General features: G+C 37.0%; 1 protein-coding gene across 2 annotated transcripts; it reads left to right on the top strand.

Moving 5' to 3' along the window:
* The first annotated feature begins 83,111 nt into the window (after positions 1 to 83,111).
* On the top strand, positions 83,112 to 221,963 carry TMEM131 (transmembrane protein 131). 2 transcript variants are annotated; one of them, XM_037527898.1, is made up of 41 exons: positions 83,112 to 83,292; positions 114,137 to 114,198; positions 125,917 to 125,957; positions 128,452 to 128,520; positions 141,142 to 141,265; positions 152,257 to 152,373; positions 154,866 to 154,988; positions 160,972 to 161,052; positions 163,324 to 163,474; positions 163,572 to 163,628; positions 164,382 to 164,443; positions 166,960 to 167,068; positions 170,472 to 170,580; positions 171,400 to 171,553; positions 171,644 to 171,814; positions 173,150 to 173,260; positions 173,526 to 173,660; positions 176,274 to 176,378; positions 179,262 to 179,348; positions 180,986 to 181,138; positions 181,231 to 181,306; positions 181,487 to 181,604; positions 184,357 to 184,495; positions 184,614 to 184,723; positions 185,186 to 185,252; positions 190,084 to 190,235; positions 191,096 to 191,238; positions 191,682 to 191,868; positions 192,847 to 193,032; positions 193,935 to 194,093; positions 194,497 to 195,080; positions 202,074 to 202,249; positions 205,076 to 205,203; positions 210,749 to 210,873; positions 211,078 to 211,227; positions 214,282 to 214,447; positions 215,613 to 215,734; positions 215,838 to 215,934; positions 216,748 to 216,845; positions 217,620 to 217,780; positions 220,908 to 221,963. In XM_037527898.1, exons 1-41 carry the CDS (start codon positions 83,112 to 83,114, stop codon positions 221,190 to 221,192), a joined length of 5,631 nt encoding a protein of 1,876 aa, XP_037383795.1. In that variant the 3' UTR covers positions 221,193 to 221,963. The 2 variants fall into 2 exon arrangements, with proteins under 2 accessions (XP_037383795.1, XP_054557858.1); XM_054701883.1 differs by lacking the exon at positions 83,112 to 83,292 and adding an exon at positions 120,252 to 120,313 and having other exon boundaries at positions 114,171 to 114,198.
* The last annotated feature ends 1,020 nt before the right edge of the window (positions 221,964 to 222,983 follow it).

Below are 222,983 nucleotides of genomic sequence, written 5' to 3'. Positions count from 1 at the left end.
TTAGACTTGGGGCAGGCTTTGGGGCCTTGCTCTGGGCCATTCCCATAAGGATGTACTTTTACCCACGAGGGGACGGGTAACTTTGAGTGCTTGATTTAGAAACTAGATTCTTTGCCTTTCCTGTATTGTTTTATTAAAGTTCCTTCCCATTAAAGTCTCATATGTTTTGTGTTGATGCGGCGGATGGCAGAACCCATTTAGAATAGGCAGGTTTGTAGGGTTTGGGCTGCCCCTCTCCCTGTCCTATAACACTCTGATCTTTTAGATATCTGTATTCCTATAGGCATTACTTTCTCCATTCAGCTTTATTTATAGCCCTTGTTTTAGTTATACCTAATCAAGTAAGCAAAAAAAAAAAAAAAAAAAAATCTGCCTATGATTTTTCTCAGTGACTGGGAAACAAAATTGTGCTCATGAACAGCAGCTTTCACCATCCCCAGCTTTACTGAGATATAACTGACAAGCAGCACCGTATAAGTTTAAGGTGTACAACATGATTTGAATTTCATATATTGTGAAGTGATTACCATAAGTTTAGTTAGCATCCACCGTCTCATATAAATATGACAAGAAAAAAATTATTTTTCCTTGTGATGTTAACTTACAGTGTTAACTATAGTTACCGTTTTATACATTATCTCCCTAGTACTTATTTACCTTGTAACTGGAAGTTTGTACCTTCCAAACTCCTTCATGAAATTCCCACTTCCTATACTCTCTTAGTTTCTAAAAATCACAAACTGGTCTCTTTTTCTATTTGTTTGATTTTTTTCTTTTTAGATTTCACATATAAGTGAGATTATATAATATTTGAAAATCACCTTTAAATTTATAATAAAAGATTCCACTGGCAAGTGTTGGCTTTAATATATTGCAATATTTTTAGATTTTAAAACTCAAGAAGTGACCAGATCACTTGTAGATTTTTGAGTTAGAAATCTAATAAAACATAATAAACATTAGAACTGAATAATATTAGAACTAAATCCCAACAGAAAAGTTTACTTCGGCCACAGGGCATTATTTTTCTTAAATTCTTTTAATATCTTTATGAATTAAAAAGTATTGACATGTCAACCATGTCACTAAAAAACATACAAAAATATAGACAACATGGGCCTCCCTGGTGGCACAAGGGGTTAAGCACTGCACTATGAAGCAATCTGTAGCCTCTGCAGTGCGAGTTCAATCCCTGGCCAGGGAGCAACCCACATGGTGAGGCAGACCTCTCCTGTCTCACCTGCTGCATCCCTCAGCAGTGTGTTTCAGTCAGTCTGCCTGTTCTGTTCCCCACTCTGTCTCTGGTGAATCTTCTCACCCACCACCCACTCCCCGCATCTCTGGCCTGTACCCCAGCTCTTGTATGCATAAATAAATAAATCCTTAAAAAATATATAGGCAACAGTAGTAAAGATTCTGTGCAAAAGAGATGAAATATACCAGTGTGCCACTTTAATCCCTGCTGTTCACACTTTACCAGACTAATATTCTTGGGTCATGAGGGTGAGATGTGTGGATATCCTCAAAGAATCCACATAACCAAACCTACTGCCATGTATAGTCACCAAGGCCCCCCAGTCCCCACCAACACCCTTCCCTAAGACACTGTCACTAACTGCAGGTAACTGTAGTGACTGCATTTCTATCAATTATACTGATGTGCTTATAAACATATGTTCTTATGAAAATATTTAAATGTTTAAATTGTGGAAAGGTAAGTGAAAAGTTAAAGGTTATAGTTGATGACTTCAGTTCAACTACCATAGGTTATTTCATCTCCTTTCTGCTGAGTAATCTGGAATAAGAATACCTTTAAAACAGTTGTGAAATACCATTATACTGAACTTTAACAAATTTGTTTAAAATTTCCGTTTTACACATAATTTTTATCATATCCTCAATCCCAGTCATTGGTATTAGTCATATCACTGCCATCTGTAAAGTAACATATAATCTGAGTATACCATTCAAGGCCCAGATTATGCTGTCAGTCTTTTTACCCACTGTCCACAACACAAACTCTCCAGCAGAGACACCAACCTGGTCTCTGCCTTGGACCACTCCTTTCCCTGGATTATTACCACAATTCGGAAGCCACAGCCTCTCCCCCAGCCCCAAGTCCTTTAGGGTCAGCTCAAACTCTTTTCTCTCTCTTTTTTTAAAGATTTATTTATTTATTTATACAAGCATTGGGTACAGTCAGAAGTGTGGGAGGGTGAGAGAATTCACTAGAGTGGGGAGTAGAACAGGCAGACTAACTAAATACACTGCTGAAGGGAACAGCGGGAGTGACAGGAGAGGTCTGTGCGCCACGTGGGACCCTCCCTGAAGAGGCTGCTGGCAGCTTCCCAGCCCAGCGCTCAACTGCTGTGCCACCAGGGGAGGCCCTCAAGCTCTTCTCTCTTAATGAAACTCCCACCTACACTTCAACACCAATAATATCCCTCCACCTATGCAGACTCAGAGCATCAGTGGTGAGTACACACCCTTGGCAGCTGTGTCCTGCCTTGTGACAGCATTTACATTGTCATCTGACCTTTGTGCTGTTTGCTTTTCAACTTGAATAGTCTTCTTTTTCTTTAAACAAGTCTATTACCACACTACCTGGGCTTATGATTATGATTAGAATATTGGTGGGGGGAAGAAGAAAGATAAATGAAATAGGAAGAAAAACAATTTTCCTAAGCTTACAATAAAATCTAGGGCCACGGAAAAAGTGGAATGTTAATTCAAGGGATTTGTATGTGTGTATGGAGAAGAGTCTGAGGTGGGATTAACACTGCCACACTTCTTCTGAAGGGAAGGCAGAAAGTGGAGGAGCAAAGCAATGAAATCTAGCAGCTGTCACTGTGGAACCTTGGTTGCCACTATTGGTCCAGGGTTGTTTTGATTGCCAGGGTTTCCTTGAGAGAGGGTGGTGGGAGTGGGAGAAAGCTAAGTCCAAACAAATATTTCTCTATATTATGATGTTTCTCAATTTTGTGCTCACCGTGCGGAGAGTGAGTGGAGACCTCTGACTCTCCTCTCATCTTCTGTGAGGAATAGAATTTTAGGTATAACTGTTCTACCTTTGACAACTCTATTCAGTTTTAATCAACATTTAAAAGTAATAGCTTGTATTTATTGAATGCCAGACAATGTTCAAAATACTTTAAATATATCACTTCATTTGACTCTTAAAAAGCCCCATGACAAAAATACCATAATTATCCCCATTTTACAGATAAACTGAGATATAAGATTAGGCAGTTTCTCCAGAGCCACTCAGCTAGCCACTCAACCCAGACATGAAGGCAAGCCCTGCCTTCTTAATTACCTCTTAATCACATGCTATGTTGAACAGCTGTTGGCTTTAGTTTTCTCCAAAAGAAATTATCTGTCCTCTCAGTTGTGGTGTTCATTTAGAACTAGGTATTAATGCCACGATGGAAACCTCACAGAATTTGTGTGAAATTAAATGTTGAGGGGTTTTTGTTTTTTAACAGATCACATTCAATTTTAAATGGCAAAAATCAGCTCTATTTTCTAATTACCCCTCTCTCCACACTTCCTGTTAACCAACACCATTGCAATGTGACATTACTTTTAAATAAACTGGATACCTTTTAGTTTACTATCATATATCAATCACTACTTTAAGAAGAGTTGAACAGAAATATTTTCTCTAAACAAAAGTTCCCAAATCTGAGAAATTTAAGATCATTTTTCAAAACAAATACTTATACTATAAACAGTTGAAGATAATATTCCTGGGATGAGATTTTGATCATATGGTAATACTTCCAGGGATGCACCTGACTCTTGCTTTTGTCCTGTTATCCTCTTCCTGCCATTCCTGAGGAGAGGATCATACTCACTGGACAATGGCAGTAGGCAATAAGGCATGTCCTTATTTTAGTTCCCTTTAACCCTGAGAACAGGGTGACCTGGCAATGCTGTGTGGGTACAGTACTTGGCTCAAGGAGAGAGCTTCACTCAGATTTTTCTACACGCACCATGGTGAGCCCAGAGAGGCAAATGTTCAGCCCTTTAAAGGAAAGAAAAGAGGGTCTGCCCACCAGAAGGGGCCAGATCTGGTCTGGCTGCCCTCTTTTACCCTTTGCAAAAGAGCCAAATGCCAGAGCAAGAACCACACCCAGGTGGCTAACTTCACAAGCGGAAACTGGCACCATCAGTGTCCTGGAATCTCAACCAATGAGATCAGCATTCCTACTTCTTGAGGAGTGAAAATAAGAGAGGAAAGAGTTGTATAATTAAAAGAACTAGAACATTCTCATCAATGAATATAACTATAAAAATCCTAAGTAAGATACCAGCAAATTTAATTAAATAGAAACTTTTTAGTTATGCTTTAAAATTTATAAAAGTACACCCCTCTCTGCCAGCAATTCCACTTCCAGGTTTCCTTGAGAACACACAAAAGTATGTTTATGATTGTAAAAAATAGAGATCATCTAGGGCCTCCCTGGTGGTGCAAGGGTTTAAGACGCAACCTATGAAGCTGTCCGCCGCCACTGATGCACGAGTTTTATCCCCAGCCAGGGAGCTGCCCACATGGTGCAGCAGACCTCTCCTGACTCGCCCCCTGCTCCCTTCAGCAGTGTATTTTAGTTGGTCTGCCTGTTCTGCTCCCCACTCTGTCTCTGGTGAATCCTCTCACCCCCTGAACCCTGTCTGGCCAGTACCCCAATTCTTGTATGCATAAATAAATAAATCTTTTTTAAAAATGGAGATGATCTAAATGTCCATTGATAAGGAGGTAGTTGAAATTATGGTATGTTCTCTTTGAGACAGGATTATTTAAAAGACTGAGGTAAGTTTATTTGGAGTGATATAGATTTCCAAGGTATGCTGTTGAGTTTTTTAAAAATCAAGATGCAGAACAAATAGATGCAAAATAGCACACTTTATGTTAAAACACACACAATGACATTGATGCATTCATATATTTCCTTCCACTCATGGGCCATTGACCATAGAAAGTCATATAACCACTTGTAATGATGAAGATATGGAAAACTAAGGGAAATTCCTGGGCAGTGGGAATTTTGTCATACAAGCCAAGGTGTGTAGGTATGGAGAACAGTAGCCAGAAAGAGTTTCTGGCACTCTGCCTTCCACAAATCTCCTGGGAAATGCAGGAGAGAGCAGGTTGCCTGATTGAATTTAGTGAACTGGGTACGTGGACTATACAGAGAGTTGGGACACACACACACACACACACACACACACACACACACACACACTCCGTCCTAGTTCATCTAAAATTATATATAAGATTTCCTTACTCAAAAAGAAGTGTTGTCACAGAGATAGGATTCATAATGTTATATGCCAAAGTGGTTCTGTAAATTGTTAATACAATAATGATCATTTGAAGATTAGATGTTATAAAACTATCTGTTAAAGACACCATTATTGTCATAAATCCTAATTCAAATGCCCACAAACTGCCCTCGAAGTTCAGTACTATGGAAATGTGTGCATTTTGTTGAGTTAGTAGTTTCCTTTCTTTTCCTTTCTTTTCTTATGCTCAACTAGAGTATCTTTCTGGTAAGCTTTCTATCCCTTTCAGCTCTCAACTATTGTTATTCTACTTCATTCTCAACACTTTTGTGGGCATAAGGGATGGGTTTTTAACTGTAGCTCACTGCCTTTCAAGAAATGAGTAGGATATACATAAAACCTCAGTCAGAAAATGGAAGCATTTTTATACAGTATCCTTAAGGCCTGTATGGTTGTTCAGAGGGGCTGAGCAGGAATTGCTGAATGGGGGAGGTATACAGGGGCCATTCTGCTCCTGGGAGTGGGCTAATAGTCATGCTTTTTCAGAGCTCAGTAATTTAAGGAAGAATGCTCTATCCTCTTCTTTCCCTGTGGTGGCTGAGGCTTCACAAGAGCAGGCTGAGTCCTCTAGCCTTCATTCACCCTGAGCTTTCCACAGGAAGGAGTCCCACCCTCCAGTCCCAGAACCTGGTATTTCAGCTTAGTTTCACTTTTGCCCTTCCTTCTAATCAATGAATTAACAGGGTTCTTGAATCATTAACAGGTAAAGGAAGGAGAATTGTTGATTTTTAACTGAGTAAATATTTAAGCAAAATTTGAGTCATGATCTAAATGCTACTTTTTGTCTTATGAAGTCCTCATTAGCTGAAAGTGTTATAGGACAGAGAGAGGGGCAGCCCAAACCCCGCAAACCTGCCTATTCTAAATGGGTTCTGCCATCCGCCGCATCAACACAAAACATATGACACTTTGATGGGAAGGAACTTTAATACAATTAGGAAACAATACAGGAAAGGCAAAGAAACTAGTTTCTAAATCAATCACCCAAAGTCACCCGTCCCCTCGTGGGTAAAAGTCCACCCAAGCAGGATTGGCCCAGAGCAAGGCCCCAAAGCCTGCCACAAGTCTAAAGCACCTGCCAGTGGGGACCCACAAAAAAAAGGGTCAGAAACAACCAGACAAGCCCAGAAGGAAAAGAGCAAAATCAATATCAAGATAAAAGCTGCCATTGTCTCCTCCCCATGGGTCTCACCCACATCTGCGTCACCCAGTCCACGACCAAAATACAAGCTCAGTTTCTTCACGTGTCTCTAGGATTCATGTGCCTCCTCCAGGTCTCCTTCTGGCTCCATCCTGCTTCCTTCCTCAGTCTCCTCTGCAGCTTTTCCTCTCCCTGCTCAGCTCCACCCTCCCTTGGGTGGGGCAGGGAACCTCCCCCTTTCCTGGGGACCACCCTGTTACAAAAGGATAGTTTTATTTTTTTTTTTTTTTTTTTTTTTTTTAATTTTTTTTTTTTTTTTTTTTTTAATAAATTTTATTGTTATATTCCCCATACAATTGCAGCCCCCCCATTCTGACCCCAATCCCTCCCCTCCCACCCCCGCCCCCTAAAAGTGTCTCTGGTTCATAGTTTTTTGTTGATTTTGATTTTCACTTTCTTATAGTTATTCATTTTCCTGGTCCCTTATTTAAGTTTTCTAGATTCCTGCTATGAGTGAGACCATCCGGTATTTTTCTTTTTCTTTTTGGCTTATTTCGCTGAGCATGATCCCTTCCAGCGCCATCCATGTTGCTGCAAATTGCATGTGTTTATCTTTTTTGAATGCTGAGTAATATTCCATGGTATATATGTACCACATCTTCTTGATCCAGTCATCTATTTTTGGGCATTTGGGTTGTTTCCAAAGCTTAGCTATTGTAAACAGTGCTGCTATAAACATAGGGGTGCAGGTGTTCTTTGGAATTGATGTTTCTGTGTCCTTTGGGTAAATACCTAGGAGTGGAATTGCTGGATCATATGGAAGCTCTATGTTTAGTAGGTCCAGAAATCTCCATACAGCTTTCCACAGTGGTTGGACCAGTTTGCACTCCCACCAACAGTGCAGAAGAGTTCCTACAAAAGGATAGTTTTAAAAGAATATATTAACAGGCTTCTTCTCTCTTAGAGGGAGTTTTCTGACTTCATGAGGAATGCCAAGCTCTAATCTCTTGCAAAGCCGAAAACCTCATTCTTTAGGATCTCAATTGCATTTCCTGAAAGAACACTTCAAAGGACTAATGTGACTAATACATAAAAGAAATTCCTTAGAGCTATTCTGTGAAAGAATAAATTCATTTAAATAATAGAAGCAAAAAGTAATTGTTTCTCCCTTTGTGTTAATTGGCTGGATAAAATTAGGTGTCTGGTTATGGGTATGTTGGTGGTGGCTAGGGTTGGTGACACACATCTGAGAAGGTATGAACCTACTCCCTTAAATCAATATAGTGCTGTAAAACATTGTTATCTCAACTTAAAAATAAAACATAATTGTCTGGTATATGGGGCATATCATTCCCTATATTTTAATACACATGGGTATCTGAGTGACTACACAATTGATTATTGTAGTAAGTTGGCCCTCTGTTTAAATAGAAACTACACTTTGCAGGTTGATAAGCCAAGCATCATAAATCTGATAATTGTGTTACAGGGCAGGGAGAGGGGCAGCCCAAACCCCGCAAACCTGCCTATTCTAAATGGGTTCTGCCATCCGCCACATCAACACAAAACACATGAGACTTTAATGGGAAGGAACTTTAATACAACTAGGAAACAATACAAGAAAGGCAAAGAATCTAGTTTCTAAATCAAGCACCCAAAGTTATCCGTCCCCTCGTGGGTAAAACTCCATCCAAATTGGATTGGCCCAGAGCAAGACCCCAAAGCCTGCCACAAGTCTAAAGCATCTCCTAGTGGGGACCCACAGAAAAGGGTCAGAAACAACCAGACAAGCCCAGAAGGAAAAGAGCAAAATCAAAATCAAGATAAAAACCACCATTGTCACCTCCCCTTGGGTCTCTCACCCACATCTGTGTCAGCCAGTCCACGACCAAAAGACAAACACAATTTCTTCACATGTCTCTCCATTCCATGTGCCTCCTCCAGGTCTCCTCCTGGCTCTCCATCCTGCTTCCTTCACTTCCCCTCCCTGGAGACAACCAATATTGCAGTCTTGAGTCTCCCAACGATAGCTTATGTAGAGATAAGCAATCACATAAACATTCTTAAAGAATTGCTCAGTGTCTGCTTTTTATATCATAAATAATATTCCAGATGCATTTTCATTTTACTAGAAAATGGTTATTTGGTCTTCAAATTATAAAATAACGCATATTTATTAAAGAAAATATGGAGAGTTGTGATTGAGATATTAACTGCCCTTGTTTAAACCAGTATGTATTTTTGGGTTTGCTTGTTACAGCAGCGGGCATCATTGAAACAGATCTAGAGCGGCCCAAGGACAGAAATTATTCTACAATTGTTATAGGGTGGTCCCCAGGAAAGGGGGAGGTTCCAGGTTCCCTGCCCTACTCAAATGGAGGGTGGAGCTGAGCAGGGAGAGAAGAAGCTGCGGAGGAGACTGAGGAAGGAAGGAAGCAGGATGGAGAGCCAGGAGGAGACCTGGAGAAGGCACATGAACAAAAAGCCCAAAGTGATATTCCCAATCAGTAGGTCCTCCAACAAGTGATCTAGGGGTCAGGCTCTATGTCTTCTGATGCTACCATTTTATCACTGACTTTCAAGGTACATATCTCCATCAAGGTGGCAGTAGAGGAAAGAAAGTGATATGTGAGAGATTTCTATGAGCCCACCTAGAGGAGCAGTTATCATTTTCACATAAATTCAATTGGCTAGAATTCAACCCATGGCCATACTAACTGCAAGAGAGGTGAGCATGTTTTTTCTAGCTGAATGCCCAGGAGAGAAAGAAATCTAGAGAAAATTCAGCCAGTCCCCATCACAAACTCTCTTAGCGAGCATCTGCTTAGCATATTCCCAAGTTAACGGACTTGGAGTTCGCCCACTGACCATAATACTACAGCTCCAGGGACTGGGAAGGGCAGAAGCATCCAAGTTTTTCTCCAGCCAGTTAAGCTGTATGCCTCTCAAGCCAGATATATTTGTTCTCAAATCTACTTATGTCGACTAGATTAGTTGTACATTATTTAATGAACTTATAAAATAGAAACTCAGTGTAAAAACAAAAAAGTTCTTATTCCTGTGAAACCTAGGTTGAATGCTTTGAAAATACTAGATGGTGGTGTCACTAAATAACATTGTTAGTGAATTAGGAGTGGTTAAAATCCTAACAAAAGACAAACAGTTATTTAGAATAGAGGAATGATTTTTATTTTTGTTCATGTAAAAATGAACAAATGTTAAGATTTGTTATTAAACTCATCAAATAACAGAATCAGGCAGATATTATAACTGCTTCAAAGGAAAAATTTAATTTTTTTATATATGGAGTAAAGTAATGTTGAATTAAATGCACAAATGAACACAGACTGACTTTTCCATGGGGATGAGGGAAGTCCATCTCTAACAGACAGGAAATAATATGCATGTCTATCAGTAACCTACAATGCACAGATTTAGAAAATAGCTCCTCTAATAGGTAAAATGGAATCAATCTGATCAGGCAAAATAATACTTTATAGACAATACATCATTTCCATTTAACCACGATATTTTATAATCCAATATCAAAAGATAGAAGGATGAACATTTTTAAATGAACCAAATTAAAATGAGGTATGTAAGATCTATGTTTCATATTTTTTTGTGTGGTCCCTACATTTCCCATGAACTAGTTAACAATTACCCCAACCCCTTGAATAAGAGAATCTTTGTTATAATACTTTATTTTTAGAATTTTTTTAAAAGATTTATTTTTATTTATTTATACAAGCACTGGGTACAGTCAGAAGTGCGGGAGGGTGAGAGAATTCACCAGAGCCAGAGCGGGGAGCAGAGCAGGCAGAAGGACGGAAGTACACTGCTAAGGGGAGCAGCGGGCAGCAAGAGAGGTCTGTGCACCATGTGGGACCCTCCTCCAGTGGCTGGGGATTGAACTGGCACTGCAGAGGCTGTGGACAGCTTCGCAACCCAGCACTCAACCGCTGCACCACTGGGGAGGCCAAGTTATAATACTTTTGTTCACTGGACAAAAGGGGGCAAGAAAAAGTTTAAAACAAATGACAGTTGATTATCTTTTCCAAATGTAAAAACTTAAAAAATAAACATTAAAGTAACCACTGGGATAACCAAGTGAGGGAGACCAAGGGTCTCTCTGTAGTATTTTTTGCAACTTATTGTGAATCTATAATTATGCATTTCATCATCACTTCCCTTAGATTTGAAGGAGACCTGAATGTTGACTGACAGAATTCCAGACCAATCTGATGTCTTCTCCCCAAATTTTTGGGTGCTGTGGGTGCTCTACAGCTCATCTATTCCAGTGATGTAAATATACACTTTTGAATTTTCCCTTGTCTGGAAGACCTCAATAGTCTGTTTCTATTCCTTTATTAGTATCAATTCATTATTCAAATAGTTAGAATAAGTGGTACTGCTTAGCAAAGACACTTTCTTTGTAACCTTGTTCTTGTATTTAAGACCCCTAGTCAAATTCATTCTTTTGTACAAGAGAATAAACAAAACCTTAGTATCCTTAACAGGGTTTATAATTCTCAGTGGCAGAATGCTAGCCTAGTTTCTAAAAGTAACTTATGTGAGACATCAGTAACCCAATGATTTCTAAGGTTTAATTTCACTTAAAATTTGCTCCTTTTTAAGGACACAAACACATTAATTCAAAAGGGCACCTGCACCCCTATGTTTATAGCAGCACTATTTAAAATAGCTAGGCTATGGAAACAGCCCAAATGCCCAAAAATAGATGATTGTTCAAGAAGATGTGGTTCATATACACAATGGAATATTACTTAGCAATCAAAAAAGATAAACTCACGCCATTTGCAGCAACAAGGATAGAGCTGGATGGGATCATGCTCAGTGAAACAAGCCAGAAAGAAAAAGAAAAATACCAGATGGTCTCACTCATAGCATGAATTTAGAAAACCTAAATAAGGGACCAGGAAAAAGACTAATTATAATAAAGTAAAAATCAAAATCAACAAGCAAGTATAAATCAGAGACACACTACGGGGAAGGGGAGAAGGAAGTAGGATCAAAACTAAGGTGGTGGGAATATTATGGGAATTATAACCAAGATGAAAATGATGTAAAAAATATATTAAAAAATTTACTCCTTTTTAAATTGCAGATATGATCTTCTAATAGATAAATTCATGAACTCAACCACTTGTACTCTAGAAATTTAAGTCATCAAGATAAGCACAGTAAACAAGTTCCCATAAGGAATTTGAACCTAAATTACAAAGTAATCAATATTAAATCTATCCTAAGTGAAGGTTTATAATGGTACAAAATTTTAATTAACAAGAGACCTTGGTTGAATAAATTATATGCAAACAAGTCATAAAAAAAGACTGCAAAATGTTATATATAGTAAGTGAAAATAAAAGGATATGTTTTATGTAATCTATAGTGTGTGTAGTGTAAAAGTGTTAGAAGAAACTACAAGTACTTGTAAGTCACCAGACTATCTCCAAAGACTATGGTAATGGGTAATTTTCATTTTTTTCCTTTTCCTTTTTTTGTAGTTTCTATGTTTTCTTTAATAAATATGCATTATTTTATAATTTGAAGACCAAATAACCATTTTCTAGTAAAATGAAGAAAATGCATCTGGAATATTATTTATGATATAAAAAGCAGACACTGAGCAATTCTTGTCTTTAAGAATGTTTATGTGATTGCTTATCTCTACATAAGCTATTGTTGGGAGACTCAAGACTGCAATATTGGTTGTCTCCAGGGAGGGGAAGTGAATGGTTAGGGATACAGATGGAAAGAAGTTTTTTATTGAACATTGCTTTGTATCTTCTGAATTTTATGCCATGCAAACTACTAAAAACTTTGAAGATTGCAAGTTAAAATTTTAATCTACTAACTGAAAGTCATCTTTAGCAAACTTAATCCAGTCCTTATCTTGATGTTGTCAGCAAGCCTTTGATACCTGGGAAGTCAACCAGCATGTTGGCATGGGCTTTTCCCAACTCACTTACTGAAGGTAATGTGTAAGAGTACGCTCCTAAAGCACATCATAACTACTCTTTCCAGGAACCTGATTGCTGTGGGTAGAATAGAGAATCTAATGTGGTCTGTGCACTGCAGTTGACAAAGTAACCCATCAGTTAATTCTGCTAACTATACAACTTTAGTTCACTGGGATAGAAACAAGAAGGGGCAAAGGAAAGTCATTGATTTGACTCAGTAAAATATGTTGACCTCAATGATCAAAACTGAGCATAAATTGAACATTGATGTTTTTCAGTGAACCTATCTTTAACTTTCACCTCTTCAAAACTATGCAAGAACCACATTATTCTTCGTAAATTGTATTGAACTGTATTGAAGAATTGTATTGAAAAAGCCTAACTGCTATCTCAGTTCTTGGTGATCATTATTCCAGTAAATACTCTGTGAGAAAAGTTTTTTTTTCTTTTTACATTTATCATTTTTTTTACATTTTTTAGACAATATTTGCTTGCCCCCACCCCCTCAGATTGAGTCCCCATAGAATTTCCTTCCCCAAGGCACTCGTCCACCATCATCACAGTCCCCTGTGCTCCTCCCTCCCTCCCTCTCACCTCTCTCCCTCTTCCTCCCCTGCAGTATGTCTCTGGTTTACAATTGTCTGTTTTTTCTTTGTTATGGTTTGTACTGTTATTTTTTTTACACTGATGTCTTATTTGGGTCCCCTATATTCCTGTTATAAGTGAAACCATCCTATATTTTCTTTTTCCTTCTGGCTTATTTCACTGAGCATAATTCCTTCTAGCTCCATCCATGTCGCTGCGAATGGCATGAGTTTATCTTTTTTGATTGCTGAATAATATTCCATTGTGTATATATGCCACATCTTCTTGATCCAGTCATCTATTTTTGGGCATTTGGGTTGTTTCCAGGTTTTACCTATTGTAAATAGTGCTGCTATAAACATAGGTGTGCAGGTGCTCTTTTGAATCACTGTTTTTGTGTCCTTTGGGTAGATCCCTAGTAGTGGAATTGCTGGATCATATCATTGCTCCATTTTTAGTAGATTGAGGAACCTCCAGACAGCTTTCCACAGCGGTTGGACCAGTTCGCACTCTCACCAGCAATGTAGGAGAGTTCCTTTTTCACCACATCCTCGCAAACATTTGTTGTTGCTTGTTTTTTTGATATGTACCATTCTCACTGGTGTAAAGTGTTATCTCAGTGTGGTTTTGATTTGCATTTCCCTGATAAGGGATGTTGAACACTTTTTCATATGCCTGTTGGCCATTTGCATTTCCTCTTTGGAGAAATGTCTTTTGAGTTCTTCTGCCCATTTCTCGACTGGATTATTTTGTTTTTGTTGAGCCCTGTGAGTTCTTTGTATATCTTTGTGATCAGTCCCTTATCAGTTGAATGGAGTGCAAAGATTTTTTCCCAAAGTTTTTATGACACACAGCCACTGACAGGTCAGCCCCTGTTCTCAACAAACATGTTATTTCATTAAGGGCCTCAAGACATCCATTGCCTGGTTACTGCCAACATGTGAAACCAGGTCTGTGGACCCAGCAGACAAAATAAAAAATCCCAAGTAATGGTTTAGCACAAGAAGAGTAATCTCAGAAACCCCAAAACAGATGTTAGCTACCTGTTCAAATTCCTTTAACAGGCTAATTATTTTCCTCACTTTAGTAGCTAAACAGTGTTCTTGATTTTGATAAGAATTTAATGAATTTGCTCACACATGATAGTTCAGGTATGTCTTCTTAGATGTTCTGCTGCTCAAAGTAGGTGTAGTCAAGATGGTGTTCTTTGGCACCTAATTATTTTCAGCTTCTTATTAATCTTGTCATTATCATTCTTGATGATGTTGTCATCACTGTCACATGGGTATGGACTACATGCTCACATGTCCTAAGCTCTAGTCAGAACATAACTCTTGACACTTGTTCTCAAAACAAGAAAGAAAGAGCTTGCAGTTTAAATTTCCTGAATCTTGGATCCAATACCATCTGGAGAAGTCCCAGAACAGGGGGATTGAAATAAACACTCTTCATGACCCAAAAAGACTATGTCCATTTGCTCTCATCCATAAGTCTCAGAAAATATGAGTGAGCGCCTAAAATTTCTCCATTTGGGGAATCTGACCTACTTCTCTGTGTTTGTGTCTCTCCATCCAAAAGGCTGTTACAGTTAGAGAATTTACAACTACACAGCATTGAAAATTAAAACCATCTCTCCAAAAACATGCTTGACAAAAACATGTTTGGTCACCACTGTTATGTGAAAACATGCCAAAATCAGATTTACAAGACCAGGATGACCCTTTAAAAATATTGATTCTCCCAATCAAATTTGTAATTCAGGGTAGGATGGCTCATTAATGTAGAGCAGTGATAGCTGAACAAGTTTAAGAGGGATAAAAAGGAGTTGATTCTATAGAAATCATTTATGATATTTTTTAAAACTTTCACAAAACAGCAGTTCTCAAAGGATGAACTTTGGGTCCCTGGAACCCTTTAAGGGGGTTCACAAGTTCAGAAATGTTATAACAATAATAGTAATATTATCTTTTCCACTTGTTTATGTCTGTATCAATATCATAAAGGCAACAGTGGGTAAAACTGCCAGGAGGTTAGTGCTGAGCCCTGCAGTGGCACCTGCTCTGGCAGGATCATATTTTTCTCCCCTATGTACAAATGAGAATATTCTTCACTTAAGAACGTCCTTGATGAAGCAGTAAATTTATAATTTTTATAAGTTATTTTATTTTAAAGTTTTGGGTTTTAAAAAATTTATTAATTTCACTAAACCTTAACACTCTCAATATAACTAAGTGGGAAATGCTTATCTGTATGCCAAAGTATAATGGTCATCTCAAGGAAAAGTACCTGCCAGATTGTGTTGTGAGCTGAACTTTTTTCATATAACATCCTTTTACTTGAATGAACAACTAATAGATAAGCTGATTATTCAGACTTGGGAACTTGGCAGATATTTTCTTGAAAATGAATTAAGTGAGCCTGTCTCTTCAAGACAAATGACAGTATTTGTTACTCATAATAAAATGTATGCTTTCAAGTGAAAATCTAAATTTTGGAGGATTCATTACTACTACCATGAACTTGATAGCTTCACAACACCTAAAGATTTTTCTGATGAAATTGGTGATAACATCAATAGCTGTGATTATTTTAAAAGTTGTATACTAAATAGTGTCACTATTTGGAAACTGCATAACTCGGTGAACCAATCCATTCCAAAGGACCAACATATGATTTTATAAAATTATACATTGGTGAATGAGACCATTCCAGGACAAACCAAAGGGTTAATAAAACAGAACAAAAAGCTCACTGCTAAAATTTTACATTCCACATTATAATTAAGCTGTAAGAAATTACCTTTTGTAGAGTTTGGGTGTTGTATCAAAGAATATCCAGTTATCTGAAAAAGCTATTAAAATATTCCTCTCTTTTCCAAATATATATCTGTGTGACAGATTTCTTCACATTTCAAATAAATGGATTGAAATCAGAAGTAAATTTGAAAGTGGTCCATTTCCAGGACAGCATCTGAGTGCCACAGGCTCTCCCAGGTAGGAAAAGCACAACAAATGAAAATATACAAAACAACAATGTAAGACCTCTGGAAATTGTCCTAAGTTCATGCATCAAGTGAAGAAATATTTGTTCAAGAAAATCTACCAAACTTCGCAAGAACAGCAAGAGTCTCTGGTGCTTTAGCCACAGACTGTTCCTCACCTGACCCAGCCCGGATTCATAGAAGCTCCACTCAGACAGGTGTGGCCAAGAAGAATAGACTCACCCTCCCCTCACCTCACAGTCAGGAAATACAGTATCTCACAGGGAGGAGCATGCCAGCATCATTTCTCATCCCATCTCCCACTTGAAGTGACTAAAGTCCTAGTAAGTGTAGACAATAGGTTGTCTGACAGCAGAGCCCAGTAGCCCAAACTCTGCCCCTGATGTCCTGAGTGAACAAGGGGGCTGCTGGGAAAGGGATGGAGCAGAGTGGCTCATTTAAAAAGCCTGAACCCTCATGGGTTCTCTTTATGGTGGACGACAATGTGTGGAGTTCCAGTCCCTGTAGCTCTCATTGCCTGTGAGTCGGCCTGTCCACTGGTTCCTATACCTTGGTCTCCCCTTTAGCAGGCCACACAGGATTGTCCTCACATGGGTGGCTCTGGCGCTGGCCTTTGCCCTCAGGCCCAGTAGGCCAGCCCTCTCCATGCATGGCCAGGCTCTTCCTCCACAAGTGTGACTGGCTTATCTTTCCTTAGCAGGCCAGCCTCCCTCTTGCCACTGCCAGCTACTGCTTGGACTCTGGACTCTGAACTGTTGTTAGGAAACTTGCCCCTACCCCGCCCCCCCTCCATCCTTTCTCTCAGCTCTCCCTTCTAGTATTCCATGTAAATAAGCCATTAATGTTGCTTCTTCCCATGAGTCTGTTTTAGAATTGTGTAGTGTCATCATAAGCACGCAGGTAAGGGCCCACCAACCCAGTCATCCTCTTTTCCCTTGGGTTTGTACCTTTTCCAAAAGGCCACATGTTCAAAGATAGGGAGACTGTACTCCCCAACTGCTTACAGCTTCAATGCAATCATTAGCAAAATCCCAGCTAGTTTTTACAGAAATCAACAAGCTGATCCTAAAATTCATATGGAAATGCAATGGACTCAAAATATTCATACAACGTTGACAAAAAAGAACAAAGTTGGAGACTCAAACTTCCTGATTTCAAAACAATATAAAACTGTAACATCACATATGCCTTATAATATCAGCTTAAAGATAGAAGATCAATAAAATAAAAATGTGAGTCCAAAAATAAATGTTCACATTTATTGTTAACAGATTTTCAAAATAGATGTCAAGACCACCCAATATGGAAGGAAGATTATTTTCAACAAATGATATAGGAACAACTGGACATCATCATCATGCAAAATAATTCAGTAGGACTTCTTCCTCACACTACATACAAAAATTAAAATGGATCGAAGGCCTAAATAGAAGAGCTGTAAGCATAAAACTCTCAGGAAATAGTTTTAAAATCTGTGACCCTGGATTAGGCAGTAGTTTCTTAGCAATAAAAGAAAAAAATGCATAAATAGGTCACTATCAAATTTAAAAAATTTTGTGCTTTAAAGGGCACAATTTAAAAAGTGAAATGACAATCCACGAATGAGAGAAAATATTTGCAAAGCTGTTCTCTGAGAGGGACTTGTTTCTAGAATATAAAGATTCTTAAGTTCAACAAAACAACAAATAATTCAGTTAAAAATGGACACAGGAAAAAAATGGACACAGGATGTGGTGACTACATTACTCCAAAGAGAAACAAATGGCCAATAAGCACATGAAAACATGCTTAACATCATTAATCAGTAGATAAATGCAAACCAAAACAACGAGCTAGACTTCCATACTCACTGGGATAGAAAAAATAAGACAGATAATTACAAGTGTTGGAGAGGATACAGAGAAATTGGAACTCTCATACATTGCAGGTGGAATAGACTGTGTGAAATAGATTGTGGAAACAAGTTTAGCAGTTGCTCAAAATGAGAAATACAGAGTTACCATATGACCCAGCAATTTCTAGGCATATACTAAGAAAAACAAAAACATCTGTCTATTCAAAAACTTGCACAAGATTATTCATAATAGAATTATTCACAATAGTCAGAAAGTCTAATTGGCAAAATAGCCATCAACTGATACATAAACAAAATGTGGCATATGTATACAATGTGATATTGTTCAGCAATAAAAAAGAGCCCATACCACACCAGAGGTGAAAGTTGAAAACATGCCAAGTGACAGAAACTAGTCACAAAAGATCAACATTGTATAATTCCATTTATATGAAATGTCCAGAATAGACATATCCACAGAAACAGAAATAGATTGGTGGTTGCCTTGTGCCAGGCCTTGGTGGGAAGGGTAAGGGAAAATAAAAGTAAATGCTAATGTGTACATGGTATCTTCTGAGGGTTAAAAATGTTCTAAAATTCATCGTGGGGATGGTTGCACAATTGTGAGTATACTAAAAACTGTTGAATTGCATTATAAATCAGTGAACAGCATAGCATGTTAATTATATCTCAATAAAGCTGTTATTTTTAAGAGGTAGATATGAGAACCTAGCTGCTTTCTACAAAGAAACATTAAAATGATTTGCAAAATGAAAAATAACTATTCCTCCTAAAATTTTTATTTTAGAACTTATACTTACTTTCTTTAAAATGTTGTTATATGAGCCTACTATTATTTTTTAATAAATAAAGTTTTTTCAAGTTTGCAGTTTTAATGTCTAATATGATAAATACTGATAAATATAAAATGTATAATTTGTTGTAAGAGATTATAATTAAGGACATGACATGAAAGGAAGAGAAATGAATGGAATAAAATAAATACCAAGGCAAAAACATTTACCATTTATATATACTATCCATAGGAGCAGGTATGATCAAAAATTAAAAATACCTCAAATGTTTGAAACTTTATTTTAAAACAATGACCACCCTTTTCTGTTATTATTTGAAAAACATAATACTATACTTTCAAAATTAAAAGTATATTAAGAATTACTATACAATACTTTAGAAAAACCTAAAAAAGTATATGCCGGGCCTCCCCGGTGGCGCAGCGGTTGAGCGCTGGGTTGCGAAGCTGCCTGCGGCCTCTGCAGCACCGGTTCGATCCCCAGCTGCTCCCCGGCCACCGGAGGAGGGTCCCGCATGGCACGCAGACCTCTCCTGCCGCCCGCTGCTCCCCTCAGCGGTGTACTTCGGTCCTTCTGCCTGCTCTGCTCCCCGCTCTGGCTCTGGTGAATTCTGTCACCCTCCCGAGCTTCTGACTGTACCCAGTGCTTGTATAAACAAACAAATAAATAAATAATGCATGTTTCTTAAAAAGAAAAATCATTTAAAAAAAAAAAGAAAGTATATGCCTATTTTTATATATTTTAAAGCTAAATTGTATTCTCCAAAACTATCTTTAAACTGTTTTCATCTTGTAGGACTTTAGTTAGCTGGTGATGTAATAATAGCCCTGCCACGAAGATGGACATAGATGATGTCAGTTGGGAAATACCAAACCCAACAAATGGTTGCTGTGACAAATGGGGCCCAAGTGGACTATACCCAAGAGAATCAAGTTTCCAGTCATTCAGTGGACATTTAAGTTTGTTTCTATTTATATCGAAAGCTAGCAACTGCCTATCACAACTCTCAAGGAATTAGAAACAACGGTTCCTGAGCTTGCAAACATTCTCCATGGTTATCAAAGCCTTATTGCTAACCAAGCATGCATGACTCAAGGTCACAAAGTCAGGGAGCAGGATGTTCTTCAGGCTCCTGCTGCCACACCCCCATGACCTGGATTCCCAGCACCTCCTGAATTGATCTGGCCACCTGCCCATCTTTCTTTACATTCTGAGTAAAGAGAACTTAATACAGCTAGCCCTCCTTAGTCAAAACAGAGCACCCCCTACACAGTGAGCCTTCACTCAGAAGGTATTAATTTGGTACAACTGGATTGTTGGGATTGAAACAGGGTTGAAAAAAAAGTTAAGGAAAATCCATATGGATGGAAATTAAATTAGTGGTTGTCAGAAGGTAGGAGAAGGTAGAATGAGGAGGGACTGCTAATGGGCACAGAGTTACTTTTGGGGTGATGAAATGTTCTGGAATTAGACAGCGTGGTGACTGCATAATTCTGGGAATATACTAAAAACCACTGCATTGTATACTTTGAACAAATGGATTTTATATGTGAATTAAATCTGAATTAGTGAATTCATGGGAGCTAGCTCATAGGCCCAAAATAGCACAGGCACAAGGTAGTCTATTAATATGAAGGCTAAGTTCACTGACATTTTCAGCAACAGTTTTTTCTTCAACTGAAAACTTAACCTGGGGGCCAGGACTAGATATTTTGAAGGAGGCTTTGTGTGAGACCAAAGAAGCTGCATCTTTTATCTCTATGGAATGGAGGAGAAGGTTGTTGGCTATTTTTCTAATATTTGAACATTAGATTATATAAATATAAATTTATGCAAGTCAATATTTGACTTTGACTTTGGTCTGGGAGACATATTTATTTATTGAGTGATTGGGTGGCTCATGAATGCTTCAGTATGTTTTAAAGGTTAGATGGAGATATATTAGATATAGATATGTTTGGAGCAGGGGTAGACCTTAGGACACATTTCTAGGTAATAACAGAAGGCAGGAAACTCTGTGGAAGAAAAAACTACCTTATCCAGGGGAAGATTTGGAACCACGCATGAGGAAATGGAACTGAAGAGGAAAAGAATGCTAGTTCCAAGTAGTGGGGTGCCCCTGCTTCTATGGATTTCTGATCCTCGATCACCCCTTTAAGCATCCAAACCAGGGTGACGCAAAGTTCAGGGCCTGGGAGCTCAGTCTTCTAAATTGGGTGTCTGATTGCTACCACGGTGTTTTTTTTTGACTTCTCAGGTAAACAAGGTTATTATGTGGATAAAGAAGAGGATCCTGACCCATGAATCCTGACCAAGCAAATCCCTTGACCACTCCTGGAAAGTAAACAAAGTGAAGATCCCACAAATCCACTGGGTAGACTTGTATATTCTCTGTGTTAAGGGACTGAGTTCTCCCTGAAGGCAACTCAGCCTAAGAAAGAGGGAGACCCAGCAATGTGTTTGGTTCCCAGGAAAAGGGACGATGAGTTAAAATGTCAGGAGACAGTTTCACTCAGTGTTTGTGAGACAGAGGCAGCTTCAGCTCAGTGTAAAACAGGAAGGGAGAGGGGTGTTCTGTTTTCAGTTGAGCTAAGCCAGTCCCCAGGCCCAACAATGGTACTGCTATTTTGGGCATCTCTAGGCTTTGCCAGTTGGAAGTGGGTGGCTGCTATATATTTCCTCCCTACAACCCCACGAGCAGATGCTATGGAGCAATCAGTGCTAGGCTCGGACCATATTCTGCCACATGTCCAAAGTTTATTAGCAATGGGGGCCTAAAATCTACACAACCATTTTGTGACATCAGTGAGTTTCCAAATCTCCCTTTATTAGGCACTCTGATATACTCTGGATTTGTTTCTTAGGGCTACCTAAAGAAAGTACCAAAATCTAGATGGATTAAAATAACAGAAATTTATCCTCTCATAGTTCTGGAGGCTGAAGTCTGAAACCAAGTGTCAACAAGGTCACATTCCCTATGACACTCCAGGCAGAATCCTTCCTTGCCTCTCCTTAGCTTTGGTGCTGGCCAACAATCCTTGTTGTGCTCTGGCTTATAACTGCCTCACTCCGGTCTCTGCCTCTGTCAACACAGGTGTATTCCTCGTGATATACAGACACCAGTCATGCTGGGTTACACTCCACCATGACCTCATTTTAACTTGATTATGTCTGCAAAGACCCTAGTTCCAAAAAAAGTCACATTCACAGGTACCAGGGGTTAGGTCTGTCATTTTGGAGTACACAATTCAGCCTATGACACACACTTTGCTGGAAAGGGTTACTCCAAAACCAACACAGCAATATCCTGGCCACAGGACCAGGCAGGCTTCTGGTAGTGCCAGGTGACAATGTCCTCTAGAAAAGGAACAGCCCTGGGGTGGGAAATCTGGGTGGAACTTGCAAGTGCTAGTCTTGCCTGGACTTCTGATTCCAGTGCCCCAATCACACAAAGACAGAACGCATCCTTGAACAGCTCTAAATACATGGGAGGGAAATAATTTTTAATATTCCTTTTTAAATTAACCTTCTAGGGCAAGGTTTCTCAAGCATTTTGTATGATGGACCCCTTTGGTGGTCTGGAAAGCCCATGAACCTCTTCTCAGAAAAAGAAAGCAAGTTTTTAAAATAAGACAGGATCATTAAGGAGAACAACTATATTGAAATAGTTTTTAAAATTTGTGTTATAGTACTAAATGTGCTTCCTTATTAACAGTTTAACAAGATCTAGTGGCAAGTTTATAATTATTGTGCTTTTGAAGTAACGATGAGTGTAAACAATACTGACATCAGTAAAATTACCTGAGGTTTCTGCTGTGGTGTAGTTACAGGTGCTCTCCTACTGTGGTTTGCTGCTTTCATAATGGCAATTCTTCATTTTGAGAATATCAAAAATAAAGATGCATTTTTTTTCCTGTCCAAATTGACAGAATCCTTAAGTTCTATCCTTAGCCTCCAGGAAGTCAATGTCCCCAGTGGATAGGGATAGTTTATTTCTGACGAGGGAGCTTCCAGAGGTACTAGCAGCCCTGTTGGGAGAAGAAAAATTTAATGCCATTATTGTAATGGGCAGGAAGGACCAGAGCAGGATCTCTACAATCTGAGCAGACGGGTGAAGGAGGAATCCTGAAGCCCTTAGTGGGTTTTGCAGGCTTTTATTGAGATTTACCAGGTACACAGCAGGCAGGGGTGCTGGCCACAGGACCAGGCAGGCATCTGAGGTGGGAAATCTGGGTGGAACGTGCAAATGTTAGTCTTGCCTGGGCTTCTGATTCCTGTGCCCCAATCACACAAAGACAGAATGCATCCAGCCCCCAGCAAGTCTTCACTCTGTCTGGACTCTCTGGCATTCTCTGGTTCTCTCTGCTTCTCTTCTCTCTGCTCCTCGTGGTTCTGCTCTCTACTAGCGTCCCCGTGACGCTGCCCTTATAAGCCCAGTCTCTCAGCCCACGTGTACCCACTTACGCATGCCCACACCCTACTCCAGGTGCCGCCATCAGGCCTGCATTCAGGACCGCAGAGATCCATCATCAATCCTGATGGCGGGAGGGCAGAAAAGCCTGATACTTTTTATTTACCCTACACATTATACAGTGTGCACTGAATCATTTTAAAAGATAATAGATCCAGGGCCTCCCTGGTGGTGCAAGGGGTTAAGCATCGCCTATGAAGCAATCACAGCCTCTGCAGTACGAGTCAGATCCCCGGCGGTCAGGGAGCAACCCACATTGCACAGCAGACCTCTCCTGTCTCGCCTGCTGCTCCCCTCAGCAGTGTATTTCAGTCAGTCTGCCTGTTCTGTTCCCCACTCTGTCTCTGGTGAATCCTCTCATCCCCCGCATCTCTGGCCTGTACCCCAGCTCTTGTATGCATAAATAAATAAATCTTTAAAAAAAAGATAATAGATCCATTTACCGCAGAATTCTGAGAGGCCAGAACAATAAAGGTACAATGGAGAAGGCTACAGATGCAGGGGTCCTGGCCAAGCTGGGCGGAATGGGGTTCTCAGACACAATGGCACAGTCAGCGGGACGCGATGGAGGAGTCCTCCCGAGAAGCACTTGGGGAATGCAAATGATGGGGCAGATCAGTAAACAGGGCAGCACAGGTGAGATTAAGCTGTAGAAATGGCCAACACCATCTGGTAATTGCCTAGATGTGTTTGTATTTGGTAGTTACCCTGAACACCCATGGAAATTATCGGGAGACATTCTTTAATCATTTGATGGCTAGTTAGCTAGAATCAATGAAATGTAGGTTATGTTAGGATATTTCAGATAGCTTTTATCTACAAACAGCACAAGTTCAGAGCTTGAAAATCAATAACAACAATACCGGCCCTATTTCACTATGTACTCAAGGTTAAAAAAAATCAATTTAAATTTCAAAATTTATCAGCTGTTTCAGTGATGATTTGCTCAAAGAAGTGAGTCTTTCATTTTCTTTTTTACTCAGCCAGAGTCCTCTTCTCTCACTCTCTCACTTAGAAGTGCACTTCTAAAAAATAGAACTTAAAAACAGCATCTCATCACATCTGTACTTATTGAAATGTGATAGAGGTGGAATGTGTGGTAACACTGGCCTTGGTGGGGTTGCTTAGGGGGTGGGGGGGAGGGTAGGAGACTGCTGTTTAATCTTGTCTTTAAACTTCTGTTTTCATTTTACAATTATTTCTTGCCCACCATTGATATGCTCTGTGAGTCAGTGGCCTGCAAAAAAAAAAAAGGAAAACTTCCAGTCTCTTTTTACAGAAGACATCTCCATCTAATCATCTATGGCTGAATAATCCACTTTTTTTTAGTAAATCTGACAACAGATTTTTTCTTTTTTTATTAATTAATTTATTAAATATATGTTTGTAGGGTAAGGAAAAAGGATCAGGCTTTTCTGCCCTCCCGCCATTAGGAGAGATGAGGGAATCCTGTGGTCCTGAATACATGCCTGATGGCGGGCACCTGAAGTGGATTCACCCTGGCTAAGACTGGGCTTTTTAGGGGCGGCGTCACGGGGACACCAGCATAAGCAGAGAAGCAGCAGAAGCCGAGAGAAGAAGAGAAGCAGAGAGGACGCTGGAGAGCCCAGATAGTGAGGATTTGCTGGGGCCTGGGAGGACTGCCAGCCTCCCGGCCCCCAGCACCCCTGCCTGCCATATGCCTGGTAAATCTAAATAAAAGACCTGCAAAAGCCACTTAGAACTCTGACTCCTCCCTTACCCGGTCTGCCAGGTCAGAAAACCTGCACTGTGTCATTCCTGCCCCTACAATGTTACATCATAGTTCTTTTTTATTTTATATATTTTTTACATCATTTTTCATTTTTGCACAATGTATGCATTTTCATCTTGGTTATAGTCCCCATACAATTCCCACCTCCCCTTGTTTTGATCCTACTCCCTCCTCCCCCCCACCATAGTGTGTCTCTGGTTTATAGTTGCTTGTTGATTTTGATTTTTACTTTATTATAGTCTTTTTCCTGGTCCCTTATTTAGGTTTTCTAAATTCCTGCTACAAGTGAAACTATCTGGTATTTTTATTTTTCTTTCTGGCTTATTTCACTGAGCATGATCCCTTCCAGTTCCATCCATGTTGCTGCAAATTGCATGAGTTTATCTTTTTTGATTGCTGAGTAATATTCCATTGTGTATATGTACCACATCTTCTTGATCCAGTCATCTATTTTTGGGCATTTGGATTGTTTCCATAGCTTAGCTATTGTAAATAGTGCTGCTATAATCATAAGGGTGCAGGTGCCCTTTTGAATTATTCTGTGTCCTTTGGGTAAATACCTAGGAGTGGACTTGCTGGATCATATGGAAGCTCCATCTTTAGCAGGTTGAGGAATCTCCACACAGCTTTCCATAGTGGTTGGACCAGTTTGTATTCCCACCAGCAGTGCAGGAGAGTTCCTTTTTCTCCACACCCTCGCCAACATTTGTTGTTTTTTTTTTAATATGTGCCATTCACTGGTGTAAGATGGTATCTCATTTGCATTTCCCTGATTACAAGAGATGTTGAATATTTTTTCATATACCTGTTGGCCATTTGCATTTCCTCTTTGGAGCAGTTTCTTTTTAGCTCTTCTGCCCATTTTTGACTGGGTTATTTACTTTGTTTTTGTTGAGTCTTATCAGCTTTTTGTAGATTTTTGTGATCAGTCCTTTATCACTAGTGTTGTGTGCAAAAATTTTCTTCCAGTCGGTGGGATGTCTCTTTGTTTTGGTTACTGTCTCTTTTGCTGTACACTTTAATTTGATGTAGTCCCAGCCGTTTATCTTTACCTTCACTATCACTGCTTTGAATGATGTGTCTTTAAAGATATCACTGAGGTGTATGTCATATAGTGTTTTGCCTATATTTCCTTCAATATATGTTATGGTTTCAGGTCATATATCTAGTTCTTCAATCCATTTTGAGTTGGTTTTTGTGCATGGTGTGAGGTAGTGGTCAAGCCACAGAAAAACTAATCAAACTAATCAATCAGTTTAGCAAAGTAGCAGGATACAAAATCAACACACAAAAATCAGTAGCCTTCCTATACACAAACAATAAATCTGAAGAAGAAGAAATAAAGAAAACCATCCCTTTTATTTTTGAAACAAAAAAATCAAATACTTGGGAATAAACCTAACAAAAGAGGTAAAGGACCTATACAAAGAAAACTATAAAATACAGTTAAAAGATATAGAAGAAGACACAAAGAAATGGAAAGACATCACCTGCTCATGGATTGGCAGAATTAACATTATCAAAATGGTCATCCTACCAAAAGCAATTTCCAGATTCAATGCTATTCCAATAAAAATTTCAATGACATCATCAAAGAAATAGAACAAACATTGATGAAATTCATATGGAGCCACCAAAAACCCCAAATAGCCAAAGGTCTCCTGAAAAAAAAAAAGAAGGGACTGGAGGTATCATACTCCCAGACTTCAAACTATACTACAAAGCCATAATAATTAAAGCTGCATGTTACTGGAACAAGAACAGACACATGGATCAATGGAACCAAATAGAAAATCCAGAAATAAACCCACAGATTTACGGTCAACTAATCTTTGACAAAGGAGCAAAGAATATGCACTGGAGCAAAGAAAGTTTGTTCAATAAATGGTGCTGAGAAAACTGGGCTGCTACATGAATAATCCACTTTCTTGGATCAGTTCTCCAAACAGTTGTGCCTTGGAAGCGGGCCTGAGATGGACACCCAGAGACCTGGTGCTATCACAGCCCTGCTGAGGATTAGCTGTCTGACCTTGGGAAAGTCCTTTAATCTCTTTAGGCATCAGTTTCCTCTCTACTAAACCTCTGAAGAAATTTCCAGTTCAAAAATTATTTGATGATAACAGTGCTTAAAGGAAAAGCATGCTTGTGACCCTCTGGTTCTGTTTATCATTATTTTAACCATAGAACTTTGAGTATTTTGATCACTAGAGCTAGGTATAAACACCTTATGCAACTAACTTTAGATATTTGAAACCAGCAAAACAACAAAGCCAAGAAATTTTTAGCCAATACATATTATATTTCAATTACTTTTATATTTCAATTACTTTTTTAATAAGTGCCATTAATTCAATAGGATGGATAATACTGCTTAGCTGGATCTACATTACTGCTCACAGTGGAAAAGAGTTTTCCAGAGTGCTGCCCCTCCCACTCTGTTTTATTTGATGACTCAATTCTCCCCTCATTGTCTCCCTTTGAACTACTGTGAACTTTTCTCCAAGTCACAGCACCATTTGACCTTTACTTTGGAAGAATGCATTGTTTATACATTTTGTCCTCCTTTGCTCTTTTATCCTGAGTCTGCAATTATTAAAGTAAAACTACATGGCAACAAATGAGACTGTAATCAATGACCATAATTTTTATAAGAGGGCATCCAAATGACCCAAAATTTCTTTTGTTAAACTTTCACTGAAATAAAAACACAAGAATTTTTAATTACTTAAAAATTTACAATTCCCTAGGATTTCAGTTTGCAAAAGGCTGTTTTATGACTTTGCAGTGTTTTTGGCAGAATCTTACTCTAGTATCTGATGCCAACCTCAACCCAAGGCAATAACACATGCATTAGGTCCTCAGTTCTTCTCAAGTGTTTTTCGAGATCAGCATGTAGGGCACAAGATTCAATGTGCTTGCAATGTCATCAGACACAAGTTAAGCCCAGTAAAGAAAAACTCGTATCCTCTCTTACAGAAATCCAATTCCATTCCCTGCTTTCCAAGAGATACTTAAGTAAGGAAATGAATTGATAAGTTTCAAATACCAAAGGGATATTTCTATGGTAATAAAACACCCTCTGGGACTTACTTCTAAGACTCCACATGTGTAGTCTGTTTGATTTTATGCTGGCAGCTGCCATGGGAAAAACTCACAAGACTCAGAGTCACAAACTAAGAGAAGCTTGTGGTGTCCATTTTGGAGTGTGCTCCCAGGAGAGTGGAGAGCCCACATAACAGAGACCAAGTTCTGCATCTCTAGAAACTTGTGGGAGCAACCTACCATGCACAAGAAAGTCACAAGCACCCATTGAGGTAAAGCTGACCTTTGCAGACATCCCAAGCCCTGACACCTCACAGAACAACGTGGAGGTAGACGTCTCATGATGAGACACAGGGAGGAGAATAGAGCACAGAACTTGATTATGACACAGAAGCCAAACCCTGCAGATGAAGCAGAGTCCACTGGTGACCTGGCAGGATATGGTGCACTCAGAATGAAACTATCAGAATCTATGGGGGTTTGGCTATTGCCCCATAGAAACAGAGAATATTCCCCACCCTAAACTGGTGGAGAATGCAGAAGGTCAGGCGATGCCATGTCAAAACAGCTGTCAACTACAAGGGCAACATGGACACTGACAAGGTCTTGCAAACCTCAAATTTTATACAGCACTAGATACCTGGGAGGCATGCATCTCTACCAATATTGGGGTGTTATTTTCTGGGGTTTTTTTTTTAGCAAGAATAGTCTTCTTTCTTTAAGAGCTACATCTTCTTTCTTATCAAAATACCTGTTAAAAAAGCACTTGAATTGTAGTAATTGCTGCAAAGGTGAAAAAAGAGAAAGAAAAATGGATTGCTAAAATAAAGCCTAGGATGGAATATTATTGACAAGTCTGTAGTCCATTTTTCCTGTTTTTAATTAAACTTTTTATTTTGAGATAATTACAGAGTCAGATGCAGTAAATATAAACCAGTGAAAGCTTATGTATCCATTACCCAATTTCTCTCTTGCAAAACAATAAATAGCCCATCTTGGAAAACTGTAGTACAATATAAAAACCAAGATATTGACATGGATACAGTCCAGATACAGAACATTTCCACACCACAAGGATCCTTTATGTACTTTTATAGCCACACCTACTTCCCTCACACACCCACTTTTCTTTAACCCTTGCAAGCCACACTGCTGTTCTCCAGTTTTATAATTTTTTATTTCAAGAGTGTTATGTCAGTGGAGTCATGCAGTATGCGACCTTTCAGGGTTTGCTTTTCTCACACATGACTCCCTGGGGTTTACCCAAGTTGAGCATCCATTGTTCCTTTTTCTTGTTGAATAATATTCCATGGTATGGTTTTATCACAATTTACTTAACCATTCTACTCTTAAAGGACAGAGCAACTGGGTTGCCTCCAGTTTAGGGTATTGTGAATAGTTCCTGGAAACATGTCTATGTGTATTCCTGTGTAAATGTAAGTTTTCATTCTCCTTGGAAAAATACCAATGAGTACAATTACTGGGTTACATGGTGGTTGTATGTTGAGTCTTTTAAGAAATGGCCACATGGTTGTCCTGCCATACCATTTCACACATCCACCAGCAATGCATGAGTGTTTATTCTAAAACCGATATGGGAAGGAAAAGGAACTGAGTACTTAAAACAACTTGAAAAAGAATAAAATAGGAACATTTTGTACTTTTCAGTATACAAGTCCTTAACATGTTGTATTAGATTTTTACCTAAGTAATTTTTAAACAATGATTGTAAACGATAATGCATTTCACATTTTAGTTTCCATGAGTTTATTGTCATTATCTAAATACACAATTGCTTTCTGTACGTCTGCATCCCGTAAGCTTGCTAAACTCACTTATTAATTAAAGGGGTCTTTTTTTCTTTTTTGTTGGTCCCTTGAAGAATTTTTAATTACTTAAAAACTCACAATTCCCTAGGATTTCAGTTTGCCATACCAAACTGTAGACAATCATGTCTATGTAGACAATCATGTCTTCTGTATATATTTCTTTCTTTCTTATATGCAGACCTTTTATTTCCTTTTCTTACTAATCACACTGCTGGCTTTCCAGTACAATGCTGTAGAAGGGTGGTGAGAGCAGACATCTTGCCTTGCTACTGATCTTGGAGGTTAAACTTTCAGTCTTTCAACGCTAAGTGTGTCTAAATCATAAGATTTTGTAGATATTCCGTACCAATTGAAGAAGTTTCTCTATATTCCCAATTCTCTCAATTATGATTTTTCAAATCATAAGCTTGATGTTGAATGCTATCTCTCCTTCATATCATTTTTTTTCTTTTAGCTTGGTATTATAGTGGAATACTTTAATGAATTTTAAATATTGAACCAGTCTTGCATCCCTGTAATAAATTCCATTTGGTTATATTATAGAATTCTTTCTATAGACTCCTGAATTTGATTTGTAAGAGTATTTGCAAATATCCTTGTTAGGAATATTTGCATCTATCTTCATGTGGAATATTGATCTAAACTTTTTGTATGTAGTAGTCTGGTTTTAATATCAGGTAATACTCGCTTCATAAAATAAATTGGGAAGTGTTCCCTTTTTTCTATTTATGGAATAGTGTAGAACTAATGCTAAAAGATTTTGATAAAATTCTTTGGGACTCATTATTTCTTTTGGGGGGAGAATTTTTAAATTACCAATTTAATTTCATAATATTTATAAAACTAGTCAAAAGAGGGGGCTGCCTGGTGGCACAAGAGGTTAGGCATCAGTACTATGAAGCAATCCACAGCACAATTTCGCTTCCTGGCCAGGGAGGTGACTCACATGGCTCAGCAGACCTCTCCTGTCTCACCCCTGCTCCCCTCAGCAGTGTACTTTGATCAATCTGCCTATTCTGTTCCCCACTCTGTCTCTGGTGAATCCTCTCACCTCCCACACCTCTGGCCTACACCCCAGCTCTTATATACATGAATAAATAAATCTTTAAAAAATAGACTAGTCCAAAGAACTGTTTTATTAGTGTGAGTTGTGTTTGTGTATTTTAAGAAATTGGCCTGTTTCATCTAGGTTGTCATATTTATGTGGGTAGAGTTGTTATTATTCTTTTAGTACAGAGGCTAAAATGACATTCCTTGTTTCATTTCTGATAATGGTGGTTTGTTTTATGCATCTTTTCTTTTTTTGTCATTCTTGGAAGAATTTTCAAATTGTATTGATGTTTGAAAAGAAATAGCTCTTTATTTCATTGATTTTTCTCTATTTCTTTTCTCTATTTCAGTTTCATTGATTCCTATTATGATTTTTATTATTTCCTTCCCTTCTATTTGCTTCAGATTTATTTTTGTTCTTTTTGAGATTATTAAAGTGGGAGCTTAGATTATTGATTTGGGGCATTTCATTTTTTTCTATTTGCATTCAATGCTATAAATTTTCCTCCTAGAGCTACTTAGTTGTATTTCACAAATTTTGGGTTGTGTTTTCATTTAATTTAACATATTTTTAAATTTCCCATCCTAGAGCTACTTAGTTGTATTTCACAAATTTTGGGTTGTGTTTTCATTTAATTTAACATATTTTTAAATTTCCCATAAGAGTTCCTCTCTCACCTATGGATTATTTAGAAGTGTTTTAGGTTGTTTGGTTTTTTCTGTAAATTCCAATTGTTTGGAGATTTTACTGTTATTTTGCTGTTATTAATTCTTAATTTCTGGCTTGATTCCATTGTTGCAAAACACAATCTCTACTTTTTCAATTCCTTTAAGTTTGTGGAATCAAGGAGATGGTCTATCTTGTGATATCTATCTTGCGATATCTGTTGTGGACACTGAAAGGAATGCATGTTCTGTTGTGGAGTTTGCTATAAATATCAGTTAGATGCCCTGGGTTATAGTGTTGAGTGCCTCTAAATTTTTGCAGACTTTCTTTCTAGTTATATGAATCATCAACAAAAATACATTGAATTTCCCATCTATAATTACGGATTTGTCTGTTTCTCCTTTCAGTTGTGTCCATTTTCCTTCACATATTTTATAATTCTGTTGTTTGATGCATACATATTTAGTTTTACAATGTCTTGTTGATGGATTGAGCCTTTGTTAAAAATGACTATCTCTGTTTCTAATAATTTTCTTTGTTCTCAGGTACGTTGAATTAATAATCTTATATCTTCATTTCTAATCTATGTACTCTATGCTATAAATTTCCTTTTCTAAACACATTTATTGCCACCACCCACAAAATTTTGATGAATTGTATTTCATTTTCACTTAGTTTAAGGTATTTTTAAATTTCACTTGAACTTTCTTCTTTGGCCTATGTATTATTTGGAAGTGTATTGTTTAATCTTCAAATATTTGGGAATTGTGTGTGTGTGTGTGTGTGTGTGTTTAAGATTCATTTATTTTATTTATACAAGCACTGGGTACAGTCAGAAATGTGGGAGGGTGAGAGAATCCACCAGAGCCAGAGCAGGGAACAGAACGGGCAGACCAATGAAATACACTACTAAGGGGAGCAGCGGGCGGCAGTGGGTGGTGGGGGGGGCGATCAAACCCACGCTGCAGAGTCTGCAGGCAGTTCGCAGCCCAGCGCTCAACCGCTGGGCCACCAGGGGAGGCCCTATTTGGGAATTTTTTCCAACCATCTTTCTGCTATTAATTTCTAATTTAATTCCATTATTGTCTAAGACCATACTTTTCTAATTTCTATTCTTTTATATTTTTAAGGCATAATTTATGGTCTATAATGTGGTCTATCTCTGTGAATTTTTCAACTGATTTTAAGAAGAAAGCGTATATGCGTTGTTTTGGACAAAGTGGTGAGTAAATATCATGTATGTTGTATTGATTTATAGTGCCATTCAGTTAGGCTCTCTCCTGTCTGATTTTCTGCCTACAGATCTGTCAATTACTGACAGAAAGGGTTGAAATGCCCAATTATAACAGTGAATTTGTCTACGTTTCCTTGCAGTCCTATCAGTCTTTAAACTCACATATTTTGATACTCTGCTTATAGGTGCATAACACTAAGAATTGTTGTCTTCTGGGAGAACTGACACTTTTATCATTATGTAAATTCCTCTTTGTCCCTCAAATTCTCCTTTCTCTGAAGTCTGCTTTATCTGAAATTAATATGGTCACACCAGCGTTATGATCTGAATTGTGTCCCCCAAAATGCTATGATAGAGTAATTTCTGTTCTTAAAGTCACCTATTTTTGTGTGTTTATTTTTTAAAGATTTATTTATTTATTTATACAAGCACTGGGTACAGTCAGAGGCACGGGAGCATGAGAGAATTCACCAGAGCCAGAGCAGAGAGCAGAACAGGCAGAGTGACGAAGTACACTGCTGAGGGGAGCAGCAGGCGGCAGGAGAGGTCTGCGCACCATGTGGGACCCTCGTCTGGTGGCCGTGGATTGAACCAGCGCTGCAGAGGCTGTGGGCAGCTTCGCAACCCAGCGCTCAACTGCTGCACCACTGGGGAGGCCCTTTTTGTGGTGTTTTGTTACAGCAGCCCTAGAACACTTCAGAAGGTTTCTTTTTGATTAATATCAGTATGGTATATCTATGGTTCAAGTCTGCTATTTATTATTTTTGTTTGTTTTTCTCTATTTTCATTTCTCTGTTTTCTTTTTTCCTGACTTCCATTGGCTATTTTTACATTTTTTTAGAATTCTGTCTTGATTTCTCTGTTATTTCTGACTGTATCTCTCTTAGTTTATAGTTTTTTAGTGGTTGCTCTTGTTTTATATTTTTTAGTTTTTTAGTGGTTGCTCTTATTTTATATTATAGGCACAGATATTATCACAGTGTCTGGTCCTCATTTTACCAGTTGAGCTAAGAATAGAAAATCATTTATCTTTCTGACCTTTTATCTTCTCCCACTAATAAAATTTTCTTAAATATTTCTTATATATACTTTTAGAACCACATTAGATGTATTATAATTTTTGCTTCCATCATCAAACATAATTTAGGAAAAGCAAAAAGAGGAGAATATATTGTATTTTTGCTAACCATGTCCTTTTTTCCTTCCTATTTTTCCAAGGTTCCTTCTTTTATTATTTTCTTTCTATTTGGAGAACTTCCTTTATTCATTATTTTAGGTTAGGTTGGCTGACAACAATCCGTCATCTGAAAATGTCTTGATTTCTTCTTTTTTAAGAATATTCTTACTGGATATAGACTTTTAGGTTAACAATTACTTTATTTCACTACCTGAAAGTTGTTAGGCATTTCCTTCTGCCTGCATGTTTTCTGATGTGCAATCAGTTGTCATTCAACCTGGTTTTGCCCCACAGACAAGATGCTGTTTCTTTCTGGTTGCTTTCAAGATTTTTTCCCCTTCACTGTGGTGATGGTGCCTGGGTGCATTGGTGAAGGTTTCTATGGGGACTACACCTGAGGGGCAGGGGGGAGCAAATATTGTTTAAAAGTAAAAAATGATGTAAAAAAATTTTTTTAATGATAAAAAAATTATTTAAAAAAAGATTTTCAGACTTTGACTAAAATGTGTCTTAGTGTGGATTTCTTCATGTTAATTCTATTTGGGATTTATTCAGTTTCTTTATTCTGTAGTTTTCCATTTTTTGCCAAATTTGGGGAGTTCCTCAGCCATTATTTCTTCCAATACTTTCCAAAAAAGGAGACCTGCCTTCTTTTTTCTCTCACTCCAGGAATCCAATGGAATAAGTATTCAATTTTTCAATTATAGTCACTTAAATCCACGTCTCTGTTGATTTTTTTTTTGGTCTACTTTCTGTTGCTTATTATGAATAATTTCTATTATTCCATATTTGTGTTCACATACTCATTTCTCCATTTCTTTCATTTTGATCTTAAACCTATTTATGTTTTTTATTGTATTTTTCAGTTATAAAATTTCCATTTGTGTCTTCTTATATAGTCTATTTCTTTGTTGAAATGATCTATTTCATTTGCTAAGAGTTTACACTTTTTTCTTTAAAATCTTTATCAAATAACTAATATCTATCATCCTGGTGTTGGCATTTGTTGAGATTTGTCTGTTTCTTAATGAATTATAAATTTTTATAGAATCCTGGACCTTTTGAATATTATGTTATGAATCTCTGGGTCTTATTTAAACCTTTTGTTTGAGTTGATTTTTTAAAATCACTCCATCAAAAGTGAGTTTGCCACCTTATTACTACTGAGAGCAGAGTTCAGGTTCCTCACTTGGCCCCCCCTTTGACACTCAAGGGGTGCATTATTACTGGGTGCAAGTGGAAATTCCAGCTCCCCACTAAGTTATACCTCCTTGGCTAGGAGGAACAAGAGTTTTTCACTTATTGCTCCCCCTCCCCCCACCCTTGTGTCCTCCCCTAACACCATCTTGGAGAGCCTTGTTATTACTAAGAAATAGTGAGCAACCTGAATTTCTACTAGGTTTCTGTAACAGCACCTGGGCATGAGGTTTGGGGTATGGCTTTACATCTGGTGGGTATAGAAACCTCAGCTCCCCACTCAGCCCTACGAGGTGGGAATGAGACCACAGACTTTTTCTATGGTATTTACTGAAGTAAATTAGTTATTATCTAAAAGTTTCCAGTCTTATATACTGCCTCTTAGTGTTTTGGCTAGAAAGACCAAGGGTTTTGTTTTGCTTTGTTTCATTTTGCCTGAACCATTGGCATTTCCATGTTTCCAGATACTTCTGTTCTATAGCTAGAAACATTAGGCAAAAAAAAAAAAAAACCCACAGGGAACTCATCACCAGGATATCCTTGAATCCTAGTTAATCTGCCTTCTCTCTACCTTTCAGAGTCTTTTTATTTGTCTTATATGTAGTGTAAATGGTTTTTAGTTGTATCATGTGGGAGGAATAGGTTAAGTACATTTACTTTGTCTTCCCAGATGTCCCCTGGTACATCTTTAAGGTTTATTTTGGAAGTTTTTCTTTATCTGGAGAAAAGGAATTGAAACATCCCCTTCCTCTCATTAAGACCATGTTGCCTCAGCAATAGTGTTTTCAAAGGTCATCCATTTAAAGCAGAACTGTCCCTGCCTGTTTGATGTTCATTTCCCAGAAGTAGACCTGAGATGGGGATTTGGTGAATGGAATTTATTAGGAAGTGAACAGTAGCAGAGGAGTGAGCAAGGGGAACTGGTAGGTGAGCAAGGCCACCCAAGGGTCCATTATCCACAGAAAGTGACTTTGACTTGAGTGCTCAGGTTGCAAAAACCAAACCATCCCTTCTGAGGTGTCCTGATCAGAGAAAAGGGAAAGGTCTGCTTCATGGAAATCCACAATTATTTGGGGTCCACACTCAGAAGAACTTCTTGCTTAGTTTAATGCTCAGCTCTTACCATCTTGAAACTCTCAGGTTTGTTTTTTTTTTTAAGAAGGTGTTTTATGTATTGATATTGTTAGGATCCTGACTGATCAAGAAGATGGAACAATTGTATTATGGAATGACTTGAGTTATCAATTAAAAACCAGCCACTTGTTTACAAACACTGGTGAAACAAAAAAAGAAAGGATGGATTAAAAACCTGGCTATATCCAGAAGCCAACTCAAATTAAAATTAATAGGTGGTCCTGATAAAATACCACTGAAAGCAACATAAACATAGGACCTGAAATAAGTCACTCTGAGACTCTTTGAGCTCCCAGTCTATTGGATCTCCTAAGCCTTCTCCAAATTTTGGAATCTGCCATCAGAAACTCTTTCCAAAGAAGCAGCACTCCCCTCCCTGACAGCTGACACCTCAAGGGAAGTTCTGGACACCAATGTTGCAGCTCCCCTGCTGGTCTCCTGAAACTAGCCAAGTTGTTAGTATCCCTCCTCCTTTTTAGTGCCATTTAAATTGTATGTTTATATCATTGTAATGTGAATTCTCCTCCAATCAAGTCATATTGTGATTATATGCAATGGACTTGAGTTGTGGTTATATGCAGTGGGAGTCAGCAATGGGAGTCAGCACCTTTGAGATTGGAACTTCATATTACACAAGGGACCTTTCATTTTCATTTTGCACTGGGCCCTACAAGAGATGTACACAGAAGGTAGAATATTTATAACCCCCTTCTAAGAAAGGAGTTGGAGGAACATAAATTCTTAGGTATTCTAGGTTCTTTTCAACTCAGGTGTACTGAGTTGCACAATATACCCTAAAAATTTATGTCTACCAGAACCTCAGAATATGACTTTACTTGGAAATAGGGTCTTTGAGAATATAATTAAGATGAGGTCTTACTGGATTAGAGTAGACTCTAATCGCATGATTAGTATCCTTATGAGAAGAGAAAACAGACTGACATACATTCACCCACAGGAGAGAGTACCATCTAAAGAACAGAGGCGGAGGTTGGAGTGATGTATGTATAGCCAAGGAACACCCAAGATTGCCAGCAGCCCACTAGAAGCCAAGAGGAACATGGAACAGTTTCTCCCTCAAACCATTTGGAGAGAACCAACCTACTATGCATTCTGCTTTCCAAAGTTCTTAACTATGATAAAACACATTTCTGTTGTTTTAAGCCACCCAGTTTATAACAGCTCTAGGGAAACTCACATAAATTGTCAGGCATGCTCTCACAGCTATGCAAAAAAAATGATAAAGGATCTGAAAGACAAAGGCACAGCTTTGCTGGGTACACCTCAAAAGAAGTTCTGGACCCCAATAGCTTCAGCCATTCAATTAGCCAAACCAACATCTCATCTCTGAAATGAGGACGTAGAGTCATGGCCCAAGCAAGAGGAAAGCGTTCAGACCATAGTGAGGGTAGGACCTTCAGAGAATCAAAGAGACTGACCTCACTTCATTGCATTTGCATTCATTCAGATAAACCACAACAACCAAATTAAGGGTATCAGATAGCCAAATTTGGCTTCTGGGCCTGGAAATTGTACCTCTGGCCCAGTAACTGCCCAGGCACCCTGCTAACCCTTGCTGATTCACGTGTTACAGCTGTTCTCTGAGATAGTTTCTTCTATCCCAGCTTTATTCAAACTCTGCTAGTGAGTGTCCTCCACTGTTTAAAAATATCTCTCCCCCACCCCCCAGCCTTAGGGTTGTGAAATTCCTAGTGAATTACTTCTTGAATTAGACTTTACAGTTATTTGCTCAAATGCAAATATCATCAAGGTCGACAGTCTTCTAAAGCAGCGGAAAATAAACTCAAATTACAACATCACATAATCTCTCTAAAAGGCCTTGTGAACATTAAGCATTAAGCAAATGGGACACTAAACAAGCACATTATGATGAGAATCAGGCAACTCTGAACCGTAGGTCACAGCCCAGGGAGAACAGTTCAGGGAGAATGACACTGAACAAGATTATTTAGGGTAAGAATGTGTTACCATAGAGAAGAGGTTATATAGAAAAGAGAAAAGAGACCTGGAAGATAAGCATCATTGAATCAAAATATTGCATAGGGCAGGCACTACCACTTGAAATGGCTTAGGGAGGATGGACATAAAGAATTCTTCTCTCGATTTTAAGTTCTTTGCTCAATGCCAGATATTCAAAAATATAAAACCATAAATTTAAACCCATGTATCTTCTTATTTCCTTGAACACATTTCTGAAACAAAGCTATTTACATGTCCTTTGTATAGTTGAAGAGAAATAGATTTGTGAAAAGTTGACACCTTGAGTCACTTTAAAATGGAACCATTTCAGAGAGGTTCACATTACCTGCCTCCTTTGAATTGAACCAGAGAACTTTGGATTGGGTCAAAAACAATTACTTTAAGAAACTCCCAAGCAAACAATTGTCACAGAAATAATCAGTCAGTTCCCTTTTCACCCTTTCTAAAGAAGTAGTAACCAATTACATATAGCAAAAAAATAGTTTGTACTTATTAACACCAATTATTTTCTTTTACCACTTATCTCACCTTCTTCCTTTACCCCCATAAAAAATCCTCTAAATTTGTCACTTCTTGGATCATATTTTAGATTTTCTACCTGAATCTGTAGACCCCAAATTATAATTCTTTGATCGCTACTGAATTTCTGGGTTGACAGATCCAAGAAGCAAGTAGAAAAACCACATCAACCTTGTTCCTTTCCAGAACCTTCTGCCAGCAGTTCACTCCAGGGTCTCCGGGGGTACAAATCTTGCAGTGGGAGGTTTGACAGAAATGAGAAAGAATAAGTAGCAATCAAAGTCAGCTGCATAGACCTGCAATCAGTACCACATGCTCAAGTGCTTCCCATGCTTTGGACTTAGTGCTTTATAGTTGCTGTTCTGAAACACATTAAAAACTTGACTTTAGAGCCTCCCCAGTGGCACAGAGGGTTGAGCACAGTGCTGTGAAGCTGTCTGCAGCCTCTGCATAGCTGGTTCCATTCCCGGCCAGCCAGGGAGATACCCACATGGTGCGGCAGACCTCTCCTATCTCTCCAGCTGCTCTTCTCAGCAGTGCTTTCGGTCTGTCTGCCTGTTCTGCTCCCTGCTCTGTCTCTGGTGACTCCTCTCACCATCCCACACCTCTGGCCTGTACCCCAGCTCTTGTATAAATAAATAGAATCTTAAAAAATAAAACTTGACTTCTTTAGAATTTTGTTTTGTAAATGAAGCCCAGTGGAACAATGAAACACGTGCCAGTGCCTTAAGGTCTTGGCTGTCTTGTGGTTCCACCTTCTTCTTCCTCCCAGTCACCCTGGGCTCAGCTGCCTACTCCCTCACTTCTGTGCAGTAGCAGCTCCTGGCCTCCACTCCTACAGGGGGCTGGACATGGGCTCAGGGAAGATCAAAGTCCAGCACACTTGTCCTATGCATAGAATTGTGACTTGGAGCCCTGGGCATCTATGAGGTCTGTCCTTGCCCCACGAGAATCCCATGCCTGAAGAAGCACATTAAACATCACATTTTAAAACATCTATAAGGGAGGAGGGTGTGTGTGTGTGGGAGAGAGAGAGAGAGAGAGAGAGAGAGAGAGAGAGACGAGAGAGTAAAGAGCAAGACCACAAAAGGATACACATACAAATACAAATAAGAAGACCCAATTTTCTTGTACGAGCTCTTGTCAAGGGTGCAGCCAACCTTGATAGCAATGACCCAACAATAAATTAAATATTATGTAAGTTGCTTATTTATGTAAGGAGCCCCTGAGCAGCTTGTCAGCATACTTTATACACAGCAACTTCTAAAATCTTAAAGATAGATCATTAATACTAAAAATAGTGCTCCAAGGACGAGCAGCCTATCACACTGCTTTCAAGCACCTTCCAGTCCATGGGCGTCCACACCTCAGAGCAATGCAAAGCGGCTGTGGACGCCCTTACACAGGAGCCATTTCTCACTCTCTCCTGTGACACATACACTTAGATTTGTGATGGTCTGTGTAAGAATAAATGATATTCAAGCAAAAATTTCCTTTAATAGACTCCTCGGGAGGCACATAAAAAGTAAATGTGGGGCCTCCCCGGTGGCGCAGCGGTTGAGCACTGGGTTGGGAAGCTGCCAGCAGCCTCTGCAACACCAATTTGGTCCCCGGCTGCTCCCCGGCCACCGGAGGAGGGTCCCACATGGCGCGCAGACCTCTCCTGCCCGCTGCTCCCCTCAGCAGTGTACTTCGGTCCTTCTGCCTGCTCTGCTCCCCGCTCTGGCTCTGGTGAATTGTCTCACCCTCCCGCGCTTCTGACTGTACCTAGTGCTTGCATAAATAAATAAATAAATAAATAAATAAATAAATAAATAAATAAATAAATAAATCTTAAAAAAAAAAAAAGAATAGTACTGGGAAAATGATATTTAATAAAAAAAAAAAGAAGTAAATGTGGGCTCTTCCTTATCCTCGACCTTTCACGGAAGCATGGGAGAAAGGCTTGGGGTGTCCTAGGCTTTCTCACCTGTTTTTTTTTTTTTTTTCTCACCTGTTTTTCACCCTTGATTTCATGGAGTGAAGTTGCAGTTTTCCCACCTAGTTCTGAGTATGTGTCAGCTTTTTCAGATTAAAGACAATTGCTGCTAAAAGTGGGGCTAATTTTTGTTCTCAGTCTTCCATGGATGTCCATGTGTCCTAGTCATATGTTTGTGTTGCTCTGGGGACATTCAGCCCTGATCTTGCCACTGCTTCCAGCAACAGCTGACCAGTAGGATAGATTCCTCCTGAACCTGCTCCTAGGCAGCTGGTGTAAACAGAAATCTATGCACTTGAACCCTGTCTAGCAGGAGTCTGGGCACAGAAGGAAAACAGGTGGGACAGGCAGAGGCAACTGGAGTAAGGGGCTCTGCTGCCTGTAACTGGCAGATCTCAGTGCAGAGGAGCAAGATGCACCTGAAAGACCACAGCCTTCTTTATGTCCTTGCACTTGGGGTTCATGAAGGAGTAGATAAAACAAGCCTGTGATTGCATTTGGAAAAAGAATTAAGCACAAATGAAGAGATTATCTTTGGGGACCACTGAGAGACCATGAGTGAAGCCACACTGAAAGTCAAGCCCAAGACTGGGGTCTTCCTTGGGATCCTTGGCAAATGAATTCGGTCAACTTAGGACACTTTCTTAACCTGCTTCTTTGAAATTCACAATAAAATACATGCTCCAACTAGAACTGACTATATATGTCAGATTTTGAGGTGATAGAAATATTCTAAAAGTAGATTGTAGTTGCGGTTGCACAACTGTATGTTACTGAGGTTATTGAAGTGTACACTTAAAACAGGTGAGCTTGGTGATGCATAAATTATACCTTGATAAAACTCTCTTTTTAAAAAAGCAGAAACAAAAATGAAATATAGACAGATGTATATTTATTAGCCCCTTGATAAAATTTATCCATTCGGAGCTTAGCTCCACATTGCACTTATATCCTTATTTTTGAAATCAATTTTATTGAGGTATAACTTACATATAAGTAAACATATGGTTTGATGAGTTTTGACAAATGTATACATCTGTGTAACCACTGTCACAATCTTTGATACAGAACATTTCCATTCTCCCAAAATTTTTCTGTAACCTCTCCCCTCTGAGTTCTTTCCCATCCCTCAGCCCCAGGCCACCACCCATCTGCTTTTTGTCACTGCAGATTAGTTTTGACTCTCCTAGAATTTCATGTATATGCACTCTTTTTTTTTTTTTTTTTTTTTTTATAAATTTTATTGTTATATTCCCCATACAATTGCAGCCCCCCATTCTGACCCCAATCCCTCCCCTCCCGCCCCGCCCGCCTAAAAGTGTCTCTGGTTCATAGTTTTTTGTTGATTTTGATTTTCACTTTCTTATAGTTATTCATTTTCCTGGTCCCTTATTTAAGTTTTCTAGATTCCTGCTATGAGTGAGACCATCCGGTATTTTTCTTTTTCTTTTTGGCTTATTTCGCTGAGCATGATCCCTTCCAGCGCCATCCATGTTGCTGCAAATTGCATGTGTTTATCTTTTTTGAATGCTGAGTAATATTCCATGGTATATATGTACCACATCTTCTTGATCCAGTCATCTATTTTTGGGCATTTGGGTTGTTTCCAAAGCTTAGCTATTGTAAACAGTGCTGCTATAAACATAGGGGTGCAGGTGTTCTTTGGAATTGATGTTTCTGTGTCCTTTGGGTAAATACCTAGGAGTGGAATTGCTGGATCATATGGAAGCTCTATGTTTAGTAGGTCCAGAAATCTCCACACAGCTCTCCACAGTGGTTGGACCAGTTTGCACTCCCACCAACAGTGCAGAAGAGTTCCTTTTTCTCCACACCCTCGCCAGCATTTGTTGTTGCTAGTTTTTTTAATATGTGCCATTCTCACTGGTGTAAGATGGTATCTCATGGTAGTTTTGATTTGCATTTCCCTGATGGCAAGTGATGTTGAACATTTTTTCATATGCCTGTTGGCCATTTGCATTTCTTCTTCAGAGAAGTTTCTTTTTAGCTCTTCTGCCCATTTTTTGACTGGATTATTTTCTTTGTTGTTGCTGAGTCTCATCAGCTCTTTGCAGATTTTTGTGATCAGTCCTTTATCATTAGTGTTGGGTGCAAAAATGTTCTCCCAGTTGGTGGGGTTTCTCTTTGTTTTTGTTATTGTCTCTTTTGCTGTGCAGAAGCTCTTTAATTTGATGTAGTCCCAGCTGTTTATCTTTGCCTTCACTATCACTGCTTTGGGTGATGTGTCTGTAAAGATGTCTTTGATGTGCAGATCACGTAGTGTTTCGCCTATATTTCCTTCTATATATTTTATGGTTTCAGGTCTTATGTCTAGTTCTTTAATCCATTTTGAGTTGATTTTTGTGTATGGTGTGAGGTAGTGGTCAAGCTTCATTCTTTTGCATGTAGCGACCCAGTTTTCCCAGCACCATTTATTGAACAAACTTTCTTTGCTCCAATGCATAGTCTTTGCTCCTTTGTCAAAGATTAGTTGACCATAAATCTGTGGATTTATTTCTGGATTTTCTATTCGATTCCATTGGTCTGTATGTCTGTTCTTGTTCCAATACCATGCAGTTTTGATGATTATGGCTTTGTAGTATAGTTTGAAGTCTGGGAGTGTAATGCCTCCATTCCCTTCTTTTTTTTTCAGGAGAGCTTTGGCTATTCGGGGTTTTTTGTGATTCCATATGAATTTCATCAATAATTGTTCTATTTCTTTGAAGAATGACATTGAAATTTTGATTGGAATAGCATTGAATCTGTATATTGCTTTTGGAAGGATGGCCATTTTAATAATGTTTATTCTTCCAATCCACGAGCAGGGGATGTCTCTCCATTTCTTTGTGTCTTCTTCTATTTCTTTTAACAGTGTTTTATAGTTTTCTTTGTATAGGTCCTTTATCTCTTTTGTTAGATTTATTCCCAAATATTTGATTTTTTTTGTTTCAATAACAAAAGGGATGGTTTTTTTGATTTCTTCTTCTTCAGATTTATTGTTTGTGTATAGGAAGGCTACTGACTTTTGCATGTTGATTTTGTATCCTGCCACTTTACTGAACTGATTGATGAGTTGAATTAGCTTTTCTGTGGAGTTTTTGGGGTTCTCTATGTATAATATCATATCGTCTGCAAATAGTGATAGTTTGACTTCTTCTTTTCCTATTTGGATTCCTTGGATGTCTTTCTCTTGTCTTATTGCCCTGGCTAGGACTTCCAGTATTATATTGAAAAGCAGTGGTGAGAGTGGACATCCTTGTCTTGTTCCAGATCTTAATGGAATTGCTTTCAGCTTTTCACCATTGAGAATGATGCTGGCTGTTGGCTTGTCATAGATGGCCTTTATGATGTTGAGGTATGTTCCTTGTATCCCAAGAATTTCAAGGGCTTTTATCATGAATGGGTGTTGCACTTTGTCGAAAGCTTTCTCAGCATCTATTGATATTATCATATGGTTTTTATATTTCTTTTTGTTGATGTGTTGGATAACGTTGATTGATTTTCGGATGTTAAACCATCCTTGTGCCCCTGGAATGAATCCTACTTGGTCGTGGTGAATTATCTTATGGATACATTGTTGGATTCTGATGGCTAAAATTTTATTGAGGATTTTTGCATCAGTGTTCATTAGGGAGATTGGCCTATAGTTTTCCTTTTTAGTGTTGTCCTTGTTCGGTTTTGGTATTAGTGTAATATTGGCTTCATAGAACGTGTTTGGTATTGTCCCTTCCTTCTCAATTTTTTGGAAGAGTTTGTGAAGGATAGGCACTAATTCGTCTCTGAATGTTTGGTAGAATTCATTTGTAAATCCATCAGGTCCTGGGCTTTTGTTTTTGGGGAGGTTTTTGATTACCATTTCAATTTCGCTAATTGTAATTGGTCTGTTTAGGTGTTCTATTTCTTCTTTATCTAGCTTTGGGTGATTGTAGAGTTGTAGGAATTTGTCCATCTCCTCTAGATTATTAAACTTATTTCCATATAACTGTTCATAGTAGTTACTGATTATTCTTTTGATTTCTGCTGTGTCCGTTGTGATTTCTCCTCTTTCATTGATGATCCTGTTTATTTGTGCTTTCTCCCTTTTTTCCTTTGTGAGCCTGGCTAGGGGTTTGTCTATTTTATTGATTTTTTCAAAGAACCAGCTCTTGGTTTCATTGATCTTTTGGATTGTTTTTTTAGTTTCAATTTCATTTATTTCTGCTTTGGTTTTTATTATTTCTTTTCTTCTACTGGTTTTGGGGTTTTTTTGTTGTTCTTTTTCTAGATCTTTGAGCTTCGAGATTAGGTTGTTTCTTTGAGTTCTTTCTTGTTTCTTGATGTGAGCTTCTATTGCTATATATTTTCCTCTTATTACTGCTTTTGCTGCATCCCATACATTTAGGATATTGGTGTCCTCCTTGTCGTTCAATTCAAAAAATTTTTTAATTTCTTCTTTGATCTCCTCATTAGTCCAGTGGTCTTCCAGTAGTGTGGTTTTTAATCTCCATGAGGTAGGAAAGTTCCTTGCCTTCTTTTTATGGTTTAGTTCTAGTTTGATGCCTTCATGGTCAGAAAAGATGGTTGGTTATATGCACTCTTTTGTATCTGGCTTTTTTTGCTCAACATAATGTTTTTGAGATTCATCCTATGTGCCTCTTTAAAAATAGAACAAAACAAATTTGTGTTGCTGTTTCCAAAGTAAGAAGGCCATCTCTATTACCAGAACAAGTTTTACCAAACCAGTCAATAAATGTCTTTCGTTAGTCTAAGACTCTGTAGCTGATAATATTTTTTTCGATTATAAATTCAGAAGAGGAAATTTCACTTCCAATTTAGAATGATTTTTTACATTATCTCTGCTAATTATTCTTTTCAGGACACAGGGTTATTTATATTGGAGGGAAAGAAATACACTAAGATAATTGTATTTAAACAGAAACACCTACCTAAAGATGTCATATATTCAAAGGTCTTAAGCTAAGTTAACATAAGAAAAGACAATATTTAATCTTATGACATGTAATAGACATTCAAGCAGTTTTAGAAAGCTTGAATTGAATCTGAAAATATTTATAATACAAGAAATGGGAAACATCCCTACAAATTTGCCTCAGTTGCTGTTTGAAGCAGTAGATATGATATCTGCCTTAAATGGTGGGCAACTTTTGCACACAAGATAGCAAACAATCACTGTGGAGATTTGGAGTTAGTTAAAATAGCAAAACAATGGACAAAATGTGGATGTTGGCTGATGTACAAGGAATATACTAAGTTGAAAGTGAGACCTAGCAGTTATTATATAATCCAGTGAAACTCAAATGATTTAAGCCACTTGGGGAAGGAAATAAGAACATGAGAACTAACAGAAGATTCCATACTGGGCACATTAGGCTCCCATTTTGCCATCAATCTAGCCAAAAAAACAAAACAAAACAAAACAAAAAAAAAAAACTGTTCTGCTGATACTTTTCAGAAAACAGTTCCCTGACAATATACCCCATCTCCAGAAGTTGCCAAGAGTGCTCCTGGAAATGTTTCTATAACTAGCACATATAAAGACACCCAAAGCCTCTGCTTGGTCTTTCCTCTCTACCATTCTAACTCAAATTATCATTTTTCAAGTGTTTCAATTTAGAAGCATATCTGGGGATGCAAACATGCTAATGTCTTTGTGTTCATTGTTCCCTGCTTGTCCCAGCTTCCATAAAGGACTGTTTTTATTTTCAGTCTAACCATTGTCTGCAATTTATTTTACCCACAGGCTCCTTAACTATTTTCCCATAACAGCTTGGAATACCCCACTGACTCATCCCATGCCACCTCTAGACCGAATTCAGCAGGGGTAGAAATGTTTTCCACCTATATAACTTTACACAAGAGTTTTCCACCCAGGGAGCCAGTACCCAATTCTGTACCTCTTGAGTAATATGAGTTGGATTATGCATCCCCCGCAAAGAGATTTGTTGAAGTCTTCACCCCCTTACTTCAAAATGTGACTGTATTTGGAAATAGAGTTATTAAAGATTAAATTAGAGAAGATGAGATATAAGATGGAATAAGATGGGCTTCTATCCAATATGACTTGTGTCCTTATAAAGAAGACAGCCATCTGCAGACACAGAAACACAGGTATATTATCATGTTGCAATGAAGACAGGAATTGGAGATATGCAGCTGCAACCCAAGGAACACCAAAGTTTTCTAACAAACCACCAGAAGAAAAGAAAAAACAAAGAAGAACTGAATCCCTTGCTGGCTTCAGAAGGAACATAGTTTTGTTGACACCTTGACTTTGGACTTATAACTTTCAGAACTGGAAGATAATAAATTTTTGTTTTTTTTTAAGCCACCTGCTTTGTAATAGTTTCTTAGGGCAGCCCTAGGAAACTAATAGAACAGATTTACACTTGATTCTCATTTGCACTGACTGTTACCTCCTCCAGGACACCAGTCAAAGTGAAAAGTCACTCCTTCAAAGTCCTATTTTATCCTCTATTTAACTCCCTGGTAAATAAAATTTCTTAAATAATGAATATTTTTGTTTTCCTGGTGTTCCTCCCAAGCACATGTTCAACACAGAAAACCTAAAATAGCACTAACATATAGTAAAAGGAAAGGCATTTTCAGTGCTGCTCTCACTGCTTGGGGTTTAGGCTGCCTCTATAATGACTACTGCAGAGCAAGTGCTGGATGTTCCTTTTGCTTTATACGTTGTCACTAAAGGGAAAGTCCTCTTCAGAGTTTACTTAGTTAATAAAACAGGTATTAATGTAGGTTTTTCATAAAAGTTAAAAGACATAACAAAAATTTTCAAAAATCAGGGAACACCTATATACAGTATTTGATTCCTAAACCAATTCTAGAATTTTCGTTTTTCAAGTTAATGTTGCTCCAAAGAAAGAGCTCACCTTCTACCCTACTCTGTTGGAGTCTAACCATTCTTCAGATCCAGCTGAAATGTCATACACCATTTTTCCAAATTTTTGCAGTCACAGGAGTTGTGGTCATTTCCTGCACATGTGCATAGTTAGGTGTATGTGACAGTTTCTGATGATTTGTTTATCACTTTAATTGAGTTATTTGCATTGGTTGCACTAGGTGAAATTGAATTTAAACTTGAATTCACTTCCCTAAATACCATTTAATATAACTCTTGAAAAAATTGGTGTGCTGCAAAACTGAACTACAAATAATGTTGTATGCAAAAGACTTCCAAAGGAGTCTTCTGGCTTTAAAACACAGTGTAAAGAGGATAATTTCCCTTCTCTCTGAAAAAATAACCCAAAAGAAGAAGGAAAACAAGAAATAGGAACAAAACTCTATCTTGAAAGAAATTAAGACATCTTTAACCTGAGCCAAAATAGATGAGGAAGGACTTCCAAATGCAGTGGAAATAAATCCGGCATGTAGAAAAACAACAAGAGAGGATATCCACAGTTGGAAACATCAGTCAAGTCCAGGAAAGTCGAGTTCCTAAGAGTAAAAGACACACCCACAGGGACAACATCAACAATTTCTTCTTGCAAATAGGAACAGTGTGTAAGTTTCAACCTAGAAATTCTGTAGTTAAATCCAAAGTCTGGACAAATAAGAAAGGTGGGGTTGTTCAGAAGGAACAAGGTATCATGTTGACACCTTGACTTCGGACTTACAATTTTCAGAACTAGGAGAGAATAAATTTCTGGGTGTTCTTTTTTTTTTTTGGTGGGACCCTTGCTGACGGCCGGGGAACAAACCTGTGCTGCAGAGGCTGTGGGCAGCCTCAACCGCTCAACTGCTGCACCACCAGGGGAGGCCCAATAAATTTCTGTTTTTTTAGCCATCCAGTTTGTGATACTTTCTTAGGCAGCCCTAGGAAACTAGTATAGCAGATTTACACATGACTCTCATTTGCACTTGACTGTAACCTTTGCATTCTGACAGTAAGGCAGGGTGGTGTGAGCACTTCTGTTATGCTTATCTCATGAGTAGGGAAAAATAAAGGATAAAAGAAAATTCTTACACACATAACCATCTTTAGCCTGGAAAATGGCACTGACCCCTCTTTAATCTAAACCTCCAGGAAGAATTCATATCTTTTTTATAAAAGAGTATTAATTTTTTTAATTCACAGAATCCAAACTAAGACAGCATAATAGAGAAAGATGAAAATAACAATAGGACAGTGGCAGATGAAGGACACTTACCAAAAAGTCTACTCCCACAGCAAAAAATTGATTAAACACCATCCCGTAAATTTTGCAAAGAAGTTTTTCCTCATGGAATAAGGCCATTAGGCACAGATTTAAGAACTCAGAAAAGATAAGGGTGATACAAAGAGAAAGACGAAATATGAATTAGAGAGCATAAGGAAGTGGTGGAATTAAAGAAAAACAATGACCAAAAAAAGCTAACATAGATGCAATACACAAGAAGATAGACTTAGTTGAAAACACAATAAGATAAAATCAAAGGAGAATTAAGAAAAATGAGCAGATGAAATTAAAATGATCAAATAACTTTAAGTGATTTGGAGATACCTCTGGTTATGATAGGGTATGATGTGTGAGATTGGCCTTCTCCTATGAGAACAAGAGCAAGTTAGACACAGATGAGGGAATAGAAAAATGCAAAAAAAAAAAAGTCACTTGGAGACATCTACATTAAAATCCTAAAAGGAAAAGCACAGGAGAGCAAATACAGAAAAGAATGTGAGAGACACTTGTGACATGGTGAGAAAGTCTAACATATGGAATTCAAGTGTCAGGTTTCCTAATTAAAAAGAGAGGAGAAAGAACCAGAAAATCTGGTACATAATTTTCCAAACGTGATGGAAGACATCAAGTCACAGATTCAAATATCCTAACAGGCTAAGTACAGCCACGTGTTGCACAATGACCCTCTTTCAATGATGGACCAAGTACATGACAGTGGTCCCAATAAGCTACACTATATAGCCACAGTATGTGGTAGGTTAAACCATCTAGTTTGTGTAATTACACTCTATGATGTTCCCACAACAATGAAATTGCCTAACGTGGCATCATTTCTTGGAATTATCCCCATTGTTAAGTCACAAATGACTTTACAATGAAAACTGCACCTAGGCAAATCATTAAAAGGATGAAGACCAAAGATAAAGGTCAAGTCTTAAAAACATCTTTATGTTTAAAAAGAGAATTAAAATATCTTGCATGACTTTCAATGACATGCAAAAAATGCAATGCTATCTTTCAACTACAGAAAGAATATAACTACCAACCTAGAATTGAAAATAGTTTTCAAAAATGAGAGATGAAAAAGTCATTTCTAAAATAAAAATGAAGAAGTCAAAAACCTGACAGATAATATTTTCAAAAGACTACCTAATTCAGAACTGAAATGAATTTTTTTTAAGTCAGATGGAAATTGACCTCAGCTGGAGGTGCAGTAGGAATGAAGAAAAGCAAAAAATGAGGCTATACCTAAATCAATACTGAGTTTAAAATAGTTTTTTTCTTGAAGAGTTTAAAATATATGTTCAATTTAAAAACATGACAATGGTACAAAAGTCAGAAAGAAGGTAGTGGGATGAAACTGTTCTAAGATCTGTGCACTATCTGGGAAGTGGTGAAAGTATCAAATTAAAGAGACTGAAAAGTCAAAGAAATATGTTGCAGTCTTCTAATGTAAATGAACAAAGAGAATATGTAAGTAACAATAAAAGGAGGGGCATGGAATGACATAAAAATGCAATAAAAATACTATTAATTAAAAGAAGGCAAGAAAGCAAAAATACAAGAAAATAAAAAATATATAGGACAAAATGAAAATAAATTGGTTAATCTAAACTCAAATATATCAATAATTACATTAAATATAAAGGGACTAATACTTTAAAACATACAGACTGTCAGTCTTCGTTAAAATGAATCAAATTCTACTGCTTCAAGGAGACATTTTAGCAAATCAAAACCACAATGATATACTGTGGTAGGCGATGCTACCCATGCTGTCTCTTGACAAGGTCCGGTCATTGGGGGAGACTACCGAGAAGAGGGGAGTCCTGCACTTCCCAGAAGATTCTGAACAAGCGAGTCTCCATGGCAATGCCTGCTAATGCTCTCCTGTTTGTTCTTGGTTAATGCAAAAGTAAGTTAGTTATAAATTGGCTTGTGAAAACCTAATTCAGACCTAGACACTAATTGGTCTATTGTTTTTACGCTTGAATCACTACTAAGAAAAAGTAAAAAATGCTAAAGGTATAGCCAGGAAGGAAATGTTTTGGCCCTGAGAACTATGGAGAACAAGTTGCCCTGAACCAGCTGTGCTTGGAAACCATAGCCTAACCCAGGGGGTACATGTTTGCGGCAGCAATACATTTCCTGGTGTATGCAAAAGGTCAACAGTTTGCAGGCTGTGTGGAGGTAAGGTATTTCTAGTTAAGAGTTAGACTTCAGTAGAACTAACATAGATTTGATGAGTGACTTTAGGCCACTTTGAAGTGATTGATAAATTAGCTAGATAAACTGAGTGCTAGGGAGATAGGTTGACTCCAGTAATAGAATACAGAACAGGACTTTCACACCCACTCTGAAACTAGGAAAGTTTAATAGAATGATTAATTGTTACCGAATATTGTGCTGTCTTAAATAATTGATCATGCTGGAAAATGTGTTGTACCAAGAAAATTAATTGTCCCTGATGTTTTTCTTCAGGTGATCAAAGAAGTGCCCTTTTGGTCTGAGACCAAGAGAATCTCTATATGTTCGTGAGAAAATATGTAATGATTGTCTTTGTTCTGCTTCAATGCTTATGCTGATGTAATCTCACTGCTCGCCTTAAGGTATAAATAAAGACCCGCTGAGACCCTCATTAGGAGATACTTGCACCAATATGAGAGTGTCTGTGTCTGCCTCACTCCACATCCCTTCAGACCCCCAAGTTATTGCCGAGGCCATCCTCTCCATTCAGGGATGCCTGGCACGACATTTAGCTGGAGCAGGTTTCCAACAATATACTATTTCAAACCTGTGAGAATGGCCCGTATTTATAAAAAAAAAAAAAAAAAAAAAAAAAAAAAACAACAAAAAGTACTGGTGAGGGTGTGGAGAAAAGGAACCTTATTACACTGTTGGTGGGAATATAAACTGGTCTAGTCTTTATGGAAAACAGTATAGAGGTTTCTCAAAAGAAGAAAACAAGATCTAATACAATGTGGCAATTTCACTCCTAGGGACCTACCTAGGGAATACAAAAACACTAATTCAAAGGGATATGCACTCCTGTTCATTGCAGCACTGTTTACTTTAGCCAAGTCATGGGACCAACCTAAGTGCCCAATGACTTAGAAGTGCATTAAGACAGTGCGGATATATATACAACTAAGCACTATGTACACAACTACAGCACTGAGAAAAGATGTACTCTTGCCATATGCAACAACTTGGAGAAATTGGAGACGATTACATTAAGTGAAATAAAAGGAGAAAGAGAAATATCAGATGGTTTCACTTTTATGTGAAATACAAAGAAATAAAACAATAGGTCAGATAAAACCCTAGAAATCTGCTTGAGGTGGTTGGTCACCCTTAAACAAGTATTTGGGGACACCTGGAAAGCAGCAGTAGAGACATTGGTGTCTTCTGAGACAGCTATGAGGGAGGTGTTACTGTCAGATCTTTGGCATTTTATACCCCAAGGGTCAGATGACAGCAGCTGTGAAGTTGGGACAGTGGTATGATTGGCCATGTTCCTATCTATCTATTCCTGTCTGGAAGTGTATTTCAGAAGATAACTTGTTTCATAATTTCAGAGGTCCACAGACAAAGAGGAATTTTCTCCCAGAATGGACCATACCCAGAGTCGTACTCATCTTGACTTAGATGTTTTAGAAGATGAGATTTGGGACTTAAAGTTGATACCACCATGAGTTAAGACTTGGGGAATGTTACAATGGAGTGAATGCATTTTGCATGTGTGACAGACTTGAATATGTGTCAAAGGGTAGATTGGCGAATAGTGCCTGCCCCCAAAATGTATGCTCATCTGGAACCTCGGAATGTGACTTTATCTGGAAATAGAGTGTTTGCCAATGTAATGCGACTAAGACCATATTAAATTGCATTAGGTGGGTCCTAATCCAATGACTGATGTCCTTATAAGAAGATAAAACAGAGACACAAAAGGGGGTAAAAAAAAAAAAAACACATGAAGACAAAAGCAGAGACTGAAGTGATGCAAGCATAGGACAAGAACACCAAGGATTGCTGCAACCAGCTGAAGCTAGAAGAGAAACGTTTGCCTGCTCCCCTAGTGCCATCAGAAAGAGCAGAGCCCTGGAAACATCTTGACTTCAGACTTGCAGCCTCCAGAACTGAGAGGACAAGTTTCTCTTGTTATAAGCCACTGAGTAGGTGGTAATTTGTTAAAGCAACTCTAGTTAACTATTAGTGACCCTCCGGGCTTATTTCTATAAATATGTTTTCTATTGCACATGTTTGTGTGCGTGTGTGTGTAAAATTAGGGTGTGTACTGTTTTAGCGCTAAAATGTCTTCCAATGTGATCAAATAAAATCTGATAGAAGCATGTTTAATGGTCTCAAAATGTACTATTTTATGAATCCTGTAGAATTTAACCTTTTCTCCACAGAAAAGGTTTCTTATTTTCCATAAGAAACGTCACTTTTAGGGCCTCCCTGGTGATGCAGGTGGTTGAACGCAGTTCTGTGGAGCTGTCAGCAGCCTCTGCGGTGCTGGTTCGATCCCCACCGGCCACGGAGCAACCCACATGGCACGGCATACTCCTCCTGTCTCACCCGCTGCTCTCCTCAGCAGTGTGTTTCAGTCAGTCTGCCTGTTCTGTTCCCTGAACTGTCTCTGGTAAATCCTCTTACCCTCCCACACATCTTTCCTGTACCCTGGTACTTGTATAAATAAATAAATCTTTGGGGGGAAAAAAAAGGAAACGAGTCTTTTAAAGTTCACACCACCCTGTATGAGAAGCAGAAAGTAGTGTTTATATAAGAATCTGAAGACAAACTGGGTTCAAATCTTGACCCTAGTCAGTTAACTGTGAGTTACATAGCCAGTGTGCGCTTCTGTTTCTTCCTGTGTAAGGACTGAATGATGTCTTTACCCTCCTCATAGGGTTGTTGTGAGGATTGCTTGGTTATAGAGAGTCCCTAGGCCAAAAAGTGCAGACAACACAGCACATGTTCTGTCAGTACTCCTGCTCCCTCCCCCACAGTTAGGACCACACCTCCTTTCACACAGAAGCTTCCATGGTGAGGGTGAGAAGGAAGCTCTTGGGAACGGAGAATGTGCTATACATGTCTAATGCCCCTAAGCTTTGAGGCAACTTTAAAACCAATGTCTCATTCGCACTTATCTTGTCTCATCCTCACAAAACAAATAAATCATCAAATCTACAGGAAGCCATAGAGGCTAAATATTAAAAGCCAGAGGGAGTAACCCAATAATTAACATATTTAACATGCAACAGAATCATGTGGAGAGTTTGTTAAAACAGAAATTGTTGCTCACAATTTCTGATACAGGGCAGCAAGGGGCACTAAAACTGGCCAAGGGCACTGCCCAAATAGTTTACCAGTCACCATCTGTGTTCTCCACCCACGCACACAATTGTAAGACTACTCAGGTTCAGAGAACAACAATAATGGGATTTATTTAACAAACCAGGGAAAAATAAAAGCATTACTGAGGCCAAAAATGGCCATTTACCTCACACAAACCCATGTCCAGTGTTTTCAAGTCCTAAACACAAACACTCCCAAAATGAGGTCTTCCCGCCACTGGGGACACAGAGCATGCACTAGCCAGACTATAGGCCAGGTTCCAACTCATGAAGACAGCAGAAGACACAACAGGAGATGCTCCCCAGAGCTGCCGAGATGCCCCAGCACAGCACCAGACAAGCCACACTCAAAACAGTAGTGGCAGCAGCGTAACTACCTGACAAACGGGCACTCTCACACAGCTCAGCAAGGCAACAGCTCCAGGTCTTCACCTTCCCTTCCAGGCTGTAATAGCAGCAAAACCAGGAACACTTTCAGTCACTCAGCTACTTGCAAAGCCTCTGAACTTTTCCCTTCTAAGGTTGGTTGCTGGAAGCCTTTCCACGTCCTTCAGGAAGATTGGCATGTTGGGGGCAAAAATCACTGACGCAAGAATCTCTGAAGATCTGAAAACGCTCAAATTCCAAAAGCTGAATCCCGAACACTGAATCCTGGGGGTTGCTTCTGCAGTCCCATATATTATCAGAGTCTCCACCCCCACGGAAACTTTGTTCGCATTTCACCTGGGGCTGTCAATCCTCACTAGCACCCCCCTCAAGGGGTCCCACCTGTAATAGTCTTTGGCTTCAGCCACTGGTTATACTTCTAACAAGTTCCCAGCCCCAAGGACAATGCATTGAGAACCACTGGAGAAAATGATGCAGGTCCTTCGAGATCTTGGAGAATCTCCTTTCCTATCAGGGCTGTTGTGGATGTCTTCAAGGTCAGGAGATTGGATGCCTATGGGACTGCTTATGGACCTTCTTTTTTCTTCCTTCTTAATCTACTTCAGTAGTATGTACACTTCAGTGTCCCTAAGAATTCTGCATGGATGGAGGTGGAGAAATGAAACCAAGGATTCATACCCTATAGCAGAGTTAAGAGAATTTCAAGGGCAGTTTTAGTTTTCATTTTTGCCTTCTGTATTAATTACAGAACATAATCTACTCATAGATTCTGATGCTACTGCATAAAAATGCATAGAATGTAGTGAGAGAAGAGTATACACACACACAGAGCACTGAGGGGATGATAAGGAGTGAAAGAATTTATGCATGTGAAAGCATATGGTCTTACACCCAAGAAATGGGTAAGATGCCAGAAGTTCTTGTTAGGGTGGACATTCCAGGTAGAGGAACAGAATATGCAAAACAGTGGCAGAAAGCCCCAGTTTGTTTCAGGGGTTAGTGAGGAAATGTCATATCACTTACGTTCTTCTCTTTGTTGAAGGACGTTAGCTTATGATCATTGCTTTCATTTTCATTAGCTTATGATTCATTGCTTTCATTTTCTCTTTTGGTCCCAGGGTTAAAACTTGTTGGCATAACTCTGACAGGCTAGGAGTGCAATGAACAAATACCAAGAGTATCCTCAGAGGGCACTGGTCCAGTACATGATGGAAATATCCAGTGGCTGTGTTGTCCCATGTGGCAGTTGCTAGCCATGTGTAGCTTATTAAATACTTGAAATGTGGCTATTAGAACTGAGGAGCTGGATTTTTAATTTTAGTTAATTTAGATTCAGTATGAATTTTTCATTTTAATAGGCATATCTGGTGACATGTGATGGCAGCTCCAGAGAGAGACCATCAGGGATCATAACTTCTGGTCTTCTGGCTATTACCATGGTAACTTCCAGAAGCAAACTTCCTAATTAGAAGCTGGTAAGAATCAAGCATGAAAGGGGCATGGTCCCTGTCTTCCAGAAGTTCACTGACTAGAGAAAGATAGAACTAAACAGGCAAGGGGAAAAACTCTGTGAAGTGAATGCAGCAAGAGAGAGATCCCAGGATTCTGCGAGAGCATGAAGAGAGAGACCCGTCATCTGTCCTTGCTCAGAGATGGCTTCTCACATTGTGGAGTCTGTGTTGAGGCGTGAGGATGAAGCAGAGTTAGTAAAGCAGGATGGGGAAGGGCTAAGTAGAAGTAGTGGCACCCTGTGGTTGTCATGGCAACATGGAGGCCCTAGAAATCACAACCTGTCTTTGTGTTGCTATTTAATTGAGTTATTAAATCATGATAGGAAATTGCCATTCATTTACTTTATTTCATTGCACAAGGATTCTAAGAACCAACACCGCACAATAGGCTAAAATAGAAAGCTCTCAAAGTGAAAGGAAAGTAAGGACAAATAGTAAGATGAACCTAGAAGACTTCTGGGCTATCTCCATCCTTGGTGACCCAGGAGATGCATTATTCTCATGGAGAAGCACCTGCTGTCTGTGACATCTGGGATCCAAAGCACTCGATAGCACATCGGCAGAGTTCTAGGTAGGCTTCTCCAGACAGCAAGAACCAAAAGATTGCCCGAAGATGGAGAAATTTTGAAGATGACAGCACCAGAGAGTCCTCCCAGTTCCATCAGTATACACAGGAGACAAGAACATACAACTGAAACTTGTGATCTAACATCCTGTTATGCATTGAACTATGCCCCCCAAAAAAGATATGTTGGAATTCTAACCCCATGTACTTGAGAATATGACCTTATTTAGAAATAAGTTCTTTGCAGATGCAATCAAGTTAAAATGAGGTCATTGGGAGGTACTCTGACCCAATATGACTGCTATTCTCAGAAAAAAAGGAAATTTGAACACAGAGACATGCATAGAGAAGGGAGTCTCTTTACTTTCCTTCTGTCTTTCTTCTTTTTATTCTTCAGACTAGGTGATCTCATTTGACCTATCTTTAATTTACAGACTCTTCCACCTGCTCAAATCTGCTAAATCGTTCCAGTGAATTTTCATTTCAGTTATTTGTTTTCTTATTTAGTTCTTTTTTTTTATCTCTTTATTAACATTCTTTATTTGGTGAGAAAATGGGTCACACTTTCCTTTAGCTCTTTAGACATGGTTTCCTTTAATTCTTGGAGAACATTTTAAATAGATGATTTAAAGTCATTATTACCATCATTATAAGCAATGAGTTTTTAAAGTTGTCACAGAACTGGAGGAAAGGGGACATGGGGGAATGGGAGAGGACAAGTTAAAAATGTCAGAAAAAATACTGGCCTTACTCTAGTTCAGCCTTTCTTATTGAATTAATACTACTAAAAGCTTCCAGTTAATTTCCAAAGTTCTGAAAAACATTGATTCTGAAAAGTTTGCCATTTTTTAATTGCTGTCATGGAGTTTTTCAGATCCCTACTCTGCATTTTTTGCTGACATTAGTTAATTTCATTGATTTTGGTCTTATTTTTATTATTTTTTTCTCAGTACAGCTTTAAGTGCATCCCACAAATATTGATTTTTTTTTTCATTTTCCTTCAGTTACACATATTTTTCCCTTTGAGAACTCCTCTTTAACTCATGGATCATTTAGAATTCTGTCATTTTATGTATAAGTATTTAGAGATTTTCTGATTGACATTGTTATTGATTTCTACCTTGATTCCATTGATTTAAGAAATTTTGCATGATATCAAGTCTTTTAAATGTGTTGAGGTTTGTTTAGGGCCCAGGGTATGTGTGGTCTGTCTTTGTGAATATTTCATGGATACTTAAAAAGAACATATTTTACTGCTGTTGTGCAGAATATTCTATAAACGTCAAGTAGATATTGTTCATTGGCTGTGGTGTTCATACCTTCTATATCTTTGCTGATTTTCTGTCTAGTAAGTAGTTCTTTCAACTGTTAAATGTGGGGGATTTGACATCCCCAAGTATATTTGCAAATCTGTCTATAATATCTGTCTAAAACAGATATATATATATATATCTGTTCGATATATATATATATCGAAGACCAGCTTTCTGCAAAACGTCGGGTCAGGTGTCCCTGAAAGGATGAGATAGCCTAGGAGAAACTTCTTAAGGGCTGAAGGGTAGGGGTAAGGGGAAGGTGAGGCAGATACAATACACTCTTATATTGGTGCAAGCATCTCCCACTGAGAGTCTCAGCAGGTCTTTATTTATATGTTTAAGGCAAGTGATGGGATTACATCATCTCATCGTAAGCATAGAAGCAAAATAAAACAATCAGTACTTTCCTTTCCCACAGAAATTTTGTCGCCTACGTGTTTTTAAGAAAAGAAACGACCTTAAAAGATAATGGATAATTAAAACTTAGACGCATTATTTCAGCCTAAACAATTACCTAGGTCAGCTAACAGTCCTTGGTACCGCCCTGTCGCCAAGGCTACAATATCAGGAGACACTTCTATCTATATGACTTAGAGCTAGAGACCAGTTGCTTCCCCGTAATCAGTTATTAGAACTTTTTTCTATTACTCAGAAACTACTAGCGTAATCAACTTCATGATTCGTTACAAGGCTTCTCTATGGAACTTCCATATGAGGAATATTATTATGACCAGCTCTGGGATGCTTATCAGACAAGGCCTTGCACAATAATTATTTCCCATTGTTAAGTGGGCCAAATTATTCAGTGTTTAATATTTAAGCAAGTAATTTTCCATGCCATGTACTTACAATATTCTTATACGTAAAATTTATTGCCCAATGTATATTCAATAAGGTTTTTTCTTTTTATGACCAAGAACAAAAAACAAAGGGATGTTTAATCTTCAGCCCCATGGTGTAAGGCACAAGGAATCTTCAGCCCCACGGTGTGAGGCCCTTTTCTTAGCTGCTTGCCAATATCTTACCTGGCTGGGGCAGCAAGGCCCCCGCAGCATGTTTATAGTAACAGCCTACTGTTAATGATGTTTTCTCATTTTAATTTTTATTCTTAATTTTTGTGGTGGTATGAACAATTATTGTGATGCCTACCCTCTTATAGTGTACAATACTGTATTGCTAGCTATTTTACAGAGCACAAAGGAAATACACTTAAAAATAAAGTTGCAGGGACCTGTGGGATTATAATAAAAAATATAATAGTGATATTATTGGAGTTTTAGAAAAAGAGGAAAAAGGGGGGAGTGGAGATGAGAAAAATTTGAAGTGATAATTAACAGAAATTTTTCCAATTTTGGCAAAAAACATAAAAAAAATAACAGATTTGAATGAACCTCAAATGGGATAAATCTTTTTTTCTTCCTCTCCCTCTAGAACTTCAATAATGTAAATGTTAGAATTTTCATTATAGTCCAACAGGTCCCTGAGACTATTTTCTTTTTTTAGCTTTAAAAATAGTTTATTTCCTCCTTCACAAAACATACAAGCCTCCTGACCATTATGCAAGGCAGCATAAATTAAAAACTTCTATTAAAATATATTTATCTTACATGATTAGAGGTAAAGTGGATTTTAAAAGCAAATAGTTACCATTTAAGAGAGTTGGGAGAGGCTAAAGGTAGGTGACTGGGATTATTCTTTATCTTTTCAGTGTATTTTCTTGTGTTAGATTGAGTAATCTCTATTATTCTAGTCTCCATTTCATTGATTCATTCTTCTATCATAACATAACATGTCCTTGTCCAATAATTCTAACATCTGATCACTTCGTTGTCAATACTGTTGATTGCTTCTCTCACTCAAATTGTGATTTTTTTTGACTTGGTATTATGAGTGATTTTCAGTTATACTCTTGACATTTCAATTCTTAAATAATGAGGCTCTGAATTTAGTTACTGTTTATGAGTAGCCACCCATTTGTTCACACAGGTGTTGGATACAGGTCAAAGTGTGGGTTAGTATTCAGCACTCTGCTGGACCCTGGTGACAACATCCTGACAAAGGCTGAACAGTGACTCATACCACCTGAGTACAAATGAATTGGGTGGAAGTTCAGAAGTTCAGTCTTGTCCAATGATTTAAGGCATAGGGGAGGCAAAAAGGAAGCCAGGGAACCCATCACCAAGTTCCTCAAGTCCTTAGGCAGGCTGCTCTCTTCACTCTACCTTTTAGTGTTCTTATTGTGCTGTGTCCATTATTTCTTAGTTGTAAGAGGAAAATACTGGATTTGAATGCTGTTTGTCCATTTTAGGTGTAACCAGAACTCTGAAATTTTTTGAACCTCTGTAATCATGTGGAAAACTCTTAATGTTAAATAAAAAAAAAGAATTTTTACATTTTACTTAATTTTGACCATGTATCTCAAAACTGTATAGAAATGCACCACACTCTCAACAGTGCTTATGACTGAATTGTGAAATTAGGTATAATTTCAGTTATCTTTATGTTAATACTTTACTGTGCATTCCAATCTTTCTAGTGGTGTGTAATACAAAGATGTTTGCTTAAAGACCCTTTATATAGCCTTTATATATCTATCTTCCTTCCTTTTACTTTTTTTCTATTGGTCCTAGTTTGCCCCTTGGAAAGATACAGAATAAATACAACATTTTCCTTCTGAGGCTCCAAAGCACATGCAAAGAAATCTAAATTTGTATAAAGTTCATAAATATTAGCCTCTTGTTTATTTTCTTCTCAAATCTTGGCCTTCGATTTCTTCTTATTAGTACTCTGTTATTTCCAGCTCCAAGAGTTTTCTTCTTGAAGGGAAAAAAAATGGAAACACAGTAGAAATTGGGTCTTGGCTCTTGTTCATCTCCCCAGGCAAAGTTAGCTGTCTCTGCACCAGAGCAACCTCTCACCTGTGTCAGGGAACTCACACCTGGGCTGTCATCATCAGTTCTATTCCATACCCAACCTCGAGTTCCTGCCATTCTTCTTTATACACCCAACACATAGCATAATGGAACAGGCATTCTGTGAATACTGAATTGGTTGGATGAGTGGATGAATGAACAAACATAAGAAAGAGTTAACATTTGTTGTATAGACAGGTGACTGATTAATTAAAATCTTCAGTCAATGCTGTACCACCTGATCCCCCAGTTTGATCACTTTCTGACTTTAAGCCTTAGCATTTTCCATCAGCCTCAGGATATACACAGCTGGTGTTGCTGAGGCTTACCTTCCAAATTCTGAACACTTTGAAACATCGTTTTTACGAGAGCTGCTTTTGATCTTTTGCCCACACTTACATAATAGTGAGATTTTAAGAATAACTTTTTTAATAAGCTGGTTAGTGTATTTTAATAAATTGGTTAGATAGGCTAATTTGGTGAGATAGCAAAGTTTTCCTATCCACCAAGGCAAATGTCATTAATTGAGGTGTTTATCCGTCAAATGACTATGAAGTGAATGAGGATGAAAGAGACTTGACTTGTTTTTTTTAATTATTATTATTTTTTAAATTTATATATATTTTTACATCATTTTTCATTTTTGCACAATATATGCATTTTCATCCTGGTTATAGTCCCCATACAATTCCCACCCCCCCTTGTTTTGATCCTACTCCCTCCCATTCCCCCCACTTCTAGTGTTTCTCTGGTTTATAGTTGTTTGTTGATTTTGATTTTTACCTTATTATAATTATTATAATTAGTCTTTTTCATGGTCCCTTATTTAGGTTTTCTAAATTCCTGCTATAAGTGAAACCATCTGGAATTTTTCTTTTTCTTTCTGGCTTATTTCACTGAGCATGATCCCTTCCAGCTCCATCCATGTTGCTGCAAATTGCATGAATTTATCTTTTTTGATTGTTGAGTAATATTCCATTGTGTATATGTACCACATCTTCTTGATGCAGTAATCGATTTTTGGGCATTTGGGTTGTTTCCATAGCTCAGCTATTGTAAATAGTGCTGCTATAAACATAGGGGTGCAGGTGCCCTTTTGAATTAATGTTTCTCTGTCCTTTGGATAAATACCTAGAGTGGAATTGCTGGATTATATGGAAGCGCCATCTTTAGCAGGTTGAGGAATCTCCACTCAGCTTTCCATAGTGGTTGGACCAGTTTGCACTCCCACCAGCAGTGCAGGAGAGTTCCTTTCTCTCCACATCCTCGCCAACATTTGTTGTTGCTAGTTTTTTTAATATGTGCCATTCTCACACTGTTGGCCATTTGCATTTCCTCTTTGGAGAAGTTTCTTTTTAGCTCTTCTGCCCATTTTTTGACTGGCTTATTTACTTTGTTTTTGTTGAGTCTCATCAGCTCTTTGTAGATTTTTGTGACCAGTCCTTTATCATTAGTGTTGTGTGCAAAAATTTTCTCCCAATTGGTGGGATAAAGAGACTTAATTTGTAATGCTTAGAACCATTGGCTGAGATTTTACATTATCCAGGAGGTGTTCAGGACCCATCAGAGATTTACAATCCTGAAGAAAATCAAGTTTAGATCTTTGGTATTACCTCCAAATTAAGTTCTATATATAATCACAGAGATACCCCAAATGGCATAATGGCACCCCATTGTGTGATCTTGTTTTAAAAGCATTAATTTGTTAAAAGCAAATATTAAAAATATATCACAATTTTTGTGACCCTGTTTAGGAATTTCATACTTTTTTTTTAAAGATTTATTTTATTTATGCATACAAGAGCTGGGGTACAGGCCAGAGATGCAGGGATGGGGGTTAGGTGGTGAGAGGATCCACCAGAGACAGAGTGGGGAACAGAATAGGCAAATTGGCTGAAATACACTGCTGAGGGGAGCAGCAGGTGAGAGAGTGGGGTCTGCCACACCAGGTGGGTTTCTCCCTGGCCAGTCTGCTGGGGATCGAACTCTTGCTGCAGAGGCTGTGGATTGCTCATAGTGCGGTGCTTACCCACTTGCGCCACAAGGGAGGTCCTGGAATTTCATACTTTTTAAAAATATATCAGGAACCTCATAAATGACAGTGTCTAAAGGCTTTTCTTATTTTTAAGAAGCTGTCCATTTCAAGAAAAGTAAACCTGTTTGTCCTCCTCAGATAGTGAGAAACAGAAAGTCCTGGGTGAGAATTGTCACCAAAGAAAGTGTAATTAAATTGCATTCGTATCTTTGGTTCTCTCTCTGCTTTAAGAGATGCCCCTTAGCTTTATAAGAGCTCCAGGTCTTTACAGGGATCAAAGTTTCTTCATAGATTTTCATTGTAATCTCTTCTTAAAATGAATAAACAACACACATAAAATGAAACAACAATGTTTATTCATTTTATGTAAACAGGAACACAAGCAACTTTCCTCTCCAGACACATTTTTACACTCCAGAGCAAAACCATGCATAACAATCCTTTCATGTAATGGAGGCTATTTTGGCTCTGAATGCTATTGTTTTTGTTTAGGAGGGCAGGAATAATTGGTATTTCTGGAAGACACAAATGGTGTGATAGCATTGTCTCTGGGTGCTGCATTTTATTTTCTTATTTTTATATATTCCTTTGTTTTACTTTTCTTGAAATTGACCTGTTGGGAAAAGAGACCTGTTGGGATTGAGCCCAGGAAACTTCATCTAGATTAAGCATCCTACAAGTGCTTTTGCATTGATGGCCTTTTTTGTAACAGTCAATAAAATATTCAGGTTTTTCCAATATAGTTGCAATTTGGTATACCACTTAATCTATGGTGGTCCCGATAGGCTTCCATAGGTGTGTACTAGACTAATCCACATAGGTTTGTGTAATTACACTCTACGCTGTTTGTACAATGATGAAATCACCTAATGACACATTTCTCATAATTATCCCCATCTTTAAGGGATACATTACTGCCTCACAATATCCAGTAAATAATCAAAAATTGCTAGACAGGTACTGACAAAACGCAGCTCTCCTGCCAACCTGTGACTATGCAGGTGCCTCTCTTTTTCTTACTCCTTTTCCTAATAAATGTGTCCTTTTAAAATGGAAAAAAAAAATGCTAGTCATACAAAGAAACAGGATAATGTAATCCATAGTAATTTTTAATATTTATTTTTATTTATTTATGCATACAAGAACTGGAGTGTAGGCCAGAGGTGTGGTGCTGGGGGCGGGTGATGGTGGGAGGATTCATTAAAGATAGAGCGGGGAGCAGAACAGGCTGATCTACTGTAATACATTGCTGAGGAGAGCAGCCGGCGAGACAGGAGATCTCTGCTGCATCATTTATGTCAGCTCCCTGGCCAGGGATCAAACTCATGTTGCAGTAGTTGTCCATAGCTTGAGAGCACTGAGACTTTAACCACCAGGGAGGCCCCATGGTAATTTTTTAAAGCAGTCAACTGAAACCAAGTCTAAAAACCAGATTCTAGAATTAGAAAACAAACCAAAAAAAAAAAAAAAAAAGATTTTAAAGCAGCTGTTAAATTTTTATTCAAAGAATTAGAGAGTAAACAGATAGGAAATCTCAACAGAAAGATGAGAACTCTGAGAAAAGGAAACTCTTGAAGTGAAAAATAAAAATGGTATTTTGTGGTCTAGAAAAGGATTCTCTGGACATTTAAAATGGAAACTTGCTGGAAAAAAGGTTAGCAGTTTGGTTTACTGCAGTGCTTTTTAAAGCCTTTAATCACTTACATACTTTATGAATATCTAAAATAGATTATAGGATATAAGGGTTTCCATACATATTTGACTCCAGAACAGCGGTCTCAGAACACACTTGAGGGTCACTTTGGACTTTTTACTCCCGTCTCTTCTGTCTGTGCTCATTCCCTGACCTGCCATGTACTCCCAGAGCTCCACGCCCATCAACACTATTTTCTCTGTTTGAACTTATCATATCCCCTCCAATATCCATGTGATAATTATTCATCCTTTCAAATTTATTTTAAATATGTCTTTCTTTCTGAATTCTCCCCTAACTACATTTCATAGAATTTGCCATCCCCTCTTCTGAGATTCCCTAGCACTCTATAGAATTATCCACTGAATCACCATTTGCCATACTGCATTATAGTTATGTTTATGTGACTCCCCTTCCCCTGGCCTCCTTATGAGGACTGTCACCTCCTTTGGGGCAGTGATCAATCTGACTCACAGATGTCCTTAGCACACTATATTAGCTAGGATTGGCAGCATTATAAGTATGTGCTGAATGAGCAATGCCTGACTTCAGAAGATGGCGAACAATGGAAAACAATGACCAAGATGATGCATGCTCCAACTTTTAATAGCATTAAGGCAAGTCACTATAATCCTCTGAGGCAGTGTTTCCTGGTGACTAGGAACACAAACTATGGGGCCAAAATGCCAAGCTTCAAATCTATACTTTAACACCTATATAACATAGGCAACTCCATTAACTTCCTTTAACCTCAAATTCCTCATCTGGTAAGTTGGATACTCGTGCTCTCTACCTCATAGGATACATGAGGATAATTGAGAAAATTCATGTAACAGCTAGTGCAAAGCCCTACACATAGAAAGCATTCTGTGAGCAGGGGCAATTTATATTATGACCTTTTCCCATTTGTCATCTGACTGCCTTCACTTCCCCTTCTAAGCATCAATCAGTTATCAGTATTTCCCTCTCTGGTTTCCTAACCCATAAAATACCTTGCCTGCTACTATTGCTACTACTACCCCTTGTCAAAGCATATCTACCCACTCCGACCCAAAGGACACACATGAGCTGTCAGCAAGTCCTGGCACGCATTGATCCTCACCTGCAATGTTCTATACACAGACCCAACTCATCTCTCAAGGCCACATTAGATCTGAGTCTGCTCACAAAGGTCTACCTATTCTTAGTATTTCCCTTCCTTTCTGAAGTATTTGTCTGGTCTGTGTGATTTGGCATGTGGCTGTGCAATCCCATTGTTTATATGTGCAAGTGCTCGTTCCTCAGAAATTTTATGACCTTTCTGGACAATGACCCAGGCTCCTTCCTATCCTTCTGCGTTTGCCTCTTAGACTCAGGATCTTACCACTATAAGATATTTGGACCATAGAAGTCATCAGACCTGTGTGGATGTCTTTTGGGGTCACAATGATTCTGCAGCAAGAGTCACATGTTCAACTGCCTGTGGAGATCAGTCATCAGGTTTTGTATGAGACACTCAAGGTTTCAGATAACTGAATGCTATAATTCAGCAGCAAAATGTATGATGGTCTTGGACTGTGTGAGTAGAAGATAGGGTCCTGGACAAGGGTAAGAGTTCCTTGTCCTCTCAACTGTTATGACACATTGTGTTCTATCCTGGCATCCATACACAGCTGGAGTAGAAATCCATTATTGGAGAACAAGATTTCTCAACTTTGGCACAATTGAGATTTGGACTGGATGATCCTTTGTTGTGGGAGCTTTGTATTGCATGATGTTTAGCAGCTTCAATGGCTTCTACCTAGTAAATGTCAGTAGAAGCCATACTCATAGTTGTGACAATGTCAAATGTCTTCAAACCAATCTCTCATTCTTTTAACTGTGACCCATAGTTGGACACACTCACATGCCAGAAATAAAAGTTTCAGAAAACATTTATTATTCTTAATAAAAGCAGTGTACAGAATTTTTCTGATCTTTTTCCTTCTTTTACTATGTCTTACCTTTTTTATTGTTCATTGTGACTTACAAAACCTCCTGTCACTCTTCAAGCCTCTCCAATCTGACATCTGCCTCATGGTTTCATCAAATCTTTCTTGGTGAAGATCACCAGTGACCTCCCCATCCCACAATCCTTTGTAGTACTCAGTCTACCTGAGTTCTCAGTGGCACAGCACAGTTAACTGCACCCCTCTTCTGAAATAGCCTCTTTCTTTGGATGTCAAGATATCACATCCTCTGGTTTTCCTCCACTCCATTTGATCTATTTGTCTTCATTTCTGGACATCCTTGTCTTGTTCCAGATCTTAATGGGAATGCTTTCAGCTTTCCACCATTGAGAATGATATTGGCTGTGGGCTTGTCATAGATGGCCTTTATGATGTTGAGGTATGTTCCTTGCATTTTGTCTTCATTTCTGAAACTTCCTTCTTCATCTGATCTCTATACTGTGAAGTTTCCTAGACATGTGTCTTGCCATTTTTCTCTCTTGTCCAATCTCCCAGATATCTATGACTTCCAATGCCAAGCATATGCCAAAGACCACCAAATTTAAGTTCAGCCCAGACCTCTCTTCCAAGCTTGACATTCATAACATCCCCCCATTATTGTTTTACAAATGTCTAAAATAAGAAATTCTTGTCCTTTGTCCAAATATTTTATTCTTCCTTCTTTCTAAACTTCAGGAAGTGGTACTATCAATGCATGGAATTGCTTAAGGCAGAGGCAATAACTGACACCTCCCTCATACCTAATGTGTCAGGTTCTGTCAACCTGCAAAATATATCATAAGACTTGCTACTTCCTACATGTCCAAGGCCACTATCCTACACCAAGTCACCATCAGCTCTTATCTCAAGAACTACATGTCCTTCTAATGGTCTTCCTGTTTCCATTCTAATAGTTTCCAGCCAATAGACAACAATACTCTTAAAATATAAATTTGATTATATTTCTTCTCTGCTTAAACCCCTTAAATGACCTCCCTTTGCATCTGAAATCGAGACCAAAGATGTCAGCCTGGTTTCATAGACCCACTTGGCCCTGCTTACCCACTAGCTCTAGCCATAATGGCCCACCTTCTTTTTCTATAAATTGTCTGCCCAAAGCTCTTCCCCACTTCCTATCCTTTACTTTTGCTCTTCTGCAAGGAACATCCTTTCCTTACCCTTTGCAGGTCAATTCCTGCTCTTCCTTCAGGTGCCAGATTAACTTTCACTTATTCAAAGAGGCCTTCCTTGATCATTTTCTTCCACCCCAATCTAAATTAGGTCTCCATTATAGACTGTCCTAATGCTCTCCATTGTTTTCTTTATTGTAGCATCAGCATTTGAAGTTATATGATTATCTTGGGCTACCAGAAAGTAAGTTCTCTGGGATAAGGACTGCCTTTTATGTGCACCTGGCACAAGCTTGGAACTTTGTAAGTAGCAATAGAATGAATAAATGAACAGTGCTGATTTACAGAAAGAGATGTGCAATGAGGATCAAATGGATGACTAATAGGTATTGAAGAGGTTAAGATGGCAAATTTGGACTACTCATTTTGCATATGGTAGTTCTGCACATATGGAGGTGTGAAAGCCCAAATGTTATATGTATGTAACCCCAAAGTTATATAAAAAATAAAAATAAACTATCAGAAGAGTGACATCTGTGATGCAGATGAGTCTATGCTGTGGACCTCCTTCTCTATCCTGAAAGAACTCAGTGAGTGGCCCATCAGTATGTGTCACATGCCTCATCAAGTGTCTTGTCCCGTTTGGTTCCATATCTGGACAGACTTGCTGGCCCCCCTGCTCTCTCAACCCTCTTCTAACTATGGTTGTGTCCATTGTATATCCCATGTCCCTGTTGTAAACTCAGTCTCACCTTGGGCAGGACTGTAAGACATTTTCTTACTAGACAACTTACTCTGGCAAAATGTAAGTATGACCTTTGAGAACTGCTGAATTGAACATTTGAAAGTTGATTCCAGTAGGAACTAAGAATTTTTTTTACCATTTTCACTTACAGAATTACAAAGGAATGACAAAAATTGAGTTTTGTAATGACATTTAAATATCATCACCCAGAAAATCTTTACCCTTGGCCCTAGAGTCACAGTCTATAGGAATATACTTGATGAAATTGCTTTCTGCCTGTGAGATGTTGGGCAAGTTACTTCATTTTTCATAGTTTCAGTTTCTTATTCAATAAAATGAATGAGGTGTCTGGGTTAGACTTTTGGTTTGCATGCAAGGATACAAGCATGTTCAGACCACTCAGTGGATGCTTCAGGGTGCCCAAGGGTGGGACCCACACCTGTGTATTTTAAGAAGGCTCTACATACAGATGATTCCGCTACATTGACTGATTATTCAGATTCCTGTAACATTTCACATTAATATCCTTAGTTTGCTTAAAGTAAAATCTGTCCAGTAGTATTGCTAAGATTTCCCCCACAAAATTTATGTACTATGTTTGCATTTAATTTGGAATTTTTTTCAAAAAGCATTTTATTCAGATGAATAATTTATTTATAATGAAAGAAACCCAAGTACTAATTATTAATCTATATGGATCTACTACATGCCCATTATTTAAGTGAAACTAAGTATTTGACTTAGGAAGAATGCTACTACATATTAATGAGCTGTCTTTTGGGGGAGACAACCAAGAGAATGTGACTGTTGGTTGATCCTATGAGCAATCCCCGAGCAAATAAAGATTCTTTATCCTCTCCCCTTTGAATGTGCCTGACTTTTGCTCTCCCCATTCCCAGCAGCTGCCCCAGGGATACAACCTTGAGACAGTAATGAGGTATTGATACAATCTAGATGGTATATATGAGTGAACCTAGTAAGACTTCTATATAAATTTATAAGAGCTGGAAGATGAGTGTGGGAAACTACTCATTTTGTCGCCACCCAAAACAAGCCTCAAATAAGTTCCTTTGCTCATTAAAATTGCCACCTACTAATTTGGAGTGGTCTGATTCTTTCAGTGGTCTCTACTTGCCTTCTCTGTGCTGAGACTTGTTTCAGATTATTTCCAGGAAGGTCCCAAGGTTGTAATCCAACGAAGTCTTAAGTAGGAAATGGTAATATTATTCATGGTGAAAAAGGGCAGTGTGGGAGTCTCCCAGCAAAACTACCTCATTTAATTACCAAACCTTTAGACCTGAAAATTAGAGGAAAGTTGTTATATGAGGATGAGAATAAAGAACTGAAACTAACCATGGAAATGAGAACAGAAATTAACGTCATGGCTAAATAGAAGAACATAACTAGGGAAACCACCTCCTTGTAACAGAACCCAGTAGGCAAGTCAGAAAGAGCTAATAAAGGAGCAATTTTGAAGGATAGACTCAGTCTCTGATCTGGACAGACAGACAGACATTGTCTCAGCCAATTCCACTTCACCACTGGGAATATATACATAACCTTCATCTCCTACCTCTCAGTAAAGTGGGTCAGGACTGAAATTCTACTGCTACAAAGTGCCTCCATCACATCAAAACTAAGCTTCAAAATAAGAATGGAATGAATTATAAGAAATTTTTTTCTTGCACACCTAAGTTTTTGGACTGGGGTCAATTTCTCCACGGTTATTGTTATTATCTTTGTTATTGTTATTCCTGCTGTCATCTTGGGAACCCTTTTACCTCTGCTCTGTGGCTCAAGTAAAGATCATCAACATACCCTGAGTCCTTCCTGCTCAAGTTACCATCTCTCCAGGTATAGATTGCCCCTTCTTCCCTCTGTTAGCAGTAGGATAATTCATTCATTCACTGCTTCATTTCACCCATTCATTCTAAAAATGTCATGTGTCAGAAATCACTTTAGGCAACAGGTATGTAGCAGGGAACAGATGAGCTCCTTCTCTCCTGAAGATTGCATCCATAGGTGAAAAACAGACGGTAAATAAATAAATATATAGCATGTCAAGTGGTGACAAGTGCTCTGAAAACAAATACAGTGGGATAAAGGAATGAAGAGAGATAGGAAACAGATGCTATTTTAGAGGTGGTCAGGGAGTCCTCTCTGTTGAGTTGACATTTTAGCAGAGAGTTATTTGAATTTATAAGAAAGCTTCATACACATGATAACCACAGATAATCAGCCAACAGATGCAGCAAAGAGTCCCTTGGTGGTATGCCCAGAGCTTTATCACAATCTAGGGCTAACTCAAAAGATTTCTAACAGACAGGTAAATACCACCTTGATGTACATCTTCACAGATGAAAAAGAAACATCCGAAATTAAAGCTGGTGTCAGCAGAAATGGGCTTACTTACAAAATAATGTTCCTTTAAACATTCATAAAATTATTTGGCAAAAGAACAAGATTATGAGAAAATCTGAACACCTATGATTGTCCATTTGGAATTTTCAAATAGCTTTACACTTTATTGATTTGAAAATGTTGAAAGAAGTTTTAGAAGTTCGTGGTCTCAGCCATCTTCCAAGGTTCTACAGGGAAACAAACCATACAGCCACTGGACAGCCTCCTCTCAACAGCAAGTGAGAGACAAGATGGTTTAAAGGAGATAGTAAAGCTTCTCCATTGGACTTTGATTTGAATGGAAAAATGAGATGGAGAAGTTAACTAAGTTGCCCAAGATCATGTAGCAATAAGGCCTGAAACCAAAATTAAAACTCAAATCTCAAGGGAAATATGCTCAGGTTAAAAAGCCAATCTCAAAAGTTTACATGCCACTTGATTCCATTTATAAAACATTCTTGAAATAGAAAAATTACGGAACTGGAGAACAGATTAGTGGTTGCCAGAGGTTAGGGAGGGAGGTTACTACAGTTATGAAAGAGTGGCATGAATGTATTTGTGATAAAAGCTCTGTATCTTGATGATGGTAGTTACAGGAATCTACATGTGATAAAATTGGATGGAACTAAACGCACATACACAAATGCAGTAAACCTGGTGAAATATGAAAAAGCTCTGCAGCTTGTCCCAATGTCAATTTCCTGTTTTCACAGTACACAGTATTTCTGTAAGATGTTACCATTGGGGGAAACTGGGTGGAGGGCACACAGGATTTCTCTTGTTGTTGTTTCTTTCACTTGCATATGAATGCAATTATTTTAAAATTAAAATTTCAAAACAAAAAAGTTTTAAAACTCAGCGGTTTGAGCCCTGAGAATAAGCCTTAATTTAACCATGATGTTTTATGTGTTGAGGGATTCTTTAATTAAGCAACACTGTATTTTACAGTTTCTGCTATTCTGGATGATCTGTCTACCCTTTTTAATGGACCAGGAGAATAAATCTGATCTAAAATAATTTTGGAATACATCTATTATTTTAATTAAATCCTTATTTTCTCATGACATAACCCACATAAAATATCCCAATTCAATGTAAAAAAAAAGATTGTAAAATAATTGTATTCCCTCCACAAGTTCCCACTAAAGTACATACCTCTATAGATAGAAAAGTAATCAAGAGCCCAAAAAAGCTTTACAGTGATTATCAATGTCCAGCAACATAGATTGGAACTCCCCAAGTGCTGTTTGTGTTCTGTATTCATGGAATGCTCTAAGAAGAAAGGAAAAGAACTCTTTTGCTCAGGTTTCTGAGAACTTCACTGGCATTCCACAGAAAAAGATAACTTTCCTTTTGCTCAACTTTGTTGCTTTGGACATTCACATACAGATATTGAAAGATATATCACATTTTTTTTAACATTTGTTTTTAACAATTAACTCAAACTGTTATGCTTAATTGTGGAAAATGGATTTTTGAAAATTCGTTTTTAAAAAAGCATATTTGGGATAGTGCTAGATGATGGCCTGACTAGCAACTGCATAGCAGTAGACCCTGCTCACAGGGACCACGCACGTGAAGGCAGGGTCTTCTGCAGGACTGCGTCCAGAAACCACAGACCAGGATCTGACAAAGCAAGAGGGGAGATTCCCTAGGTCATATCACAGAGCCCTGGGGAACCTAGGGACAGGAAAAAAGGAAAGTCTGACCCCAGAGCTTGCTGGCAGAGTTGAGCTGGGATGAGAATCCTCTCTCCAGCCAGGCATGGTGACCCAAGGACCTTCACACCTGCACAAATCACTGCTGCTGTGCAACCTTGCAAACGCAACTTGCAGCTTGGTTCTCCCTTGCTTCCTCTGTCTGGCTCTTTTCCTCTTTCTTTAATAGGAATGGACTATTTGAAAAAACACATAAAAGATGTTTTCATTGTAGCTTTAAAAATAATGAATTTCCAAGCACAAGTTTTTCAAAATGATCATTTTGATCAAAATGAAACATTTTTCCTATGCCCTTGACTTCTTGCTGGCTGCAAGTCCATGTCCTAGATGCTAGGTAATAATGACAATAGCTTTGAGCTGGTAGTGCATCAGAGCATGGGACAGGACAATGTGAGCAAAGATTTAAGGTACAGTTAAATTAACTCTGCTGCTTTTTTAGCATTCATAGTTGACGTTATATTTTTCCATTAAGTTATGATGAACCCCAATCAGGGTGTCATTTACCTTATAGCTTCCAGCACTAAATGTGGACACTATCAAATTCCTACCTGTGCAACTTTGGCAAAATGTTCTATTAAAAGTTACAGACAGCTCACAGAAATCGATCCTCTTACTCCCCTCTTACCAGGAGTGGAAGAGTGCCTGGTAGCTGTGACTATTCTGAGAAACTCCACTTTCCTTATTTTGATGATTTCCCAGGCCATGGCTTTACCTTCAATTGCAGAAGTCAGACCCTACCTTTTCCCATTCTCTATTTCCCCTGTATTCATGGAATACAGATATGTGATGTACAGATATGTGATGTGGCTATTGGCAAACCTCAGGGCCTTGCTACTTCTGGACAGGGGCCTTGATTGGTAGACCTATCCAGAGGTGTACTCATAACATGGCAGCTTCTTCTCCTAGAGGAGGCAGCGAGAGATTTTTGTAACCTAAACTTGAAATTATATCATGTCACTTTTGCCACATTCAACCCATTAGACATCTTACTAGCAATAGATTCAGCCCACACTCACAAGGAGGTGTGGTTTGCAGAAAGATGCAAACAACAGAATGTTCAGTCTTCAACCTCTCAAGGCACTTAATAAAGAAATTAAACTCAATCCTATGCATACAAATTGGTGATCCAGACTATTTCCTGACACTCATGGAAATACCAAACAACCAGTCCTCAGGACGTTGAGACTCAGGAAAGCTCTGTGGCTTGTAGATGATTGTAGATGATCGTGGGTAAACTCAGAACTCAATGTCCATATTTCTTGAACATTTTTCAAAAGAATTTTATAGGACCAAACTGGAATAGGAATAATAGTCAGTCACTGATGACAGGGAAAGCAAGATCATGAGAAATAAACCTGTGTACCAGAGATGTCCACTCCTATTGGCAGGAGTGCTGCTGCCACAAGTTGTGAGGACAAGTTGTGTGATAGCCGCCACATTGGTGATGCTCACAACTGGCACCTCCATTAGGAATAGTTTGGCAGTAGCTAGAACTGGGAGTGGGCTGGCTCAAGGGAGATCTGGATGTAGGTCAGGGGCCTTAGCAGGCATGGAGATACACTTGGACCTTGTATAGACACAAGCAGACCTTGTGTACTATCTCAGTTCTGCTTGTGACCCAGGGTCTTGCCTAATAGATCTCTGTATAACCCAAAGGCATTAAAAGTCTGTGCTTTTTGTTAATGACCAGAGAAACTTTAGTATCCTGCTGGAGTAGCAGAGTAAACCAGGGTAGCAGAGTAACCCAGGAAGACAAGTTTAGCTTAAGTTGGACTCAAGTCTTACATGTCGTACTATTCAAGCAATTGTGGCCTCAGGGGATCTTTGAGCACTTGGTCTCTTTAGAGGGCAAGAATATGTGGTTATGAAGTCCAGTCAAATGTTACGAGGCATGGGAATTATCTGCAGCCAGTTAGAGCTAAGGTTGGTTGCTTCAAATATTTGATAAGTGCAAAAATTTCTTTGGATGAAGTATTTCCCAGGGCATGATCTTGACAGGCCAGGTCCCACTGGCACCAGTGATAGTCTACGACTCCTTAACCATCTCAAGAAAAGCTAAATCAGGGCTGAGATGTTGAGACCTTATTATTGCTTTAAAAAAAAAAACAAAACTTTCCATTATGGGAAATTCTAAGCATATATGCCTAAAAGTAGAGATATTACAAAAGAAATTCCCATGCACCAATTGCCAGCTTCAACAATTATTAATTCATGGCTAATCTTTCATCTGTAATACTACCCATCTCCCTGCTTATACTGTAGATTATTTTGAAACAACTTCCATCATATTACTTCATTAGTAAATATTTTAGTATGTACTTATAAAATATAAAGTCTCTTAAAAAATCCACAATAACCATGATCACATTTAAGATAATAACCCTCATCAAAATTCCAGTCAGTATTTAAATATTCAGTTACTATTTAAAAAAATGTACAAACTCTAAAAGTTAAAAAAAAATTGAATCTGCTAAATCACTTTGAAAAGCATTCTTTATTCATACTTTATTCACAATAAAAATATATTAAACCAACAAGCAAAAACAGTGCAAATGATAAAAAACTTAACATCACTCTTTACAATTTGATAATTCATGAGAAATTGAAACAAGTCCCTATCATCTTTTCTAAGGCTACTGTTACTTATTCTTAAAGAGGTAAAGAACAAAAGTTAGAGCCTCTATCAGTCATTCGGGCTCTCAACTGGTCCCACCCTCTCTCCTTGCAGTCAGGCAGAAGTATTACACTCTCCTAGCTCCTTGAAGTGAGTGTAGTTGTACAACTTGTTTTGACCAATGAGTTGTGAGTGGAAGTGATGAAATGTCAAATCCCATCAGATAATTCAATTGCCATATGAGACCTTGCAGAGCCCTCTTTTCATTCTCCTACAATAACCGGGGGGATGCCATCAGCCGGGATCTTAGATGGGAGAGAGAAACAAAGTCACAGAGATTTTTGAGGCTGGTTCTCATCACAACATAACCTGGCCAACCCTGATTCATAAAAGGTGCTTAGGCTTGAGCTAATAATTTCAGGAAATTTAAGTTATGGCTAATACTTTTAAGTGAGGGGCATCTTGAGGAATCATTTGATTTACCCATAGGACATTATTGAATTGCTCTGTGTTATCATTTAGGCAGGGCGGTGGAGTTTTAATTACTTAGTCTTTGAAATTATTATAAGATGAATACAATAATTTTAAAAGTATTCTGCCAAATAAAACACTATAAAGATATAAAATATTAAATCAATTAACATAATGATGAAACAAAAGAGAAAACCTTTGTTTGGGAAGCCATGGCTCTGCCCTGCCGTTAGCTTGGACAAGTCCCTTCATTTCTGGGCCCCAATTTCCCTTTCTGTTATAATAATCATTGTCACAACAGTGACATTCTTGAGAGTCTATCATGTGTTAGTTTCATGGAACTTACTGAATTCAGTCCTTACAGCTAGTTATTTTTAAACATTTTTTAAAAGATGAAACTATGGAAACAGACTTAGAGAGTCTAAGTTGCCAAACAATAGTTGAAAGTGATGGAGATACTTTTAATGTTAGCCTCAACTAAATATTTAAGGTCCATTTCTTACTCTAAAGTCCTATGGCATTTTTGGATGAGAGTATTGGATGAGTAAGAAACCATATTGTCAAAAAGAAAGTATTTTCTCCTGCAAAAGGAATAGTTTTCTTGTTTACAATCATATTTTCCATCTTATGATAAACACATATTTTATGGAGATCAAGGAGTATTAATTTTCTCCTTCTTGTACTATCAAAGGGATTCAAAACATCAAACCTTCATGATCGTATACAAATAGTAACAATAATGTATACTAACTCTGAAACACAGATATTCCCCTTGAGAACTTGTAGACTATTTCTTTGCTGATATTTTTCTGTTAAGAATGATTAGGAGACTTGTTAGTTTGTGGTCAAACAGACATTTTACCAGCCACATTTTGTGGTTTTAAAATACCAGACTTAAAACACAAAATTTTTTCTCTCAAACTTTACCATCAGTTGTTTACATAACTATGTAAGTTTGAGGGTACATTTTCCCACCACCATACATGCACACGCTTCACCCTCCACCAAAACTGTGCCAATGACCTATCTCCTTCCTTCCCCTAGCCCCTCTTCATTCCCCACTATTCCCACTGGTAACTAGTATATTTTCACAAAGTCTAGGACTATTTTTGCTGTACTTTGCCAGTTTGTTTTCATTTGTTATTTAAATTCCACAAATGAGTGAAACCATCCAGTAAATGTCTTTCACCTTCTGACTTATCTCACCCCACATAGTCACCTCAAGATCCATCCACTTTGTCCCTAAAAGTAGCAATTTCATCTTTCCAAATAGCTCAGTATTATTCCACTGAGTATATATTCCACAAATTTCGTTATCTAGTAACCTCTTGATGGGCACTTAGTACTATGATTTGGTTAATATGGATAATACTGCTGTGAACATGGGAATTCATAATCTTTTTTTATTTAAGTTTTCATATTCTTGGAGTAACTGGCTAACAATGGCATTGCTGGATTATACGGCATTTCTTTTGAAGGTATCTCCACACTGTTTTCCATAGAGGCCTCACCAAATTGCAATCCCACTAAGAATGTATGCATGTTCCTTTTGCCCCACATTCTCACCAACATTTGTTGTTTCCATTCTTTTTGATAAAGACCATTCCCACAGTGGTGTGGTGATCTCTCATTGGGGTTTTGATTTGCATTCCCTTTTTATTTTTAAAAATATTTTATTTTATATAATTCTTACATCATTTTTCTGCATTTCCCTTTTTATAAGTGATGTTTTTTCATGTGCCTATAGACCATCTGAATATATTCTTTGGGAAAGTGTCTATTTAGGTCTTCTGCCCATTTTTGATTGGGTTGTTATTCTGTTGTTCAGCTGTATGTGTGTGTGAGTTATATATTTTGGAAATAAACCCCTCGTCCAATGTGTGCTGAGCAAATATCTTCTCCCAGTCCATAGGTTGCCATTTTTTGTTGTGGTTTCTTTTGAGTTACCAAAGCTTTTTAGTTTGATGTAGTACCATTTGTTTATTCTTGTTTTTATTTTCCTTGTTAATGGAGTTGTGTCCCTGAATGCATCTCTGTGTTTTATGGTTTCAGGTATTATAGCCAAGTCTTTAATTCACACAACTGAACAACAGAAAAGAATACCTCACACCATATGCAAATATCAACTCAAAATATATAAAAGATTTGGATGTAAGACCTGAAACTATAAAATACATAGAAGGTAACAGGAAAAATACTTCATGGCATTAGCTTCAGTGATATCTTTAGGGATTCATCCCCAACAGCAAGGAATACAAAAGAGAATATAAACAACTGGGACTACAGTAAAGCAAAAAGCTTTTGCACAGCAAAAGAAAGCATAACTTAGACAAAAAGATATCCAGCTGAATGGGAAAAAATATTTACACACCATACATCTGACAAGGGGCTGATGTCAAAGATCTACAAAGAACTCATATAAGTAAGCAAAAAGAAAACAAATAACCCAACCAAAAAAATGGGGAGAAAGTTAAATAGGTAATTCTCAAAATAAGAGATACAGATGACTAATGGGCACATGAAAAAATGTTCATCGCTTATCATCAGGGAAATGCAAATAAAAACCACAATCAGTACCACTTCACACCAGTGAGACTGGCTCCTATCAAAAAGACCACAAATAATCAGAACTGGAGAGAATGTGGAGGAAAAGGCACACTTTTACACTGTTGGTGGGAATATAAACTTGTTCAGTCCCTAATGAAAGCAGTATGGAGGTTTCTTGTAAGATTAAAAATGGATTTACCTTGTGGCCCAGCAATTTCAATACTTTGCATCTATCCAAAGAACACAAATACACTAATTCAAAGGGAAACTTGTACTCCCATTTTAATTACAGCCATATTTACAATAGCCAAACTATGAAAATTGGCTAAATGCCCAAAAACAGACAAGCAGATCAAGAAGATGTGGTGCACGGACACAATGGAATACTATTCAGTGATCAAAAGGAAAAGATGAACTCCAGCATGGGTGGAGCTGGAAAGAATTATGCTAAGCAAAATGTCAGAAGGAGAAACACAGACTGGATGGTGTCACTTATCTGTGGAATATAGAGAAACCAGACAAAGGGTCAGATATAGTCAAATTCAAAAAAGAGCCCTTGAAAGCAGCCTACAGAACTGAAACATGCAGGGGGGAGAGGAGGGAGGAAGTGCCAGTACATAGTGGGGAGGGAGCACAATGGACTATGGGTGCTTTGGTGTTGGGAACACTATAGTAACAGGAGCAAAAGAGGGGTATCCTATACTTCCAAAATCCAAGCATTGATGTAAACCAACATTACCGCAATAAAAAGTACAAAAGGGTCATTCTAGTTGCTGAGGTAGACAATGGACTACAACTGCAAATTTATGTCAAAAATTGAAGATTATCTGGATTTAAGAAAAGTCAAAGCTAAGTTTTATACACTTGCTCGGCAAGAAAAAATACCAGAGAAATAGTTCACCGAGTAATTCATGAGCTGGGAAAAGTAAGACTATTTTTAAATGTTAAAAAAAGAAGGAAGGCGATTCCTGGTGGTTAGGAAAGGCAGCACACTGGAGAGGAAGGAACAGAATTGGATAGAACAAGTCCCTTTGTTCACTAGACAGGAACAAGTGTTCAGTTAGGTTTAATTGGCCTAGACGTCACCCAGAGTTCACAGTCCTTTATCAGGGCTTTATCAGTTGGTTTTAAACAGTTGAGCATTCCACTTTGATATCACCTAGGCGAGTGCTGTAAATGGAAAATTTTCTTTTCACAGTTGGACACTGGGAAATCTGTTAGAAAGTCCTTGTAGAAATCCAGGGAGAAGATGACAGGACTCTTACTAGAATATACCACCTGGGTGGTGAGAAGCAGTTAGGCTCTGGACATATGATTATTTAGAGATGATGCAGACTCACTCCTAGGCAAGTGGGTGGTTGGTGGTGCCCTAGAGATAGGAAAATCTGCAGGGGGAGCAGGTTTAGGATGACGATTAGGAGTTCATGTGAGTGTAAGATGTCTATTCAATGCCTGAGTAGCAACAGCAGTAGAGCGAGCCAGTGAGGTCTGGCTAATGTCATAAAGTTAAGACTTGAAAGAGTAGAGATGAACACGAGGATACCATGTGCATTCACCCAGGAATTGGAGCTCTGGGACTCCCAAATTTTAATTTATATCTGTATTTGTTAATAAGAGTTTTCTTGTAAGCCCACTCAAATATTCTGTGAAATGAATTGGGGACAAAAATCAACGCGCTTTGGGACTTTCTCCTTTGGTTGCCTCTTAAAATGTTTTTATGGAAAGAGCAGATTCTCAATGATAGCAAATTCTAGCCATCTCCTACTATTTGTCAGGCACTATTCTATATGTCAAATAAACATATCTTGCTTTATCTCCCCCAATTTTGTAGATACTATTTTATAGCTAAGGAAACTCCAATCAGAAAAGGCAGCTCTGGGATTTAAACCCAATTTTGTCTGAGTCCCTTTTAATTCTGCTTCCAATAGTGGTTTACTAGTAAAACTGGGTAGAGGGCAAAGCAGTAATTTCCAAAGCTTGTAGTTCCAGGCATATATCAATTTTGTGCAACAATCTTCGAAATTAGTGGATAGTTGAATCAGCCAAATGGCTTGTTTAAACAGATTGCTGCACCTCAAGCCAGAGTTTCTGATTTCTCAGGTCTGAGAATGTGGACTGCAAATTTGCATTTCTAACAAGTTCCCAGATACAGACTGCTGCTGGTGGTAGTCGGGGGATGATGCTTTGAGAACCACTGGTTTATCAGGTTTTCCCTCATTCTGCTAGTTAAATAGCCTGCCAAATGCCCCAAACTCCTTAATTTTCAGAAGCTACTCAGTTGATCACAGCTAATCAGAATTTCACAAGGGTCCTTGGTGATAGTTCCTTCTGTTTTAACTCACAGATTTCTCTTTTGCAAGTCCCACGGGTGTTGTTTCAACTTTGGTTGCTCTCAAACATACATTTCACCAAGCTGTCTAGTAAGAGTCCCTTCTTATTATTATTCTCCCTGCCTGCAGTTCATTGTCCTCTCCTGGGAATGAACTTCCATCATCATCCCTCCCGCTGCCACTAATGTCATTCAAGCACTGGCGAGGTTCAGGTATAGTGGGCCCTAAAATTTTACAAAATTATGAGGGGGCCTTTAAGAAGAATACAAGCTAATAAGTGTACGATTAGGTACAGAGGCTTGGAAGCTACTTGTGCAAGAAAAAGGCCCTAAAGTTTAAGTTTCATTACCTTTATGGGAAATCAGCCTCCATCAAACATGTCTGTATATGTCTAAGCTCCAATTATAGACATATGCAAGTTATTTCCCATGGGGTTCCTGAGCCTCAGGCTAATCAGAGGATGAGGTTGATTCCTGTGTAAGAAAATCTGAGCATTTTATGGTTGGAGAGGCTTGTATGCTCTGAACATGGTAATGGGGGAAGGGCTGCTAAGTCCATGCTGCACTTTGGAAGGTAAGCTTTGTTTGACACAGCTAAGGCACTCACTTACTTATCCTTGGGCTTGATTTCTTCAGTGAGTTAAAAGGTCTTCCAGAAATCTCTTGCTTAGGCATATATAAATATGGAAAAGCCAACTTAGAATCATCCCAATTTCATTAGATCAAGAACAAAATCGATATCTCAGTTTTAATACTAAAATAAAGCTTTTTCAAAATCATGGTGTGGGCATTTTAAAATATAGTAATTCATAAACAAAATAAAATTAAGCGCTTGCTTAACAAAAAAGACTACTTGATGGAGTAGTACTTTGAGTTCCTTTGGTAAGTTTTTCTGAAATCTGAATTTCCTTTGTTCTAATGTTTGGAGGGTGGGGGTGTAGTTGGCTTTTAAAGTTCATCCCTTTACTCAACAAATGCTGCTGAGTATAAGTAAGTGGCTCTGGGCTGGAAGTTAAATGGTTAAATGAGAAAAGGACTCCCTCTAGGAACTTAAATGAAGTTTGGTAGAGAACAGGCGTACAGAACATTTCTGGATTAAAAAACCTAGTACTATACTTGATATTCAAAATGATCACTCAGTCTTATGTTGGATCTCTGTGTTTTCACGTGTCCAGCTTCCATACTGCTCTTTTGGAAGCAGCGCTGTGATCTTTCTTGGGAAAATCACCCTTCCTAAGTTTTACTCAGTTCCAGTGGCATCATCACTTAATGTTCAATAAAAATTAAAAATAAGTCACACACATCCTCAACGTAGGATGAAAGGGCAGCTAAAGGCATGAGATGGCCCCGTGAAGGAAACCAAAGGAGTAGCGTTTGATTTGGGCCTTGAAGGAGATAACGTTAGCAGAATCGTCTTAAGAAACACTCCAAGCCAAGACAGTCAGCATGGCCACTGGACTTTTCTAAAGAGCAATAATGTACCCTCTGCCTCCAGGGTAACGCCAGCTTTACAACGCACAGCACAAGGTTTTTCTGCAGTAAAATGGACACAATTCTAAGGGCACGAGGATTCCACGAAGAACTCCTGAGCACTACGTGTCCAAGCAAACAAAGATGAACAGAGCAGGCCCTGCCTCAAGGAAGGGCCACCAGGAACTGAATCAGGCCGGGGGTATTCTCGAGGCGGCCGAGAGGCGGAGGTGCGAGCCCAAGTCTCTGGGATGGATTTTCCGCTCCGGGTCTCGAGGTCCGCAAGCGCACCCAGTCCCGAGGACGGCTCTCGCATTGCAGCACCGGGGACGCGGAGGCTCGTCTCGTCGTCCCAGGCGCGGTAGGGTCCACCGAGCACCCCGCAGCCCCTCCCCGGCCCCGCCCACGCACCACGCGGCTGCGCGGCAAGGCCTCCCCGGTCTCCACGTGATCGCGGTCACTGCCTCCGCGAAGCCTGAGCCGCCATCATAAGTCCTGGCAGCCGGGCCAGGCCGGCCTCCTCCTCCTTCCCTGGGGGGCAGCACTGACGGGCTGGGTTGTGCTGCCCCCGCGCCTCCCGGCCGGAAAAGCCGTGGGCCCCAGGGAGCAGGACGAGGAGTTCGCGCCCCGGGACTGCGTGGGGCGGACAGACTGACCGCCCCGCTGACGGCACGGCGGGGGCGGCGCCCAGGGCCGCGCCCCGCCCCTCGCAGGCCAGCGCCCAGAGCCCGCGGCCCGTGCCCGCTTCCAGTATGGCCGCCCGCCTTGCTTGACCCGCGGCCTCTCTGCTTCGACTCCTCGCAGGCGATGCCGAGACCGAGGCCGTGACTGACACTCTCGCTCGCACGCACGCACGGACTCCAGACACACGCCGGAGTCCGCGCCCTGGGCACGGAAGCGCTCTCGTCCCCGGCGCCGCGGCCGCAGCCCGGACCACGGCTCCCGCGCCGCCGCCGCCTCGCCGAGCAGGGCCGCGCCGGGCTTCCAGGGCGGCGGCCCGCGGCCGGCAGGGATGGGGAAGCGGCCGGGAGGAGCAGCAGCAGGAGCCGCCGCCGCTTCCACGTCCGCCGGGGCGGGTCTGGAGCCCACGGCCGGCCGCGGCGGGGGTTCGCGGAGCGCGGCCGCGGGCCTCCTGGGAGCGCTGCACCTGGTGATGACCCTCGTCGTGGCCGCGGCGCGGGCCGAGAAGGAAGGTGGGTGTCAGCGGCCGGCTCGCCCGGCCCCGGCCCCGGCCCGCGGCTGTCACCGCGCCCTCGCGGAGGCCGCGGCCGGGCTGCGGCCGGGGAGGAAGGGCCGCGGCGCGGGGATGGGGGGCGGCGGGGCGCGAGGCTCGGGCCGGCCCGAAGTTGCTTGGGGGAGTCGGGTCCCGAGTCGCGAACTTGCAGTTCGGCTGCCAACTCGCGGTGTGGACCGCACGGAGTTGCTCTTGTTCTCCGTGATTCCTTCCTCTTGCCGTCTGTCACTGCCATTTCAAAACTTCCTGAGTGCTCGTCAGTTCTTTCCACTCGGCTCACCGTGTCGAAGGGGCATTTTTTTTTTAGACTTGATTGCTGTTAATAGGCAAATTTTAGGACCCTTTGCCACTTGCTTGGTTGCGGTTTTAATAACGGCATGCAAACAGAGTTCACTTTAAAATGTAGTAAAAATAGCGAGACTGGTGGAAAAACAGGCTTCGGAACACAGCTTAGAGGATCTTACTTTGAGTATATTCAAACATTTCTTCAAGGGGAATGGTGGGTTTTTCTTAAGCTTCCCTCCGGTGTCACTGTGCCGAATTGATGATTGTTGAGCTTCTTATCCACCCTAACTGCAGTTCTACTTATTTCTCTGATAAGCAATTGAAAGTCTGTTTACATTTTTTTTTAACTTAAGATACCTGATTGGTACGAAAAACTAAAAATAAATGTCAAGTTGCTGGTTTGTAAACCTTTGTATTTGAGAGTTAAAGACTTGACTCTATTTAAAATCTCTCATCAGTATTGAATGACTGTAAACCTGGAACCTCTTTACAGGGTTAAAAATTGTTTTGTAACTTAGAACACCAAATCTGTGTAATTTTGTAGGCACTATCTGTTTTTGAGCCTAGGGAAATGAGTGGTCACAGTTTTAGTAGTGAAGAAATCGCTGAAAGTGAATGGTTCTTTAAAAGTTAAGCAAACTTGTTACTTTTTAGTTCCTTTTTTCACAGTAAACTGCCACTACAAGAATACGATCCTTGCCACAGTAACATTTGGGTTCTATTACAGGACTAAAGTTACTTGTTTTTTATTGTTGTTGAAGGCAACAGCAAATACAAATCAAATTTGTGTTAAAGTGCTGTTGTGCTTCAGTTTACGGTTTGTTTTTGTTCAATACATTACATCCCTCATTTAACTCTCTAAACAACTTTCATCAGGGTTAACATAGGTGGAAATAACAAGCAAGACTGTTTCCAGAATAAAATATTGTTGCTTTAGGGCTAATCAAATCTGTCGCATTTCATCATTGGTTACAGACGTGCATTTAGTTGAGTGTCCTTATGTGTGTCTTTGGTGCCCAGCACAGTCTGGCATGTAGTTGGTGTCCAGTAAACCTAAAATAGTTCAATAATGGGTATGTCTTCTTGAGCTTACAGTAGTTCTTGGCAGGTATTGTGCCCTTACTTTTTTGTTACTTTGCTTACTTTGTACAATGCAAGCCAGAGAGTAGGTACTTAACATTTGTATGAGTGAATTACTATCTTCATGGGCCATTGGCACAGGGAATAAAACAATGATTTAGTCTAGTAAAACACTAAGTTTGTATTGTCCTTTTGCAATGGCCATTTTATATGCTAATTCTCCATGTATAGTCAAGTAAATAAATTCCTTGCTTGAGAATTGTCAGCCTAACTTGTATTTGCTAATTTCCCATTTGTATAGTTTATAAATTTGAGTGGTTCGCCAATATTCTTGAGTGAAAGGGCCAGATAGGAGAATAGCTGCCAGAGAGTAAAGTATGGAAAGATGTGGTTGAATTACCAGTGGTCCTGGCAGCATTAGACATCTTTTGTGGCCCATGTTGTATCTGTAGCAACAATTTGTACAAAGTAGCTAGTCAAGATATAGACAGTATTGTAAACCAATGGTACATCAAGTTTAAAAAAGGAGTTATATTGGTGCTTAGTATACTAATACAGAACTTCTACCTATCATAAATTGATCTGGTTCTAAGCAAGTGTTCCTGGAGGTAGCTACAAAAATTGGCCTATGCTTTCAGCCTTCTCGCCTATCCCATTATAGTATTAGTTTGTTGTTGTTGTTTTTGAGTAAATAGGAAAAAATGAGGTGGATTTCTTTACATGATTATGATATGAGTTTGGCATTTGAGGGGGCGCAAATACAGCATTTGCCCCCAAAGGGTGCTGTTGTGTTTTCTCAGCAAGTCTGTGCAGATTTCTGAAGACAGCTGAGAACAATCCCTGAGGATTTTTTTGTGTTTATTTTAGAACTATAAACTGGTTTAATTTTTCAAAATTAAGATTTACCTGCAATTTTAATTATGTTTCTCTGGATATTTTGTATGTTTACATAGTTTTCCTTTGTTGCAGCAGAATTTCACTGGAGAATCTTCAAAACAAAATAACACTCAATTGTCTACTGAAGAGAAGCAGCAGAAATAACTAGATTACCTAATGCAGTTTTGTGATTAGATGTTAATTTTCTTAAGTCAGAAGCATATTCTATTCTTTGTTTTAACATCCTAATGTCTAAATATTACTATATCATAACTGATCTCTCTGTGTGTGCGATTGCTAGTCCAAAGAAAAGAAACCTTTGAGAACATTTGCTTTATAGTTTGTGAAGTATAAATTACTGTAAATCTTACAAATAACTTGCTCATTTTGGACCGGTGTCAAGATTTTTCTTGAAACTAAGATTTTAGATATTGAAAATAATGAAAATAGGTGTGTGTAGTGAAAATACATTAAAACTGTATAGTAAAAATATATAGTGAAAATATTTGTTTATATATTAAATGTATAATTTTAGTTGTATTTTAATGTATAATTCAATCCATTATGACCAGCAAATAAGATCTTTTTAAAATACATCATGGATGTTATAAAATTGCTTCATTGTGAAACGCTTGGTGTCTTTTAATTTATTGTAAATAAAAAACTGCATTTTATGTATCTAGTAAATATAAACTTTGATAAATTTTTCAAAATTATAATTCTTAGTTGTGATAATTTAAATTTCAGTATCACATTTATTGCCATTAATTGACTATGGAAGGGCAAAGTTTGACAGTTTTTTGTAGGATTTTTTTTTTTTTTAAAGAGGCATGAATTTTTATTTATTTATTTGTTTGTTTGTTTATACATGCACTGGGTACAGTCATAAGCGCGGGAGGGTGAGAGAATTCACCAGAGCCAGAGCGGGGAGCAGAGCAGGCAGAAGGACCGAAGTACACTGCTGAGGGGAGCAGCGGGCGGCAGGAGAGGTCTGCGCGCCATGCGGGACCCTCCTCCAGTGGCCGGGGAGCAGCCGGGGGTCGAACCGGCGCCACAGAGGCCGCAGAGGCTTCGCAACCCAGTGCTCAACCGCTGCGCCACTGGGGAGGCCCAGTTTTTTGTAGGATTTTAACATTTGTTTTGCCAGATAACTTGAGTTTTATGCACAAATTTTTGTTTTAAGCTGTATTTGTTACAAAGTGCAGAAGAAGGGACAAAAGTGTTTATCTACAAAGCATATGAAAAAAATACTTAGGAATAAAGGCCAGAAGAAAAATGATAAAAATGAATTTGATTAGGTGATTTGTCTTAAGGTAATAGAATTGATTAATATTAGTTTACTTTTACCTAATCAAATTATTACTTTACAATGAAAAAGTATTTTTAAAAGTGAATTTTTCAGGAGGTATTTTAATCCTTTGTATGAGAGTAGAGTGGCCATTCATTAATTTAGAAACTATTAAGCAGCATATTACCTCATTAAAGTTTCTTCACTAATGAAATTTTGTTGCTTGGTTTTACTAAAAGCTGTTTGCTACTGCCAAGAGCATTGGCGTTCTATAGTTGAAACAAGTGTGTCCTCTCTTTCTCTTCCTAATGACTTTCCTCCTCTTTATGATCCTTATAATCAGTCCTCATAGATATCAGCCACGAAGATCAGCTGTGGGGAGTACCTGTAAAATCATCTAATTTGTTAACATCCACAGTAATAACAAGCCAAACTTGTTTTAGGGAAAGTTTAAATCATTGCAGGGTGCTTGATATTTTAGAAATTCTTCGTTTGCATGTGACTTGAGCTTTTTGATTGGCCTTGTCAAATGGAAGGCCTTTTTTCTATCTGCTGTAAGAGCAGCAGGCACTTTTGATAGCTGCTTCTTGGAACTTTTCTCCCTTAGTTTCTGTGACTTTGTACTTCTTGGTTATCATCCTGCCCTAGTTTGTCAGCCACTCCTCTCCAGCTGCCCATTGGATGACTTCCTACATATGCATGTCTAACCAACAAAACATGCTTATTACACATGTCCAGAATAGAATTCTCACTTCACCACTAGTTTTCCAGTTTTTATTAATGCTATAATTATTTCTCTGCCACATTAGTCTCATTTTTGACCCTATACTAAGTGGCATCAATGCCTGCTGACTTTCTTGGTCAGCCTTCCCATAGTTTCTTGCCTCCAACCTGGTCATGACATTAGACTCTCCTCTCCCAACTTTATCCGTTTCTATTCAGCCCAGCAATTCCCTCTGAATCTGCATTGTCTTTGTTAATCATGTCATTCATTTTTACTCTTAGTCATATTTAACTCTTTATCTTCACCCAAACTGGGATTTCTGTTGGATAGAACAACTGTCAACATCTACAGTAGGTACTAACAGACATTCCTTTTTAAAAAAGGGTTGTTGAATTGATCTTATTCACCCCTTTTCATACTGGAGACCTGGGTTGAGAGTCAAGAGTACAAATATAACTGAACTTGGATGCAGGTGTCACTGGGACATAGTGTAACACCACTGTTTTCTTCCCTACATTTTGCCTGCCCTTATAACTAAAACAAGTGATTTATATTTATCTAAACTATCACTTTTGTTGCTTTTGGATTTTAAAATTTCAGATCTTCAGAAATCCCCAATTTATATCATGAAACAGGCACAGAGAATTTAAGGAATATTCCCAAGGCTACAGAGCTAGTGCGTGCTGAACCAGGATTCCATTCCATGCCATCTGTCCCTACATCCAAGCTGTATTTCCTGAATGAGTACTACATTCATTGATTTTGTGGAATTATATACCAGTTGGAGAAAGAGCAAACTCCCCTGCTCATGAAAAATCAAAGTATGATGTAAGTGAAGTGTACTTAAAAAAAAAAAGTCCTAAACATCCATCTTACTTTCTACTGACTTGTTAACCATCAAAATGCTATGTTAGCACTGGAACTTAGGTGGAGGGTGAGTGAAGCATGTACACATGTTGCGGTGTGAAGTTGTATTCCTCAAATTATATAGTTTAGTAGATGAATGGCAATCAATAAAATTTGATTTTAAAAAATGTTCTTTGGCCATTTTGAATCACTGACATACTTAAAAGGAAACCCATCAGTGAATAATCCTGGGAACAGATATTTGGTATTAGAAGATACTCTTGGCCTTAATTATTTAGGTATCTGGTTTATTGCTTGGGTTAAGATTAAGCTATATTGAATTCTGAGGATAGTCCTTAGTTCTACATTGGTGTCACGATTTAGGAAATAGTCTAGATATGCGAAAAATTTTCATAAACTGGCTCTGGATTGAAAGAATTGGAGATAATCCAAGGCCTGGTAGTCGCATAAGTTTTTGAAGTAAGAAAATCTCTTTCAGACATTCATTCACGACCCAGCAGCTACAGAAGAAATTCATTTCTGGTGCTTTGTTCTTTCTTGTGAAGGTGTTTTTGGATTGGGTGGTAATTAGTTTCATCTGTAGTACTAGATAAGCTTTTCTTTCATTCCTTCCTGTGTAACTGCTTTGAAACCACAGATGAAAGAAAAAAGCCATAACTTTTTGATTCATTTTGTTACATATAGCACTTAAGGCAAAAGTCTGAAAAATGCCCAGATTAAGTCTAAGAGTTTCTTTGACATGGCCTGTCATATGTTGTCAAGCCTGCTTTACTTGTTTGTTCTTTAATTTCTATATAATTGTAAAAGTCACATACAATTTATCTTCTGAATCACTTTTAAATGTAAAGTTCACATTTGTTATGTAACAGATCTCCAGAACCTTTTCATCTTGCAAAACTGAAACTCTGTACCCCATTCACCAGCAACTCCCCATCTCTCTCCCCACAGCACCACCTTGCAGCCATTATTCAACTTTATGGTTTTGTGAATTTAACAGCTTTAGATATATCATTAGGAGAATCATGTTGGAGTTGTCTTTTGTAACTGACTTATTTCACTTAGCATAATATTCTCAAGGTTCGTCTTGTTTTAGCATGTGACAAGATTTCTTAGTTTTTTAAGACTGGATAATATTTTATGTATATACCATTCCCCCATTTTCTTTATCCCTTTATCCATCAGTAAACATTTGGGTTGCTTCCACTTCTTGGCTATTGTAAATAATACTGTTATGAACTTGGGTCTGCAAATGTCTCTTTGAGATGATGCTCTTAATTCTTCTGAGAACATAACCAGAAGTCGGATTGCTGGGGATTGCTGGATCATATATATGGTAGTTCTATTTTTACTTTCTTGAGCAACTGCCACACTATTTTCCATAGCAGCTGCACCATTTACAATCCTACCAACAGTGCACAAAGGTTCCATTTCTCTATATCCTTGCAACACTTGTTATTTTGCTTTTTAAATTACAGTAATCATCCTAATGGATATGAGGTGATAGCCTACTGTGCTTTTGATTTGTATTTCCGTAATAATAAGTGACGTTGAACATCTTTTTATATGATTATCAGCCACTTATGTTTTTTGTTTGTTTTTTCCAAGTCCGCCCATTTTTTTAATTGGGTTACTTTTGTTGTTGACTTGTAGGAGATTTTTATATATTTTCAGGTAGTTATATATGTGATAGTTTATTTCTGTACTTTCTATTCTATTCCATTAGCATTCTTTATTCCAGTCCCACATTGTTTTGATTGCTGTTGTTTTGTTATAAGTTTTGAAATTAGGATGTGTGAAACCTCCGATTTCACTTTTTTCTTTCAAGATTGTTTTGGCTATTTGGGGTCCGTTGTGACTCCATAGGGAATTTAGGAAAGATTTTTCTACTTATGCAAAAAATGCTATTGTAGTTTTGATAGGAATTGCATTGAACCTGTAGATTGCTTTGGGTAGAATTGACATTTTAACAATGTAAGTCTCCTTATCCATGAACATGGAACATCTTTCTTTTTATTTGTTTCTTCTTTAAGTTCCTTTTGTGGTTTTCAGCATACATGTCTTTCACCTTCTTGATTATTAGATTTATTCCTGGATATTTATTCTACTTTCTATTGTAAGTCATACCTGTTTTCTCAAGCAAATGATTTCAACCATTGTATGTTAAAAGCTGTGAACATATAGTTTTGTTTTTATTTTATTTTTATTCTTTTATTTTTATATTCCCCATACAATTGCAACCCCCCTATTTTGACCCCAATCCCTCCTTTCTCTGTCCCCCACCTCCCTAGTTTTGTTTTTAAAAAGAGAAACATACTTTGTATTTGAAACAAAATTTCTGCATGCTTGAAGTATTTCCTCAGATTATTTACCTATAAAATGAATATAATTTAAGCCCACTTTAGTTAAACAACTTATGGCTATTTTCTAAGTCAGTAATGATTGTAAAATGGTTTGATATCTTGGTTCTAAAGAACTAATTTTTTTTCTACATAGCTATAGTATTACTTTTTTTATAAAAGATTTATTTATTTTTACAGGCACTAGGGTACAGGACAGAGGCGCAGGAGGGTGAGAGGATTCACCAGAGACAGAACAGGGAGCAGAACAGGCAGAAGGACTATAATACCCTGCTGAGGGGAGCAGTGGGCGAGACAGGAGAGGTCTGCTCCACCATGTGGGACTCTCCCTGGCCGGCCGGGAATCGAACCGGCACCACGGAGGCTGCAGACAGCTTCACAGCACTGCGCTCAACCTGCTGCGCCACCTGGGAGGCCCTGTAGTATTACATTTTACATTAGTAAAATTTATTACATTTTATAATTAGTATTTTACATTTTTTTTAAATAATAAATTTTATTTTTATATTCCCCCATACAATTGCAAACCCCCCATTCTGACCCCAGTCCCTCCCCTCCCGGCCCCCACCCCCCAAAAAGTGTTTCTGGTTCATAGTTTTTTGTTGATTTTGATTTTCACTTTCTTATAGTTATTCATTTTCCTGGTCCCTTATTTAAGTTTTCTAAATTCCTGCTATGAGTGAGACCATCCGATATTTTTCTTTTTCTTTTTGGCTTATTTCGCTGAGCATGATCCCTTCCAGCGCCATCCATGTTGCTGCAAATTGCATATGTTTATCAGTATTTTACATTTTACAATTAGTGTTACGTTTTACATTTCATTTTTCTACATAGCTATAGTATTACATTTTCTACATAGCTATAGCATTTCAAAGCATGCACTAGAGAAACTGTCTCAGTGGTAAAGTTTGAGAAATAGGCTCAGCCAACTCTGTTGATAACAAATTAATTAGCAGTTTGTATTCATAGTATGGCAAGGGTCTTTCCTGGATTTTCTCTTTTTGGAATGATTAAATTGGAAGCAGAAGATTTTCTCAGGAACTATTTCTCATACAAAGGTGCTCTCTTAATTTAACTGTATTTATATTTTAGTTGAGATATGGCTTGTTATTCCCAATAAAATTATTGGTAGAGCAATGTACGAGAGAGGCAGTGTGCTTTTCAAACTGGATCATTTTGCAAAATGCCTCGAAGAGTTGGTGACATGATAGCATCTGAAGCATTGCTTCTTGATTAACGAGTGGGAAATGAAACAGTGGCTAACAGTACCAAGAGATAATTTCTCTTTTTGGAGCTGGTGCAGCAGAAGCTATGTTCCAGTTGTAGTAGAGTTATTTCATATTTAAAGGTTTACCTCACTATACTGGAAACTTCTCTTCGGTTATGGCGGGATGCAAAAACAGATTACTGAGAATCATGTTGAAAGAGAATGATATGCAAAGGAAGAAACAAACTGGGAATTAGATCTAATTTCATTGGACTCTTAGAGAATCTTGTAAATAGAAAATAATTTCTGAATACTGTCAGTTCCTTTTAACTGCACTTGGTGTATTTATACTTATATAGGATCATGAACTTTTGGAGGTTAAGGACTGGTCATCTTCTTTTAAGGGGTTCAATACATTCAGTTCTGTATTGGTAGGAGAAGCAGTAAACTGTAGCCAACTAAAGATGAACCAGAATGAAGAAAAGGTATTTCTGAAATGGTAATATTTATGTGAAGTTGATTTTTTTTTTACCGTTTTCAGCAATATATGATGTAACTAGAGCTTGCCTATAATTGGCAAGGCCTAAGTTCTTGATGATGGCTAATATTTATTAAGTGCCTTCTTTGTGTCAAGCAAATGTTATGCTAATTGCTTTGCATGCCTGTCTCATTTAATCCTCATATTAAATGCAAGTGGGGTGACAGTCCTTGTACTTAGCTACAATTCTGTGGCTGCCAGTAGAGCTATGGGGTGCTCATTTGTGATAGTATAATACATGATTTTAATATCCAGTAAAATGAGACAGTATAATAAATCATTCTTTCTGTGCATACAGCTTAGCAGTTGGTTTGGGGAAAAAATTTTAAACAATACATTCGTGTTGTTGTAAAGATGAAACAAATGAAAAAGTTTGGTAATCTATCAAGTAGAAAAAGTCAACATTAGACATTATTGTATTGATATATTCCCTCTCTCATCTTAACTTTCATGGCTTGAAACAACACACATTATTCTCTTACTGTTCTGAAGGGCAGAAGTCTAAAAGTAAGGTGTTGGAAGTTTCCTTCTGGAAGTTTAAGTGGTAAAGCAAATATCCTAGGTATCAATATATACCAAAAGAAATGAAAACGTACATGCAAAAACTTGTTTAGAAATGTTCATGGAAGTGTTTTTCGTATAGCCAAAAAGTGGAAACAACTAAAATGTTCCATTAACTGATGAATGGGTAAATAGCATGGAATATTACTCAGCCATAAATAGGAGTAAACTACTGATGTATGCTACAAATGTAGATGAACCTTGAAAAAACATTATGCTAAGTGAATGAAGTCAGTTACAAATGAAGTCAGTGACACCACACACACACACACACACACACACACACACACACAATATTTAAATGAAATATCCAGAGTCTCAAATCAATAGAGACAGAAAGTAGATTTATCTAGGGCCAAAGAATGGAGAAGTAGGGACTAACAGCTCAGAGGATTGGGCTTTCCTTTTTCTTTGAAAACGTTCTGGAATCAGGTAATGGTAATGATTGTAAAACTGTTAATATACTAAAAACTATGCAGTTGTATGTTTTAAGTGGGCATATTGTATGTTGTGTGAATTTTATTTCAATAAGACTATTATTTAAAAGTTTATTTAAAATTTGACAAATACCCATTTTGTATAAAGGAAACAACCCAGATAATATACTTCTTATTTACCCAAAAACGTACAGCCTTAATGGAAAGAAATTTGTCATAGTGTCTGACACAACTAAATACATGTTTATAATTTTGATCTAGCAATCCACACCAGAGGAATTGACCCTGAATATACCCTTCTGATAATACAAATACATATACACCAGGTTATTCATAACATGATAATTGTATCAAAGAAATTGGAAACTGCCTAAGTGTCCATATGTTGTTAAATAAATTATATTATCTCCATATAGTGGATTTTTAGTATGTGCTTATTAAAAAATGAGGACAGTCTTTAGAATCTGATATTCATTGATTTCTTGAATACACTCTAACATGAAAGCAGCAGGGTACAAAACAAGAAGGGAGGGACAGTGGATGTGTGTATGTGTAGAATATGTTATCTTAATACTTTTTTTAAATCGCCTTATTGTGTGTATGCAGCTCTATAAATTTAATACATGTATAGATCTGTGTAACCACCACTGCAATCAGGATACAGAATAGTTCCATTACCCCCTGAAACTCCTCCTTCTGTTCATTGTAGTCACACTCTCTGTCACACTTATATCCCCTGGAAACCCGTGATCTATATTCATCAGTGTAGTTTTCTCCATATAAATGAAATCATACAGTGTGTGCAGTTTTGAGACTATGACTTGGACATTTGTTTATTTCATTGTTGCAATCCCTTTGAGATTCAACCAACTTCTCTTACCAAGTTTATTTCTTTTCATTGCTTAGTAGTATTCAGTGTATGAATATACCATTGTTTATCCATTCACATGTTGATGAAAATGTGCACTTCCCACTTTTTGGCAATTTATTACAAATAAAACTTATATGAACATTAATGTACAAGTCTTTGTATTCACATATATTTCATTTACTCTTGGATAAATACTTAGGAATGGAATATCTGGATCGTGTGATAGTTATATGTTTAACTTTAAGAAATTGAGATCTGTTTTCCAAAGTGATTATACCATTGTATATTTCCACCAGCAGTATATGAGTGTTCCAGTCTCTGCCTCCATATCAACACTTAATATGGTCAGAGGGTCAGTTTTTATTTTTAGTCATTTTAACAAGTATATAGTGATGTGTTGTAATTTTAATTTGTATTTCCCCATTGAATAATGGTACTGAGCATCTTTTCATGTTTGTCATCTATATATCTTCTTTGGTGAAGTGACATTTCAGATCTTTTACCTGTGTTTTATATTGCATTATTTGTTTCCTTATTGAGTTTTGTGAGTTCCTTGTATGGTCTGTCTCTAAGTCCTTCAGATATATGTTTGCAAAGTTTTCTCTGTATCTATGATTTGTATTTTTATTCTCTTAACAGTGTACTTTGGGAAAAGAGAAATTTTTAATTGATTTAGTTCAATTTGTCAAATTATTTTTAAATCATGTTTTTGGATTATATCTAAATCCTTGCCTAAGTCAAGGTTCTCAAAGATTTTCTCATGTGTTTTCTTATATAAGTTTTATCATTTTAGGTATTCCATTTAGATCTATGATCCATTTTGAGTTAATTTTTATATATGGCACAAGATTCAAATCCAGATTCCTTTTTTTTTTTTCATGTGGATCTCTAATTCTGGATCTATCCAAGTGATCCAGAATAATCTCATTTATCTTAAAGTCAGCTGATTACAACCTTAATTCCCTTTTGCCTTATGGCCTAACATAATCATAGGTTACTAAAATTAAGGCATGGACATGGAGGAGGTGGGAAAATTATTCTGTCACAGAAAGATGGCTTTCAATCTCCTTCTCCTTTGCCTCAGATGATATTTTCCCTTTTTTTGTGCAGAGAAATGATCAATTGGGGATTATCTTCTTAACCTGCACACACACACACACACACAAAGATTATTAGACAATGAAACTCTGTTAGCAAACGCTTTTTTAAAAATGTGTTGTATGTAGCTTTTCTATCATACGTAGTATTTAGCAGTAGCTCATTTTAATTTCAGATGCAGTTCAGATATTTATTTGTATGGATTACTTCACAAGGTATGATTTGAGAATCATTCAGCCCATGGTATCTGGCAGTGTACAGAAATTTCTCAAGCTTGTGAAGTTGATTTTTGGCCCCAGCTGTAATTTTAGGTACATGTCAGTCTACCTTATATGCCAATTTTTTTTTTCCTTCCTTAACATCATATCCCCCTCATCACATATAATTTCTTGTGCTGTTGCTTTTTATTTTGCAGAACTGCTAGCCACTTCTTGTGTAATATGTTCTTTTCCTATCAGGCCTTTAGCGGTATCATCTCCAACTTGTCAACAGTTTGAGTGCTCTTTAATAAATGTCAGTGTTGTAGACCCAGGATTTTCTCCCTGACCTTTATCCAAGATTCTTTGGGAAGGGTTATGTGTACTTAATATTGACAGAATAATTTCTGTACAGCAACTCTAAGTGATTAGGTTTCAGTTTCGCTTGTACAGCTGTCTTTGTATTATATTTGACGCCCCATCTTACTCATATGTCTAAATAAATGTTAATGGAATTCTAAAGTACAGGAGGTCCTTGAATAATGTTTATTTCACTGTTGTTTTGTTATGGCCAACATCGAACAAAAACAACTTTATTCAAGGACCTGGTTTTGTTAGACATCATTTGGCTAAAATTCACAATTTCTAAAAACCAATCAACTTCGTTAAGTGAGGGCTTACTATATCTTTTTAATATAGTCTTTCTTAATACTATTTAAGCTTGAAGTCAGTGTGCAAAAATACTAATTCAGGATTGTAATAAAGACATTAGTAATTTTTACTATGAATCCCCTCCATAAGCTGTGTTAAAAACAAATGAGACTTTTATATGCTCATGCACAGTTAAAGGTGAGCATACAGTCAAATCAGTGATGTTTGTTTAGAAATTCTTCTGTGGCTGCTTTTTTCTGCTTTGCTGCTGTAGCACATCCCTGAATGAAAGTTAGCTGTGCCCGCCATGACAGACCAGCAAGGAGTTGACTAAAGCACTTAGCACTTTGTCATTGTTGCAGAAAAGACTGGGAGTTGTCATCCTCTGGCCACTGTCCTGGTACCTGGACCCTGATTGGCCAAGCCCTGTTCTTCCTTCCACCTGTCTGTTTTTTGCCTTGAGCCTCATTCCTGCTTAATGGACAAGTTGAAGTCTTTGTAGATGGATGGCTTTTCATCACATATTAACTTATCGTTTAGTAGCCATGTGTGCCCTTGGAGCAAATAATTTCATTTGATTGTGAACTTTTCAGTTATAAATTGGGCATAAACATGCTTAATATAGTTTTTAGGAAATTACTTAAATTTTTTTAATCTTTACAGAGAAGACTGTACTTGTTACCACATTTTTTCTTCCTTTTCTATTTACATCTTCCCCCTTTTAGAGAAGAAAGAAACAGCATGGAAATTCTTTCTCTAGGATCAGCTCTTAATAACCTCATGTCCCCTATAGCTCAAGGACATACCCCAAAGTGGTAGCCATTTCTTTAAGATGATGTTTTTAATAATGTATGCAAATTTTACATTCCATTCCATGCAGATTTCAGTAGAAAAACAATTTTGCCAAATGGATACTCTCAGAAGATGTCTCACATTTCATGCATCTAGTTCACAGCAGCAGCACATTCCTGGAAACATTTGTATACAGACTACAGTATCACTATTAAAGTAATTCTCAGTCAACAAGGAATATGGAATGTGACGTTCCCAGGGTCTTGTTTGCAGAGGTAGATTAACCTGAATCTTTTGCTGTCTCTGTAGAACTCAGCATCAGACAAGTTGTGAAAGATGGGGAAGCAGACATGGTTGCATTACTTATGGTTGTATTACTTACGGTGGTGTGTGAAAGACTGCTTTGAAAGTAAACATATAGCAGATATCAGCTACTTCTGTAAGAAGATATTTGATTTTCAGTTTCATGGTTCTGTTTGATAAACTCGCAGTGTATCAACTTTTTTTATTTGAGTGGTTTTTATACAGTGATACATGGGTAATCTTCACCAGATGAGTGTGAAAATATGTTTCTAGATCCCTGCAGAATGTGTGCTGCAAGACCTTGAAAACAGCAGCCTGGGTAGAAGCATATCAGCACAGAAAGTTACTTTCAAAGATAGCAGATAAGACCTGAAAACATCATTAATTAGACTCTGAAAAGAAAATGTTTTTGAAAAGGTAATATAGACATTTGGGCATCTGCAGACAGTTAAGGGAGGAAAGAGGTAACCAGTTGGCAGAGGGAAATTTGCAGGGGGCTGTGTATGTGCAGAGAGGAGGACAGAAAGATCTAACAAAGTGAACTTGGCCTAGGCCTGAAAGAAACTAATAATAAAGCAACAGTTAGTTGTCTGTCTCTTCCTCCCTGCCCCCCTACTCCCCACCCCAGGGTATCTTCAGAGAGCTGGCTTTAAGATATGTCCTAGGTACAGGGTGATTTCTCCTCAGAGCTATTGAATGTTTGAAAATAAAAGTTTTTAACTTATACATACTTGATAATCATACATCAACAGATTGTACTTTACTGAGTTAAATCAGCTAAATAACTAATAAAAAGTTGTCATTTTCTTCTTGTTCTAATGGCAAGACTGTGCTGGATCAAGAGTTGGGGAAGGAGTCTGACCTCCCTGATGGCAGCCTAGGAACTTGCTATGGTCAGGTCTCATCTTGGCCACTTGAAGACAAGTGGAAGTCACTCTTGCTATGTGCAGGCTTCCCTGCCAGCGCATGCCAGCTTTGCTTGGCTTACTTCCTGAAGATTTATGTTTCTGTCTGAACATCTCTTTTCTGAGGGTGGAACTCATTCTCAGAGGCTTTATTACAGTGAGATAGGGGCGCCCGCTATGATTTGACTTGTGCATGGTACACAGCAAATGCTCGGTAAATCTTGACAAATTTGAAAGCTGAATTCAGCTCACAAGCTGTTTCATGACCACCTCTATGTATATCTCAGAAATTCATGTGGGTTTCTTAAAATATTAATTCTTAAAACATTAAAATACTGTATAGATTTTTTTTTAAATACAGTGCCCTCTGAGGTATTATCTGGTAGTAACTCCTTAGTTCTTATTGGTTACCAGACTAGCTAAATATTGGCAAATAATTCTTTAATTTTTTTTTTTCAGTGGGTACCATATCCTATATGGGGTCTAGAAAGATTGAAGACACAGTTCTGGCCCTGCAAGAATTCTAGCATGATTGGGTGAGTGGGCCTGCAGACAGACACTTGAGTTACAGGTCACAGGTGGTTGCCAGCACAGACCAACACTGTGGGCAGACTAAATGTAGCAGGGAAGTTGGTGGAGGCAAAAGACTGAGTCAGATCACACTGAGAAAGACATTCAGTGTGATTCAGTTTACACCTCTTATCAGGGCCACTTCTCCCACATAAGAAAAATGTTCAGTTTTGGTGCCCATAACTTTGAACTAAAGTTGCTTAGTATAAGTAACCCATTTTTGGGTTTCAGGCTTGGCACTGTAGCTTTATTCAAAGATGTGATGTGTTTGTTTCTCACAGAGGGAATTTGGGGTGCTTTTTCTTCTATCTTAAAAAAAAAAAAACTAAAAATATTATGTAAGACACCACAACAGGATGTCTTAGGTGGACAGCATGGTTTGATAAAAAGAAAAGCATTGAGGCTCTAGTAATTACTAGCTTTGTGACCTTGGACAAGTTACTTACCCTAGTTTCCTCTTATACTAAATGTAGTGCTGAGTTTAAACTTTTGGTTTGAGGTGGCTTAATAAATATGCCTACTATCACCTTCTGTCCTATATCACCACTTAGAAAATTCCCCATTGTAAGTTTGGATTATCAAGTAAACCATTTTTAATTATGGGTAATTTGTTAATTACCTATTAAAATTCTTTCTTTACATGTGATCTTTATACTTTGATTTTTAAATTTTCTTCTCCCCTCTGCCAATTGTTCTGAATCAGGGCATTTAAATAAATGGAACCTCTCAAACCTTATATATGAATCAGTTTATACTGTTTACTATTTTACGTTATGCTTCCTGTTCTCTAATCAGTATGCATCTTTCATGGACCAATATTTATTGAGCACACTACTGGACACTGGGAATATATTTATGAGTAAGACATAGTCATTAGCTTCCAAGAATTTCTTGTTAGAGAGACAGGCACAAACAAATAATTACAGTGTAGGCTTAAAGATATGTATCAAGGTTATGTGTTCCACAGTAGGGACTTAGGTTGGCTGTATAACCTTTGTATTGGTCAGCTTATATAATGAGAGCACAATACTAGTCATGTTGTTGGGTCTACGTCTCTTAACCCAGTTTTTCAGTGAGTCAAAACACTACTCCATAGTTCCGTTTGACTCATTCCTGCCACCCAGCTAAGTGTGCCCTTTTTTGTTGTTATTGTTCCACGTGGTGAGCAGGTGTGGCTAAATGCAGATCTGAACGCTCCTGGAAGAAGTGTGGTCAGAGCAATGTCATAAGTGATAAGCCATCCATCCATCTAATCATCTGGAATGTGAAGTCAGACAGCCTGCTTCTGTATGGAGACTAGACATTCAGCTGACTTGAAATACTACCTTGACTGTGACCATGAGCAGGCCATCTAGCCCTCAACTTTCTGATGTTTTGATGAGGATAGTATTTTGTGGCTGTTACATATTCATATTATGTTTCAATCCTGCCTACTGTATTACCAAACTAGCTAGATTGCAGTTATTTTTAAGGTGGACCAGACTGACTCCTTAGTAGAAAGGTATTCTATGTATTCAGCTCAGCACACATTTATTGAGGGCCAAGGAGTGTGTCGGACATTGGGTTTAGTCATCAAGGCCATAGAGATGAATAAGTGGTGATTCCTTTCTCAAGTAGTTTATTATTTTTCTTTGTATTGTATTGTTTGCTTTGCCAAAGTACTTTCATGATCAGTACACTGAAAGGCTATATTAGAAAAGTGTGAGAATAAAAAAAAAATAGAAAACAATTCTCTCTTTTAAAATAAAATAACAGGTAGTTTAAATAAAATTGTCCCTTTCAGACCTTATCGACCGCAGAAAGAGTTCATCTGAGTTGTATGCCCGGACCCAGATTCAACATCTGCTGAGTTACATTGTAGTCATCAAAGAACAACTCAGCTTACTCTATGAAACATGTTCTATGTATGCATTCCGTAACCCCTAGTAAACTGAGAGTTTAACATACAAGATACCATGGTAGAAATTTTTTATGACAAGGGAAGATTATATAGATACCTATGTCCATTTAATCATGACAATTTAAATTAAAAATTATATTTGGTAATCTCATGTAAAGTTTTCCATTAATTTCTGATTTTGTTTTGATGAATTTTTTCTTTAGCTTATACTTACTCTTTACTGAATTATTCTTACATTGTTCTTTCTCAAATCATTTAAATTTTAGGTCTAGTTGAAACAGCCATACTAAGAAACTTGGTAATGCCATCTATTTCTGCCTTTATGTAAATTTCAGAGTTATATTTAGATTATTTCTCCATTCTATGGACAGTCCAAAGAAAGATAGAAGATAGTTTTTGAAGTTAGCCTGTGTATGGATCAGGCTACTTATACAACCTAAATTCACTGGAAAATTTCTTAGGATTTTTAGAAGCAGTAATTTTCATTACTCTAGGGAATCTTTAAATGACCTGTGCTATTTGTAAGATCAGATGAGTTGGTGCTCAGTCATAGGGTTATCACACCATCCAGATTCATCACTCCTGATTTCCACTAGGCATTTTGCTAAATGGTTCTGTAAATGGTCTGATAGTAGGTGCTTAGTAAGTGGCAGTTATTATGTGTCAAATACTCTACACAGTGGTGCCCTGTTCTAACAAGAAATGTGTGTGCATGTTATAGATAAGGGTACTGGAGTTTAAAGACCATGAATCAATGTTTTCCCAAACTTTCTTGATAGTGGTTAATAGTATGTATTAAATAATATTACCAGTTGATAATGTCTCCCTATTTTAGACATTAATATCTTTCTCCCCAAAGTTTGTTAGGATATAACAAGAACAGTGTAGGTAAGTTGTTTACCTCAGTACTCAGTATATAAGAAGGCATTCAGTAGATGTTGTTCAGTGTTTTACTCTGGTTATTTTTATTTTGGTGTGTTTTTATGTCCGGAAGTGAAGGTGTATGTATGTGTATTATAAAAAAAAACCTGATTGTTATATATTGACTTAGTCAGAGGTATTATACCTTACGTATTTAACAAGCTCCATTCTTTATTGGTTCTTGGCTTTCCTCAGCAACATTTATTTGACTTTAAGGAAATTATGGAAAATATTGACTTCTTCCCTAACTGTATTGCCTCTGTGATTTGTTTGCAGTAGGCCTGAATATACTCTAAAGGGAAGCTCTGACTTACATACCAGTATCAGTAATAGTAAGTGACATGAACAAAATTGCAAGGAAATAGAGATCAAAGGTCAGCCTTGAATAAACCCAGTATAAAGGTAGAATGCCATAATAATTCTCCCAACTTCCTAAATTTAAAAACAATGTGGGTTTTTTTGTTTGTTTGTTTTATGCTTTTTTTTCCCAACTTGTTGAGGATGGTCTCCTTTATTTCCTTTTATTTGGAGACTGAGTTCTGATTGAGAAAGAAGAGACCTTTGACTACAGGCTGTATGTGGTAATGGGTGTGTAGGAATTGCTACTATCCTATTGGCAGAACATTCAGGAATGTGAATGCTTGGCTTGCCAGGTTTTTTTTTTTGGAAATAGGTTGGGGTAATGTAGAACATTACTATATCTATGCCATTTTTATGTAAGTCTATGGGTCCGAAAACTGGATTGAGCAAAATGTTTATATTCTAAAAGATAACATCAATCTTTCGAATATTAACTCATTCCATATCCAAGTATTTTGAACTTTTAATAAATTTATCATGATACACTTGCATAGAAGAAAAACTTTATTTTAATATGTGATGTAGTACAAACATTCTGTTTTTTTTTAAAGATTTATTTTATGCATACAAGAACTGGGGTGTAGAGCAGAGGTGTGGGGGGTGAGAGGATACACCAGAGACAGTGGGGAGCAGAACAGGCAGATGTGCTGAAATACACTGCTGAGGGGAGGAGCGGGCAAGACAGCAGAGGTTTGCTGCACCATGTGGGTTAGCTTCCTGGCTGAGGATTGAACTTGTGCTTCAGTGGCTGGTGATAGCTTGATAGCACTGTGTCTTTAACCCCTGCATGACCAGGGAGGCCCAAACATTCTCTGTTTATACAGTGAAAAACCAAGTGTTTTAGCAATCTTAAAATTTTTTTAAGTCAACTACTTACTTCCTGGGACCTTAAAAAAAATAAAACAACATTGAGAAGCAATACAAATCCTTTTCTCTTGTTAATTCATAGGAGATTAATGAAAAACAAAATCTAGCTAACAGCTGTATGCCTTCGGGGTGTTTAGAGCATACAAGGCTGTAGTAAAATGAGCCTAAAATAACCCCGTAAGATGAGTGATCTTTATTGAACTTGTACCAGCTTTCTTTTTTTTTCATGTTTTAACGAGCTTTATTGAAGCATTATTTGCACACAATAAAATTCGCCAGTTTTAATTGTATACTTTGATTAATTTTACAAATATATATAGTTATGAAACCACCACCATAACACAGGACATTTTCATCATCTCAGAAAGTTCCCTTGTTTCTTTTTGCAGTCAGTTCCTTACCCTCATATTTGCCCCAGACAACCACTGCTATGCTCTTTGTCACTATAATTTTGTCTTTTCTAGAATTTAAAATAAATGGACTCATATTGTGTGCAGTATTTTGTGCTTGACTTGTTCATTTTGTATAATGTTCTTGATATTCATCCATGTGTTACAGTCATTTGTTTCTTTTTATTGCTGAGTAGTGATCAATTATATGCATATACTACAGCTTATTTATTCACATTTGTGTTGTTTCAAATTTTGGCCTATAATGATTAAAGCTTTTATGAACATTCAAGTAGAAGTCTTTCTGTGAGATTGATGAGTGTTTGGTAAGAGTATATTTACCTTTATAAGAAACTCCCAAGCCATCACCAGCAGTGTATGTGAATTGTATTTCTTCTTGTACATTTCGCTCATGTGATCAGTCATTTTAATGGATGTGGTAGAATTTCATTATGGGTTTCATTTACTTTTGCCTAATGGCTAATGATAGGGAGGGGGCACTTTTCATGTGGTTCTAGGCTATTTCTATATAGATTATAACTTTTCTAGTCAAATCTTCTGCCTATTTTTTTGAATTGTCATATTGAAAGTTTTTGCAAATTCTTTAATATTCTTCATGTGATTTGTTATTTTACACACACACACACACACACACACACACACACACGGCAGATAAATTTCAGACTTAAGATGTTAACATCCTTAAAACAAAAAGGACTGCTAGGATTTGAATATTTGAAACTATAGATCAGTTTGAAGAGAGTTGACACAATGTCGAGTCTTCAGTCCCAGAACATAGTTGTATCTGTTTATTTGGAGATCCTCTTTCATTTCTTTAAGTGGTGTTAGTATACAATATGAAAAATATGTTGCACATATTTTTTTAAATTTATCCCTCTCATATTTTAAATGCTATTATAAATGGAATTATGTTACAATTTTATTTCATTTTTCAATTGTTCATTGCTAGTATATAAGAATGTAGTTGATTTTTTATTTTTTCACTTGTGTCCCTGCAACACTCACTTAATTTAGTTATTAATTCTAGTAATGCCCTCTTTAGGGTTAGATTCATTATTATTTTCTTTCTTGTGTCTAAATAAAAATAGTTTTATAGCTTTCATTCCAATCTGTAGGCCTTTGTTTCTCTTTCTTCCCTCAGTGCAGTGACTAAGGCTTCCAGGCTAATGTTGAATAAAAGTGACAAGACTGGACATTCTTACTTCATTCTCAAATTTAGGGGAGAGAAAGCAGTCAGTATTTCACATTTAAGTATGACATTAGTTCTAGATTTTTCATAGATACTCATAGTCAGATTGGGCGATTTTCTTTCTATTCTAAGTTCACTGCTCATTTTCATCACAAATTGGTGAATTTTGTCAAATGCTTTTTCCCTATCTTGTAAGATAGTTATATAGTTTCTCTTTTTTCAGTATGCTAGTATAGTGTAATACACTATTTGAAATATTAAACCAACCTTACATTCTTGCTCTTACTCTCAATTGGCCATTATGGTTTTCATTTTTTTTTTTTTATGTATTACTGGACAATACTTAGTAAAATATTGTTAAGCATTTTTGTGTCTGTTTGAATGAGGGGTATTGCTTTTAGTTTTCTTACAATATTTTTGTCTGCTTCTGGTACCAGGATAATACTGACTTTATAAAATTAATTGAGAAGTATTTTCTCCTGTAACATTGAAATAATTGTATAGAATTTGTCTTAGTTCTTTCAAGCTTTTTCAAAAAAAAAAAAAAAATCCTAAGGTCAGACAGGAAAACTACAAGGTGAACCTAGGATACCTTATTGTGCCAGAAAGCAAAGAAGTGCCTAAGGACTAATGAGAACATGTTAAATGGACAGAAGAGCTGGCTTGAAGGGACTCCAGTTGCAAGTTTGAGAAATTCTGGACATCAGAAGGAATAGTAACAATGATCAGTTATACTGAGAGAAAAATCCTTGAATCCATAGTGATACTCAGAAGTTGGGAAAGTGAAAGGAAATGAAAATGCTGTTATTAAAGGGTGCCATCTAGTAAATGTATAAGGAATGACTGAACTAGAAAACGAGCATATTTCAGCCAGTATAGTAATTGATTCAGACAAAAATCATCAGTGGATACTAAAACCACTGATGAAAGACTGTTGGATAGATACATACTATCTCAATGTTCTTCCTCTGGATTGCTTATTAATTACACCGGGGGGAAAAGGCATCTTTATGATGGAAGACCTGGTGGATTCTATATTAACCAAATGATCTAATTTGGTATCATCGGTAATGTTTGAAAAAATACCATATCTACCTGATAGGATGCATAATGCCATCTATAGGTTATTCTTGCCAAAAATGTTTAATCCAAATTTAATCAAGAGGAAAGAGTAGGGCGTCCTGTGGTGGTGCAGGCGGTTGAGCGCCGTGCTGTGAAGTTGTCCGCAGCCTCCGCAGTGCTGGTTGGATCCTGGCTGGCCGGCGAGGGTCCCACATGGCGCAGCAGACCTCTCCTGTCTCGCCCGCTGCGCCCCTCAGCAGTGTGTTTCAACAGTCTGCCTGTTCTGTTCCCCACTCTGTCTCTGGTGAATCCTCTCACCCTCCTGCGCCTCTGACCTATACCCTGGTTCTTGTATAAATAAATAAATAAATAAATCTTAAAAAAAAAAAAAAAGAGGAAAGAGTAAAGTACATCAAGATTGTAAAGCAGTCTCTAAAACACTAGGTCTTTATTCTTCAAAAATATATCATGAAAGAAAGAAAATTTTTGAGGAAACTGGTGTAATTTAAAAGAGTCTAGAGAAACAACCAGTTGTAATGTGTGACCCTTGATTGGAATCTGAACTGCAAAAGGAAATTGTTGGGTGGACGACTGAGGAAACACGTGTCGGACCATATATTTTAATGTTATTTTATCAATATGAAACTACTTGTGTTTGATAAAAGAATTGTGTTTATGTGAGAGAAGGTCCTTATTCTTAGAGGATACAATGAGATATTTACTGGGAAATGTTTTGATATTCTGTAGCCTCCTTTCAAGTGATTTGGCCAAAATTAAAATTTAAAAGTGAATATGTGAAGAGGAGGGAATACTGTGCTAAAACAAATCTGACAAAATAACTTTCTCTTAATTTTTATGTAGAATTTTCTACAGTTAACAGATTTGACAGAAAATGTTACCCTGTTTGAGAGTAAAGGCCATAGCCTTTGCCATGTGACCAAAGCAGTTGGTACTACAGGCTTGCCCCTGCCTCCTCAACCTCCTTTCGCAGATTGATCTTGGCAGATTGATCTTGAGTTTTAGCTTATTGAAGACACAACCCCTCTTAGCATTGGCTTCTTGTGTTATCTCTACTTTCTCTTAACCTTAGTTTGTATCTCTGCATGCATATGTTTCATTAGTTCACTCTTAGAGTATTTACAAGGCTAAATCTTCCCCTCTGCTTTTCACCAGGCACTACTTTGTAGTCTGGCTTCTGTTCTGCCGTTCAGAACCTATTTCAAAACTTATCAGTGATGGACTCTGGAGGCTCTTTTTAAATGTTTGCTCCCTTTCCCCAAGACTTTCTATATGATAGACTTGACACTGTTGAACACTCCTTTCTCTTGGCTCCATGATGTGTGTTCTGCTTTTATGTTTCTTTTTCTCAAAAGTGCACCACTGCAGCCTGAGTAGGTTCTGACCTGTATTAAACTGTAGACTTCAGCTCTCTGCCATTTCAAACTTAGAGCTTTGATTTTCTTCACTTCTGTGGGTATTTCCAGTTGTGACTTCTCTCTCCTAGTTCAAATGCTGCATCAATATTTTCACTTGTATGTTCCATTGTTATCACAAGACTTGTATGTCTGATGTGAACTAAACCCTTTTGTTTCTTCACACTTCTCTTCAAATCTGGTCAACCACTGGCTTCAGTTAAATAGGCATTAAGTCACCTACCTCCAGATTTTATGTGTATCACTATAAAATGTAAAATCCCAGGCTCAGTACCAGAGAATGTGCTTCAGTAAGTAGGTTTAGAAATAGGCCCAGAATCTCCATTTTACTGAGTATGGAGGTGAGTTGATACAGGGATCAAAGGATCCCATTCTAAGAACTGTGGTTTAAATTAACCAGTTTAAGGACATTCATTGTGGGATTCCTTTACTGTAGAAACCAAGATTGTTGAGAGGCAGCCTAAACTTGAACTTTGCAGTGAGGCCGATCTGAACTCTCATCTTGACCCTGCCATTTATCAGCTCTATGACCTTGAACAAATTACAAGAAAAATGAGGAATGACTTAGCAGGGGGTGTGACTTGCCCTCTGCTTCCCTCTCAAGCTTCTTCTCTAAATTCTTCCCAGTACTAAATTTCAGACCTATTTCGTGTGCCCTCTCCAGTGGTTGAACATTTGACTGCAGACCTATAAAATAACTTATTTTCTTAGAGTACCATAATCTCTCCTGCCTGTAATTCCTTTGCCCTGTTGTACTCTCTGGTAGGACAACCCTGCCTTAATCTTCTTGTTTACCTGTCTGATTCTCACTTGATGTTAAGGCATAAACCATTTTGAAAGCTTTAGCATAAAAATCCTGTTCATATCTTAAGTGTACAATTATGTACTTATTTGGATTGTTGTAAATGGTGTTTTGTTTTTAATTTTGGTTTCCACTTGTTAGTTGTTAGTAGATAGAAATGTTACTGATTTTTGTGTTTTAAACCCTGCTACCTGGCTAAACTTGCTTATTCTAGGAATTAAGGTGTTTTTGTACATTCCCTTTGGTTTTCTATCATAAGCCATTGTGTTATCTGCAGATAGAGACAGTTTAATTCTTACTTTTTGATCTGTGTGCACTTTATTTATTTTCTTATTACAGTTTCTAGAATTTCTTATACAATGCTGAATAAGTGTGAAAACAGAAGTCTTACTGTTTTCCATTCATATGGGGAAACTATTCATTCTTTTACCATTAATTAGATATTAGTGATAGATTTTTGCAGATACTCTTCATCAAATGAAGGGAATTTCATTCTGTTCCTAAGTGTCCTAAGAATTTGTATTATGGATGGATATTGGATTTTGTCAAATGTTTTTTCTCCATCAGTTATTTTGATCATATGATTTTCTAATTTCATTGCTTTTCAAATGTTTTATCTGGTCCTGAATATGTGGAGTACATTTCAACCAATCATGGTATGTAGTTCTTTTTACATACTCAGTTTGCTAGTATTGAGGGGTTTTGTATCTAATTTAATGAGGTATAGTAATCTATAGATTTTTAAAAAATTGTTATATTTGTCTAACTTGGGTATCAGGGTAATACTAATTTCATTAAGTAGGGTGGAAAGTATTTCCTCCTCTGTTTTCTGAAATAGATTATGTGAAATTAGTGCCAATTCTTCTATAATATCTCAAAATTTTCCATAAAGTCTTTTGTGCCTGAGAATTTTTTGGGGGGAGTGGGGTCTTTCTATTGACAAATTCAGTGTCTTTAATGGCTTTAGGAATATTCAGGCCATCTATTTCATCTTGATTAAGCTTTGGTAGTTTGTGGTTTGTAAGAAATTGATCCTTTTTTTTTTTTAAGTTGCATTTATAAGCATATAGTTTTTAGTATTCTCATTAATGTTTTAATAATTGCAGCAATTATCGTGCTATCTCTTGCTTAGTTGAAGATTTGTGTCTTCTTTTTTTATCTGTGTTGGTCTTACTAGAGGCTCTCCAGTTTTGTTGGTTTTTCTTTTATTTTGGCTGTTTTCCTATTTTCAAATTCATTGCTTTCTCATTATTATTTCCTTCTATTTGCTTTGGGTTTACTTTCTTCTTTTCTCTATATTGAAGTAGGGACACATTTTAGACATTTTCTCCTCTTTTCTAATGTGAGTATTTTAGTGCCATAAATTTCCCTCTTGTTTTCGATGTGTTAGTCATACTTTACTTTTTATTCATTTTCATGTGTTTTTTATTTAGAAAATCCATTCCTTTTCACCCATGATTTGTTTAGAAGTGTATTGTTTATTATATATGAAGACTTTTCTATTGTGTATGTTATTGATTTCTAGTCTGATTCCATTGTGATTGAAAAACATAGTCTGATTTCAATTCTTTTAAAATTGTTGAGGTTTGTTTTATGATGCAGGATATCACCTAAATTGATGAGTTGAGTTTGAAAATGGGCTACTGAGTTCTCCAAGTAGTCTTTTTTAATTTCTTACTCTTTCATTTCTGTTGTTTTTGCTTCATGTATTAGGGAACATTCTTGTTAGGTGTATATGTTTATGGTTATCTGCTCTTGATAGATTGATCATCCCCTTAAAATTATAATTTTTTCCCTTTACTAACAGTCTTTATCTTAAAGTCTATGTAATTTTTTACCTATTGCCATGGGTATTATAATTTATATCTTAATTTATATCAGTCTGGTTCATATTAGTATCACCTAGACTTATTATCCCCCTTTCTCTCTTCTTCTGGGGCACTGAGGAAAGAAACATGGTTTCAGTCATTAAATGTCTTTAAGTAGAGTGGACCCATACAAACCTAACCTAGAATAGTAAAAAAATTTTGTTACTGAGTCTTTTGTTAAAATAAAATCCTCAGTAAGTGTAACTATAAAAAGGTATTACTAACATTGACAGAGTAATTCTGAAATAATGCCATTACTTTAACCAATATTCTTATATTTTATTGTAAGCAAGGCAATATGGCTCTTTAACACAGAATTTAGGGGACCCATCTAAGTCCTGTCTGTGTGGCCCTTTCTTCTCTTACTGTTTTCTAAAAGTCACTGATTTAAATGTAGTGTAAACTCCCCTATCAGTCAGGAGACCATGAAGACTAGAAAGTAAAGAATTGATGATGACAGCCAAAGAAGATTCTAAGGCCTGGTGTACACACACATAACACATGCACATACACAGCTTAATTTCTGCTAGTTATTTATGACATTCATTGCTTTCATGAATTATTTTTAAGATGTATGAAAACAGGCAGATTGTATCTAGTCATCAGTTACAATATTCAAAGAAAAAGAATCTCTACCTAAAAGAAACCTAATTATAGTAGAGAAAGATTTGCCTTTAAGCATTTTTATCTTATAAATGTCATTTTTTACTAAATGAAATAGAGAATTAAACAGACTTCTCTGTTTTGAAAGTGTGTAATTAAACAACTGAGACATTAAGATTTTTTTTTTACACTGATGTAAGTGGCTTTGGTGCTCTCAGACATGGTAGTGCACATACCCCACCCATAGTGTGGGTGGATTTGAGGAGCTTAAAGTAGATCTTACTGGGTCCAGCTTCACGAGTAAATACCAATAGAAAACATTAATGCTAGAAATATAAATCCCTTTTGTTTATATATCTTCCTTTCCTTACTTGTTATTGGAAATGTATGCCTAATTTTAAAATTTAGGTTACTTGGAGGTGTCTTTAGCCATGAGCATTAATGTCAAATACACTTTGTGTAGCACATGGATTACCAGATCTCTATTGAGTTGTCAGCTGGATTAGCAGAGAAAAAGGAACTTTTACACTGTTGGTGGGAATTTAATTGGTGTGTTCTTTTTGGAAAGTGATCTGACTTTACCTTAAAATCTAAATCCATGTACATGAAGCCATCAATTCAGAAATTATATGATGTATAATTTTTATTGCAGTGTTGTTTATAATAATAGCTGGCTCTAAAAACAACCTAAGTGCTCACTGATAGAGTATTAGATTAAGAAAATCTGGTATACACAGTGAAATAATGTTCAGTCATAAGGAAAGAAAAAATGTTGACATTTACAGCAAAATAGAAGGAGTTTGAGGGAATTATTTGTAGTAAAGCAAGTCAATGACAAAGACAAATGTTGGGATGCTTACGTAGTAGATAATTCCACAAAGACCAAAAAAAAAAAACCAAAAAACAAAAAACACCTAAAACTAGTGGACACTAGTAAGTGAAGTGATGCTTTTGAGGTTAAGAGGGAAGAGGAAGGGAGAAACAGTCAAAGGTGTAGAAGGGAATGTGATGGAGGACAGAGAAATCTCTAAAAATATATAAAATTAAAACTAAATGAAAAATAGGAAAACACAACCACCTGAATTATTACTACGTTTATCTTTAGTTAAGTTTTCATCAGTTAAAGATGTGATCTAGCTTGACGATGGCAACTTATGCAATTAGTCATTATAGCATAACCAATAGCAGCCACCTAATACAGCATATTTCTAATACTTGGTTTCCTCTGCTAACTAGATGGAAAGCTTCAAACAAGAATCTCCTACTTTGTTTCTTATATTGTAAGCACCTATCTAGTTCTTGTTAGTTAAGTGAGTTCTTACATCAATATAGCTATCTTCAGCAGCAGTATAGCAAGCAGAGTTTAGATGAATCATCTAAAATTTCAGTTTGTTGAAAGAATGAAAAATGGGATAGGTGAACTGGTATAGATTTTTACATTTATAGTCCTTTCTTCTGATGGTTTATCACTTTATTTGGAGTCATTCCTGTGTACTCCAAATGTGCTAATGTCAATAATTCTGTTGGAGTCATTAGCTCTGGTCTCAGTTTTGAAATTCAGCTCTAAGATAGGACTAGAGATAACGACCAGGAAGAGGTCATTTGCATCAAAGAGTGTAAATACCAGTATTTAAACTTGAGCAAAAGATAGAATTTCATTCATGCGCTCAGTATTGATTAATTGTTCCCTATATAGTAAGGAATGGGGAATGAGCAGGAGTAGAACACGTTGGCACTGTGGTTGAAGACAAATAAGAAATGGAGTATAGGTGTTTCCCAAAATAAAATCAGGATGTAATTACTATAATAATGTGAAAGTGATGCTTGACAGGCAGGAAAACACTATCCAATTAGGTAAAGTAATCCTGTTAGCTAATGTCTCACTCTGCTGCTTGACTTTCAACTTTAGTCATGTTGGAAAAATTAGAGCCATGGGAATAGACAGTTTCTTCCCTGTGTTGGTCCCAAAGACCAACAAAGAGGAGTCATGATTATTGTATTAAACTAAATGAAATATCTTTGTTTCATTTTTTAAAAAAAAATTAAAATAGTTTTAGATATATGCAAAAATTTCAAAGGTAGTACAGAGTTCCCATATCTCCCTTCCCGCCCCCCAGTTATTAACATCTTTCTTTTGGTATAATGCTGTATTTTCTTACAATTAAAAAAACAATATTAATACATTCTTACTAACTAAATCCATATTTTATTCACATTTCTTTAATTTTTACTGATCCCATCATTCCAGGAAACCACATTGTATTTAGTAGTCATATCTCCTTCATCTTCCCTGATTTGTGACAATATCTCAGATTTCTCTTGCTTTTGATGACTTTGATAGTTTCAGGAGTACTGGTCAGGTATTTTGTAGATTGTCCCTCAGTTTATTTTTCTGATGTTTTGCTCATGATGAGACTGGGTTGATGTGATTTTTGAGAGGAAAACCGTAGAGATACATTACCATTTTCATTATATCAAGGGTATATATACCCTTGCCAACATGACCTTTAACCATCCATGTATTTAGTTGTTTAATTCCAGTATAATTTTGATGTTTGGGTTAATATCAGAATTATAAACCCAAACTTCCAAGGGAAATAATTTCCATCAGCCAGAGTACAGTGCTTATGTACAGTTTCTTTTGCCTTTAGTCTTACAGATTCCATTCATTTCCAAATTATGTTGGAAGATCAACACCTGTCCCCACCTGTCCTTCAGTGAGGTGGTTTCATAAATTTGCACTATAGTTAAATTGTTTCATCAGAATATTCATTCCATCTTGGGATTCCCCGACCAAATGATTATTTTTAATTACATACATTAGGTTTACTCTTTGTGTTGTAAAGTTCTGTTTTGACAAATAGATGGTGTCATGTGTCTACCATTATAGTATCTTACACAATAGTTTCGCGCCTCTGAAAATTTTCACTGATTCAAGTCCTTCCTTCCTTTCCACAAACCCAAGAAACCACTGATCTTTTTACCATCTCTATACTATTGTCTTTTCCAGAATGCCATGTACTTGGAATCATACAGTATGTACCCTTCTCTTTTACTATTTAATCACTGAAAAATATTACATTATATTGGATGTGATACAATTATTTATTCACCTATTGTACGACATCTTGATTGTTTCCAGTTTTTGGTGATACGAACAAAGCTACTATAAGGAATTGCTTTTTGTGTGTGTGGACATAAGTTTTCAAATCAATTGGGTAAATAATTCAGGGGACAGTTGCTGGATTGTATGGTAAAAGTATTATAGCTTTCTAAATATCTAGTCTTTGTATTGTACTCAGTTCTTGGAAAGAATAATTTCCATTTGCCATTTTCTTGTACCACTTTCCCACCAAGTCTCTTTTGACTTTGATTTCCCTCTTGTATCATTACTACAAAAGGACAGATGATACCGAATTTTGGTTCATCATTTTTTGGGGGAAATACAATCCTATAGTGAGTTTTTCATTTAATCTATCAATGAAAATAATCAGCTTCATTAGTTGATTTTGCTATTTTATCCTTTCTGAGAATATTACAGAAGTTATTTTACAGGTAGCTTACATAGCCTGAGGTTGCTAAAACTAAATTCTAACTGGGTTGTATTGTTTTATTGTAAAGTATTCATACCTGCTAAAGTCCTGAAGCATTGGTCATCCTCTTTAGCTGTTATCATCAAGCAGTATATTTTTACACTGTAAGAGTGTATTAAATTACTTTAAGATAAATGATTTTACTTAATGTTCCCATTAAGTAATGTTTTGTTTTGTTTCCTTCACAGCTTTTATTCAGTCAGAGAGCATCATAGAAGTACTGCGTTTTGATGATGGAGGCCTACTACAGGTAATTTTATTTTGAGTTGAAGAATTATCTCAATGTTAAGCCTCAAATAATACCTGACTTTTTTAAGGGTAACTGGTTTCTATGAAATATACTTTATAAGTCTTATATGTACATAGTGTATTCACTGGTTATAATAAAAATCTCCTTAACTATATGAAGTATATTTTAAATATTTCTGGAGGGTACCTCTGACCATGGAGTCATAGAGTGAAACACAGAATTTGGGTATTTGATCTAAAATATTTATTTGGAAGAAAATTTCTCCAGAGAGCTTAAATTCCTATAGATTTACCTCTCTGTTGTCCTACTTGCCACACTAAGCCACATCTTTAAATATATATAAAATTAAAAAGTATGATCGGATAAAAATCCTCTTTCCTTTCAGACTAGATATCACCCTGAATCCCATTTTAGTCTGCCTCGCTAAAAATCTGCTCTAGAATTTCAGAATTGAAAAAAATAGTAAAAGTCAACTTAACCAAACCTCTGTTTTTTTGTGGCTGAGGTGTTTTCCGTCTTCCTTCCAAACTTTTGCCTATTTTTTGCTTGTCTTATAGTACTTACCACCTTTGAATGATAACACTTGTTTTTATAGTATCATGTTATTTGGCAGCATGACTGATAATTTTTTATTCATTTCATATTCAAGAGAAACCAAGGTTTAAGTTAAGGAAGTTGTTCATGGCTCTATGATTTTGTGGTAATGGTACTGGTGTTAGAATTCTGATCTTCTCACTCCAGATATGATTGTTAGTATCTCTTAAAAGCTGCTGATGATATATTTGTTTCCTTATTTGTTACTGAATATATAACTTAAATTTTTTTTTAAATATTTTTTATAGTGTCTAGTAAGAATAGAAAAGTAAAAATTAAAATTAGGTGAAGGTAATAGAGAAATAATTCTGCTAGGGACCTGGAATGAGATCTCTGTTGCATTTTAGCTTAAATTTAGATTCCCAACACTAAGCCAAACAATGAGCATAAGAAAAATGATGGGTTTTAAGGTGGTTTTTCTCTGACAGTGAAGCAAGTAAGAGTTCTGGATGACTACTTTCTTTTTTTTTTTTTTTTTTTTTTTTTTTTGCTATTTGTAAATTAATATTTCTTTTTTTTTTTTTTAAATATTAAATTTTATTTTTATATTCCCCCATACAATTGCAAACGCCCCATTCTGACCCCAATCCTTCCCCTCCCGCCCCCCACCCCCCAAAAAGTGTCTCTGGTTCATAGTTTTTTGTTGATTTTGATTTTCACTTTCTTATATTCATTTTCCTGGTCCCTTATTTAAGTTTTCTAGATTCCTGCTATGAGTGAGACCATCCGGTATTTTTCTTTTTCTTTTTGGCTTATTTCGCTGAGCATGATCCCTTCCAGTGCCATCCATGTTGCTGCAAATTGCATGTGTTTATCTTTTTTGAATGCTGAGTAATATTCCATGGTATATATGTACCACATCTTCTTGATCCAGTCATCTATTTTTGGGCATTTGGGTTGTTTCCAAAGCTTAGCTATTGTAAACAGTGCTGCTATAAACATAGGAGTGCAGGTGCTCTTTGGAATTGATGTTTCTGTGTCCTTTGGGTAAATACCTAGGAGTGGAATTGCTGGATCATATGGAAGCTCTATGTTTAGTAGGTCCAGAAATCTCCACACAGCTCTCCATAGTGGTTGGACCAGTTTGCACTCCCACCAACAGTGCACAAGAGTTCCTTTTTCTCCACATCCTCGCCAACATTTGTTGTTGCTAGTTTTTTTAATATGTGCCATTCTCACTGGTGTGAGATGGTATCTCATGGTAGTTTTGATTTGCATTTCCCTGATTACAAGTGATGTTGAACATTTTTTCATATGTCTGTTGGCCATTTGCATTTCCTCTTCAGAGAAGTTTCTTTTTAGCTCTTCTGCCCATTTTTTGACTGGATTATTTTCTTTGTTGTTGCTGAGTCTCATCAGCTCTTTGCAGATTTTTGTGATCAGTCCTTTATCATTAGTGTTGGGTGCAAAAATGTTCTCCCAGTTGGTGGGGTTTCTCTTTGTTTTTGTTATTGTCTCTTTTGCTGTGCAGAAGCTCTTTAATTTGATGTAGTGGATGACTACTTTCTTCCTGCTTCTAAGTTTTTAAAGTTACCATTCATACCTTTACATAAGAGAGAATGAGGAGAATCACCGGCAGTGGCTGCATGGTTCTTACCAAAAGTCTTTATATCCCTTTTTATAATTTAAAACTGAAAAAAGGTGAAGGTTTTAATTTCTAATTTTGTAAAGCCATCTTAACTAAAAAATTATCTTAGTGGCTTCTTGCTAGCTCTTTTTTTTTCCAAGAAGGTAAGGTAAGAACCTATTATAGGAATGACTGTTTTGAATATTTTCCTTTAGATGATTTGCAGGATCTGGATGGCAAGCATTCAGGACTGAATTTCTGCAACATTCTCCAAGTACAAATATTCTTTATTAGTTGAAGAAGGCTGTATGTCCTTTAGGAACTAAACTTGTATGTGCATTTCTATTTGGTAGCTATGAACAATCCAAAAAAGGAATCTCAAAAGCAATTCCATTTATAGTACACCAAAAAGAATAAAATTCTTAGGAATTAACTAAAGAGGTTAAAAAAAAACTGTGCAATAAAATCTAAAAAATATTTTCTAGGCTCATCAGTCCAGCAGAAAGTAGGAAAACTTTAGGTGAACTTTGTTTAGTGATAACAGGGCACAACAAACCCACAAGAGGGAGGAAGAGCTGCTGTGTGGTACCCTCTACAGCTATTGACTAGACATGCCAATATCAAGGATCCTGTGGCCCAGCACTGCAATAGATAAGGTAGGGCACAGGCAGGCACCCAGATCAGAGGGTGCATTGTTGCAGAGCTGCAAGGGAGGTGGCACAGAGTGAGAACTATGACTTGAGGCTGAGGTTCTTAACATAGAATTCAGTATAGAAAAGCTGTAACCTGAATCTGGTCAAAACACTTGGATTTCCTTGGAGGCCAGTCAGAGTTATCCAAAACACCTCCTACTGCTACCTTAGGGCTAAAACCAAAACAAAGAAGTGCTTGAACAAACCTAGAGATCAAACACCTACCAATAATAGGAGCAAACACCTCAGGATAAATCCCTGTGCTGGGAAAGAAAAAAGAACAGCTCTCAGCCTGTGACCTTATGTCACCTACAGTCTGTACCTAGTCTTGCATCTAGCACTTAAAAATAGCATAGAGTAGAAGTGGACACAATACTGTAAGAGACACCAAGACTGAGGAGTTGGCCTAGAGGAGGGGTAACTGGGGATCCCGACTACACAACTCTGGCACCCAGGCACAGCAGGAGGTTCTGATTCCTGAATCTACTGGAGGTGATCCTTTGGTGTTCTACTGCCCGATTCTCTTTTATACCTACTACCTATTCTAGTCTTCAGATTACTTCAACAGATGCCTTGTATACAACTTGCACAGTATGCCTAATTTTGTAAGTTCATTTAGTAGAATTTTTTCTAAGAAAAATGTTTTGTTTGACAATTACATTAGGGAAGATGATAGTCACATTAAAAATTGTTAGCAATAATATGGCCAATTTCAGTTTTCATGTAAGCTTAAAGAAATCAATTTTAGGCAAACACCTCTTATCAAAGATAAGTCATAACAAATATGTAATAACAGACCAAGTCACAGGATTTTAATTCTGACTGATACATTGGATCCTGGACCAGTGGGTTTGAATCATTTGGTGATTGTTTTCTTTTCTGTAAAATACAATCTTCTATTTAAGTATCTCCAGTGCATTAAGAACTGCAAGGATCACTAGAGATAGAGACATAATGTGTACTTTGAATTATAATACAAGGAAAGGACATTACAAATGAAAGTCTAATTATTGATAGCTCTCCATAAAATTCAGATTGCAATAGGATTTTCAGTCTTGGCAGAATTTATATTTTGGGCGAGATAATTCTTTGCTGAGCGATAGGGGTAGACTACTGTCTTCTGTATTATAGTGTGTCTCTCAGCATCCTTGGCCTCTACCCTCTAGATGTCAGTAGCTTCTGGACAAATGCTTCTGGACATTGTGAAATGTTCCTGGAGGAAAAAACTGGGCCCAGATGACAATTATTAGGTTATAGGGATGAAATTATGATGTTATTTTTGTGGTAAAAATATTTGAGACCATACCACATTTTTGCAGAGGCTGGTCTCTTTAATTGGCAAAATAGTTCATTTTGTACCCATATATCCCTGTTTAGGTTTGAGGGTGCTTTTTGAGAGAGTATGCTCCTATTGGTCTGAAATCCAGAACCCTACAAGATAGTACTGAGGCTGGAGCCCTTAAATGCAGCAGAATCATTGAGTATGGTTTGTGGGTATAATTAGTTTATGTGGGTATAAGTAGTCTATGTGGGTATAGTAGTCTATTTTACTGTTGTTTTATAAAAAAATTTTATGTAAAACTATTACTATTATAACCCATGGTTTTTTCACTTTGTTTTTTACCCTATTTCTGTTTGAATTACGACATTGTTGCATTATATTATATTAGGTATTTACAGTCTATAATTGGGTTTGATTTTTTTTTTAATTATTTTCTTGCAGCGTTTATTTTTGGACATTATTTGATTTCTCCCCTCAGGTTTCATCCCTATTGTTTTCCCACCATAGCACCCATGACCTATCACCATAGTTCCTGTGCTCTTCCCTTCCCTGTTCTGACCCACTCTCTCTTCTTCTCCCCTGCTGTATGCCCAGATCTGTGATCAGCTTGCGAGTTTTGTCCTTTTCCTAACCCTTTGTTTCTTTTCTCTAAGGCTTTGGTTTTTTGATACAATCCATTTGTCCTTTTAAATAGATGAATTTATCTCATTTAATCATACTATTCTTGTTTTTCATCTATCCCATCTAATTTTTATTCTTTCCTTGTTGATATTGGTTGTTTTCTTTCTTGATTTAGGGGCTTAATTTTCAAATATTCATTTAAGACATGTTTAAACTTTTATTTCTCAAATTACTTCAGGAACAAAATAGAGCCTCTTGTGTTTGCCTTTATGTGTTGAGGTGTTTAGTCTTGTTTAATATAGTTAGAATACTTGTTTTGATATTAGGGATTATACTTTACAAACAACATTTACTTCCTGCATCTCTAACTTTATTTCCACAGTTCTTTTACCTTAAATATCCTGCTTATCTTTCACAGGACAGCTTCCTCAATTGCAGTTTTTCATAAGTAATCTTGTGGGCCATATTGTCTTCAGGAAGAATTTTTTCTCAAGAAAGTATACATGGGTGATAACACTTCTTGAGTCCCCTTTCTTTCAGTTTCACATGGAACCACAGTTTCACGTGTTCTAAAATTCTTACTTTTTTTTATTGAAATATAAGTAATATACAATAAACTGTACATAAAGTGTACAATATCAACTGTTTGATATATTTATATGCCTTTGAAACTGTCACTACAGTTAAGAAAATGAACATATCCTTCACCTTCAAAAGTTTACTTGTAACCTTTGTAATCCAAGTACCCTCACTCTCCAATGACTGCTGATCTGCTTTCTGACACTATCAGTTTATATTTTAAATCATTTTATGAATGAAATCATCATAAAAATGTACTTTTTGAGGGACTAATTAAGCATAATTATTTTGAGATTCATCCATGTTGTGTTTATCAGTAATTCTTTTTACATTCATATTAATTTTCTGTTCTTTTTAAAATATCACCTATTATAAAATAACAAAGAAAGGTTTAATGGGGAAAATACAAGTTTTCAGTCTTTGAGTTTATTCTTTTTTATTGCTAAATGGTATTCCATTGTGTAGATATACCACAATTCATGCATCCATTTGTCTAGTATTGTAAATTTGGCTTGTCCCAGGATTGAATTATTACAGATAAAGCCTCTATAATGTGGATGCTTGTACGCTCTTATGTACAAGTCTTTGTATGGACATGTGCTTTTGTTTCTCTTGAACAAATATATAGAAGTAGAGTGGCTATATCACATGGCAGCTATATGTATAACTTTGTGAGAAATTGTCAAGCTTCTTCTAAAGTAGTGGTTCTATTTTACAGTCCTACCAGCAATGTATGAAAGTTCCAGTTGCTGCTCCACGTGCTCACCAACCCTTAGTATGGTCAGTCTTTAAAATTTTGGACATTATAATAAACATGTAGCTTATCATTGTAGTTAAAATTTGCTTTTCCTTAATAACTAATACAGAGCATCTTTGCATGTATTTAGTTGTGTTATTACCCATTAACATAATGGGTGGATTTCTTATTATTCAGATTCACAACTTCTTCATATGTTCAGGATACATGTCCTTCATTAAATAATATGATTTGCAAATATTTCCTCTCAGTGGTGAGCATATTTTAAAATTTTTGATGAAGTCCAGTCTGTGAATTTTTTCTTTTATTGCTAATGTTTTTTCTCTTTTGGTCCTATTCATAAAGTTTTTGTCTGTTTCAAGGTTGCACAGATAATCTCTTGTGGTTTCTTGTTGAAACTTTGTAATTTTAGTTTCTATGCTTAGAACTATGATTTATCTAAACTTAATCTGAGTGCATGCTATGACATAAGGACAAAGGCTCATTTTACCCTCACATAGGTTTCCTGGCACCATTTGTTGAAAAGATGTGTTTCTCTGTTGAATTGCATTGATGCCTTTGTTGGAAATAAATTAACTATACATGTGTGAGCCCATTTCTGGAATTTCCCCATTCCATTGATTCATTATTTTAAAGCCAGTACCATATTGTCTTTATTATGATAAGCTTTTTTAAAATTGTCATGTAAAATATACATGAAACTTATAATTTTAACCATTTTTAGATGTAGTGACTGAGTACATTCACACTTGTTTCTCCAACACCACCATCCAGTTCCAAAACCATTTTTCATCATCTGTGTGCAGTACACAGTAAGTCCCTATTCCCCTACCCCAGCCCTTGGCAATCATCATTTTGGTGTCCACCTTAAGGAATTTTGTGACTGGCTTATTTCATTTAGTGTGAGTGTAGACTTAGTCTTCAAGGTTTATTCATATTAAAGCATGTGCCAGTTCATTTTTTCCCCTTAGAGTTTAGTTCAACTTTACTTTTTTTATTAATTCTTTTTATTTAGGTAATGATTTACAATACTGTATATGAATTAGAAATATAGGTTCACATCTCTTCGGATGTGTATTACACACTCATCACCAAATCATCCATAATACTCTTCTATATCCATTGGACCTGCTTCCTACTTTGCTACCCACTCTTACCCACCCTCTCTGTTTGTCATAAAACTGCAGTCAGATTTATAGAGTTTGTTTTAGTTTAGTTTTGTCTGATTCTTTGCTTTGTCTGATTCTTTGGTTTGGTTTTGTCTGATTTCTTTAGTTTAGTTAAGTCTGATTTTCTATATTACACATGAGTAAAATATCTGGTATTTGTCTTTCTCTGACTTATTTCACTTAGTATAATGCCCTCCAGTTCAATTTTGCAAATGGAAAAATTTCACCTTTTTATCATTATAATTGAGTAGTATTCCATTGTATATGTATACTACATTTTCTTTATCCATTCATCTGTCACTGGCCAGTTAGGTTGTTTGTAACTTAGTCATTGTAAAATAGTGCTGCAATGAACATAGGACTGCAGATATCCATTCTAAGTAGTATTTTTTATATTCCTCAGATAGATAACTCAGAGAGAGATTACTGAATCTTATGTTAGATAATTTTGAATATTTGAGGAACTCTCCATACTGTTTTCCATAGGAAATGGAGCAGTCTACATTCCTACCAACAATGTACAAGGGTTCCTTTTACTCCACGATTTCACCAACACTTATTGTTTCTAATCTTGATATGGGCCATTCTTACAGGTGTGAAGTGAATATCATTGTGGGTTTTGTTTATATTTCCCTAATGATAACATTTTTTTTCATTTGTCCAGTGGTCGTCTCTGTCATCTTTGGAGAAGTGTCTATTTCACTCTTTACATTTTTTGATTGAGTTGTTTTGTGTTTGTTGATTTGTATGAGTTCTTTGTAGATCTTGGAAAATAGCCCCTTGTCAGATGTATCATGTACAAATATTTTCTCCCATCCCATAGGGTGGTTGTTCATTTTACTGATAGGTTCTACTGTTGTGAAGCTTTTAGTTTGACGGAGTACCATTTTTTAATTTTAATTTTTGTTTCCCTTGCCTTTGGACTTCTGTTTGATGGGAGACTTTTGATTACTCTTTAAATTTCCTTGCTTGTAATTAGTCTATTCAGGTTTTCTGGTGCTTCTTTATTCATTCTTGGAAAATTATATGCTTCTAAGAATTTGTTTCCTTGTTATTTTTCTGTCTACTCTTATATTATTTTAGCTTTGTAAACGAAAATATTTATGTGCTTCTCCAAGTTTTGAAAGTTTTCCTCTATCATTTCTTTGAATTAGCTTTCTGGTCCTCCTACCTTTCTTCCCTTACTTGTATATCTCCATTTTCCTTATGTTGCCTTTCTTAGTAGAGTTTGGTTAATTCTCAAAGTGATTCTTCATTTGCTTACATTTTATTTTTCTATCTTGTTCCACCAGGCCCTTTTTGTATTACTATCTTTGAGGTCATTGATTCAAACCGCTGTTTATTCTGTTTCCATAACTTTCTCTAGATTTTTTTATCTCATCTATTGAACTTTTTGCATCCTGAATCTGTGTTATTTTCTTATTTAAAGCTTCAGTTTCTTTTTTCTGTTCATTTTATTTCTCAGGTTATTGTCTTGTTTTTCTGAATTTTGTTTTCTCTCTCTGTTCAGTTTTCCTGGGGTCTGCTGTATCACTTTGACTTGTTTTTGTTTTTTGTGTTTTCTTCCCATCTTTGATTTTCTTTATTATAGTAACTTTTAACTCTGACAAGGAGATAAATCTTCCATGTCCTTGTGATTGGATTTCAGTAAGTGGTTCTCTCCTACTGATACTGTATTTCCTTGAGGTCTAAAGGTGCATGTGTTGCCTTTTTTTTTTTTGGCCTGACAGTTTTTGCTTTCTCTCTCTATGTGTGTTTGTGTGTTTCTCTCTGTCTCTTGTGTGTCTGTAACAGTAATTTAATGAGTTGCACTCCTTTCAGTTTTTTACCAGATGGTGCTGTAGTTTTATTTTATTTTTGTTTTTTTGGCCTTTTCTGTCTTCTGTAGGTACTCATACCTGATTTTGCAGTTATTGAGAAGAGGGTTGTTCACTTGTTCAGAAGGACCTGGTGATGATACAGTCACTGGTGTAAATGTGCTATGGTGGGTGAGGGCTGGCTTGTGTTTGTGAATCCATCAGTATCTCTCCTCTCTAGGGTTTTGGATCAGAGATTCTACAATTTGTGCTCTGTCAGTGGACTTCATTAGGTCAGTACCAGTCCTGATGGGTAGGAGCAGAGTATGTAGTCCACACACTGTCTTTATTATTTTTGCCAGGGACCCAACTTGTGGGAAGAACCCCAACTCCACCACATGTTACCCCTCAGTCAAGAGTGCGTGCTTCTGTACCATTTAGCTGTATGCTACCTATGGCCCCTGGATGAGGTGGCAGCCTGCCATATGTATCCCCAGTCTCAAACCTCCAGTTGTTTTTCTCCAACCACCTCCTGTTCATTGCAATATGGTTCTCTTTTATTGTCTCCTCTGACACAGTCTATGTTAGTCTCTGGTATTCCAAGTGTGTTTCAGTTTCACCCCAATCTACAGGACTCTCTGGGTGTAGTGTCCCTCTGTTTTAACTCTTAGATGATGCTCTTAAGAGGGAAGCAAGGGCTCTTACTGTCACCATCTTTTTCTGTCTCCCTCAAATTAACTTCTTTTTGTTGGTCTATTTAACTCTTGATAGACACTTGGAATGTACCCATGCTTTGACTATTGTGAATAATACTGCTATAAACATGGATATCCAATTATCTGAATTTCTGCTTATTGCTTTTAATTGTTTTGGGGATATAACCAGATGTGGGATTGCTGGATCATATGATAATTCTGTTTTTAAGCTTTTGAGAAGTTGCCATGTCATTTTCCATAGTAGCTAAATATTTTCCATTCCCATTAGCAGTGCACAAACATTCCAGTTTCTTCAGATTCTCACCAACACATATTATTTTCTGTCATCTTCTTTATAAAAGCTATCCTTGTAGCAGTGAGGTGGTTTCTCATTATAGGTTTGATTCGCTTTTCCATTTGGTTAGTGATACTAAGCATCTTTTCATGTGTTCTCTGTTGTTTTTTATGTCTTCTTTGGAAAAATGTCTTTTCAAGTCCTTTGCCTAATCATGTATTTTGTCTTTTTGCATTTAAGTGTAGTGGTTCTTCATATATTCTGTATATTATTCTCTGTCAGATATATGATTTGTGTATATTTTCTCCCATAATAAAAATGTTTGTAATAAAAAGCTATTTAAAATTTTCTTTAATTCACCAAATAGAAACATTGAGAATGACTATTCACTTAATGAGATAAGCCAAGTAGATATTAACATTATGATATATTTGCTTTATATATACACATACTTCCACTCGAAATTATATTGCTGAAACATTTTAAAGAAAATTTCCAAATCCTGACACTTAACCCTTCATTCAAACATTCACTTTGAGAACATTCCCCCACAACTGCTATATTTTCTTCATATACAGTCTCCAAAAATACCATTTTAAAATAATATATATTAATGGGGGAAATAATGCCGCAACTCAACTGCCTTTTATAATTATTACATAGAATCTAACCTTTTGGAGTAAGTTCACTGATCGTATTCCTTAGAGTTAACTTTTTCTCTTACATCATTATTAACAGTTTCATTTCCTTCATCAGTTATCTCCAAACTTTTGCTTTCTCACTTGACTTCTTCTAACCCATCTTCTAGTCTGCAGCCAGAATAGTGTCTTTAAAACTTGAAACAGACCAGTCTGTCTCTGTCTCTCTGTCTTATTCCTGCAGACCTATTATACTACACAACATAATCTGACCCCTGCCTAATCCTCCAATCTCAACCTCCATCCTCATTTTCTACTTCTCTCCCCCTTCTCTTTAAGCTCTGACTAAATAAACCTGCCCTTTATTTCTTGGCTATTCAGGCTTTTACTGTACTAGGACCTTTGTGTGTGCTATTTTCTCCACCACCATACAATTCTGCTTCCATACACAACTTTTTTTTTATCCTTTAGGTTTCAGTGTGTTATGTCTTCAGACAGACCTCCCTCATAACATATTTATTCTCTTTCACAGTACCTTTCCAATATTTTCATAGTCCTTTATTTAATGTATAAGTACATGTTTATTTAATTTTAAAATGATTGCTTCTACTCTTTCCCCTGCCCCCGTACCGTGAGATCTATGATGCAGGAACCCTTAGACACCAGTACCTGACACACCATTGGAAATCAGTGAATAGTAAGAGGAACATATTGCCCCCCTGCCCCTGCCCCAGAGTGAGATAAAGAGGACTCGTCATAGGATGTATTGGTTTGGTAAACTTCCAAAAAATCAACCACATTACTTTGTATTATTTCCATTTCCATGTGTATTTAAATTTTAGTCCAAATTATTCTCTCAGTTGAGTATTGCAAAGTGTAACAAATTTCCTGTGATTTTGGGTAAGATTTAGACTGAAAATCCAAATGAATACAAGATCAGAGTGGAAAGTACACTAAATATTTTAGATATTCCACATACCTGTAGTATAGAGATTTGGTTTCAGTATTTTCACCAGTTTTCTTCCTTTCACAGACTGAGACAACACTTGGACTCAGTTCATATCAACAGAAAAGGTGAGAAAGGAACTTGTGTTTATTTTATAATATATGAAGTTTTATGTTTAGTGAAACACTAATATACTATCAGTTTCTTCTTAGGATTTCCTGAAATGTTTTCCTTTTTCCCATACTCTTTTTTTGATGAAGAGGGAAAAGCAGGTTACAAATCACACTGTCACATATTTCAAGTATTGTATTTTTAAATGTGTTGACATTGTGTTGACATTCCTCCCCCTATGGTATATGAAGACATTTCACTGGCAAATGAAACTCCCCTAATCTTGTAAGAGGATTAGCTTTGTAACACCCTGTTGATTGCTCTTGTGACTACCCCTGCCCCTGCCTTTTATGAACTGACCATTGCTGCCCACAGTTACCACGGTGGGTCTGCCTGAGGACCCTGGAGTAGGAACTCAGATCAGTGAAACCTAATCTTGTTACTAAGAGAGACTCCTTTTAAGCAACAAGTTTCTCATAACAGGGGAGTTGTTTTATCCTTACATATTATGAAAATATATACATGCATGTGAATTTGAAAATACCTTTCTGGCCTCTAAATTCTTTGGTCTTTTGGTAGTTTCTCACATCTTTTACAGGGACAATATTTTTAAAAAAAAGATACCAGCCTTTAATCCCTTTCCATTTCCAGTAAGGACCTGTACTTATATCTAAAGGGACGTGAGAGATATATATGAATTCAATATTTTTGATGCTTAAAGTACATCTGAGATTGTCCTCAGACTAGTGAAATGCAGATTACACCAAGAAGAATTTTATTTTGAGAGAGCAATAGCAAGTATTCAGAGTTAGTCACTTTTTTTTTTTCATGCTCAATTTACAGTAATGTGGCCCTGCTTCCCCATTGCTCTGTCCTTCTCCCTAATTTTATAAGTCCTATTGGGACCTGCTGTACCTGTGAACTCTGCAAAAAGGGCATACCCATTGCCTACAGTAAGGCATAGACTTCTCTGCTACTGTGATTATAAAGCATAGGTAGGTGGAGCTTGCTCTTGGACCTCTATTGACCAAGTCCACTTTCTGAACTCTGAGATCAGGGGAGGCATCCGCTATAGGGAGCAGTTGAATAGATCTGCTAGCTTGGTTCCCTGACCTTGTAGAGCTATAGGATGGGCTCCACATACCCTAGATTATCTGATCAGTCTTCCTAACTGGGCAGAACTGAGACCTTGCTGCCCCACCCAGACAGAGCAATAGAATAGGCTTCATAGCCATTATGTAATGATGACTGGGGCCCAAATCCAGTAAAGCAACTCATCAAACTTCCTAGCCAGTCAGGGCAGTTATCTCAGCTCTACAGATGTGCCAAGCCTCTCTGTGGGTTCTCTGCTTGAGTGCCTATATAAGAAGGGTTATAGCTTAGGCTAGATAGCTTCCCAAGCGTTCTGGTTGGGCTTCCTGGTCATTGAGACTGGAGGCTGTCTTCTGCTGTAGGCAGACCTTTAAATTTACTTTACAATCCAAGTGGGACCTAAAACAGTCTCCCCATCAGGTACAGCTCTTTGAATGGGGACTAAAAATCAAGCAGAATTTCTGTTAAACATCTGCCCATACTCTAGCGCCTGTCTGAAATTATGACTTTCTCAGTATATAAACAGTTTAAGTATGTGGATCCCTCCAACCCCTGTCATTTATACTTTATATCCAATGTTAGGTTGTAGTGTGTATAAGAGGTTTGTCTTTCAGAAATTTTTAGTGAGAATTTCTAGTATCAAGTGGGATAATTAGAAATGACATTCATATTTTAGGCCAAGACATCATAATTCAGTCTTCCAAACTTCTTGATTAAAATGACATTTCAGTTCTTGGCATTTTCTGCCCCCAAATTCATTTTCCTTTTCCATTTCCACTTTAGAGGCATGCTAGTTACAATGTGATCATGGTCTTTGCCTCTATACATGGTCTGCCAAATATGTATAGTAGTATTAACTGTTTATTATAGTATTAATTATTGTCCATTGTACATATATAAAAAATCCAAGTGAATATATTAAAGCATATTGTTACTAGCTATATCAACCAAATACATTTGGACTTTCAGTCTATCTGTTGTCTGTTTTTATATAACTTTGTTTTTTTTTTGTTTTTTTTTTAAGTAAGTTATTTTATTTTATTTTTTTCTTTTTCTTTTTTTTTTTCATTTTTTTTTATTTAAATAATAAATTTTATTTTTATATTCCCCCATACAATTGCAAACGCCCCATTCTGACCCCAATCCTTCCCCTCCCGCCCCCCACCCCCCAAAAAGTGTGTTTTTATATAACTTTGAATAAGAAAAATACTCCCAGTTTTTTTCTTTTCCTTCTTCTTTTTTTTAAACACACATAATTGGTTTCTCGCAATAAAAAATGTAATGTGCATTCTAAGTAGAACATTAGACCACACTTCTTAATTATACTTTCTTATGACAACAGCCAAATGTCTAGCTTCAGTTTGGGGAAATGTATATATTGAAGAATTGCTTCTTATGCTGTTTTCTTTTTACTTACAGTATATCTCTATACCGCGGGAATTGTAGACCTATACGGTTTGAGCCACCCATGCTGGATTTCCATGAACAGTAAGTTTAAAACTTTTTTAGATTATATTTCTCCACTAAACTCTTTTGCATGCATTGGACTTGCTTTTTGTCTGTGTTATCTATATGAGAAAATTATGTGTTCAAGTCACCAGGAAAATAAATAATATTGAATGTAGTTTGAAAATGGAAAACAAGGATTTTAAAAATAAAAATAATGAAATACAAAAATAAAAAAAGAAGAAAAAGAAAATAGAAAACAAAGAAAAAAACAAATGGCATTGAATATAGTTTGAAATGGGAAACAAGTATCTATTATGAGTCCAACATATAATATTAACCTCAGAAGTTTGAAAAATGCTCACATATTGGAATCTCTGGTTCAGAGAATCTCATCTTTAGAAGCAACATAAAACTTGACTCCCTTTTCTGATTAGCACTTCGTTTCCATTTTTTTTATTTAAAAATTTTCCTCTAGATATAGGATATAGTATTCATTTGTTTGATGCACGTGCTTTTAAAATACAAACTTTCATACATCACCAAATAATATTATTACCAGAAAGGCAAACAAAAGCAAATGCTACAGAAAGACTTGATTCGACCCATACTCCTAGCTTCCCTTCCACATGTGGGTCTCAGATTTTGCATATCTCATATACACTAAGGGAAAAATAAGTCTTCATACAAGTCAGAAGAAAAGTACTAAATAAAGACATCATGGTGTCACTAATATGTGGAATATAGAGAAACCAGATTAAGAGTCAGGTAAAAACAAGATTAAACAGCAACCCTTGAAAACTGACTATAGAAATAAGCATCTAGAGGGTGGAGGGATTGAGGTATGGGTAAGAACAAAGAGGACAGGAAGCAATGTTCTATATTAGTTGACTAGATGATTTGGTGGTGGGTACACTACAGTGGTGATACTGGTTTGTTTTTTTTGTTTGTTTGTTTGAGGAGGGGAGTGGGATCCTAATATTACCTCAGTTTAAAAGAATCAATAAATTTATATTTTTTAAAAAGAAGATCTAATATTCATTTTTCTCACTCTCCAAAAAATTGAAAAGGAAGGGACACTTCCTAACTCCTTTTATGAGACAAGCATAACACTATTACTAAACCAGGCAAAGCATACAAAAACAAAAAGAATCAGGCCAATTTCTCTTATGAACATAGATGCAAAAATCCTCAACAAAATATTAGTAAACCAAATCTAATAGCACATTAAAAATATCATATACCAAAACCAAGTAGAATGTATTCTAGGGATGCAAGAATGGTTAAGCATATACAAATCCATCAATGTAATTCATCAGATCAACAAAATAAAAAAAAAAATTATGACCATCTCAATTGATGCAGAAGAACTATTTCATAAAATTCAGCATCTATTTATGATAAAAACTCTCAATAAAATGGGTATAAAAGGAACATAAAGTTAATAAAGGCTATATATGACACACCATGACCAACATTATGTTGGGGGGGTGGTAGAAATCAAATCTTTTCCTCTAAGATCAGTAGCAAGACAAGGATGCCCACTCTTACTACAACATAGAATTAAAAGACCTAGCTAGACCAATTAGGCAAAAGAAAAAGAAATAAAAGGTATCCAGATTGGAAAGGAAGAAGTAAAACTATCACTGTATGCATATGTCATGGTATTATACATGGAAAACCCTAAAGAACACACTCATGCACAGAGCTATTAGAAATAATAAATATAGTAAGTTTCAGGCTACAAAATTAATATACATTAATCTATTGCATTTTTGTACACAATGAATTAACAGAATGAGAAAAGAAAACACCACCATTCACATTTGCAGCAGAAAGTATAAAATACATACAAATAAATTTAACTAAGGAAGTAAGGACCTGTGCACTGAAAATTCTAAAACACTGTTGAAAGAAATTGAAGAAAACACAAAAAAATGGAAAAACATTCTGTGCTCATGTATCAAAAGAATCAGTGTTGTCAAAATGGTGATTTTACCTAAAAGAAAATGCAATCCATATTAAGAGCCCATTGTAATTCTTCACAGAAATAGAACCAAAAAAATCCTAGAATTTGTATGGAAACTGAAAGATCTCAAATTGCCAAAACCATCTTGATAAAAAGTACAAAAATGGAGGTATCGTGGTCCCTGACTTCCAACTGTTATCCCAAACTACTGTAATCAAACTTGTTTGTTATGGAAATAAAAACATGCACAGGGATGAATGGAATAGAATCATTAGCCCAGAAATGAAATCAAACATATATGAGTAACTAATTTCTAACAAAGAAACCAAGAGCATGCAATGGAGAAAGGAAAGTCTTTTCAACAAATGGTGCCGTGAAAACTGAACAGCCACATGTAAAAATCTTATACAGTGTACTAAAGTCTACTCAAAATGGATTAAAGACATGAATATAGAACCTGAAGCCATAAGGTACATTAAAGAAAGCATAGGCGGAAATATGTTTGACATTGGTTTTAGTGATGTCTTTAGAGGTTCATCTCCAGTAGCAAGAGAAATAAGAATATAAACAAATGGAACTATATCAAGCTAAAAAAAGCTTCTGCATAGCAAAGGAAATTATTGTTGAAAGAAAAAGACAGCCTACTGAATGTAAGAAGATATTTGCAGACCACATATTGGACAAGGGATTAATCGCTAAAGTATACAAGCTAGTCATACAACTCAACAACAAAAAATCATGTAACTCATTTATAAAATGGACAAAGACTCTAAATAGATTTTTCGCCAAAGAAAATATACAGATGACCAACAGTCACATGAAAAGGTATTATACATGGCTTATCATTAGGAAATGCAAATCAAAACCACAATGAGATTTCTCCTCAAACCGATTAGAATGGCTACTATGAAAAAATCAGAAATAAATGTTTGTGAGGATGGGGAAAACAAGGAAACTTCGTCCACTATTGGTGAGAATGTAAATTGGTATAACCATTGTGGAAAACACCATGGAACGTCCTCAGAAAGTTAAAAAATAGAACTACCTTATGAGCCTACTTCTGGAGATTTTGTTTTTCACTAAAGAATATAAAAACACTAACTCAAAAGGACATACATATCCTTATATATATAGTGTTCATTATAGCACTGTTCACAGTAGTGAAGATATGGAAGCAACCCAAGTGCCCAATGGCAGATGAATGGATCTAACTCATGTGTAGGATATAAAGAAAACAAAAATAAACCCTTAGATTCTGACAGCAGAATGGTGGTTACCAGAGGGAAAGGAAAAAGAAGGAAATGCATCAAAGAGACTAATTGGTTGGTGATGGATGATAACTGGATATTTAGTGGCAGGTGTGGTGAGAAAATATAATCTTGGCACCTATACAGTGTTGTGAACCAATGTTACTTCAATAGAAAGTAAAATAATTAAGTTCATGAAAAGTATTTCTCCCTAATCCAGTCATAGTATTCCTTGAAAATCAAGTAAGCCCATTTTTCTAGAGGGATATTTGATACCTTGTAGCTTTTCAGTCTCTAACTATTCTACTAATACCCTAACTCTACCCTCAATCTAAAATGTATTTGAGAAGATGGTCAGATTTTGTGTAATTGAGTGGCACAAAAGTACTGAGTGTTGATTTGGCTCAACTATGCTAAAAGTTGGGTTTACTACAATAATGTGTCACTGTCATTCATGAGGTTTGTCCAGGGCCAGTTGCTCAACCCCATTTCTTCAGCATTGTATTGCACTGTCATCTTTCTGAGGCATAGGGAACTTTCTGTTGACCACAGAATTGCAGCTTATTTCCCAGACTTCTTCATAATTCTTTTGAGCCTTAGATGCCTTTGAAATATGGACAGTTAGTCAGTAGTTTACAGCTATAGTATACAGCTATAACAGCTGTATGCTTGCTTTGGCTAGTGTATATATAAATAAATCACAGTAACCCCTTTGGCCCTACTTCTGTCTTTGGAGCACCTGATAATGGAAACAAGTGGGACCAGCACTGCCAAGCATTTGAAAATCTTTGTTATATTTTTAAATCTTACCCATATAGCCAAATACTACTTATGAGAGAAAGAATTCTAAGATGGTCCCCAAAATACCTGGCCTCTAATGTGCATATAACACCTATCGTATTCAATAGAATGCTAATCTAGATGTTGCTATAAAGGATTTTAAACATGTAATTAGGATCCCAAATCAGTTGACCTATGAGATAGGAAGATTATCTGGAGGGCTGACCTAATCACATGAGTCCTCTAAATCTGACTGTAGCAGTCAAGAGACATAAATGTTGGAAGTTTGAAGCATGAGAGATCATTGATGTACAGAAATTTCTTTGTGCTGGTTTTGGAATTGATGGAGACCATGTAGCAAAAGACTGAGAGCATTCTAAATTTTGCCCAGAACCTGAGTAGCCTTGGAAGAGAAATTTGAGTTTTGATGAGTAAGACCTTGAGTTTATAAACTGCTCATGCCATGCCTATACTTATGACTTACAGAATTAAGATAATAAATGGGGGGGTCACTTTAAACCTCTAAATTCATGTAATGTGTTATGTAGCATAGGAAGCAAATGCACTGCAAACTTGTCAACAAGTAAACTTCTAGTATTTGACCATAGTGTCCCATGATTTAGTGTGACTTCTCTCTTCAGTCTCCCACTTTATCTTGAATTATGCTCACACTACCAGTGGAACAGCAGGGGAAGCTGTGCATCTGAGGTCTGTTAGCAGGTCTGTCTGGGGAGTGCTCCCTCTGCTCCTTGTGATGTGGACTGCCCAGAACTACAGCAAGCCTGCTCTGTTAGAGCATGCAGGACAAGAATAGCTTGCTGGCACCCTTCCTGAGATTTTCCCTCTCGTTATTCCAGACTTCTTTGAGCAACACAAGTAGGTGATCCCTCTCTTCTGAGCAAGGGTTCATTTTTTTTTTTTCTTTTTTTTTTTTTTGGTGTACCTGGCCCTGCCTTCTTTGATCTCTTGAACAAAGGGCAAGGCCAGCCTCAGCAACATTGTCAGTCAAGCGTTCTGTACACCACCACCATCACCTCACTTGCAGACTCCTAAAACCTTCAAGTTTGTTTCCTTACCTCAAAGTCCTCTCCTGCAGCAGGCCATCAACAGTCCTGTCTTCATGGATTCCCCAGATTATCTATTTTGTGCCTTCTCTTCTCTGTGTTAACTGAGATTACTTGTTCTAAGGTAATAGGGGAAAAATGTTAAGAACAACTTCATAGGAAGATGAATTACTGGTTGCCAATTACCTACAAGACATTTGAATTGTGAAAGGGTATGTTTATTGAAGAATGCACATGAACAGTGAAATTTCAGGATGTAAGGAGGGCATTTTTATTTCTGTGGACTATCATTCTACCTACACATCCATATAAAGTTTGAGGGATAAGAATTTTATCTTTTATATTGTCTTTATACAGCTTTTCCCTGCAGCATCATGGACACAGTTTGAAGCCCCAACTGGATCTGTATCTCTTCCCCATTTATTTCTTGGTCTTTTAACCCCACCTAGAATTGATGAGCCTGTAGGGTCTAGCCCCTGAGAAAACAAGGCAAGAGGAGTTACACATATTTGGATGCCTCCTTGGTTTGGGAGCTTCTGAGGGCAGTCAGATTCCTGCTTTTCAACCCCAAATGCATTGTTACAAACCAACATCTGGATCCCCTTCTATCCCTTCCTCAGGACCCAAGCCCTGATTCTATCTTTGGTTTTTTTTCCTTGTGGCATACTATTAAAGCCACAGAAAGATTTTTGGACTTTGTGATGACGGTAAGCCACAGACTGATTTTGGACCAGATTTTGTTTCCCTGGGTAAAATAGAGAAGCTCTTCTATTGGATCCCTCTTCTCAAGGGCAGTGTGGACATAGCCTTCCTAATGATTGTTAATACAGAAGAATTATCTGCTCTCACTTGAGAAACTCTGTAGGAAGTTCCATCTTCTCCACATCCTTTCCACTTTTGGCAAGAGGTGGTAGCATCTGCATTAGTGAGCTCTCAGATTGAAATGTTACTTGAGTTAGGCCTCAGAGGCACCAGAAAATGTTAACCTCAACAACAACAGCTAAACATCATGTACATATTATAATGAAATTTTCAAATGATGTGTAAAATAAAAAGCAGTTCAAATATTTATCAAGACCTTAGAAGTGTATTAAATGAAGACTTCTTATTTACATTATTTATGGACCTTATGTGTTTTTTTTAAAAGATTTATTTATTTATGCATGCAAGAGCTGGGGTACAGAGATGTGGGGGGTAAGAGGATTCACCAGAGACAGAGTGGGGAACAGAACAGGCAGACTGAAATACACTGCTGAGGGGAGCAGTGGGCAAGACAGGCAAGGTCTGCTGCTCCATGTGGTTTCTCCCTGGCCGGCTGGGGGATCGCTTTGTAGTGCGGTGCTTAACCCTTTGCACCACCAGGGAGGCCGGACCTTGTGTTTTTGAACCTGACTGTTTTACAATAATATGGAAAGATACTGTTATTCCATTCTAAAAAAGACAGAATGTTTGAAATAATCCAAAAGTCAACTATAGATGAAGCTGCAGAAGAAATAAATAAAGTAGTGATGGATTAAGATTTGAGTTGAAGACAATTATAAATCAGAGACATCCTGCAGGGGAGTAGGAGGGAGAGGGATTAGAGGGAGGAAGGGAGGAGCACTGGGGACTGTGGTGATGGTGCACGTGTGCATTGGTGAAGGAAATTATATGGGGACTACACCTGAGGGAATGAGAGAAAGCAAATATTGTTTAAATGTGAACAATGATGTAAAAAATAAAAAAATTGAAAAGATTTTTAGTTGATTTAAATAATACAGAACATGAAAATCAAGTGAAAAAAAAAATATGACCAAAAGTCAGGTTAAATACTTGAAATTGTGACCAATTTTGATTTTGGGACTTTTACCCAAAAAAAGGCAGGGGAAAAAGACTGAAATCTTAATGAAAAAGTCATGCAAACCTATAAGGAAACAGACTAAAATTTTCTACTTGTACAATAAAATGAACTTTGAGTTTATTTATCATATTAACACTTCCATTCTGACTTCTCTAATATTTTGCTTTAAATAGTATGTATAAATACTTTTCAAATTGAACTTTTGAGGGATCATATCACATTATATGGAACTCATCTCACTAAATAGAATACAGCATTGATGGTTGTATAAGAACCAATGGTAAAAATAAGGTAGTATTGTTACAATGCAGTTATAATGCATGGCAAAAAACTTTCAGTTCATTCGCTTCAAGTTAGCAGTGCGCATGACAAAGCCATCTTGACTCTAAAATAAAAACAGAAAAGTGAAAAAGACTGGATGCTTCATTGCACTTTAAAACATGATGCTTAACAATTGTAGATTAGTATTACCTTCCAGGATATTTTTATTACTTTACTTTTTAAAGTAAAATGTGTTACTTTAAGCTTTTTTCTATTTTTGTGAAATAAAATATGCACAGAAAAATGAATGACTTATATGTAGTTTTACATCTGCCACCCAGCTAGATTATTCTTACATATTTTTAATTTATGTAATGAATTTCCCCCAGATTTATTGATATATAATTGACACATAGCATTGTGTGATTATACAAAATGTTGATTTGATATGATTATATATTGCAAAATGATTACCACTAGCATTGTCAGCTAATTCCTGCACCATGTCACAGTTACCATTTCTTTTTTATGTGAAAACATTTACCATTACTCTTCAGCACCTTTCAAGTATATAATACATTACTAACTGTAATCACTGTGCTGTAGTTAGATTCCCAAAACTTACTCTCTTCTAATTACAAATTTTCACTCTCCAATCAGCCTCTTCCCTTTCTCCACCCTCAGTCCCTGGTAACTACTATTCTATTCTCTGTTTCTGTGAGTTTGGCTTTTTAAGACTCCACATGTAAGTAATATTGTACAGTATTTGTTTCTTTGCCTCACTTAATATAATGACCTCAGATTTCATTGATGTTTTCACAAATGACAAAATGCCCTTTCTCATAGCTGAATATATAAAATGTATGTATATATCATATCTCTATTCATGCATTGACTGACATGTAGCTTGCCTCCATATGTTGATTATTGCGAATAATGTTGCAGTGAACGTGGACATGCAGGTATTGTTTGGAGATACTGTTTTCATTTACTTTGAATGTGGGACAAAGTAGAATTGCTGGATGATATTGTTGTTCTATTTTTAATTTTTGAGGAACCTCCATACTGTTTTCCATAGTGACTGCAGAGTTCATTCTCTTCATTACCCTTTTAAATGTTCACTTTCATTAGATGTCCATCTGTTGTATTTCTAACTGTAGCAGAGTATCTGCAATTTACCTATTAACTCCCCCTTTGATGCCTATACATATTACCTCTAATACCCTACCACAACAAATAGTCCTATAATGAATCCTCTTACAGGTTCAATTATGGAGTGCCATGAGCATTTCTTTGGAATAAGTAGTCCAGGAGTGGAATTGCATAAGTCATAAGAGTGTGAGCACATTTCACGTGTGTAGGTATTGCCTGATTGCTCTTGTGAATAACTATGCCACTCTGTACTCCTAGGAGCAATGCATGAGCATGCCTGTATTTGTACTAACACTTAACATTCACCAACTTTCTAGTTTTCCCAGTTAAATAGGGATATTATGTGTTACTGATTGTTAATTTTGTATTTCCCTGATTGTTAGTAAGTTCAAGTATCCATCTCCTTAGATGCTTATTGGCCTTTTTGGTTTCCTCTTCCATAAATTGTTTATTCATATCCTTTGACCATTTTTCTTTTGAGGGTTTTAACTGATTTGTTAACATTCACTTTATAATTTAGATATAACCTTAAGAGCTAACTGCCTAACTGCCAAAATCTTCCACTATAGATTGCCATCCTCCATTCAGAATCAAATCAAGGATAACATGTTGCATTTGGTTGGTGTGTATCTTTAATCTAGGTTGACTTCCCACAACCCCCACACTTCTTTTATTTTTTTTTTTTTGAGCCATAAGATTGAAATTTTTGTGGTCCAGGTCAGTTGACTTACGGAATAGCCCAAACTGGATTCGCCTGATTATTTGCTCATGATTCCATACAGATTAAACATTTTTTTGTCAAGAATAGTAATATAGTGATATTGTTTAGTTCCCATTCCTTCACGTCAGGGGTCCTGTAATGTCCATATTTCTAATTATTGTCACTGTTAAGTTTGAGCACTCATTAACATAAAATCTGCCAGATTCTATAAATTTCAGAAGTACCTTTTCCTCTTTGTAATTAATCAGTAATCTGTGAGGGTTAATATCCTGTTCTCTAGTCTTTTGTCTAATACTTTTACTTAGTTATCATTTATGGATTCTTGCCTAAGTCAATTAGAATGATGAGTTGTAAAATGGAATTCCTCTTTTTTCCTTTTTAAATTTTATCATTTTTTTAATTTAAGAACTAAGATGCTTCTGTAAAGAAGTATTCCCATCTTTTTTATTCCATCATAACTAAAGACCAAGGGTCAGCAAATTACAGCTTTGTCAGCTGTTTTTGTAAATAAAGTGTTGTGCTACAAATGATTCAATCAAGAAAGTGAGAAGACATTGTACAAAATGGGAGAAAATATTTGCAAATATCTCACTAGAGATATGTGATATAAAAAATCCTATAACTCCTTTAATTTTATATTCATTTGAGTATAGCATTTCCTTCTCTCTCCTTATTGACACTTGTAAACCCTTTCAATCCAGGATTATTTCATCTTTATTAAAATTTTGGAGTTTAGCCATTAATTTGTCTGTATTCTTCAAATATTCCTGTACTCTATTTTCCAAATAGAGCCGCTTCTAGTTGCCATACATATCTCAGCTTTTCTTTTTTTATATAACTTTATCTTTACAACTATTCTAAATATATATCCTCTCACTGAAATCTAAGCTAAATTGTCAATCTGATCTTTCAATTAACTAAAAACTTTTCTACCTAAAAGGGACCCATTTGTATACTGTTGGTGTGAATGTAGATTGGTTCAGCCCCTTTGGAAAACAGTATGGAGGTTTCTCAAAACATGAAAAATATATCTACCATTTATTTCGCTGACCAAAACAAGTCAAATGGACAAGCCTAAAATTACTGAAGCAGAGAAGCACAATCCTCTCTCAGGCTCAGTCAGGAAATTGGGAACAACATTACAGCCTGTTAGAACATTGTATGTGTTTTTTAATTGATTATACTCCTCAAATGTACACTTTTTTGATGTTTGAACTTAGGAAATACTTTTTTACAAAATGCATGCAGAAGAAAGGCAGACCTTGGTCTTTGTCTCTTGTGAATTTAAGAAGGAAGATGATCCTCAGTATGGAGAACCCCATTTCCACATACACACATATACAATGTGTTTATTGATTGACTTATGCCACTTTGACAGTGCTTAGGCGAAGCATCTATATAGTGGTATCTTTCAAAATTATAATCTAGCTCTTGGGCTTTGGAGAAAGAGAGTTAGAGGTAGGTAGGCTCAAGTACAGTTCATCATTAACTTCTTACACCAAGAGTGTTTCTACCTTTCTAGCTGGAAGGGGCAGGAAACAGCAAAGGAAGTAAAGAATAGCGTTTTGAAGCTTTCCTCTACCCTAGCATGCATGCCATTATCAGCTCATACTACTTTAGTCCCTAACTTTTCTTACCCACCCACCAACTCAAGGCAGCTTCTATTCCCTCAAGGGTTTCTTAATTTTTTTAATTCCTCTAACATCTAAATTTTTCAAGCATTGTTGTTTTTGGGTGTTTGAGGGTACAAGGGACTGGGGTAGGAAGACCCAGTAGCTTGTACTATTTCCCCATCTTTAAAGGAACCCGATGCTTCTGATTCCTTTTTCAAACCAGTGAAAATTATCAGCTGTTCACTGCTTTTATCTACTTCCTCAAGTAATAAATCAGAGGTGATCAGATGAATTGAGGAAAAATCAGGGGCAAATTTACTGAAGTAAAAAACCATGGTAGGACAATTGAACCAAATATAACACATGTTTCTGGTTCTGCATCTGTAACCTTTTAGGATTAGGTTTATATAAATGAAATTTAAGAAAAGGTGAACAAAATGATTGCATGCAGAAAGGAACTTGTGCAAGATTTTTAATTAGAAAATGAGGTTTTGGGACTGGCATGGAGGGTAGAGAGGAAAACACAGAGCAAGGATTGGTAAAGGCAGTGGGGGGCCATGCACATGGAACCAGCCGGACTCAGGTAGAAGGTGTAGATTGTGAAAATGCAGGGAGTTATTTGTTTAGGTTGAGTGATGTCACTTTAGGGAGGAACTTGAGTGGGAGTAGGAGAAAGCAAGCTCACCCATATGTACTTCTACCGTGTGTCTTGTCACTGTGCTAAATAATATGGGAAAAATACACAAGTCATGTATGTGTAATCTTTGTTCTAAGATTCTGATAATCTAGTGAAAATAACACCGGTGCCAAAAAAAAAATAGTGAGCACTAATTAAAAAGTTTTTATGTAGAATTCTCTGATGCTGTCAGACTTAGGAAGCCTATACATATTAAATTAACTACATAAGTACGTCATGAACTATGTACTAAGGAGGTTTAACTTTTAACAAGCTGGGTGATGAAGGGAACATTGAAATGAATATTTGGTATCAGATATGAGTATGTGTTTGATATTTATTGTTCCTTTGAAAGAAGGCAGTTTAGTACAGTGGGTTAGAACATGGACTAGAGACAGATGGACTGGATACAAATTTGGTTGCAGGTATGTCTTCTGGCTAGTTAATTAACTTTTCTGTGCCTCTTCTGTAAAATAAGGATAATATAGCCCCTAATTTATGAAGCAAATCTCACCTAATTTTACCACTCAGTTTATCCTTCTAAATTGAAGAACATGTGTTAGTGATTTTTGGAGAGGACATGATTCAGAATTAGTAGGAAGGCAGCATGGTATTATGGAAAGAAAGAAAAGGCTTTAGTCATTTTCTTTGTTGTCTGCTTCCTCACAAGATTGTAAGCACCATCCAGGAGCGGCTTGCTTTGTTATATACCAGCACAGGCTCAGTGCGTGAATATAACTGCCACTCAGTGAAAATTGGTGGACTAGCTAAATACATTTTTCAATATAAATACAATTAAGTATAATTTTATTTTTATTGGGTAACATTGGTTTAGAGTACTGAATATGATTTGGTGGGAAGGAGGGGAATAGGTTCAGACCTCAGATATATGTCAGCATACCACACCCACCACCAAAACATCCATAGTCCTTTACCATAGACTGTTGGGCCCTCCGCCCCATTTGTTTCCATCCTCCCCTCCCTTCTAGTGACCTCAATTCTGTAGGTATATTTCTAGAGCTTGTGTGGTTTAGTTTTGTCAGTTCCCTTGTTTTGCTACTCTTTATCCCACATACAAGTGACACCACACCACCCTCTGTTTGTCTTTCTCCTTATTTCACTATCTCTTATTTCACTTAAAGTAATCCCCTCCAGTTCCAACTGTGTTGTCACAAATGGCAAGAGTTCATCTTTTCATAGCTGAATTGCGTGTAATTTTCAGTATAAATCAATTTAATAATTTCATGTGTTTGATAATTTTCTTGTTTAACTTTTTAGCAACTAGAAAATAACTAGAATATCTTTGAAGTATTCGTGACAATGTTCTTTTTGTTTTGTAGGCCAGTTGGAATGCCAAAAATGGAAAAAGTTTACTTACATAATCCTAGTACTGAAGAAACTATTACTTTAATATCAATATCTGCTACAACATCACATTTTCATGCATCATTTTTTCAAAATAGGGTAAGTTTCTCTGCTATAAATTATTTCTCTTGAGTTTAAAATTGAAATGTCTAGATATTTATTGATGTAGTTTTATTTTGCTGTAAGTGAAGGTCTGGTTTGACTGTATTATATTTGTTCTAGGTTGCAGTTTGCTCCATTTCCCAAGAATTATAATTTCTACTCTTAAACACTTTTTTCTCAACATGAAGCAGCTAACAAATCAACTTTGAACCTTAAGCACTCTGAAAAACGTAGCATGCATGTATTCGGTTGATTTTCTTTTCCTTCCTAAAAATAAGTAACTCCTTAGCATTGTGTTATTTGTTGCTGCATAATGAATTGCCACAAATAAAGTGGCTTACCACAGTGCCTGCTTATCAATGACTTGTAGTTCTGTAAGTCATATAAGTCCAGAAATTCTTTGCTCAGGCAACATGTCAGCTTGACTAAGTCCTGGGTTAGAAACTAAGGGAAAATCCATTTCCAAACTTGTTCAAGATGTTGACAGAATTTAGTTTCTTTTAGTTGTAGAACCAAGGTCCCATTTTATTGGTGGCTTTCCACTAGGGACCTCTCTCAGTTCTTTAATACACCTACATTCCTTATCCCATTGTTATAGGGCAGCCCCGATATTGAACAGGTTGCCTGGCTGTGGGTCCTCACCCGCGCGCTTAAAAGGGACTTATTAATACTCCACTACAGGCACACACAAAAGGTTAATAAAAGGTTTATTTACAAGGGAAAAGGAAATAAGGAAAATGTACAACTCAGGGAGAAAATAGGGAAATAAAGTCTTTAATGCGTCCTACCCAATCCGCCGACCTGGAAACCCAAAAGTACTCTCAGAACCGGCCGGACGCTGCGAGCTGGCAGAGAGCCAAAATGGGGGAAACGCCCTCCAAAGCCCACATGTCTGGCTTTATACTAACCTGGCTGCTTAACCCCACCCTTAGGTCCCAGCCACCTTCCCTTTGGTGGTGATGGGATTTGGAGTTCCCAGTGTCTTTGGCTTTGGCCTGGGATGGGGGTGGAGTCCACAAAGCCTGTATGGAATTAGCTTTAGGACATCCTTTTCCCCTTAACACCATCTTCAAAACAACAATAGTATGTCTTATCTTCCTTATGCTTCAGATGTCTTTGCTTCCTTTTCTGCCACCAGTAGAGAAAATTCTGCTTTAGTCATATCATTGAGTCAAAACCTCCTGGATAGTCTTTTTAATTAACTCAGTCATTTCTAATCTCAATTACAATGTAAAATCCCTTTTATTGTGTAATATAAGTAAGCACAGGTGTGGTATCTCTTCATATTTACAGTCTCAGAGATTAGAGCAGGAAGCTGTGGGGTGGGGGTTGGGGGCTCTTTTAGGGTTTTACCTACCGGAAGTGAGTAATAGCCAAAGTTTTACTTATAATCATTTTTGAGGGTAGTCTGTAAATTTGTTATTTAAAAAAACACTTTGACGAAACATTGGATCTCAATAAATTTTGAATTTGAGAGACTATATTAAGCTTTTATACATATTAGGCTTCTAAAATAATTAGCTAAATTGCAAGTATAAGAGGAGAGCAAGTGAATGAAACCTAATTTCATCTTTCCAGGGTTTTACTTTGAAGAGATATGACTAAATAGCTAAAAAGGAACTTTTTTAAGCATTTATGATTTTTACACTGAGTTTTTTACATTTCTCTTTTCTAAAATGTCATTAGCTAGCAACTTCTAGAGTAAAAAAAGGGCATATAATTTTGACTATTTTTAATTTATTTTATGAAAAAGTAATTGACAAGTCATATTTTAATAATAAATTTAATTTTCTGTGATACTAATGGAAAACACATCTTTTCTAAGCCATTTCTTCTATTTTTATTACATAAATTATTTCTTAAAGTGATAGTTCTCTCAAGCTATTTTTATAATTCTTACCTAAAAGACATTGTCACAATTTTTGTAAATGTACTAATAGTTTCAAATATAGCATCCCAATGCTGGGAGTGACCTGTGTACATCTAGTCCAGTGCCCTCATTACACAAATGAAGGTGAACCCCAGATGGATTTGTCTGGTCAGGCCGATAGTGACAAGAGCCAAGATGGAATCAGGTATTCTCTTGGCCCACCCAGTGATTTATATCATATTAAGCTTTAGTGTGCAGCTTATATGCTAACAATCTGTAAATAGAGAGGCACTTGTATATGAATGCTAATAGAGAGGCACTTGTATATGAATGCTATCACCTAGTTTGCCTTGCCAATATCAGAGACATGTTGAGTTAAAGAGCAAAATAATTAGACAAAAGTGGAAACAGTTTAAAAATAGTTCACAAGCACTACAGGTTTTATTTTAACTTGTTAATTTACTTTGCTATTTTAGGCAATGTTTTGTTGTTTCTAAACATCCAAGCTTCATCCTTGTTAGCAACCATGGTTTTTACTTTTTTTAAAATATTGCTATCTGAATGCAGGAACTAGACGTAGACTTACGAACACAGATTTTTACAGGGGGTAGATAGGCAATATAAATGAGAGAAACAGCTCAAGTGGAATGAAGGGTGATCTTTATGCTTGTCCCATTCAAAGGTATCTGCCCCCACTTGACTGTAGCCAGTGGTTGCTATTTGGGGTGGTAAGCCCATGAGCAATTCTGATTTCCAAGAAGATTCAAAAACAGGAATTTTTATATGGTCTCTCTAATTTGAAAATAAATTCAGTTTTAGAAAGGCAGTGGGGACCAAACAAAGCAAATTAAAGGCTACCAATCTGACATTTATAAACTGGAGTCTCCCAATGGTATTTCTATATATGAATCTTAGTTTTTCTGAAAATTCTTCAAAATATAAATTAATAGATATGTATGACCAAGCAGTCCCACACTTAGGCACTTAAAAAACATAAAATCATTAACTCAATTTATATGCTGTACAGTGTTCATTGCAGCGTTGTTTAGAAGGTAGTATGTGCAAGCAATTTGTGCCCACTGATAGACATTTAGATCAAGAAGATATGATATAAACACACAGTGGAATACTATCAACTGCAAAGAAAGACAAAATGTTGCAGAAAACAAGAGTTCAGGGGAATTATGTCTAGTAAAGCAAGTAATAATTATAAATATCAGACATTTACCTAGTGGATCCACAGTCAAGGTATGGAATTTAACAATAAAAATAATCTATACCTACCAAAGTTTTTTTTTTTCACTTCTTGCTTTCCATCTTTATTTCCAACAATAAGATATTGACTCAAGAAGCTCAAAAAGTGAAGGGGAGATTTGTAACGAGCATTTGGAAGAAATAACTTATTTCCATTTCAATTTTATGCTTATGATAAAAAATAAAATACCTGTAGGGGAAAATGAAAAGCTTTCATGCCTAGAAGAGCAAAACCTTTCTAATGGTTAACTCTAAATTGCCTTTGTCATCTTCAGAATTTCTAGTCATATCTTACTTCTTTAGCTGTGAACACCATCTGTAACTTAGTTAAGGTCTTAGTTATTATTAACCAATATCATCTTTACATTAACCATTAAGAAATATAGAAAAGCATAATAATTGTTTAAAGGCTAAGTTTTACTAGTTGTATTTTAACATAATCCCCATACTAATATTTTGATTTTAAATCCTCCTGGATATAAAGGAAAATAAGAATAGTAAGGAATATGGTTGTATGACAATTTATTACTTTGTTTGTAATTTCTAATAATTATTTATAATTATCTGTTAATTAGCTATATTTAACTCATTAAAATTAGATCATTTTAGCCTGCAATTTAGGCCTATTCATTTTTCATAAATGTATTGTTGGCATAAAATGTCTTTGTATCAAAAATACAGACCTTTAATACCTATTTATGATTTCTGTAGCAGTTATGGAAATGGGATTCCTTACATACGTTGGTAAGGAATGTATGTTAAAATAAAAACTTTCCTTAATTATATTGATTAGTTAATTAAATTTACAGACAACTGAGGAGACTTTCCTTGGCTTCTTGTGATACACTAACTGTCCCTATAGATGTGGATTTATGACTGGGTTTTCAGTTGTATCCTGTTGGCCCTTGTGTCTGTTTCTGTTCCAGTACCATGACATTTTGATTATTATATCTATGTGGCATAGCTTGATGTCTGAGAGTGTGATACTGACATTGTTCCTTTTCTTTTTATCAGAATTACTTTGGCTTTTCAGGGTCTTTTGTGATTCTATATGAATTTCAGTAACATTTGCTCTGTATCTTTAAAGAATGTCTTTGAAATTTTGGTAGGAAATGCATTGAATCTATATATTACTTAGGTAGAATGGTCATTTTAACAATGTTAATTCTTCCAATCATGAACAGGGAATATATATCCATTTCTTTATGTTTGTGTTTCTTTTTTTTTTTTTTTAAGATTTATTTATTTGTTTGTTTGTTTGTTTGTTTATATTAGCACTGGGTAAAGTCAGAAGCGTGGGAGGGTAAGAGAATTCACCAGAACCAGAGCAGGGAAGAACAGGCAGACTGACAAAATACACTGCTGAGGAGAGCAGTGGGCGCTGCGGGAGAGGTCTGCTCACCATGTGGGACCCTCGCTGCTGGCCTGGGATCAACCCAGCACTGCAGAGGCTGCAGGCAGCTTCTCAGCCCAGCGCTCAACCTCTGCGCCACTAGGGGAGGCCCATATGTCTTCTATTTCTTGTAACAATGTCTTTAAGTTTTCTTTGTATAAGTCCTTCACCTTTTTTGTTAAGTTTATTCCTAGGTATTTAATTCTTTTTGATGTAATTGCAAGTGGGGTCTTTTTCTTATTTTCTCCCTCTTCTAGCTCGTTGTTTCCATATAGGAAAGCAAGGGATTTTTGTTTATTGGTTTTGTAACCTTCCACTTTGCTAAACAGATGTATTGTTTCAATTATTTTCTTAGTGGAGTCTTTAGGGTTCTCTGTGTATATTATTATCATGTCATCTGCAAATAGTGGTAGCTTTACTTTTTCCCAATTTGGATTCTTTTTATGTCCTCCTCTTGCCTAATTACTTTAGCTAGTTATTCTAATACTATGTTGAATAGTAGTGGTGAAGTGGACATCCTTATCTTATGCCAGATCTTCCTGGAAAAACTCAGTTTTCACCATTGAGAAAGATGTTAGCTGTAGATTTGTCATATATGGCTTTTAATATTTTGAGATATGTTCAGTCTACCCGTTTTTCAAGGGTTTTCTTCATCGAGGAATATTGTATTTTATCATGTGCTCTCTCAGCATCTATTGATATGATCATGTGGTTTTTATATTTTCTCCTATTGATTGATGTTGATTGATTTTTCAGATGTTGGATCATCCTTGTGTCCCTTGTATAAGTTTCACTTGGTGATGGTGTATAATTCTTTAAATGAATTGTTAAATTCGGATTGCTAAGATTTGTTGAGGCTTTGCATCTATTAGGTAGTTTTTTGTTGTTTCTTTGCCTGGCTTTTGTAGTAAGGCAGTGTTAGCTTCATAAAATATATCCGGTGTTTGGAAGTATTTCCTCTTTCTCAATTTTTGAAAAAACTTGATCAAATAGGTTTTAGCTCATCTTTGAAGGCTTGGTAGAACCTACTTTTGAAATCATCTGTCATGGACTTTTGTTTGGTGAAGAGTTTTAGCTACTGTTCCAATTTCCATGTTTGTGATTAATCTGTTCAAGTTTTCTTCCCCATTCAGAGCCAGGTGGTTGTATATTTCTAAGAATTTGTCCAATTCATCCAAGTTATTCAGTTACTGGGCACACAAATGTTCATAGTAATCTCTTATAATCCTCTGGATTTCTGAGATATCTGTTGTAACTTCTCTTTTGTTTCTGATCCCTTTTCTTTATGACCCTAGCTGGAGGGTTGTCTATTTTGTTTATTTTTCAAAGAACCAGCTTTTGGTTTCATCAATCTTTTGGACTTTTTTTTATTTCTACTTTATTTCTGCACTATTTTTTTATTATTTCCTTTCTTCTGCTGGCTTTTGGTCTTGTTTGTTCTTTTTCTAGTTCCTTGGTAAAAGATAACATTATTTGAGCTCTTTTGTATTTCTTGATATGGGTTTCTATTTCAAGCTACATATTAGAGAATTTTCCTGCTTGCTTTTTGTGGTTGATTTTTTTTGTGGTTGATTTCTAGTTTAATATCTTTATGGTCAGAGAAGATGCTTGATATGATTTTATTCTTTATGAATTTTTTGATACTTACCTTGTGACCCAATAAGCGATCAATCCTAGAGAATGTCCCAGGTGCACTTGAGAAGAACCATCAGATTTTTGAGAGTTCATTGCCCTATAAATGTCTGTTAAGCCCATGAGGTCTAATTTTTTGTTTATGACTATTGTGTCCTTATTTATTTTCTGTCTGATTAATCTGTCCATTATTGAGAGTGGGGTGTTGAAATCCCCTGCCACAAATGTGTTTTTCCCAATGTATTTTCAAATTTACTAGTAACTGCTTTATATATTTTGATGCTCCTTTGTTTGGTTTGTATATATTGATGCGTTGGTCCCTTAATCATTATAGTATCCATCCCTATCTCTTATTAACTTTTTTACTGGAAATCTGTTTTATCTGATCTAAGTATGGCTGTTCCTGCCTTCTTTTGGCTCACATTTGCTTCTAGTATTGTTTTCCAACCCTTTATTCTGGCCTATGTTTATCTTTGTAGCTCAGATATACTTCCTGGTGACAACAAAAGTAGAATCCTGTTTTTTAATCCAGTCAGACATTCTGAATTCATTCCGTTTACATTAAGAATGATTATTGATATATGAAAGTCTGTTGCTGCCATTTTGTCCTTAATTTTATGGTTTTGTTTTCTTGTTCAGTTCTTTTTGGATATTCTCCTCAAGTTTGATACAAAATTGTATCAAACTTCTTGGGGAGAGAGATTTCTGGTGTTTGCAAATTCCTTCAATTTTTGTTAGTCTGAGAAGGCCTTTATTTCTCCTTCATATCTGAAGGAGAGCCTTGCAGGATTGAGTATTCTTAGCTGGCAGTTTTTATCTTTAAGTATTTTTATCAGATCATTACATTGTCTCCTTGCCCATAGTGTTTCTTAGTTTTTTTTGTTTGTTTGTTTTTGTTTTTTAAAGATTTATTTAATTAATTTATACAAGCACTGGGTACAGTCAGAAGCGCAGGAGGGTGAGAGAATTCACCAGAGCCAGAGGGGAGAGCAGAGCAGGCAGACTGACGAAGTACACTGCTGAGGGGAGCAGCAAGCGTGGCAGGAGAGATCTGCGCGCCATGTGGGACCCTCTCCAGTGGCCAGGGATCAAACCTGCACTGCAGAGACTATGGGCAGCTTCACAACCCAGTGCTTAACTGCTGTGCCATCAGGGAGGCCCTGTTTCTTAGTTTTGTTGATTTTTTTTCTATTGTTTTTCTGGTCTCTATTTCATTTATTTCTGCCTGGTCTTTGTCATTCACTCTCTTTTGGCAACTTTGGGCTTAATTTGTCGTTGTTCTTTTAGTTTCTTGAGGTGTAGTGCTGTGTTATTTATTTGTGATCTTTCTATTTTCTTAATACAGTCTTGCATTGCTGTATAAGGGTACATGCTTATGACAATTTCATTGTACAAACATCATAGAATGTACTTACACAAAGATAGATGATGTAGCCTACTATATACCTAGGCTATATATAGGGACCATTGATGTATTTGCAATCCATCATTGACTGAAAAAATTTTTTCACTGAGCACATTTCTGTGTGTAGTTCTGAGTTTTGACAAACTCATAAAGTCATGTAATCAAAGGTTGCTTTAGTTTGCTTATGGATTTACGGTAGTTTCTATACCACTGGTTGAAAAGACTGCTTTCTCATTGAAATCCATTGCATTTTGTTAAAAATAAATTAACCTGTATGAGAGGGTGTGTTTATTGGATCTCCTCTATTAAGTTCTAATATGGTGTATGTGCATGTGTGTATAATATTTGTATTTGACTAGTAAGTCAAATATACCAATACCATACTGTCTTGGTTACGCTAGTTTTTTAGTAATTCCAAGATTCAGGATTGTTCATGTTCCAGTTGTTTTTTTCAAAATTGCTTCATTCTTCACATTAGTACAATACATTTAACTAAAAACTTACATGCATTTCATCAGTATTTCTGTCATTGTACTTTTTATGTTTCAAGATCTTATTTTGCATTATATTTCACTAATATTTTTCCTTAGACTGATTTCACTTCAATTGCATTGTGTTTTATATATATATATATATATATCAGTTATATGTATATCTATATTATAGGTATCCGTTTATGGAGAATTAATATCTTAACAATGTTGAGTCTTCCAATTCATGAACAACATATATCTCTCCATTTTTAAGTCTTCGATTAGTTTCAACAATGTTTTAAGCTTACAAAATATTTCTTTTGTGTATGTAATTAAAAAACTTCTTTTAAAAAAATTAAAATTCCAGTGTTCATGTGGAAATAAATTGATCACTATGTTGACCTTAATGCTTATAACTTTATTAAACTTTTATTATCTCTAGGAGCATTTTTAAGATAGCTTTAGGATTCTTTGTATAGATAGCCATGTTGCCTATGAATAAAGACAGATATTTTTCTTCCTTTCTAATGCTTTTTATTTCTTCTTGCACTGACTACTACTTCCAGTACAATGATAGCTCTCATGAAAGAGTACATCCTAGCCTTGATCCAAATTTGTGGTGGAAAGTATTCAGTCATTCACTATTAAGTATGGTAGCTCTAGATTTTTTTGTAGATGCTTTTCATCAGATTGAGGAAGTTCTGTTATGATTTACTAACTGATTTGCTGAGATATTTAAGAACAACTGGACAAAGAATTTTGTCAAATTGTTTTATGCACCTATTGAAATGACCGTATTTTTTCTTCTTTAGTGAATGGTTGTCATCATTGATTTAATTTTCTTGTAACTTTTTTTTGTGGTAACATTGGTTAACAACATTGTATGTTGTATGTATGTGATTGAGGGGAATAGATTTATGCCTCTTCAGATGTAAGGTGCCACACCATGATTTCACTTTTTTCTGTTTAACTAGAATTAAATTGCCAGGATAAAAACCACTTGGTGATCATGTATTATCCTTACTATATATTGACTGCTTTCAGTTTGCCAGTACTATTCATAAGGAATACTAGCTTGTAGTTTTCTTGTCACATCTTTGTCTGCTTGGTATCAGGGTAATGCTAGACTTACAAAACAGAATGGAAAATGTTCTCTCCTCTTCTGTAAGCTAGAAAGTTTATGTAAAATAGATATGCTTCCTTTCTTAAATAGTTGGTACTGAATTCTGCTATTCCACCATTGAAACCATGTGGAGTTGGGTTTTTCTTTATGGGAAATTTTTTAACTACAAATTAAATTTCTTTTATGGATATGGGACTGTTCTTAATCTCTTCCATTTTGAATAAGCTTTGGCAGATTGTGTTTTTCAAATAATGTGTCCATTTCTTCTAGTCAATAGATTTATGAAATTTGTTTGTAATATTTCTTTACTATCCTTGCGTATATATAAAGGATATGTAATGATCTTCACATTTCAGTTTCTTATATTTTTGTCATCTTAATTGTAGTCATACTCTCTAGGGTTTTATCAGTTTTATGGACCTTTCTGAAGTATTAGTTTTTGGTTTCATTAATTGTTCATTTTTTTCTGTTTTCTATTTCGCTGATTTCTGTTCATTCATGACTTTTTTCATTTGGCTTGCTTTCACTGAATTTTTAACTTTTTTAGTTTCTCAAGATAGAAATCCAATTTACTGAGTTTGGACTTATCTTTTCAAAATAAGCATGTAGCACCATAAATTTCCCCCCACGCATTGCTTTAATTACAGCCAACAAATTTTCTGATATGTGTTTTCATTTCCAATTGATTAAAAAAAATTGTTAACTTTCCTTGTGACTACCATTTTGCCCAATGGATTATTTTAAAGTATCTGTAATATCAAACTATTTAGGGATTTATCAGCTATCTTTCTGAAAATGTTTTACTTTTTATATTGTCTAGAGTCTATAGCTTCCAGAGTTTCTATCTGCACAGATTAGCCCACACTCTGCTTTTAGCAATGTATAACTTTTAGCTGAATTCATTTTACCTTCCTATATGGTAGCCTCATCTTTTTAGCCTCTGCCCTGGGTAAGCCACTACTCACATTCCATTTCTTCGTGGAGGTGATTATCTCTCATTAGATTAGATACACAAACTCTGTAATGGGTTCAAGAAAAGTTATTTTGTAGATGACTATTTTTGTTGTCAATATGCAGGAAAAATGCTCTTTTCAGCTTTCTATATCCTAAGGTGAAGCCACAACATTCATGCCATGTATTTTAAGCTACAATTTGGGAAGCATTTTAGAGTTCAAGTCATAGGATTAGAATGAGAGAGGTTAATAACTTTACATAGCTTTTTAAGACTTTATTGTAGACAGAAATACAATTGCAGTCTCTCAAACTTCATAAAACAGCCTATGTTACTTCCCAACTGCAATGACATCCTCAGACTTTGCAAGATATTAGTATACAGTGATACCCCTGCCTTCTTTCCTAATTTAAGTTGCTGGCACATTTTGTGCTTCATATGAATGAGTGTCATCGAGATCAAGGGATTAAGGCCTGGACTTACTTCTTTGGAATAGTACAAGTTAATGCTTTAATAGTAGAGCAGTGCATCTATATATAAAAGGCTCAGCTTCTGCTCAGCTTCTGCTTGATTGTCTGGTGATGAAACAGTCTAAAATTAGGCACTTCATTCCTGTCTAATGTTTGTTGAATGAATAGAATCCAAGAAAACCATCCATCTGTTGTACAGGGTTTTAAACTAGTAACTGACAAAGATATGGGACATCCATTATAGAGACATCTTTTTTATTATTTTCCATTGCAAAATAGTTTGACTGAAGGTTAATGTATGGCAATGTTTCTGAGGTATTTGTTTTAGAATACTTTAGTGGACTAATTGTGGTTAGTTGGCATGATCTGATTTTTTGGTTACTAATTTAAGTTTATTCATTGCTTTTCTTTTTCAGAAAATTCTTCCAGGAGGAAATACATCATTTGATGTAGTTTTTCTTGCAAGAGTAGTGGGAAATGTAGAAAATACTTTATTTATTAATACATCTAATCATGGGGTATTTACTTACCAGGTAAGAAGCTGAATTAAAATTTTCATTTGTTTTATAAAATATATTCATCATTTCTGATTTGTCATGACAACCTTTTAATAACTCCTCAAAAAAATAGAGAATAGTAGAAAATTTAAGAGTTTAGACTTAAAGCATCTTAGTACTGTGTCAGTAAATATCTCTATTCAAATCAGGCTATGAACAGATGATCTTAAAGCTACAGCTGACATGTTAATATAAGATTGATAGGCAACAGAACAGTAAAAACTATTCTCACAGTAACTCTATTTTTTTAATTTTTGCTGTTTGCACAGTTAAGATTACTTGTTAATAGTTTTAAGATTAAAACATGCATGCCTGCCTTTCTTTAGTAAATATGTTATTTTAAAAATTTTGTAAGCTTATTTTTTATGTAGAATGTTTAATTTATTGAAGAAAAATTCATGTTTTGTGAATCAAGATTTTTGTGTGTCAAGTTTATCAAGATTATTAAGAGTAATTGCTTATGTGACACTATACTACATATTTTACATGTACTTCTACCTATGTTATAGATACTCTTATTCTCATTTTTTAAGTTAAAAAATGAAGTTTAGAAAAGTTAAATAATATGCCCAAATTATGTTACTAGTAAGTTGTTGAGCAGGAATGAAAATCTATGTCTTTGTAACTGTAAAGAGCATTTTCTATACCACTATATTATACTGCCCATGGAACTCAGTTATTTAAATCCTTACTTAAATACTGCCTTACTTTATAGTTCGATGCTTTTATTTTTGAGCATTTCTTCTCTAGTGCCCAGAATTTTCATATATTTTGAAAATTAGTGTCAGAGTAAACATTTCATTTTAACCAGAAACCATATTGTGCTTATTTATTGTGAATAAGTTTTTAGTGGTTGTTTAATAGTCAGTAAATTTTTGAATACCTATATAGATGAATAACTTGAAGTGCTGTATAGATGACACTGAGTTAACGGAAAGAGTCATAAGAATATGGAAAACTCTGCCCTGTAGAGGCACCCCTACCGACCTAGGTGGTCATAGCCAGAGAGGACTACTTTGGGTCATGATCAGGTTGTGTTCAACGTGAGCCTCAGTGGGCAGCTGTCCCTCTGTACCTCTCCACATCTGATCTTTCATGAAGTCTTCCTCCTAAATACATCTAACATCTATCTACCTCTTTCCGTTTTACTGCTGCTGCTCTCTGCCAAGCTATCATTATCTCTCCCTGGATTACACAGTTGCCTTCTAATTGACCTTTCATTCCTCCCCAATCTCTATCATAGGAATCTTATTTGAACAGAAATCAAATCTAGTCAACTTCCCCATGCAAATTCTTGTTTTCCCATTGCTCTTAGAGCAAAATGTAAACTTTTGATCAAGACCAACAGCCTTTTAAGGTCTGATTCACATATATTTACCACCTCATCTTTACCACCTCATTCCATTTGGCCTCCTTCCATTTAACTCCTGGTCTTCAAACAAGCGAAACCCTTTCCTAACTTATGCCCTTTGCCTATACATTTCCCCTTGCCTGAGTACACTCCCAGGACTGGCTTTTTCTCATCTTTCAGTTAACAGCTTTTATTACTTCCTCAGAGAATATTGCTGTCACCATTCTCTCTAAAAGAATATTCCCATTTTGGGCCTTCCTGGTGGCGCAAGGGGTTAAATCTCAGCACTGTGAAGCTATCTGCAGCCAGTGCAGCATGAGTTGATTCCTGGCCAGGGAGCTAACCCATGGTGCAGCAGAACTCTCCTGTCTTGCCTTCTCCGCCCCTCAACAGTGTATTTCAGTGGATCTGCCTGTTCTGCTCCCCACTCTGTCTCTGGTGAATCCTCTCACCCCCTGAACCTTTGGTCTACACCCCAGCTCTTATATGCATAAATAAATAAATCTTTTAAAAAAATTCCTATTCTTACTATAAACAATTACTGTATATCACTTTACCCATTTTTTAAACCTTATTTTTTAATCTAGTCTTACCCTCGTATTAGAATATGTTTCACTAGAGCAGGTACATTATCTTGTTCACTATTGGATTTTTCACTACTGTATATATTTGTGCCTAGCACACCATAGGCATATAGTAAATGTCATTTGATCAACTGGCTCACCCTTTTTAGTCAACCCAGGGCCTTCCCAGGTGGGAGTGACCTAGGACTGGGCTTGACAGTGAGATTATCTGTGTCCCAGATCCATCTCCTGATTGTTCAAGTAGAGAAATCTTTTGATTCCTATTTCCTTTTGTCTCTCCCATGACCTCTTGAAAGACTACTATCATTTAATTTCCAGTATATAGCAGACATCATTCCAAATTTATATAGTAAATCAAATACGTAGCCAAATAAAGTATAGAAACTGTATGTTTGTTCTTTCTAAAAAGAGTTAAGAACTTTCCACTTAAATTAGATTCAACAGTTTTCCCTCTCTCAGTCAGTTATAGTTATAACCATAGAAATTAGTCATAGAGGCAACTCAAATTGAATTTTCTTTCTCCTTTGAAATAGGTATTTGGTGTTGGAGTTCCAAATCCATATCGATTAAGGCCGTTCCTTGGGGCCAGAGTCCCTGTGAATAGCAGTTTCTCACCTATAATAAATATACATAATCCTCACAGTGAGCCTTTACAGGTGAGTTTACGATGGTAATTTCAAATGAACTTAAATTTGATGGAAATTAGCACTTAGTATGGAGTCTGTCTGTTATAGTTTTCAACACTGTTTAAAATAATCAGGTTTTATATAGATACATTGATGAGGGATGTTCTTTTAATGCAGCTTGCTATAGTCTGAAATTTGGACTACAAAAGAGCAGATATTGAATTTTTGGAAACTTTTTTAAAATGACTGACTTCTTTGGTATTGCAGTTTAGGCAGCTCTGCATTTAATTTATTTTAAGAAGTATTTTCAGCTACATATATCTGGCACATTTCTTAATATCTACTCCTCTGACCCAATATATTTTTTAATTTTGCTTTTATTGAGATAATATTGGTTTACAGTATTGTATAGGTTTCAAGTGCATAGTTTCTCACCTCAGCAACTTTATATATCACACCATACTGTAGGAAAATAAAGTGTTAATGTTGTTTTGCCGGGGACATTGGAAAATGTGCGACCACCTTTTGGCCTCCTGATCCAGGAGCCTGGCCAGCACCCGGACCAGGAGCCAAAAGATAGGGCTGGTTATGTAACTGTTCGCGATGTCCAGGACCACCAAGAAATATGGCTGGTTATCTAACTCCGGGGCGTCGTGCACGGAAACGTGACCAGCTCACCATGAATCCCTGAGCTTGGATACTGGCCATATCCGACCTCGGGAGATAAAAACACAGTGGTCGCCTAGCTGCTGCTGCTTGCAGCTGCTGGACGTGGATACGTCTCCCGTGCTGTTCTCCGGAGTGCTGACTCTTTGCCTCTGTGATGCTATTCTCCGGAGTGCTGACTTTTTGCCTCCGTGATGCTGTTTTCCGGAGTGCTGATTCTTTGCCTCTGTGATGCTAATTTCTGAGGAAACTGTACAGTATGTATGCATGTTCATCGGTTTGGTTGGATTTGGGGCACTGTTTATAATTTTGCTCTCACATCGCCTCTGTTGCTCACAATAAATCCTTTTTCCTTTAATACGGTGTGGTCATTGAATCCCACGGAATCGAGCCTCCCTCAAACACCTGTGCACAGGGCTAGCAATTATATTTTATTGCTAGTTACACATACTCATCAACAAATGTCTGTAGTCACCATCTACCCATCCATTCCACAACCACTACTTGTTCAGCCCCAACCCCCGGTAACCATCATTCTTTTGTCAAAGTCTGTAGGTTTATTTTTGTTTGGTTTTGTTTGTTCCTTTGAATTCCACAAATGAGTGAAATCATACAGTATTTGTCTTTCTCCTTCTGACATATTTCACTTAGCATAATCCCTCAAGTCCCTTCCATGTTGTCACAAATGTAAGATTTCATCTATTTTTATTGCTGAGTGTTGGATTTCATTTCTGATTTTATTTGATTTGAGTCTTTTTTTTTTCATTAATGAGTCTTATCAAAGGTTTGTCAATTTAGTTATTTTTTTTAAAAAAAGCTTCATTTCATTGATCTTTTGTATTCTCTTTGGTTATTTCCAGTCTGAATTTTATTGTTTCCTTTTTATTCCTTCCTTCTACTGACTTTAGGCTTTGTTTGTATTTCTTTTTCTAGTTCCTTTCAATGTAAGGTTAGATTGCTTGAAATTTTTCTTGTTTCTTGCAATTAGACTGTATTGCTATAAGCTTCCCTTTTAATACTGCTTTCACTGCATCACAGAGATCCTGGTATACAGTATTTTTCTTTTTCTTTTTCTTGAGATGTTCTTTGATTTCTTCAGTTGTTCAGTTACATGTTGTTTAAATCTCCAACTTTCTCCCAACTTTGACAGCCAAAATGGTTTTAGTCATCCTCAAATCGCAGTCAGAAAGTTCATAAATGAAAGGGACACCGTGAGGGAGACGAAGAAGAGATGTTCAGAGCCCCAGTGACTTCCAACTAGATTACATTTGTTGCCACTGAAATTTCTAGTTGTATTGTCTTTGTGGGAAGGAGATGTGGTTGCTTTCCTGAATCATAATACTCAAAACCAGAGGCCCCAAAATTCTTTAGGAACAATATTGTAAGACTTAACAATAGCTTGAAAGTAACAGATGGAGAAAAAAATACCACATATTGTGATAAGCTATAGAACTTAGGCAGCATGGTTTTTGTCATCCTCGAAACCCTTGTAGGATTGTTCATAAATGAAAGGGATGATGAGGGAGAACAAGAAGAAATATTCAGAGCCTGCATTGTGACATGTGTGGGGTTTATATGCTAAAGTAGCAAAAAAGAAGTTTCTTCCCAACACCTGTTTGATTTTGGATGAGGATAGCTACTAATAAGAATACTCTACCCATTTTAATTATTTTTAGTTAGATGGCTTATCACTAAAGGAGGAAATTACAAAAAAGAAGAAAAGCATCCTGCTTTTACACAGGAAAAGTGTGTTATCTTCATCATCACTCTGTCATTATTCTTTTGCCACTTTAGATAATGGTGTATTTTCTCTGTTCTGGTTAACTTTATTACAAATTTATACAGAAACCTCATTAGTTCTTGCTGCCTTCTTTCCTTGACTGTTTTCAGTGAAGAAATAAAAACTTGTTTTTCACTCTATCAGACATGCTGTAGGAATAGCAGTAGTATTGCAGAGCACACTTGGTGTGGTTGACAGATCATAGACTGGGGGTCTTGCTTCCTACTTGGAAGAATGGGGGTTACAGGATTCAGCAAATATTGGCCTATTGGCTAATAGAAAATTGTCTTAGTAGCCTTCCAGTTACTGCTTTTTCTCTTCTGCCTTTGAAATCATGGAGCTATTTGTTATCTTAGAATAGTTATCTCTTTGAATTCAATTATGATTTTTTTCTTTTGTTTATCTAGTTTTTTTTCCCATTTACAACATTTTAATTCAAGAAGACTTCCCATGGTAGATTTTACCAACACACTGAAAAGCAAAATGAAAAACCAAAGTTGCCCTCTTAGAACCAATATAGGTTGTGTATGAAGTACACGTAAGTCAATAGTTTTAATATTTTGTATTATTAGTCTTGTTCTTTTTTTTTTAAGATTTTTTTTTAAATTTATACAAGAACTAGTTGCCAGAGGTGTGGGAGGGTGAGAGGACCCACCAGAGACAGAGTGGGGAGCAGAACAGGCAGATGGACCAAAGACACGGCTGAGGTAAGCAGTGGGCGAGGCAGGAGAGGTTTTCTGCGCCGTGTGGGTGTCTCCCTGGCTGGCCGGGAATCGAACCTGCACTGCAGAGGCTGCAGATAGCCTCACAGTGGTGCGTTCAACCCACTGCGCCCACCGGGGAGGCCCCATTAAAGACTTGTTCTTAAACTTAAGAAAATATCTGGGCCTCCCCGGTGGCGCGCAGCGGTTGAGCGCTGGGTTGCGAAGCTGCCTGCAGCCTCTGCAGCGCCGGTTTGATCCCTGGCTGCTCCCCGGCCACAGGAGGAGGGTCCCACATGGCACACAGACCTCTCCTGCCGCCCACTGCTCCCCTCAGCAGTGTGCTTCGGTCCTTCTGCCTGCTCTGCTCCCCGCTCTGGCTCTGGTGAATTCTCTCACCCTCCCGCGCTTCTGACTGTACCCAGTGCTTGTATAAATAAATAAAAATAAATCTTTAAAAAAAAAAAAATCCTAAAGCAAGAAATTGCATCAATGTAGTTCAGTATATAACATAAACACATGAATATGTTCTCACTAAAAAAATTTTCAAATAAATAATTTAAATGTGAAGCAAGAGTCCCCTTGAACTTCCTGCCTTTTAATCTAGCACTGTCTGCTAGGACTTTCTATGATGATGAAAAAGTTCTGCATCTGCTCTGTCCAGTGCAATGACAGACAGTTATTAAGTATTTCATGCTTGTACATATATGTCAGAATTCCTTAAATCAAGCATTTTAAATATATATAGGATATTGTATGTCAATTTAAACTTCGTTGGAAGAGTTTCTTTACATAAAATATGTTTTATATATATTTTTGGCTTCCTTTAAAATTTAGTAAGTTGAGATAGATAACCCTGGGCTAAAAAGCAGCAATGTGTTTCTTTCCTGGTTTTAACATAATCTTTCCTTTAGTTTTATTTATTTATTTATTTATTTTTATTTATGTCACTTAGATTTCAGGATTTATTTAATTTTTTTAGATGATCAAAAGTTTTTTTATTTTTATTTTTTTAATTTTATTTTTATATTCCCCATATAATTGCAACCTCCTTATTTTGACCCCAAACCCTCCTTTCCCCAGTCCCCCCCCATAGTGTGTCTCTGGTTCATAGTTGTTTGTTGATTTTGATTTTTTTCTTTCTTATAGTTATAATTTAGTCCTTTTCTGTCCCAATTTCCTAATTCCTTTCCCTATTATTAGTATTCTACCTTTTAAACTTATGTTTCCAAACGTTGTTATGTTGCCCTTGATTCCTTGTAACATTAAATTAAATAATATGTGATATTTTCTTTTTTTTTTTCAGAAAAAGTTCTACAGTTACCCCATCACTTAAAATACTGTCACTATTAATGTAATTGTTGCTATAGGGGAACACTGTAATAAATGAGAAGGTATATAATAATACTCAGAGAAAAATGCATTAGTAGATGCATTACTTCAACAGTAACATATTCAAAAAGCAAAAACCTTTAAACTTATACTAAAATTCTGCTATTTTTCTTGCTTTGACCTTTGTTTATGTACTCCTAGGGGACTTCTGTGATAAAAACAAGTGGAGGTTTTCCACCCATTCTCTTATTTCATACCAAATTTGCCTTTAATTAAGTACATTCTTTCTTTTAAAGAGATAGAGTTGCCTACCTTAAAGGAAAGCCTCTATCCAAATGACCCACTTGATGTCTAAGTATTTATCCAAGAGAAAAGAAAGCAGATAACTACTCAAAGACTTAAATAATGCAACCATTACTTATCTGTAATGACTTATCTGTAAAGCTGAAAACAACCCAAATTATGGCATCTCCATAAACTCTAAACGACATGAATTAATAATACATCCAACAATATGATAGGCCTCAAAGAAATTGCACTGATTAAATGGGACATAAGAGCACAAAACTATGTGATTCCATTTATGTCAAATCCAGAAAATACACTCACTGTAATGTAGAGTGGGTGAGAGCAGCTCAGTGGTTGTGTAGAGATGGAGGAGACAAAAAGGGACAGATGGTTTGCAAAGGGCATGAAAATGGATGGGAATGGAGAGTATTATGCTAAATGAAATGTCAAAAGGAAAAAAGACAAATATTGGATGATTTCATTCAGATGTAGGATCTAGAAAAACAAAGGAGCTGACAGAACTAAATCACAATAAACCCTAGAACTATAACTGCAGAGTTCAGGCTGCTGTAAGGATGGGAACAGAAAGGGGGGGACCTGATGGTTGATGTTAAAATCATCAGTGTTTCACCATCATGTGTGGGGTGTGGTGACGCACGGCTGAAAGGTGTCAGCCTAGCACCCTAAATCAGACAGTGTTGTAAGCCAGTGCTACCAATACCATGTTACTGCACTAAAATAAAGACAAATAAATATTAAATCTCTAATTTAGAGTAAATATTCAATCAAAAAAAATCACAAGTATAGTTACAGGCTGCAGAGGTATTAATAGTACCTGATATCTTGCCACCAGTAGAAACCAGTTATTTGTATACATTATTAAATATTGTTTGATATAAAGAACTTGTGTTGTGTTACTATAAGAGATAATTTTTTTTCTAAAATTTGATCATTTCCATAAACTATTTCCTTTGGAAAAAATCAAAATAGGTGTCCCATCTGTGAAACAGCTATATTATTTCTAAATTTAATATTTTAAAGTTACCTTGTTTTAATTTAAAAATACCATTATTGTTTATACATAGCAGCACTGATCGCAGCGACATGACATGATCATTTATATCTGCAAATGTTATAAAATTTTTCTGATACACAATTAGGGTGTCAAACTTGTTTCTATATAACAAGTTACTCTTGCATTGAGAATATGATTTTGAAACTAACCATCGTGTGCTCTTTGTCGCAGGTTGTAGAAATGTATTCTAGTGGAGGAGATCTTCACTTAGAACTTCCAACAGGTCAACAAGGAGGTACTAGAAAGCTGTGGGTGAGTGCTAACATATTTTCTCTCGTGTGCTTACATGAAACCAATTCTTTTCTTAAATACTCCAAAAACACTTAGTTCCTTATCATCAGAAGAAATATGGTTAACTTTTCCATAATTATTCTCTTCATATTATTACATTTATATCAAATACTTTTGAAAATTGGATGAGAAAGCGAGAAAAAAAATATAAGTTATTTGTAGAAAGAGCAGTAAGCAAAATTGGTGGGAACTTTAACCCTCTGTGTGGAAAGAAGATTTCAACTATTCTTACTTAAAATTTTATTGATAAAGTTGTCTCTGAATATCATCATTTGTAATGTGCTTCACACTACTATTTTTTTTAATCCTGTAGAAAGGATCCATTGTATTTCTCAAGGTAGAGAATTAATCATTCATACTTGTTAGAAGACATGGCACTGAAGAGGGAACATATTAAAGCCCTTATAGTGACTTCGAAAATTTTTAATTCTTAGGTGATCTATATCCATGCTTAATATTGTTTAATGTTTAACAGTAATTTGTGCCAGTGCTTAGAGAACCACTTTTTTTTTGGAGAATAATGGCAAATACTAACCAGATTAATGAATATGTAGCAACTACCTTAGTCATAAAAGTTCCTGCCATAGGGGAGTTTTGTTTTGTTTTTTGTAAGTCCTCTACGACACTTTAATCAAAGAAGGGAAAGACATGTAAATGCAGTTCTTGTTCCAGGACCACTCAAGTTGCTGCTCATCCATAATTAAAGACACACTGACTATACCATTATGAATAAGTTCTAAAGATGAGTTTCTTTATTAATTGCTCTGTTAAACACATGTATTCTGTTGATTCTGTCTTCTGACCAGCCTTAATCAGAGAAGGAATATGAAAGGGACATTTTAGGATGTTGGCTTGAATATTGAAAAACAAATTTATCAGTCATTTGGTTAACATCAAAAATAGAGAAACACAGTAGCAGATAGTAATATGCAAAGAATAGTCCATTTAAATCCTTTCACAAAAATGTTTTATATTAAATTTATAGTTTGAAAAATTTGTGGGATAAATTATAAAACTATGCTTATAGTTATATTAAGCATAAATTATAAAACTATGCTTATAGTTATATTAAGCATAAAACTATGCTTAATATAATTAACTACAACCTGCTAAATTTGTATTATAATTCTAGAGAGGGCTAAGAATTTACTATGAAGTATAATTTGTGCCTAATAAACAATAGAATCAGCTTTCTAATTAGTTAAGAACTATAACAAATGATAGTACAGATATTATAATATTTTGATAATTCCAGTGGCCACAAGAAAAAATGCTGTGATTATTATTCCTACAAACCTAGGACAAAAAAAAGTCAGTTGGCTTTGACCTCAACCCTTGCCCCTTTGAGTGCATTCGAGAAACCCCAGTGACCAAGTCGGCTCTCTAGAGATGGAAAAGTGGATGGTCTACCTTAGTGACCCCAGGAGGGGGTCCAATCATTTTTTCCCTATTTTGACACTAAATAATTAACAGATTAGAGGTAAGAGAAGACCAGTAAATTCTGAAACACAGGAATTTTCCAGAATATGCCAAAAGGTATGTGCAGAGAAATTCTGGTAGTCCCACAGAAGCCAGTGGTTCTAAAACCAAAAACAAGAAAACAACTATACTTCAAAAAGACTTTTTTTTTTTCAATTGCGTCTTCCTTGAGTATATGTGTGGGGTTTTTTTTTTTTTTTTTTTTTTGCAAAGGTCTAAGAACAAATGCCTTGAGCCTTCCTGAATGCAGTTGGTAAACTGGATTTGCTTGGGGAGCTCTATTTTGTTTGATTTTTAAATGAAGGGAAAGCAGGATCTGAACTCTTTTGGTTGTCATTTAAAGAGATTCCTTCAGGCTCTGGAAAAGCATTTCGTGCTCATGGAGATATTTCTGTTATTCAGAGAATTTCAGGACTGAATTATATACCCAAAGCACCACCAGTACATTAAAGAATAACTGATATTATAAATTAATGATAATTTTGCAACGGACAGCATATTTTCAGATAATTTTATTTCATTTTGCTCAGTTTTACATGCCATATTTCATCAATTCTAAGATGCAAGTATTTTCAAACTTTAAATCCTCCAGAACTGGAGTGTTATGATCAGTGGAATATAATTGTTTAATTGGCACTGTATTTTATTTTTAGTGGGTATATAAAATAATAATTTATTTGTCAGTGTAAGTTATCTTATTCAATAAACTAGAATGGGTTTACCACATTACATTATGTTCTTTAAACTTATCAGGAAATTCCTCCTTATGAAACTAAGGGAGTGATGAGAGCCAGTTTTTCATCTAGAGAAGCAGATAATCACACAGCCTTCATAAGAATAAAGACAAATGCTTCAGACAGCACAGAGTTTATCATTCTTCCTGTTGAAGTTGAAGTTACAACAGGTTAGTGGAAAACTGAAGAAATTGAAGTTTGTTTAGTTTTTAATACATCCCACTCTGGCAAAATAAAATATAATTGTTTACTTTTCTTTTCCCCAAGCTCCTGGAATTTATTCCTCCACTGAAATGTTAGATTTTGGTACACTACGAACACAAGGTAAAAAACAAACAAAAGACAGCCTCTTTATCGGTCTTCAAAATAATCTCCATATTCAATACTGAATGATTAATTCTTTTGTAATTCAGCTTTGGAAGTTATTTCTCAGTGGGTTGCATGATCTTAAATAAACCTCCTTTGAGGAAAGCAAGATCATGGGATAACTTCCATAAAGCATTTCTAAATGGAAAATTGAGGCAGATTAGATTTCTGGATTTTTTAATCCAATTCCCCACCTATTCAGTTATGTAGAAATTATTTTTAAAAATAATAATATAAAGGAAATAAAAGGATTTACTTCTCAATTTTTGTTTAGGTATGTATTATGCAAATGCATTGTAATGACAAAATGTTAAAAATTTGACCCAGATTAAGAATTGAAATTCTAAAATTGAAATAAGTAAAGGATTTTTTAAGAAAAAAGTAGGAGTACTTGTAACTTTGGGATTTCCAAGGGCCTATTTTTGAAAATTAGGTTTGGTTTAAATGTGAAAGTCTTACATTGCACATTGTTTTCTTTACTAAGCTTCATTGAAAAACTAAAATGTTAGTAATAATATCTAATTTCACTAAAAATTATACTTTTTTTTGTTTTTTGATCTGGTTGTTTAGGAAAGTGCAGTTTTTACTAATGTGATTGTCACTCTGTTTCACATTCTAAAGAGAGTCAGTCTGATAATTTAGTAAGATAAAGATTCTAACTTGCCTTATAAAGCACACCTTTTTAAGAAATTTTTTTCTTAATTTTAACAGATCTACCGAAAGTTTTAAATCTTCATTTATTAAATTCAGGAACAAAAGATGTCCCGATAACTGTAAGTTTTTCGTATTTTTTTTCCTAATTTATATATTCTTTGATTTTTCTATTCATTTTAAAAATAAACTCTTCTTTAAAGGAATTCTGTTTTGTGGTGACGGGGTGACACTTTGGTTCCACCTGTGATATGAGAAACTACTCTGCCTCTAATCACCAGACTTTAAGGATGAGAAGGAAAGAGTAGACGATCTTCTCCACACTAAGTTTGAACCAAAGTTAATGACACTCCCATTTAGACAGAATCATATAAGAAGCTAGTAGATTCTGATAAATCTTGCGCAGTGTGTTCATGTATAAAGATAAAACAGGTTATACAGATTCCATGAGGTTGTTAGACTTAAGGTATGGGTTAGTAGAAAAAGGGAGAAAAATTCAGATGAGTTTTGGGAAGAGAAATAATGAAGCAAATATACTAGGTAATGGTAGAATGCTATTAACATTTGTTACAAATACCCCTTATAACTGGCAGCTATTGTAGTTTCCCTACTTACCACACTAAAAAAGGGTTTCTCTCTTCCGCTCACACATACACACAGAGCAAGTGATTTTTATGCCCCTACTAGTGGAATTGGGAAGCTATTAGATGATTTCTGGCAAAAAAAAAAAAAAAAGGTAAAAATTTTTATTTGGCCCACAGCCTCCCCTGGGAAGGTTTCCAAGATATATACATATGGAATATTGGAAAAGAACTCTGATAATGGGAAATAGATCAGATGGACTTGAAACGTAAGGGCCCGTTGTCCCTCCATGGCCAAACCCAGAGTATTACCACCAACTGGTCGAGTAGAGACCAAAGAGAGGACATATACAAACACCAAATGAGGAAGCAAGAGATGTCATCCTAGATAACCACATTTTAATGCAATGAGCTAGCTTACTACTAAGATAATTATCCCAGCAGTATCCTGATAGCAGTGAGAAGGAAGATGTTCTGCCCACTGGTAGTAAAAAGCAGTGTCTCTCTAATTATTATATATAACACCAACTTTGTTCCCTGTGATTGCAGACAGAGTGCAAAAAAGGAACCTTTTTTCTTCACACTCTTCTCTGGTGCCTCTTGTGACTTCAAGGGGCTGCCCTTTATTAACTTTATCAGAGTCTGCCTTTCTAAATGTGCTGATAGGGTGGGCAGGGAGCTAAGGGGATGAGCCTAGGTGACTGGTAGGGATCTGACTGTGCCTGTGTTAGCAGGTGTGCCTAATGAGTGTCACAGAAATGAGGTGTTCCTTTGGATAGTGAACATCAGGCTTTGATGACAGGTTTATAAAGTCCCCAAGAAGTCAACAGAAATCCCAGGTTTGGAGACCAAATTGAATTTTAAACGCAGATTTTTAATAGTTTTGTACAGTATGTGTTTGGACAATATGATACCAGTATAAGGGCCCTAGGCAAAGTCAGGACATCTGGTTTCCACTTCTACCTCTTGATACCTAGCTATTGAAACATTACTCAGTATTAAATTTCTCTTCATCTGTTAAACAGAATGGAGGTTGATATCTATAAAGTCCCTTCCAATGAAAAATGGTTTACATGAGTGAGGAAAAGTACCTGCACTTTAAGATACATACTTTTTTTTTTTTAAAGATTTATTTGTTTATTTATACAAGCACTGGGTACAGTCAGAAGCGCGGGAGGGTGAATTCACCAGAGTGGGGAGCAGAACAGGCAGACTGACGAAATACACTGCTGAGGGGAGCAGCAGGCAGCAGGAGAGGTCTGCGTGCCCTGTGGGACCCTTGACCGGCAGCCAGGGATCGAACTGGCGCTGCAGAGGCTGCGGGCAGCTTTGCAGCCCAGCGCTCAACCGCTGAGCCACCAGGGAGGCCCTAAGATACATACTTTTAAGCTTGCTATGAAAGTATAAGCTTTTACTGGTTGGTGTTTTTTTAATTTATTTGAATAGAAAGATATTTTTTAAATTTAAAGTGTTCTGACATCTTCCGAGTAACACATCCCTGCAGTCTGCCTCCCTGTTCAATCACAGAGGAATGCAGCCCTGCCTCCTGACACAGCAGTGTGTCTCATTCACAAGGCCGTGCCCTGGAAAAGTTTTGTAGCAATGGGATCTACAAAACTACCTTGCCAAAGGGGTATTGCTGCCAAATTCATGTTCATTCTTCACCTTCATAGAGTCAAAATGTTAATTTACTATGGTGGATTTCTTTAAGAGCGATCCTGTCATAAATCTTCATATCTCTTTCTCATATATGAAATAACCATTCATTTGAAAAATAAATCTTTTTTAATTGGTTTTATGTACTCATTCCCTCTGTACTAGTTTGTGTTTAGCTTTTTATGCTCACTTTTCCACCATACATTTTCCCCCTAATTGTTTTATTTTATAAAGATATCCTAATGAAAATTAATTTGAAATTTTCAGTTTGGCCTACAATCACAAAGTTAATTAAACTTTCAAATTTTGATTCTGCTTTGCTCCTCCAGTATACTTGCCAGTATAATGTAACTGAACCATTACACTAAAATAATGACATGTGTATGTTTTTCTCTTTGTAGAGTGTTCGACCCACACCACAAAATGATGCTATAACAGTACACTTCAAACCAATAACATTAAAAGCGTCAGAAAGTAAATATACCAAGGTTGCAAGTATTAGTTTTGATGGTAAGTAATCAGATTTTTCTCTGTAATACAGTGACCTTAACTAGAAGACATCTTCATTGACATCTTAATGTAGAGATCCAAACCATTTTATAATCTGATTTTATATTACTAGTTTGGTTGTCTTTTCTTGTAAAACATCATAGACTCTTACTTGATTGTATCATGGAAGAAAATATAACTTCATAAACTTAAATTAGTATTAGCAAATACATTAGGATTATAATTAAATTTTTGTAATTTGGACTAACTCTCATATACCTATTATGCATTGTCTTAATTATGTATTTTTGTAATTGAGCAATAATGTACTTGAATTTCAAAAACATGTTTGTACTTGAGAGCAGTTCTGAAGAATTCTCTAACATTTTCGTATAGTTTTTATAAGCAAGGCAGGCAATCCTACTTAAGCAGGTAGTGTCAACTTCAATAGTCATCCCATGCGCTCAGAGAAAACCCCCAGGGAAATCAAGATTAAATATGTGACATTGTTAAGAAATAGTATGTATTGTAGAAAGTATCAATGCCACAATTATTTCCATATCTATGAGAAATTATCTTTTGTGTTGTTAAGATACCAGACTCATGGCCACCAGTCATCTGTATCAATCTCTTTCTCTCCTACTGAGAAAGAGTGACCAATAGTAATTGCTGACCTCTGAGAACATTTAGGGCCCACCTTCCCAGTAAATACCAGGAATGGGAATATGCTTTCAGAACAGTTGTACTGTTTGGTGATCCAACACTCTTTTTCCTCCTGTTTCTGTACTGACAACCCAGTAGAATGTATCCATTCTTGAGATAAGTGAATGTCAGTAATGTTAGTTCTTCTTAGATTGTAGACTCTAATATAGTGCTTCTTAAAGAAATTTATGTAAAATTAAATGCAACAAAGGGAAAGCATTTTTAAAGCAAGTGCTGCGTTTCTTAAAAGGGACTTTCATTATCATGGGAATATCCCCCCACATCCTCCCACTACCTCTCCCACTACCACCCAACATCCCAACACAAAATACCATTGGGCCTCCCCTGGTGGCGCAGGTAGTTAAACGCCGCGCTGTGAAGCTGTCCGCAGCCTCGGTAGTGCTGGTTTGATCCTGGCCGGCGAGTGTCCCACATGGTGCGGCAGACCTCTCCTGTCTCGCCTGCTGCTCCCCTCAGCAGTGTGTTTCATCAGTCTGCCTGTTCTGTTCCCCGCTCTGTCTCTGGTGAATGCTCTTACCCTCCCTCGCATCTAGCCTGTACCCCGATTCTTGTATAAATAAATAAATCTTTAAAAAAATAATACCACTGAGATTACTGTGAAAATCAATCAGGGAATGTGTGTTTTATTTCATTTTTTTTTCCAGTTTAGCAATTTCTAATGAAAATTGTGTGTAAGAATACTTTATTCCTGCATTGTTTCCACCTTAAAATCACCCATTTCCTTTCCTACTTTGTGAGATTTGGCTTTGTGTTCAGGATATTTTTGTGGTCTTTGTCCAGCTTTCAGTTTAGTGACAGTCACCTTGCTGGGGTAAATGCCCACGTGGACACTTGTGCCATGCTCCTTCTCTCACTGTACTTGTTCAGGATGATGACATGTTTCTGTAAACCTGGACTCCTGTGCCAATTTGCTGCACTTTGTAATGTCCTCGTACAACCTGAACATCATCCTTTCAGATGGGCATGGATCAAACATTTTTACTTCTGTCTCAGCTCTTTGGAAAGAGAAGAAGACAAAATCTTCCTGTGAATGTTGGAAGGTGCATTGAAGTGCCTTTTACAGTTCTTGCTCTGGTCAGAAGTCGCAAAGAGATTGAACTTTAGTCTGGCCCTTTGCTGCATCAATGATGGCCTCAAAAGGGCTTTATTTAACATTTAATATTTTCAGAATGCACTATATATTTTAACTTTACCTGTTCACTTACAAAACAAGTATTTTTCTCATCCAGTCACTATTTTTATTCTTTTCTTAACTGAAGTTCCTTGATATTTTTACCACTTCACTGACTATAACTTAAGATACCATTGAAGTGCTGAAATTGTAGCCTTTGTGATCAGTCTCATATCAGAATAAAGAGTGAAACATTAAAAGCATCCAAAAATAACTGTACAGCAAGCAGAAGGAAATGAGGCTTAATGGGAGTTTTAAAAATCTAAAGTCACTATACATATCTACATATTAGACATCATACCATTTTTTTGTTGTCTTGTGCTAAAGTTGAATAACACACATTTGTAACACTCACATGTAAATTCTTCTCATTAGTGGAAGTATCCCATTTTTAAAGGGGATAAAGATAAACAGCTTCTTTATTTGCTTTGAAAGGAAAACCAGTGGGTACCCAGGTTGGATCCAGCTGAATCATTTCTATAATTCCAAGTGGAATTATTTTTTTTCCAAGTGGAATTATTCAAAACTGCTATAAAAATTTAAAGATTTTACTTCATCTATGAGGGTAGAATTATGGCAGGGAGGAGATATCTCTCCTCTTACACCATGAGTTAGGTTAGGCTAACATAAGAAGTTCAGAGCTCACAGCTCTTTATTTTTCTTACACCCTGCTGCTTTAGTGATATTTAAATAAAAGCAAAAAGTATTATCTCTTTCTCAATGCAGATATAAACTAGCAGTTCTCAATAGGAGACAATTCTGCTTCTCAGAGGACATTTATCAATGTTATAGATGTTTTTGGTTATCACAACTGGGGTGCTACAGATATCTAGCAAGTAGAGGTTTGGGATGCTGCTAAATATCCAACAATGCTCCGGATATCCACACCCCAAAAAAAATTTGTCCTGAAATGTTGATAGTACTGAAGTTGTAAAACTCTGCTGTAAGTTAAGTCAAAGCTTATGTCCATAGAGAAGTAGCTAAAATAGTGTTTTTCCTCTCGAACTGTGTTCACTTGATAGTTCCCTATATTTATCCTATTATAGGAAAATTAAAAATATTTTCCTTTTCTTTGTGAAAAATATGATTATTTAAAATGTTATAAAAATATTCTGTATGTTTGAAAGCTGAACTTTTTTTCAATCTGTGATTTGTTTACATAACTATAATTTGTGGAATGTAACTTCACTCTTCCATATGTGCACATGTTTTAAACCTTCCACCAAACTCCAGTGCCACTGTCCTATCCCCTCTCTTCCCTTCCCTTCTTTTTCCTTTCCCCAGTCCCCTCTGGTAACCAGTGTATTTTTCACAGAATTTAAGAATTACTTTTGTTGTGCTTTGCCAGTTTGTTTTGGTTGGTTATTTATATTCTAAAAATGAGTGAAACCTTTGAGTAACATTCTTTTACTTTATGATTTATTTCACTTAGCATAATCATCTCAAGATTCAACCATTTTGTCACAAAAGGCACCATTTTATCCTTTTTTTTAAACAGATGAGTTGAGTTTTTTTTATGCTTCCTTTCAGCATCAAAAGCAAAAAAACCATCTCAGTTTTCTGGGAAAATAACTGTTAAAGCAAAGGAAAAGAGTTATTCTAAACTGGAAATACCATATCAAGCAGAAGTTTTAGATGGGTGAGTTTCTCTTTAAAATAAACTTTATGACTTTTTACTACTAATAAATTGTTTTCTTGCTAATTGACCCTAGCAAAAGTGGTAGCTGTATTCACATAAACTCCAGTGAATTACTGTTGCAAATAGTGACCTCAACTGTAAAGGTGAAAGATCTATATTTTATTTTTTTACTTTCTTAGAAGAAAAAGGTCAATGAGGTGATATGATTTATACTTAAATGAAGTTTTAATCATCAGCACTACAATAAAAAGTAAATCTGTGATTTTTAAATAATATTTAAGTAACTTGAACTATTTCTTTCTGCAATTCCTTTTGCAACCTGCAAGTGGCTGTGGCTTGCTAAAGTGTATTGTCACTTGAAATAAAATTGTTTATATTCCTTTATAAACTTGTAAACACTCTTTTAGAATCAACTTTTTTTACAAGTGGGCAATAATATATGTAGTTGACTTTCTAATTATACTTTAACCAATAATAGTTTAATATCCAACTTGACTAGAACTCATTTTAACAGTTTGTTTGCAGTTGAATTATGATAGCATTTTTTCAAAGTAGCTTAAAGCCTTTCCTGTTAGTATGTTCTTGATTTTGTTTTAATACATTCAGTAAAAAATACTTCTTTATATTACCTGTCAATATTTTAGGAGCTAAATGTTGTTTTAAATCATGTGATCCATCACTAGCGTGTTTTAGTTCTAATTTTCTAACAACAGCCCTTAATGCTGAAAAAAAGTATTACAACAAAAGAACTGAATTTTAAATTAATACTTGGAAATTAAAATGATTTATTTTGATTATATTTTTGTTTTTTCCAAATAGCTATTTGGGATTTGATCATGCTGCAACATTATTTCACATCCGAGACAGCCCTGCTGATCCTGTGGAAAGGCCAATTTACCTTACTAATACTTTCAGTTTTGCCATCCTCATTCATGATGTGTTGCTACCAGAAGAAGCCAAAACAATGTTTAAAGTATGTCTGGGAATACTCATACTTTTAATTTTACTAATATACCAACTAGATGATGCTGACATTGCTTTTTTCTCTCCCATCATTTTTTAGGTTCACAACTTCAGCAAGCCAGTCTTAATTCTTCCAAATGAATCAGGATACATTTTCACTCTGTTTTTTATGCCATCAACATCATCCATGCACATTGATAACAACATTTTACTTATTACCAATGCTTCTAAATTTCATTTACCTGTACGGGTATATACAGGTTTTTTAGATGTAAGTATGTTATCTCTCTACCTTTAAAATTTAAACTCTTCACCCATATTTTGTGTTTTCTGATATGATTAGGGAGCCATACGGTACTCTCTTACATTTTGCCTTTTTTTTCTGTACTCCACAGTTTGGTTTGATTCCTCCCTAATTAGTACTTTCAAGATAACTGGTTCTCACTTTCCCAGCAGCCACTACCCCTTGTGCTATATTTGACTTCTCAAGTACAGTCTTCACTTAGATTTTTAGTACAGTCTCCACTTAGATTTTTTGCACATTCTCTCCCTGTTTTACTTTTAAACTGGTATAACTGTGGGAAAGCAGAAAACAAATTTAATGGAAGTAAAATAATGAACAGTAGTAAAAAATAATGCAGGAGGCATTAAAGGGGAGGAGACTACTAAGACTAATGTCAAGACAAAAAAAATAAAAAGACATAAAAAAGAATAAAGTGGGTGGCCTCCATGGTGGCATAAGGGTTTAAGTCTCAGCACTATGAAGCTATCCATAGCCACTGCAGCACAAATTCAATCCCTGGCCATGGAGCTGACCTATGACCTACATGGCTCAGCAGACCTCTCCTGCCTTGCCCACTGCTCCCTTCAGCAGTGTATTTCAGTCAGTCTGCCTGTTCCCCACTCTATCTCTGGTGAATCCTCTCACCCCCTGCACCTCTGGCCTGCACCCCAACTTTCATATGCATAAATAAATTTTTAAAAAATAAAGGAAAAAAGAAGCAAGTAAGGTAGCAAAGACATGCAGTTGAAACAGGAATCTAAATACAGCACAAAAGGAAAGAATCATTACAGAAAATAAGCCAGGAAAAAAATAAATCCAAACAAAGCAGTCCTTAGTGTAATCAATGAAAGATAAAAAGAAAGTTAGAACATATAGAAACACAGTTCTCAAAAAAAGTCAACACCATTAAGAATTTTAGGGCTACAGGAACCTTCCACACGATCCCTGTCCTTTTTCATTTGTTTTAGCTTAAGTGATTACTATTTCTAGCTGCTTTCATGCATGTATGATTTTTACTCAGAACAAAGACCACCTAATCCTTTATGGCTCCACTTTATCTTTCCTAGTACTTGAGCTTCCTGCTTCTTTTCTGTGTGTTCAGAGGAGAAATAAAAGTTCAGCCAACTATTTTCATTTCTGATTACTCAAAATTTTTTCACTGTACAAAGTTCTCAATCATATTTTGTATGTGTGTATGTGTTTATTTACATAAACATGGAAACCTTAGTATATGTTATATATTTATATAGTTCCTTTCTCTTGATAACATTTTTTCCATAAGCTTGACTTTACATTTAATCTAGTTCTTTTATCTCTTTCCAGTACTTTGTATTACCACCCAAAATAGAGGAACGTTTCATTGATTTTGGCATACTTAGTGCTACAGAAGCAAGTAATATTTTATTTGCAATTATAAATAGCAATCCAATTGAGGTAAATATATACATATATATTTATTTGTTTTTCAAAGAGGGGAGGGAGAAAATAGCAGAGGGCTGAGGTTGTCTTAGTGGTGGGTGTGTTGTGATAACTTTCATCTGAGGTGGTGTGATCCTATGCCTTTGAAGCATGTGCAGTGTGGTAAACCACTGTTACTGCAGTATAAATAGTAATAATAATAATGTTTTATTCTAAATCACGTATAAGAATTTTTATGCCAATGCTGCAGTAATCACTTTCATATTTTTCTCTTTTTCAGTTGGCTATAAAAAGTTGGCATATCATAGGAGATGGTTTATCAATAGAACTCGTAGCTACTGAAAGAGGAAATAGAACAACAATAATTTCAAGCCTTCCAGAGTTGGAAAAATCCTCTTTATCAGATCAGTCATCTGTAAGTAAGCTTTTTTTTTTTATTTTATTTTTATTTTTATATTCCCCATACAATTGCAACCCCCTTATTTTGACCCCAATCCAATGGCCAACAGGCATATGTAAGTAAGCTTTTTTTATTGTTTCCTTAAATTCAGGTGTATGTCTCAACTCCAAATAAAAGGCCATTCCTGATATTTTTTGAGATTTACAATAGCGTTGGTTACTTATAGGTAATCTTACAATCCCTCCTATTATGATGAGAGCACTTGAAACCCAAAGGAGTTAAGTTATACTTTTGTCATAAAAAGTTCTATTATAAGCAAAATTTAAAATTATCTTTTTCTAATAATTATCAGACAAATTCATCTAAGTACTAAACTAATACAGGCTTCATTGAATTTACTGGACAAAAGAGATAGCCATGCACATTGGTGGAAATGTTTTCAATTACACAGTATTACTTCTGGCCAACTTTCTGTACTGACTTGAAGAGATTTCTATGAGGCAAAGCATTGTTTGATCCCTGCGTGGGCTACCCTGGCACATTTACTCTGTCTTATACCTATGAACATTTGCTCATAAAGGGGCTTAAAACAACGGAAAACAAAGCAGTCTAAATTCTCCCACTACTGAGAGGGCAACTAGGAACTCATACTAGTAAGAGCAGAATTGGTAGAATCACCTGGTGTGTGAAGGAGTGTAACGTGTCTCATCTGTAGGTGAGGGGGAATCTTCGTACGGCAGTTTCATAAAAGAAAAAGCCCATGTGCCTATGCACAGAGAGTGTTGACAAATATATTTCCATTGAATGTCATAGGTAATGATTTAAAGTTTCCACTGGAAAGGTCCTCCAACACAGTTTTGTTGGGTTTGTTTGTTTTTTTTTTTTTTTGAGAGCAGTTTGGCAATATATACCACTGCTAGGAATTCTTCCATGGAAGTAATTTAAAGGGCCAAAACTGAGAATGAAAGTATTTATAATACCATTGTTAACAATTCCAAATAACTAGAAACCAACACAGAGTAAATCATAATTTTCTAATTGAATATTGAAGCAAATAAAAATAAATATTGAATATAAAAAATTAGAAAAGAAGTTATAAAAAAGTGGGAAACTACTAAATATATGCTAATTATAATGGTCACATTCAAGCTACATAATTGGATATTTGTGAATAGTGGTAGATTTATGGGTGTTTACTTTTTAATAGCTACAGTGTTTCAAGTTTGATTCAGAAATAAAACTTCCTTTTAAAACAAAACAGTATATGTCCATGAGAAGTAATAATAGTCACTATAGCTGAGATTTTTTAAATACAAATAAAATGTTGGAAACGGATAATAAAACTATTAATGCCTTCCTTTCAATAGTGTAGTTAGCATAAGATCATATATATATATATAATATATGTATATGGTTCAGCCTAGTGGTTGAAGATACATGTATCTGTGTGTCTATACATCTATCTCCTGATAAAACATTGATAGTTTTAGATGTAGAAATCATTTTCTAGCAGTTTCTAGCATCTGTTAACATGTACTATTTAAACTTGAGAGGTCCTCTTAACAATATAAAGTGTATTTGAGAATTAGGGTTTGGGAATTAGTTTTTATGTAAAACGTAAGTGACAGAAAAATGAGATCATTGTTATAAACCCTTACTTAAAATAAGTTGTAGTGAGTAGTAAGTTGTCAACATCAAAATAACAATTTCCACAATATTTTTTAAGTTTGTGATGTCAGCTGTTTTCCAAAAAGCCAAACCTATGAACTAAATTAGCTTCCTGTTCTTTATGAAACATGTATTTGTCAAAATGTCTCTGTACTCTTCAGACTCATGTTATGATTTGTATAGTTAGAATCATGATGAAATTGTTAGAATCACATACAACCACCATGAAAATACTTCTAAAAAGGACAACATGAGTATGTTTGGTGTATCAACATTCACCATTTTTCTATAAATGTGAATTCTAGATTAAAAATAACTACAAATAACTTAAGCGCAACTTCACAAAATGAATCTCATATTTACTGGAAATTTCACAAGTTAAAAAGATGAATAATGTGAGGAAACAAGTAAGATCCCCATTCTTCTTTCAAATTTTTATTACTTAACTCTTCCGTATTTTGTGTTTTCATAAGACCCAATCTTAGTTGCTTTGAAGAAATTACATGACAGAGTTAAAATAAGAACTTGAAGCAGAACTAACTTTGTATATATCTCTGCCCTAAAGTGAAGGGCTGGTAGAAGGAAGTGGCCCTGCTCTCTGGCCCTCAACCTCTTTGGCCATGCAGGTTTATGAGTGGTACATCATGAAGACCATATCCTTCCCCAGCTTGGCAGCTGAGAGTCTGTTCCTCAGGGAACCATTTTTCTCAGTGGCTCATGGAATGAATGAGTGTTAAAAATAAACATCCAGGGATGGGCATTATTTTGAGATGGTAATTCATTTGATACCATATCATATTCAAATAAGCTGATACTGTAATCCTGTGCCATACTGGTATGAGTTAGGATTTAGAAGTCATTTTATCACTATAGCCTTTTTCATTGACGAAACGCCATTGTTTTCTCTAAGAAAAATCAACCAGCAAGGTTAATGAATGATGTGATATCTATTACATACAGGTAATATTAGCTTCAGGCTATTTTGCAGTATTCAGAGTCAAACTTACTGCAAAAAAACTGGAAGGGATTCACGATGGAGCCATTCAGATCACAACAGACTATGAGGTAAGGACTATGTTGGGGATTTCATGGCAATGGGGTTTTTCTGATTAATTCACTTCTTTTTTGTTTTTATAGAAACTGAGTATTACATTTACTCGTGAAATTACAATTTATCAGTTACAATTTACCAGCTTAGAAACTGAGCTTTTGAGAATAGTTTGCAAAATATTGGTGTTCATTAGCTCATGGTTTTCTGATAAAACCCAAACCTCTCAACTAAAAACAACTTCAGAAAATTGCTCCTGGCATATTTAGAACTGTTCTCTTAGAAGCATGCTTACAAATGATTATAGCATTGAACAGACCCTAGCTGAAAGTTCTGACCTAGATATCTCTTGATTATTTCTCCAGTCATAAATATCCTCCTGGTAAAATTTCTGAAAAGGAAGATAAAAATCAGAAAAACACATCTTAATTTCTCAAAATTGTCAAATCAAAGTCAGTAGACAAAATTAGAATGATTGAGCATTTTAAAGACTGGTTTGACATGTTCTATCCAATGAGATTTCGAATGCAACAATTTCTGCCAAACCCAAATATTTTAACTTAAGTATTTTAAAATATTTATAAACTCTTTAGGAAGTTGAACACTGCTAATTCAACAAGTTTTGCTACCCTTGTTCTTTTACCTGTTTTCAGCACATGCAACCCTACATAAAAAAAAACTAATTCAAAACAAACAGAGTCATTTAATAATAAATGGTTTGTTGGGAATACATCAAAAGCAAGGAATTCCTGCTTATCACTCATGGTAGATATAAGTACATAGTGAGACAAGTTTTTGTTAATATGGAAGAAAATAAGAATTAGAAAAATGTCTTCAAGAGTATCTGGAGTTATTTATAGAATGTGAGTAAAGATTCAAAATCTAGAGTATTCAACACATTGTTTTAAATTAGCTTGTTTTTAAAACTCTGTACAACAAAAAATACTTATCATGAAAACAAAAGGACACTCCACTGAACGGGAGAAAATATTTGTATACCATACATCTGACAAGAGACTAGTAACTAGTATCTAGGATATACAAAGAACTTGTACAACTTAGTTAAAAAAAAAAAAAAAAAAAAACAAAGAACCCCGAAACATGGGCAGAGGAGCTAAGTAGCACTTCTCCAGAGAAGACATCCAAATGACTTACAGGCACATAAAAAAAATTGTTCAAAAATTCTCATATCAGCAGGTAAATGCAAATCAGAACCACAGTGAGATACCACCTCACTCGTACACTGTTGGTGGAAATGTAACCTGGTCCAGCCCCTATGGAAAAGAGTAGGGTATTGTCTCTATGTACTAAAAATAGATACCTATTTTTATCAAGTAATTCCACTCCTTGGCATTTGTCCAGAGAATGCGAAAACACATATTTGAAGGGATATATGTACTCCTGTGTTCACTGCAGCACTATTTATAATAGCAATTTATGGGAATAACCTAAGTGCCCAACAACAGGTGGCTGGATTAAGATGTGGCACATACACATGATGGAATACTACTCAGCTATAAAAGAAGATGAACTCCTGCCATTTGTGACAACATGGCTGGAATTGGAGGGGATTATACTAAGTGAAATAAGTCAGAGGAAAAAAGAAAATACCAGATGATTTTAGTCATACGTAGAATCTAGAGGGAAAAAAAAGGAACTAACAGAACTAAACCAAAACAAAGTTTAGAAATGACTGCAAAATTAAGTCCACTAGAGAAGGAGGGGGTTGGGAACAAAGTGGGGAGGGGAGTTTCAATAGTATATGATGAAAGGATGTGGGTGCTCTGAGTAGGGTGGGGTGTGGTGACATACATCTGAGGAAGTGCGGACCTGTTCCTCTGAATCATGTATGGTGATGTAAACCAGTGTTACCTCTCATTAATGAATTAAATTTTAAAAAAAGACAAGGAATGCAAAGTTAAAAATACAAATTTAATCATAACATTAACTTAGACTAGAAAAGAAATTATAACAAATTACAAATTTAAAATACCAAATACTACAAACATTACAAAATTCATAAAATAAAACTTTTTTATTAAATAACTGCCTATTTTCCTACACTTTTTACTTGCGTACTCTTTGATTGTCCTTCACATGATAGTGCTTTTGTGTTATATTTTCTAAAGATCATAAAATGTAATTGATGGAAATTTAGTTTTTATTGATAGTTTGGAAAAGATTATTTCAGTTTAATGGATTTTTATTGGATTTTATACATTGTATGTGTGTATTTTTAAAACTGTCAAATTACAAACAGCTGCTATCAAGTTTCTTTCATGTGTGAGATGTATGATTTCTGGACATTATAAATTTTCTTGTACAATGGCAGTGAACTGAGCACCTCTAAGCCAGTTGTCTACATTCCCTTCTTAGTGGTATATGACTTTTTTTACCCTTACATTTGTCAGTAATTTGTTGAAAATTAGTAAGAAATTTCAGTCTTTTCCATGGTGATGTTACTCTTGATTATTTGGGCTGTGAATAATTAAAAACAAAAAATAAAAATAAATTGATTTTAATTTTTGCTATGTATAAAAAATAAAGTTCTGTAACTAGAAAATACTTGGGTTTTTTATGCTTTGTCAATTTAAAAATTAATAAACTACAAAATGAAACTTTTTATGAAAAAGAATCCTTTATTCCTTCCCCAGTGTTTGGTCTCATTTGCCATGTTTTCAATGAATTACTAAAAAGTACATGAAAATTGATTGTATTTCTGTGTACATTGGACAGACTGATCAGTACTCAGGGGTAATTTTAATATTGCTTATGAGTTGGTTTTATCTAATATGAATTTTAAGATGAGTTTTATTTGAATCCCAGAAGAATATAATAACAATCAAGATCAGTGTCAGACTTAAACACATTTCTTTATGGTGTGCTGTTTCACTCCACAGATCCTAACAATTCCTGTGAAGGCTGTGATCGCAGTGGGTTCGCTGACTTGCTTCCCCAAACATATGGTTCTTCCACCTTCCTTTCCAGTAAGACAATCATGTACAGACTTTCTCTTGCTAATTTTTTTCTTTGCCTTTACCTCTATCTTCCTGCAATGCAACAGTAATATCAAATATTCTTTATTAATCACTTATTTTAAGGTAAGACGTCATGCCAGGTCCTTAAGTGATATAAAAAGAAATTAGAAATAGTCCCTTCTCTCACTAAGTTTTCTATCTAGAATGGGAAATGCACCCATGATTCATAGGTGTGAAGCAGGATATAGAAATTGCCCTAGGTTGTATAAAAATAAATTGCTATGAGGGAAGTATACTTCTACCTGAATGAAGGTGCCATGAAACTTTAAGCCAGCTTAGAGTTTCCTCTGGCAGGGATCAAGGGGGATGGTGAGAACTTAAATTCAAGGCCCAGAGAACAACCTGAAAAAAGACACAGAAGCAATAAGTCTGAGGTGGCTTTAGGTAGTAATGAGTTGTCCAGTTTGGCAAGAATGGAGGGAAGTTTCAAGAAAGAAAATGGTATAGTATGTTGGAGTGATAACATGAAAAAAGTTAAATGCATTTCAGTCCATGAATATCTGAAGTTTTTGCTCATCAGAGCTGAATTTTAAAGATTGAGTCTCTAATGGAAGTAACTACTAGGAGACAAATGAAATAACAATAGAATATCTGGAGGGCATGCCACCTAGAGACTGTCTTTTTACTGTGTTTTACTCTGGCTAGACTATAAACGATGAGTTGTTAGTCTTAACGTCATTATTGTTCAACTCTTTTTCCTTAAACGTCTATGTCTTTTAATAAAAAATGCTAGACCAGTGGATATGATCATTTTAGAGTCTTTTTTTCAATTGGCTAGCAATCGGGTAAAAAGAAGATAAAATTCTCTATTCAAACAAAATTCTGTTTTCAGAGTGAAGGATTTTAATGTGATTCCTATTGAGGATTATTTAAATCATTTAATATTTAATTATTTAATATTTGGTTAATGTTTTGTTTAAAATCTGATATCTCATAATAGGGAGAAGCATGAGGCTAATAGGAACAATCATCGGGTAGTTAATGATTTAGTCTATGTGCTATTTAAGTGAGATCTTGATAATCAGTATTTTCAAAGGATATCTAGTTTCACTTTGGCACAAATAATTTTTTTTAAATAGAACATATTGTCTTCTAAGGAAAGTAATACTTGTTTTTTTAGTCTTGTTTAGCTTTGGATTTAAAAATTCAGTTTCTTCCTAATCTTCATGTAAACAAACCTTAATGAACTGATAGCCACCATTTCATTTGTTCAAAGCTATCTGATTGTACCCTTGTTGGCATCCTCATTATTTTAACATGAAATGTATGGATGCATTTTTGTTTTAATTCATTTTCATACTTTCAGAGATTTGTCCTACTAATTTTTCTGTAGCAGTCCATTAAAACAACAACAAATATATATGTATGTGTGTGTATGTGTTATATTTGTGTATTTTATATAGATATATATATATATATATATATATATAGCTATAGATATAAACTCTGGGGGGCTTTTGTGAAAATTCAAGATGTCCTTTGAACTTTGGTTTGCTAGAAATGTGTCTGATAACTCTGAAATGTGTTCTCCTTAAGAAAATGTACCCATATACAAGTAAATTTGTTTGTTTGTTTTCTTCCTTCAGGGGAAAATAGTTCATCAAAGTTTAAATATTATGAATTCCTTCTCACAGAAGGTAAAGATACAACAAATACGATCTTTGTCAGAAGATGTGCGATTTTACTATAAGCGAATTCGGGGCAATAAGGAAGACCTGGAACCAGGGAAAAAATCAAAGGTTTGGAAATGTTATATTTGAGAATTCCCATCAGTATTTTATTGTGACCTTCTGTGGATATGGATTCATAGGTCTCCTGTGCCTTTTTATAGATTGCAAACATTTATTTTGATCCTGGACTCCAGTGTGGGGATCATTGCTACGTTGGCTTGCCTTTCCTATCCAAATGTAAGTTATCTTGCTGTTCTGTCTAATGGTCTTTACACCCCCAGAATATTTTGTAATGAAAGGCTGCCATTTTTAAAGTCCATCACTATCTGTTAGTACTACAGAAATCAATTGAAGGAAGATTGACAAGTAAATATACTTGTAGGGCTGTGTTTGCCATAACGTGTTTTCTTGTTTTAGCTGAACCCAAGGTTCAGCTTGGTGCAGCCATGCAGGAGGATATGTGGGATGCCGACTGGGATTTGCATCAAAACCTATTCAAAGGATGGATGGGAATAAAGGAAAATTCAGGGCATAGGTGAGTAGTTACACTTTATGTAAATATTTTAAATATATGAGTTTGAAACATCTCAGTTGATGCTACTTTCTAAATGTTATCCTTATATTAGGTTGTTTCACTTCTTTGTAGCAAAAAAATATGGCCAGTCTTTAGAAAATTATTAATGAGGGATCTTGAATTGCCATTTTAATCATATATTGCTCAAAAATAGAATTTTTCCTCTTTTTTTTCCAGTGCTCTAGATACTTTCTTAAATATCAAAGAAACTAAACTTCTCTTTCTGTAGACTGACTGTAGTGTTCACTTTAGATAGTATTTGCCCAAGAAAGAAAATTTTAACTTACCACTAACCTTCATTAAAGGCAAGGAAAGCATTTTATAGGTTTAATCCCACAGTGGGAAACCCAGTATCTCTTTGATCATTGTGAAAAGAATTGCCTCCTCCCTTTCTAAGTGCTGAGCTGTTAGGGGGTTCACAGGGCTCCGTTCAGATGCACTCAAACACCTGTCTTTGGCAGCTAGAAAATGTGCTGATTTCAAATCAGTACTGCACCTGAATTCAAAAACAAAGATGCTTACTTTGACAGTTCAGAAATACGGTCTTTTTGTGTATTTCAGAACAGAATTTGACTAGAATAATGATAATTTGACAATTAATGAAAAGTCTTCTTAGTCGACTAGTTTGAAATGTTTTTTCTGTGTCGTCAAGATTCCATTTACAGCACTATAAAATTTTCAAGCCATAATTAAACCTTTTGATGGGAATGTAGTCTGGTCCAGTCCCTATGGAAAAGAGTATGGAGGATTCTCAAACCGTAAAAAATGGATCTACCATATGACCCAGCAATTCCACCCTTACATCTCTATCCAAAGAAGGCAAAAACACTAATTCAAAGGGAAACATGCATTCCTATGTTCATTGAAGCACTATTTATAACAGCAAAGTTGTAGAAGCAACATAGATAAGTGGATGAGGAAATTGTGGTTTACACACACACTGAAATACTACTCAGCTATCAAAAAAGATAAACTCTTATCATTTGTGGATGGAGCTGGAGGGGATTACGCTAAGCAAAATAAGTTAAGGAAAAAAGACAAATACTGGATGATGTATTTGTATGTGGAATATAGAGAGAACAAACAAAGGGTCAGATAAAGCCGAATTAACCATAAACCCTAGAAAGATGATTATAGATGTGAGGCTACAGGAGAGAAGGGGCAAGGACTAGAACAAAGTGGGGAGGGAGCACAATGGATTATGAGTGCTTTGGTGGTGGGTGCAGTGTGGTAACACCACCTGAGGGAGGAGGTCCTGTACTTCTTTTTTTTTTGAAGATTTATTTATATATTTATACAAGCACTGGGTACAGTCAGAAGTGCAGGAGGGTGAGAGAATTCCCCAGAGTCAGAGCGGGGAGCAGAGCAGGCAGAGGGACCGAAGTACACTGCTGAGGGGAGCAGCGGGCAGCAGGAGAGGTCTGGGCACCATGTGGGGCCCTCCTCCGGTGGCCGGGAAGCAGCCGGGGATCGAACCGGCGCTGCAAAGGCTGCGAGCAGCTTCGCAACCCAGCGCTCAACTGCTGCGCCACCAGGGAGGCCCGGTCCTGTACTTTTAATACACAGACAACAATGTAAACCAATATTACCTCCATAAAAAATTTCATTATAAAATCTGATGGTTTCTGTTTATCCAAATAATCTGCTGTGAAAAGTTTTCGTAAAGCAAATGAGAGTTAAATTTTTTACTTTATAATGTTTAAAATAAATACAGAGAGACTTCTGTAAATTCAATAAGAAAACCATAATTAAAACACTCCTGGCCCCCCACGTTTCTGTCATGGATGTTATGAACTGGCATTTTGTAAGTTTTAATATTCAGTTATGAATAATAATACTGCTGCTTTAGATTTATTAATCTCTTCACCTCCCACCCACCAAAACTCCTGCCTTCCTTTCTGCATGCCCAGCATTCCACCTGGGCTACCTTTCCCAGCTGAACAGTGAATGTGGCATTTTCCCTGTTCCTGCCTTTGTATTGCTTTGTCAATGTGCATGTTATAGAGAATTTCTGTTACTAGTTTTATTAAAAAAAAAAAAAACCTATACTCTCACAAATATTAGAGTACATTAGCTCAGTAGTTTTTGTAAGTTAAGATAGATATCAGTGTTTAGGCCTAAGGAGCTTAGCCCATTGTATAATATTATTTCCTTCGGGAATGTATTCTGAGTTCTAAACAGCTGACTTATAAACATTTTTCAAGTGAGATCCTGAATATTGTTGATAAGTTTACTTTTCTCTGCACAAAACCCTTGTATATAATACTCAGCTGGCATCTTCATTGCATATCAGCATTTTTTTTAATCTCAAGTGGTTGGGAGGAAGCCATATGCCAAGCTATGCACTGCCATGTCATTAGTTCTACTGAAAATATTTTTAGCACACTGCTATTCATATTTAGATGTTTCTACTTGGGTATATAGGGTTCTTTAGGATTCCCATAGCATCGTATACTATTTTTTCTCTACATATTCAGTGTAAAAACAATACCGGTGACCAATGATAGATATCTTGGCAGTTCTTTATGTCAAAATAGAGACATCCTTATACCTGGCCTCTATCAAAAGCATAGTAAAATAGTAAAGCAGATATATCTCTGTTTATTCAGGGCCAGAATAAAATTTCTCAAGTACACAACCTATTAATTAATGTGTTATGTTCAGAACACTGAAATATTTCGTGTTGGTAATGACTTACAAATTGTTTTTCCAGATTGAGTGCTATATTTGAAGTAAATACAGACCTTCAAAAAAATATATTGTCAAAAATCACTGCTGAGCTCTCCTGGCCCTCCATACTCAGCTCGCCCCGGCACTTGAAATTCCCACTTACTAACACAAACTGCTCTTCAGTAAGTATTCCAAGTAACATCAGTTTGGGTTTTTCTTGAAAATACATTATAGAGTTACTAAGTATCTACTCTTTAACTGTGGAAAGCCTTCATTTATTATTTTGTCATTTCGTTGAAGGAAGAAGAGATTACTCTAGAAAATCCTGCAGATGTTCCTATCTATGTTCAATTTATTCCTCTGGCTTTATATTCCAACCCTTCGGTCTTTGTAGATAAGTTATTATCAAGGTAAGCATTACTTTAGATAATCAAGATGTTCCCATGTTAGCACTGAATTACTATTTTGCACATTAAAACCTTATTGTGGATCTTAAAATAATAAATTTGGCTTAGATAAATTCTGAAACTGTAATTAAAATGGAAAGAAAGTTCTGGAGAGAGAATTGATACTTTGTTAAGCAAGATAACATCCAGAAAAGCTTTTGGATTAAGACAAGAGAAAGTAATGTGGGACTTTTACCTAAAAAATTATAAAGAGAAAGCAAGTATACCCTTTCAAATATTTTAGTGTTAGAAAATGAACAAAATATAAATGTTTTCGATTGGGATCTTCAATTTTTGCAGTCCATTAATCTGGTAAAATTGCCAAATATTAATCTGCAAACAAAGCACAAATTCAATAAATTACTCTATAACCCCTTTAATTATGATGCTACTTACAAAGAAATATATTTACATTTTTTATTTTAGGTTTAACTTGAGTAAGATGGCAAAGATAGATCTAAAAACACTAGAATTCCAAGTCTTCAGAAACAGTGTAAGTATTCAAACTTCATACTTTTCCAAAGAAATAATTCTATAATATGATCATTGCAAATGTGAAAGAAAACTATTGACTGCCCTTAAATTTGACGGAAGGGCAAGTTACCGAAAAAGTTAGAGCATTGCAATTATTAGAAGATAAAAAATCCAGGATTTTAGATGTGTATATAATATACATATGAAATATACATACTAATACATAATTTATTTCTATTAAGCCTCAAAATATTGAGCTTCATTATTTAAATTTTTATTTTTGGTATTTTCTAATAAAATTATAAGTTCTGTGAATACTAGCCCCTTAGCCTACTATATTCATACTTACCACAATATCATGCATAATTTTCATTCAGTATATATTCTTGAAGTAATTAATGTCTACATAAGCTGGTTTGTTCTAGAAACAAAATATTCTCTATCACACAGGCCAGTCTGAGCAGCCACTGACCACTCATTACTATATAAGGTTTTAGTATATAGGGTATGTATCAATCAGTAAACTCACACTCAGAATAAAGCCTCTTGCAAACTTGCCCAAGACTTGGTCTTAGTGCCCTTCCTGCTGCCCAGCCACATCCTAAAAATACTCCTCATGCTAATCCTACTCACCGTGAAGCCTTCACTAGTTAGGCTGTCTTGAATTTACATGACTTCATTTACATCCATGTTTTCTTTGGTTTTTGTTTCCTTTTTTAATATATGATACCTTGTTTTCCAAATCTGAACATAAACTCCTTGAGGGCTTGTATTCTAACTATCTTATTTCCTTCCTGTATTAGTAATATGAAAAGTGTTGAATGAATGAGACTAGGAATCTAGTTAATCCTCCATCATCTGAACTACTTTAAGTGAGAACAATTAATTGTTACCTCCTTCCTCTCCTTGTTGTAGGGTCTTTGCTGAGTATAAAACAAAGGAGGTTGGCTCCCACAGTAATCATAGCTTTGTATCTTCTAAAGTTATCACCTTGACCAAGTAAATAAATCTTTCTAAACTTTAACCTCCTCTTGAATATGAAGTTAATAATGTGTGTTTTACAACACTGTTGAACACATTAAACAAATCACTTGGAAGCCCTTAGAATGGTTCCTTAGTATAGAGGAAGTTCTCAATGAATGTTAACTAAATAAGCCAGCTTATAGCTAACTAAGCTAAGAAAGAAAGGCAATAGGGTGGTGTTCAGTAATTCAGGCTGTAATAAAGAACCATTATTTCGTGAGCACCTATTATCTGTCAGCATTATGCCAGGGATATTCACATTTATAATTTCATGTAATCATTACAGCAACAAGGCTGAATAATGATTAACCACCCTAAGAGATAACTGTTTCCTTTCTGTTAGTGGGAAAAACACCTCAGAAAGAGGAAGTAATTTTCCCAAGTTCATATTTGTGATAGCTGGCAGAAGAAATTCAAGTCTAATTCTCTCCATCTCCGGTATCCTTGCCCATACCATCCTCCCACCTGGTCATTGCTGATTATGAATCATTAATTACTGTCAAAGCAGATGTTTTATAGTTCTTGAAACATTTGTGTTCTTTCCCATGGCTGGCATGTTTTATGGAATAGTTTTTTGTAAGTCTGTCTTTAAGTCAATCTTGTATAAGAAAGTGATTTTCAGTGTTGTAGTTTTTTTCTGCCCAGTGTTGGATAGAACACTGGACTGAAATTTAGACAGTTCTATCTCCTAGTCTTGTGCCCTCCTCTTGGAATCTATTTGTACTTTACTTTTCCCAACCACTAAATGCCATTAAATGCTAATAATCTCAAGGTTATCTACACTCCAAATGACTCAATAAAAGATTAAAAGCTCAGTAACCAGACACGCCCTTCATTCTGCTTTTATAAGGAAGGAAATATACATAAGAAGTAAATGAGCTAATAATCACATTTTCTGTCTTTTCAAATACAAATACTTTAGTGATATTAAGATAAAAAACACTGAAGATATAGGCACTATGAGAGACAAAAATGGAAATTAGAATACACTACACCTCAGATGTTTATTTTAAAAAAGAAATTTTGGACAAGGTCTTACAGTTAAGCTTAGGATAAATTTTATCATAGTTTTCTACAGTGCTATAAAACAGTGATTCTCAAAATATTTGGTCTCAGAACTCCCTTATAATCTTAAAAATTATTAAGGATTCCAGAGAGGTTTTTGTTCATGTGAGTTACAGCTATCGATATTTACATTAAACTCAGAGGTCTCTAAAATATTCATTTAATTTACTTAAAATAAAAATAATAACCCCCCCAAAAAATAATAAAGCCATTTAACATAGGTAAGATACAAATGAAAAGTATTTTGCAAAGAATAATTTTTTTGCAAGACAGTGAGTAGATTGTTTTATCAAATCTTTGTAATGATGCTCCAACTTAATACTCAGATTTAATATCTGCTTCTGTATTTAATTTCTATGAATACTGTTTGGTTGGAGTATGTGATAAATATTTGATATGACCTGATACAGACATGGAGTAGAAAAAAGGAATATCTTAATTGCCATTTTATTATCTATAGCACCACACATCAGTCATTTGGAAAATATTGGTTCAATGAGATATTCAGAGCTTCCACGTGTTGACACAATTCATTCTGCAATATCTAAATCAATTTCATTAATATAACTACCAATATCATTAGGTAGTTCTTTACTAGGAAGCTGTCAAGCTCATGGGCAATTAGAAGTTTTCAAAAATTCCAGATTTTACTCAAACACTCAAATTTTATCATTAACAACAATACTTAAGTAGTTTTCCTTAAAGATACATATCCACTTCATTTTTTGTGAAAATGTATACCAACTAACTCCCATTTGAATAACCAGATTGTCATTTAAATTGTCAGGAACACCAATAGAGATAATATTCCATGAGAAAAGCCCCTAGTTTAGTTTTCATCTCAAATGTCAACTTTTCAAGACAACATGGTAGGTGGTTCAGTATCCAGCAGGAGTACGTTTGCATGTTTCCCGTTTCTCATGCAGAATATTAAAGTGATGTGCTGAAGGGTTGAAATTTAATATGAATATTTATTACTACCTGATCAAGGACATTATTTTAAAATACAAATACTAGTGGGGCCTCCCCTGGTGGCGCAGTGGTTGAGCGGTGGACTGCGAACCTGCCCGCAGGCTCTGCAGTGCCGGTTTGATCCCCGGCCGCCGGCGAGGGTCCCACATGGCAAGCAGACCTCTCCTGCCACGCCCGCTGCTCCCCTCAGCAGCATGTTTCATCAGTCTGCCTGTTCTGCTCCCCGCTCTGGCTCTGGTGAATTCTCTCACCCTCCCACGCTTCTGACTGTACCCAGTGCTTGTATAAATAAATAAATAAAATCTTAAAAAAAATAAAAAAACAAACAAAAAAATATACAAATACTAGTGAAGAAGACAGTAGCTACTAGGAAAGTGTGATACCACTGCCCCCTCCATGCTAAAGGGTCAGCAGTTTTACTCTTCCATTGCTTTTGCTCACCATCAGTGCAAATGTCAACACAGTGAGGGAGGCAAATAGCGTCTGTCAGTGTATATAAATAATTTGACTCTACAGATACCCTTAAAAGATCTCTGAGATCCCCAAGAGTTCCAGGGTCACTCTGAGTACCATCCCTATAAAATTATTGAGAATACTGAAGTCATTTAATAGTATCCCTGAAGTATCATGGCTGCCTAAAGTATTGCCCACTTCAGAGTTTAAATCAGCTAGTGTGTGTGGGAAAGATATATGTAATGTATCCATAAATTACTCAAATGTTTTTTTAAAAGGAAACTTATTTACCAAACATTTTGGAGCAATCAGAACATTCTGTTGTCCTGGTAGACACTGACAGAAAAATTTTAGAGGCAGGAACAAAAAGTTGCCTCAGTATGGAAAGGTAAAAAGTCTTTTGCTTCATAGTCTAATAACTATAAGTTTTGTTTGTAGGATCAGGCTAATGCAAAGAGATCTGTGTATATTAAACCTAATTATGCCAACTGTAGTAGAAAATCACACAAAACCCATTCTCCTTCCATATGTTACCAGAACCATACTGGTTATAGTATAGCTATAATAGGGGTTTTTAGAGCCAAATGTTGCTTAAGAATACAAACACTGTATCCTTATTTGTGAGCTATTGATTTTTTATAATAAAAAAGCAGATTTTTTTAATCTCATCTGTAATTGTCAAGAAGTCACATTTTGGTTGTTTTTTTTTTTAATTTATTTATATATATTTTACTTCATTGTTCATTTTTGTACGCATGTTTTTGTTATTAAACAGCCATTCCTTGACTTTAAAATTAAGTATTTATGAAATAATAATTTTGTGCTTAGCTTTCAGAATAAATTGGAAATATTTTTATAAATGAAAATAATCATAACTGAGATCTTCATAACTGAGATCTTAAAACCCTCCAATTGATACTCTTGAGAGGAGAGGAGCGAAAAATAACTGAAAGCCAGAACAGCATCAGGACTTTGATTATGTGGGTTAGGTAGCCATTGTGCTAAAACATTGAGCACTTCTAGATTTGTGTTCTTTTCTGTATGTATATTATAATTCAAAATTTAAAAAGTTGAAAGTGAAATGATCTGCGTACAAAAACAAATGCCTGCTACAAGACTTTGGTGCCCTGAGGAGCAAAGGCCCTTTTGGGACTTAATGCAGAAATGAAATGTCATCATTAGTCCCCTGGTTCAACTTGCCAACTAACCAGTATGTAAATAATGAGGAATAAAACTGCTCACATATTCAGTTTAAGAAACTACTGAGCTGTAGAGGGAAAAAAAAAATTTCCAGAGAATGTATTAGTGACTCTAATTTGTTTATCCAATGACTCAAGGCTCATCCACTACAAAGTTCAACAGGATTTACAGAGGGCCTCTCACGCCATTTAATTTTAAACCTAATTTTAAAACCTGGAGAAAAGAAATCTGTCAAAGTAAAGTTTACTCCAGTTCACAACAGAACTGTTTCTTCACTAATCATAATCAGGTATGTTCTGTGATTTAAGTGTATGTTGATTTAATCCTTACATAGACATCCTTACTACATGTATTCCATCATGAGTTTGCATATTGCGTTTATGAAATAGGATGTTCCCTTTGTTCAAAACACGCATATACCATGCCTGATGACATTTACCTTTGTGACTTCTGTATTTTAAAAACCTGAGTAATTTCTTGCCGTACCATGTGTGACTTTTAAAATTGAAAAACTCTTGCTCATTTCAGTGTATTTTTAAAATCTTAAAGTATAACTTTTTCATTCTTGAATATAGTATATTAATGTCTGTATGGTTTATAAAATAACAGTAAAGGTTAGTATGGTCTTTGTGAATATCCACTTTGGTGTGCTATACCCAGGACCAAAAAAGTGCACAGGGTAATAGTGCAACCCATCAACCTTATCTTCAGATACTTGCAAAATCTCAGATTCAGGTGTGACCTTACGAGCAGGTGAATTTGTGAGTAGAAGGCTGTACCATTGGTTTTGATGAGTATATGAACCTCAGATTAAATGATGCAGAAGAAATTCATCCTAAAACAAAGTCAAGAAAACAACTGGGTTGGATCATGATAAAGGGGTTAATAATACTCTGCTCCAAAGTGTCTTCAGCTAGAAGTGATCAATTAAAAATTTTTGAAAGCGTAATACAGTTTCTTTTTAGATGTCCTTTATGGGGAGTACAATTCTAAAACATTTATCATATTGTTTTGATTACCCTTGTGTTATTATCAAATGTGATGGTGATGTGGAATTATTTTTATTTTTTAAAAAAAGTAAAAATTATAGAGCAAAAGATTGTGCAAATGTAGTGGAAGAAAAATATGTTAATTTTTGTTCTTGCATAGAAATAACCTGACCGTGATGGATACTGTGATGGTCCAAGGACAAGGAACAACTGAAAACTTGAGGGTAGCAGGCAAGCTTCCGGGTCCAGGAAGTTCCCTACGCTTTAAAATCACAGAAGCATTATTAAAAGATTGTACAGATAGTAAGTATCCCTGACAGTTCCAAGAATATAAATTTCAGCATTAACTTCCAGCAATAAATAATTCCAGAAACAAAAATGGTGTTTCTGTATGTGTACATGTGTATATTAATGAATAATTAAGATTTTAAGAAAACATCCTAATTTGTTTTCATGGTTATTTAAGTTGGATCTTAAAGACTGAAAGTATCAATATTCATTGCTTGTCCTAGGTGATTTACTCTGAGTATGAAAAATAAATTATAATTGTTTGCCATCTAAAATAACACAGAAAGTATACTTCCTAGAGTACTTTCCAGTGAAATCTGGGTAATAGGTCATGTCTTTGGCATGACAAAGTAGTTATAATCTCTGGCCTGTAGTAATTCATGAAGAATGTATTACTCATTTGGACGTGGAGAATATGATAGCAAAATTTATACTCACTCCTGAATTTTTTCCTTCAGGTTTGAAACTAAGAGAACCAAATTTCACATTGAAAAGAACATTTAAAGTAGAGAATACAGGACAACTTCAAATTCACATAGAAACCATTGAAGTCAGTGGATACTCATGTGAGGGATATGGCTTTAAAGTCGTTAATTGTCAAGAGTTTGCACTAAGCGCCAACGCCTCAAAAGACATAATCATATTGTAAGTATTTTCTACACTATATACTGGAGCACTCGTTTCTCATTAACATTTTCAGATTAGAGTTCTTTAAACTCTGTATTAAGATATGTTTTCATACTCACCCTCAAAAAAGGTCTTTATCCACAAATGTATTTTTTTCACTTAATCTTTATTTGTTCATATCTTTGTTTTCAAATCTGTAAAACTCCCTCTGTCTCCAGAGTAGATCAAATAATGTTAGAAACAATTTTCATAATTATTTTCAGGGTTATGTCAAAGCACAAAGTATTAGGAAATAAACTGTAAATTCAGTTTCAGCAGCACGGCAGACTTGTATCAAGAATGTGTAATATTTTGGCCAGAAGGCAATTTTAATGCCTATAAGGGCAATAATTGCAGCATAACATAACATTTAATTGATGACCTATGTTGTAAAGTTCAAGTTCTAAATATAACCTCTGTCTCCTTAATTGACTGCTAATTCCATGATCTTCAGTGGATATTGACTTAACAGATAGCTCCGTTACTCAATGTAAGGCATAACACTTTGCACCTAAAGTTACACTGCACCTCAAGGAGCAGATTCTCTGGCTGAGACCACACAGTTAACAAAAAATAAAAGTAAAATAACTAGGGCGCACAGCAGTACAATAGGAAAGAAAGTAAAGCTCATTAGAGTTAGGACGGTTGTTTTTGAAAAAACATTATTGGGAATCTGTTGTGAGAGAGGAGCATGGATTTAGAAAAAGAGGAAAAAGGAAAGAAGCTCAGAGACCTGAATTACTATTAAGGGAATAACTCCAGTTATCCACAGAATTTAATTCTTTTTGTTATTAACCTCATGGACAATGCTTTCTCCATCTTAAAATGAGGAAGTTGAGCAAAAGTATCAAAATCTGAAATTCTATTATATGTTCCAAAGGCCTGTGGGACTGGTATTGCACTTAGCCTGTTTGTGATACCTTTTTAAAACTTAGTTTTATTGTCATTCTATTTTAGGTTTACTCCTGATTTCACCGCTTCTAGAATTATTCGTGAATTGAAGTTTATAACAACCAGTGGTTCTGAATTTGTATTTGTTTTGAATGCATCCCTTCCATACCATATGTTAGCAACGTGTGCAGAAGCCCTACCCAGACCCAATTGGGAACTGGCTCTATATATCATCATCTCAGGAATAATGAGGTACATGTGTTTTCTTTCAAGGTTGGAATTCAGGCCTCACTTGACATTGTTTATCAAGTGTCCACTGTGTGCCCGTCACTGTTCTGAGTGCTGGGGATCTGCTAAAGAACAAAACAGACTTCTATGCCTTAGTCAAGCTTATATGTACTGGTGGGAGCAGTCAGAATTGAACCTTTCTTGGATTCTAACAAGTATTGTCTCCTTTGAAATTTATTAAACTAATTAAGTACACTGTTGATTTCATAAAAGAAAAAAAGCACTCATATTAATAGTTTACAGGTAAAGTTACATTAAGTTAGAAACTGCAACTTTAGGCAAAACAGCATATCAGAAAACCCAGTCCATCTTTTTTTTTCAGCGTTAGTTGGACATTGTAATAAAAAACATTGTAATAAAATGACATTCAACAAAATGACCTTATTGGAGGACCTACTATACTTGTTCTTCTTGAATAGCACCTAAGCAACATGAAACCTGCTAGTAGTACTTCTTAAATCCTCAGCATCCTAATCACTTCTTTTCAATGTATTTCTTTATGTGTTCTATGAACCACATATATTCTAAATCAATTTACAGTACCCCATACATCTTTTAAGGGGAAAAAGTTGACTTACAAAGTTAAAACTAAAAAAGATAAATGCTTCTCTTGGTAATGGGAGGAGTATCTTACAAGTGCCTATTTTGATAAAATAATTATTTCCACCATGTAAGTTGGCATTTAGTACAAATTGACAGGCAGAATTTTATCCATAATTCTTTGTTTTCACCTTGTCCACTAAAATTATCACAGGAATCTTTGTAATTTTATATCATATGGTACTTACCATAAAACTCTGCTTTTGACATCAAATTTTATTACTCTTGCACTAACAAACGAATCCCAATTCTCCAATCTCCTGCAGTGCACTATTTCTTTTGGTAATTGGAACAGCCTATTTAGAAGCTCAAGGAATTTGGGAGCCATTTCGAAGGCGACTATCCTTTGAGGCCTCGAACCCACCCTTTGATGTGGGAAGACCATTTGATCTCAGGAGAATCGTTGGTATTTCATCTGAAGGAAAGTATGTTCATATGCTGGAAATAAATCTTCTAGTATACATAGATTTGACTGGTATAATTAAAAGAAAAAATATACTCTTTTCATCTTTGGTCAGGGGAAAAAATTTCTTAATTCTAATTACTTATAATGCTCTGTATGTAGCTCTCAGTTTCTAAGAACTTATAGAAGAAATCGTGTTGTTCTCATATTGTTATAGTTAAAATATTCTTGTTAGATCACTGATTCAATTCCTAAATTTTCAGATAGAATATACATTACAGAGTTATGAAGAATATCCCTATATCTTGTTTTATCCTTAAAGTAGTTTACATAGGGGTAGCTGTACTAATGAAATAAAACATTTTAATCTTAGATTTATGTAGGTTTCTTTTTACTGATGTGCAATTGGTCTTTTTTTTTTTTAGCTTGAACACACTCAGCTGTGACCCCAGTCACAGTAGGGGGTTCTGTGGAACAGGCGGCTCATCATCCCGAACCAATGTAGGGAGTCATAAACAGTGTGGCACATCAGTCCACCCACACAGCAGCCACAGCAATAGAAACTCAGCTGACACTGAAAGCATCAGAGTGAAAAACAGTACAAGTACTTCTAGCAGGACTTCTGCACAATCTGCTAGCAAAGCAAGCCCCATTCTCTTAGATTCAAATGCAGTGGCCCAGGGCCATGCAGCAGGCAGAAAGTCCAAAGGAGCAAAGCAGAACCAGCATGGCAGCCAGCACCATGTCCACAGCCCGCTGGAACAGCACTCTCCACCTCCACCGCCACCGCCAGTGCCTCAGCACCAGGAGCCACAGCCAGAAAGGCTGTCACCTGCCCCCCTCACACACCCTTCCCACCCAGAACGTGCCAGCAGCACAAGGCACAGCTCAGAGGACTCAGATATCACCAGTCTCATAGAAGCCATGGACAAAGACTTCGACCACCATGACTCCCCACCCCTAGAAGTGTTTACAGAGCAGCCGCCATCGCCATTGTCAAAGAGCAAAGGTAATCATGTATTCTGTCAGAATGGCATGTGTGTGGGAGGAAAGCCAGTGCATATTTAAGGAGCTATTGTGATTGTAGTTGTGGTAAACAACTAGTTTAATAAGTGTTCCTTTGGCTCAGATTTATCTCCAGTATGACTTCAACTTTTCTATATCAAAATGCAAATAGAAGTTTCCATTTGTTCAAAAAGATGCTTGTATTTCTTAGATTACTTACCAGACTCAGAAATTTATTGGATATTTACTGTTTTCCCTTTAACTGGCTTTGATTATTGAGTTATTTTGACCTGTTGAGCTTTTTTTTTTATTTATTTTTTAAAATACATACTGGTAAATGGAAATCATCTGCCTTTTAACTCAAAAATAAGATTTCCTGCACAGCCTGTACTTTAGAGCAGGGGTTGGCACAATACAGCCAGAAGGCCAAATCACTGCCTATTCTTATAAAAAGAAAGTTTTATTAGTATTTTTCTTTTTCTTTCTGGCTTATTTCACTGAACATGATCCCTTCCAGCTCCATCCATGTTGCTGCAAATTACATGAGTTTATCTTTTTTGATTGCTGAGTAATATTCCATTGAGTATATGTACCACATCTTCTTGATCCAGTCATCTGTTTTTGGGCATTTGGGTTGTTTCCATAGCTTAGCCATTGTAAATAATGTTGCTATAAACATAGGGGTGCAGGTGCCCTTTTGAATTAATGTTTCTGTGTCCTTTGGGTAAATACCTAGGAAAATACCGGATGGTCTCACTCATAGCAGGACTTTAGAAAACCTAAATAAGGGACCAGGAAAAAGACTAATTATAATAAAGTAAAAATCAAAATCAACAAGCAACTGTAAAACAGAGGCATACTACAGAGAGGGGGGGAGGAGGGAGTAGGATCAAAACAAGGTGGGGTGGGAATTGTATGGGGACTATAACCAAGATGAAAATGCATACATTGTGCGAAAATGAAAAATGATGTAAAAAATATATAAAATAAGTTTTATTAGAAGCCAGCCAGGCACATTCCTTTACATGTTATCTATGGCTGCTTTCTTGCTACAGCAGCAGAGTTGAGTACTTGCAATAGACCCCATCAGATGTACAAACCTGAAAATACTTATCTGGCCTTTACAGAAATACTTTACTGACCCCTGCTTTAGAGTTCTGCATATTGTATAATTTATTTCTTAGTAACAAATTACCCTGAAAACTAGTGCCTTAAAGCACCACCATTTGCTCTCTTAGTCTCTGAGGATCAGGCATCTAGGTATTGCTCAGCTGGGTTTTCTGTGTCTTACAATGCAGAAGTCAAGGTGTTGTCCACCGCTGCAGTCATCTTATGGTTCACCTGAAACTGAATCTGCTTCCAAGCTCACTTGGAATTCAGTTGAGACAGGATTCCGTTCTTCAGGCCCATTGGACTGAGTATCTCAGTTCCTTGCTGGCTATGGCCAGCAACCTGCCATAGGTCCTCTCCATAGGGCAGCTCACAGCAGTTGGTTTCACCAGAGCAAGCAAACAAAAAAGCAAGAGAGAAAAGGTTAGCAGGATAAAAGATACAGTCTATGACCTAATCTTGGAAGTGATATGCCATTACTTTTGCAGTGTTCTACTCATTTGAAGTGTGGTCCAGGCTATAATCTAGCATAAATACCAAGTAAGGATCACAGAGAGCCATCTTAGAAGTACTTGCATACCACACATACATAGGTAGGCTAATTTGGAATTTTCAAAATAAAAATTAAAAAACAGTAAATGTATTGCATTTAATCGCTATACAACCTGAGCTTTGTTCGCATCTTCCTTCCTGTGACAACTGAGCTAATATATGTTATTTTAAGTCTGTCCACGCGCCTCCCCACTGATGTGCCCAAGGACTTTGGTTTACACAGGAAGCAGAGAAATTGGCAGCCCTAAAACACCAGAAGAAACCTGATTTCCCATGATCTAGGAGTTTTCTGTTAGAGAATTTCTAAGTCCCAGTAATAGACTAGTTATACGGAGTCCTCTTACAAATACCCAGTAATGTTTGCTTATTATTTAACTTCATCCACAGGAATCTTTTTTTGTTAACTCATTAGTAGAGTTTGCATATTTTAGAGTAATTTTTATTGTAATATTAAATGAATGCTTAGTTTTTTTATTAGATCAATTTATTGTTTTTCCCATATTGAAAGCATGAATAAAATAATGCTTTTTTATACATATTATGTATATTATCCTTATCACAAAGAAAGAGATTGGCAGCCATTGAACACCTCAGTACCTGTGTCTCAGGTAGTCCTCTGACATCCGTGTGATAGGTCCATTTTTACTTTTAGGGTCATTCATCTAGAACATAAATTTTTTAATTTAAAAATATTTCCTAATTTTCACAGCAGTCATAGAGTCAACCTACTAAAAGACATTTAAGGATGGAGCACGGGTACCACATTATTAGTGATTTTTGAGTCCACGAGGAGACAGTGATTACAAACTTCACAGGAGTAGCCCTACTACTTGTTACCCTTCCCACTGCTGCTGCTTGAAAAGAATGAAGGAGCCAGAATATTTTTCATCAACAAGTAGATTTATTGAAGTATAATGTACATAAAGAAAATAATCTTTTAAATGTCCTTTAATGATGGGCATTAATCTCAGGGTTGCAAAATAGTGCCTTATCATAAGATTATAGGCTTTTAACTGAACAGAACCTTTATGATCTCTCTAAAGCTTACCCCCACGGCCCCTGCAAATAGTCATTGTGTTTACATTAAATATGAACCTTCTCTTTTTAGAAGCACCCTGTTCTCTACACCCACGATATCTCAAACTAAAAAGTCCTTACAGTGGAGATTATGTAACTTCTACTTTTGAAGACTATTCAAACTCTTCAAAAAAGTGATCTCCCTAAATCTTTCCCCCTCTAAGTTGGATGACTTGCAGCCCATATAGTCATCCCTTCAATCACTTTTCCTCATGAAAAGTGGCACCCAGAATTGCCCTCTGTTTATGACTGGCCTACCACCAGTGCCTGGATAGTAATTAGATTCTGTACTTTTGTGGTTTCTCCCCCATAGCATGTGAATCCTAGGGGCTGAACAGGGGCCATTGCTGGATTTAGGTTTAAAACTCTGAACCTGGTATAGTCATTTCTCAGTATGTGCATCAACTGAAGAAACAATGCTGTCTGTAACCTTCTCATTTCTGGATTTTGCAGTCTGAGGGGCAGCTTTATGTAGAGTCTGGAAAAGTAGAGTGGTAGGAATCACAAGGCCAAGCTCTACCACCAGGCAGACCCAAATCACATCCTGGCTCTGCTCTTTAACAACTTTTTGTGACTTTGAAAAAATGACGTCTGTGAGTCTCCATTTTTTATCTTCAGCAGGGAGGATACCTACTACCTACATTGTAGGATATAGCTGCTGCTGTGGTGATTATTATTAGGACAGGAACTAGTACATGACATCTTTAGCCTGCTGAGTTGAAGATGGCTGTGGAGGATCCCTGCAGAAACGTCTGCTTGGAACTTGATCTTGACAGTGAGAAATGGGACAAGCAGAGGGCTAGAGAGAGAATCCTGAGGGCAAAGCTGGTAACAAGAAAGAATCCTGAAGGCAGGCTGGCAGGACAGGAAATAAATAGTAGGTGTGGTTGGTATAATCCCAGCAAGTCCAGAAGAAGCAAAGATACAGTAGAGCTCCACAAAGCCTGGCTGTTAGATACCACTTGATCTTGGCAAGAGTAATGTCAGCAATATGATGGGACTGAAAATCAGGTTACTGTGACTCAGAAACTTTTACATCAGGCCATTAACAGTGGCCACATTTTGTGTATGTGCAGGGGCAAATGAACAAAAGGGAACATTTGCTCTTTATCCTGCAGTTTCACTATACTTTAATTGCAAATGAGAAAAAGGGATACATATATTATGTGTTTAATTATTTTTAATTTAAAAATGTTGGGAACATGGTACTTGAAAATGTCTATGAGCCAAGAACAAAAAAGCCAGTATTGCTAAGAGCAGTGATATAGATCAAAACTTTTAACACAGGAATGTGTGTGCCTAATGCACCCTGGTTACTGGTGTTGCTCTGGCCCCGGGTGTCCAAAGAGGAAGAAATCCAGACTAAGAAAGTTTCCATGAGGATTATATGGGAGACAGGCCAAACCTGATTCTAACCCTCAAGGGTAACTATACTCATGCCTCCTCCAAAAAGGGGAGAAGGTAATTGGTAAAACCAATTCCAAGGAGGTGAGGTAGGATGAGACCCAGCTCCATAGATTATAAAGGAAGGGGCATCTATGCACAAGCACGTCAATACAGATGAATTGGTAAAGATGAAGAGGCAGTAGAGGGAATTAGGGGAGCTTTTGTTTGAACTAAAATAACAGTCAGCTGCTGAAGGGAGCAGTGGTAGTATAGAAACAGAAAATAGTGGAAATCTGGAACAGTCAAATTCCAAATAACTGAAATTTCTCTAGACTGGGAAGCCATGGGACATGAGGTAGATTTACAGAGCAGGCCCTCAGGCAAAACTGGGGACCCAGTTGAGGGTCACTGGCACTTTTTTGCACCTGTGCCATTTTCTTCCATTGTACTCTGCAGCCCACAGCGAAGAGTGGCAGCTGGGTAGTGGGATTAAGACAGTGTTGGCAAAAAGACTTGGAGATGAGAATGTCACAGAGGTCTCGGCAGGAGAGTGATGGACATGCCTGGCTGTGTGGAATTCGCAGACTAAGGCAGGACCTGACAGACAGGGAGAACATGTGCAAGTCAAGGGATGGGGAAACTACTCTAGCTCATAAAGTTTGTTTCAAATTCTAGTATCAAAGAGGATGAGAAGAAATGTCCTCTACATTATATGGGGCTTCTCCTGTCATATCACTGCTGGCACAATGGGCTTCAGTAGCCGCTCACTCCTTACCCAGGTAGACTGTCCTGGTAGGAAATGTGGCCCAGGGAATGGACCTGAGCTGTTGGTTGTTACCTGGAACTGGAGACACGGCCCAACTGACTTAGACAGTTATGAGATCATTGTTAACCTTTTAGGTCACATTCATTAAAGTGCTACAGCAGATATCCAAGCATAGCATATTAAAAGCTAATAAAAAAGGGATTTGGAGGTAAAAAGTATAAACTACTCTTTTATGAAGCAAGCTGTTTTCCCCAGGTTTTCAACTTATCTATTGGTTTGTTAAATGTTTCCTTTGCTTTAATTTGAGTATCTGTTGCTTCAAATTTTGAGTCCAGTTTAAAAAATATTACCTCCAGTGCTTAATTATTTACTAAGGAGGTATTAGGTTCTTCTAAGTTCAGATTATTTATATAGATAGTGCCTCTCACCCGTGAAACCTAAAATTGTATAATTGCAGGTGAAAAATTCATTGAGTGGGGGATTGATGTTGGTCATGTGGGAAAGTTTAGATTACTCTCCACATGAACTATTGAACTCACAGAACCTGAAAAACCCTAGGGCTTGTGGGGCCAGAGCAAGCTCCTTCCCTCATGCCATGGTGGAAATGAGCTCTCTCTACTCAGGGTAGGTTGAGCACTATTAGAATTAAACCAACTGGCTGATCTTTGCTAAAGCTTCTCAAATTTTGAGACATATATTTCAGTTATAGTTCCATATCTAATACCTCCTAGAATAAGTAAGAACATAAATGATGAAATGACATTTCTGAAAATCAATCAAAATTTATTTTTTCATTCTTTTTCTAGAGAGAGCTCAGCAAACTTTTTCCTTAAAGAGCCAAATAGTATTTGAGGCTTCGTGTACCACAAACTATCTCCATTGCATATTCCCTTTTTCTTTTTTTAGTGACTTAAAAATATAAAAGTTATTTTTAGCTCACAAGTCAAAAAAGATAGACCACAGAACAGATTTGCCCACAGGCTGTAGTTTGCCAACCCCTGATCTAGCAGCCAAAGTTTGAGTCGGATGCCCATTAACAGTAATCATAAAACAATCAAGTTTTTAATAAGTTGTATTAAGTCATCATTCTCAAAGGGATGTATTTTTAAGTGACATGTGCAGTGTAAGTTAAACTGTGGCTTAGGCGGCTTCTGTAACTTTACCCAGCCTGCTCACTCAGATAATTTTGCAGGTGCATTTGAGCTGCTGGGATCCAGGGATATCTCTGCTGTTTAGTTCAACTGAAATATAAGCTCTGTGAGGGCAAGGGTTGTGTTGTTGGTCTTCACTGCTGTCTTCCCAGCAAATAGAACGCTGCCTGGCAAACAATGCTAAGTCTCTTTTATCTTGGGAGCATCCATTTTTAAATAACAGGCTTTCTGTGGCTTTATTTTGTTCTCCTTCCTATTGTAACATTATGTGACACTCTTCTGAGGGCTTTCTGCAGGGCTCTACCACCCTGTAGACTCTTGTCTTGCCTACCTTTCAGGTGAAAGGCCAAGATCATCCAACTAGTTATGGAACAGCCATCCTTTGTCACCTTTGGGTCCATTGCCAAACAGATTTGAAAGGATCTCTGCTTTTCACTTCTGTGTCTTTTCAAAACTACATCACCCTCTAGAATATAAAAAGTTTTGTAATGTAGACATACAGATTTGTCAAAAGTACTGAGTTTGCCAAAACTCACTGAATACTATACCTAGGATGGACCTATCTTGTTTGTAAATTATGCTTCAGTGAAGCTGAATTTTGAAAATATTCTAACCAAAGTTCATCAGTTGTAATAAGTATTTCTCTTTCGTAGAGGTGTTAATAATGAGGAAATCTGCATATGTGGGGGCTGGAAGTATATGGGATATTTTTGTACCTTCCCCTCAGTTTTGCTGTGAACCTAAAACAGCTCTTAAAAAAATAAAGTCTTTAAAACATTGCAGGGAAAATAATCAAAAAGGCAAAAAATGATTTAGAAAGCTTTCATAGAGTAGTTGAGAAAGAAAGCTTTATTAATCAGAAAAAGAGTACACCCTCTTCAAAAGAAATTGTTAATGGCTATGTTTTCTGAGCTACTTAAAAAGCAAGTTATTTTACTTTCGTTTTCACCCCCAGGGAAAGGAAAACCTCTTCAGCGCAAGGTGAAGCCACCTAAGAAGCAAGAGGAAAAGGAAAAGAAAGGAAAGGGAAAGCCACAGGAAGATGAGCTGAAGGACTCCTTGGCTGACGACGACAGCTCCTCCACCACCACAGAGACCTCCAATCCAGACACAGACCCTCTCCTCAAGGAGGTAGGATGGGGTCTTCCAAATAAGCCAGGGAAAGAAATGTCTCCTGCAACAAGCAAGGCACTCTCAGAGATCAGACTTTGTAATACAGATTGAACTTTTATGTCTAACATTTGCACAGGCAGGCCTGAAGAGTCACTCCCCTGCAGAAAGCACTCACAGCTCTGGGGATGGATGTCTTCCACTCCCCCAGGGAAGAATATTTGGGTTAAAGTTAATAAAATAAATTAGTTAGAAAATTAAAACATTGCTAGAAAGTTAGGGACTGTCTGGAATAGCAACTACTGTAGCTCATGAAATTTGTTTCAAATTTTAGTATCAAAGAGGATTAGAAGAAACGGTACCAATTTATGTGGGGCTTCTCCAGTTGTTTCACCACTGGCACGGTGGCAGCTCACTCCACCCAGGTAGACTGTACTAGAAAGGGATGTGGACCGGGGAAAGACCCTAAGTTTCTGGTTGTTACCTAGAAATGGAGACACAGACCAGCACACATCAGCTCGCTGAGAAAGCTCCCTCACTCCTCACAGTCCTTGGCTCTAGAGTGGTCGCTAGCATCAGGAGTAAGATTGCAAAATGCCTGGTGCACAGCAGGTGTTAGCTAAATGGAGTGTTGTGCTCCTGTTGTGGATGTGTATAAGTGATAAGTGTTCATACAGAAAAGTGAGGGTGTAACTCTATTCTGGCATTTTTATTTTTAGATAACTATTTCAAATGTAAAAATAAAAAAATAACTATTTCAATATTGTAGCCCATAATTTCTTTTTCAGTTTTAATCTGGTGACAAATCATTTCTTAAAGCTATCCAACAGTGTCACCTGATATATTAATTTTCATATACAATTTACCTATGTGTTTTTATTTTTTTTTCTTGTCAGTGGCCTTCCTCCTGCTTCTTTCATGGTTTCTCTGGTGCTCTGAACACCCTCAGTGCAATTCCTAGCTGGCGTTGGAGTTCTTTACTTTAGTTCATTTTAACAGCTTCAGAGATTGCCATCTACTGATGTTTGAGTGGAATCCCAACAGTTTCATTTATGAGACTAAGCATTTGGAAAGTGTTGTCAAAACAGGTTTTCTTCTAACTTGTCCTCTCTTTTTCTGACTTTCCAGCATTTTTCCTAACCACTGCGTGGGGCCCTCTCCCCGCTGAGGCATCGGATACCATCTCTCTGCACCAAGTGGCATAATTCTTAATTCTCCATTGTTCATCTCCTCCTCTTTCTCCCATCTCCTTCCCTGTCATCTGCTTCCTTACATACACAGCTCAAAGCTCTAGCCTCCATGCTTGTCAACTTCTTCCCTCAGATCTGTTTTCATTCTTCTTCCTCAGTCCTCTTGCTTAGCCTCCTGTGCTTTTATTTCTTACTGTAAACTTTCACTAACTAGATGGTCTTTTGTCTTATATGTCTTTTCCAACCCTCTTTTACCCATTCACTCAACAAATTTGTATTGAGTGCCTTCGTATAAGGCCTTTGTGCTAGTGCTTGGAGAACAACAGTCAGCAAAAAGACCTTGTTCTTAAGTTCTAAGAGTTAATAGTTAGCAAAGTTCTTGATGAGTCAAACATTCAGGAAATATTTCTTGAGTAACTCAGAATAGTCTCAGAAGGTATATGGGCAAGAGGGTGTTTTAGCCAGTTCTCTGGTTGTCTCTCAAGGATAAAATTGATTGATTGATTGATTGATTTGGTATGACTATTAAAATCCAGACTGTATTAATAATTGTAAACTGTGAAACTGGAAACTGTTGGGTAGACTTTACCTTGTGCTTGTAACTAACCCCATACCTGGGACAGCTTCCGCCATCTCCCCTGCCAGTACATCCTTTAATATAATGCTGCTCAAACTATCTGTGTCAAGAACCAGGTTGTTGTTGCTGTTCTATTTCTAATCTGTCATACATGTGGTCCCACTGCCCTTGGTGATACTTACCCAATCTGTGTGAAGCATCCCAGGTGAGGTGAACAACACCTGAATAGATATATGCTGTGTTTGGGAGACAAAGCCATTGATCTCATAATTGGATGCCACAGCAGAGTTAATTTACTGTAACAGTACGTAATTGCAGTTTCTGTACCTACCTGGACATGGGCCAAAAATAGTAGGTGATGGAGTAGTGAGATGGACAGCTTTAAGATGCAGCTTAGGTGTAGCCTTCTAGTCCAGGCTCCACACTTAAACCAGGCAAACCATGAGTGTGCTCTAGTCATGGCAGTCCTTGGGAGAAGAGACTGGGCCCTCTTGGTAACCTCATTGCCTGGCACCAAGTGGACGACAAATAAATATTGTTAAATAAGTGAATGAGTAACTAAGCCCACTCCCATTGATAGTGAATAGCTGTCAGCATTAAACCCACCATAACACTCTTGACATTGTCACTTGTGAACACTTAGTACCACCTGCACTGTTTTCTTGCTGTGGATTTTCCTTGTACTCAGAATTAGAAACATTACCAGAGTGTTTAGCTTTATATTGTAGCTCTGGCTGAAATTTTCTTGTAACTAAAGGCAAGGTTTTGCAACCCAGTATTTTAAAATGAAGCTACCAATTTAGCTCTGCCACTGTCACTACCCCAGTCAGGATATGAATATAAATTACAATGACATCCTTCATACCTTAGGTTCACCAAAAGATGATTATAATAAATCAAAGACTGAAAAATTGACAGAACCACAATAGTTACATTGAAGAAAAAAAACACTGTTATACATACATGTGTATATCTTTGGTTTTGTGCTAATATCTTCAGTTTTGTATCTCTACCTTCAAATAGAATTATATCAGTCATTTTTATTAATCCTTCTCAGCAACTACATGTACATTTTTACAGGATACAGAAAAACAAAAGGGAAAACAAGCCATGCCTGAAAAACATGAAAATGAAATGTCTCAAGTGAAGCATAAAAGCAAAAAACTCTTAAATGTTAAGAAAGAAATCCCAACAGATGTGAAATCCAGGTGAGAAAAATAATGAGTACAGTTAAATAAGGTGTATAAAAGAAGTTACTGTTGAAAACTAAGTAATGTTTTTATTCAGTTGGTTGGTTTTTAGGGGAAGTTTTTGCAAGAAAGCCTTGTACTGCATTACATTCCTAATGGGTTTTTTCTAATGTCTAAGGTTCCTGCCATTGAATAGGGACATCCGTATGCTTCTGGTGTCAGACATGTAAAAGGCAGAGTTAACAACTTATGAAAACTTAAAAGGAGATTTTAGGTTGGTAATTCATTACCAGAGGAGCACCTTTTCATTTCTGCACAAAGATGACTTTGATGGTTAAGCCAAAGATAAAGTGTAACTTTTCTCAAAAAGATTTCTAAATCTGCTCACTAACCCAGAGTTGAGTTGGAATCTAGAATTCTGTGCTATAAAACTTGGAAGAATTTGTTCTTATCTAAAAAAAAAATGCTCAGGGCAGATAGGACCTATCTAACAGTTCTACCGTAACACTCCATTCCAGTCCCTATGGAACAGGATTCTCATGGGCCCCACAGGGAAAGTTTGCTGCTGAGTGTTTCCCCAAGTAAATAAATGGGTTGAACTCTTCGATTAATACCTGTTTGTCTCATACTTTCATTAAACCTGAAATCTAATGAACTAACTTTAGCTTTAGCATTATTCATAGTTCCCTTCCTAATTCATTATATAAAATGGCCATCAGCGTGGAAGCCATTATTTGCCTTCTTGTGGCATTGGCCCAGGAATTCAAAGCAAGTAGGTATATAAATTAATAAAATAAGCATAGTTTGTCATCATTAGACTTGGCCTTAGATTTATGAAAGGTCTGTTCTTACTTTGATTCTGGGAATAATAATTGAGTTCTATAAATACCAGTAACTTAGAATCTATCCTTAGATTTTTTTTTAAAAAAAAGATTTATTTTTTTATTTATACGATAGCTGGGGTACAGGCCAGAAGCGCGGGAAGGTGAGAAGATTCACCACAGACAAAGTGGAGAACAAAACAGGCAGACGGACCAAAAGCACTGCTGAGGGGAGCAGCAGGCGAGACAAAAGAGGTCTGCCACGCCATGTGGGAATCTCCCTGGCCAGCTGGGAATCGAACCTGCGCTGTAGAGGCTGCGGACAGCTTCACAGTGCGGCAATCAACCCGCTGCACCACCGGGGAGGCCCTATCAATCTAAGGCTTAACTCAGAAAGGGGCAGTCAGTTCTTAGAAACAAAAGCTAAATTAGTGATTTCTGTAGTAAAATTTAACCTTGTCCCTGAACTTATAAAATAACATAGCGTATGGCAGTGATTAGTAATGGGGTATGTACACATAAGACTTACTCTTTTGTTCATATTATTAGTTTGACCCAATCTCACCATTTGTTGAAAATTATCTAGTCCAGCTAGAAGAAATGTCAAACACAGTTGACTTTCTCATGTGAGAATTCAACCTGAGCCACTATTAGTGGTAATATTCTGGCCCCCAGGATAAGAATAATACTTGTCTAGTAACTAGTGACTAGGAATGATTTTTCTAAGCCTTTTTTCAAACCTAGATAATTCATCAGATTATTTTAAAGCTAATGAGGGTAAAAAGTCCCAATTATGAAAAACTCTTAAGTTTTTCATGTAGAAATCTTGTCAGAATAGTCATGCTGTAATTTTTATCATAAATTTAAAAATTAAAATTGTAAGAATTATCTTAGCAAAACCATTCTTTAGGTGGCTGGCACCAAATCTACATTGTTTATTAGCCCTGATACCTGAGGTCAGTACATAAGACATAGTATTTTTAAAACAAATAATACATGTTAATCCTGCCCCGCATCCCTCTTCTACTGACTTCTGTTGTGTTGTAATTTTTTTTCATGAATAATGTAGCTATTAGCAGATTTGGTCTAGAAAAGGTCCTAAGACTACACTTAAGTGCCACTAACTTTGTAAGAACTTTCTGATAAATCAAAATCTAGAGTGGCCAATTCTCTAACACCCAATTCGGAGACAATTAGAATGATAACTCCTGTTCTCTTGATGTGTATAGTTAAGAGACAAATCATCATCAGAAGACAGTTTTAGTGTTGTGCTCTAAATTGTTGTTTGTACCTACTAAAATCTATATGCAACCTAAGTCTTCTAATCTCCTTAATCTAATCTCTTTAAACTCACTGATCTTGTTTTATCAGAACTTGATCGAAGTATTGAAAGTCAGAATTCATAAGTACATCAAATATGGTCTTTTTAATAAAAATCAGAAGGTGGCCTTTCTAAATAAAACCATTCCCTATACCAAGTTATGATAGTAAAGGTCTTCTTGCACTGTCATTCAGGTAAAATTGCTCCTACTTCTAACATTAGTGCTACCTGAAATTCCTGTCACCTAGTAAAAAGTACTTTCAATGTATTACTATGTGATTCCACATATCTGAAGGAGGCACATTTTCTAAAAAGAGCTATCATTAATAAAATATATAATCATTTTCTTTTGCAAACATTATTTGGTTAGGAATAAGTTTTTATTTTATGTATCAGCTAAAAAGCAGATCTTCTAATAATAATAACATCTGTGGACTTAACTCATACTTACTTTAGCAAAAATTAGTCTTTAAACATACCATTGTTAGAATGTATGTCATCTCTCGGCCAAAAGTCTCAAGTACTTAAATACTGAACTCATTCTCCCTTAAATGTGATAAGGCCAGACAGAGGGTTGCCTCAGATACAGTCTTTGCCTGTTATGCCTCATCTTATCATCCTCCCAAGTGTTGACTTCAAAAGAAATCATATCCTGGGAGTATAGAGCATGAGACCACACTGACAGAGATCTGGCCTGTCCATTTTTTCAGCTTCAGCACTACAGAAAAGAGCCAGTAGACCCCCAAAGGCTATTTTTAGATCAGAGATGCCAGGGGTGAGTGAGAGTTAGACCTCAGATAATATAAGGACTTTGGCATGATCTGTGATTTAGGATATCAGGACGATCCTTTTGTTTTCTGTTTATTAACCAACATTTTTTACATGTTTACACAATTTAAATGTAATAATCTAAAGTAAGCAAAAAAAGTTTGATAAAATAATTGCACTCTTTCTAATAATCTGTTGAAATAGTGTTACTCAGTTCAGAGCTGTGAGTTTCACATTCTGTCCTCCAGACTCCCCAGCATTGGAAGAGCCCAATCTTGCCCTCAGCTCTCTGCCTCCCCTCTTCTCCAGACAGGCACCTATATCCTTTCTACATGAGCACAAATAAAGCTGGCATCTCAACTACTTTACTCTGTTTCCCTTTTAGAAAGAGTCACTTAAATTAAAAAGATTCTCATCCATTTTTTTTTCCAGAAGTCTTAAAAAAAGGTTTCTTGGTAGAGATCATCTGGCTTAATTTAGGAAAGCAAAAGCAAATAGTTGTCTAGCACTTCTTTCTTTAAAAACAATTAATTTTACATGGCACCAAATTAAGCTTTGTATAAATAGCTCCAGCCTCCCACAATTATAAATGACTTACTTAAAAATAACACTCACCCACCCATCTCCACCACCGCTACCACCACCACCAAACTCTGGGTGTCTGTGTCATGGGAGCCTCTTATTTTCTAAAAAAAAAAGTGGAGTTTTTAAGTAACCCTGTCACTCTAAGTAGAAGGAAGACAGAAGATTTATAAAGCTGTAGCATTTAAGTCTCATCCATAAAGTGGCTTTTTTTCATGTTAATTTGTTATCCAGCCTACAGTTCTACTAATTTGAGTTAACCAAGACCCTTTGGATTTTTGATAGCTCTATTACTAATTCCAAATATAATACCTATTTATTCTAGAAAATTTATGAAGTATAGAGAAACAAGAATGAAAAATGACCTTTGATATATTTATGTTTATAGTCTCTGTTAAATATTTATTTGTTTATGAAATCACGCTTTATGTATTGTCCTGTCAACTGATTCTCTTGGATAGAGGTGGAAGCATTGCATCTGGAATGTTTAAGTCATTCTGACCTTTGAAATCTTATGTGAATTCGTAGTGTTGACTGTCCGAGAACCTAGCAGAAATTGACTGCCTTCTAGAGTTGAAAACTTGGTGTGGAAACAAAAGAAGATCATGTAGTACATAGAGAACCTGAAATATGGGGCCAAAGGGAGACCAGAGTGGTGTGTTGAAGTCACCTGAAGGTTGGGGATAGAAAGTATACACTAAGATGGAAAATGTCAGAGATACATTAATTTTATAATATCTCAGCCAGTGAATTGTCTAATATTATTGATGAAAAACAAGTTACAGCTCTGCCCTGTGCTGAGAGCACACAGCCATCACCAGAGACACAGTGGAGATCATTAAAAACTTTTGGCAGAATTCCTTTAAGGGCCACTAGGCTCTCATCTGTGTCAGCCTTCCCCAGAAATGCCCTTGGACCATGTTAACTTAGATCCTGCCATAGGACTGCTCCATCCCATGACTTGATCCCGGTGGACATTAATAACCCATCATGCCTCCCTTTTTGCCTTGGCTGACAGAGCCATTTAATTGTCCTGTTCACACATGTTTATTTTGTTATACTTACCACTAAATCTTTTAGAAAGCAAGTAAATAAATAAAGAGTATATTTAAATTTTTGCTAGGAATAAACCTGCGTTCAAGAATAAAAAGGAAAATTCATCACACCCCATTCACTTTAGACTTCAGGCAGATAATGCACTCTATTTCAGGCAGATAACCCCACTGCTACTCTCCAGGGACTCAGTGGGGTTTGTGAGTAACCTAGGAACTCAGCCCTGGCTCATTTCATAGTTTCTATAAGGAAAAATGTGTTCAAGCTTTTGAATAGCAGAATCTCTGAGTTTATAAGTCTGAGTCCTTTCTGAATCCCGATATTCAAGACTCCCATTAGTATTCTAAATGGTAGGAGAGCCTCACACACAAACAAAATTACTTTGCACTTAGCAGCCCCCAAATGGCAAGTTTGTTCTAAAGTAAATGTTTTATGTACATTACCTGAGGTAGGTGCTCTGACCCATCACACATTAAGTAATGGACCTCAATTTATCGTCAGCATTCACATTAGCAAAGGATAAATCTGCTAGTGCTCAGTGTCTCCTGAACAGTCTTAAAAGTGTTTGAAAAGCAGGGCCTCCCCTGGTGGTGCAGCGGTTGAGCGCTGGGCTGCAAAGCTGCCCGCAGCCTCTGCAGCGAAGCCCTGTTCTAACCCCGGCCTCCAGCGAGGGTCCCACATGGCAAGCAGACCTCTCCTGCCGCACCCGCTGCTCCCCTCAGCAGGGTATTTCATCAGTCTGCCTGTTCTGTTCCCTGCTCTGGCTCTGGTGGGTTCTCTCACCCTCCCGCGCTTCTGACTGTACCCAGTGCTTGTATAAATAAATAAATAAATCTTTAAAAAAAAAAAAAAAGTGTTTGAAATGCAGCCATTTTTAAGTTAGGACTATGGGTAGATAATGCCTCAGGAAGTCAAATTAGTAAAACATGCAATTGAATTGTAATGTAATCAATCACTTTTATTCTCTGTCCAAAACAAAGATATAAATTTGAATTGACCATCCCTGATTGTCTTTCAGTTCTTTAGAGCTAACATATACTTCCCCACTGGAAAGTAAACAACGTAGAAATCTCCCAACCAAGATTCCTCTTCCAACTGCATTGACGAGTGGATCCAAATCACGAAATTCCCAGAAAACAAAAGGTATTTTCATTTTGATCATAGAGATAACCTCTGTGACTCATTATATTAATAGTTGTTAGTTATGAGTTACCAGAAGTTATAAATTAGTACTTACTAGTCCTGTAAAAGACTAGAGTTGTATTCTCATGCTCATTAGAAGGGTCATTGAAATAGAACTGAAAGAACTCTCCTCCTGTAATAACTTTTTTTCTGACTTTTGTGCAGGTACAAATAAATTAGTGGATAGTAGGCCACCTGCGCTGGCAAAATTCCTCCCAAATAGTCAAGAACTAGGCAACACCAGTAGCTCAGAGGGTGAAAAAGACTCTCCACCTCCGGAGTGGGACTCTGTGCCAGTTCACAAACCCGGCAGCTGTAAGTATGATGATTAGAAATCACAGTGCTCTGCTCACCCCCATTCCTCACCCACTCCAGCATGAAAACTCTGCAGGGGTGTATTGCTCTACCAGGAAACGCAGTATCTGTGATTTGTTGTCCCAGCCAACAAAAGCCCATTGTTAAATAGTCTGCAGTTGTTAAACTCTTATAGTTTAATTGGCCATAGTGGGTGTGTTTACACCCAAGAAATCAGCAGACAGTTCACATCTGAACTTTTTTCCCAGAGGGCTGGTATACAAGGACACCTCTGCCCAGTGGACAAAGTAGCAAGATCTGTTTGGAGTGATGACTCATCCAAAGAATTGTTTCTTTATGAACAAACTAAGTCAGTAACCCTTTACCTGACTGGTTCCTTACATATTTGCAGTGTAATCATTTTTTTAAAAATTCAGTTTTCTCTTAATTTTATCAGCCACTTTTACATAAAGAGTCACTGTGAAGGTATTATTATTTTTCTCATTAACTTCATCACCTTGTTGCTCAGATTTGCCTACACTAAATCATGACAATAGCAGTCTATTGATAGAGTCTTCACCATCTATATACTTAGGGCCTGGAAGAGAAGACCACGGAGAGCAAACAGAAGGAAGGGACAAAGTATAAGAACTTGCTGTTAAGAGAAGTCCACACTTAGGATGGATTTGTTTGTATTCACTGCAGTATTAGAGAAAACTTACATTTGGCCTGCTTGTACCAAAGGGAAAAATCAGGGTTCAGCAACAAAATTGTTTGAGGTGAAGGGGATTTAAATGATGAGTGGGTGATTGTAAGTAAGTTGAAATGAGGGCAAAGAACTTGGAAATTCAGGTGAGGCGTGCACTAAACATGGCACCTGCTACATTTTCACCTGCATAAATGCAAACTAGAAAGAGAAGCTCTCTGTGTTAAAACCTTTAACCTCTACTTGCTGTGAGACTTTCTGGTACATTTTAACTGTTTTTTGCCTGGGATGAGATGTGATCCAGGGTCACTCCTTCGAGAAGTCTTGAGTGAGTCCCAGAGTAGTCCCTGTGCCCAGACTGAAAGTTTAGATTCCTTCTGAGGTTTTGGCTCGCCATTGGTCCTTGGCTAATTGCTTTGTGACTGGGACAGTTTGCCATTAAGCAGGTGTCACTACCAAAGGAAATAGCATTATCCCACTCTAGACCAGTCAAGCAACCTGTGTGTAAAGATCTCTTCATCCCAAGAAGCTCCCCTCCTTGCATGGAGCCACACCCCGTAAGAGTTGATGAGAAAATTCTCCTACTTTCTCCTGAGAAAATTTCATAATTCAAAAAGATAAATGCAAAGGATTATTAAAAGGCAATGCAAACAGAAAGCCACAGAGGAGACACTCCCTTGAATCAAAAACTTCTCTAATTGCACATTCTCTGTGCTATCTTTTGGCTGTCTCCTCCCATCCCCCCATTTTCTTTTCTTACTTCAAGCATTTTTCCACAAGGTACTTTTCTAGCTTATCTTAACCTTCCCAATTTTATTCCATCACTTTTTTCAATGAATCATGTTCTGCTGAAAGGAGAGCTGCCTGCAGGAGCAGTACCTCCCCCAGGACAGCACCTTGGGTGCTCGAGGACACACAAGGCAGAGCATGGCCTGTTCCAAATGTGGGCAACTCAAGGGGGGGGACAGACCACTTTGGGAGGAGGGGGACAGCAGTCAGAGAAGATGGCTAGGGAAGGGTCAGGACCCTGACCTGACAGTGTCAGATGGGCACATTGTACTGAGGGGGCTTCCAGGAAGGGCAGAGGAGGGGAGAGATTTGAGGCAGCCTCCTATAGGAGACAACACTAGAGATGGACCCTGAGCACAGTATCAGATCAACAAACAGCAGACAAGGAAGCAATTACACCCCCATAGGGGCAAGAATGAGACAATGATGGTTGAGGTGCTAGCACCATTCAGGAAGATTAGAGAGAATTCATGGGTTGGTACAGGTGGCACTGAAGATAGGGAATAGATAGTCGGGGCTTCATAGAGAAGAGTGCTTTGGCGGTTCTATAGCTGGGGACTTAGCACAGCCAAGGAACATGTAACCTTGTCTAGGCCCTGAGCCCTGGGGATTTGAGAAGAAGCAACTGATGCTAGAGAGAATGGCAAGGGAAGAAGAGTCACTATGCAGAGCAGGCTTTGGTTCTGGAAGTAATGGAACCAGACTTCTCACGGGAAGTAGGAACAGAGCAGACCCTCCTCGTAGACAAAGCTTGCAAAGGTCATGAAGGGCCAGCCAAGGTGAGGCCTGGGTGGAAATGCACCAGGCTGAGTGGGGCTGAGAAACCAGAATGACGGGGCTGGACAGTTGTACCAGGATAATTGGGCAGCTTCACAGACCGCAGCCCAGGGAGACTGAACTCCCAGAGGCCACAGACATCTCTTCCTTTGCATCACAGTAGCTGGAACATCACTGAGGTACACACAATAGATGTGCACACCAGTGAACTACTTCTGGTAAAATTTAGTGATCTCAGAATCAATATGATTACAGTGGCATTTTTTTTCTTCTTTTAATTTTTAAAGCAGCTGTGTAAACATTACCCTAGAGAGTAGCACTAATCTACTAGATGCTTGTCCTTGTAAAACGGGGACCAGAAGTAGCACCACATCATGCAAGGGTGTCATAGTGGAACTGGGGGGGGGGTCACCCAGGCTCTGTACCTGCCACAGGTGGGAGCTGTGTGGAAGCAGGTCCCAAGCAATGACTTCCCCTGCCCATCCCTGAAAGACAAGAAAAAGCTCCTCCCGGCTGGGGTGGGAGAAGGAGGAGAACCAAGTCCATCCTTGAAGACAGGGAAAATAGGGAATGCTGCAGAGAGCTGGGTCACATGGGTGATTCCAGGAAAGCCCCATAATAAAAGATGCAGCTTCCTTTTTATCCTTTCAAATCTTTCAAGAGAGCACATATGGAAGCTTTAATTTTCTTTGTAGTAGTACTCGAGTTCTACATAATTGGAGTTCTACATCCAAAGGAACTGATTTTGAAGTGTAAGAAGTCAAAATATCCTATTAATGAGATCTTTTATTTTTTATTTCCAGCTACCGATAGTCTTTATAAACTTTCTCTGCAAACCCTCAACGCAGACATTTTCTTAAAACAACGCCAGACCTCACCAACACCTGCCTCTCCATCTCCCCCTGCTGCACCTTGCCCGTTCGCGTCCCGGAGCAGCTACAGCAGTATTGTCAACAGCACTTCCAGCAGGTAGGCTCACTCGCTAAATGGAAATAATCGCTGGCCACAGACTGCTGTCCTGTCTCCCCTCACACCTACCACGTTATTGGCCTGCCCTTTCCCTGAGGCCACTCCCCTGCTGTCACACCCACGCCCAATCCAGCAGCACACAGTCCCCAGCCATGAGTTTTTATCTTCCGGGGACTGGAAATGCCTCAGTTAGCTTAGGACAATTGTGTTCTCATCCCAGAGGCAATAAGCATAGTAGACATGAAATGAGGATCTTACAGATGTCCTGTGAGTTGAGGAAATGGGTTTTCACCTGGTCTTGTTTAGCTTAGCAGTTAACAGACTGCTGCTGCTGCGTGGGTGCCACATTGGGTGCCATGGGCACAGGTCAGCAGCCTCCTGACAGGCAGCCAGGGCACCTCTACTAGCATTCCTCACTGGAGGCACCAAGCCACCCTTGTGTTCACTGCTTTAGTGGCACGGCGAACTCAGTGGTAGCTATGACCACATGTCGAGTTCCTGCCGTGTGTCAACACCGTCTCAGCACTGTGCAGGTATCGCCACATTTCATGCCCCCAGCCAGCACCAGTTAGGTGCTCTCACATCCCTGCTTTCACCTGAGAAAGCATCGAGCCAAAACCCACAGCAGACCTGCTGGCCTTTAACTGTTGTCAAAAGAGGTAGTAACCACTGGGATGGGGAGACTCTCCTGTTTGGGACCCTCACCAGAGTGAGTCCCTTACCCTGCCTTGATGGGGAAGCAGACTTTCCAAGAACCAGGTCCAGATCCATCACACACAGGAGCCTGGCAGTGTGTCCATGTCCTTGCTCCTCATCCTCATGGCTCCCTCTCTAGTGTTAGTCTCTACAATTAGATTGCAGCCTATTCTAGTTGCCAAATTGGGGTCCCTTCTCTTGACTCTTTCCTAGTGACCTTGTGTTTTCTTACCCTTTCCCCAACCCCCTCTGTATTCCATCTGACTACACAGTCTTAAGTTCTAGAGCATTTACATGAGACTAGGCTGTGCTCTCTGAACTGCCCTAGGCTATTCCAGGTCCAGTGAAGGCCCTGCATGGACTCGGTCCTGCAGAACCCTTCCCCTCCCCCCAGAGACAAGTGCCCTGGACAGGCCTCCATGGTGGTCAGTGCTGACGAGGAATGTGTTCTCCCTTTCCTTCCTTCAAGTGATCCTAAAGCAAAGCAGCCAAATGGAAGCAAACACAAATTGACAAAAGCAGCCTCACTCCCTGGCAAGAATGGCAACCCCACTTTTGCTGCAGTCACAGCTGGGTACGACAAGAGCCCAGGTGAGTAGCTTGGCATCAAAAGACCTGTCACACATGAGGGTCAGGCAGAGTGGAATTTCCCTTGGCCTGATTTGCCTTTGATTGATTCAGTCCATTGTTACAGGTGGGAATGGCTTTGCTAAAGTTTCTTCAAACAAAACAGATTTTTCCAGCAGCCTTGGCATTTCACACACTCCTGTTGACAGCGATGGCTCAGACAGGTACCGTAAACCTTTCTTGACCAACAGAAAGATAGAAAAGATTCTTGAGTCCGTTAGTACCTTCTGTCCACAGATGTGCTGTAATGCTTTTTCCCCTCGAGGACAAGTAGGCGTTTGTCATAAGTGGTCAAGTACCTCAAAAAAACTCCTGTCTATTGAGTGGAAGGAGCAAACCCATATGCTGTGCTTCCCCCAGTGCCTTCCCCGAGAGGGATGGAGATGCACAGGGAGACATATGCTGCATTTTCATCTGTTCTCATCCCTCTCTGTTATCAGAGTCTGTTGTAAGGAAGGATGTGACCTGATGACTAGAAATAGAACAAAAATGTATTTGAAAGGAAGGACAATATATTGTAAATTACTAAACATGCCACTTTCTTAACCCAGATTAACTCAGTGGACATGTGGCAGTGCCTTGGTTTACTTTCCAACAAGTAATATTAACAACAATAATAAGACTGTCTGTACGTAAAGGCCAAATTTCATCTACCTTACACTAAAAGGAAATGGGCCCGCATTTAAGGTTTTTTTTTAATAAATCTTCCATTACCAAAAAGTAAACATGAGGAAAAAAACATGTTTTCTCTGTAAAACACTTGTTTAAACCAGGTGGCAGGAGCTTCACAAGCCTCTGTGCTGGCCTCCTCTGTGGTAGAGAAGCTGGTTTTCAGCTCTTCCTTGTGTCTGCGTTCATAATGTTTGAGTGCCCCCATTGAAGCAGCGTCTCCCATCTGTGAAGCTACATGTAATGGATCCGTTTCCACTAACCATCATACATTTTTGTGTGTTGCATTTTCCTCTTGTAATATTCAGCTCGGGTTTGTGGAGTCCTGTCAGCAACCCCAGCAGCCCCGACTTCACACCCCTCAATTCATTCTCGGCCTTTGGAAATTCTTTTAACCTAACTGGCGGTGAGTGTTTAACATGAACCTGTAAACCAATCAGCCTGCAGATGGAGGAGGAGAAGAGGCCTAGCTTTGTGTATAGAGAAATGTGCTGGCATACAGAGGGAAGCATGACAGTCATTTAGTGAACATTTTATTTCTTTGTACCTGTAGCCTGGCAATAATAGACATAAGATTCATGGGCTGACTTGAGGCAAGAAGGTCTGTTTTGCTCTCTCGGATGCTTGGGTATCTCAACCCCTGACGGTGTCTGGGCACCGGGCCTGGCACGGGTGTCATGTGGAAAGAGGCCCAGCAAACAGGCTCTCGAAGGGTCTCCTCTCCATCTTCTCTGCTTTCCCCCCCACCAGGACACCCCCGCAAGCCAGAGGTGCAGTAAGACAGCCTGGATGCTGTGTGTGTTCTCAGCACTTACTTAAGAGTTTAAGGAAGGCTTCTGTGTCTGAAATATGGCTCCTGGCTGTGCTGGGGCTCCTTATTTTTTCTTTGCTATCCAGAACTAGAGGCAGCAATGTGAACCTTTCATTAACTGTGATCATAATGTTAAAGTTGGGGGATGTTTGCATTTGATATCATCCAGTGATGGGTATGGATCAACTGTTCAGATCATGTGCTATGAACTTGAGTTCTGGGGAGTGGCCTCCAGGAGTGTGGTGGGAGCTGATGAAGTGGGTGTGAAGTTTCCAAGTAAACCATAGTAGGATTTGAGTGAATTCACCTTATCCTAGGTGAGCATGGTAAAATAAAATACAGATTTGATGGTTGCTTCCTTACTTTCAGAAGTTTTCAGTAAACTGGGGTTACCTCGATCGTGCAATCAGGCCTCACAGAGGAGCTGGAACGAGTTTAGTAGTGGCCCTTCATACCTTTGGGACTCCCCAGTGACGGACCCCAGCCCTTCCTGGCCAGCCAGTTCCAGTTCCCCAACCCACACAGCCACAGTAAGTATCCGGGGCCTGGGCCTTGCCCGCTCACCATTGGTCATTACTGCATCACTGTCACTTGAATGGCACTGACACAGTTATGAACAACACGTGGCAGTCTGGAAGAGGTGGATTTAATCATTTTATTGTCTCTATTTTGGGCCTTCATATTTTGCCAAAATGGTTCAGTAGTCCTCAGAGCCACTAGAGCCAAGGAATTGTAGGGAGAACAGTTGAGCAACTGTGGGGTTGGTCTCCAAATCCTCTCCTCGTCATTGGTCTCCAAATCTCCTAGTCGTTGGTCTCCAAATCCTCTCCTAGTCTCCTAGCCGCCTGTTCCTCACCTGTACATCAAACCACAGCTGTTAACTGTCGGCTTAGGTTCTACCATGACCAGAGCCTGACAGCAAAGTTGGCCTTTACTATCTACTTTTTTTTTTTTTTTTAATAGAGGCATGTTTTTATTTATTTATTTATTTGTTTGTTTTGTTTATACATGCACTGGGTACAGTCAGAAGCACGGGAGGGTGAGAGAATTCACCAGAGCCAGAGCGGGGAGCATAGCAGGCAGAAGGACCAAAGCACACTGCTGAGGGGAGCAGCAGGCGGCAGGAGAGGTCTGCACGCCATGTGGGACCCTCCTCCGGTGGCCGGGGAGCAGCTGGGGATCGAACCGGCACCGCAGAGGTCGCCGGCAGCTTCGCAACCCAGCACTCAACCGCTGCGCCACCGGGGAGGCCCTTTTACTATCTACTTAATGCAGGTTCCCAGAAGCAGGCTGCTAAGGAGCTGAGTTTTATTTCTGAGCTTGAGCTTTTATTTATGTGCATTTGCTTTTTGGGTGATGTTTTCTGCAAGGATCATACTCCAAAAAAAAATATTCTCTTTTTAACTGGGGAAATATTTTGTTTATAACATTATGTAAGTTTCAGGTGTACAATATTAAAATTCAACATCTGTATATATAGCCTGTTCTCCACCAGATTTCCAGTTTCTATCCATCATTGTGCAGTTGACCCCCTTTGACCCCCCTTTTCATCATCTCCAACTCCCTTTCCTTCTGGTAACCACCAGTCTGCTCTGTATCTGGTTTGCTTTTGTTTTGTTTTATTTTTATATTCCACATATGATTGAAAGTACGCAATATTTACCTGTCTTTTGCGAACAGTTTTTGTTATGAATGGATACAGAATTTTGTCAGATGCTTTTCCTGCATCTCTTGAGATCATCATATGCTCACATTGCATAACAGATGTTGGTCCACCCCTGCATCCTGCAGGAAATCCCACTTGTCATGATGTATGGCCCTTTTGATGTACTGGTGAATTCAGTATGCTAATATTTTCTTGAAGATTTTGGCATTTATGTTCATCTTTAATATCAGTGTGTTTCTTTCGTGTGATGGTCTTGTCCGGTTTTAGTATCAGGGTCTAAATCATAAAATATGTTAGAAAGCATTCCCTCCTCTTCAATTTTTGGAAAAGTTTCAGAAGGGTAGATATTAAATCTTTTTAGAATGTGTGACAGAATCCACCAGTGAAGCTCTCTGGTCCTACACTTTTGTTTGGGGAGATGTTTTGTTTTTTGGGGGGTTTTTTTTCCAAAGTATTTTTTTTACGATTTATTTATTTATTTATACAAGAACCGGGGTACAGGCCAGATGCGCGGGAGGGTAAGAGGATTCACCAGAGACAGAGCAGGGAACAGAACAGGCAGACTGACGAAATACACTGCTGAGGGGAGCAGTGAACATGACAGGAGAGGTCTGTCGCGCCATGTGGGACTCTCGCTGGCCAGCTGGGATTGAACCGGTGCTGCAGAGGCCGTGGACAGCTTCACAGCGTGGTGCTCAACCTCTTGCACTACCAGGGGAGACGCTTTGATTACCATTTCTCCTTACTAGTGAATGACCTATTTAGAACATCTATTTTCTTCCTTATTCATTCTTAGTAGGTTGTATGATTCTAGGAATTCATCACTATCTTCTAGGTTGCGCAATTTGCTTGCATGCAATTGTCCATATTAGTCTTGTGATCTTTTTTATTTCTGTGGTATCAATTATAACTTCTTTATTATTATTAGTCTTGAAAGTGTCCCAAAGATCTCTTACAGTATCTTCGTTTATTTTTTCATTTTCCTGCTCTGTCTGGATGAATTCTGTTTGTCCTCTTGCTCACTTAACCACTCTTCTGCTTCATCCAACCTGCTGTTGCACCCCTTTAGTGTATTTTTCAGCTCCTATTTTATTTTTCAGCTCTGTAACTTCTGTTTGGTAGGTTGTGATGTTTTCTCTCTTTTTGTTGAAGTTCTCACTATGTTCATCCAGTCTTTTCCAAAGTTCAGTGAGAAACTTTATAACCATTACTTTCAGCTTTTCATCAGGTAGTTAGTGTCTTTTTCTTTAAGGTCTTTTTCTGGGATTTTGTCTTGTTTATTTGTTTGGAACATACTCCTGACTCCTTATTTCAAAGGAAATTTGTCCACCTATAATTATAGATTTGTTGAGTCCATGGAAGGAGGTAAGTTATTCCTATCTAGCCAACTTGAGCCTCTCCCTACAAGTATTTCCAAGAAAAATAATTAGAAGTTTTAGCTTTTGCAAAATTATGGCAGAAAAATATGATCCTACTATGATTACTACTTTATACTCGGGAAAACCTATTAGTCAAGCAAGGCTTAATGGTAGATATTTTAACTTCATAGATTCTAAAGTTTATCTTCACTTGCTATGATTCCGACTTCAGTTTTAAAAGCATCTTAACCATTCTTTAAAACAGGAGTGGGTTAGGCTTTGCAGGCCATATCTGTTTCAGTTCCAAATATTCATCTCTGCCATAATATTACGTAAGTAGCCACAGACGATATGTAAACAAATGGGTATGGGTGTGTTCCAGTAAAACTTATTTGCAAAAACAAGCAGGACCGGATTTGACCCACTGATGATAGCTTTTGTTTCTGCTTTAGAATTCATCAGAACCATCTGCTCAGACTCTGGGCTGACTCTATGTATTAAACATTTGCTTTACAATAAATTAAGTAAAAGAAATCTGTGGCCTAGCCTGCACTCTTAGCATATCCTTTACCACTTTGCTAACTGCCTGTCTCAGTCTTAATGCTCCATGGTGTACATTTTCTGTTTTGTCAGTCAATTCTTGGCAACACCAGCGGCTTGTGGTCCACCACTCCATTCAGCAACTCAATTTGGTCCAGCAACCTCAACAGTGCCCTTCCTTTCACCACTCCAGCAAACACGCTGACAGGTATTGGCCTCATGGGCACAGAAAACAGCTCTACTCCTCATGCTCCTTCCACCTCCAGTCCAGCTGATGACTTGGGGCAACCCTACAACCCATGGCGGATATGGAGCCCCACAATTGGAAGAAGAAGCTCTGACCCTTGGTCTAATTCACACTTCCCTCATGAGAATTGAAATTAGGCAAAAAAAAAAAAAAAAAGTGGAGGCCCCTCATCTAGATCATGATATGCCAGTTTTTGAAACATCTTTTTAAGGCTCTTACTGTTATAGCTTCCCATTCCCTATCCTCCTGTTTGCAAAACAGACTCAAGTAGGGCAGCCTTATACCACTTGCTTCTTTCAGATCTTTCTTGCAATTATGATAATATGAGATTTGCTGTTGTGCTTTTAGAGAAAAGTCTGGATTCAGCCACAAATTCTAATAAGAACTGTACATCTGAAAACCTTAACTGTTACCAAGTTTCCACCACCTGACTTCTTCCATTCTTTATTTATCTGTATGAACACAAATTTGACATTACGGCTAAGGGAGTAATTTGAGTGATTCAAAAGTCCTGGCATGTGACAATTTTATTAAATTACCAAGTTTGGGTTTTAATAATTTCACAATATTACACGCCGAGATCTAATTTTAAAAATGTATGAGGACTTTGTGCTGAAAAATACAGAGTATTTTTTTAAAATAAGGCTGTCTTGGTTTAAAAACAGATTACAGAAATGTAAGTCAACTTTAAGAACAGTGATGAATGTAAAAACATTCAGTTAAGACCATATGCATTTTCTGTGCTGTTTGTACTTGAGGTATGTAACATTTGTATACCTGAATTTATTTTAAAGATAAACTGAAATGCACATGGTCAAGTCTTGCGATACAAGATTGAATGTGTATTTCTTAAAAATACAACTTTGTGTTGTACTTTGAAATAAATGATGCTTTTTTCAAAAGCCTTGAATTGTCATGTCTCTCTTTTTTACATGCAAGCTGCATTTATTTGGATTCTCTCACACCGAAGTCAGCCATTCTGTCCTTGCCTTATTCTATGGAGTTGACAGGTAAAAGTGGTGTTTGAATAATCATCACTGGAACCACTTGTGGTTGGATTAATTTTTATTTTTCCAAGGTAATCACTGACATTCTGATAGAAAAAAATTCACACATCTGAAATTTATTTTCCCTATTAACTAGAAATATTTTGACCCTTTTCCAATTTTAAAACTCCCACTACTCCAAATGACATCTGTAGAAACTACTCAGACACCAAGCAAGTGCGATATGCCACCACACATTGCTTTGGTTTAATCTCTCACAAAGTCTTTAGTGCTCCAGCTAGCTTTTCTCATCCTCCTGCTTCCAATCAGTTTTATTTTTTTGTTTGTTTCTTTATATATATGTGTGTGTACACACACACACACACACACACATATATTTTACATCATTCTTCCTTTTTGTACAATGTTTGCTTTCTCCTCTCAGGTGTAGTCCCCATAGAATTCCCACACTAATACACCCATGCACCGTCACTGTAGTCCCTTGTGCTCTTCCCTCCCCTGTTTTGATCCTTCTCCCTCCTCCTCCCCTGCAGAATGTCTCTGATTTATAGTTGCCTGTTGTTTTTTAATTTATTATAATCATTTTTTTCCTGATCCCTTATTTGTTTCCCCTACATTCCTCCTAAAAGTGAAACCATCTGATATTTTTCTTTTTCTTTCTGGCTTATTTCACTGAGCATAATCCCTTCTAGCCCCACCCATGTTTATCTTTTTTGATTGCTGTTTTGTAGCCAGCTTTGGACACAGCGTTTGGCTGGGTAACCAGGAAACGCTATACATAAATGTTCTGTTCTGGGACAGTTACATCATGAAGAAATCCAACCATCCCTCTGAAGGTCAGAATGAGTTATTTGAAACGATGTAGGAGTAGCACCCTTTCCCTGCTGTACACCACATCACCTTTCCTAGCTATAC

The sequence above is a fragment of the Talpa occidentalis genome, unplaced genomic scaffold, assembly GCF_014898055.3.
Source record: "Talpa occidentalis isolate TD23 unplaced genomic scaffold, MPIMG_talOcc4v2.1 talOcc4.5, whole genome shotgun sequence".
NCBI lineage: Eukaryota > Metazoa > Chordata > Mammalia > Eulipotyphla > Talpidae > Talpa > Talpa occidentalis.
This window is presented reverse-complemented; position numbering and strand designations above follow the sequence as displayed.

Coding starts and splice junctions, on each gene's coding strand:
- TMEM131 (XM_037527898.1), top strand. CDS start 83,112: ATGGGGAAGCGGCCGGGAGGAGCAGCAGCAGGAGCCGCCGCCGCTTCC. Junction 141,266..152,256: donor CATCATTTTTTCAAAATAGG/GTAAGTTTCTCT, acceptor TTTCTTTTTCAG/AAAATTCTTCCAGGAGGAAA. Junction 176,379..179,261: donor AGATCACAACAGACTATGAG/GTAAGGACTATG, acceptor TTCACTCCACAG/ATCCTAACAATTCCTGTGAA.